This window comes from Symphalangus syndactylus, chromosome 1, assembly GCF_028878055.3.
Source record: "Symphalangus syndactylus isolate Jambi chromosome 1, NHGRI_mSymSyn1-v2.1_pri, whole genome shotgun sequence".
Taxonomy (NCBI): domain Eukaryota; kingdom Metazoa; phylum Chordata; class Mammalia; order Primates; family Hylobatidae; genus Symphalangus; species Symphalangus syndactylus.
Window position 1 is genome coordinate 98,830,229 of NC_072423.2, and position 283,266 is coordinate 99,113,494.

The window sequence follows — 283,266 nt, forward strand, 5'->3', positions numbered from 1 at the left end:
GCTGGGAGCCCTGCCTGGCTTCTCTTTGAGAATCAGTTCTTGGAAATCTGCTGTGGCAACGCTTCCCGGCACAACCATGGGTTCCTTTTGTGTCCCGGCTGGAGCCATCTCGGGGGTGGTGTTGGCTGCTGGCTTGAGACGGCGGCGGGGGCCCCACTCTCCCAGGAGCTCCGTGGCTCCCTTGTGCAGCTCCGCCTCTCGGAGCGGCTCCTAAACCCCAGGCTCAGGCCTTCTCGGCTCCATCCATGTGCACAGGTGCCGCCTTCCCTGGCACAAGCCAACCATTACTCACAGCTAAAAACTTCAATCCAAATTAAAAAGAAAAAAAAATCCCCACCTCCACTGCCCAAGAGACAGGCCCCATTTCTCCTTTATTCTGAATCACAGCCAGCGGGTTCTCAGAATCCTGGGCTAGAGGAACAATGTGGTGTACCCCATCCATCCTGGCCACGTTGTGAGCAGTCATTTCGCCATCCCAGGGCCAGGAGAAGGTGTGGCGGGAGAGGCTTCCGGGCCCTGAGGCATCAGTGGGATCCTAGGCCGTTGGGTTGAGGGGAGATGAGGAGGGCAGGCTAGGGGCCAGGGGACTCATGCAGCATGCAAGGGCAGGCTCTTAAGGCTCCATTCATGGGACACATTTCCTTGATATGTGGGGACTTTTTCTTTTCTTTTCTTTTCTTTTTTTTGAGACGTAGTTTCACTCTGTTGCCCAGGCTGGAGTACAATGGCACAATCTCCGCTCACTGCAATCTCTGTCTCCTGCATTCAAGCTATTCACCAACCTCAGCCTCCCAAGTAGCTGGGATTACAGGTGCCCACCAGCACACCCAGCTAATTTTTGTATTTTTGGTAGAGATGGGGTTTCACCATATTAGCCAGGCTGGTCTCAAACTCCTCACCTCAGGTGATCTGCCTGCCTCAGCCTCCCAAAATGCTAGAATTACAGGTGTGAGCCCCTGCGCCTGGCCGATATGTGGGGACTTTTCACATTTGAAGGGACCCAACCAACCTAAACCTGCTGACCTACTGCATCATAAAGCACAGATCCATGAAGATCTGTAAGGCGCACATAAAGCACTGATGTGTGAAGATCTGTAAGACCACAGCTTCCTTCCCAAACACAGTGCGAACACAAGGCCGCGGAAAGACAACAGCCAGGATCAAGAACCCGATACCAGCTACATGTGAAAGCAAACCGTGGCTAACAACCTACAACTCCAGCTGGGCGCGGTAGCTCATGCCTGTAACCCCAGCACTTTGGGAGGCTGAGACAGGTGCATTGCTTGAGCCCAGGAGTTTGAGACCAGCCTGGGCAACAGTGTGAAACCCTGTCTCCACTAAAAATACAAAAATTAGCTGGGTGCAGTGGCATGTGCCTCTGGTCCCAGCTACTTGGGAGGCTGAGATAGGAGGATTGCTTGAGCCCAGGAAGTCGCAGTGAGCCATCATTGAGCCACTGCACACTAGCCTGGGTGATAGAGCAAGACTCTGTCTCAAAACAACAACAAAAATGACACATATGGCGTAAGGGAATGACTCCATATTCTTTAAGGCATGACAGTGAAAAATGTCATGTGAAAATAGGGATTTACCCTGACAGATAACACTGCAATTGCTCGGTCTCTCAGGAAATACAGCATCGTCTGAGGAGAATCTGATTCATGAGATCTGTATCATTGGAAAACGATTCAAGGAACCAAGTAAAGGCCGGGCACGGTGGCTCACGCCTGTAATCCCAGCACTCTGGGAGGCTGAGGTGGGTGGATCACCTGAGGTCAGGAGTTCAAGACCAGCCTGGCCAACATGGTGAAATTCTGTCTCTACTAAAAATACAAAAATTAGCCGGGTGTGGTTGTGGGTGCCTGTAATCCCAGCTACTCAAGAGGCTGAGGCAGGAGAATCGCTTGAACCTGGGAGGTGGAGGTTGCAGTGAGCTGAGATTGCGCCACTGCACTCCAGCCTGGGTGACAGAGCAAGGCTCCATCTCAAAAAACAAAAAGGAGCAAGTAATCTCCCATCATGGCCCTTCAAATTATCCTCTCCATGAGGTGGAGGAAGAAAAAGCCCATCCTAGGCCGGGCGCGGTGGCTCACGCTTGTAATCCCAGCACTTTGGGGGGCCGAGGTGGGCGGATCACGAGGTCAGGAGATCGAGACCACGGTGAAACCCTGTCTCTACTAAAAATACAAAAAAATTAGCTGGGCGTGGTGGCGGGTGCCTGTAGTCCCAGCTACTCCGAGAGGCTGAGGCAGGAGAATGGCGTGAACCCTGGAGGCGGAGCTTGCAGTGAGCCGAGATTGCGCCACTGCACTCCAGCCTGGGCGACACAGCGAGACTCCGCCTCAAAAAAAAAAAAAAAAAAGAAAAAGCCCATCCATGTTGCAGAAGGTGGAACTGCTGTCAACAGGGAAGGCCAGATCAGCAGGCTTATCAGAAGGCTGAATTAAAGTGTCTGCCATGATTATTATTATTATTATTTTTGAGACAAAGTCTTGCTCTTGTCCCCCAGGCTGGAGTGCGATGGTGCAATCTCAGCTCACTGCAACCTCTGCCTCCGGATTCACGTGATTCTCCTGCCTCACCCTCCCGAGTAGCTGGGATTATAGGCTTCTGCCGCCACGCCTGGCTAATTTTTGTATTTTTAGTAGAGACAGGTTTGCCATGATTATTTTTGTAAACCGGTCAGTTAATAAACAGTGACTGCTCTCAAACTGAAAAAGTGTGTGTGGGGGGATCATTTAGCCCAAGAAACTACTCCCAACTGGGGTGTTCTCAGTTTCATTTTTATTATTATTATTTTTTTTGAGATGGAATCTTGTTCTGTCGCCCAGGCTGGAGTGCAGTGGCGCAATCTCAGCTCACTGCAAGCTCTGCCTCCTGGGTTCACGCCATTCTTCTGCCTCAGCCTCCCAAGCAGCTGGGACTACAGGTGCCCACCACCACACTCGGCTAATTTTTTGTATTTTTAGTAGAGACAGGGTTTCACCGTGTTAGCCAGGACGGTCTTGATCTCCTAATCTTGTGATCCGCCCGCCTCGGCCTCCCAAAGTGCTGAGATTACAGGCGTGAGCCACTGAGCCCGGCCTCAGTTTCATTTTTAAAATGAGGGTCTCGATAGGGTAAAATGTATTCTGGCATCTCTGAGTCTCATCCGTGGTGGTTCTGGCTTAGCCTTGTCAGCCGTCTCGCCTGGAAAATGGAAATGTGGTATCCAGGCGCTGATGCTGAAGGTGGGGGAGGAGTCCCATGAGTCTCACCAGAGATGGCCAAAGATGCCATCGAGGCGGACTGTTACGGCCTGAACTGTGCCCCCACTTTCTCCAATTCCGATGTTGACGCTCTAACCCCCAGTACCCCGGAAATCGACTATATTTAGAAATGGGGTCTTTACAGAGGTGATTAAATTCAAATGAGGCTGCTAGAGTGGGTCCTAGTCCCATATCCCATATGACTGGTGTCCTTATCAGAAGAGGAGATTAAGACCCAGACAGGCACAGCGGGACAATCATGTGAGGACACAGGGAAAAGTCGGCCATCCAGGGAGAGAGAAACAGACCTTTCCATGCCATGATCTCAGACTTCAGCCTCCAGAATGTGTGAGGAAAATCGTCTGTTGAAGCCACCCCTTCTGTAGTTAGTCCCCTGTGAGTTTGTCTGCCTCTCTGATTTCTTTTGGGAGCAGCTCATCGTGTTTCCCATGTGATGGGAGGAGCTGGACGGCCCTCCCTTCTTAGGAAGACTGAGCAGAGCTCACAGCCGCAGGGCAAGCTCAACTCTGTGCCTCCATTTAGCAGATGCAATTAACACGCACCCCTTTAAAGAGCTGTCACTACCTGCAGCACACACCACTTTTCAAACCAGATACACATTTTTTGCTTCTTCATCTGTTTAGCCATAGAGACTATGCATTATGATGTCTTGATTTATTGACGTACTCTTAGCGCCTGGCCCGGTGCCTGGCATAAAGTGGCTCCGCACCAGAATGTCTGTTGGATGAACGAATGAACACAATTACAACATCTAACAGTTGTCACATCCTCTCTATATATACTAAAAAAAAGTAATTTTAATAAGTGTCATTGGCCAGGGGTGGTGGCTCACGCCTATAATCGCAGCACTTAGGGAGGCCGAGGTAGGAAAATCCCTTGAACCCAGGAGTTCAAAACCAGCCTGGGCAACATAGGGAGTTCCCATCTCTACAAAAAATAAAAAAAATAAAAAGCCCAGCCCAGTGGCACATGCCGTTAGTCCTAGCTACTCGGGAGGTTGAGGCGGGAGGATCCCTTGAGTCCGGGAGGTCAAGGCTGCAGTGAGTTGTGATCATGCCATTGCACTCCTGCCTGGACAACAGAGTGAGCCATCTCAAAAAAAAAAAAAAAAAATGTAAGAAAACATTTAAAAAAGAAAAAAGAGGCCAAGAGCTATGGCTCATGCCTGTAATCCTAGCACTTTGGGAGGCCGAGGTGGGTGGATCACCTGAGGTTAGGAGTTACAGACCAGCCTGGTCAACATGGCGAAAACCCATCTCTACTAAAAATACAAAAATTAGCTGGGTGTGGTGGCGTGCGCCTGTAGACTAATTCCAGCTACTTGGGAGTCTCTAATCCCAGCTACTTGGGAGGCTGAGGCAGGAGAATCACTTGAACCCAGGTGTGTGGGGGTTGGGGGTATGGAGGTTGCAGTGAGCCGAGATCACGCCACTTCACTCCAGCCTGGGTGAAAGGGCAAAACTCCATCTCAAAAAAAAAAAAAGGAATTTTAAGAAGTGTCTCATCTGTCAAGTTAGCTGGTATTAAAGAAAAAAAAGAAAAAGCGTCACTGGTTGGGCACAATGGCTCACACCTGTAATCTCAGCACTTTGGGAGGCTAAGGTGGGAGGATCGCTTGAGTTCCAGACCAGTCTGGGCAACATAGTGAGGCCCCCACCACCACCACCACTCTCCCTGTTCCTTGTCCCCACTCCCAATCTCTGTCTGTGAAAAAAAGAAAGAAAGAAAGAAAGGAAGGAAGGAAGGAAGGAAGGAAGGAAGGAAGGAAGGATGGAAGAAAGAAAGAAAGAAAGAAAGAAAGAAAGAAAGAAAGAAAGAAAGAAAGAAAGAAAGAAAGAAACTGGTAGGAAGAAAGGAAAGAACTTTTGTGGTTGTACTGCTATTGCCTACAGCATCAAACACTCAACTAACTGAAGGTGCCCACAGAGACACAGGTGTTTACTATTCACTTAACAAGCCTGCTAGGGGGCGTCTCCCAGTGGGCACAAGCCTTCCAGTAGTCTTTCCTTAGCACATCAGCAGACACGGTTTCCAAATTCCCAACAGATAATAATCTTCAAGACTCGAGAATGTCATTCAAAAACAAGGACGCAGCCTGAATTCTAAATGCCAGGTTGTACTAAGGGAACACCTTGATCTTTGAGTCTTGACTGCGTTGTTGGGTTTTTTGTTGTAGTTTTTTTGTTTGTTTGTTTTTGAGACAGAGTTTTGCTCTGTTGCCAGGCTGGAGTGCAGTGGTGCAATCTCGGCTCACTGCAACCTCCACCTCCCAGGTTCAAGTGATTCTCCTGCCTCAGCCTCCCGAGTAGCTGGGACCAGGAGCACTCCACCACGCCTGGCTAAGTTTTGTGTTTTTAGTAGAGATGGGGTTTCACTGTGTTGGCCAGGATGGTCTCAATCTCTTGATCTAGTAATCCGCCTGCCCCAGCCTCCCAAAGTGCTGGGATTACAGGCGTGAGCCACCGCACCCAGCCCCTTGACTGTGTTTTGTTCAGGGCATTCTTCGTACTAGTTGGTTGTGGATATAAAACAATTAGTGGGCCAGGCATGGTGGCTCATGCCTGTAATCCCAGCACTTTGGGAGGCCGAGGCGGGCAGATCACAAGGTCAGAAGATTGAGACCATCCTGGCCAATATGGTGAAACCCCATCTCTACTAAAGATACAAAAATTAGCCGGGTGTGGTGGCGTGCGCCTGTAGTCCCAGCTACTCTGGAGACTGAGGCAGGAGAATCACTTGAACCCAGGAGGTGGAGGTTGCAGTGAGTCGAGATTGTGCCACTGCACTCCAGGCTGGGTGACAGAGCAAGACTCTGTCTCAAAAAACAAAAAAACAAAAACAAAAAATTAGCGAAACAGCTTACATTCATATTTTATTTATTTATTTATTTATTTATTTATTTATTTATTTATGTTTTGAGATGAAGTCACTCTGTTGCCCAAGCTGGAGTGCAGTGGCATGATCTTGGCTCACTGCAACCTCTGCTTCCTGGGTTCAAGCAATTCTCCCGTCTCAGACTCTCGAGTAGCTGGGATTACAGGCATGCGCCACCACACCTGGGTAATTTTTGTATTTTTAGTAGAAACAGGTTTTGTCATGTTGGCCAGGCTGGTCTCAAACTCCTGACCTCAGGTGATCCACTGGCCTCGGCCTCCCAAAGTGGTGGGATACAGGCGTGAGCAACCATGCCCGGCCCAATTTTCGATTCCATACTTCTGGCCCCATGTTGTTTTGTCTCAGAATCCATTTCTTTAAAAAATAAATCTGTTGCAGACGTGGAAAAAAAAAAAGGATATGGGCATGAGATATCAGAATTCCCCAAACCCTAAGTTGTTTTGTATTTAATAAAAACATTGTGTTTACTTGCTTATAAATAATGGGTGACCATAATAAGCAGGTTCAGAGGTTTTCTGTGAAAAAAATTTAAAAAATATGAAGTGCGTGGTTTCTTATTATAAACCAATATATTTTGACAATATTGCTTTTTTTTGCTTTTTTTTTTTTTTTTTTTTGTGAGACAGTCTCCAGGCTGGAATGTAGTGGCATGTTCTCTGTTCACTGCAACCTCTGACTCCTGGGTTCTGGGTTCAAGTGATTCTCCTGCCTCAGCCTCTGGAGTAGCTGGGACTACAGTCATGCACCACCACTCCCAGCTAATTTTTGTATTTTTAGTAAAGTCAGGGTTTCACTATGTTGGCCAGGCTGGTCTTCAACTGCTGGCCTCAAGAGATCTGCCCACCTCGGCCACCCAAAGTGCTGGGATTACAGGCATGAGCCACTGCGCCCAGCCAGTATTACGTATTTTAATAACATAAAAAATCTCCATCTGATACAGATATTTGATAACAAAAAAACATTAAAAGAAAAGAATATTAGTAAACAATAAATGTCAAATTAATTTTTAAAATCTTAGAATAATTCCACAAATATCCAACATTTAAAAGCTTAATTGTCCTATCTCATAATCTTGATCTTTGTTTCATCATAAATATTCCAGTTGCAGAAAAATTTCTGTGACTGTGCCCAAAAGCATCCTCAAGTTGGGCAATAGGAAGAGTATACAGTTGTTTGTTTGAGACAAGGTCTTGCTTTGTCACCCAAGCTGCAGGGCAGTGGTGCAATCACAGGTCACTGCAACCTCAGGCTCCTAGGCTCAAGTGATCCTCCCACCTCAGCCTCTAGAGTGGCTGGGACTATAGGCACATGCCACCACGCTCAGCTCTTTTTTTTTTTTTTTTTTTTTTTTTTTGAGATGAAGTCTTGTTCTGTCACCCAGGCTGGAGTGCAGTGGTGCGATCTCGGCTTGCTGCAACCTCCACCTCCTGGATTCAAGCAATTTTCCTGCCTCAGGCTCCCTAATAGCTGGAATCACAGACACCTGTCACCACGCCCGGCTGATTTTTGTATTTTTAGTAGAGATGGAGTTTTGCCATATATTAGCCGGGCGGGTCTTGAACTCCTGACCTCAGGTGATCTGCCCACCTTGGCCTCCCAAAGTGCTGGGATTACAGGTGTGAGCCACCACACCTGGCCTCATTTTTTATTTTTTTAATCTATTTATTTATTTATTTATTTTGAGATGGAGTCTCGCTCTGTCGCCCAGGCTGGAGTGCAGTGGTGCGATCTCAGCTCACTGCAAGCTCCGCCTCCTTGGTGCATGCCATTCTCCTGCCTCAACCTCCTGAGTAGCTGGAATTATAGGCGTGCACCACCACGCCCAGCTAATTTTTGTATTTATAGTAGAGAAGGAGTTTGGCCATGTTGGCCAGGCTGGTCTTGAACTCCTGACATCAAGTAATCCACTCACTTTGGCCTCCCTTAGTGCTGGGATTACAAGCGTGAGCCACCACACCTGGCCTTCATTTTTAAATTTTTTTGTAAAACAGGGTCTCACTATGTTGCCCTCACTGGTAGAGATTTTTTGTTTGTTTATTGTTTTTTAATTTTGTGGTAAAATACACATAACACAAAATTTACCATCTTAACCATTTTGGAGTGCACAGTTCAGTGGCATTAAGTACCTTCTCAGTGTTTCACTGCGTGCAACCATCACCACCATCCATCTCCACAATTTTTTTTTTCTTTTTGAGACGGAGCTTCACTCTGTCGCCTAGGCTGGAGTGCAATGGTGAGATCTCGGGTCACTGCAACCTCTGCCTCCTGGGTTCAAGCGATTCTCCTGCCTCAGACTCCCGAGTAGCTGGGATTACAGGCATGCGCCACCACGCCTGGCTAATTTTGTATTTTTGGTAGAGACAGGGTTTCTTCATGTTGATCAGGCTGGTCTCGAACTCCTAACCTCAGGTGATCCTCCCGCCCCGGCCTCCCAAAGTGCTGGGATTACAGGCGTGAGCCACCTCGCCCAGCCATCTCCAGAATTTTTCATCTTGCAAAACTGGAACTCTGTGCCCATTAAATAGTATCTCCCCATTTCCCATCCCCCAGCCCCTGGCACCCACCATTCTACTGTCTGTCTTTATGGGTTTGACTACTCTAGGGACCTCAGATAAGTGGAATCACATGGTATTTACCCTTTGTGTTTGACTTAGTTCACTGAGCATAATGCCTTTGAGACTCGTCCATAAGATTACTTTTTATTTATTTTTTTAATTTTATTTTTCCTGAGACAGGATCTCACTCTGTCACCCAGCCTGGAGTGCAGTGGCACGATCACCACTCACTGCAGGCACAACCTCCTGGGCTCAGGTGATCCTCCCACCTCGGCCTCCTGAGTAGCTGGGACTACAAGCGTGCACCCACCACACCCAGCTATGTTTTTGTATTTTTAGTAGAGATGGGGTTTCACCGTGTTGCTCAGGCTGGTCTCAAACTCCTGGGCTCAAGCCATCTGCCCGCCTTGGCCTCCCAAAGTGCTGGAATTACAAGCGTGAGCCACTGTACCCAGCCCAGATTACTTTTTTAATGGTGAAACTATTTCATCTGCTTCACAAAAAAATTATAGCCCACAGTGAATACTCAGACTCTGGAAAATGCCAGCAAATACATTGGGTAGGATTCAAATAACACGAACATTGAGATCTGTTAGCAAGGTTAACAGTGCTAGTATTTAGAATCACATGTTGAAGTTGCTGGTTTGAGGACTTAGCTGCTTATTTCTTAGAATACCACTCATAGGATTTGCATAAAATACACTATGTGTGTAAACTCAACAACATTTATTTTCAAGAATAACACTGTTTGGCAGAGGCAGGGGCCAGGGCAGGCATACACAACAGGGCACAGCCACAGGCAAGACGGACGTGTTCTCTCCCACATACTTCTGTCCCAGTTCCAGGAATGTTGACCTTAACCTTCAGCTCCATGTGTCAGCGTTTCCTACTCTAGCTTTTTTTTTTTTTTTGGAGATGGGGTCTCACTCTATCGCCCAGACCAGAGTGCAGTGGCGTGATTACTTCTTCTGTGTTTTTGTTTTTTTTTTTTTTTTTGAGACAGAATCTTGCTCTGTTGCCCAGGCTGGAGCGCAGTGGTGTGATTTCAATCTCTGCCTTCTGGGTTCAAGTGATTCTCCTGCCTCAGCCTCCCAAGTAGCTGGGATTACAGGCATGTGCCATCATGCCAGGCTAATTTTTGTATTTTTAGTAGAGACGGGGTTTCACCATGTTGACCAGGCTGATCTCGAACTCCTGACCTCAGGTGATCCACCTGTCACAGCCTCCCAAAGTACTGGGATAATAAGCATGAGCCACTGCACCCAGCCTGTCCTAACTTTTTTTTTTTTTTTTTTTTTTGAGACAGAGTCTCGCACTGTCGCCCGGGCTGGAGTGCAATGGCACTATCTCGGCTCATTGCAACCTCCGCCTCCTGGGTTCAAGTGATTCTCCTGCCTCAGCCTCCTGAGTTCAAGTGATTCTCCTGCCTCAGCCTCCTGAGTAGCTGGGATTATAGGTGCCTGCCACCACACCTGGTTAATTTTTTGTATTTTTAGTAGAAACGGGGTTTCACCATGTTGGCCAGGCTGGTCTCGAACTCCTGACCGCCTTATCTGCCCACCTCGGCCTCCCAAAGTGCTGGGATTACAGGTGTGAGCCACTATGCCCAGCCCTGCCCTAGCTTTTGAATTGACATCAGTGCCTTCCTTAGAGCTGGTAACCTCTCTCTATGTTGATTAAGTTTGTTTCTCCAGTGGGAATCCTACTCTTCCCTTTTTTTTCCATCTATCAATTGATTTTTTTTTTTTTTTTTTTTTTTTTTTTGAGACAGAGTCTCGCTGTCGCCCAGGCTGGAGTGCAGTGGCGCAGTCTCCGCTCACTGCAGGCTCCGCCCCCTGGGGTTCACGCCATTCTCCTGCCTCAGCCTCCCGAGTAGCTGGGACTACAGGCGCCTGCCACCTCGCCCGGCTAATTTTTTGTATTTTTAGTAGAGACGGGGTTTCACCGTGTTAGCCAGGATGGTCTCGATCTCCTGACCTTGTGATCCACCCGCCTCGGCCTCCCAAAGTGCTGGGATTACAGGCATGGGCCACCGCGCCCGGCCTTTTTTTTGTTTTTTTTTTTTGAGAGGAAGTTTTGCTCTTGTTGCCTGGCTACAATGCAATGGCGTGATCTCGGCTCACTGCAACCTCTGCCTCCCAGGTTCAAGGGATTCTCCTGCCTCAGCCTCCTCAGTAGCAGGGACTACTGGTGACTGCCACCACGCCTGGCTAATTTTTTGTATTTTTAGTAGAGGCGGGGTTTCACCATGTTGGCCAGGCTGGTCTCAAACTCCTGACCTCAGGTGATCCGCTCACCTTGGCCTCCCAAAGTGCTGGGATTACAGGCATAAGCCACTGTACTCAGCCTTATTGACTGATTTTTCTTGTTATTCAGGATTGGGAAAGGGACCGATTTCCTGCGAGATGGTGGGAAGGAATTTCCTGGAAGCACAGTGGGCAGAATCTTTCCTTATGGTCTCACAGCAGCTGCCACAGCCCCCAGTCCCAGTCCTAAAGGACAGAGGCCATGTGGCTTTCTTCTGCTCTCTTTCTTCAGAGAGGGAAGTCCCAGGAGTCTCTGCACACTTTCCCTTATGTGTCACAGATGAGAACAGGACTCTAGCTTGTCAGGGGCAAAGGGGAAGAAGATGCTAGCAGAGTTGGTCCAAGCCTGATTCATGCTGTGGGGACGGGCATGCCCCAAATACAAAAGACTTCCACCAGTGATAATACTGTTCATATGGCACTTCCCAACTCAACCCTCGCGGCAATCCTATGAGGTGGTGCTACCATCTTTGCTTTACAAATGAGGACAGTGTGGCCCAGAGAGGCCATGCAGCTTACTTAGGAGTATACAGCTACGGCAAAGAAGCAGAGCCAAATCTGACCCGAGCTACCTGGCTCCGGGGTCGGCATCCACACCCACCGTGCAGAAGTGTCTTCAAAGGGGGCACAGCGATCAGGCAGGGGACCAGGTAGGGGGACTGCCGCAGTCAACTCTCATTTCCAGCCGTAAAAGTCTCACAACGAATATCGCAGGGTGGTCTATGGGTGTTATTATCCCCATTTGACAGATGAGGAGATTGAGGCTTAGTAGAGGTTAGTGCCTTGCCCCAGGGCAAGGTAAAGAGCTGGGAGTGCAGCTGAGACCTCTGAGTTGGACTACCTCTGTCTGGGCTCTTCTCCCTGTAACAGTGGGACATTTTTATTAGGTGGCTCTGATTGATGAACACAATGAGATTGTCAAGAGAAGCAAGTTCCAAAATGCTTGACTTCCCTTTGAAATGTAATTATAGACATACATTATATTATGAATGAGACAAAAGTCTTCGTGTCCACGCAGAAGGCCGTGAGATGCCCAAAGGATTGGGAACCTCCCTGTACCTGGTGTTGGGATAGGGGCAATGGAGACGATTTCAGACAAGATGGATCAGGGAGACAGATTCAGAGACCAGGGCTCAGTACCTTGGTGTCCCATCCCTGGTGGAAGGGTTTGACTCCTGCTTTGGGGGCCTGGAGATAACTTTTGACGTAGCAGCAAGAACATTGGCTTTGGAGCCAGAGAGTTTTGGGCTCAAGTCACTGTTTCTACCAAATCATAAACTGTGGGATATGGGGTATGTTATCTAATCCTTCTGGGTCTCAGTATTTTCAACTGTAAAAGGATGTAGGATATACTTGTGAGGATTTGTGGAGTTAGATGGGTTAAAGACTTTTTGTAAAATGATCTGGAAATTGTAAAATGCTCTGTAACTTTCTTATTACCACTTCATCCAGAGGTGTCCGTGCTCTTCGGACTGACCTGAACAAACCAAGCTCCCAACATAGTCATTGATGGACCAAATTTTTTTTTTTCTTTAGAGATGAAGTCTCACTCTGTCACCCAGGCTGGAGTGCAGTAGCACAATCTCGGTTCACTGCAACCTCCGCCTCCCGGGTTCAAGCGATTCTTGTGCCTCTCAGCCTCCCGAGTACTGGGATCACAGGCGCGTGTTACCACGCTTGGTTAATTTTTGCATTTTTTTTTGTAGAGACGGTGTTTCGCCGTGTTGGCCAGTCTGGTCTCAAACTCCTGACCTCAAGTGATCCACCCGCCTCAGCCTCCCAAAGTGCTAGGATTACAGGCGTGAGCCACCGCGCCTGGCCAATGGACCAATTTTTAATTAATCAGTTTACCATGAGGCATCGAACTGCCATAGAAACCAGAACACTCAGGCCAATGATCTCCCCAGCTATGGCCACTAGGGGCTCAGTTTCCTCATCTGCAAAATGGAAAGAATACAGGCATAGCCATGGGGAGAACTAATTTTTTTTTTTTTTTTTTTGAGATGGAGTCTCACTGTCGCCCAGGCTGGAGTGCAGTGGCACCATCTTGGCTCATTGCAACCTCTGCCTCACAGCCCTGGAGAACTATTTTAAGAACGAAATGGTGGCCAGGCGTGGTCGCTCACACTTGTAATCCCAGCACTTTGGGAGGCCGAGGTGGGCGGATCACCTGAGGTCAGGAGTTTGAGACCAGCCTGACCAATATGGTGAAACCTTGTCTCTACTAAAGATACAAAAATTAGCCAGGCATGGTGGTGCATGCCTGTAATCTCAACTACTCAGGAGGCTAAGGCAGGAGAAGCGCTTGAACCCGGGAGGCGGAGGTTGCGGTGAGCTGAGATCGCACCACTGCATTCCAGCCTGGGCAACAGAGTGAGACTTCATCTTGGAAAAAAAAAAAAAAAGAATGAAATGAGATGAGTAAGTAAAATGGTAGCTCTTGGCCCTGGGAATTGAATTATATTGGCTGCACTGCAGACCAACTGGTAAAATGTTTTCTCTTCAGTTGTTCCTTAAAGAGGCCACTCCTTGATCACAACAATATGGGGACAGGACGGGGAATCGAGAGCCCTGGGTTCACTCAAGGCTGCACCTCCAGCCCTGCCCCAAACTATCTGAGTGTCTACAGGGAAATCTGTTTTCCATCTCTGGGTTTCAGCTTCCTCCTCTTAAAGGAAGGACCACATCCTCCACCATCCACCGCCCTAGGGCTCCTCCAGCTCAGACCTCCCCCTGAACTGTGTTGTCACAGCACCCATTCATTAGGTGGCTTTACATGTTCTGGGTAGATTTGGGCACATCCTGATCTCTGTGATTGAGGTCAGACCACATGCTCATCCCCGCAGGAACCTCCTTCTTGGGCCGCTTACATCTCTGGAGTGGAGAGGTGTCCTGGGTGATGCTCATGGTTGACAACTAACTACATCATCCAGGCACCTTCTAGAGAGCAGAGGCTGGCTGACCTCCACCGCAGCCACATTTGCAAACATGAAACCCCAGGCGTAGTGATAAATTCTCTGCTCCCTCCTCACTCCTTCTATCATGTTTTCTTTAGCAAGCCTTTAACAGAAGAACTGGAGTGAAAACATTTTCCATCTTCACTGTTTTCCTGACAAGAGCTTTGGGTGACAGCATGTCACCCAAGCTCTGAGAAATGTTTTCCAGATAAATACTTCTGGGAAGTAGTTTAGTTAGGTGGTGTGAGTAAATCCATCTGAAAGGCATGTTAGCTTCCTGAAAGCAATTCTCCATGGTTCTCGCTTGTCCAGATTGAATTTTAATGAACACTTATTGGAAGTTTTCCTATTGATTATAATAATGACGCATATTCATGATAAAGTATCTGGAAAATAAGGACTAGCAAAATGAAAGAAATGCAGCTTCCAACCACAATCCCACTTAAAGACCACCGCAAATATTCTGATAGGTCTTCTCAAACTCCTGACCTCAGGTGATCTGCCCACCTCGGCCTCCCAAATAACCACCGCGAACATTCTGATGGGTCTTCTTCCAGGAATATATACATATATATATGAGGGAAGTGGGGAAAGATAAAAAACTAATTGACTACAGTAACAATATTTTCATATGTAGACATATATGTTTTTCTTTTATAATTTGAAACTTAAAATTTAATTTTGCATTTCAAAAATAGTTCATTTCATATAAAACTCATTTTATTAAAAATGTATCACCTTAACATTCTAGAGTTATTCATCTACAAGATAAATTTTACATAATACATTCTTAATCTAAACACAGACTGTTTTCTTTTTCAAATTGGGGTTCACACTCTGTATATTTGTTTGAATTTGCTTTTTTAAAAAAGTTTTTGTTTAACCATGTATACAAATTAAGGCATACTATACATATTAATGTACAGTTATTTGACATATATAGTAATGTAACTACCACCACAATCATGATATATTTAATTATCTAAAATATGACTGTGGGCCAGGTGCGGTGGCTCACGCCTGTAATCCTAGCACTTTGGGAGGCTGAGGTGGATGGGTCACCTGAGGTCAGGAGTTCGAAACCAGCCTGTCCAACATGGTGAAACCCAGTCTCTACAAAAAATACAAAAATTAGCCAGATGTGCCTGTAGTCCCAGCTACCCAGGAGGCTGAGGCAGGAGAATCTCTGGAACCCCAGGAGGCGGAGGCTGCAGTGAGCCGAGATCACACCACTGCACTCCAGCCTGGGCGACAGTGCAAGATTCAGTCTCAGAAAAAATGACTGTGAATGTCACCAAGTTTTCTGTGATTTGGAAGTGCAATAATTTAACCAATCTTGTTTTCTTGGCCATTTAGGTTGTTTACGATTTCCCCCTTACTGATTTTGCGATCTGGGGGAATGAAATAATAAATGAATTAAAATGAATGAGGGCCATGAGTGGTGGCTCATGCCTGTAATTCCAGCACTTTGGGAGGGCGAGGTGGGAGGACTGATTGAGCTCAGGAGTTTGAGACCATCCTGGGCAACATGATGAAACCTCTTTTCTACCAAAAATACAAAAAAGTTAGCGAGGCATGGTGGTCTGTGCTGGTAGTCCCAGCTACTTGTCAGGGAGCTGAGGTGAGATGATTGATTGGGCCTGGGAGGTAGAAGCTGCAGTAAACTGTGTTCGAACCGCTATATCCCAGCCTAGGTGACTAAATGAGACCCTGTCTCAAAAAAAAAAAAAAAAAAAGAGAAAAAGAACAAAGGAAGGGTGAGGGGAGGGAGGGAGAGAGAGAGGGGGAGGGAGGGAGAGAGAGAGAGGGAGGAAGGAAGGAAGGAAGGAAGGAAGGAAGGAAGGAAAAAGAAAGAAAAGAAAGAAATATAATGAAATTCAGAATTCTCATTTTCCTGGAGCTATACCAACTGGGTGTCTCCCTTCTCCGCTGGAAAAATCCCACATCATTCAAGACCCAGCTCAGATATTGCCTCCTCTATGAAGCCCCCATGATGCCAGCTGGAGAGCGGGTTCCTCCCTTCCCTGTGATTCCACAGCACCAAGTCACACACTGTTTATGGGACAGACATTGCAATAGTCTGTTTTTCTTCTCTCCTCCAGGCTGTGAACTCATACTAGAAGTGATGTCTTAGCTCTGCGTTCCCAAAACCTAAGCCACGCTTGGCTCATACATGCTGCACAAATGTTCATGAAATGAATGAACATTCTACCCTGCTGAACTAAATTTTGATCTTGAGCCGATTTCTTAGAAAACAGACACTTTATGAGCATGGTGCAAACATAAGTTGGCTGCATTAAGCAGGTACCGCTAAGGAGAGCTGGAAATTTGCTGGTTTCAGACAGTGGTTCAGGGGAACTTGGGAGTTGTGCAGAATTGCTGGCATGTGGAGAGGTACAGGGTACTTGCAGAACACCTATCTAAGCAATCAACTTTACAATTTTATTATTATTATTTTTTTTTTGAGACGGAGTCTCGCTCTGTGGCCCAGGCTGGAGTGCAGTGGCGCAATCTCGGCTCACTGCAAGCTCCGCCTCCCGGGTTCAAGCAATTCTCCTGCCTCAGCCTCTCCGAGTAGCTGGGACTACAGGCGCCCGCCACCACGCCCGGCTAATTTTTTTGTATTTTTAGTAGAGACGGGGTTTCACCGTGGTCTCAATCTCCTGACCTCGTGATCCGCCCACCTCAGCCTCCCAAAGTGCTGGGACTACAAGCGTGAGCCACCAGGCCCGGCCTACAATTTTATTATTTTTGAGACAGAGTCTCTCTTTGGCACCCAGGGTGGAATGCAGTGGCACAATCACAGCTCACTGCAGCCTCGACCTCTCAGGCTCAAGTGATCCTCCCATCTCAACCCTCCAAGTAGCTGGGACTACAGGTGTGGCCCACCTTGCTGGACTAATTTTTAATTTTTTGTATAGATCCGGGTCTCGATATATTGCCCAGGCTCATGCAATCCTCCCACGTTGGCCTCCCAGCGTGCTGGGATTACAGATGTGAGCCACTGCACCTGGCCAATTTTTTTTTTTTTTCCTGAGACAGGGCCTTGCTCTGTCTCCCAGCCTGGAGTGCAGTGGCATGATGTCCTCATTGCAACCTGCACCTCCCAGGTTCAAGCTATTCTTCCGCCTCAGCCTCCTGAGTAGCTGGGATTACAGATGCCCGCCACCACACTCAGCTAATTTTTGTATTTTTAGTAGGGATGGGGTTTCACCATGTTGGCCAGGCTGGTTTTGAACTCCTGACCTCAAGTGATCTGCCCACCTGGGTCTCCCAAAGTGCTGGGATTAGAGGCTTGAGCCACCGCACCTGGCCTCACCTGGCCATTTTTACACTTTTAAAATACCAAGAAACTAGGGGCAAAAAGTACATATTCATATTTATGTGTAGTCAGTCAATAAATATTTATTGAATGAACGAATAAATTAATGGAAGGTGTACTAGATCCTGGTATGCGAGAAAGTCAGTCGGAGGTAGTGCTTGTTCTTGGTGCCTCACAATGGAGAATCAAGGAATTCACCTTGCACGGCCTCATTTCTCCCTCTCCTAGGCCCTGTGCAGCCTCTTCTCAGACTTACTAGTTCTGAGGGGCTCCTGGCTGCCTCACACCAACAGCAGTGGCCAGTGGACACTGGCGATGGTGTCCTGACATTTTGGTTTGTGAAGAGTTTATGCTCCGAGTCAAATCCTGGGAGGAGTGGGGAGGGCATCCGCTTTAATTAATTAGAGGTGTCTCTATTCATCTCCGTATCTGCAACATCTAGCACAAGACTTGGCCCATAGTAGGTGTTTAAAAATGCTTGCTGAGGCTGGGCGCAGTGGCTCACGCCTGTAATCCCAACACTTTGGGAGGCTGAGGCGGGCAGACCACCTGAGGTCAGGAGTTCGAGACCAGCCTGACCAACATGGAGAAATCCCGTCTCTACTAAAAATACAAAATTATTTGGACTTGGTGGCGTGCGCCTGTAATCCCAGCTACACGGGAGGCTGAGGCAGGAGAATCACTTGAACCCGGAAGGCAGAGGTTGCAGTGAGCCGAGATGGCGCCATTGCACTCCAGCCTGTGTGACAAGAGTGAAACAACATCTGAAAAAAAAAAAAAACTTGCGGAAAGGATGAAATGACCAAGACTCGCGCAGTGCCGCCCGTCAGGCTCTCAACGAGTCGCTCTTCACATCTGATTCATGTCTTAAAGCAGCCTCGCAGGTAGGTCTGCATCATTTTCCCATCCTACATCGGAGGCGCTGAAGCCCAGGCGGGTTTCCCGAGTCGCCCGGGCCCACGCTGCAGAGTGAAAGCCACAGCGGCAAAGCCTGCACGCTGGACGCTGCGCCGGGGCGTCCCCAAGTGCGGCAGGCAGCGCTCCATAAGTGGGTCCTGGCGGGAACCGCGTCCATCTGAACCCAGATCAGGCCCAGGGAGACCCTGGGGGCGACGCGGCGGGCGGGGTCTGGGTCCTCGGCGGTGACTGAAGCCTCGGCTCGCTCTTCCGCAAGGTGCGAATCCAGCGCCTCCAGCTCGGGAGGGACCTGACGTGCCGGACGCGCCCGGCTCAGAACCCGAGGCGCGGCAGACACTCGGCAAAGGCCTCCGGCGTCCCTGCGGCCGTGGGAGGAGACTGGGGACGCCCGGAGCAAGACGCTGACCCGGCGAGCACCTGAGCGCCCACCTGTGTCTCATCCCGGAGGGCCCCCCCGACCCGGGCGGGGCCTGGGGGCGTGGCTTCCGTCTAGCTCAGCCAATCAGTACCCCGGAGCCGCCGCCCGCCCCCGCCTGAGGAGACACCGCTTGCGTACTCGGGCTGCGGTGCTCCTCGGACCCCGCCCCCGGGGCGGTGCTGACGCTCGCGCCGGCGCGCTCGACGTCGGGCACGTCGACGCCGGCGCCGCGCAGCCGGGCCCGCTCCTCCTCCGCTCCGCCAGTGTCCGGCCGCGGGCCGGCCTTAGTGACTGGGGCGGCGGGCCCTGGGGCCGCGGCGTGGGGCGGGCAGGCGGACGCCGGCCGCGGGCTGCTTTCGTCGGCTCCCAAGCTCGCCCGGAGCGAGCAGCCGCCCGCGAGCCGCCGCGGAGCCTCCTCGCCCGCTCCCGCCGGCGAGCAAGGTAAGGGAGCGGGACATTGAGGCAGGCTCGCGGCCCAGGCGTCACCGGCGGGTCCCGGTCTCCGCGGCGGCCACGCAGCCGATTAGATGTCTCCGCGGGGAAGGGTGCGCTCCGGGACGGGTGGAGGCGAGGCTGCGGCGCCGGGTCGTGCTGGGAGAGCTCCGGCGGGACCCCCGCGCCCCGAGGGACGGCTCCGGGGACTGCGCGCTGCCCCTCCCCGAGCCCCGCGCCCCGTGACCCGGGCGCTGGGGCGAGGGGCGGGGACCTGCGGCCGCTGAAAGCCCTGGCCCGAGCGGGCTCCGTTGTCAACGGTCCTCACCCCCTGGGGTTCGGGGCTCCCGCTGCACCTGATACAGGAGGGGAAGGAGTGCGGCTCGAGCAGGCTGGAGGTCACCATCCCCATCAGGTGTGCCGTCTGGGGCATCCCCCCTCAGGGGTCCACCGCGCCCCGAATACTGCCCGAAAGGCTCAGAAGGGACTTCCCCTTTCCCTCGCGGTGTCTTTATATCCCAGACACTTAATAGCCTCTCATAATCTCACCTTTCACTTTTCCCTCTTTCCTAGCCGCCCCCGGCTGTATCGACCTGCTATATTTCCATTGTGGATTTTTTTTTTTTTGGTTGTAAACTTACGTAAGTTAGGTTGACCAACCATTGCAGCCATTGGAAAACACTTCTACCGGTGTTTAACAAATCCAGTTCCTTTTAGTGCTCACCAAATCCAGCCCAAGAATTCAGGGAACCGTCAGTTCTTCCCGGGAGCTGACTGCACACATTCCTGCAAGATGCCTGATGGATTTTGTACTTGTCAGTTTTGCTGGTTGTATGCTCCTTCTGTGCTTTTCCTGAAAAATGATTGGATGACATGTGTTTTGACTTTCTCCCCACCCCCCACCCCCCACCCCCCCACCCCCCCACCCCCCCACCCCACTGGGAAGTAAAAAAAATAGGTAACAGAAGCACACTTGTTTTCAGCAAAAACAAGTACAGCTTTGCAAACAGACTACCCCAGGGTTTGCCCTTTTTTCTGAGGGTAGTCCTCTGGGATCTTGACCCCTTCCCTGGATTTTTGTCTGTGTTAATGTCTTCATGTGGTGTATTTCTGCACTTAATATTTGCCCTGTATATGTTTTCCCAGCTTATTTACACACAAAGCATAACAGATCTGAGGATAATGAGGCTGCCCATCTTTTTAGCTACATATACCTGTAAAGTTGCATATTTGTGGGAACTTGTGTTCTGCACTTAATGACTGTAGCCTGGGTCTTTCATTTCAAGATGATGTGCGAGGTGATGCCGACCATCAGCGAAGCAGAAGGCCCCCCTGGAGGAGGTGGAAGCCATGGTTCCGGCTCCCCTTCACAGCCAGATGCAGATTCACATTTTGAACAGTTGATGGTCTCCATGCTAGAAGAAAGGGACCGCCTTCTTGACACACTGAGAGAGACTCAAGAAACGCTGGCCTTAACCCAGGGGAAGTTACACGAGGTTGGTCATGAAAGAGATTCCTTGCAGAGACAGCTCAACACGGCACTTCCACAGGTATGAGTGCTTGTAACCGGAAACTCTATAGATTTTTTTCCACTAAATGTTTTTTTATTGGTGTCATCTTTTGTTAATGTTTCAGGTGAGTATTTTCCGTAACCATTTGTGAAATGATAGTTTCTGGTGTTTGTAAGTCAAATACAAAGTTCCTAGGGATTAAAGTTCTTAGGGAGAACAAATTGTTGTACTCTAAAGTCATGTGAAAATACCTCATTATTTTCATTCCTATCTTTGGGAACTGCCTAGGTTCAGGAAGTTCTCCAGAGTTTTTGAAAAAGGGCTCTGAAGCAAGCAATCTGTGTGGTGCCTCCGTTCTGTTGTCTTAAGCCTTTTCTGGCTAAACTTGTACTTCTCATGGATTGTCTCATGTATTTCTAATTTCCTAATGTAATTTAATAGACAAATAGGATTGATTTCACGGAAAAAATGTATTATTTTGATAGTCCACCTTTATCAGAACATCTAGGTTTTGTAAGTCACATTTGTTTTAGGGGATAGAAGACTCGAGATTGATTCCTTAGGAACTTTTTCCTTGGCAGACGAGAATTTTAAAGCTTAGGCCAGATGTGATTGGCTCATGCCTGTAATCCCAGCACTTTGGGAGGCTGAGGCAGGCGGATCACCTGAGGTCAGGAGTTTGAGACCAGCCTGGCCAACATGGCAAAACCCTGTCTCTATCAAAAATACAAAAATTCGCGGAGCGTGGTAGCGCGCATCTGTAGTCCCAGCTACTCAGAGGCTGAGGCATGAGAATCACTTGAACCCGGGAGGCGGGGGTTGCAGTGAGCCAAGATTGCACCACTGCTCTCCAGCCTGTCTCAAAAAAAAAAAAAAAAAGGATTTTTAAAGCTTAGAACAACTGAAATTGTTACTCTGAGTATATTACATTTGGACCAGTGTTTGAAAGACTTTGCTCATGGAGTTGAATGAGGATTTACTTAATGGTAGGTAAAGGGAGAAAGTGTAAAAACTAGAAGAGTGTAAGGTGAGTGGCACGGGGCATAGTGGGAGAGAAGTGGGTTATTTAGGTGTTTCAGAGCTGTCTAGGCGCCATGTTACTCGTCATTAAGTGCCTTTGGGGTGCATTCATGTAGACCCGCATAAGCGTACATTTATACTCGCATGATGGGTCTGCAGTGATAAATTAGTAAATGAATAATTACTACCCTTAATGTATTTCTTGGCTGTAGTCAGTTCTCCTGAAAGATTGATAAGCCAAACGTGGGTTTCCTTTTTAGCAACAATAATTTGACGTTAGCACTATATGTTCCTTTTTTGTTGGATTAGAGAATCATTAAGATTTTTCTCATTTCAATCTTATAAATTACCAAGTTTATTTAGGTTGAGTTTTATTACTACAATTTTAAAAGAAGTAGCCAATTTGTGTTTTACCAGGATTTTATTGTATTTGTAATTTAAGGTACATGTATTGAAGTGTATATCAAATACTAATGTACTTAATAAGGTAGGTTTTGGAAAGAATGGGCACACAAGACATGCCAGGGAAGTGACAGGAGTTTTGTAGAGTTAGTCTCAGGCTATGGAGGTGTCACACACACTGGTGACATGGTTGCTCAGTGACTTGTTTCTGGCACTGCTCAGTGTAGCAGCCTGGAAATGCCTGATTCAGTGGATAATGTGATGATGCCGACGGTTCACGCCACCACCTGAGCACCTGATTCCAGCCTTTCAAAAATGGAAACTATTAAATAAACTTGTTTTGGACCCTTCCCTTTCCTGGAATCTGGTTCATCTTTGGTGGCTGGTAGTGTGACCAGATAATGAGTCCAGGAAGTGCGTTTGTGCTCCTGGCACATTGTGGAGGCAAGTCAGAGTGTACTTAAAAATAGACATAACCATAGCATACAGCAGAAAAATTCACAAATCATAAGTATACATCTCAGTGGACTTTTCACAAAGTTAACACACTTGCATAACCACCACCCAGATCAAGAAATGGAACATTACCAGACTTCCTAGAAGTCCCCTTCTAACTATTCCCAGTAATTGTCCCCCAGAGCTAACCAAGATCTTGACCTTTCACCATTGATTACTTTTGCCTGTTCTTGACTTTGTTTAAGTGAAGTAAAATAATCTGTATGTTTTGCTTCTTCATTCTGTCATCAGCATCACGTTTGTGAGATGCAGCTATATTCTCATGCAGCCTGCTCATTCTCACCTGCTCTCTGGTCATCCAGTGCACGAACAGACAGAATTTATTCTTTCTACTGCTCACAGACATTTGGGGTTGTTTCCAGTTTTTACACATGCTCCCCTAATATTCTTGTTTGTTATTTGGTGCAGATGTGTATAAACTTCTTTTTTTTTTTTTTTTTTTTTTTTGAGATAGGGTCTCACTCTGTTGCCCAGGCTGGAGTGTAGTGGCATGATCTCCGCTCACTGTAGCCTCCACCTCCCAGGTTGAAGTGATTCTCCTGCCTCAGTGCCCCAAGTAATGGGAATACAGGCATGCATCACCACCCTCTGCTAATTTTTTATTTTTTGTAGAGGTGGGTTTTTACCGTGTTGCCCAGGCCGGAGGATATGTATACACTTCTGTTGGGTTTCTACAAAGGAGTGGAATGCAAATGATGGTGTGTGCATTTGTTCAGCCTCAGTAGATAGTGCCAGAAGTGGTGGTTGTGACAGTTTGTACTACCCCAGCAATGTATGAGAAGTCAATTGTTCCTATCCTCTTCAGCACTTGGTATTGTTGGGTCTTTTAATTTTAGCTGTTCTGGTGGCTATTAGCTGGTAGGTGGCACAGTATGGTCTGAATTTGCTGCTCCCTAATGGCCAGGAACATGCAGAGGTAAAGCATCTCTACCTGTGTTCACTGGCCACCTGGGTGTCTTTTGTGAAACGGTTATCTTTTGCCCATCTGTTGATTGGGTTGTCTATTTTGTTTCTTACTGATTTGAAGGAGTTTTCTGTATATTCTGAGTACATATGTGCATGACAGATTGTTTTTAGACTCTTGTGTTTGCCTTTTCACTCTCTCAGTGGTATCTTTTGATACAGAGAAGTTTTAAATTTTTAATGTAGCCCAGTTGATCAATCTTTTCAGTAATGTTTAATGCTCTTTGTGTCCTGTTTAAGAAATTTGCTAGGTCAAGTTCATCAAGATATTCTACATTGTCTTCTAAAAACTGTATTTTTTAATCTTCCATCCGAAATTGACTTTGTTTATGGTATGCGATGGGGCCAAGAGTCTCTCTTTTTTTTAATGGATATCTAGTTGACCTTGCATAATTTCTTAAAAGAGCATTCTTTCCCCAGTATACTACATGCAGTGTCATCTCAGTCCAGTGACTGTAAGTGTGTGGGTCTGTTTCTGGACTCTCTTCTGCTCCTTTGATCTTTTTGTCATCTTTGCACAAATAGCACAATGTCTAAATTCTCGTAGATATAGTCTGTCTTGAGATCTGGTAATTTAAGAAAAGGGTTCTCACTCGGTTGCCCAGACTAGTCTCGAACTCCTGCTCTCAAGTGATCCTCTCACCTTGGTCTCCCAAAGTGCTGGGATTACCATTGTGAGCCACCACACCTGGCCCTGTAGATATTCTTTATCAAAATGTAAAAATTCTCCTCTTCTTAGTTTGCCAAGAGTCTTTTAAAAACCATGAGTAGGTATTAAATTTCTTTTTTTTTTTTTTTGAGACGGAGTCTTTCTCTGTCCCCCAGGCTAGAGTGCAGTGGCGCGATCTCGGCTCACTGCAAGTTCCGCCTCCCGGGTTCACGCCATTCTCCTGCCTCAGCCTCCCGAGTAGCTGGGACTACAGGCGCCCGCCAACACGCCCGGCTAATTTTTTTGTATTTTTAGTAGAGACGGGGTTTCACCGTGTTAGCCAGGATGGTCTCGATCTCCTGACCTCGTGATCCGCCCGCCTCGGCCTCCGAAAGTGCTGGGATTACAGGCTTGAGCCACCGCGCCCGGCCTATTAAATTTCTTAACATGGACTTTCTGCATCTTTTGAGACAGTCATGTGATTTTTCTGTTACGTGGGAATTTAACTGTTTTTATTTGTTTATTTTTGAGATGGGGTCTTGCTCCATTACCTAGCCTGCAGTGCAGTGGCGCCATCATAGACTGCTGTAGCCTTGAACTCCTGGGCTAAAGTGATCTTCCCACCTCAGCCTCTCAAGTAGTTGGAATTATAGATTATAGATGCACGCCACTGCGCCTTGCTTTTTTTTTTTTTTTTTTAATTGCATATTGTTTGTAGCCTGGGGAAACAACCTCAGGAGCTCTTGAGAAAGAGCACCTCCCTTTTAAAAAAATTCACAATTGTAGAATAATTCCAACCTGATCTTGATGTATTCTCCTTTTACTGGATTATATTTGGTAAAATTTTGTTTAGGATTATTGCATTTATATTCACGAGAAAGATTGACTTGTAATTTCACTTTCCTTCAGTGCCCTTGTTGGGATTTGGTATCAAGGTTATGCTGGTTTCTTAAAACGAGGTGGAATGTATTCCTTTTCTACTCCCTAGAAGAGTTCCTACGAAATTTGTGTTTTCTTCCTTAAATGTTTGAAAGAATTCTTTGGCAAAACCAGCTTGTGTAGGGTTTTTAGAATTAATTTTATAGGTAGATGTAGGATTTTGAATATTTCTTCATGTGTCTATTTAGATAAAGCATTTTTCCCCACTAGAGATTTGTTCAGGCTACCCAGACTTTCCAATTTGTAAATTTAAAGTGGTTTATAATCCTTATCATCTGCAAGATCTGTAGTGATGTCCCCTTTTATTAATTCTTGATATCAATAATTCATATATTGTCTCTTAATCAGTCTTGTTGGGAGTTTGTCAATTTTGTAAGTTCTTTTAAGGGACCAACTTTTGGCTTTACATTTTTTTCTACTTACATTTGTTTTCTATTGCATTAATTTCTACTTTTTTTTTTTACTTTGTTTTTTTGTTTGAGATATATATATATATATATATATATTTTTTTTTTTTTTTTTTTTTTTTTTTTTTTTTAGGCAGAGTCTCATGTCTCATTGTGTCTCCCAGGGTGGAGTGCAGTGGCATGATCTCAGCTCACTGCAACCTCTGCCTCCCGGTTTCAAGCAATTCTCCTGCCTCAGCCCCCCAGTAGCTGGGATTACAGGCACGTGCCACCATGCCTAGCTAATTTTTGTATTTTTAATAGAGATGGGGTTTTGCCATGTTGGCTAGGTTGGTCTCGAACTCCTGGCCGCAAGTGATCCACCTGCCTCGGCCTCCCAGAGTGCTGGGATTAGAGATGTGAGCCATTGCACCTGGCCTTTTCTAGTTTCTTGAATAGATACTTGTTTTAACTTTTTTCTTTCTAATATGTGTATTTAAGTCTATACATTCCTCTCTAAACACACTTTTAGATGCATGTCACAAGTTTTGATATGTCAAATTTTCATTGTCTTTTATGTAAAAATATGTTGTAATTTTCACTGTGGTATCGTTTGTTATTCATACAACTTTTAGAAGTGTGTTTCTCAACTTCCCTGTGTTTGTGGGGCATTTTCTAGATACCCTTTTATTGATTTCTAGCTTAATTCTATTAAGATCCTAAATATATTCTGCATTATTTAAATCCTTCGAAATGTGTTGAACTTTCCTAATAGCCCAGCGTATACTCAGTTTTGTTAAATGTTTCCCAGGCACTTGAAAGTAATATATATTGATAGGAATGTAGTGTTCTCTGTATATCAATTATATCAATTGTTTTAGTCATGTAATTCAGATTCTAGTAGCCACATGAACAGATATAGTATACATTTTAAATTTAAGCCTGATTTATTACTTTTACTGCTTCCCAGACACTACTGTTTCCTTAGATACTTGAACTGGATTTAACTCCCTCCTACCGTGTTTGTGTCATTGTTTTATATAGTTCAGTTTAATTTATATTTATTTTTAAAAATAGAGACAGCGTCTTGCTGTATTGCCCCAGCTGATCTTCAACTCCTGGCCTCAGGTGATCCTCCCCCATTAGCCTCCCGAAACAATGGGATCCAGGCGTGAGCCACTACACACTTTTAGCTGCATCTTACAAGTTTATGTACTTTAATTTTAGATATACTTTTTGCAGTATCATAATTATTTTGTACAGTTAATGTTTATTTAGATTTATCCTCGTAGTTACCATTTTTGTTGCTCTTCATTCTTTATTGTTGTTTCATGTTTCTGCCGGGGATTATATTTCTTGTTTGTTTTTTTTCTTTTTTTCTTTTTTGAGACAGAGTCTTGCTCTGTTGCCCAGGCTGGAGTGCAGTGGCACGATCTCGGCTCACTGCAACCTCCATCTCCCGTGTTTGAGCGATTTTCTTGCCTCAGCCTTCTGAGTAGATGGGACTACAGGCATATGCCACCACATCCGGATAATTGTTGTATTTTTAGTAGAGACTGGGTTTCACCATGTTGCCCAGGCTGGTCTCAAGCTCCTGACCTCAAGTGATCTGCCTGCTTCAGCCTCCAAAGTACTGGGATTACAGATGTGAGCCACTGCGCCCAGCCTATATTTCTTTTCCCTGAAGAACTTTCTGTGGTATTTCTTTGAGTTCATATCTGTGGATAATGAATTGTCATTTTTGTTTGCCTGAAAATTTTCTATTTTGCCTTTAGTTTTTTTTTTGTTTGTTTTGTTTTGTTTTTTAAGATGGAGTCTTGCTCCGTCGCCAGTCTGGAGTGCAGTGATGTGATCTCGGCTCACTGCAACCTCTGCCTCCCGGGTTCAAGCAATTCTCCTGCCTCAGCCTCCTGAGTAGCTGGGACTACAAGCACGTGCCACCACGCCCAGCTAATTTTTGTATTTTTAGTAGAGAAGGGGTTTCACCATGTTGGCCAGGATGGTCTCAATCTCTTGACCTCATGATCTGCCCTTGTCAGCCTCCCAAAGTGCTGGGATTACAGGCATTAGCCACCATGACTGGCCTTTATTTATTTATTTATTTATTTATTTTTTTTCCATAAAGATGATGTTTCACAATGTTGCCCAGGCTGGGGTCAAACTCATTGGCTCAAGCAGCTGCCTGCCTCAGCCTCCCAAACTGCTGGGATTACAGGTGTGAGCCACCGTGCCCAACTTGCTTTCACTTTTGAAGAATGATTTTGCTGGGTATAGAATTCTGCGTTCGTGGTCATTTCCTTGCACCATTTTGTAGCAGCAAATTCATTGTTTTTTAGCTTGCTTCCTTTTTCTTGACAAGTCAGCTTTTGGTGTTACTGTTGTCCCATTTGAAGTAATACTTCTTTTTATTTTCCCCTCTGGTTGCTTTTTATTTTTATTTTTTGGAGAGGATATGACTTTTACTGAGTTTATCCACCAGAGTGGAAATAATGTTTGTGCATAACCGAATGTTTCTTACTATAACTCTCCATCACAATTAAAATCCAAACAGTTTTTGGAAAACAGTCAACTCAATCAAAACCCACTACTTCAGAATCAATAGCTTCTTTGAAGCCACAGTAACAAATATGGTTAAGACTTGAATGTAGAAATTTGTTGGTTGGAAAGCTTATTAAACTTCCAACTTGCTCAAGTAGAATTACAGAAAGGCAGAATTGTGTTTTTCACAGAGATATAGTTCACTGGAATCAGCAACACTGGACAACTGGTAGAGTGTTTAGGGTCCTGAGTTAATAAGGAATCCAGGCAGCCTTGAGGCAGTCTGCTGTTGTCCTTTCTTCCCAATTAGAGATTTGTGGATGTGTGGAATGACACCTTTACCAGCAATTGTAGACTTGATGACAGAACCCAATTCTTTATCTCCACGAATGGCAAGTTGCAAGTAATGAGGGATAATATGCTTTACTGTGAAGTCTTTTGATGCATTTCTTGCCAGTTCAGTTACCTCTGCGGTGAGGTACTCCAGGATGGCTGTGCTATTCACAGCGGCAGTCGCGCCCACACGTCCAGGACTGATTGTCCTAGATTTCAGGTGTCAGTGAATATGGCCCACCAGGAACTGCAAATTGGCTCTCTGTGAGTGGGAAGCTGGCTTTGTTGGCCTTCTGGAGTCCTTCCCAGCCTTACTGCCAGCCATTTTCAATTCTGCTGAAGCTCAAACAGGCAAGGCAGAGAAAGTACTAATCAGACACACAGCAAGATCTCACCAGCTACTCATTCCTTACACCAGGATTTGAAGCTGCCTCTGGTGGCTTGTAACATTTTCTTTGCTTTAGACATTAGCAAAACTTGATGTTTGTTGTATTGGTGGCCTGGTTCCTAATCAATTTTGGAAGTTTTGGCTCTTCTCTCTATAAATATTCCTATTTTCCACTCATCTTCACTCTGAGGGCCTCCATTTTTGTGTACATTCGGCGTTTTTTTTTTTTTTTTTTTTTTGAGATGGAGTTTCACTATTGTTGCCCAAGTTGGAGTGCAATGGTGCGATATACATTAGGCTTTTATCATGTCCTATGTATCTCTTGTGCTCCTTTCCGTATTTTCTAGACCTTGTCTGTGTATGTGTCTAGGTGTGTGTGTGTGTGTGTGTGTGTTTGTGTGTATATTTAGTTTTTAGAGACTGGGTCTCTCTGTTGCCCAGGGTGGTCTTGAACTCTTGGGCTCAAGCAGTCTTCCTGCCTTGGCCTCCTAAACTGTTGGGATTACAGGCGTGAGCCACCGTGTCCGGCCTGTGTGTGTGTGTGTGTGGGGGGGGGGTGTGTGTGTGTGTATTTTTGGGACAGGGTCTTGCTCTGTTGCCCAGGCTGTAGTGTAATGGTGCAGTCTCAGCTCACTGCAGCATCTGCCTTCTGGGCTCAAGCAATCCTCCCACCTCAGCTCCTGAGTAGCAGGGACTACAGGTGCGCACCACCACACCTGGCTAATTTCTGTATTTTCAGTGGAGATGGGGTTTTGCCATGTTGCACAGACTGGTCTCAAACTCCTGGGCTTAAGTGATCCACTTGTCTCAGTCTCCGAAAGTGTTGAGATTACAGGCATGAGCTAGCATGTGTGTATATATGTGTGTATGTATATATACATATATATAGATATAAATATTTAAGAGACAGGTGGCTGGGTGCAGTGGCTCACGCCTGTAATCCCAGCACTTTGGGAGGCCAAGGTGGGTGAATCACCTGAAGTCAAGAGTTCGAGACCAACCTGGCCAACATGGTGAAACCCTGTCTCTACTAGAAACACAAAAAATAGCCAGGCATGGTGGCACATGCCTATAATCCCAGCTACTTGGGAGGCTGAGGCAGGAGACTCGCTTGAACCTGGGAGACGGAGGTTGCAGTGAGCCAAGGTCACGCCATTGCCCTCCAGCCTGGGTGGCAAGAGTGAAACTCCATCTTGGGGGAAAAAAAAAGACAGGCACCCTGTTGTTGCCGAGGCTGCAGTGCAGTGGCGCACGTGATCACTGTTGACTGCAGCGTCAAACTCCAGGGCTCAAGCATCCTTCTGCCACAGCCTTCTGAGTAGCTGGGACTATAGGTATGTGCCACTGTGCCCAGCTAATTTTTAAATTTTTTGTAGAGGCAGGGTCTTGCTATTTTGCCCAAGCTGTTCTTAAACTCCTGACCTCAAGTGAGCCTCCCACCTCGACATGTCAAAGCACTGGGATTACAGGTGTGAGCTATTGTGCCCAAAATCTAAAGTCCAGATTTTTTTTACTGACCCATCTTCCACCTCACTCATCCTCTCTTCATTTGTGTCCAATCTGCTGTTTAGCCCATAGATTGAGTTCTTAATTTCTGTTATAATTTTCAATTCTAGAGTCTGCTTAATTCATTTTACTATGCTGGTTCTCTACTGAATTTTTTTCCTTTTGTCAAGTATATTTTTGAATAATTGACATTTGCATCTGATAACTCTATTATATGGGTCACCTCCGGATCCATTTCTGTTTTTCTTTTTTCTCTTGGTTCATTTGTTGATATGCCCGTGTTTGTTTTTTTAATTGAGTCAGACATTGTGTATGAAAAACTGTAGAAAGCGCTGGGTGATGCTGTCTTCCTTCAGAAAGTTTCCCTCTGTCATCTGGCACATGCCCAGAGGAGGGACAGATTGTCTCAGCTCAGTCAGGGCCTGAGTGACCGGAGGCCAGGATTCAGTCAGTAAGCCTCAGTTGAAGCTGCCTTCCCCCAACCTCCTGCTCCTGGTGTAACCATCCGGGGATTCCATCTGAAACCCTGGAGTGTTTCCCAGGGCCCCTCTTTCTTGGCGTGTCCTGGAGCCCAAGTTTTGTCTCCTTAACGCCATGAGACTACTGAAAGCCCAGCTTCTCGGCCAGGTTTGCAGAGTGTTGGGCTCATTTCCTGTGTCTCCCTTTTTCCTGGGATCTTGGCCCCTTAAGTCCTGGCTGACTGTCAGGCCTGTACTTCTTTTTGTCTTCCCAGACCCTTGGGGCTTTCTAGAGCTCTGTAGCCTCTACTTTCTGCTGAGTTTTCTTCCCAGTTTATCAGTGTACTGCCCCCAAATCCTTCCAAATTGTCAAATGCACTGACAGAAAGAGTGGGGGCTCCGAATAGTGGACTCACCTCAGTGGGCCTCTCTTTGGTTTGGAATGTTGGTCCCTTCAGTTGTGGCTGCCTTGGCATCTCTTTGATGCCTGCGGGCTTTCAAGTCATACTCACCTTTTCTAGTTTTTGGTGGGTTGCCGGGCTACAGGCCACCCCGCGTATCACTGAAACTGGAGCCGAAGCGGGCATGCTCTCTCTGTCTGCAGCATATGCGGAGGCTGGAGATACTGGTTATCATTACTTGATAGGGAGCATACAGAACCCACTCACCTTGCTTAGTCTACCTTGTCCAGTTTCTTTTTTTTTTCCAGTCTGCTTCTCATGACATTGTCCAGTTTCTAACCAGAATCCCCCATTTTCCCCTGCGCAGTCACTTAACCACTTAAAGACAGTAGAGCAAGTGGCCCGCGCAGCGGGAGACACAGCCCTTGGCCTCCAGTTCCCGTCTTGGCCACTGTGTGGGCTGTTCCACCCTGCTCTAGTCTCTACTCTTCCCCTTGCCCTGTGTCAGACTGAGGGAGGGTTTGTGATGACATATCTGGCAGTGGCAAAGAAGGAGGCTAGGGAGATAGGAGAGGTTGTGTGCGTGGTGTTTAGTTTTATTTTGGAAATGGGGTCTTGCTATGTTGCCCAGGCTGATCTTGAACTCCAAGGCTCAAGCAATCCTTCTGCCTTGGCTTCCTGAGTAGCTACCACTACAGGCATGAACCACTGTGCCCAGCTACCTAATGTTTATTCTATGACTTGATCCCTTGTGTGTTTTCTTTTTGAGTGCTGCTTTTTTTTTTTTTTTTTTTGAGATGGAGTCTTGCTCTGTCACCCAGGCTGGAGTGCAGTGGCATGATCTCGGCTCACTGCAAGCTCTGCCTCCTGGGTTCACGCCATTCTCCTGCCTCAGCCTCCCCAGTAGCTGGGACTACAGGCGCCCGCCACTACACCCAGCTAATTTTTGTTTTGTATTTTTAGTAGAGACAGGGTTTCGCCATGTTAGCCAGGATGGTCGCGATCTCCTGACCTTGTGATCCGTCGCCTGCCTTGGCCTCCCAAAGTACTGGGATTACAGGCGTGAGCCACTGTGCCTGGCTTTTTTGTTTGTTTTTTTTTTTTTTTTTTAGAAGGAATTTTGCTCGTCACCCAGGCTGGAGTGCAGTGGCGCGATCTCAGCTCACTGCAACCTCCACGTCCCAGGTTCAAGCGATTCTCTTGCCTCAGCCTCCTGAGTAGCTGGGACCATAGGCGTGCATCACTGTGCCCGGCTGATTTTTGTATTTTTAGTAGAGACGGGGTTTCACCACGTTGGTCATGCTAGTCTCGAACTTCTGACTTCAGGTGATCTGCCCGCCTCAGCCTCCCACAGTGCTGGGATTACAGGCATGAGCCATCATGCCCGACCGACCGACCGAGTGCTTTTTTTTTTTTTTTTTTTTTTAAACAAATATTGCTTTTGGGCTTCTCTCTAATTTCATTTTAAAGTTTCAGTTGCATTTTCAAATGGAGATTTTATTTTAAACTGGAGTGCAGTGATTTTTACAGTCTTTTTGAAAGCAACAAATGAGATTTTTAGAAGACCTCTTGCTTGAAGAACTCTTTTGTGTGAAACCTGGAAGAGAGACTATTCACCTTTCATTGCAGGTGAGGTCCCAAATTTTGCCAGTCTCTCTGCCAGTCTGCCAATCCCTGAGGCAGGGGGTACAAAACTCAGAAGACTCTGAGGACTGAGGAATGAGGTCTTCAAATCAGATCCAAACTTAGTGAAAAAGAAGTCTACCTGTGTCAGGGGTGTTTCCTGTCAAAGTGATGGGTGAGCTTCAGCTGGTTGCAGTGGAAGGTGTGCTGGATGGATTGAGGAGGCAAGAGGGTGCAAGACAGCTCATTTAGGAGGCAGTTCCTGCAATGTGGGCATGAAGTGTTACAGCCCAAACTAGGATGCTAGAATGTGAGGGCAGAGGGCGGTAGAAAAGAACAACCTGGCGGAACTGTGCGGGACTAGAGGATGAGAGCCGAGTGGCAGATGCCAGGGTCAAGCTTGTGGGGAGACAGGGGACGGGGGCGGGGGAGAGTAAAGAGGAGACGCTGGTGTTTGGCGATGTTGAGAGGTATTTGTGGTTGTCACAGCTAGGGCAGGGATGCTCCTAAACATTCTGCAGTGGAGCTCCCTCAACAAAGAATTATCTGGCCCCAAATGTTGGAAGTGTCTAGGTTTAGGTATAAAGAATCAGAAGCTTTTCTCAAGTATTGTTATTAGGTTGATGCAAAAGTACTTGCGGATTTTGCTTTACTTTTAATGGCAAAAACCGCAATTATTTTTGCTTCAACCTAATATGATGCAAAGTTGGCTACAACTGTAATTTGTTGAGAGCTGCAAACAAGGTACTTGCTAAGCTTAACTTAGTGAACAAAATTAGGAAGAATTGGAATAAAGTAAAACTAGCTAAATGACTCTTCCCTGAGGATAAATACTAATGACTACCCCTTCAGATGGTGCCCCCTCATCTGCTTTACTGACTGCTTTCTTAATAGTAGTTGGCAAAACACCTCTTAAAATACCGTGCTTGTTTTCATCGTCTTTGGTTTATGAAATAGTTGAATATATCCTTTCAGAATAATGTTTGGCCATTTACATCTCTCTTTTGCACACACCGAATTTGCCATCTTGTCTTTCTGTTTCTACACCTTTAATTGTCAGCAAGGAGACAGAGTCCTTCCTCCTATTTTGTTGAGCCCTGTGTGAATATTACCGTTCTAGGCTCCTGCAGTCAGTGGTAGAGACAGACAGGGTCTCTGCCTGCAGAAGACTTTCACAATATACCCATGCTCAAAGCAGGTGCAGGTTGCGAGACACATCCAGATGGTTCAAAAGAAATCCATGATCTCTATTGAGTGGGGTGGGCTGCCAGGCACACTGTGGTCTAGAAAGGTGAGGCTTTCGAGGGGATTGGCTTAGAGCTGAGGGATGAAGGTTAAGAGGAACCAGGTATGAGAGCTTTCTTGGCAGTGGGGCTACTTGAGCAAAGGCCAGAGCAAGGGAGAGCTTAGCATTTAGCTGAGTCAAAGCTGGGGTCTGTGGCCATGGTTACTTGGCCTGGAGGGAAGGGAAGAGTGAACACAGTAAGGTTGGCTAGGTAGGTTGGGATGGGATCAGACAGAGGTGAAGACTTGCTTGTTTTTGTTTTGTTTAAGTACCTTAGGGCTTCAGTACTTTGTGTGCATCGTGGCCTCAGGGGAGGGAATGACGTGATTTAGCTGCGTTGTTATTTATTTATTTTTATTTATTTATGTATTTCTTTATTTAAGATGGAGTCTCACACTGTTGCCCAAGCTGTAGTGCAGTGGTACGATCTCAGCTCACTGCAACCTCCGCCTCACAGGTTCAAGCGATTCTCCTGCCTCAGCCTCCCGAGTAGCTGGGATTACAGGCGCCTGCCACCATGCCCACCTAATCTTTAGTAGAGACGGGAGTTTCACCATGTTGCCCAGGCTGGTCTTGAACTCCTGACCTCAGGTGATCCTCCCTCCTCGGCCTCCCAAGTTTTTAAAAGATCATGCTATGTGTATAATGAGCTGGGGATGGAGGGAAGAATGGACCCAGGGTGGAAACCACTGGTTAGAGTAGAGCCACTTCGAGTGCATGGGTTTGGGCTGTAAAGTTAGTGCTGTGAGCAAAAATTAAAAACTCTTGCCGGGTGTGGTGGCTCACGCCTGTAATGGGAGGCCGAGAGGGGCAGATCACAAGACCAGCCTGGCCAACGTGGTGAAACCCTGTCTGTACTAAAAATAGAAAAATTAGCTGGGCGTGGTGGTGCACACCTGTAATCCCAGCTACTCGGGAGTCTGAGGCAGGAGAATCGCTTGAACCTGGGAGGCGGAGGTTGCAGTGAGCTGTGATCGCATCACGGCACTCCAGCCCGGGGGACAGAGCAAGACTCCGTCTCAAAAAAAAAAAAAAAAACCCCTCAACATCACCCATCCCATAAAGCACAGAACAGTGTGTACTTTTTAATTATCATATACATAAATGCATACTGTTTTAATGCAGTATACATAATGTTTATGTATATAGTGTATACATTAATGTATTCAGGTATTTTGAGTGCCTGTGTGTGCCATGCACTGTTCTAGGTGCTGAATATTCCATAGGTAAAAAGGGTTATTTAGCCCACATTTTTTTTCGTTGTATGAAGAGAAATGGAAAAAACCAAACTTAGGTAGTTCGGTTTGAGCAAGTTAAATACATGGATGATGTAATGTGCGAGCACTTTCCACTTTTCGTTTATGTTTGTGTAGGCAGAACTTAGGGAGGTGGTTTTCCTTGGGAGTTTCAGCTGCCCACTGTACTCCTGCACTCTTGACAACTGTGCCTCACAGATGTCTTACCTGACTGCCATGCTGTGTACTTTCATTTGGGTAGGCTTTGGGCTCCTTAAATTCAATATTGGCTCAAACCATCTTTCCCCCACATCCGTACCCCTTCCTGTGAACGGTAGTTTTCTACGTAGTCAGATGGCTATGTCTCTTCTGTTCTTTTGAGACGGAGTCTCGCCCTGTTGCCCAGGCTGGAGTACAATGGCACAATCTCAGCTCACTGCAATCGCTGCCTCCCGGGTTCAAGTGATTCTCCTCCCTCAGCATCCCAAGTAGCTGGGACTATAGGCACATGCCACCACGCCCTGCTAATATTTGTAGAGACAGGGCACCATGTTGGCCAGGCTGGTCTTGAACTCCTGACCTCTGATGATCTGCCCGCCTCGGCCTCCCAAAGTGCTGGGATTACAGGTGTGAGCCACTGCGCCCGGCCCTATCTCATTTCTGCGCTAACCTTATCCTTCTAGTCTCCAGGACCTGTGGGATGGACCTTTCCATCTCTTGGAGGTTACCCCCGAGGCCCACTGACTCTCAGACCTGAACCCTTTGTCTTCACTGGGTTGACTCCCATGGCCCCTGTTCTGGAGCTTCTCTCCAGTATCTTATCCCTTGTTGCAGCAAGATCTTTCTTTTCTTTTCTTTTCTTTTCTTTTCTTTTCTTTTCTTTTCTTTTCTCTCTCTCTCTTTCTTTCTTTCTTTCTTTCTTTCTTTCTTTCTTTCTTTCTTTCTTTCTTTCTTTCTCTTTCTCTTTCTCTTTCTCTTTCTCTTTCTCTTTCTCTCTCTCTCTCTCTTTCTCTCTTTCCTTTCTTTCCTTTCTTTCTTTCTAGACAGGGTCTCACTTTGTCACCCAGGTGGAGTGCAGTGGTGTGATCGGGCTCAAGCAATGCTCCTACCTCAGCCTTGTAAGAAGCTGGGACTACAGGTGTGTGCCACTATGGTTGGCTAATGTTTTTTTTGTGTGTGTATACACACATATATATATACACACATATATATATACACACATATACATATACTATATATACACATATACACACACACATATATACGTAATTGTTATTATTTTGTAGAGAAGGGGGTCTTGCTATGTTGCCTAGGCTGGTCTCGAACTCATGAACTCAAGTGATTCGCCCACCTCAGCCTCCCAGAGTGCTGGGATTACAGGCGTGAGCCACCACACCGGGACAGGATCTTTCTAAAACGCATATATAGCTGCCTTTCCTTTGCTCAGAACACTTCAGCTCTCTATTCCCCCTCGGGCTGAAGACTCCTGTGTCATCACATCCTGGCCCAGCCCCTCCCTGCTCTCCCAGTTGTGGATAGTTCCTCACTTGTAGACTCCTTTTTTTTGGTACAACTTTGTAAATAAGCCGTTGTCTGAGATTAGGCCTTTCTTTTTTTTTTTTTTGAGACAGAGTCTCGCTCTGTCGCCCAGGCTGGAGTGCAGTGGCGCGATCTCGGCTCACTGCAAGCTCCGCCTCCCGGGTTCGCGCCATTCTCCTGCCTCAGCCTCTCCGAGTAGCTGGGACTACAGGCGTCCGCCACCACGCCCGGCTAATTTTTTTTTTTTTGTATTTTTAGTAGAGACGGGGTTTCACCGTGGTCTCGATCTCCTGACCTCGTGATCTGCCCACCTCAGCCTCCCAAAGTGCTGGGATTACAAGCGTGAGCCACCGCGCCCGGCCGAGATTAGGCCTTTCTTATCTTCTACTTGCCAACTTCATTATAGCTACAACCGAGTACAACCCAGTAATTTGGTGCAGCTCTTTCAGCGATCCGGTTTTGCCCTATGTATACTGATCCTCAAAAATGCCTATATTCTGATGCAGTGGTTTGACTTCAGCTAAGTTTTTTTTTTTTTTTTTTTTAGTAGATACAGGAGTCTTTATGTTACCCAGGCTGGTCTCCAACTCCTGGTCTCAAGCAATCCTCCTGCCTCAGCCTCCCAAAGTGTTGAGATTACAGGCGTCAGCCACTACACCCGGCCTTTTTTTTTTTGTTTTTTTAAAAAATTTGTTTTTAGAGATGGGGTCTCACTCTGTTTCCTAGGCTGGAGCACAGTGACACAATCACAGCTCATTGTATCCTCAGCCTCCCTAGCTCAGGCAGTCCTCCCACTTCAGCCTGTTGAGCAGCTGGGACCACGTGCATGTACCGCCACACCTGGCTAATTTTTTGTTTTATTTTTGTAAAGATGAGGTCTCCCTGTGTGCTCCGGGCTGGTCTTGAACTCCTGGGCTGAAGTGATCCTCCTACTTGGCCTCCCAAAGTGCTGGGATTACATAATGATGTTGGCCCTAACAACTTGTATGGTTAGATTTTTAAATTCAGGCGTTTATAAGAGTTAAAGTCTAAGTGTGTGTAGGTCCCACTGCACTGGGGCTCAACATCTCTCACTTGCTCTCCAGCCATGCCTCATCTCACCTCTGCTTTTTCTTTTCTTTTTCTTTTTTTTTTTTTCGAGACGGAATCTTGCTGTGTCGCCCAGACTGGAGTGCAGTGGCACAATCTGGCTCACTGCAACCTCTGCCTCCCAGGTTCAAGCAGTTCTCTGCCTCAGCCTCCCAAGTAGCTAGGATTACAGGCGCCGCCACCATGCCCGGCTAATTTTCACATTTTTACTAGAGACAGGGTTTCACCATCTTGGCCAGTCTGGTCTTGAACACCTGACCTTGTGATCTGCCCGCCTTGCGCTCCCAAAGTGCTGGGATTACAGGCATGAGCCACCGCGCCTGGCCTCCCCTCTGCTTTTTGTATCCCTTCGAGGCTCACAATTCCCAGAGGTCTCCTTCTTGGTGATAGAAAGTGGGGCCACTGCCTGAGGTGTGATTGCAGACCTCTCCTTTGACTCTCTCTGTGCAATTACTTGTTCCCGGGAGACCTTCAACCTCATGGTTTTAGTGTCCATGGTGTTCTCTGCTCAAATCACTTCTTCCCTGGAAGTTGCAAAGGTGATTTTTCCAGCTCTCCGTCCGTGTACAGTGATGAACAGATATTCCTGTGTGAAGAAGAGTGTTCTCCTTTGTTCACTTTCTAGCTCTCTCAGTCACTGAGGACACTGCATATTAGAGTCAGCATCGTCATTACTCCTTGGATGCTCATATTGTCCCTTTCAGATTGGCTCCTGTGTCTTTTTGCCAAGACCCTATTAGTTCTTGAGTGCTTCATTGCTTTCTGGCACGGAAATTTGTCCCAGGCCTACTTTGTACTTTTCCTGCCTCAGATCTGAAATCATTCCTCTCAGGAGCCCTGATTCCCTTTAGTGGGAAGTGGCATTTAGAAATCAGCATTTGGGGCTGGGCGTGGCCATTGTCACGGAGGTAGCATCTGGTTTTTTTTTTTTTTTTTTTTTGAGACGGAGTCTTGCTCTGTCGCCCAGGCTGGGGTGCAGTGGTGCCATCTCAGCTCACTGCAAGCTCTGCCTCCCGGGTTCAAGCGATTCTCCTGCCTCACTCTCCCGTAGCTGGGATGACAGGCCCACACCACCACGCTGGGCTAATTTTTTTTTGTATTTTTAGTGTTGATGGGGTTTCACCATGTTGGCCAGACTAGTCTCGAACTCCTGAGCTCAGAACTCCACCTGTCTTGGCCTCCCAAAGTGCTGGGATTGCAGGCGTGAGCCCCCATGCCTGGCTGAAGGTAGCATCTTTTATGTCCTTTCATTGGACAGAGCTAGAAAAAAAGGTTCATTAAAAAAACCTCCAATTTCATACTGATTCTTTAAAATAGAAGTTTTTTCCCCTTATTTTATATTTACACAGCTTAAACTGATGATTTTGATTTCTAATAATATTAACATTGTTTTCCTTATCTATGATATTCATAAAATGGGTTCAGCATTTTATTACATTGTTCTTAACAATCAACCCTTCGAGTGAAGTTTAGGATTCCTTAGCAATTCTTTTGGCTTTAGAAATAAATACATCTTAAGAATATATAGTTAGAATAATGGGTTTAAAACAATTTGTTGTAACATAACCAAAGTAATTACCAATTTGATAAACAGGTTCATTTGTTCCTATTTATTCTTAATTTCAGAGTTTGCATTTTATAAGCTTTTTAACTAGCTGGGACTACAGGCATGCGCCACCACGCCCAGCTTTTTAAGTGTTGGGATTACAGGCGTGACTCACTGTGCCCAGCCAAGTTTATTCTTTTTCAAACCAGGTGTGGTGGCACACGCCTGTAGTCCAAGCTACTTGAGAGGCTGAGGTGGGAGGATAGCTTGAGACCAGGAGTTCGAGGCCAGCCTGGTTAACATAGCAAGACCCTGTCTCTCAAAAACACATTTTAAAAAAAGTTTATTATTTTTTTAGCCAGGTGCAGTGGCTCACGCTTGTAATCCCACACTTTGGGAGGCCGAGGCAGGTGGATCACTTGAGCCCAGGTGTTCAAGAGCAGCCTGGGCAACATGGCGAAACCCCGTCTCTACAAAAAATAAAAAAAATTAGCCAGGCTTGGTGGTGCACATCTGTGGTCCCAGCTACTCAGGAGGCTGAGGCACAAGAATCGCTTGAGCCTGGGAGATGGAGGTTGCAGTGATCCAAGATCATACCACTGCACTCCAGCCTGGGTGATAGAGCGAAACCTTGTGTAAAAAAAAAAAAAGTTTATTATTTTTCAAATACACAAAACATTTACATGGTTCAAAAGACCAGAACTGTGTAAAAACGTCAACTCAGAAGTCTTACACCTAGCCCTGTCGCGCCCACCTCCGATAGGTGGAGTGAGGATGTGTCTGGTTTATATGGAATAGTCCCGGTTTTTGCCTGTTATCCTGGAGCAGTTAGTGGTAGTGTTTTCTTTCACTCTCAGAAATGGAGCATAGCTAAGGCTTTGTTGGCGCCTGCTAATGCTAATTTAGAGATGTGGACAAAATGTTTCCACTTTGTGGATTTTTTTCCCCTGTAGCTAAAAGTAAGGGCTTGGCTGAATCCTGTAGACTTGGATTGAGGTTCTCTTGGCAGGGGAGGTCCAGCCATGGAGTGTTCATACTCTTTTCACAGAGTCTCATTCTTATTCGGAGGAGGAAATTTCATTTTACTCTGAAAATTTGGGAGCTTGAAGCATATTGTACATTTCCAAGTTTTTCTGCTTTGCGAGGGGCTAATTATTCCTCCTGCCTATGTAGTTTTAAACCTTTGCCAGTACTAACATAAAAATTGATTTCAAGTAGTGACTTGCTGAAGTTGTTGAATCATATAGAAAAGTTAAAGTTCTACTTGAGATGAATCAGTATTTCTGAGCGATTGAGCTCTTGAAATCTTTTTTTTTTTTTTTTTTTTTTTTTTTTTTTTGGAGACAGTTTCACTCTTGTTGCCCAGGCTGGAATGTAGTGGCGTGATCTTGGCTTACTGCAACCTCTGCCTACTAGGTTCAAGTGGTTCTCCTGCTTCAGCCTCCCGAGTAGCTGGGATTACAGGCATACACCACCATGCCTGGCTAATTTTGTATTTTTAGTAGAGACGGGGTTTCTCCTTGTTGGTCAGCCTTGTCTGGAACTCCCGACCTCAGGTGATCCACCTGCCCCGGCCTCCCAAAGTGCTGGGATTACAGGCGTGAGCCACCACGCCCGGCCGATCTCTTGAAATCTTAAGGTGCTGTGAAGAAGCTAGTGCAGTCTCTTCTACCTTAGAAATAATTTATGGGGGAAAACATGAATGACAGCCGAGGTCATGGTATCCTACGTACCCTTAAAGAGAGATGTGGCGGGATGAGATGATTTCGAATAGTCTGAGTATTAATTTGAATAGTCTGACGTGGTATTTCTTTTCATACAAATTAAAATCTAAAGAACTTCACTTGTGATTAAGTGTGAGATCTCATTGATGCAGAAAGGCTTAAAGAAATTCCAAGTAAAATTTTACTTAGCAGCCCTGTGGCTCAGCTCGTTTTCCTCCACCATAGACGCTGAGTCATTCACATTGGAGGGCGATCTCAGCAGACAGGCATTGCGCTCTTTGTGTTACCTGAAGGCACTTTACAAACAGGAATTCAGTGCATTGCCCTTCCTCTGTTTCTTTTTGTGATTGATGGAGACCTGCTGACTTAAATGAATAGTTTACTTATTTATTTATTTATTTATTTTTGAGACAGGGTCTCACTCTGTCATCCAGTCTGGAGTGCAGTGGCATGGTCACAGCTCACCACAGCCTCCACCTCTCTGGGCTCAGGCGATCCTCCCACCTCAGCCTCCCCGGTAGCTGGAACCACAGGCATGTGTTACCACGCCTGGCTAATTTTTTTTTTTTTTTTTTTTTTGAGACAGTCTCGCTCTGTCGCCCAGGCTGGAGTGTAGTGGTGCAATCTTGGCTCATGGCAACCTCTGCCTCCCAGGTTCAAGCGATTCTCCTGCCTCAGCCTCCCAAGTAGCTGGGACTACAGGTGTGTGCCACCACACCTGGCTAATTTTTTGTATTTTTAGTAGAGACGGGGTTTCACCGTGTTAGCCAGGATGGTCTGGATCTCCTGACCTTGTGATCCACCCACCTCTGCCTCCCAAAGTGCTAGGATTACAGGCGTGAGCCACCGTTCCTGGCCAGTCGCCTGGCTAATTTTTGTATTTTTTTGTAGAGACAGAGTTTTCCCATGTTTCCCAGGCTGGTCTTGAACTCCTGGGCTCAAGTGACCCCCCTGCCTAGGCCTCCCAAAGTGCTGGGATCACACATGTGAGCCATCACACCTGGCCAGTGAATAGTTTAGAAGCAGGCCATGTGTGTCCTTTCTGCCTGCCTCTGTAGGTAGATTCCACTCCGCCTCCCCTGCGTGGATTCCCACATTGGGGCACGGGCTGGGTGGGTGGCAAGGAGAGCTGTAGGTTTGTGTGGAGTATGGGCTTGGAGCCAGCTGGACTTGCATGTCCCCTTTCCCTCGTTACCTTTGTCACGTTCCCTCATCACTGAGCCTTCTGTTTGCTCACGGTAAATTAGAGATAATAATCATTTGGGTATTTTTTAGCAAATTCATATTGTCTACTGTGTGTAAGGTACTGTCCAGGGGCTGGGTGTGTGGATGTTTGGGAGACAGAATGAGATCATAGTGAATGTTTATTGCCTCTAAGCCTCTATAGGAATGAGCCCCCACTGAAGCCTCGTGACAATGCTATAAAGCAGGACACTGTTATGACCCCATTTTCTAGATGAAGAAATTGGAAACTCGCTCAGGATCCCATAGATATTACATGGTAGAGCCTGTATTTGAACCCAAGCAGTCTGACTCTAGAGCTTCAACTGCATGAAAAAGACTGGGCACAACAGTATCCCTCAGACCCCTCTGTCCCCTTATAGTATTACTGGAGTGCACACGCTTATGGTTCTTTAACGGAGGGACTTGTCTCTTAGTTAGATCCCTTTCCACCCCTTCACACCTGCTCCACCTTTGAGCAGCCGGGGCAGCTGCTTGGGCTTCCCCTGCTTGGGATGGGAGCCTAGTCTGAGCAAGGTGCCTGCCCATGTGGCCTGCTGCCTGGTGCTATTCTGTCCCCAGTGTTGAGCATAGCCCCTGGCACACGGTAGACACACACACAGTGATGCGTCCTAGAATGATGAAATAATTTCCTAAACAGGATCTTTTAACAGTTACCTACCTGTTCTTCAGTGGCTCATCTAATTTTGTTCCTAGCTCTTCCACGTGGTTAATCCAAGGCATTCAGAGTTTCAATTTTTTTCCCCTTCTTCATTGCTTTTTCCAGAAACTTTTTCACAGTGCAGAACAAGGGGATTTAAGTGTGCTATGTGTTGGCTTCATAGCAAGTGTATGACACTATTGTTTGGTTTCCCATCAATCAACTCTTGGCCCATCATAACATTAAAATTTGCTAACCTGCAATTTCGTTGGTATTTTGATGATAACTTGAAACAAATCACTGGAACAGTAGAGAAGCAAATAAAACCAGAGGCTTTGGAACATAACAGAGTCGCGGTGGCAAGGCCACTCCCCCTACCCCACTACCTTTGGCACGTGGGAGCTGCCAATGAGTGGTGTGAGAGCAGGTGGCTCAGGAGCCAGCGGCGTCTTCTGGTCTGCCATCACTTAATCTGCCGGAGCCTTGTGTTACTTCTCTGTAGAATAAACTGGGTGGACTGGGCCCTGTAGTTTAAAGCTTTCTGGAAGAAGCCAGTCTCCAAAGGGTCTTTTTCCACAGGTAAAACCATGCGGAGTGGCTCAGGGCAAAGTCAGCTGCCCTGGGGAGCCATTTGCTGAGACCCTCAGCCTCTGCTTTACCCTGCCCTCAAAGGGGTCCTAGGAAGACAGTTGGAAAGCCCTAGGACTAGTGATTTGATCCCTTTCAGTTCTCTGATTCTTTAAATATTCTGTAGTTCCTGCACAGTTCTCTCTCTCTCTTTTTTTTTTTTTTTTTGACAGGGTCTTCCTGTGTCACCCAGGCTGGAGTGCAGTGAGATCAAGGCTACCTGCAGCCTCGACTTCCTGGGCTCGAGCAATCCTCCCGTCTCAGCCTCTCGAGTAGCTGGGACCATCGGTGTGCAGTGCACCACCATGCCCAGCTGAGTTTTGTATTTTTTGTAGACACAGGGTTTCACCATGTTTCCCAGGCTGGTCTCAAACTCCTGGCCTCAAGCGATCCTTCTACCTCGGCCTCCCAAAGTGCTGGGATTACAGGTGCGAGCCACTGCACCTGGCCTGCACAGTTCTTTTTTTGCAAATTGTAGAGAAAGGTAAACTTTGATTCCAGTATTCACCTGCAGAAGACCTGAGTGAGTGTTTGGAGACGGTGAGGTGATGGAAGTTGGCAAGGGTCAAGGGAGAGGAACACTGGGAAGGAAATCAGTGTTCCTGCTGAAGGGATATGCCCACATCCTTTAGACATGGGACAGAAAGCAGGATTTTCGTGTCTTTGAATGGGGGATGTAAATCCTACCTTGAGTGTAACGAGGCTTTATGACAAAGGCAAAAAATCAAAAGGGAAATGGTGAGAATTTTCTTCATCCCATTTGTTTCTGTGCTTATGGAGAGAATTGCTTGTTAATGTGGTGTGATTTTGAGGTTGTGTGTAAGAGCATGGCCTTGGGGTCTGGGCTGTCCCCTTAGCTCTCCTCTGCTCACTGTGAGACGTGCCTCACAGACTTGTGGTGAAGATAGTTAATTCATGAAGCTCTCGGAAGAGAAGCTGGTATTTAATAAGCATTCAATAAATGTTAGTCATTCTTCTGATAGTCATTATTGAATGGGCTAAAGAAGTTTGGTTTTGGTGAAGAATGCTTTTCCCTGTAATTCCCAAAGTTAATTGTGATCAATAGAAAACAAAACCAGAGAGGCCAGGCATGGTGGCTTAGGCCTGTAATCCCAGCACTTTGGGAGGCTGAGGTGGGAGGATCACTTGAGGCCAGGAGTTCGAGACCAGCCTGAGCAACATAGCAGGACCCTACTTTTACAAAAAATCAAAAAGTTATTTGGGCGTGGCGGTGCGTGCTTATAGTCCCAGCTACTCAGGAGGCTGAGGTGAGAGGATCGCCTGAACCTAGCAGGTTAAGGCTGCAGTGAGCTATGATCACACCACTGTACTCCAGCCTGGGTGACAGCAAGACTTTTCTCTAAAATGAAAAAAAAAGAGAAAAATGAAAAAGAAGGTGTAATCAATATGGAAACATATGGTGTCCGCAGTAACAGTCTCTCCTTGCACTGTGTGTCCGCAGTGGGTGTATTGTCTGAAGGGTGCATTCATGCGTGAGAAGAATGGATGAAATTCAAAATATGAGTAATGGGTAAAATAAGCCTGCTAAGTCAAAGGGCTTGTTACGCACTACCTGTGTGATCTGCACAGAAAAATTATTGTAAGGATTCTGACTGGGTCACAGTGTCTCTGGGAAGGTGGAGAACCAGGCTTAGAGGACACTGGTTAGCCAGGCCCTGCTAGCTGGTCCCCGTTTCCCCCTAATGTCTGTGCTCTGAGGTTGTCACCAGCAGATGCAGGAGAGGCTGGGAGAGCAAGTTTCTGGTGCTTTCAGCCCCTCGTCTGGGCCACTTGCTTTTCCTCAAGAGTGGACCACTTCCCATCCATAGGAAGAGGCTCAAATGCTAGGTGGCCAGCATGCCTGACAAATGGCAACAGCATGACTAAAACCCTTGACAGCTGTGCCTCGAGATCTGAAGAGAGCAGTTTTGCATTTGCTTACATGGTGGTGGTAATGCTTCTTCCCTCTGGAATTATCAGGAAAAAATGCCATGTGATTCTCTCCTCTGTGCTCTTTCCTCTAGAAAGAAAAAAGAACACATATTGAATGAAAATCCAAATCAGGTGTTTGGATTTCCTTCTTTCCGTCAACTTTTCTGTTATATCACTGCCCATGTTACTTTTATTCCTGTTCCTGATTATTCCATTTCAAGGAGAAAGGTTCATAAACAAGAAATATTGCCTTTTTGGTTGTGTGTAGTGGGGTGCTGAGCTGAGTGATAGAAGGCCTATGCAGGAAGCAGTAGTGGGTGGGTAGAATAAAAGTTTTACATCAGAAAGAATCTACATTCCAAGGTTGTTTTCTTGTGCAAACCATAGAAATACTTGTTCCTAAAACAGTTTCATGATGAATTAAGAGATTGCTTAAAAGCACATTCCTGTAGATAGGGTCTGGGTGCTTTTCACAAACCCATGAATGCCTGGCACTTTCTTTTTTGTGTTCCCCAAACTATTTTTACTATATATGGTTGTTATTAAAAGGCCCAGGTGCTGCCAGGAAGTGACATTTTCTAGAGTGTACCTGAAAGTATTCATTCCAGAACCTGTTTATTAAAAGACTTCCAGGCTGATCTGTCACATGGTGCTGGCCTGAGAACATCAACTGCTGCTCAGAGGGCTTCCCTGGGCTCGGGGAAGAGCTTCCCTACCTCCCCACCTTAAGAGTGCTGGTTCTCCTGTGCTGTGACTCACTATGGGGATTGCTGTTACATTCGTCTTTACGATTCTCTTATTAGAAGTTTACAGTGGGCCGGGCGCAGTGGCTCACGCCTGTAATCCCAGCACTTTGGGAGGCCGAGGCGGGTGGATCACGAGGTCAGCAGATCAAGACCATCCTGGCTAACACGGTGAAACCCCGTCTCCACTAAAAATACAAAAAATTCTCCGGGCTGGTGGTGGGCGCCTGTAGTCCCAGCTACTCCGGAGGCTGAGACAGGAGAATGGCGTGAGCCCGGGTGGCAGAGCTTGCAGTGAGCGGAGATTGCAGCGACAGAGCGAGACTCCGTCTCAAAAAAAAAAAAAAAGAAGTTTACAGTGATACTGCATAAAGAGAGATACGGACACTTACCATACTAAGTTACAGTCACCTTTTAAACTGTTAGTAATTTAGAGGGCAAGTGTCTAGATACAGTTATTCTGTCTTCATTAAACAATTTTACCATGCCTTTTTATTTAAAGGAACACGTTCTGGGCTGGGCACAGTGGCTCACACCTGTAATCCCTGCACTTTGGGAGGCTGAGGCAGGCGGATCGCTTGAGCTCAGGAGTTTGAGACCAGCCTGGGCAACATGGCAAAACCCTGTCTCTACTAAAAACACAAAAATTAGCCAAGCATGGTGGCGCACACCTGTAGTTCCAGCTATTTGGGAGGCTGAGACAAGAGGATCACTTGAGCCTGGTAGGTTGAGGCTGCAGTGAGCCAAGATTGCACCACTGCATTCCAGCCTGGGCAACAGAGTGAGTCTCCGTCTCAAAAAAAAGAAAGAAACAGGCCTTTTGTTAGCTGCAGCTTTAGAATAAAATGGTTTTCTTTTTCTTACAGGGGTCAGACACCATAGGATAAAATGTTAACACCGTGTGTCTGCTGACATCTCTCTGTTTACTGCTCAACACTGGCAGGCATTAGGGATTTCTTTTCATGTTAGGTAAACCCCTGTGAAAAGAATCAAGGGAAAGGTAGCACTTGCTATCCACAAAGATACTGTTCTCGGAATGTTACTTTCGTCTGAACAAACCCTCTCCTCCGCCCCTCCAGCAACATTTATCATGGGGACTTCTTCCCTTCTGGATGCTCCGGGGACCTCAGCCCTGTGTTCTGTGATTGTTTCAGACGTGTCCATTGGGTGTCCTGCTGTCTCTCCTGCCAGAACTGTGCTCCCCTTCCCTTCCAAGTCAGCATTGCCCTCTGCCTCTCATCCAAGCTTCGCTCTCGGCCCCTCTGCTCCCCTGCTGCCACTCGGAGGCTCTGTCTGGGGTTTCTTTCCTGATCCCCCCGATACACACTCGCCTTTGATGTTCTCGTCTCAGAGCCGGGACCTTGGTACCTGTGGTCCAGGCTGCGCTTCTGCACTCTTCCTTTGCAGTCCGCCCAGCACACTTGCCACAGCCACCAGCCTAACCTCAGCCATCGCTTTGGGAGGGTTTGTTCAGTGCCTGCCTAGGCGCAGGAACAGAATCTCGACTCGCTCGGCCCGGCTACTGACTCTGTGTTTTGGCTCCTTCCACCCGCCCCACAGATCTCCCTCTATCAGTGCCAGCCATGCCCTCTGCCCCTTCCACCCGCCCCACAGATCTCCCTCCATCAGTGCCAGCCATGCCCTCTGCCCCTTCCACCCGCCCCACAGATCTTCCTCCATCAGTGCCAGCCATGCCCTCTGCCCCTTCCACCCGCCCCACAGATCTCCCTCCATCAGTGCCAGCCATGCCCTCTGCCCCTTCCACCCGCCCCACAGATCTTCCTCCATCAGTGCCAGCCATGCCCTCTGCCCCTTCCACCCACCCCACAGATCTTCCTCCATCAGTGCCAGCCATGCCCTCTGCCCCTTCCACCCGCCCCACAGATCTCCCTCCATCAGTGCCAGCCATGCCCTCTGCCCCTTCCACCCGTCCCACAGATCTCCCTCTATCAGTGCCAGCCATGTCCTCTGCCCCTTCCACCCACCCCACAGATCTCCCTCTATCAGTGCCAGCCATGCCTTCTGCCCTTTCCCATAGGCCTGGGCTCCCTGGACTCCCTTCTCCTGAGATGCCCCGCAGACTCCTCTTCATTACCATGTGCCCCTCAAGGCCAAAGTCAAGCCTGCACGGTCTCTTCTCATAGGTGCTGTTTCTCCACCAGTTCCCACTGGGATTCAGGGGCTTGGGGCTGATTTTACTGTTTATTCCTTTTATGTTTACTCAAGCTTTTATTTTTTTAATTTTTATTTATTTATTTTGAGACGGAGTCTTTCTCTGTCATGCAGGCTGGAGTGCAGTGGCCCGATCTGGGCTCACTGCAGCCTCCGTCTCCTGGGTTCAAGCAATTCTCCTGCCTCAGCCTCTCAGTAGCTAGGACTACAAGCATGTGCCACCGTGCCCACCTAATTTTTTTTTTTTTTTTTTTTGAGATGGAGTCTCGCTCTGTTGCCCAGGCTGGAGTGCAGTGGCACGATCTCAGCTCACTGCCAGCTCCCCCTCCCAGTTTCATGCCATTCTCCTGCCTCAGCCTCCTGAGTAGCTGGAACTACAGGTGCCCGCCACCACGCCCAGCTAATTTTATGTATTTTTAGTAGAGATGGGGTTTCACCATGTTGGCCAGGATGGTCTCGATCTCCTGACCTCGTGATCCGCCCACCTCGGCCTCCTAAAGTGCTGGAATTACAGGCATGAGCCACCACGCCTGGCCTATGTTTTGTATTTTTACTAGAGATACAAACATGTATTTGTATTTTACATGTTGGCCACGCTGGTCTCAAACTCCTGACCTCGGGTGATCTACCTGCCTCAAGCTCCCAAAGTGCCGGATACAGGCATGAGCCACCGTGCCCGGCCTACTCCAGCTTTTAAAATGCTACCGGCTTTAAGAAAAACACAGATGAAATATTAGGATCAAGATAAGCCATGAGGGGGCAAAAGACACCACCAAAAGATACCCCGGGAGGTGAGGCCAGCATGATTCTCTCCATTTAGGGTCGTGGGTTGACTGTGTAAACAGGCCCTTCTTTTTTACTAACTGCTGCAATGGCAGTCTGTTGTTTTCTGCCCAGTCACTCCTTGTTCCCTCTCGCCTACATACCTGTTACAAGTTTTGGGTCCTCTGCTTACCAATTTTCTGATCTTGGCCAAGATAGTTCACCTCTAAGACTGTTTTGCCATCTATAAAATCTGTAAAATAGAGACACTACTTATTGCTGAGTAAGCAGACTTGATGAGAACTAACATAAAGTATCTACCATGCTAGCCTGCACAAAGTAGACATTCATTTGATGTGAGGCATCTCTCTGCAAACCACTCAACACAGCTCCCCAACACAGGGAAGATGGAGAGAACTCAGCTTCTCTGTGCGCTTGGTTTTGGTCCTCACCATGGTATCTTCCCCTGAAGATAACATCTGCATTGGGCTGTGAGTCCCAAGCCACTTACTAGCTGAGTGACCTTTGTACCTCTCTAATCTGCCTGGGTCTGTATTCTCATTTGTAAAATGAGGTAATTATGAGAGCCTTACTGGGTTGCTGAGAGTAAAATGTGATAAAATATATGAAAGTATTTTGAAAATCATAAGGCATCAGACAAATATAGTTATTGCAGTTTACATCTTTTGAGTACCTAGCATATAGCACCTTAGAAATATTTTTTTGTTCAGGAAATTGCTTGAATTAATAGGGGTACTTGTTCTGAAGCTTGTATGTCTATTTAGTAAGCTTAATAGAACCACAGAGAGGAAATTCCTAATAAAGGACCTTCGTTTACAGTTGTGTATCTGGACCTTTGGCTCATTTTGAGATGCCTTCTTGTTAAAGTAGAGGGTGAAACCATTCACAGAGCTCTCATGAGACTGCTTTGCCAGACGCAGTACGCAGCACGTGAATGTTTCACGGGACCACCGTGCAGTAATGTGAGCTGTCCGTATTACTCAGTTAATTCCATATGCAGTGACCGTGTGAACATTGCTGTTTTGCTCAGTTCCTTGTTGTGGCTTGGGGTTTTAACAGTGATGGGCACAGCCTTTCAGCTGGGAAGCATGGAGTCTGAGTAGGCTCATAAAAGTGCAGTGAAGCGGTGGCTGTGCAGTGGCACAGTAGACAGAATCCAGTGTAGCACAGGAAAGGAGCTGGCCAGGTTGCCCTCAGGGGCCAGAAGAGCCTTCCCAGAGGAGGCGGAATGGTTGAACTGAGGGTTGTGAGGTCTCATTCAGCATCGAGGGGATCGTGGGGGTGGGCAGTAGTGGGAAGAGAGGCTCAATTGGAGGAGGGAGCAGCTAGCAGCTGTGTAGGGTGGGGCAGCCACATTGGTCCTTAGAGGGGATGCTTCCCCAGGGAGCAGTGGGAGAAGGGTGGCTGACCAGGAAACAGGAAAGGCATAGAGGGCTGTGAGCTCATAGGAAGGTGGCTATCCAGGGCTGGAGTGCATTCTCTAAGAGCCCTGTGGGAGGATGGAGATGGACAGTGGAGTCTGGACAGGCAGAGGGAGGGCACTGCGGCAACAGAGCTGTGAGCTGGAGACAGGGCACTTGAGACGCTTCCTTGGTTGACAATAAACCCTTTCTTTTTATCATTTCTACCAGTCAGTTATGTCGTTTTCTGGTAGGCAATGTCGTGCTTGTTAAGAAAACTGCATGAGAGAGAATCAAAAGCTTTAACAAGTCCATTTATATTTATACATTCAGCCTTAGCTGTATGGTCTCGAACACTGGAGTGTTGTGTTTTCTTGACTCATCAGCAGAATATCAGGAATGTAAATGTAAATGTAGCCATAGATACTCTCAGCACCTTTTTTTTTTTTTTTTAAGAGATGTGATCCCACTATGTTGCCCAGGCTGATCTTGAACTCCTGGGCTCAAGCAGTCCTCCTGCCTCGGTGTCCCAAGTAGCTGGGACTACAGATGTGCCACCACACCACAGGAAGAAATCCCTAATAAAGCGTCTTTCAGTTACAGCTTTATACGTAGACCTTTGATTCCTTCTGAGACACCTGTTTATTAAATTATCAAACTTCCCATCTTTGACCTGATATCTCTAAGACCATGTCACAGACTGAAAGGAAAGTGGCAGCCCAGTTTTCCTTGGTCTTGCATATGCTGAGGCTTGAGTTTTCAGTTGTAGTCTCCCATGTCTGTTAAAACACTGGCCAGCGTTCTCAGTTGGCGTTCCTTACATTCTTTCAGCATTGCACTGTGGTTCTAGACCCCGGTCTGACGCAGTGTCGGGCAGCCCTACCGCTTGTTCGAGTGCTGCTCTTCGGTAGCACTTGGTCTAGCAGAACATACCGAGTCCTGTCTGCAGAACCTTGACAAGGCTTGGAAAGCGGTCTCGGAATGCTTACACACATCTGGGACATTTCCAGTTTAATAAATGTCACAGAAAAAATTTGGCAGATTGTTTAATTACATGTAAAAGCTGCTTGTGGCTTTCCTTGCTAATACGAGCCTGAAAAATGCTAACTACAATTGTAATGAAATCAGGGAAAGCTTGCGCATACCCTAAGGTTTTTCTGGAGAATTGCTTACCTGTGAACTCTAAAGCCATTCCTGAGTGGTGCCAAGTGTGATATTGTAGCATAAGAAGAGATGTACATTTGGTCTGTGCCCTGGCCCCTGGCACAGAGCTTCTCAAACCCCTGGACTCTCTGGAGTACTGAGAGTGTCCTTATGTGCTGATCAGGTGACTGGTGACTGGCTACCCCTAGGTAGCCTCAAGGTAAGGACTGGTCACTGGAGGCTGGGCATGGTGGCTCATGCCTATAATCCCAGCACTTTGGGAGGCCGAAGCAGGCGGATCACTTGAGGTCAGGAGTTCAAGAGCAGCCTGGCCAACATGGTGAAACCTCGTCTCTACTAAAAATACAAAAATTAGCCAGGCGTGGTGGTGTGCGCCTGTAATCCCAGCTACTCCGGAGGCTGAGGCAGGAGAATCGCTTGAACCTGGGAGGTGGAGGTTGAGGTGAGCTGAGATCGTGCCACTGCACTCCAGCCTGGGAGACAGAGCAAGACTTTGTCTCAAAAAAAGAAAAGAAAAAAGGACTGGTCACTGGAAAGACCTAGGCAGGATAAGAGGGTTAGGACTTTGAGCTCCATGCCCTAGCTTCTGGTTGAAGGTTGGGTTATCCAGTGGCCAATGATGTTAATCAGTCATGCCTATGTAACGAAGCCTAAAACCCTAAAAGGATAGGATTCTGGGGACTCTGGGTTCCTGAACATGTAGCAGTTTCTGGAGGGTAGTGCCCTCAGAGGGCATGGAAGCTCTGCACCCCTTCCCACATACTTTGCCCTGTGCATCTCTCCATCTGCTGTTCACCTGAGTCCTTTGTGATAGCCTTAAAAAAAATAATTAGAGATGGGATCTCACTATGTTGCCCAGGCTGGTCTCAAATTCCTGGCCTTAAGCAGCCCTCCTGCCTTAGCCTCCCAAAGTCCTGGGATTACAGATGTGAGCCAACATGCTCAGCCTGTGATATCCTTTATAATAAATGGGTAAATGTAAGTAAAGTGCTTCTCTAAGTTCTGTGAGCTGCTGCAGCAAATTTAATCGAACCTGAGAAGGGTATCATGGGAACCCTGATTCATAGCTGGTTGGTCAGAAGCACAGGTCACAACCTGGGACTTGTGCTTGGCACCTGCAAAGGACTGGGGGAGCGGTCTTGTGGGACTGAGCCTTACCCTGTGGGATTGACACACTCTCCAGGTGGACAGTGCAGAATTGCATGGAATTAGAGGCACACAGCAGCAGAATTGCATGGAATTAAAGGCACACAGCTGCAGAATTGCATGGAATTAGAGGGCACACAGCTGCAGAATTGCATGGAATTAGAGGCACACAGCGGCAGAATTGCTTTACACCCCCGACATCCGGTGTCAGCAGTTGTGGTGTGTGTGGAAGTAGGGAAAACACTTTGATTTTTCCTATCCTCATTAGCCAGGGTGGTCAGCACCCTCTCATTTTACTAGAGAAGTGGGGATGTTAATCAAGTGCTCTGCCCTTCTCAAGTTCAAGGTGCCTGAGACACTGGCACCCCTCCTGTCACCTGCATATATTTGCTTCATGTTTTGATTTTCCCATCACTGCCAGCATCACCAGGCATGACCACCGTGTTCCAGAGCATGGTGGCAGTTTGTGAGTGACAGAGTGACAGCCAGTGGCCTAGTGTCCCACAGGCAGAGCAGACTGTTTCTCTAAGGCAAGGATGCGGCAGTGCCACCAAATGGTGGTGTCAAATGATGCCCAAATGGCTCACCAAAAGCTGAGTGACAGTTGCCACAGCAAAAAAAGGGGAGAAAACATAGGTTCAGAATTTCTTGGAAATGTTTGAAATGCATGTGATAGAACTCTAGGGGAAATTGGCTTGTTAGATACAGTAACTTAGCACGCAACTAGAGTAAACAGTTTGACCTACCAACCCATGGACTCATCTGTTTATTTTACTTTTTTTTTTTGAGACAAGGTCTCACTCTGGCCAAGCTAGAGTGCAGTGGCATCATCATGGCTCCTGCAGCCTCGACCTCCTGGGCTCAAGCGATCCTCTCACCCCAGCCTCCTAAGTAACTGGGACTGCAGAGGCACACCACCACGCCTGGCTGTTTTTTGTAATTTTTGTAGAGATGGGTTTTCACCCTGCTGCCTAGGCTGGTCTCGAACTCCTGAGGTCAAGCAGTCTGCCTGCCTCATCTCCCAAAGTGTTGGGATTACAGACGTGAGCCCCTGAGGCTGGCCCCCATCTGTTTGTTTTCATAAAAATGTAAGACTGAATTTGACTCACTGTTGACTAATTTACATTCTAAAGTGGCCAGAAAACTTTTGTTGGTAGTTTCCTTCATAGGAAAATTGGGAGGTTCTCGCTAAAAATTGGCTTATATTTGGGCATATGTTAGGATACATGTAACGTTTAAATAAAAGCAATACTTTGAATATCAAGCTAACTAGTGATAAGTTTATGATTATTTATACTATTAGGTAATAGGGTATTTTAATCTACCCCTTACTGCCATGGGGAGGTTTAAAAAAGCAAAATTCAAAACGGAGCAATTGTGCTGACATTTGAACAAAATAAATGGATTATTTTTCAAGTAATATTTTGTTTTTAGAAATAGTAAGCCAGCCGTCATTTTGCATGGTGGTACTGTGGGGCTAGAAAAATGGCCTTTCAGGCCAAACTGGTGCAAAGTGACCTTTTTCTTTTGGAGTAAAACATGCACGCACACACGCGTGCTTACCTGCGAAGCAATCTTAATCGTCAATGGAGAAATGGATTGCTTGTGATCTTTAATTTTTTTTTTTTGTTAAGGCACAAAAATCTCTCTTACTGTAAATTGTAAATGTATAGGGGAGTGACAAGCAGTAAAACATTGATTAAATACACTGTAGTTTATAACATTAAAAACATTGATAGTTAAAGTACGTAACCCGTTGACACAGCAGGTTCATTTCTAAGTGGATAGCTTAGAGCAATCTGGCGTCTCCTTTTAATAGTATTTTAAATTATAATTTTTATCATAAAATGACATTAAAAAAACCCTACCTAAACACATAATTTTAGGAAAATCAATACATTGCTTCAATTGTAATGTAAAATACATAAGGGGAAATTAGTTTACAGTAAAATGTTTTGTAGTGTAAATGCTTGGGCATGACGACGCCCGACGTGTGTACTTTCTGATAACGAATGTTTGGCTTTAAGAGAAGATTGTCAGAAGCTATTACAAAGAAGAATATAGCAACACAAAAGAAGAGGTGACTCTGCTGGATAAAAACGTGTTAGGATAGGTAAAAGCAGACCAGTCATTTATACGTAATAAGAGAAAAGGTAAATAATGAAGTTAGAGATAACATGCCATTCATATTATAGATTGTCACCTGGAGAAAATGAGGAAGTATTATAATCTCACAAAAAAAACCCTAAGCCTTCTTTGTTTCCAGTGAAACGTCAGAATCATTCCCTGGGTCATGACAGACTCAGAGGAGCAACAGGGTATCACAGAAAACATATTGCTTCTCACCTCTCCCAGCAGATGGCCAGGCACACACCCAGTTGAGTACATGAAGAGATTTTGGAGATTCCTGTATGATAGGCAATGGGAAATGGAGAATGGATCTGAAAAAAGGGAAAATTAACCTCAAGGTTTAATAACACACCAGGATGGTAAGGCCACAAGGAAACAAGCATTTTATTATGTTGCTGGCCTGCTGGGGATAATTTCGCAGTATCTTTTAAATTACAAATTCCCTTTGACCCAGAAATTTCTAAGGTTTTATCTTACTGGTATACTTTTCACAGGTACAGAATGATGTATTTACAAGGTTATTCATTGCCATATTATTTGTAATAGCAAAAGATTGGAAGGAGGAACGTAAACCTCATCAGTAGTTGAATAGTTAAATTATGATTCATATTCTTTGTATGCCAGGAAGCTGTAAAAAGGGAGGAGGATGTTATGAACTGATATGGAAATATCCTTAACTGAAGAAAAGCAAGGGCGAAGGAATACATTTGCTCATATACGCATTAAAAAAAAACTCTAGATAAACAGGAAAGGCACAACTTTAGTTATGTGCTGTGTGGAAGAGTGAACAGGGCTGAAAGGGAGATTTCTCTATATACACCTTTATTACTGATTCAAAAAAAATTAAGTAGTTTTTCTAAAGGTGTGTGTAAAAAAAGAAAGAAAAAGGTCTGTTAGGCTGGGTGTGATCGCCCCTGTAATCCTAGCACTTTGGGAAGCCATGGCAGGAGGATCCCTTGAGCCAGGAGTTCAAGACCAGCCTGGGCAACATAGACAGACCTTATCTCTACAAAAAAAATTTTAAAAATTAGCTGGGCATGATGGTGTGCACCTGTGGTCCCAGCTACTTAGGAGGCTGAAGTGGGAGGATTGGTTGAGTATGGGTGTTCAGGGCTGCAGTGAGCCATGGTTACAGCACTGCACTCCAGCCTGGGAAACAGAGCAAGACTTTGTCTCCGAAAGCGAAGAAAAAAGCTCTGTCCTAAGCCCCTTTCCTTTGCTGCTGCTACCACTGTTTTTAAACCTTGTTAGGGCCAAAATGTATTTAGAAATATGGGTTATACACTGACCTTAGTGATGGCTTATTTATTTATTTATTTGTTTTGAGATGGAGTTTCGCTCTTGTTGCCTAGGCTGGAGTGCAATGGTGCGATCTGGGCTCACCACAACCTCCACCTCCTGGGATCAAGCGATTCTCCTGTGTCAGCCTCCTGAGTAGCTGGGATTACAGGCATGTGTCGCCACGGCCGGCTAATTTTGTATTTTTAGTAGAGACGAGGTTTCTCCGTGTTGGTCAGGTTGGTCTCGAACTCCCCACCTCAGGTGATCCACCTACCTCACCCTCCCAAAGTGCTGGGATTACAGGTGTGAGCCACCATGCCTGGCCAGTGATGGCTTTAGACTGTCAAGTTCAAACAGGCATTTTCTGATTTCATGCTTCGAAGACAGTTTATGATTCATTGATTTTTTTGGCACATGCATAGGTCTATTAAATATTTGAAATTGAAAAATATTTTATATTCCTGTAAGCATGCTCAGTGCCAAAAGTCACATACTTGCTCTGTTGGGAACTTTGAAAAATACTATAAATATAAACTGGCTGTCATATGTTTGTATTTTGTTATTTTCTAGTGTTTTAAATTTATCCGAAACTCTTAAGCGAATATTCTTTTTAAAAAATTGATCGCAGAGGCGGAGTGCAGTGGCTCACCCCTGTAATCCCAGCATTTTGGGAGGCCAAGGTGGGAGGTTCGCTTGAGGCCAGGAATTCAAGACCAGTCTGGGCAACATAACATCTCTTAAACAAAACAAAACAAAACCCAACTTGAGCACGGTGGTGCATGTCTGTAGTCCTAGCTACTTGGGAGGCTGAACCTAGGAGCTGGAGGTTGCAGTGAGCTGTGATTGTGCCACTTCACTTCAGCCTGGGTGACAGGGAGAGACTCTCTCGAAGAGATAAACAAATATAAGAATAAAAAGGTGATTGTAGAAGGCTTTCATTTCAGTTGGAATCAAGGGTTTCTGCCCTTTATTTATTTTTATTGGTTTAGTTCTGCCCCTCCCCGCAGGCTAAGTTTAAACATGTTAATTAGAATGTTTTTTCTTTGGGTTTTTTTACTAATATATACTTGAATTCTGAAGTATATGAAATATACATTCTCAGTAATATTATTTCAGGTTGTTTTGAAACATACATGCTAACTTTTTTTTTTTTTTTGAAACAGAGTCTCACTCTGTCACCCAGGCTGGAGTGCAATGGCGCAATCTCGGCCGACTGCAACCTCCGCCTCTCGGGTTCAAGCGATTCTCCTGCCTCAGCCTCCCGAGTAGCTGGGATTACAGGCATGTGCCACCACGCCTGGCTAATTTGTATTTTTAGTAGAGACGGGGGTTTCTCCATGTCAGTCAGGCCGGTCTCGAACTCGTGACCTCAGGTGATCTGCACGCCTTGGCCTCCCAAAGTGCTAGGTTTACAGGCATGAGCCACCATGCCTGGCTGCTAATATTTTTAATTGTCTTGCTTGCTTATTCTATGGAATTATATGTGTTTAAGTATTGAAACGCTAATAACAACCAAAAATAGTTTGGTTTGCTCTTAGCAGAATGATAAAAGTACAGGAAGCAAAACTTAGAAACTCCCATGAAAAAATCTCAGTTTTGCCTAAAAAAAAAAAAAAGTTTTCCAAAAAATAAAAAGGAATAAAAAGGAGTGGAGCTACCATATGCTACAACATGTCTGACCCTTGAAAATACTATGCCAAGTGAAAGAAGCCAGGAACAAAAGGCCACATAGTATATGATTCCATTCCTGTGAAATGTCCAGAACAGGCAGATCCACAGAGACAGAAAGCAGATTGGTGGGTGCCTAGGGCGGAGAGGGGAGGGAGGGTCGGTGATGATTGCTGACAGGTATGAGGTTTTTTTTGGGGGTGACGAAAATGTGCTGAATTAGATGGTGGTAATGGTAACACAGCATTGTGAATATACTAAAAACCACTGAATTGTACACTTAAAATGGTTAGGATGGAGAATTTTATGTGACCTTTATCTTGACAAAAATTTTAAAACATAAAAGCAGTATGGTCATAAATTTTTTGAATGTATATTCACATCCGTATTTCAGTTACTATGAAGTAATGCAACTCCCTTCAGAGTCAAAACAGAAAACAAGTTAAATCATTAAGGATAATATAGTTTCAGAGCTGACGGACCAGATGGATTATAAATTGTGTTTATTATAAAGTGGCTGGCAATGCCACTTTAGCTGGTGAAGAGACCACATCTTGAATTAAGGTTTCTCAGGTTTGGCCTTCAGTGATACTGATTTGACATTAGAAACACACAAATGTACCCTCCTTAGTTGCTAAGCCAGAAGTTAAGAGAGAGGCACAGTGTATTTTTATTTCATCCGTGTACTTTTTTTTTTTTTTTTTTTGAGACGGAGTCTTGCTCTGTCACCAGGCTGGAGTGCAGTGGGGCGATCTCGGCTCACTGCAACCCCTGTCTCCCGGGTTCAAGCGATTCTCTTGCCTCAGCCTCCCGAGTAGCTGGGACTACAGATATGTGCCACCACACCCAGTTAATTTTTGTATTTTTAGTAGAGATGGGGTTTCACCATGTTGGCCAGAATGATGTCCATCTCTTGACCTCGTGATCTGCCTGCCTCAGCCTCCCAAGGTTCTGGGATTACAGGCGTGAGCCACCACACCCGGCCCCATGTACTTTTTTAAAAGCACTAAGGGCTTTTTTCCTCTTTTTCTCTTCCAAATGAAAACCCCACTCTGTTTTTGTTAAGTTCAAGCTGCAGTTGGTAGTGGTGAGCTCCTTGTCATTTAACGGAGACTGAACGAGTTCTGGAAGACAGGACCAGGTCTGAGGGCCAAGTGCCGTTAGCCGTCCATCCACAGGCCAAGGACCCAGTATCGGGAGAGCAGGGAGGCCGAGGACACACTGGTTCTTAGGAGTGCTCAAGGTTGTTCACCCTTGGGAGCAGTTTGTGAGCAGTGAAGGCAGGAAGGCAGGCCGTGAGCACCCGGGAAGCAAAGGCAGAGAATGCAGACATTCTTGGAGGATTTTTGTTAGCAAAGATAAAGGCTTCGGGAGGCTGAGGTGGGTGGATCACCTGAGGTCGGGAGTTCGAGACCAGCCTGAGCAACATGGAAAAACCCCGTCTCTACTAAAAATACAAAATTAGCCAGGTGTGGTGGTGCATGCCTGTAATCCCAGGTACTCTGGAGGCTGAGGCAGGAGAATTGCTGAACCTGGAAGGCAGAGATTGTGGTGAGCCGAGATTGAGCCATTGCACCCCAGCCTGGACAGCAAGAGTGAAACTCCATCTCAAAAAAAAAAAAAAAAAAAAAAAGATAAAGACAGGTGCAGGGCAGGCTAGAAATCCAGAAAGTTGTCCATAGACTTACAGTGATGAGGGCGTGTGTGATCATTTTCCACTTCATGCGTCGGAATGCACACAACTGCTTTCTTCAAACTGTTAACAGTACTGCTAAGAACTGAATTAACAGTTGAGGTATTAAGTAACTTCATTTTAGCCATGTGGCAAAAATCAGCCAATCCATCACTGGCCAAGGATTTGCATTTGAGGAGCAGACAGAGAGGAGGTGTTAATGTGGAAGGGGCTGTGGGACACCTGTCGAGCTGCTCTCCTGGGTTAGAGGGCTGGTGGCGATACTGCCTTTCAGTTGAAGGCACTTTTGATGGTTTTCTCATTTGATTGTTACGGTTGTGGACCATGGGTAGAATGTAGCTATCTTTGCACACATTTTGTAGATACATAAACCAAGAGGAATAATAACTTAAGTGACATGTTTGAGGTTGGAAGGGTCAGTTCGTTTCAAACATGGAAGGACAGTGAGTCAGCTTTTTTTTTTTTTTTTTTTTTTTTGAGGCAGGGTTCACTTGTCACCCAGGCTGGAATAGAGTGGTGTAGACTCTGCTTGCTGCAGCTTCAACCTCCTGGACTCAAGCGGTCCTCACACCTCAGCCTCCCGAGCAGCAGGGACTACAGGCATGCACCACCACGCCTGGCTATTTTCTGTATTTCTTTTTTAGAGATGGGGTTTCACCATGTTGCCCAGGCTGCTCGAACTCCTGGGCTCAAGTGATCCTGCCTGCCTCAGCTTCTCAAAGTGCAGGGGATTACAAGCATGAGCCACCACGCCTGGCCGTGAATTAGCATTTTGTTTTTTGTTTTGTTTTGTTTTGTTTTGTTTTGAAACAGGGTCTTGCACTGTTGCCCAGGCTGGAGTGCAGTAGTGTGATCAGGGCTCACTGCAGCCTCGACTTCCTGGGCTCAAGTGAGCCTCCCACGTCAGCCCCCAAAGTAGCTGGAACTACAGGTGTGCACCATCACACCTGGATCATTTTTGTATTTTTGGTAGGGACTGGGTTTCACCATGTTGCTTGGGTTGGTCTCAAACTCCTGGCTTCAAATGATCCTCCCACCTAAGCCTCCCAAAGTGCTGGGATTACAGGCATGAGCCACTATGCCTGGCTAACGAATTAGCATTTAAAAAATATATACTTCCTGGTTCCCCCTACAGGAGTGTTGATTCAGCAGGGTGAGGCCCAGGAGTCTGCATTTGAATCAGCTCCACAGGTGGTTTACTGTGCAGCCAGTCTGTACTGCCCATCATGCCCGTGCCGCCTCAACATCGTGGAGTCTGTGTGTTTTGCTAACTCGAGAGCCCAGGTGTGCAGTGCATTGCTTTTCCTGATAGGCAGCATTCTGGTTTTGTGAATGGGTGTGCGTTTGGTCCCATTGCCATCATCTGGGCTGCGGACGTTGACTGGGTTCCTCCTGGGTGCCCAGCACTTCGTCACAGGTCTGGGCTTCTGCTTTTCAGAGTAGAGTGGGGAAGACAGCTGGACATGCAGCTGGGAAGTGAGGAATGCCGGGGCTGGGGGCGGGTGTGACCACTTAGCAGGGGGACCTGTCCATGTCCACGTGGGAAGCAGAGGAGGCCTCTGCAGGAAATGGCCTCAAGCTGTGAACATCAGGTAAGTGGGAGCTGGTCAGGGAAAGGTGGCAGATTCAGAGATCAGAGGGAACAACCGTGGTGTGGAGGGCCAGCAGAGGAACAGATGGCATGTTGAGGGAGCTGTAGATCGCTGTGTGACTCATGTGCTGTGAGGCATGAGGTGAGGAGGGAGAAGCAGGAGTCAGAATGGGCAGAGCTGACTTCTAGAGCTGCCACTCTGACCTCTTTTCTGTGTGCTCATGGTGTCACCTGATAGAGTATCAAGGACTGGATGAGACAATCCATGTTAAGTGCTTAGAACAATGTCTGGCAGATAGTGCAACAGAAGTGTGTGTTATGACTTCTCATTTGGGTTAGAAGTTATTAGGGGGGTTTTGGGCTTGACCTTAAGGGCAATGAGAAGTTACTGAAGGATTTTAAGCAGGAAAGTCACAGAGTCTGATTTGTTTCGGCAAACATAGAGAATGGATCTGAGCGGAGAAAGATTGAAGGCAGGGATGAGTTAGGCAGCTTTTTTAGTAGACCGAGGAGACACACACAGTGGGCTGGATAAAGGAAGCTGGGGCGAGAAGGTAGAGGAGTGGGCAGTTCTAGAAGATATGTGTGTGAGGGCGAATTAGGGGTCCTCAGTAAGTGGTTATTGTGGAGGAGGAGGCAATGTGATGTCTTGGTGTCTGACTTGGACAACTGGATGCTGATGTCCACTGAGCGAGGGCTTATGAGGAGTTGGGAGCTTGGGCAGGAAGAAGATGATGAGCTCAATGTGGAGAGAGGTTTTTGAACCTCCAAGATATCTTGCCTGTAATCCCAGCACTTTGGGAGGTGGAGGCAGGAGGATCACTTGAGCCCAGTAGTTTGAGGCCAGCCTGGACAACATGACAAACCCCCATCTCTCCAGAAAATTAGCTGGGCATGGTGGCGCGTGCCTGTGGTCCCAGATACTTGGGAGACTGAGGCAGGAGAATCACCTGAGCCTAGGAAGTCAAGATTTCAGTGAGCCGTGATTGCCCCACTGCACTCCAGCCTGGGTGAGAGATTGAGGTCGTGTCTCAAATAGAAATTTTAAAAAGGGCAGTTGGGCATTTGCCTAAGGTAGGTGATTGAAGCCATGGACACCTGCTGGATCAGGCAGGCACACTGCATAGGGTGAGCAGCAGACCGGAAACGTGGAACCCCAGGAGCACCAGCATTCTGTGAATAGACAGAGAGGAAACAGGGTGAGGTGAAGAGATGGGGGTGAACAGTCAGAGGCTACCCAGTAGGTGAGGACTGGAGCTGGCCTTTGGATTTAGCAGAGGAGAGTTGGTGAGTGCCATGGAAGCAGCAGGCGCTGGAGACAATTGCAGTGGTGAGTAAGGGGGCAGGAAACAGAACTGAAGACCGAAGGACGACGCAGGCTGGGGAAATGTTTCTGAACAAGTTGTGTGTCCATGTGGACACCGCGTATTCTGGTGATGTCCTTGGGTTTAGCATTGTTTAGAAAGACAAAAAGAGAAAGGAGGACTATCTTCTTTGTTTTTAATACTAAGCAATACAGGCCTAAAAATTAAAACAAAAAAATAAATTATCTTACTTCCAACTCTCATTCCCAACTATAGTGGGTAACCAGCATCAGCAACTTGGTGTGTATCTTTCTATATTTTATCTTATATATACTTGAAAAATACATTAAAGCGTGTGTTTGCTTTTAACCAAATAGGATCATGTGGAAATGCGATGCGGTTCTGTACTGTTTTTTTTAACTCAATATTTATTTGGTCACTAAATACTAGGTATGGGCATACATTTTTTCAGCATGTATTCCCTAAAGAGAAACTGACAGGGAAAATAAGATATTGTATTATCCCGTTCTCACACTACTATGAAGAAATACCAAGACTGGGTAATTCGTAAAGGAAAGGTTTAATTGACTCACAGTTCCGCATGGCTGGGGAGGCCTCAGGAAAGTTACAGTCACGGGGGAAGGCAAAGGAGAAGCAGGCACCTTTTTCACTGGGCGGCGGGATGGAGTGCATGCACGCAGGGGAAATGCCAGACGCTTATCAAATCATCAGATCTCGTGAGACTCATTCACTATCACGAGAGCAGCATGGGGGAACCGCCCTCATGATCCAGTTACCTCCACCTGGTCCTGCCCTCGACACATGGGAATTAGGGGATTAGAATTCGAGATTTTGGGTGGGTTCACAGCCATATCAGAGATATTGGAACTTTAAAAATGTTTATGTAATCTGTTATAGGCAAATAGTGTCCAGTGATTGAAAAGCCAGTGCTACTTCAGTCACTGTGGCTTTGAATATGTTTAGAATTCAGTGAGATGATGAGACCAAATTTTTATAAAATTTATAAAAATGTGAAGTTTGTGGTCTTCTTTTCTAGTGTCCTCCTGTCCCCCTTTTATCATTAGGAGTGGTCCACCCTTCCATGTATCTGTGGACTGACGGGCAGATAGATACAGATGTTTATTAGCATACTTTTAATCGTGGCACCAGGGTTTCAAAACATGATTTGCTCATTCGTTTTAATATATAAACTTCCAATTTTCTTTATTTCAAATTTGACATGCTTTTAAACCTCGACCAAGGCAAGTAGCTTCTACTGCCTAAAGATCACAATGTGAACTCTGCATGCCGGTTTCTCAGGTCCTTGTGTCCATTTATTAGACCTCTTTTTGACTGAGAAGGCACAGACTTTGCCTCCTGTGAAGTTCTTTTTTTCTGTTTTTTTTTTTTTTTTTTTTTTTTTTTTTTGTGGTGAAATACATGTAAGGTAAAAATACCATCTTAACCATTTTTAAGCACCCAGTTCACGGCATTAAGTATATTCACATTGTTATGCAACCATTACCACCACACATTTCCAGAACTTCCTCATCTTCCCAAACCGAAACTCCATCCCCATTAAACACCAACTCCCTATCTTACCCTCCCCACCCAGCGTTGTCCAGACACCTACCATTCTATTTTCTGTCTCTATGAGTTTGCTCTAGAGACGTCATATAAGTGGAATCCTACAGTGTTCTGTCTTTTCGTGACTGGCTTATTTCACTCAGCCCAACATCCTCAAGGTTCACCCATATTGTATTATGTGTCAGAATTTCCTTCCTTTTTTTTAAAATTTTTTTTTCTTTGAGACAGAGTTTTGCTCTCATTGCCCAGGCTGGAGTGCAGTGGTGCAGTCTCAGCTCACTGCAGCCTCTGCCTCCCAGGTTCAAGTGATTCTCATGCCTCAGCCTCCCAAATAGCTGGGATTACAGGCATGCACCACCATGCCTGGCTAATTTTTGTATTTTTAGTAGAGACGAGGTTTTGCCATTTTGGACAGGCTGGTCTTGAACTCCTTGCCTCAAGTAATCTGCCTACCTTGGCCTCCCAATGTGTTGGGATTACAGGCATGAGCCACTGTGTGCCACCGTGCCCTGCCAATTTCCCTTCCTTTTTATGGCTGAATAATATTCCACTCAGTGAAGTTTTATTCATTTTCAGCAAAAGGTTAGTGAAATATTGATAAGTAGTTAAAAAGCAAAACAGAGCTATTGAAGGAGATTATAGAGAATAAGAGATGTGGAATTGTAACATTTTATGGCCAAGTAAAGAAAAAGGGAAGAGGAAAGGGTAAGGGGTGGGGCCCAGGCACCCACGTGAGGGTGGGGACCATGAAGCTCTGCTGCCCCTTTCCCACTGGCGATGGGGCTACTTCAAGCCATCGGAATGACAGGAAGAGAAAAGATGGATCACTTTTGGCAATAAATGTCGCATCTGATCTTAACTTGAAATTGACCTGATTGTGGCTTTTGAGTAATAATGTCTGGTCTGTATACTATGAACCTGTTAGCCAGATCTAAACCTTTCGTTCAGAAATGGTAAACATCAGCATTATCAGGCATTATGTGAAACCAAGTTCTTTAACTGATTTTAGTGTTACTTTCTGTCTTCTCAATCCTAGATAATGTCAAATAGAAATACGTATTTGCATTCTTCAGATTTATATTTTAAATGAAAATATTCCAGTAATTATTGCATCTATTCTGTTTCAGAAAATACTTGACACTTTAATTATTAAATAGAATGTCACTTTAAACTAGTGGTGTATTTGACTTACAGTATTTTTAAACTTAACATTTTTTTTTCCTAAATAGGAAAAAATGTACACTGACAGATTCCTGTGATGTAATAAGGTAGATCATTTATTGCACATATTTGGGGTTCCTGCCTTTTTTTTTCTGCAATAATAATGTAAACAGTACATACAGGAACATGCTTTTGGGATCTTAAACTTGGAATTTTCCATCTAATGTTTACCTAAACTCCTAAGTTTAAATTTGCTTTGATATATTTTCAGTTGTTGGATTCTTCTGAGCAGAGAGAAAGGTTTTTTTCTTTGAGTGGAGTAATCATGAACGTCTATAAATTTGTTTTCTACTGTAGCCACAGCAGTATACCATAGAATAGTTTTGGTAGTTGAATATATTGGGAATACTTACATTTAACCAAAATAATAGGAATTCCCTGTATTCTCTTTGGTTTTAGAGGCAAATCTGAAATCTGGAAGTTGAAATGAGGATAGTTTGGGGCTCTTAGGAAAACCTTAGGGAAACTGTATGAAACAGAAAAAGGCTTGCTGCTGGTGCTAGAAGAGTGACAGCTTGCTGAGGGGTTTGTGCGTGAGTGAATGTGGGGCCAGGTGGGAGCCTTCCTGTTTCTGGAAGGATGGTCTGTGCAGTAGTAACTCAGGCTGTGTGGTTCTTGCATCATCTGAGTTGTGAAGTGCTCTTCCTCTACTTCCAGGTCCTCCTTGTTATGGGGACTTAGGCTTTGACTAGGGCTTTCATTTAAAGGTGACGAAATTTGTTCATAATAGACTTTTCAAAATAAAACACCAATATTCCACCTTCCTGGGACTGACAGTCCTAGGACCCTGCCACCTTGTCAGGATCCTGCATCTCCCCTTCTGGTCCATTATTACCCTCCCAGCCCTGCCAGCCTTTCAGCTCCCTTGCCTCTTCCACTTCATTGCGCTTACCTGGCAGAAACCACCCCATTCAGTCAGTTCTCCATGCCCATTCACCTCCACTGACCCGTAGAGGCCCTAAGTGCTGCCAGCATCTCTGTTAGTGCATCCCGCCCTCTTTCTTCTACGCAGCATGCTGCCTACCCATCCTCTCTTCTAGATGCCACTTCATACCTTCTCCCCTCCTGTCCTCCCCAAATGTAAATGCAGAATGATGACATTGTGTTTGTTTTTTCTCTGTGAAATTGGAAGAAATCAGAAAAGAAGTTCCACCAACTTCCACCACACCTCTGGATCTGCACCCCATGTGGTCTGCCCTCTTTCCTTTTACTGCGGGTGATCTGTGTGCCCCAGAAAAGGTCAGCCTCTCCTCTTAGTCACTTGACTTACCTGCTTTCAGCTGGACTCTTATCAGTTCCCACCTTCCCCCTGGATTCTTGCCCTCACTTTGCAAATGTCTGTCTCATCCTGCAAAGGTCTTTCTTGACCTCATATCTTCTCCAGCCACTGCACTGTTTTTCTTCCCCTTTACTGCAGAGTTCCTTGGAAGAATTTTCTGTACTCCCTGCTTTACTTCCACTCTTCCCATTCTCTTTGAACTCAGTCCAGTGAGGGTTTTGACCCGCCACTGCAGCATGCTGCAGCTGTCACAGTCACCATCGATCTCGTTTCCAGCAAGTCCGACCAGCGAGCATCCGTCGGCTCATTTGATCCACCAGCATCAGTGAATACAGTTGATCATCCTCCTGGAAATAAGGATCTTCAAAGATCTTGAAGGGTTTCCTGGTTTTCCTCCTCCTCCCTGATTGTTCGTAGCCTCTTTTGCTGATGCCTCTCAATGAGACTGTTGGGGGCTTGATCCCCATCTCCTCTCACCCTCCACCTAGGGCCTCACTGACTTGCATGGAACAAAATGATTATCCCCATTTGCAGTCTGCAACACACCCAAGAACTCCAGACTGTGAATTGCACTCGACTGTCTAATAACCATTTCAAATTAGCACGTCCAAACCCAAACTTTTACACCTTCCCTTCAAAATATACTCTTCCCGTAGTCACTCTCTTCTCAGGAACCAATGACTCCATCCTTCACTTGCTCCCGCCAGAATCCTTGGAGGCATCCTCGGGCCTTTGTTTCTCTGCGATCTTTGACCTGTCAGGAGCTCCTGCTGGCTCTGCGGTGAACAGGTCCAGAGTCCCTGCTTCTCACCACCTGCGGTGAGCCCACCCTGGTCTACTGCATAATTGCAGTCATTTCTTACCCATCTCTGCACTTCTGGCCTCACCTTCTGACAGGCTGTTCTGAACACAGCATCCAGGGGAATCCTTTGAAAACGTGAAGGGCACAGCTCATGAGAATTCTTACTTAGGCTCCTTCTTTTCTCTAATATTGATCTTAGTTCAGACCCTCATTAATCCCTGGGATTATTGCAGTGAACTCACCGCTGATTTCCCAGTCTTAATCTCCTCCAGCCCAGGGGTAGCAATGCTTCCAGTGACCTTTCATTGCTCCAACAAACCCATTTTGAGCACATCCCTTATGCTAATGACTGACTGAGACTCTACCAGTTTTGCCCCATTTTCTGTTCAGGGTCCTCAAAGCCTGTAGATAAGGCAATTTCTATAGCCTTCAACATTAAATCCAGGTTTCAGGCTGTGTGCTGTTCTCAGAAGGGCTGCCCACTTCTGACCTCACCTGCTTCCTCCATACACGCTGCCCATGCCCCAGCCCTGCTGAAGCCTTCGCTTATCAGATACCTTCTGCTTTTGTGAAAGAGGCTCTCACTGGCTATACAGCATGTTCAGAATTCAGCTCAATTCAAGTGCTGTGTCCTTCAGCAAACCTTCTGAGAAGCACTCCCACTTCCCATCATGGATGGCTTCAACTCAGCTCCCGCAATATCCTGGGCATCTCTCACCCAGAGCACGTACTGCTCTGAGGTTCCTGCCAGCTTGTCTGTCTGTTCTTTAAAGCATCCTAGAAGTGGACAGGCCTCGTTTCTGTGTTGCTGCAGCGGCCAGCATAGATGAGATATACACTAATTCTTGAAATAACTGTAACGTCCGATCGAGGTGGAGGCACTCACTTATGCTTTGATGCATCTCCCCTCCAAACACAGCAGTGAAAAGGTACAATTTAAGTAGAGAAACAAACCAAAAAGCATAGCCAGCCCCCCAAGCAAGAGAAATACCCTTCAGTACACAAACAGACTAGAAACCTAGCATGGTAAGCCTGAATTGACTGGATTTCACTGGCCACTGAGCTGTAAGCTCCAAGCAGGCAGGCAGTGTCAGTAGGAAACTGGATTCTTAGAGGGGTAAGGGTAACAGGGACTAAAGTGTTCAGTGGAATTAGAACTAGATGTAACTACTTTTTTTTTTCTTTTTCTTTTTTTTTGAGACAGGGTCTCGTCACCCGGGCTGGAGTGCGGTGGTGCGATCACAGCTCACTGCAGCCTCAACCTGCTGGGCTCAAGCAGTCCTCCTGCCTCAGCTTCCTGAGTAGCTGGGTCTGTGCTACTGGGTCTACGCATGGTGTGTGCCACCATGCCTGGCTAATTTTTTATGTTTTGTAGAGACGGGGTCTCATTATGTTGCCCAAGCTGGTCTTGAACTCCTGGACTCAAGCAGTCCTCCAACCTTGGCCTCCCAAAGTGCTGGGATTACAGGCAAGAGCCACCATGCCTGGCCTTAGATAGTTTTTGAAGCTGGAGTTAGATAAGTTTTCCCCATCTAAGGCAATTCTCTACTATACAGATTGGGGCTCTACTGGCAGTTGTGGTCCTAGGGAGGTAGAACACAAGGCCTGGGATGAGCCATGCTATTCCATGGTTCTCTACCAGGGTCTGCACTGTTGGTGACATAACCATGCAACAGAATCCTGCATCACCATGGAAAACCTAGTTCTGGACGGAGGCCTTGGAAGGCTCGGAGGGCAACAACCACGGAACACTAGTGCTATGGGCTGAATACTTTTGTGTCCCCTGCTTTGCCAAAGTCATATGCTCAAATCCCACTTCCTGGTTTCACTGTATTAGAAGGTAGAGCCCTTGGGAGGGGATTAGGTCATGAGGGTGGACTCCTTGTGAATGGAATAATGTGCTTAGAAGAGACCCCATAGAGATCCCTGGCCCCTTCTATCATGTGAGGACATAGAAGCTGGCAGTTGGGCCCTCACTAGATACCGAATCTGCTGATGCCTTGCTTCTGAACTTCCAGCCTCGAGAACTGTGAAAAATGAATTTCTATTGTTTATAAGCCACTCAGGTAATGGGAGTTTGTTATAGCAGCCTGAATGGACTGAGCCACTAGACAGGGAGGAGAGCACCAGCAGCAGAAAACCTTCTGTCACGATGAGCCCGAAACCCGACATCAAACCTTCTGTCACGATGAGCCCGAGACCCCAATTCCTCTATGCTCGGAGACCTCTAAAACACATCCTCACAGAGTTGATGCCTTACAGAGCTGTGCATTTACTGCATGGGAAATTTAAGGACAGTCTGGCAAAAACTGTCAAAATAAGTATGTTTAAGATGCTTAAAAAGATAAATTAGCGGCCGGGCGCGGTGGCTCACGCTTGTAATCCCAGCACTTTGGGAGGCCGAGGCGGGCGGATCACGAGGTCAGGAGATCGAGACCACGGTGAAAACCCGTCTCTACTAAAAATACAAAAAATTAGCCGGGCGTGGTGGCGGGTGCCTGTAGTCCCAGCTACTCGGAGAGGCTGAGGCAGGAGAATGGCGTGAACCCAGGAGGCGGAGCTTGCAGTGAGCCGAGATCGTGCCACTGCATCCAGCCTGGGCGACAGAGCGAGACTCCGTCTCAAAAAAAAAGATAAATTAGCATCCATGAAAACAAACAAGAAATTTTCCAAAAGGAAACAAGAGCAAGAAGATATGACCCAAAAAAGAAAAAGAAAAAAGAAAAAGGAAGAAGAACTTGAAATCTAGTAAATGAAAAGGGTATTAGCCAGGATGATAGACTCTGGACTGGACATAGTCAAAGACAAAATTAGTGGATTGGCAGTTACTTCACAAAATTGACCCAGATGACAGGGACAGGGTGGAGGGGCACAATGATAAAATTCAAGGTCCTGAATTCAGGCAAGCCTGGAGCCGACTCTGTACTTTGACTTGACAGTTATGTGCCATATTATGGCTATTTATTAATTATTATTTTTTGAGATGGAGTTTTGCTCTTGTTGCCCAGGCTGGAGTGCAATGGTGCAATCTCGGCCCACTGGAACCTCCGTCTCCCAGGTTCAAGCAATTATCCTGTCTCAGTGTCCTGTAGCTGGGATTACAGGCGTGCACCACCACGTCCAGCTAATTTTGTATTTTTAGTAGAGACGGGATTTCTCCATGTTGGTCATGCTGGACTCGAACTCCCGACCTCAGGTGATCCGCCTGCCTCGGCCTCCCAAAGTGTTGGGATTACAGATGTGAGCCACTGTGCCCGGCCTAATAATGGCTTTTTAACTGAAGCTAGTTTGAGTCTGTTTGCTTTTTGCCTGCAAGAGAAATAATCTTTCCTCATATACGAACCCCTTCATCAGATGACAGTGTTTCGTTAAAGTTAGGCATTAGATGATCTGACAGTCAGCTAGAGTTAATTATCAGAAAAGATGTAAATCAGGGTATTTGATATGATTAATATTGGCACATAAAAAAGAAATCTCTGAAACTTAGGAAGGAAAACAAACTTGATGGGAGGACGTGGACAGAAAACTGGTCTACTCAGTGGCCTGTCCCCACCCTCCTCCCGCACACCGCCCAGCCCAGGAGCCCGCTTCTGAATACTGCGTTCGATCTCTGAAGAGGTTTCAGCACTTACAGATCCTTACCAGGTTTTAAGCCACATTTGGGTGATCTTCATTAGTATTGTTGGCATTTCTTTGTGTTTGCAAGTATGCACTGAAATACTGAATTGAAGAGCTATTCATGTTCTTTAGCTAATTTTATGGTCTCAGGAGCAGCCTTTTCTCCAAAACTCACTGTATAATATGTTTATAATATCTATATATATTTAATTGCAATAAAATATACTAACGTAAAACTTGCCAGCTTAAGCAGTTCAGTGAATGCTAGATCGATGTAGTGAAATGTGCTTGTGTCCACTCCCCACCCCCGCCGTGTTCAGCCTCTGCTGTTACTCCAAAGCCAGGCGCAGCTTTGGGTGTGTCCACAGTCACCCTGCAGCTGTCTTCCACTCTCTCTGACCACACTCAGTTATGAGCCCCACATATGTTTCTGTTGTCTTCAGCAGTGCCCTGGGATAATTAGAAACCAATTCAGTGAAATTGTGGCTAATTCTAAGAAGCAGTTTCTGAAGTCATTTTAGGAGATTTCTTCCCACTCTGGAGGGCTCCTGCAGCAAGAATTCTCCAGCTCCCCCTGCAGACTAGCCAGCCGCAGTCCAGGCTGTGTCTCCATTAAACCCACACCTCCAGTTGCCTTCACTAGGACCTCCACTGCTCCTAGGTTTGAAGAGAGTGCCTTCAGGTTTAAATGTCACCAAACTTGTTTCTCCCTGAATGACGCCCCTGGTTTTATGGCGGCAGCCAGGGCCCTATCAGCTTGTCACTCCAGCCCTGGCAGCCACTGTCTTACAGAGCCAAGGCACAGCTGATCAGGACCCCCGGTATTCTCAGCCTGCCACACTCAAAGTTGAGCCTCCATTCCAGAGTGGAGGCTGGACAGAGGTAGGAAGGCCCCCGTTGCCCATGGCTCCACTAGCCAGGTTGCAGCGTCAGCACCACGTAGCTGGGGCGGGATGGAGCTGGGGGAGAGGGCACTACATTATCAGCTGCAGCAGTCTGGAACAGAGTCGCTGCCTCACTGACATGGAAAGGCGAGGCAGGGAGCAGTCTTGGTTCAAATACAACAGACTCTGGCCTGTCTGACTGAATTTTCAGCTGTTTGCTGTGAACCCTTAGAACGATCTCCAGAGTCTTCGAATAGTTGTTTTCTTACAATGTTCACCTGTTTTCCTTGGGAGCATGCAGGTCAGTGGAGCTTCTTGTGCTGTCATGCTAGAAGTTGATTACCCACAGTAGGGATTCCTGCAGAAGAAATATTACTTTAGAAGAGAGACTGGGCACGGTGGCTCAAGCCTGTGGTCTCAGCTACTTGGGAGGCTGAGGCGGGAGGGTCACTTGAGCTCAGGAAGTCGAAGCTGCAGTGAGCCATGGTCACACCATTGCACTCTAGCCTAGGTGACACAATGAGACCCTGTCTCAGAAAGAAAAAGGAAGAAAAGGAGGCTAGGACAGGGGTAGTGGCCTTCTAGGCCTTCTTTCCTCTCTCTCCAGCAACTCTAGATCACATGTCTGTGAGTCATTTAAAAATGTCTTCATTCAGTTCATGTCAGGATCCTGTTCAGGAAAATGTTTTGGACTTCTCTGGCTGCTGAGAAGGTGGACTTGGATTCCCCTTCTTTCCCTGCTGTCCTTGTCCCAGGGCCCAGGGTTAGAGGGAAGTCAGATGGTCTGTCAGTGTTGTGATTTATTAGGGAATCTGTGTGGTCTTAGGCCAGTCCATTGATGCCCTCTTTCTCTGGAGGATCACAAAGATCCCTTCCCCATAACTTGTAATGAGGTTGCCTTTGCGTGAAGACTGTGGAGCCTTGATGAAAGGCTTTCTTTAGAGGGTCTTTCTTACTTATTTAATTTTGTTTTGTGATTTTCTAGGAGTTTGCAGCACTTACTAAAGAACTCAATGTATGCAGGGAACAGCTCCTTGAAAGGGAAGAAGAAATTGCTGAACTGAAAGCAGAAAGGAATAACACCAGGGTGAGTGTGACCTTTCTGTTCACCGCCTGTCCCTGGAGCCACTATCAGGAGGAGGGGCGCTGTCTCAGAACGAAAGGACGACCCACTCTGTCCGGCCTGAAATACTTTTCATACCTTTTCCCACTGAGCAGACTGTGATTAGTCAGCATAATCACACATTCATGGCTTGAAATTTGTGATGAGAATTTATGATATTTTAATACAATTGAGAGGAATTTGTCTTTCTGTGGAATTGAAGGGACTTCATTTTAGTATGAGACTGTAAAGGAGTTATTTGCCCCAGATTCAATCATGAAATTAAAAATGCTTTTTAACGAGTCTTTATTTTGGTCTTTTATTTCAGCTGCTGTTAGAGCATTTGGAATGCCTTGTCTCCAGGCATGAGCGGTCTCTTAGGATGACCGTGGTGAAGAGACAAGCGCAGTCTCCAGCAGGCGTGTCCAGCGAAGTGGAAGTGCTGAAAGCACTGAAGTCCTTATTTGAGCACCATAAAGCTCTGGATGAAAAGGTGCCGTCAGCCACATAAGTCTTGGTTTGTGCACATGCCGTGTGTTAGGCCAGCTTCACAAGTGTTGGTGTAACTTTTACTTTTTGAAGCTTCTTGAATTCTTGGAAATAACTTCTCTAAGAAGACAGGGTTTTGTAGGTTTAAAAAGTACTAATTGGCATAAATGTCTTAAAATTACTGATATATATTAATTTGCTCTTACGAATTGGGTAGTATTAGGTTGTTGCAAAAGTAATTGTGGGCTTTGCTGTTACTTACTGTGGCAAAACCTGCAATTACTTTTGCAACAACCTCATATTTCGGGGGAAGATTTCTTTTTCTCAAACTTGATTTAGAGCCATTAACAAGTTTTCTTGACAGTAAGATCAATGACAGACATTAATGGTATTGTATTATGTTATATTACACTAATATATACATTAAGTGTATATATTACACTTAACTATATAGTAAGAATAAAATAAACAGTATACACACACACACACAAACTCAACCCCTTTTATTTTCAGGTGAGAGAGCGATTACGAGTAGCACTTGAAAGATGTAGTTTGTTAGAAGAGGAATTAGGTGCCACACACAAAGAGGTAAGCTTGAGCTTCATCATGAGTTGAATTGGGGGGGGTTTATTTTTATCCTTTAATTATTAAAAGAAGCATAAGGCCAGACACGGTGGCTCACGCCTGTCATCCCAGCACTTTGGGAGCCTGAGGCGGGCAGATCACCTGAGGTCAGGAGTTCCGAGACCAGTCTGACCAACGTGGTGAAACCCCATTTCTACTAAAAATACAAAAATTAGCTGGGAGTGGTGGCATGTTCCTTTAGTCCCAGCTGCTCGGGAGGCTGAGACATGAGAATTGCTTGAGCCCAGGAGGTGGAGGTTGCAGTGAGCTGAGATTGCACCATTGCACTCCAGCCTGGGTGACAGAGTGAGACTCTGTCTCAAAAAAAAAAAAAAAAAAAAAAGAGAAGTATAAGGACTGTAGTTGTACATATCACATGTTACTTATCTTCCCGATTGAGGACCAGCCTATCTGAGTCATTTTAAGGACTAGAAAACGATGGTTACCTAAGGATTCATCTGGCCAGTGGATAATAAATTCCATCTTTAATGATCTGGTTATTTTCGGATTAGGTAGCATTGCCATATGCTTTCTCTTTTATACTATGTTAAGCAGTTTTTAGTTGTGTTTTTCCAAAAGGAGTTTTGCTATCTTTACTTATTTCTCTTATGTAAGGTATTTTACACTCATATTCAATTTTTTGGTTTCAGCTAATGATTCTTAAAGAACAGAATAATCAGAAAAAAACACTAACAGATGGAGTGCTGGACATAAACCATGAACAAGAAAATACACCAAGCACGAATGGAAAGGCAAGTCTGTAGGCTTTCTCTTTATTCTCTTTGATTTCATTTGTTCACAGTATGTGTCGGGTTATGTGGAAAACAGTTGCTAAAGTACCGGCTTAGAGCTGAAGTGGTCATGAAAGTTGTGTAATCCAACAGATTGCATAAGTCAGTTTTGATTTTAGCTATTTCCTGGAAGTATTTTTATTTTATAGCTCACCAAATAAGGGTATTTAAGGATTTTTTTTCCCCCTATCAGAGATCTTCTGATGGTTCTTTAAGCCACGAGGAAGACCTTGCTAAAGTAATTGAGCTCCAAGAAATCATAAGTAAGCAGTCAAGGGAACAGAGCCAAATGAAAGAACGCCTGGCTTCCCTCTCCAGTCATGTGACAGAACTGGAAGAGGATCTGGACACCGCTAGAAAAGATCTCATCAAATCCGAAGAAATGAACACAAAATTGCAACGAGATGTCCGTGAAGTGAGCAATAACAAAAATTACAGTCTTGTCATGAAGTTGAATGTTTGGGATGTTTTAGTTAAATGATTTTTTTTCTCCTTTTGTCCCTTACTCTCCCAATTACTTTCAACCTTTGGATTATTGTATAAGTTATATTGAAAAAGAGAGAGTGCTGTGAAACTGCCATAAGTTACCTCCCCATTTTTGTTGTGAAATCTCCTGTCCCTGAGCTCTTCAAAGTAGAGAACTAGTCCCACTGACTGACATGACCATGGAGTGGGCGCCACACTGGCCCCTCCTACTTGTGCTGCTTTAATATTCTTTAATGTCCTTGTTTGTAGATTCTTCATCTGTGCAATTTCTAGGCTGTCTTAATTTGTTCTTATGTTCAGACTGCCTTCTGTTGCACACATACTTAGCAAGCAGACATTGATACTGGCTGTGCTAGTTCACGTAGGGCAATGTGAGTATAGTCTCTTAACTGTGGGAGGGGGTGTTGCTGGCGGTCTTCTCATTTTCTGACCTGCTCCTTCAAGGAATTCCTGGCATTGAATATTAATGGTCAGACAAACAATCAAGAGTGGAATTTGCTTCTACATGGGTCATCAGGATCATATAGCAAAAATACATGGCAGTATACTCATTGCTGACAAATATTTCTACCATTATAACTGAGAAACTATTTGATCATGAATGCCGGGCGTGGTGGCTCACGCCTGTAATCCCAGCACTTTGGGAGGCTGAGGTGGGTGGATCACGAGGTCAGGAGATCGAGACCATCCTGGATAACACGCCGAAACCCCATCTCTACTAAAAAATACAAAAAAATTAGCCAGGCATGGTGGCAGGCGCCTGTAGTCCCAGCTACTCAGGAGGCTGAGGCAGGAGAATGGCGTGAACCCGAGAGGCGGAGCTTGCAGTGAGCCGAGATCGGGACACTGTACTCCAGCCTGGGCGACAGAGCGAGACTCCGTCTCAAAAAAAAAAAAAAAGAGAGAGAGAAACTATTTGATCATGAAACAGTGAGGGTGAGTGCTTTCTCAGGTGCCCTTCCTGTCACTTTCTGACCTGCGCTTTGTCCCTTGTCAGGCACCTCAACCATTGAATGTCTGCTTTTCAGTTTGGTTGTTTGACGTTGAGTAATTTCATGTAGAAATTCACCACAGGAAGAACATTTGCATGTAGTATGTCACCTACTAGGTTCTATTCTTTGGCTACAGCAGGAGATTATGTGGCAGAGATTAATATGCAGAGAATTTTGAAATTCTTTTGAGACCTATCACTTTTATTTTTTAATTTTTAATTTTAACTTTTAAGTTTGGGGTACGTGTGTAGGTCTGTTACGTAAGTAAACTTGTGTGCTGGGGGTTTGTTTTACAAATTATTTCATCACACATGTACCAAGCCTAGTTATTTTTCCTGATCCTCTTCTTCCTCCCACCCTCCACCCTCCACCCTTTGATAGGCCCCAGTGTGTGTTGTTCCCCTCTGTGTGTCCCTGTGTTCTCATCAGTTAGCTCCCACTTATAAGTGAGAACATGAGGTATTTTGTTTTTCTGTTCCTGTGTTTGCTAACGATAATGGCCGCCAGCTCTATCCATGTCTCTGCAAAGAACATGATCTCATTCTGTTTTATGGCTGCATAGTATTCCATGGTGTATATGTACCACATTTTCTTTATGGAGTCTGTCATTGATGGGCATGTAGGTTGATTCCTTGTCTTTGCTATTGTGAATAGTGCTGCAGTGAACATACGTGTGCGTGTGTCTTTATAATAGAACGATTTATATTCCTTTGGGTATATACCCCGTAATGGGATTGCTGGGTTGGTATTTCCATCTTTAGGTCTTTGAGGAATCTCCATGCTGTCTTCCACGATGGTTGAACTAATTTATACTCCCACCAACAGCAGGAAAACATTCTTTTCTCTCCACAACCTCACCAGCATCTGTTATTGATTGACTTTTCCACAATAGCCATTCTGACTGGTGTGAGATGGTGTCTCATTGTGGTTTTGATTTGCATTTCTCTAATCAGTGATGTTGAGCTTTTTTCCCCTATCACTTGTAATATTTAGACTTTGCTAACTTTAGTCATTTTATAAATAGGGCACAATTTGAAAATAGTGAATTCTGGAGGTGAAGGACAGGTATTTCACAAGCAAAAAGTTCTGGTCCTAGCCTTAAGTGTTTGATACTGTATAGTAATCATCTTGTAGACTTCAGGTAGTTGCATCCAATTGAATTAAACTAGTACTTCTGTTTCCATTTGTCGGTATGCCTGAGTCTTGTAATTGTATGAGAGTTCATCCAACCCTTATCCTAGAAAGTGGGACTTGTATCTCACTACTGTGTCCACTGAGAGAGGCCACACCCTGTCCTGTGTGAGACCATTTGTAGCGTGAGGCAGACATAGACTGCGTCTTCTTTGAGGACACTTTCACCTCCTTGAAAAATATTTAGATATTTGAGTGTATATATTTTTATAATATTATGTAGAAATGGGAAAGCTTGGTCAACTGAGTGGCCAGACACAGTATTAAGAGAGACAAGTCTTTGTTAATCGTGTAGGTGACTATTTATGATATTGGAAGTAGTTACATTTTCATTCACATTTGAGAAAACTGACATCTTCATCGATTTAATTGTGGGGACACTATTTTTTTATTTTTATTATTATTATTTTTTTTTGAGACAGGATCTCTCTCTGTTACCCAGGCTGGAGTGCAGTGGCGCCATCATAGCTCACTGCAGCCTTGAACTGCTGGACTCGAGCAATCCTCCTGCCTCAGCCTCCCAAGTACCTGGGACTACAGGGGCGTGCCACCATGTGTGGCTAAGTTTTGTTTCTTTAAAATGTTTTTGGCCAGGAACACTGGCTTACGCCTGTAATCCTAACACTTTGGGAGGCCAAAGGAAGGCCAAGGAGGATCTCTTGAGCACAGAAATTCAAGACCAGCCTGGGTGATATAGTAAGACCCCTATATCTACAAAAAATTAAAAATTAGTTGGATATAGTGGTATACGCTTGTAGTCCCAGCTACTGGGAAGATTGAGTGGAAGGATCCCTTGAGCCTGGGAAGTCAAGGCTACGGTGAGCCTTGATTGCACCACAGCATTCCATCCTAGGTGATAGAGGGAGACTCTGTCTCAAAAAACAAAATAAAATATTTCTGTAGAGACAAGGTCTTGAACTCCTTACCTGAAGCCATCCTCCCACCTTAGCCTCCCAAAGTGCTGTGATTATAGGAGTGAGCTGCTGTATCTGGCCTGAGGATGCTAATTTTTAATTTGATTGGAAATTTGGGATTTAGTTCAGTTTTTTTTCTCTCTTAAGTATCTTAATGTGTAATCGTTAATTACCTACTTTTTTGTCCCCTCTGAAATACCTAATTTAGGCCATGGCCCAAAAGGAAGACATGGAAGAGAGAATCACTACTCTTGAAAAACGCTACCTCGCTGCACAGCGTGAAGCCACATCTGTGCATGACCTCAATGATAAACTTGAAAATGAAATTGCAAATAAAGATTCTATGCATCGACAGGTAATGGATTTTATCGACCTTTGTCTGGCTTCAGTTAATTATTAATGAAGTTAAAGACCCTTTTTCTCTCATTTTCATGTTGGAAATCAAGTCCAAACATCAAGTTTTTATGACCTTAGAATATTATGTTCAAGACATGTGGGAGTTCCTTCAGTTTAGAGGTTTTGATTACGTGGGATTTGATTTAACCATTTTGTCCTCAGTTTTTTCTTTTGTTGTAATTGAAAGTTAATCTTATTGCTTGTTAGCATTTTTACCAAAGGAGCAGAGAGTGGCAAAGAACTTCAAGGCAGTAGGCTATTTGTAACTAAGTGGGAGCACTATGATAAATGAATAGTACGACAAATGAAGTCTTGGTCGGATGCAGTGGCTCATGCCTGTCATTCTAACACTTTGGGAGGCTGAGGCGGGAAGATCGCTTGAGCCCAGGAATGTGAGAACAGCCTGGGCAACATAGCAAGACCCTGTCTCTACAGAAAATTAATAAATAATTAGCTGGGCATGGTGGCATGTGCCTTTAGCACTAGCTACTCAGGAGGCTAAGGAGGGAGGATGACTTGAGCCCTGGAGTTCAAGGCTTCAATGTGCTATGATTGTGCCACTGGACTCCAGCCTGGGCCACAGAATGAGACCCCGTCTCTAAAATTAAAAATGCAGCCGGGCGTGATGGCTCACGCCTGTAATCCCAGCACTTTGGGAGGCCAAGGCAGGTGGATCATGAGGTCAGGCGTTTGAGACCAGCCTGACCAACATGGTGAAACCCCGTCTCTACTAAAAATACAAAAATTAGCTGGGCGTGGTGGCGTGCTTCTGTAATCCCAGCTGCTACTCAGGAGGCTGAGGCAGGAGAATCGCTTGAACCCAAGGGGCGGAGGTTGCAGTGAGCCGAGATTGCGCCACTGCACTCCAGCCTGGGCGACACAGCTAGCCTCTGTCTCCAAAAAAAAAAAAAAAAGGCAATGAAGTCTGTAGTAAGAAACTGTGTCTCCCATGGTTTCGTAAACCATACTTACTCTTGTAATTACAAGCATCACTGTATTCCAGCCTGGGTGACAGAGCAAGACTCTGTCTTTAAACAAAACAAAACAAAAAAGCTTCTTAGAAGTTATTTAGGAAAAGCAAACACTTTGGCAAGAGGTGTTTTGCACATTGAAACCAAGACCAGGAAAGTGGGCATGTACTCCTGGCAGCAAGAAAACCTTACCCAGGCCAGGCACAGTGGCACACACCCGTAGTCCCAACTTTGGGAGGCTGAGGCGGGTAGATCACTTGAGGTTAGGAGTTCAAGACCAGCCTGGCCAACATGCCGAAGCCCTGTCTCTACTAAAAATACAAAAATTAGCCAGACCTGGTGGCACATGCCTGTAATTGCAGCTACTCAGGAGGCTGAGGCAGGAGAATTGCTTGAATTCGAGAGGTGGAGGTTGCAGTTAGCCAAGATTGTGCCACTGCACTCCAGCCTGGGTGACAAAGCAAGACTCTACTCTGTCTCAAAAAAAAAAAACCTGACCCAGAAGCAACTCCCATCACTGTAGCTCTTCCATCATGACTCTCTTAGTCTGTATCTGCATTTCAGTTTGTTTCAATCTGTTAAAAACTGATACAGCTAGAAGATTTGTTGCATTTTGATGCTTTGCTCTCATTTTATAGACTGAAGATAAAAACCGCCAGTTACAGGAGCGCTTGGAATTGGCAGAGCAAAAGCTGCAACAGACACTGAGGAAGGCAGAGACGCTTCCCGAGGTGGAGGCGGAGCTGGCCCAGAGGGTGGCAGCGCTTTCCAAGGTAGTGTCATGAGCTTCGTTCTGGTTCGGCTGCCAGGCCTGTGACTGTGCCTTGCCTGTGTACCTTGTTTGTCACTGTTCTTATTACATCAGCACCTAAATCCATGGAAGAGCACGGATTTGGTTTGAGTGCTCTTTCATCTGAGATTGGAACAGTTTGTAAATGCCGGACATGATCTTTTTATCCCAAAGTCTCCCTTGGTTTTGAGAGCTGTATACTATTTGTCCATGGCACGTGTGATCTGAGAGTTACTGCTTTTTAGAATTGTTTTGGTCACCAGCTTAAGCATAGGATAGAAGCCTCTGTAAAAGAAGGGTAGTTTTTCTCAGAAATAGGAAGATGCCATTCTTTAAAAAACACCATCAAGATAAATTCTCAATAAACACATTTTTAAGTAATTTTATTATTTTGAAATTACTTAAAAATGTGTTTTTAAGTAATATTTATTCATTTGTCCAACAACTGTTGACTAGGCATGTGCAAGACACAGTCCCTCCAAGTTCTCACCATTCATGGGGGAAGCAGCTAAAGAGGCAAATGCTGTCATAGATCCTGGGATCGGCGAGAGCCCAGGGAGCGCATCACCGGGCAAACACCCAGCCTCTGGGGTGTGGGGAGCCCAGCACTGCAGTGCCAGGCAGGCGAGCAGCAGGAGCCGAGGCCCCTGTCCGTCGTCTTGAGTCTTCTGGCTCAAGCTTTTCAAGCTGCTGGGGAGGGCATCCTTCTGGACCATTCAGATGGTTTTAGGGCTCATAGACCTGTTCCTTCTAGCAAGTTTGTTGCTAACAGCTGTAAGAGAACCTTTCCTCCCACTCCATGATCTGTTTTTAAAGTCTCGATTTCTTTTCTCCCCTGTTATCTTTCCTGTCCCTTGTCGGCTTTGTAGTCTGACCTTTTGTCTTCTGGGAGCTCTGCTGCTAAGGAAGCTAAACTGTTGGAACTTACTTCCAAGCTTAGGAAGGTAGAATGGGTGCACTGCTCCTTGCTTGTGCTTGCTGCTGCTTTCTGCTTTCCATGCTTACTAACCAGAAGCAGTCTAAGGATGGAAGAATCATGACTCCATTGAGATTGGGCATAGGGGTTGGGGGGAAAACACGCAGTCAGTCGCCAGCAGCAGCCATGCTTCAGAATCACCAACACAAGAGGGCCAGCCACCTCACGGCCCAGCACGTGAAGCCCCGTAGGCTGTGTTGATGGATGAGTACGTGCTTTCCATTTAGTATGGTGGAGCAGCCCACACACAGCATGTTGCGCCTGTTGCCACTGCAGTGGTATGCAGCATGTCGTTAATGAAGTGTAAGGATGACGTCAGCTTACACTGTTTCTGCTGACAGGCTGAAGAGAGACACGGCAACATTGAAGAAAGGTTACGGCAGATGGAAGCACAGTTGGAGGAGAAGAATCAAGAACTGCAGCGGGTGAGCATGCAGCCCTGAGGGTGGGGGCGCTGAGTGGGTGCTGCAAGGGCATTGCTCGGCTGTGGGGAGCTCGGGGCCTCCCACCCCTGACTGAGATATTGGTCCTCCAGCTCAGTTCTGGTCGTGTGCTTTTGTTTTGCGCCCTCATCTGTGAGTCGCCTGTTAATGTGTACATCCCACACAGTAGTAGTTTTCAGTCAGTGTTGGGAGCCGCGGAAGAAATTTGAGATCATAGGCAGTACTTCAGGTGTCCAAAAATGCTTCTTGCTTGTCTAGCGGCCTATGAGGGGAACTGTTCCAGGTAGCTCTGGTACCAGCGTGCCCCCCGCCGCCCGCCCCACAAATGTAGAGGCAGGTCCATTGTCCTGGATGACTAGTCCACTTGCCTAGGATATGGCACTGAATTCCCACATGCAGGTCAGAGGCCTGACCTCTGTCCCAGGTTAAAATACTCCAAACATAATGGCATGTTGGAATGAATGTTTCTAAGCAAGAGCAACACCGTAATTGAGCTACAGTAAAAAGCATTAGGAAGGTGTGTGGCAGTGGAGACTTCTGTCTGTTGAATCCTAAGATTGTTTTCCTGAAAGAGCTGGGTGGATGTCAATATGGAACATCCAGGAAAAAGTTATAGCAAGAGCAGTCCCAGGGCCAGCTGGTACCAGGCCTGGGGTTTGGGGCGGATTTCTCTTTAACAAGTAGGTGGAGAAAGGAAGCATGCAGCATCTGTTTGTAGAACTCTTGCACTGTCACATCAGCCCGCTTTATAACATTAATTTAAGGCTACTAGATTTTGTTTTCACCAGAAATCTGTATTCTTGGCCATGCCCTGCAGAGAGTCAAAGGAGCTTCTGGGAAACAATGATTCTGACTCCCAGTGAGAGGCTGCATTTTAGGCAGTCCCCACCTCCCCTTCCAAAATGCACACTCATGCTCACAGACACAACAGTGAACTTTAAGCTGTGTTCTTTAAAAATTATTTAAATGCTGACAGAAAATAAGCACAAAGAAGGATATTGTTTCTTTCCTAAGAGGAAGTATGCGATACTCTGTATGCCACATGATGTGCTGGACCCTTTCAGGTAATGATAGTTGCTACATGTTAGACTTTATGAGAAAAGGAGAGGTCACTACCCATGTTTTCCCAGTGCAGAAATTGGGCGCACGGGGGGCGAATGCACTGCTGATGGCGCGGTCTCGTGGCTCTCTCCTCCTGCCTGGGCAGCATGACTCGGGTGCACATCGTAACTCCGTGCCACTGCCCCCTGCCTGGGAGGAGCCCCCTGAGCACTACAAGGACACTTGGGTGATGAGGGCATGGAGGTGCCACCTGGACAGGTGCCACCTACTGACACTGCCTATCCCCTTCTGCCTGTCATTTGAGAAACAAAGGTTTTAAACCATGAACTTGATTATGGTTTTATAAAATAATAGACATGTCAGTTTTGTTACCACATATTAAAATTACTTAAGGTAATTATTTACAATTTTTGAATGTAAATTTCCATTATGAGAAATTTAAGCAATGTAAAGATATAAAGGAAAAATATGAAAGTCTCTCTAGCGCTATTTTTTTTTCCAAAACAAACTTTTTAACTTTTTTGCTTTGTAAATTAAATTCACCCTTCCTCCCCAAATCCAGACCCAAGTTTTAGTTACATAAGGGGAAATTCCTCTACCAGCGTGGAGACAGGCTCATCCTCTAAATATCTGCTATAAATCTGCTCCTTAAGTCCCTCTGACAGTTAACAACTAGTGACATTCCTGAGGAGTCCTGTTGCAGGAGCAGTGGGACCTTCTAGTTAATGACCTCTCCAAGACTTGTCCCATGTTCCCAGTGTCCATGAGTCGGTTCTGGTCACCATGCAAAAGTCCACTCAAGATGCAGTGCGGGGAGCAGCTGGGGGAGGGGACGGCACGCATATCACCCTGTTGGTCCTTGTGCTTTTAAAATAATGATCGAGGATTTACGTGAGGTTTATAAGACTTTGTTTCTCCTGCTTTAGGCAAGGCAAAGAGAAAAAATGAACGAAGAACATAATAAACGTTTATCAGACACTGTTGACAAGCTGCTTTCAGAATCTAATGAGAGGCTTCAACTTCATCTTAAAGAGAGAATGGCTGCTTTGGAAGATAAGGTAGGTTAGATAACACGGACATCGCTGGAGCTTTCCCACCCTCTGCCAAAAGACTGCTTATCTAGGCCAGGCGTGGTGGCTCACGCTTGTAATCCCAGCACTTTGGGAGGCCGAGGTGGGCGGATCACGAGGTCAAGAGATCGAGACCACGGTGAAACCCTGTCTCTACTAAAAATACAAAAAATTAGCCGGGCGCGGTGGCGGGCGTCTGTAGTCCCAGCTACTCGGAGAGGCTGAGGCAGGAGAATGGCGTGAACCCGGGAGGCGGAGCTTGCAGTGAGCCGAGATTGCGCCACTGCACTCCAGCCTGGGCGACAGAGCGAGACTCCGTCTCAGAACAAAAAAAAAAAAAAAAAAAGACTGCTTATCTGCCCCTGAGCAGGCATGTGTAACAGTGGTTAGCAGCTGTTACCAAAAATGGGAATTATTCTTTAAAGTGGAAAAGGTACACACAGTTATCCAGTCACTGAATTAACTTATTGTTTGCTAAGTCCATGCCCCATTTGCATGTATGGGAAATTGTTTATCATTCTTATTCCCTAGGATGAGAGTAGGTAAGTGGTTTTTATAAAGGGCCAGATAGTAAATATTTTAGGCTTTTAGTAGTTATGAGTAATTAAATAATTTTATGCCAATCAAGTAATTAGCACAAAAGCAGCCATAAATAACATGTAAATGAATGGGTGTGGCTGTGTTCCAATAAAATTCATTTGCAGAAACAAGCAGTGGGCTGGTTTTGGCCGTCAGGTTCTAGTTTGCCAGCCCCTGCACTAGGATCATTTTTTGGGCCCAACCCTCACCTCTTTATTGTTCATGCATTAGAAGTTAATTTCTGGCCGGGCACAGTGGCTCACATCTGTAATCCGAGCACTTTGGGAGGCTGAGGCAGGCAGATCACTTCAGCCAGGAGTTCGAGACCAGCCTGGCCAACATGGCCAAACTCTGTCTCTACTAAAAATATAAAAATTAGCCAGGCCTGGGGGCACCCGCCTGTAGTCCCAGCTACTTGAGAAGCTAAGGTATGAAAATCACTTGAACCCAGGAGGTGGAGGTTGTAGTGAGCCAAGATCGCGCCACTGTACTTCATTCAGCCTGTGTGACAGAGCAAGATCCTGTCTCCAAAAAAAAGAAAAGAAAAAAGTTAATTTCTGTCTCATTAATAAATAGGACACTTAGGTTGTATCGTGTACTAGAAAGAGTTCAGTCAGCTGAAACCAAATAAATATTCCAACCTCTACCTTCGTTCTTTTTCATTTGATTTGGAAAAAGTTTAAGCTTGGACTCTGAGCACTGTCATCATGCAAACATGTTAGCTGTCACCAGAGCAAAGGGATATCCTAGAATCTGCGTCAGGGAAGCTCTAATGGGCAGAAGCTGGATTCCCGTTTGATAAAGCCTGTCCTGACTGTGCAGTGTTCCTAGCTATGGGACTCAGAAACTGCCTTGAGATTGGCTGTTAGGATTGGGGTCTGCTCATCTGAGAGACTAATGATTCCTGCTCATTGCATGACACATTTATTTACACGGTGCTGACCATGGAGGGCATTTCCAGAGACCATACAGAGTCGTTATCCCACTCACCTCCTTGATCAGTGGGTCAGCCTTAATGGAGCAGTGTTTTTATCTTTGATTTTAATTATACATTTGAAACTTAAATTTAGGTTTCCCAAGTGACCAAGAAATTGTAAAGCCTAAAAGTTAGTATAAGCCAGTTTAACTGATTAAAATGAACTTGCACCATGAACTTGACATACCTACCTTTAGAAAGTTCAGTTGGTGAGAAGTAGATGTTATATTAGTAAGAGATATAAGAGAAGATGTCGCTGCCTCATGGTCTAACTCTGGGACTATAGCAGTGCTTGCTGGTGTGCTCTTTTGCTCCCTTCCCTTTCTGTGGTCCTTTTTTTTTTTTTTTTTTTAAACGAATACAGCCATGCTATGCATTTAAATGGGACATTTTAAAGAAACACTAAAGGACTATCTGTCTTTTTCAGAATTCTCTATTAAGAGAAGTTGAAAATGCAAAAAAGCAATTAGAAGAAACACAGCATGATAAGGTACTGAAATCTTCTCTAAATCCATGAAGAGCTGAGTTGAACTGAGGTGATGATGATGATAGTTACTGCAGTTGTCTGACAGTGGAGAGCAGCTTGGTTTGTGGCTCTCATAGTCCACTGCCATAAGTTTCTAGCACTCTCAGGCTTGTATGTTGAATGCCTTTGTATTTCGGGTGTATTTTGAGTCTGGCTATGCACATTGTTCAGAATTTGGAGTCCTTTCTGGGTTTATTTGAAGCTAAAATATTAGCATCAATGACAGTGCTGTCCAACAGAAATATAATATGAGCTGCATATGTAATGTTTAATTTTCTAATAGTCACATTTTAAAAAGTAAGAAATAGGTAAAATCTATTTTATTTAATTCAATATATGTAAAATGTTATTATTTCATAATGTATTAATAGAAAGAGAACTGAGCTACTTTACATTCTTTTTCCACTGTGTATTTCATAGTCACAGCACATCTCCATTTAGACTAACCCATTACAAGGGCTCAGTAGCCACAGTGTTGGACAGCACAGCTCTAGAAATGAGATCAAGTATACCCATGACACAGGGATGGATGCATACTCGATGTAAGACAATTAAACACAATACAGAGATGCACAGGACGTGAATATTGTTCCCCTTCTCCCCTACAAGAGTCTGCTTCTCTACAAAACTAGTAATTGTTGATCGTTTGGTGTTTATCCTCTTAAAAGCTTTTCTATGACTAAGACACAGCTTTTCATTCATTAGGGCTTACAAAGTTAATATAATAGTCTAAGTGTTTATGTTTACTGCAGTACTCTTGGAGAAAATTTTCCCAGCATTAAAATGTTTGGTATTTGTAGCTGCTGATTTAACCTGTTAGGGTTATGCTCAGCATCTGAGCACATTTGAAGTAAGTGGTTTTAAAATCTAAAAGAGATAGCAGTAATGTAAGTCTTTTGCTTTTCTGTAGGATCAGCTTGTCCTAAACATTGAAGCATTGAGGGCCGAACTAGACCAGATGAGACTAAGAGGTGCTTCACTTCATCATGGGTATGGTATTAACCAGTGAGCAGCCATATTGTCAGCACCTGTGGCAGGCCAGTTCTTGGCTATGTGGGCAGCCTAACTGGATGTGGCTAATGGTGTGACCTCAAGGAACCTGTAGCTTAGTAGGAAGCGAGAGAGAAGAATAAAGTAACTCAAAGGTTAGAGCTTGGTACTGAGGAGACACATCATTGGCAAAACTCCAAAACAGGAGGAGTTTTGATCAGTTAATATTTGGATATCTTAATTTAGGTGCCCAGCAGAGTGTGACACTGATGATGTAAGAGCAGAATGACAGGTCCCAAGATCTCACACCACAGATGCTGGCACGGGTGGGACAATTGCAGAGCAGTTGAAGGCCAGCAGTGGCGTGTGGCTGTGTTTCTCGTCAGCCCTGGGAAAGTGGAGCAGAAATGCAGAGCCGGACACCTGGACCCAGAGGAGGGGTCTCAGGGGACCCGGGGTCTCTCTCATCCTAGACAGCTGGGCTACTTGTGGCTCATCACCGTGGTCATCTGCACAGCTTTTTCTGGAGAGCTTTCTACCTGGTAGGGCTGAGAGACTAAAACTGTTGGCCTGGAGTAGGCAACATGTAGCTCTTGGGGCAGGTGAGAGCAGTGCCCTCCCTGGAGACCCTTTCCTGTGTGGAATAACTTTTCCAAATTGATAGATTCTGCCTTAACTAAAAGAGAGTTTATTTCCTTTTCTTCTAATAATGATCATTCTTATTTTTCATGTTTCAGCCGACCCCACTTGGGCAGTGTCCCAGATTTCAGGTTCCCCATGGCAGATGGCCACACAGACTCCTACAGCACCAGTGCAGTGCTGCGGCGCCCGCAGAAAGGCCGTCTGGCAGCCCTGCGAGATGAGCCTTCCAAGGCAAGGTCTTTGTGTGAAATACCTCTGCTTATGTGAAAGTTACCTACTTATCCTGTGGCTTTCAGACTACTTTGGGATAAAAATGTTGATAGGTCATTGCTTTCTTGCCCTCCTCTCATTTTCTATTTTCTGGCTAAGAGTTTAGCTTTTAGAACATTTTTTAAAATAGGGTTTTTTGTTTGTTTGTTTGTTTTTAAGAGGTAGGGTCTGTGTTGCCCAAGCTGGTCTTGAACTCCTGGCCTCACGCAGTCCTCTTGCCTCGGCCTCACAAAGTGCTGGGACTACAGGTGTGAGCCACCGTGCCTGGCCTCTGTAGTTTTTTTTTTTTTTTTCCTTTAATAGGAATTCTTATAAAAACACAGTCACTTTTAAATACAATGATAATCATGGATTTGAAGTAGTGATTAAAAATAAATGAGTAGGCCAAGTGCGGGTAGCTCATGCCTATAATCCCAGAACTTCAGGATGCCATGGCGGGTGGATCACCTGAGGTCAGGAGTTTGAGATCAGCCTGGCCAACATGGTGAAACCCCATCTCTACTAAAAATACAAAAAATTAGCCGGGCATGGTGGCAGGTGCCTGTAATCCCAGCTACTCGGGAGCCCGAGGCAGAAGAATCGTTTGAACCTGGGAGGCATTGCAGTGAGCCGAGAAACCACCATTGCACTCCAGCCTGGGCTACAAGAGCGAAACTCCGTTTCAAAAAATAAAATAAAATAAATAGCCAGGTGCAGTGCCTCACACTTGTAATCTCAGTGCTTTGGGAGGATCACTTGAAGCCAGGAGCTTGAGACCAGCTTTGGCAACACAGGGAGACCCCTGTCTCTACTAAAAAAAAAAAAAAAAAAATTAGCTGGCTGTGGTAGTGTGTGCCTGTAGTCCCTGCTACTCAGGAGGCTGAGGCAGAAGGATCCTTTGAGCCCAGGAGATTGAGACCAGCCTGGGCATCATAGTAAGACCTTGTCTCTACAAACAAAGAAATTAGCTGGGCATGGTGGTATGTGCCTGTAGTCCCAGCTACTCTTGGGGCTGGGGTAGAAGGATCCTTTGAGCCCCGGGGAGGTCAACGCTATGGTGACTATGGTTGCACCACTGTGCTCCAGCTTGGTGAACAGAGTAAGACCCTGTTTCTAAAAAATAAAAGAAGTAATTGAATACATATATTCGTCATTTAGTGAAAAGAATTCACCTTTGAACGTTTACCTTCTTACTTTGGTCTGTTCAGCAGCATTTGTTTCAATACATGCAAGTATAATTTTAGCCCCCATAGTCACTCAACAGCTAGTTTGGGCCAGGCCCCATTACAGACCTGTAGAGTCCTAGGGCTGCAGCAGTGTGTAATAAAACAGGAAGAATGCCTGCGTCCCAGAGGACACAAACAGTCGACAGATGGAATCTGGTAATGTGTGTTTGTTGACTATTGGTGTGTAACAAATTACTACGGAGCTCAGTGGCTTAAAACAGTGAACATTTCGTAGTTCACAGCTCCTGTGAGCGCAGGAGCAGCAGAGCAGGACAGTCCTGGCTCAATCTGGCAAGGCTGGAGCCACAGAAAGACCCAACTGGGGCAGGAAGCCTCGGGGCCATCACCCACCACTTGGAACTGGCCACCGGGGCTGCTCTAGGGTCTTTGCATTGTGATGCAAGCAGCCCGTACTCTAGGACAGGAGAAAGTCCCACAGCCTTTCCAGTCCTGGTCTTGGAAGCCGCAGCCTTCACTTCCGCTCTATTCTATTCATTTGAGTGAGGCGCTAAGTCTTGCCCACACTCAGGGTTTGGGGTGAGAATCACCCTCCACCTCTTAAAGGGACGAGTGTTAAAAGTGTTTGTGGACATATTTTTAAACCATCCCTGTATGTCAGATGGTAATAAGCATGGAAGTGGGACTCAGGGCAGCCCTGAGTTGTGGAGTGAGCAGGGGAATAAGAATTTTAAGTAGGGAGGCCAGGGAGACAGTGTAGTGAGGGTGACGTCTGAGCAGGGGCGTGAAGAAGGAAGGAGAAGGAGCACGTGGAGCGTGTTCAGTGTATTGTTATGGAGTGCCAACAAGATTTGCTGAGGGATTGGATCCAGGGTGAGAAGCAAAGACAGGAGTCAGAGATGACTCCAAGCATTTGGGCTTGAACAGCCAGAAGGATGGAGTCTGTTTCTTGAGATGAGGAAGACACTGGCTCGGAGGAGACTAGGAATTGAGCCAGAGCCATGTTCAGGTTGACGGGACTATCAGCTGTCCAGGGGAGGTGGCAGGTTGGCTGTTGAATATTAGTCTGGAACCCAAGAGAGACATCTAGAACTAGAGATGAAAATTGAGGTGTCGGCCGGGCGCGGTGGCTCACGCCTGTAATCCCAGCACTTTGGGAGGCCGAGGCGAGCGGATCACGAAGTCAGGAGATCGAGACCATCCTGGCTAACACGGTGAAACCCTGTCTCTACTAAAAATACAAAAAATTAGCCGGGCGTGGTGGCGGGCGCCTGTAGTCCCAGCTACTCGGGAGGCTGAGGCAGGAGAATGGCGTGAACCCGGTGGGGCGGAGCCTGCAGTGAGCCGAGATCGCGCCACTGCAGTCCAACCTGGGCGACAGCAAGACTCCGTCTCAAAAAAAGAAAGAAAATTGAGGTGTCTTGCGCATATGGATGGTATTAAGAAACATGAGACAAGACGATGCCACCTCATGGGTGCCTGTGGATGGAGATAAGGTCTAAGAATGGAGCTCTGGGGTGCTCCAAGACCAGCGGTGGGGAGACTGGGAAGGAATGAGACAGAGGCATGACCAGCGAGGGATAGGGTCCTGGGACCAACTGGGCAGAGTGCTCAGGGAAGAGAGGAGAGTAGCGGAGCCCACTCTGCTGATGGGCCAGGTCAGATGGGAGACGGGACCAAGGGACAGCTGGTGGCCTTAGTAACGGGGAGCATGTTGGAACTGCCATAGAGTAGTCCCGCTGGCGGGGAAGTAAGCGCTCGAAGCTGTCCTGCAGCAAGGTCTGGAGAAGTGGGGAGAGGAAGACAGAATGGAGGCAGCTCACCGGGATCTTTTACTCTGGTCGGGACCAGAACAGTGGAGGGGTGGGTGAAAGGAGACCCGGGAAGGGACTGGTTAAGGGCCTTGGTTTCTGCCGTGGTGTTTTAAGGTGAGATGGGGGAGAAGATGTCTTTATGCTAATGGGACGAGCTAGTGAAACTTGCTTATCCAGAGAGGAAGCCGTGATGGCCAGAGATCCGGGTGTGAGCCAGGGCTTGAGGCTGCTGCCCAGCAGGTGGGGCTGACCTCAGAGAGGAGGAAGGCCGAGTGCAGGCCTTGGTTTTGTCTCCATGAAATGGGAAGGTCACCAGCTGGGAGTGAGAATTGGAGAGGAAGTGTTGGGGGCTTGAAGCGTGAGGCAGCATGAAAGAATCACACCTGGAGGATTGCGTAGGTCCTGGCACACACACTTTTCCCTCTGCATTCTGATGACATACATGATGCCTCAGGCAGATACGGCCACTCAGCACTGAGCTGCCCATGCTGCATACACTGCCATTCTTAAGGTTGCCCTTGATTCTCTCAGTTGCTGCTGCCCTCCTTTCCTCGTTCGAGCTTGGTAGTGCCAGCCTTAGGCAGGGCGGGATGTGGACATGCAGGTTGGTTAGAGGGTACTCGAAAACACTTATGAAGTTTACAGCAGCTGAGTGAACTCAGTTGATATGGATTTAAATCTTTTTTTCGTAACTTTCCAGTAGCATGTATAATTGCAGTACAGATGTATTTTTTTATTGATCCATATTAAGTATACATATTTTGGGGATATATGTGACAATTTGATACATTCATATAATTAAATTAGGGTAATTGGGATATCCATCACGTTACGTATTTCTCTTTTCTTTACACTAGGAACATTCAAGTTATTCCCTTGCAACTATTTTGAAATGTATCACCTATTTTTGTTTTTTGTTTTTTGTTTTTTTGAGGCAGAGTCTTTCTCTGTCACCCAGGCTGGAGTGCAGTGGTGTGACCTGGACTCATTGCAACTTCCACCTCCCAGGTTCAAACAATCCTCCTTCTTAGCCTCCTGAATAGCTGGGATTACAGGCATGAGCCACTACACCTGGCTAATTTTTGTATTTTTAGTAGAGATGGGGTTTCGCCATGCTGGCCAGGTTGGTCTCGAACTCCTGACCTCAGGTGATCACCCACCTCAGCCTCCCAAAATGCTGGGTTTACAGGTATGTGCCACCACGCTGGTGTGTATCACCTAGTAATGTTAACTTTAGTCACCCTGCTGATCTGTCCAACACCAGGTCTTATTTCTTCTAAGGGTATATTTGCAGCCATTGATCAGCCTTTCTTCATCCTCCCCCTGCCCACCCTTCCCGGCTGATTTTCGGTTTTTGTTTCTGACTCTGCCGTCTCCCAGTTGTGTACTTTGCCATGGAAATGCCACATGTCCATGTTAGGGCATTAATATCACAAGGGTCCAAGGAATGGATTGTTGCCCTCCCCGATTTCTTAAATACTGCCTGCTTCATGTCAGTACCTTATAAGCATGGCCCATCTTTCTAAAATCTTTTAGGCTTTCATTAAAGAATTCCTAAATTTCTGATAGATTTATGTTTCTACAACTAATGCTGTTACTTTATCTACTGAGATTTGGTTTTCTTGTTTATAGGTACAAACTCTTAATGAGCAGGATTGGGAACGTGCCCAGCAAGCTAGTGTCTTGGCAAATGTAGCACAAGCATTCGAGAGTGATGCTGACGTGTCTGATGGTGAAGATGACAGGGACACTCTCCTCAGCTCAGTTGACCTGCTGTCACCCAGCGGGCAGGCTGACGCGCACACACTAGCCATGATGCTTCAGGAGCAGCTGGACGCCATCAACAAAGAGATCAGGTGTGTGCAGCTGTGCATAACACTCACCACACACATGTGTGTCTCTGAGGAATCTCATCCTGCCTGGAAAAGTCTGGATGAAAGACTATTAACATTTTCTAAGTATTCCATAATAACAGAACTTACTTAACTTCTGTTTTAAGAATTTTAAGGTCTGAAATTGCCCTTGAATATAAAATTTAAGTAACCAGGGCACTCTCCCCACAGTCATGGCACTGGTACCTTTCTGTAGGACACTGTGGGACCTGAGAGGTCCTTCCCCTAAGAACCTTGCCACATAGCTGGAGGGTGCTGAAGGGGCTCTGGGCCCACCCAGCTCCCACTGCCGTCCTGAAATCTGCACCTGGAAGGCCACATGAGCTGAACACATGTGGAGGAGGCCGATCGGCCTACCTTCCTGATCCGGAGTGCAGAGGAAAGGTGTGCACGGTGGTGGGCTGGGAAGAGAAGACAAGACTGAAGCCTGCCTTGGATGAACAGCAGTGGCTGCCTCCACAGGCCAGTGCCACTCACCAGAGAGACCAGCGCTCAGAATACGTGCATGCCGGAGCGGGCGCATATGGTGGGAAGGGAAAGGAAGGGTTGCTTATCAACCCCCTTCTGGTCTGAGTATCCCTTCTTGACCTTGAACCCTGAAAGGAGCGTGTTGCTATCACCTGCCACATGTGCAGCCTCCTGCACAGAAGAGGCTGTGTGTAGTGACGTTTAAAAGTGTAGAACGTTTACCTTCTTACTTTGGTCTGTTCAGCAGCATTTGTTTCAATACATGCAAGTATAATTTTAGCCCCCATAGTCACTCAACAGCTAGTTTGGGCCAGGCCCCATTACAGACCTGTAGAGTCCTAGGGCTGCAGCAGTGTGTAATAAAACAGGACGAATGCCTGCGTCCCAGAGGACACAAACAGTCGACAGATGGAATCTGGTAATGTGTGTTTGTTGACTATTGGTGTGTAACAAATTACTACGGAGCTCAGTGGCTTAAAACAGTGAACATTTCGTAGTTCACAGCTCCTGTGAGCGCAGGAGCAGCAGAGCAGGACAGTCCTGGCTCAATCTGGCAAGGCTGGAGCCACAGAAAGACCCAACTGGGGCAGGAGGCGTCGGGGCCATCACCCACCACTTGGAACTGGCCACCGGGGCTGCTCTAGGGTCTTTGCATTGTGATGCAAGCAGCCCGTACTCTAGGACAGGAGAAAGTCCCACAGCCTTTCCAGTCCTGGTCTTGGAAGCCGCAGCCTTCACTTCCGCTCTATTCTATTCATTTGAGTGAGGCGCTAAGTCTTGCCCACACTCAGGGTTTGGGGTGAGAATCACCCTCCACCTCTTAAAGGGACGAGTGTTAAAAGTGTTTGTGGACATATTTTTAAACCATCCCTGTATGTCAGATGGTAATAAGCATGGAAGTGGGACTCAGGGCAGCCCTGAGTTGTGGAGTGAGCAGGGGAATAAGAATTTTAAGTAGGGAGGCCAGGGAGACAGTGTAGTGAGGGTGACGTCTGAGCAGGGGCGTGAAGAAGGAAGGAGAAGGAGCACGTGGAGCGTGTTCAGTGTATTGTTATGGAGTGCCAACAAGATTTGCTGAGGGATTGGATCCAGGGTGAGAAGCAAAGACAGGAGTCAGAGATGACTCCAAGCATTTGGGCTTGAACAGCCAGAAGGATGGAGTCTGTTTCTTGAGATGAGGAAGACACTGGCTCGGAGGAGACTAGGAATTGAGCCAGGGCTGTGTTCAGACCAGCCTTGGCAACATAGGAAGACCTCATCTCTACAAAAAAATTTTTAAAAATGAGCCAGGCGTGGTAGTGCATACCTGTCGCACCAGCTACTTGGGAGGCTGAGGTGGGAGGATCCCTTGAGCCCAGGAGTTCGAGGCTGCAGTGAGCTATGATCATGCTGCTGCACTCCAGCCAGGATGACAGAGTGAGACCTGTCTCAAAAAATACAAAAATTAGGCCAGGCACTGTGATGAGTGTGCGTACATAAGAGCCTCCCATGTTCAGGTCCCATCACACAGTGGCCTGGCACAGAACACTGGAGCTCTTCAGGAGTGCATGGCTCTACTCCAGTGTGCCTTTCCCTGTGTGAAGTTAACATGGACAGTGAGTGCTCAGAGTGCAGGTTTGAATCTTTCTTGTCTCATCAGTATTTTAAAGGGTTTTTCTTTAGCAACTTTAGCAGTTATAATGCAGAACTTACAAAACGGGCCAACTGTAGAATGGAATCCAAGAATTGCTTTTATATTGACGAAGAGACCGGTAAACCCTGCCCACGCTGGCTTGGCCTAGGGACACAGCAGTGTGAGCAGGGGGTGCCTGGGATCTACCCTCGGGCCCTGGCCTGATGTGCCGCTTGGCCAGCCTGAATCCAAGTGAGGAGCAGGCGTGTGCATGGAGTCGTGCGGCAGGTTTGGGTGGGGTGCTGCCAGGACTTGGTTGTGAAGTTTACACGGGTGGAGGTGCCAGTCCTGGTCAGAGAGAACAGGAGGTAAAGAAGAGAAGGTTAAGAGAAACATCAACAAGAGCTGTGTTACTCCAGCTTTTTTTTTTTGATTAAAAAGAAAAAAATAGGGCTGTACGTTCTAAAGTAAGAAGTTGGTGTGCTGCCTGTGTTTTTGACTTTATAACTCCCATTTCATGTGCCACCTTGAAAACTGGTGAAGAGGCCCCTGCAGCATCTGTTGCCAGGCATGGGGGCTTTTTGAAAGAGGAGGTGCAAAATAATTAGTGTGATGAAGCGTTCAGAAAGATCGTCTTTCCTCATCATTATGGGAGCTGGGAAAGGATTATATACCTTTTGTTTTTATTTCTTATGACTTATTGCTAGATAAAAGTGTTTCCTCTTTATGCAGAAAGTTGACCTGATGTAAGTGTTCTGTCCACTGACTTGTGTATTTTCTTCTATTAATAATGATCAAAAAGCACTTTTCTTAGAAATGTAAGTAGAACTTTAATTGGAAGGGTTATTGCAGGTTTCTATATTTTAATACTAGAATAATTATTATTGGCACAGTCAAATATTAAAACTGCTGTCTAGTGATCCATGACACTCTAGGAGAGAGGAGCGTTAATCTCAAATTACAAATTAATGTAGTGTGGTTGGCATGAATCCAGAAATTTAGATGAGGATGGTAGAGAATCCCATCAGATAACACTGGTTCAAATTTAAACTGAAAAAAAGAACCAACTCAGTATTTTTGTTTAGTCTAAACAGTTAAGTGTTGGGAAACTCCTAATTGCTTTGTGGATCTGTTCTTTATATTAGAGTTCCTGATTTCCAGTTGAAATCTGTAGATTTCTTCAGCTTTGCTCTAAGAATAGGGGAGATAAGGGTCATAAAATTTTAAAATATTACTTAGTAAGGAAATTATTAATTGCAACCATAGGAAAAATTGCCATCCAGCCTTCTGCAGAATTTTTGTGTAAATAAGTAAAATCAAATGTGAATGATATCCAGAACCAACAAGACTCAATGGAAGGTTTACTTTTTGTTGTTGTAAGATGTAGTATATTAAAAAAGATTGAGGCTAGTGTGGTGGCTCATGCCAGTAATCCCACCACTTTGGGAGGAGGCTGAGGTTAGAGAATGTCTTGAAGCCAGGAGTTTGAGACCAGCCTTGGCAACATAGGAAGACCTCGTCTCTACAAAAAATTTTTAAAAAATGAGCCAGGCGTGGTAGTGCATACCTGTCGCCCCAGCTACTTGGGAGGCTGAGGCAGGAGGATCCCTTGAGTCCAGGAGTTCGAGGCTGCAGTGAGCTATGATCATGCTACTGCACTCCAGCCAGGATGACAGAGTGAGACCCTGTCTGAAAAAATTAAAAATTTGGCCAGGTGCTGTGGCTCACGCCTGTAATCCCAGCACTTTGGGAGGCCGAGGCGGGCAGATCACGAGGTCAGAAGTTCGAGACCAGCCTGGCCAACATGGTGAAACCCCGTGTCTACTAAAAATACAAAAAATTAGCCGGGCATGGTGGCACGCGCCTGTAATCTCAGCTACTCCGGAGGCTGAGGCAGGAGAATTATTTGAACCCAGGAGTTAGAGGTTGCAGTGTGCTGAGATCACACCACTGCACTCTAGCCTGGGCAACAGAGCGAGACTCCATCTCAAAAGAAAAATAAATAAATAAAAAAGAGAGTAGAACATTTTTGCTGAAGTGTTCATTGTTTGAGCAACTTATTATTGGAGTTTACTCATAGTAATACAGAGTATAAGCGTGGTTTTTCTCATGCAAACACATTAATCTGTTTGCCGAAACAGGAGGACTGACTGCTTTTGTTTTATTTTAGGTTGATTCAGGAAGAAAAAGAAAATACAGAGCAGCGGGCAGAGGAGATTGAAAGTCGAGTTGGCAGCGGAAGTCTAGACAATCTTGGTCGTTTTAGATCAATGAGCTCCATTCCCCCCTACCCTGCTTCCTCGCTTGCTAGCTCCTCCCCTCCGGGCAGTGGGCGCTCCACCCCACGAAGGATCCCTCACAGCCCAGCCCGGGAAGTGGACAGACTGGGCGTCATGACCCTTGTACGTATCCGCCCTTTCCCTGCTGTGGCTGCTCTCAGCATACCTGTATGAAATCTTGGACACTACAGATCTACCCACAAGAAAATCAAGTACATTCATTATTCTAAGAGGTTCAAGATTATAAAAACTAGTTACTATTTAATCATTCAATTATGACAAACTAATTTTAATATTTGGGACCGGGCGTGGTGGCTCACGCCTGTGATTCCTCACACTTTGGGAGACTGAGGTGGGCAGATCACTTGAGCCCAGGAGGTCAAAACCAGCTGGGCAACATGACAAAACCCTGTCTTTACAAAAAGTAGCTGGGCGTGGTGGTGTGTGCCTGTAGTCCCAGCTTCTCTGGAGGCTGAGGTGGGCAGATCACCTGAGCCCAGGAGGTTGAGGCTACAGTGAGCCATGATTGCATCACTGCCCTCCAGCCTGGGCAGCAGAGTGAGACCCTGTCTCAAAACAAATCCCCAAAAATATTAAAAAAAAAAAAGTTTAATATTTGGATGACCAGGCTAGCATGCCACCATTTGTTTGTGTGACATTAGGCATGACAGCTTTGCAAAGTACAGCAGCCAGAAAGGGAAATATTTTCTGTTTTCTAGGAAAAACCACTTAGCAAAAGTAAATAAAGGCAGACATCAGAGCATATGGGAAAATGTACAAAGGGAGTCAGTGCATTTCTTTCCTTTTGGAGTGCCGAACCAGCTTCCAGGGCATCTACTACCAAAAAAAAGAAAAACGTGAAATGGGTTCTGCATGTGAAGCCGTGAACAAGCCAGCTGCTTCGTGGCTCCCTAAGGAAGCAGATGGGCTTCTTCCCTTCGCAGCTTAGGGTCACCTCTCACCTGGAAATGCGATGACCTTCTGGTGTTTGGTGTTTGCAAAGTGTGCAGATCTGAGGAATGTTTAAAACTTTCCTGTGGGCCTGGCACGGTGTCTCATGCCTGTAATCCCAGCACTTTGGGAGGCTAAGGTGGGAGGATTGCTTGAGCTAGGAGTAAAGAGACCAGCCTGGGCAACATAGTGAGAACCCCATCTTTATCTAAAAAAAAAAAAAACAAACTATCTTGTATATTTAGGACTTGTCAATGAAATACTTCATATTTACACCATTTGCTTTTTAACTGTGCTTCTATCATATTTTTTCCCATTACCATCTATTTTCGTTTTTAGTTGTATTGTTAGCCAGCATGCAATTAAATCGACGGTGAATCATTTTAGTGGCATATGAGGTGGTAACTAATCTGTTTTGCAGTGTTTTGAAATACTGTTTTTATAATTTACATCATCTAATTAGGTAATATTTTAAACTCTTTGACTGTTTTATTTGTGGGTTTGTGCTTATTTCTGTCCAGAGAATTTGTAAAAAACAGTTGTGTATGTATATATATTTTTTCTGGTTTTGTAATTCCGTATGCTGGCTGACAGTCTCTATGCTTACGTCATTGGTTTTGATTTCCTGTCATCCTTTTGTTTTATTATTTTAGCCATCTCCAGATTCATTTTTAATCCAGACCTCAGGTCCCCATCAGTCTGTAGTTTACTTATCCACCTCCCCTCCCAGTTCCACCCCATGCTATAGCGATTCTTCACAGCATGCTCAGGTAACCACGCAACTGTGTGTGTTCGATCATGTGTGAGTCTGTGCTGTGATGACTTTGTTAATGGGTTGTTTTTTTCTCAGTTAAAAGTATCTTTTTCTCAATGGTAATTTAAATTAGTGTATTACTATATAGTAAGTATGGATACAGGCAAGACATAGGTGTTTAAGAGTGTTTTTACTCAAATTATGTAGGATTTGTGTAATTCATAAGTGTTTCCTACATAAATAATCTAAGCGTAGAATTAATGGAAGCTGTTGACACAAATAGTATGCTTTCTGGTTCTGATGATTGTATTCAAGACTGTAAATCTCATCAGCTTGTTGAATCTCATCAACTATTTCTAATAGGTTGTTTTTAAATTAAAATATCTTATGTGAATCATAGGATGGATGTAAAGATTCTACCTAATATTATGCTAGCTTTTGTTCTTACATATTTTCACAGGATACCTTGCTTTAAGCAATAAATTTATTTTTGAAAAGTGGTAAATCAAATTCTAGGTAAGGATTTTACATTAATGTCCAACAGGTGATTAACTAAAAGTAGGTTTGTTCAGTTTTATAATTGGTATTGCAGTAACTTCCTCATCAGTTGGAATATTTTTAATTATAACATGGATTTTATTAAAGAAAACTAAGTTATAGAGAGGTTTGGCTTAGAACAGATGATTGTTAGGGCCTTTTATTATATAGAATGCCATATTTTAATAAAACACATGAAATAGAATTTTATGTAAGTAATAATTTATAGTGTTTCTCTAATAAACCTTTAATAACTTATATTTAAATTTTTTGGTGAAAAAATGTTTCCATATCCAGTTACATTTTCTCTAAATCCTGTCTCCTGTCATTTCTATTTTAATATATTTGCTTATACTGATCCTTGAATTTTTAACTTCAAAGTGTATAGTAAATCTGGTTTCTCTTCATTTCTTTGCATGCATCTATCAGCCTAGTGATTTAAGGAAACATCGTAGAAAGGTAAATTGTTTAGTAATTTAACATATCTTTGTATCTCCATAATGTATTGAAGAGTACCTATCATATTTTACGTAAATGTAGCATTATGTAGTTGTATGATAATGAATGGTTGGTGTTTTAATGGAAGTGTTTAAAGTGACCTAGCACCTTACTGATGATTGTTCTATTGGAAATTGGTCATTAGCGGTTTTCACAGAACACTGGGGCAAATGTAACAGCTTGCCATTCTCTCACCTTTTCAGCCTTCTGATCATTACATGCTTATTCATAGTAGACATAGTAATTTTAAAAATAAGAAATTACTAGTGCAAAGCTATAGATTGTAGATTCGGGGGAACCCATTTTCGTAATAATCACAGCTAGCATTGGGCTCTTGCTGTATGCCAGGCACTGTGCTGAGTGCTTTCCCAGTCTGGTACAGGCTGAGTGTCCCTGATCTGAGATGCTTAGGGCCAGAGGTATTTCAGATTTCAGATTTGTTTAAATTTTGAACTATTTGCATTACACTTACTAGTTGAGCCTCTCAAATCTGAAAATCCAAAAGCTGAAATGCTCCATTGACCATTTCCTTCAAGCATCATGTCAGCACTCAAATTATAGATTTTGGAGCATTTTGAATTTCAGATTTTTGGGTTTGGGATGCTCAACCCGTATTTAATCCCCATACACATCCCTGTGAGGTTACTGTTGTTATCCCCATTTTACAGATGTGGAAACTAAAGCTTAGAGAGGCCCCACAGTGCACAGTGCAGATTTGAGTTCAGATTTGTCTGATTTCAAAACCTGACAGTTGACCACTTCACCATCTAGCCTTACTTGTCTCAGATACTCTGACCTCCCTGGCAGCACTCCTACAGAAGGAGGCCCAAGGCCACTTCTCTTTAGAGATAACTGTGGATTGGGCCTTCCTGTTCTCGAAGGAAGTAGAGTACATTAGGAGCAGATCTGCTCAGTGGCTGTTCTTTATGTTGACCCAAAATCTCTCCCTCATCACTTTCACGCTCTGGTCTGTATTCTGTGCCCCTGTCTGAAACCCGCCTGATGGTGCGGTGACCGGACAGCTCTTCGGATACCTAAAGGCAGCTATCCTCTGACAAAAGCGTGGGACCTGGTCAGCAGCTGTCTGTGAGCTGCTCTGTTGGGTGATTTAGTGAAACTGCTTGGGTTCAGATCCTAGTTCAATCGCTGATGAGTTTGTGACCTGGGGTCTGTTTGTACCTTGGTTTGCTCTCCTGAGAAGTGAAGATAATGATAGAACAGTGCCACTTAAAGTGGCATTGGACCTGTGGCTGTCTGTGGTGAGATAAGGAGCTTACACCAGCAGCAGCAAGACACAGAGCACGGCCTTCAGTTCAGCTGACTTCTATTGGATCGTTTTTTCTTTATTTTTTGATAGCAAGATTTTCTGAGTGAAGGAAGTAGCATGTTGATTGACACTTAGACATGATAACCTGGCCCTGTTGGTCACTGGTAACTTCAGCGTGCTACTTGGTGTCTTTGAGGAGCCTGGTCCTTGGGTGGTTGTGAGGTTAAACCAGGGGTGCGTGCAGAGTGCCACGCCTGGTGCCAGACCTGGTCCACAGGAGACTGTCGCCTTCCTCCTTTGTGCCAGTGGTGTTGGTGTAGACCAAGAGGACTTCCCTGCTTTCTAGTAGGCCTGAGCTGGGATGGAGGCAGAAGTCTGGCACGTGACAGCACTACAGCATATGGAGGAGTGCGGAGGGCGGCGTGTGGAGGGGTGTGGAGGGTGGCGTGTGGAGGGGTGCGGAGGGTGGCGCGTGGCGGGGTGCAGAGGGCAGCGCTGGCCGGGCTCATGGGGCTTTCCCTGGACCCTGTTAACAGCTTATAGCCGGCTGCGTGTCAGCTTTCTCTGTACCCTGTTTTTGGTTTTGTTTTTTTAAAACAGATGATTGTTTTAAACTGAATTTTGAAACTTAAGCTTCATATTGATAATTTCTAGCTTTGAAAGCCTTTCATTGTTTTGTGATTGTAACTGGTAATTAGGAAAGGATGCAGGATTCATTTGCATTTTAACTGTTAGTTGAGATTATGTCCTAAATGAGCGCAGCTCCATTTTGCATTGAATGCACTTGGTCCTCCCTGAGCCACAGTGGGGCTACAGTAGGATTGATACACTTTACACAATCCCATTTAAGAAGCAGAAATTCAAACTGAGCCCAGTGGTACGTGCTTGTAGTCCCACCTACTTTGGAGGCCGAGGCAGAAGAATCAGTTGAGCACAGGAGTTTGAGGCTGCAGCGCACCATGATCACACCTGCAAATAGCCACCGCAGTCCAGCCTGGGAATCGCAGCAAGAACCTGGCTCTTAAAATTTTTTTTTAATAAAATAAAGTTCACTGTTCAAGTCTTGCTGTTTATAGTAATGCTTACTGAACATGTTTTATGAAATCCAGTCCCACTCAAAACCAGAAAACACAAATGTATAATAAGCAGGATCTGCCTAGACCCTGCAGGGGTGAGTCTGTTCACTGTTGTTACCACCATCCTGCTCCCTCAGCACATGGGCATATTCATGTTCCACTGCAAAAACAAAAAAACCCAGGGAGTCTGACAAAGATCATCTTGTAATGATAAGCCTAGAAGTATTTTCTTTTAAGCCATATTGAACAAAAATGTTTAAACTGCGTAGAAGTGCTTCAATTTATAGTGTCCGTCCAAACATTATTGGGAAATATGAGCCATACACGTGTATGGGGGTCATGGGCTGTTCCTTGTTTATTTTTACCCCGTTTAGACAAAAAAGTATTTGACAATTTTGCCCAAGAGGTTTCTGCCCTCTCTAGTGTTTCTTTTGAAGGACATCAGGAGATAAACATATTTGTTGCTGGCTCTTCATTAGTGCAAGTTAATGCTGTCTGACGTTTGTAACGATGTGGTTTATCGGCATTGCTCAGATCTCTGCTGCCCCTTCAGAGACTGTCCTCATGATGTGCCTAGGATTCCGGGGAGGGCAGAACCTTGGGCTGCATGGAGGAGGCTGAGGATGAGAGGCATCCCTGTGTCCTGCTGGGCCCCAGCGCATGCTCGTGGGGAGGCAGACCAGGAGTCTGACGGCTCTGTGGTGCTGTGCTGTGTGGCCCTTCAGAATGGTGCCAGACTGAAACAAGACTTTCTGTGCTGGCAGAAAGCACAGTGAATCGATTTTCAAAGAAGTTTATGGCTGTAATTTAAGGCCCGAGTTTTTCACTGTCTGCTGTTAACTAACTCTGTGCTTCCCTCACCCCTCAGTTGCCACCTTCCAGAGAAGAGGTACGAGATGACAAGACAACCATAAAGTGTGAAACCTCCCCACCTTCCTCCCCGAGAGCCCTTCGGTTAGACCGGCTGCACAAAGGGGCGCTGCACACCGTCAGCCACGAGGACATCAGGGACATAAGGAAGTAAGGAGCCTGCAGCAGCCCCATGCAGAGCGCACTTGTCTTTTCGTTTCCAGTGTTGAGAAATCGACGAATCTTTTCTTGAGTAAAACAGTGATTTTCTAGAATTACACCTTAATTCAGTTGAGTGTATTTACATGTTACACTTAGTATGCCTACCACTGCTCTGGGCTATAGTGAAATCCAGCAGAAGATGCATATCTGTTTGGGCAAGCTTAGTTTGGAAAGAAAGGAGTTAAATGATATCAGCAAGTTTTGGAAAAACTTCATGTCTTCAGAGTCTACAAATTGACTACTTTCTATTCTTGATGGAGAGTTTGGCAAGCAGATGACAGGCTTGGGATTGGAACCACTCTCTAGGACAACCCGTGCCTTTCTTGCACCTTTTGTAAGCTGTGGAGAGTACCAAGTTGTAATTACCAATTTACTGAGTGTCCCCTCTCAGGAAACCAATTAGCTATTTTGTTACTAGTCTACTATCTATGCTATCTTTTTTTTTCTTTTTGATATAGAGTCTCGCTCTGGTGCCCAGGCTGGAATGCAGTGGCATGATCTTGGCTTACCACAACCTTCACCTCCCAAGTAGCTGGGACTACAGGTGCACGCCACCATGCCCGGCTAATTTTTGTATTTTTAGTAAAGATGGGGTTTCACCATGCTGGCCAGGCTGGTCTCGAACTCCTGAGCTCAGGATCCGCCTGCCTCGGCCTCCCAAAATGCTGGGATTACAGGCGTGAGCCACCGCGCCCGGCCCCTCTTTTTTTAAACTCCATTGGATTTCGGTTCTGTGCCAGGCAATATGCAGGGGAGACATGTATATTAATTTTTGCAGTAACTCCTCAGGCAGTTAACATTGCCACGATTCTCAGCTGAGCAGAGTAATGCTCAGGGCGGTTGTGGGAGCTGCTGGAGGGGAAGCAGGCAGACCATTGGGCTTTAGCACCTGATGGCGCGGAGTCAGGGCCTCCCCTGGAGGGGAGGGGAGCTCCATGTCAGAGAGAGTCTCAGCTGCCTAGAATGAGTCTCCGTGCCGACCTCGCCAGGAGCCTGCCTTTATCATGCATGATGCGCTTGGTGAGGAAGATGTGTGTGAAAGAGACTGGAAGTGCTTGTAGGGAAGTTTGCGACTGTTAATACGTGAAGTATCCTACAAGGGCACGTGGTAAAGATCCGTTTTCTTTCCTCGAAGCTCCACAGGCTCCCAGGATGGTCCCGTGAGCAACCCCAGCAGTAGCAACAGTAGCCAGGACTCGCTCCACAAAGCCCCAAAGAAGAAAGGCATTAAGTCCTCCATTGGCCGCTTGTTTGGCAAGAAAGAAAAGGGCCGACCTGGACAAACTGGCAAAGAAGCATTAGGACAAGGTTGGTTGGTTTTCCGCACCCTTCTCAGCACCCAGGGGTCGGGGAGGAAGGCACTGCCTTCAGTGCCAGCAGTTGCCACGCGGTGCTCCGGGAGCCGTGTGCTCTCCAGGGAGCAGCAGCTGTGAAGGCTTGGGAGCTAGACAGCAGCAGTTTATATGAAGGCATGGGAGCTAGAGAGCAGCGGTTTATGCCCACTTGCCACTCAGGTACAACACATTTTCTGTCTTGAGCATTTCTGTCTTGCGCATTTGGTTATCTAGTCAGAAACTTAACCTTAAGAAATGATTTCACTCTGAACCTGCAAATATTCATCCGCCTATTTATGAAAACATAGAACTTTGTCATGCTGATTTTTACTTCTGAGCTGTTCTGCTTCCTCACAGCTGGTGTTTCCGAGACGGATAACTCATCTCATGATGCCTTGGGACTTAGCAAATTGGGGGGACAGGCTGAAAAAAATCGTAAACTTCAAAAAAAGTAAGCTTTGTATTATTTCTTCATCTCATCGAATGGTTTTCAGTTGTGCCTAAGCTCTAACTAGTGTTTTTTAATTTTAATAGCTAGCTATGTATATATGCATTATATTCTGAAAACTTTACCTACAGCCTTAATTAAGTGGTACTTTCTGGAAGATTTAGTGTTTGTGAAATTTCGAAGAAACTCACACTGGTATCCCTATCATCTTGGAAAGTTGTTCAACCAGGAGATAGGGTGGGTGAGAGTTGGACTCAGCTGCCTGAGCACTGGAGTTGGCCCTGGCGCCTGCAGAGTTCACTTTGTGACATTGAGGAAGTGACCTAGCATCTCTGTGCTTCAGTTTTCTCCTCTGTAAAGTGGGGATCCTAGTAGTACATACCTTGTATGGCTTTTATGAGAATTAAATGGGATAATATGCATAAAGTTCTTTAAATAGTACCAGCAAGTAATAAACAAGTTGTAACTGTGGCCAGTACAGCGACTGTTGCTTGCCAACGTTCAGGATTTGCTCTTCATACTAGTGATCTGTCTGAAACATTCGTCATGTTGCATTTTTTTCTCTTCTGTAGATTTTGTAGTTTTATCTCAAATAGACTCCCGATTTTATAGCCTGTTTATTAAGTTTTAATTCTAAACTAAGTCCGCTTCTGACAATAAGCTGTAATATTTGGGATGGCTTTCAACAAAGGAGCACAGGCAGTGTGATGCCCCGGGGTGAGGGTGTGGAGGAATCGGGTTTCTGTCCCTGGGCCTTCTGGGATGCGGGATGAGTTGTGTGTTGGCTGACTGTAGATGAACTAGATAGGCTGAGACAATGCCCAAGTGAGCTAACAAATGAAGAACAAAACTAAACCCACTTCTGCAATAAAATAGGCAGTTTGTATAGTCTATGGGGTAAGGGCTGAGCTTGAGAAATGTGGAAGATGGTAACGCCAGGCTTACAGGGTGAAACTTGATGGGCTGTGTGATGACTCTGACTGTGGGAAAAATCATCTGGCCACTTTTAAGTGCCCTGAGAAACCAACGCTCATCTGGAAATTGGGGCCCAAAGACGCACCAGAGCCTATGGGGACCCTCTCCCCTAGAGGCCCCTTTGCCTTTAGCCCCTAGAGTTGCCAGCTGATTTTTTCTGTTGTGAAATCTATCTCATTTTAGTTTTCTTTTCAAAGCCTTTATAAATGCTTTATTGATTATATTTTAGGTAAAATGCTCTTATGTTAACAGTACCATAGGAATACTCAGTTTTTTGGTTCCCTGTACATGGAAATTTATAGAAACCACGTAACAGCAAAATCTGATTTGAACATTGCTATGCTTGAACTGTGTAAGAAATTTTTTTTTTGAGACGGAGTCTCGCTCTGTCACCCACGCTGGAGTGCAGTGGCGCAATCTTGGCTCACTGCAAGCTCTGCCTCCTGGGTTCACGCCATTCTCCTGCCTCAGCCTCCCGAGTAGCTGGGACTTATAGGCACCTGCCACCACACCCGGCTAATTTTTTGTATTTTTAGTAGACACAGGGTTTCACCATGTTAGCCAGGATGGTCTCGATCTCTTGACCTCGTGATCCGCCCGCCTCGGCCTCCCAAAGTGCTGGGATTACAGGCATGAGCCACCGTGCCCAGCCAAGAATGTTTTAAAATAACTTGGGTAATTGCCATTTGGCCCTGTGAAACTTAATGTTAGAACTAAACTCTCTGCCTCCTGGAAACATGCTAGGAAAATTTCATTCCTTAGATTTTGCTTATGTTACTGTTTTTATTATAGTAAGTATGAGGAAGTGAAATAAAACTTCTCTGTTGTTTATGTTGTGCTTGGGATCCATGTGGAAGTTCTGAAATGTACCAGCTCCTTAGTGGGGAAAATTTCCAAGTACAAAGATTATTTGTCTGATTATAGAGGGCAGTTTCATTTTTTTCACTTAAACTGAGATAAAATTGATTTTAGAAAAAGTGCTTTGATTGATTGATTGATTGATTGATTGAGACGAAGTCCCTCACTCCATCGTCCGGGCTGGAGTGCAATGGTGCGATCCTGGCTCACTGCAACTTCCGTCTCCTGGATTCAAGCGATTCTCCTGCCTCAGCCTCTCAGCAGCTGGAATTACAAGCGTGTGCCACCATGCCCAGCTAATTTTTTTGAATTTTTAGTAGAGATGGGGTTTCACCATGTTGGCCAGGCTGGTTTTGAATTCCTGACCTCAAGTGATCTGTCCACCTTGGCCTCCCAAAGTGTTGGGATTACAGGTGTGAGCCACCACGCCTGGCCTAAAGTGTCTACATATAAATGTGAAAAAAAGCGCATTTTCCAGAAAAAGTATTGTGTGAATACAGTTTAATATTTATGCCATTCTTAAGAATGAACGTATATTTCTCAGAATTATTTTCTTCTTATTAACCCCTGATTTAACTCAAAGGTGTGCTTTTAACTGCAAAATTTACACAGCCAGATGCTTTCACTTACAGAGAACTTAAGGAATCTGGCGAGTTTGGTGGCAAGCTGATTTCAAGTTTTGTAAGACACAGCATGCTGGGCGCTTTTGGTGCCTGGGATACGTAGTAATGAACCCTCAAGTCGGGGCTGGCTGTCCTAGAGCCATTCGTCAGCTTTGATAGTGCATAGTGCTTCCACAGCACTTTCAGAATTCCCCAGGGTTATTGAAACACCGTCTCTTGAAGTAACCTTGCTTTTAAAGTGTTCCCTTTTTATGTTCTCCTTTTTGTCTTCGTAGTGCTTTCTCAGGGTAAGCAGACTCAGGAGATTTGCTGGGCTGAATGTGGGCAGTCACCAGCCACAGGCTGTATGCTGAGCTTCTTGAGAGGATCTTTTTATTTTTTTATTTTTGCCCTTGCAAAATAAAAGAAGGTCCTTGCACCGTTGGCCAGGCAGAAGTGCAGTGGCGCGTTCACCACTCACTGCAGCCTTGACCTTTATTTTTAGTAGAGATAGAGGTCTCACTATGTTGACCAGGCTGGTCTTGAACTCCTGGCCTCAAGTGATCTTCCCGCCTCTGCCTCTCAGTGTTGGGATTACAGGCGTAAACCACCACACCTGGCCCAAGGATCTTTTTAGTTTTGCATGAGAAATGCTGACTCCATCCATTTCTCATTAGGGCGACCCTACATCTTTCCTCAGGACTCTGCCAGTGTGCCATGGCCATGGAGCGTGGGAGGGGCTATGCCTGGGTCACAGAACTGTACTTGTGGTGGTGGTGTTTTTTTATGGGTTTCGGAGAGGGTCCTGCTCTGTCACCCAGGTGGCAACTGTACTTGTGAAAGCAAGTCTTGTTCACTCTATGCAGGGTGCCAGAGGATTGAAAAGCTTCAGTCTTATGAAAGCAAGGCAATATATTTAGTTTGGGTAGTTGAGAGAAAGCACTTCCTCCCATCCCTTACATACTGTTTGATCAGCAAAAACTCACACAAGCTTCTCATTATGAAAGACAGCTTTACCATTATGCTATGTCTTAATTATAAAATGTACAACATTATTCACAAATTATATGACCTTTCTGCCTTATAGCATTCTCTGTAGCAAGTGAAAGAGCCAAGTCTGAGATCAAGCAATAAAGGAGGAATGTAGTTGTTCATGTAAATGAACAGCCCAGAGGGCCAGGGTGGAGTGGCCTCAGCCATCTCCAAGTTCTGGACTCTGCATCCCCTCAACACAGGGGCCTTCTTCCCATGACTGGAACAGTCCCCCCAGAGAAAACAGGGGCTCTGATGTTCCCACCTGGAGTGCCAGCCCAGGGGTGTGGTCCCATGTTTGGTCTTACAGATCATGGACTGATCTGATAGGGGAGGGGAGCCAGGACACACACCGAGGCCTGGGCCCGCCACCCAGATGGGGTCTCCTCTGCCTTCTCCCTAACTTCCTGTGACTCTTACACACATCCGTCTACCTCCACTGTCTTAACACTGTTTCCACTGTTGCCTCTGGACCCAGAAGCGTCTCCATTCTGGAAAAGACTTTTTATAAAAGCTAGTGATCATTGCCAGGAAGAGGGTACTGGTGAAGTCTAGGACAGTGTACACCAGTCTCCAAGTAATAGAGGTAAAGAATTATTTTTTGACGATTATTTTTATTTACAGTGAGTATCTATTACATGTTAAAAAACAAAGTCTCTGGCAGAGTGCCAAGGCTGAGCATAAGTTGGGAACCCTCCAGACTTGGCAGCAGTCAGATCCTCCCTGCTCCTTGGCCAGGCCATGGACACTCAAGGCCTTAGCAGTTAACCAGATTGTTAGCGTTCAGAGCTTTTTCTGGGATTGATGTGGCAGGAATTACCTGTACTACTTCCTAGACCCACCAGTGTGTGAAGGAAGCTCTACTGGCTGTCTTTGAAGGGCATTTGTCCCAAGGGAACAGAAGGCAGGGTTTCAGCCACCACCTGGTGATTGGCGCCATGCGGCGCGTCCTTCCTCCCAGCCCCTTCATTTCGCGTCTTGCGATACCACTTCATACTCCTAAGAAAAGTCTGCTGCTATTAAAATGTATTGAAGAGCCAATATCAAATTTTTAGAAATAAGAGATTCTATGGTGTATGTCTTATGAAATTATTATAGAAAAAATGGACTAAAAGCAGCCTAGGGATGTTTGAATGACTTGGGGATATCTGTACTTGCAAACCAAATGTATGTGTCCTCTCCATTACAATGACACCTTCTCTCTGAGGCTTTTTATTTTTTTTAAACAATTAGCCTCTTTGAAAGCCTTGTAGGTAAACACTTGAGAAATAAGATGAGATTCACCAAGCTTATAGTGTTATTTCTCAGATACCTATGTTAGACAACATTATGTTAACTTGTTTGATTCTGTAAGGAGATGAGGATTCTGTAGAGAGTCAGAGGAAGTCATTCAGTATTTTCTCACTCAGGCATTCTTTGTAGTATGCACAGAACTCGTGTGAAATGGATGGTGTTGATACTGTTAAAGCTGTAGAAGATTAAAGGAAAATGATGAGAATTTATAGTCGTCTCTCAGAGTCTGTGGGGGATTGGTTCCAGGACCCCTCCTGAATACCAAAATCCATGGAAGCTTAAGTCTCCTGTATAAAATGCCATGGTATTTCCATGTAACGTAGGCATAATCTCCCGTAGACTTTAAATCATCTCTAGGTTCTTTACAATACCCAATGGAATATAAATGCTATGTAAACAGCTGTTGTACTGTATTTTTTTTTGTTGTTTTTTCCCACTGAATATTTTTGATCTGCAGTTAGTTGAATGTGTGGATGTGGAAGCCGCAGATACAGAGGGCAGACTGTATACTGCTAGACTTTTGCAAATGCTCAGAACGCTTTGTTAACTTATTTTATATATGTGTATAATAGTGGTTCCTTGATTTTGTTTTTGCTGGTTTTAATTTTTTTTTTTTTAGAGATAGGGTCTCACTCTGTTGCCTAGGCTGGAGTGCAGTGGCACAGTCATGGCTTACTGTAGCCCTGACCTCCTGGGCTCAGGCAATCGTTCCACCTCAGCCTCCCAAGTAGCTGAGACTACAGGCATGCGTCACCATGCCTGGCTAATTTTTTTTTTTTTTTAATTTTTGTAGAGATGCATCTCATTATATTGCCCAGGCTGCTCTTGAACTACTGGCCTCAAGCAGTCTTCCTGCCTCAGCCTCCCGAGTAGCTGGGACTACAGGGATGTGCCACTACACCTCGCTAATTTTTAAAATTTTTTGTAGAGTTGGAGTCTTGCTGTGTTGTCTAGGCTGGTCTTGAACTCCTGGGCTCAAGTGGTCCTCCTGCCTCAGCCTCCCAAAGAGCTGGGATTACAGGTGTGAGCTACTGTGCCTGGCTGATTCTTTAATTTTCAATATCTTCTCCTTTATAGGCATGAATTGCTGGAGGAAGCCCGGAGACAAGGTTTACCTTTTGCCCAATGGGATGGTCCAACGGTTGTGGTCTGGCTAGAGGTACATCCTTCATTTAACATGCAGTTGCATGAGTTACAGTATGTGAACTTCTGTTCTACCTTGTAGACTGTACCTCACTGTGCTGCCTTCCGCTTTCCGCCTCCAGCTCTGGGTTGGGATGCCAGCCTGGTATGTGGCTGCCTGCCGAGCAAACGTGAAAAGCGGGGCCATCATGTCGGCCCTGTCCGACACAGAGATCCAGCGTGAGATCGGCATCAGCAACCCCCTGCACAGGCTGAAGCTGAGGCTGGCCATCCAGGAGATCATGTCGCTGACCAGCCCGTCCGCCCCGCCCACATCTAGAACGGTACGTTCAGAGACAACCCCTGCATTCTTTGGAAACAGGGAATGCCTCTCTGAAGGTATCCCTGCCCTGCTGACATTGCTTCTCCAGTTCCTTAACAGCATATCGAGTATAGTTCTAATTCAAAATTTTAGTATCACACACATTAGAACTTTTAATTTTGGGGAATTGGATGGTCAAAAGAAACTTTATTAAATGCTTTTATGAAAGATTGGCTAGAATGGCATCATACTATAAAAATATGAGCTTTTTTAAACATAGAAAAGCGATTACAAATTTAAATATGAAAATATGAAATATGAAACTACCAAAAAAAATTGGTAGAGATGGGGGTCTCGCTGTGTTGCCCAGGCTGGTCTTGCACTCCTGGGCTCAAGCAGTCCTCCCACCTCAGCCTTCCAGTGTACTGGGATTACAGGCGTGAGCCACCACGCCCAGCTGAGTTTATCAAAATTGAATCAGTCTAAGGGCCTCTTGAAAGAAAAGCTTAATATTTTAAGGACACATTTTATAATTAAATGTTTTGAATTTCATTTTTCAGTTTTCATGATTCAAACTGAGTAATTAACATTTGTGCTATATATAAAGGTATTTGCTAAGCCAGTTATAGTGTATTTTAAAATGTTACTGGAATATAATATACATATAGAGAAATGCACATATGAGTGAACAGTTAAATGAATTTGTAAGTCAGCATCCCCTGTGTGGTCCACACCTACGTTGAGAAATGGGATCTGACCAGGGCTCTGAAGGCCTGCTGCTCCTTCTGAGGCACTGCCCCTTCCCTAGGGCTGAGCACCTGGCTCCTGATGCCATAGACTGCTCTGTTTGTTTCGTTCTTCATGTGTATAAACAAGATCATGTAGTATTCACTCTCTTGTGTCTGGCTTCTTTCACTTAATGTTATGTCTGTGAATTCCTCCGTATCATTCCATGTGTAAGTAGCATCTTAAGGAGTAAAATTTTTGTGTCTAGTTCAGAGGACTGGCTCTTCCAGGCTTCTTAGAAGCACCCATTTGTTTATTTATTTATTTAAGTTTTTTATTTTTTAGAGGCAAGGTGTTACTCTGTCACCGAGGCTGGAGTGCAGTGGCTCAATCATAGCTCACTGCAGCCTCAACCTCTTGGGCTCAAGCGATCTTCCCACCTCAGCCTCCCAAGTAATTGGGACTACAGGTGTGCACCACCACACCCAGCTAATTTCTAAAAACTTTTTAGAGACAGGGTCTTGCTATGTTGACCAGGCTGGTCTGGAACTCCTGGCCTCCAGTAGTCCTCCTGCCTCAGTGTCCCTGAGTGCTGAAATTACAGGTGTGAGCCACCATGCCCAGCCAGAAGCATCCATTGAAATATAGCTGACATACTAGTAAGAGATACTTGTTATCCCACTGTCAAAACTGATCCCTAAGGAATTTTTGTATTTTTTGTAGAGATGGGTCTCACTGTGTTGCCTAGGCTGGTCTGGAACTCCTGGGCTCAAGTGATCCTCCTGCCTCAGACTCCCAAGTAGCTGTGACTACAGGCATGCACAGCCATGCCTGGAAAAGGTCCCTAAATTAGAATTCTAATCCTCCCTTCCCCATCATTCCAGTTTGTAGACATTTTTTAAAATAAAAACTAAAGGGGAAAATAAAGATGAGATCACTGGTTGCCTTGTAACCAGTGTTTTACTGTATTTGATTTATTTGGCCTGTAGTTGTTTTCCATTTGGGGAGCTGAAGACCCTGGGAGCTCAGGATTTCAAGCAGTTCACAAATCTGCAAATGTTCATCCAACATGAGCTGTACTTATACAGTTTCTCTCCATGTGGGATGTCCCTGAAAGTCCTTGAGAAGGGTTATCCTACGTGACAAAGAACTATGTTAATAAAAACAAGCATGGTTATTGGGAGATAAGGGCAGGCCAACTCCAGATTTATAAAGTTCAGACTTTCTACACTGGCTGGATTCCCAGTCTCTGCTTTTAGTCTCCTCAGGAGAAAACAAATTCTTGTTGTGATGAAGGGCCTCACACATTTCTCCAAGGAGCACGTCAGCGCTGGATTCAGGGCTCCCAGTTACCTTACAAAAGACGTTTTGCGGGGTTTTATTTGTTTTATTTATTTTTTTCTTCTTAATGAACAAATTACGGTGATGAACAATAAGCTTTGTCCTCCCCTGTTGCTCCAAGAGCTCCTTTCCCACAGCCTGCCTCGGGAGCAGTGTCTGAGCTCTTCCCTGGTTGTTTCACATGACAGTGGCCTTGCTGAAAATGAAGGTGCTGTGTGGTTTCTCCAATGTTTATCCACTGTCTTCAGTAATGATGGAGATACCTTACATAAGGCAGACTCTTCATACCATGTCAAAGTGCAAGGAAAAAATCTCCCTCAAGTAGATACACAGGCCACTGTCTGTCTCGTGTCTGGTTCTGATGGCTGCACAGAGGCATCGACACTGCCTAGCACATCCGTGACCCCCTCTGCCCTGCGGCCTGCCTTCAGCCTTTCACGCCGTCGCGGAGCATCTGCGGCAGAAAGCCCTCCAATAGCCAAGCAAGAGTTTCATGCTGGATGAACCCGGGAGGCGGAGCTTGCAGTGAGCCGAGATCGTGCCACTGCACTCCAGCCTGGGCGACAGAGCAAGACTCCGTCTCAAAAAAAAAAAAAAAAAAGAGTTTCATGCTGGATTCTTTGTTGTTAATCTGCTTTAAATATATTGAATCAATAGTTACTTGAGAATTACTCAAAGTTTCCAGAGGTATACAACGTGTTTTCTTCTCTTGATATTTCACATACCTCGGGTAAGCATGGCATCTAAAGCTCTGGGCATCGTGTGCTCTTCTCCTGGTGGTGGTGACCACCCAGTGTTAACAGGGAATGGTTATTCTGTACGGGCATCTGAACTGAAAGAAGAGCGAACTTTGCCTCCTCGGCCCCTTCTCTGTGCCTGTGGCTTATGCGTCTGCCCCTCTCCTCTTTGTCACTGCTTCCCTTGCCCTGGATGTGGTTGGTGCACTGGGGTCACCTTAGACCACAGGAAATGTCTGGTTAACACACGAAGAGATGGAAACGCTCGCAGCCACGCAACAAACGGTTAGTCACGCCCCACAGCCTGCACTCCTCCCGGCGCGTTTTCCACTTAAGACCGTCTGGGTTCTTTGCCTTTTTGTTGAAAACAAACATGTTATTTTCCATTCAGTTGTTCCAGATAAGTATTTCCTTTAGTTATTAGTTGAATGTGTAAGTAGAATTTGTATTTTATTTTAGATTTTTTCCAGGAACTTCAAGTTGGTAGACTCTGTCTTTAGAATAGCTTTAATCTAGCTCTCCTTTTGGAGAGATCTCAGTTGAGCCTCCGTGTGACTGTGTGGCCCTTTCTCCTTCCATGGATGTGCTTGGCATGGAGAGAGTCTGCTCCTTGCATGAGAAGTTGAAATTGTTGGTTTTGCATGAGTTTTGCATGATGCTTTGATAGTCTGAACTTTTTCCCTCAGTGAAGCTGCATCTTCCCTGCAGAGTTGCGTTGCCTGCATTACCGAGCTCACCAATACTAACAGTTATGTTCTTTTGCATTCCTAACCACGTAACCCCAGGAAGATGAGGAGGGAAGCTGGGCTCAGGTTGGAGTCTTTCTCTAATATATTCTTCACTACATGTACAGCAGCAAAAAGCAATTGGAGTGTGAAAACTTGTGTAATCTACTCTTTTTGATGTTTATAGCATCTTAGTTTATTCGGAGTACAGGATCGTTAATGATTTGAAAGCACTGGTCAAGCAAAGCATAGGATCAAAGAGTACGTCTCATGGACAATTTTGAATATTTCTCATATGATGCCATGGCAGTTATTTTTAATTAATGTAGATTGCTTTGTTTAACATATGATCTTGTATACAAAGTCTTGTGGCTTAGGCAGCTTCTGAGATTATGTATGTAATTTCCTGGTAGGGTAACGTTATTACAAGATACACTGATAGGGAAATTGTGTTCTAATAAATTTCCAAACACAAAAATTGGCACAGTGACTTTTCCTCTGTGTCTTTGTGTTGATTTTTTACTAAATACTATCCTAATACTATGTCCACTTAAAGATTTTCTTACTAATGGAATCCTAAGGAATTTAGCCTCTTCTCGAGTACTGTATATTTGAATTTTCAGCTTCTCAATTCTTTAACTCACCAAAAGCTCTATCCCAACTGTTTTGCATTCTGTATGTTCAGACAGCTTGCTGAAATGTCGTGCGATGCCACCAGCCTTCTGTGGTCAGGGTGTATGTCTCAGTGGCACATTGCAGCCATGAGGCATGGACAAGCAGTTCTAGAGGCTTTCCTGAATGGACTGTAACTGAGGGCTTCAGAATAATCATTATATATCTGAAAAGAATCAAAAGGATTTTAAATTCTAATTTTCCTGATTATGAGGTGATGGTTGAAGCAGGTGTTTCCTTCTCTTGGTACTCCTAAAATCTAGCCCATTAGACTGTCCCCCCACCTTTTTTTATTTTTATTTTTTAACAAAATAGAATAGCTATAATGTGATTCTGTGGGCTTTTTTCTCTCTTGATTTAAGCATTCTGTGCCTCTCCTCCAGATAAATAACCTCATTGTTTAACTTGTTAGATATCCCTTTATAGGACCAATCATGACCATAAATGAATTATACAGGGTACATTTCATAATTACTTAAATTTCAGTATATTTTCAACCAGGTAGCAGAACTTGGTTAGTAATTCAGTATGAGATTGCCCGAGTCAGGGACATGAACTGTAAAGTAAGCTTAACCTTGCTCTTTGCAGTGGAGATATAAACAAGACTGAGCTGTGGTGATGGCTCCAGAACTAGCCGACATGCAGCCTAGTGGAAGCTCCCATCACTTTCCCTCCTTCCTCCTTCTTGCTTCCAGATGGGACTGCCACCTGCTGCCAAGGGCAGTGCACTGTGGCCAGCTCTTAAACCAGGGAGAACTATGAGCTGCCCCTAGACACTCAGAGGAGGAAAACATCAAGGCGTGGTCAAAACCATTTATACGTCATTTAACAAATAGTAAGAGTGCTGGCTGTGTGGAGCGTCTGTGAGCAGGACGCCCGTGGTCCCCCGATCATGGAGCTCCCATTTTATGGAGTTCATAAAACTGGGTTGTACTTGTGACTGTTTCAGTGATGGGAATAAACACTGTGCAGTGGGTGTCTCTTCTAGTTCAGATGTTCTCTGGACTGAGATCACCTGGTATATTTTTTTCCAGAAGGCTGCTAAGGCAGCCCAGGACAAGAGGTGGGTCTCCCTGGGATGGAGCCTGATCTTTCTGCGAGTTTATGTTATAGGCCACTTCAGGAGTCTCAGCAGAGCATATAATGAGGAAACAGAAATAAGTAGAGTTCTGCTTCCATGCAGTTTTCTATTTAGACAATTCCTTTGTTTAATTTCCCCATTTAAGAATACATAATCAGCAAGCAAGAAAATAATACCAGATATCCATGCTACACGTATCAGGCCTAGGCCAGGTGCAGTGGCTCATGCCTGTAATCCCAGCACTTTGGGAGGCCGAGGCAGGTGGATCACTTTCAGCCCAGGAGGGCAAGACCAGCCTGGGCAACATGGGGAAACCCTGTCTCTACAAAAAATATAAAAATTAGCCAGGTATTTGTGGCTTGAGACTGTAGTCCCAGCTGTTTGGGAGGCTTAGGCTGGAAAATCGCTTGAGCCCTGAAAGCGGAGGTTACAGTGAGCCGATAACATGCCACTGCACTCCAGCCTGGGTGACAGAGCGAGACCCTGTCTCAAATAAATAAATATCAGGCCTGTAAGGGTAAGGTTTAGAAGAGTGAATCAAGCATGGTGATACTGTTAGATATCTTGATGATTACCCAAAAATGTTTGGCATATTTCTCACTTTCTCTTTAGAGAAAGCAGTGAAGCATTTTTTTCTAGTAGAATTTAAACATTCTTTGTTAGAATTTGAGTTATTGTTTCTAGCTTGGACCAAATAACAAATGATACTGGAAGCCATAGTTTCAAGACCAACATGGTGTTAGTTGAGAATCACTACAAAGATCCCATAATGTAACTATGACCTGTGACTTAGTCTTCCTCAGCTGGAGACTTCAGGTACCACGGGTACCTTCCTTTGATACGTGTGTGTATATAATGTGTTAAGTTCTTTTTCATTGTACACATTTTGCATGCATTCTGTTAGATTTATCCCTGAGGATTTTACCGGTTTTGATGCCACTGTAAATGGTACTTTTTAAATTTCAATTTTCAGTTCATTGCTAGTATTTAGAAATATAGTTCATTTTTATAAATTGGCCTTGTATCCTGCAACTTTGCTTAAACCCACTTATTCGGGTAGCTATTTTGTAGATTCCTTTTCTACATTGATAATTTTGTCATCTTCAAATAAAGACAATTTTATTTCTTTTGCAATTTATGTGCTTTTTATTTCTCTTTCTTGACCTCTTACAGTGGCTGGGATTTCCAGTACAGTGTAGAGTGAAAGTGGTGAGAGTAGACATCCTTAGTTTGTTCCTTATCTTAGGAGAAACACATTCAGTCTTTTTTTTTTTTTTTCAAAGAGACAGGGTCTCACCATGTTGCCCAGGCTGTTGTCAAACTCCTGACCTCAAGTGACCCGCCCACCTCTGCCTCCCAAAGTGCTGGGATTATAGGCATGAGCCGCTATGCCCAGCTGAGCAGTCTTTCACATTAAGTATGATGTTCACTGTAGGGTTTTTGTAGATGCCTTTTATCCAGTTGAGGCACTTTTCTTACATTTCCAGAATGCTTGGAGTTCCATAAATGATGACAAATCTTGTCAAATGCTTTTTCTGCATCTTTTGAGATGATATGGTTTTTTTCAATCTCTTCATATGGTGAGTTTCATTGATTTTTCTTTTCAAATGTTGAATCAACTTATGTTTCTAGAATAATAAGCCATACTTGTCATGATATCTATTGTTTTAATATGTTGTTGACTTGGCAATATTTTGTTACATATTTTTGGATCTGCCTGAGGGCTATTGATCTATAGTTTTGTTACATCTTTGGTTTTGCTCTTAGGATGATGCTGACCTCATAGAATGAGATAAGGTGTTTCAAACTTTTTTGAAACACTTCTTGTAGAATCGTGGTTATTTATTTATTTATGTTGATAAATGTTTGGTAGAATTCACCAGTGAAGCTATCTTGGGTAGAGATTTTCTTTTTTGTATGTTAGAAGATTTATGATTACAACTTCAGGTTCTAATAGAGATACGTATTACCTGTTTCTGAGAAGCTTTGGTAGTTTATCTTTTAAGAAATTTGTCCATTTCATCTAAGTTGCTTAAAATTGTTCACAGTATTCCCTTATTTTTTTCAATGTCTATTGAATCTGTATTGATGTCCCCTCTTTGTTGTCATTTTGTTTTGTTTTGTTTTTTTTAAGACAAGGTCTTGCTGTGTTACCCAGGCTGGTCTCAGACACCTGGACTCAAGCCATCCTTCTGCTTCAGCCTCCTGAGTAGCTGAAGTTACCGACATGTGCCACCATGCCTGGCTGCCAGCTTTTACTCTTTTTTTTTTTTTTTTTTTTGAGATGGGGTCTCGCTCTGTTGCCCAGGCTGGAGTGCAGTGGCTCAGTCTCGGCTCACTGCAACCTCCGCCTCCCGGTTCAAGCAATTTTCATGCCTCAGCCTCCCAAGTAGCTGGGATTACAGGCGTGTGCCACCATGCCTGGCTAATTTTTGTATTTTTAGTAGAGAAGAGGTTTCGCCATTTTGGCCAGGCTGGTCCCCTCTTTCATTCTTGATAGTGGTGATTTATGTCTTCTGTTTCGTCTTATCCAGTCCGGCTAGAGTTTGTTAATTTGATTGATATTTATGAAGTACTAGATCTTCATTTCACTGGTATATTTGCTGTTATTTTTCTGTTTTCTGTTTCATTGATTTCTGCTTTTTTACCTTGTTCCTTCTGCTTGCCATGGATTTCATTTGTTCTTCTAGTTTTAAGTTTTAATTTTTTTTAAATTTTGAAACACAGTCTCGCTCTATCTCCCAGGCTGGAGTGCAATGGCATGATCTCGGCTCACTGCAACCTCTACCTCCTGGGTTCAAGCCATTCTCCTGCCTCAGCCTCCCGAGTAGCTGGGACTGCAGGCATGTGCCACCATGCCCAGCTAATTTTTGTATTTTTAGTAGAGATGGGATTTCACTATGTTGGCGAGGCTGGTGTCCAACTCCTGACCAAAGGTGATCCGCCTGCCTCGGCCTCCCAGAGTGCTAGGATTACAGGTGTGAGCCACCACACCAGGCTAGTTTAAGTTTTTAAAAGCAGACTCTTGGATCACTGATTTTCGAGGTCTTTCTGCATTGATAATCCTTTGACATGATTTTTGCTCTCAAGGTATTGTTTTAATTGTTTCCCAAAATTTTTGAATTTTTAAAAAAATTTTCTTTAAATTGAAAATATTTTCTGGTGGGGCGCAGTGGCTCACGCCAGTAATCCTAGCAGTTTGGGAGGCCGAGATGGGTGGTGGATCACTTGAGGTCAGGAGTTTGAGACCAGTCTGCCCAACATGGTGAAACCCCGTCTCTACTAAAAATACAAAAATTAGTTGGGTGTGGTGGCTTGTGCTTGTAATCCCAGATACTCGGGAGGCTGAGGCCAGAGAATGACTTGAACCCTGGAGGCGAGGTTGCCGTGATCCGAGATCGCGCCACTGCACTCCAGCCTGGGCGACAGAGGGAGCAATTTCCCCTTGTAATTTCTTGATGTGAATTATTTAGAAGTATGCTAATTTTTAAATATTTAATAGGGGGTTCTAGATAGCTTTTTATTATTGATTTCTAATTTCTGTTGAAATCAAGAGAATGTACCTTGATTTCAGTGTCTTTAAGTATGTTGAGATTTGTCTGTCTTCGAGAATACACTATACAGACATTAAAAGAATATATATTCTGTTGTTGGGTGGCATGTTCTATATTCTGTTGTTGGGTAGAGTGTTCTATATTCTGTTGTTGGGTGGTGTGTTCTGTATTCTGTTGTTGGGTGGATTGTTCTATATTCTGTTGTTGGGTGGATTGTTCTATATTCTGTTGTTGGGTGGCATGTTCTATCTTCTGTTGTTGGGTGGCGTGTTCTATATTCTGTTGGGTGGATTGTTCTATATTCTTTTGTTGGGTGGATTGTTGTATATTCTGTTCTTGGGTGGCGTGTTCTATCTTCTGTTGTTGGATAGCATGTTCTATATTCTGTTTTTGGGTGGCGTGTTCTATCTTCTGTTGTTGTGCGGCATGTTCTGTATTCTGTTGGGTGGATTGTTCTATATTCTGTTGTTGGGTGGATTGTTGTGTATTTTGTTGTTGGGTGGCGTGTTCTGTCTTCTGTTGTTGGGTGGAGTGTTCTATCTTCTGTTGTTGGGTGGAGTGTTCTATCTTCTGTTGTTGGGTGGAATGTTGTATATTCTGTTGTTGGGTGGATTGTTCTATATTCTGTTGGGTGGCGTGTTTTATATTCTGTTGTTGGGTGTTGTGTTGTATATTCTGTTGTTGGGTGGCATGTTCTGTATTCTGTTGTTGGAGTGTTCTATATTCTGTTGTTGGAGTGTTGTATAATCTGTTATTGGGTGGAGTGTTGTATATTCTGTTGTTGGGTGGAGTGTTGTATATTCTGTTGTTGGGTGGCGTGTTCTTTTTTTTTTTTTTTTTTTTTTTTTTTTTTGAGACGGAGTCTCGCTCTTTCACCCAGGCTGGAGTGCAGTGGCGCGATCTCGGCTCACTGCCGGCTCCGCCCCCTGGGGTTCACGCCATTCTCCTGCCTCAGCCTCCCGCGTAGCTGGGACTACAGGCGCCTGCCACCTCGCCCGGCTAATTTTTTTGTACTTTTAGTAGAGACGGGGTTTCACCGTGTTAGCCAGGATGGTCTCGATCTCCTGACCTTGTGATCCGCCCACCTCGGCCTCCCAAAGTGCTGGGATTACAGGCGTGAGCCACCGCGCCCGGCCTTGGGTGGCGTGTTCTATAATCTTGCTGGGTAGAGTGTTCTGTATTCTGTTGTTGGGTGGCGTGTTCTGTATTCTGTTGTTGGTGTTGGTGGAGTGTTCTATATCCTGTTGTTGGTGGAGTGTTGTATATTCTGTTGTTGGGTGGAGTGTTGTATATTCTGTTGCTGGGTAGCGTGTTCTATAATCTCTTGCTGGGTAGAGTGTTCTATATTCAGTTGTTGGGTGGTGTGTTCTGTATTCTGTTGTTGGTGGAGTGTTCTATATTCGGTTGTTGGTGGAGTGTTCTGTATTCTGTTGTTGGGTGGTGTGTTCTATCTTCTGTTGTTGAGTGGAGTGTTCTATCTTCTGTTGTTGGGTGAAGTGTTCTACTGTTGTTGGGTGGCATGTTCTTTCTTCTGTTGTTGGGTGGCGCGTTCTATATTCTGTTGTTAGGTGGCCTGTTCTGTATTCTGTTGTTGGGTGGCATGTTCTGTATTCTATTGGGTGGCGTGTTCTGTATTCTGTTGTTGGGTGGCGTGTTCTATATTCTGTTGTTGGGTGGGCTGCTCTGTATTCTGTTGTTGGTGGCGTGTTCTATCTTCTCTTGTTGGGTGGTGTGTTCTATATTCTGTTGTTGCGTGGAGTGTTCTATCTTGTGTTTTTGGGTGGCGTGTTCTATCTTCTCTTGTTGGGTGGTGTGTTCTATATTCTGTTGTTGCGTGGAGTGTTCTATCTTGTGTTTTTGGGTGGCGTGTTCTATCTTCTTTTGTTGGGTGGAGTGTTATGTATTCTTTTGTTGGGTAGATTGTTCTGTATTCTCTTGTTGGGTGACATGTTATATTTTCTGTTGTTGGGTGGCGTGTTCTGTATTCCGTTGTTGGGTTGCATGTTCTATATTCCATTGTTGGGTGGCGTGTTCTATATTCTGTTGTTGATGGCATGTTCTATATTCTGTTGTTTGTGAAGTGTTCTATATTCTGTTGTTTGTGGCATGTTTTATATTCTGTTGGGTGGTGTGTCCTGTATTCTGTTGTTGGGTGGAGTGTTCTGTATTCTCTTGTTGGGTGGCGTGTTCTATTTGCTGCTGTTGGGTGGTGTGTTCTGTATTCCGTTGTTGGGTGGCGTGTCCTATATTCTGTTGTTGGGTGGCGTGTTCTATATTCCGTTGTTGGGTGGCGTGTTCTATATTCTCTTGTTGGGTGGCGTGTTCTATTTTCCGTTGTTGGGTGGTGTGTTCTATATTCCGTTGTTGGGTGGTGTGTTCTATATTCTGTTGTTGGTGGCATGTTCTATATTCTGTTGTTGGGTAGTGTTCTATATTCTGTTGTTGGGTGGAGTGTTCTATATTCTGTTGTTGAGTGGCGTGTTCTGTGTTCTCTTGTTGGGTGGCGTGTTCTGTATTCCGTTGTTGGGTCGAGTGTTCTATATTCTGTTGTTGGGTGGTGTGTACTATCAAACGTCGGGTCAAGTTGGTTAAAGGTTGTTAGTTTAGGTTTTCTATATTCTTAATTTTTTTCTTTTTTTGCTTCTTTCATCAGTTGCTATGAGAAAGAAGTGTTGAATTTTTTCAACTATAATTGTGAATTTGCCTGTTTCCCCATTTAGTCCTGTTGGTTGTTGCTTTATCTCTTCTCTAAAACTATATTTTAACTGACTTTTACTGATTTTGAAATGGATTTTTTCTTTAGGAAAAGAAAGTGTTAAAATGTAAACCAACCAGAGATAATTTTAGTGAGCAGTGTTGAATTGAGCCTTCAAACTTGTTCATGAGTCGTGATCAATCTTTGTCACATTATTATATTAAAAACTATTTCAGAGAGGAAATTTGTAGCCAGTTACAGTTTTTTTTGTAGTTTGATTTAAAAGTTAAATTTATCACAACGAATCATGTATTTTTAATGTTACGATTCCTGTTGTATAAAAATTTTACTAACAAATTTAAAAGGTGAGAAGAAGAGATCAAATTATTTTGCAGTTATAAAATTATCATTAGTTTAGCCTTTGAGAATATAGGTAATAGATTAAAATTTCAATTTAAAAATGATATAAACTACTTTTGAGACTTCCTCCATAACTGACCTTTTCCATTTATGAAAAGCAGACACTCGCCTATGGGGACATGAACCACGAGTGGATTGGCAACGAGTGGCTCCCCAGCCTGGGCCTCCCCCAGTACCGCAGCTACTTCATGGAGTGCCTTGTAGACGCCAGGATGCTGGACCACTTGACCAAGAAAGACCTTCGAGGGCAGCTGAAAATGGTCGACAGTTTTCACAGGTAACTTAATGGAGATAGTTCTTACTAATTGGCTAAGATTTTTCACTGTTACCATCTCTAAATCATCTCTCTTTTCTTCCAAATAGAAACAGTTTCCAGTGTGGAATTATGTGCCTGAGAAGGTTAAATTATGACCGGAAAGAACTGGAAAGAAAAAGAGAAGAAAGTCAGAGTGAAATAAAAGGTTAGTACATGACATTTAATTGATTCATTTCACTCTTACTTGCTGGTGTGTTTGCAGCCTCAGTGACTTCCTATTTTTCAAAAATCAAGAAAGGCTAAATGTAAGTGGAGAAAACTAACTAGTCTAGTGTCATTGCAGAGGAGGGCTGGATGTAGTTTAGTGCTTTTGAGATCCTCTTCCACAGCCAGAGAACTATTCCCTGTGTTCTCACACATCAGTTGGAGGTTAAATGTCTCTGGCTAGTCATTTCCTATGAGTTGAGAGTTTTCCTTTGGTCATGCCCTATGTACTCCTTCACTCCGAATTGCTGTTCCACACTATTAGATAACAACAGAGCAAAGCTCACTTGATGATTCAAGTGTGAGAAATACAACTGGGGGCTTATCCAAGGGGTTCAGAACAGGAGAGCGCTGTGCAGTTCTGCTCCCAGAGGGGAAGGAAAGGCAGCGTCCGCATTTCAGCTGGTCCTTGAAGAAGGAGGAGGAGCTGCTTGGGGTAAGGAAAAGGCATTTCAGTTGGAAAACACAGGCCAGGGAGGCATTAGAGGACATGGGACATTAATCCAGAAGATGTGGAGTTGGTTCTCTTCTCTGTTGGGGAGTCTGTCATTCGGTACTCAAATTTATTTGTTTGTTTGTTTATTTATTTATTTATTTTGAGACAAGGTCTTGCTCTGCTGCCCAGGCTAGGCTGGAGTGCAGTGGTGTGATCACAGCTCACTATAGCCTTGAACTCCTGGGCTCAAGTGCTCTTCCTGCCTTAGCCTTCCTAGTAGCTGCTGGGACTACAGGTGTGCTCCACCATGCCTGGAATTTTTTTATTTTATTTTATTTTTTTGTAGAGACAGGGTCTCGCTATGTTGCCTAGGCTGATCTCGAACTTTTGGGCTCAGGCGATCCTCCCACCTTGGCCTTCCAAAGTGTTGGGATTACAGGTGTGAGCCACCACACCCAGTCAGAATTTGCTTTTAAAGTTAGACAGTAAACATTAAGCTCAGAGTAATGACTCCCAGAATTCCTGGAATGCAAGGAAGGCACCAGTAACAATAATGATAAGAAGAGGCCAGCCTTACTAACAGTGAGTAGGTGCCAGGTGGTGGTGTAAGCACTCAGGTTGCTTTCTTTCATCTTTACCTTAGCCCTGTCAGTCTAAGTGCTGTGTTCATCACCACTTTATACTAAGAAAGAAACTAAGGATAAAAATATGGTTGGGAGATGGCCCAGTTGAAGGGAAGTTTACTTGTGATTGAGTTAATGTGAATCAGGAGAAAAGTCGTTAAGTCGACATTTATACAGTGTGTGTATATGTATGGACTTTCATCCAGAAAAGGGCATTGGAAATGAAATATGTCCATCTGTTTTGTTTTCTGTATCTATTTTACATCTTTTTCCAATAGACAAAAACTGTCTTTGGAAGTGATTGGTGATCATCTGCATATATTTTTAGAGTGGCTATTTTTAGATCTAATAGAGCAAATTGAATAATTTGTTAATTTGCATAAGATATTGTGGCCAGGCATGGTAGCTCATGCCTGTAATCTCAACACTTTGGGAGGCCAAGGCAGGAGTATTATCTGAGCCCATGAGTTCAAGACCAGCCTGGGCAACATAGTGAGACCCTGTCAGTACAAAAAAATTAGCTGAGCTTCGTGACACACGCCTGTAGTTCCAGCTCCTCAGGAGGCTGAGGTGGGAAAAATCACTTGAGCCCAGGAGGTTGAGGCTGCAGTGAGCTATGATGGTACCAGGCTGTATCCAGCCTGGGTGACAGAGCAGGACATTGTCAAGAAAGAGAGAGAGAGGAAAAAAAAAGATTTTCTGCAAAGTCTCTAATATGCTGGATGATATTTTTAAGTTTCTCTCATTTTAAAATGAGACAAAGACTTCGAGATTAGAAATGAGAGGTTTCTGTTGAATTGAGCAAAGTGTTCATATTATTATGAAGCCAAGTCCATCCGTGATGAAGTATTTCGGAAGACTCTTCAGTCTGTGTGCGAAGCATGTTTATACATGTTAGGTATTCAAGTTCTTGCAGTCCTCTGGCTTCTGATCCCTGGATCCTCATCATCTTCTTTTCTCTAGAAATAATAACTTCATTCCTCTTGTGCTCACTGGAAGGATGAGTTCTAATGGGATAGTCTCCCTGAGAGTGGAGCAGGGCCAAGACACCATTGTCTCAGTGCAGCAAATGGTTGTCTATTTAACAGTGTCTCCCAGCACTTTTCTCAGGAGCCAAAGGATTAGGAATCATGGTAGGAATCTTTCTCCTGCATTACAGGGTACATGTGATAAAGATGGCTTTCTGAAGCCACTTTTATAATTGTCTTTATTCTTTTACAGATGTGCTTGTTTGGAGCAATGATCGAGTGATTCGCTGGATCCTGTCAATTGGCCTTAAAGAATATGCAAACAATCTTATAGAGAGTGGTGTTCATGGAGCACTTCTGGCCTTAGACGAAACCTTCGACTTCAGTGCACTGGCACTGCTGTTACAGATCCCGACGCAGAACACACAGGTGACGCCAAACCTGGCTGTGTCTGCACTCACTGTTCAGTTGGCACCCTGATCATAGACAGCTAGTTATTCAAATAGAAAGAAAACTTTAAAAAAAACAAAAAACAAAAACCTGCGACAACTAGTTTTTTTTTGTTTGTTTGTTTGTTTTTGGTTTATTGTCTTTCCCTTTTCTGTTGGAAGCATGAGAGTCCTGCAATAAACCAGATAAGGAGGATCTTTCATTCCAGCCCATGTGCCTGATCAGAAGACTGACATATATTTAGTTCTTACATGGAAAGAGAAGTGTTCTTAGGTGTGCCACATGAAGATTTTATTAATTTTGTTTTTATGGGTAATTGCCTTATGCAATTCTTTTTGACTCATGGGCTCATTTGAAAAACAGGGAACTTTTATTCCTCTACAGAACATTGAATATGCCAGGCGAGGTGGCTAATGCCCATAATCCCAACACTTTGGGAGGCCGAGGTAGGCATATTGCTTGAGTCCAGGAGTTTGAGACCAGCCTGGCCATCATGGTGAAGCTCTGTCTCTACAAAAAAATACAAAAAATTAGCCGGGTGTGGTGACACATGCCTGTAGTCCCAGCTACCTGGGAGGCCAAGGCAGGGAGATCACTTGACCCAGGAAGTGGAGGTTGTGATGAGCTCCAATTGCGCCACTGCACTCCAGCCTGAGTGACAGAGTGAGACCCCCATCTCAAAGAAAAAGGAAAAAAAAAAAAAAAAAGAACATTGAATATCTTTTGCCAATACCCCGACCAACCCACACAGGACACCCTTGTTAATATGACTCCAAGGATCATGGATCCCTTTCTGCAGAAGCCCATCCATAGACTCCACATTAGATGCCCTGATTTAAAATATTATTATGGTTCAATGTAGTCATAGCAGTGAGGGAGCTGTTTTTTTGTTTGTTTTGAGATGGAGTTTTGCCCTTGTTGCCCAGGCTGGAGTGCAATGGTAAGCTCTTGGCTCACTGCACCTTCTGTCTCCCAGGTTCAAGTGATTTTCCTGCCTCAGCCTCCCAAGTAGCTGAGATTACCGGCACACACCACCGTGCCTGCCTTATTTTTGTATTTTTAGTAGAGATGGGATTTCACCATGTTGGCCAAGCTGGTCTCAAACTCCTGATCTCAAGTGATCTGCCCATCTCGGCCTCCCAAAGTACTGGGATTATAGGCGTGAGCCACCACACCCAGGTGCTAATTTTTGTATTTTTAGTAGAGACGGGGTTTTACCATGTTGCCCAGGCTGGTCTTGAACTCCTGACCTCAGGTGGTCTGCCTGCCTCGGCGTCCCAAAGTGTTGGAATTACAGGCGTGAGCCACCAGACCCAGCCAGCAGTGAGGGAGTTTAAGTCTTGGTTTAAAAAACAATTATGGGGCCGGGCGCGGTGGCTCACGCTTGTAATCCCAGCACTTTGGGAGGCCGAGGCGGGCGGATCACGAGGTCAGGAGATTGAGACCACAGTGAAACCCCGTCTCTACTAAAAATACAAAAAATTAGCCGGGCGTGGTGGCGGGCGCCTGTAGTCCCAGCTACTCGGAGAGGCTGAGGCAGGAGAATGGCGTGAACCCGGGAGGTGGAGCTTGCAGTGAGCCGAGACTGCGCCACTGCACTCCAGCCTGGGCGACAGAGCGAGACTCCGTCTCAAAAAAAAAAAAAAAAAAAAAAAAAAAATTATGATGCTAACACCCTTCAAATTAGATTTGATGAAAGTCTTATTTGTTATTCTTTGGTTATTTCAGGCTCGTGCTGTCTTGGAAAGAGAATTTAACAACCTTTTGGTCATGGGGACTGATAGAAGGTTTGATGAAGTAAGTTTTTGGCCTAATGTTCTTTAAATGTCCGAAATGTGTGTAAATGTTTAAATGTGTGCGAAATGTAAGCTGTTATTATACTTGGGACATCACGTAGCTAGGCAGTCTCTCTGGATATTAGAAGTTAGGCTTTGCTCTTATAAATTTATTAACAAATGAGCCTTTAAAAACTAATACCTAGGCCAGGCGTGGTGGCTCACGCCTGTAATCCCTGCACTTTGGGAGGCTGAGGCGGGTGGATCACGAGGTCAGGAGATCAAGACCACCCTGGCTAACACGGTGAAACCCCATCTCTACTAAAAATACAAAAAATTAGCTGGGCGTGGTGGTGGGCACCTGTAGTCTCAGCTACTCGGGAGGCTGAGGCAGGAGAATGGCATGTACCCGGGAGGCGGAGCTTGCAGTGAGCCAAGATCGCACCACTGCACTCCAGCCTGGGCGAAAGAGCAAGACTCCGTCTAAAAGAAAAAAAAAAAAAAAAAAAACTAATACCTGGGCCAGGCGCGGTGGTGGCTCATGCGTGTAATCCCAGCACTTTGGGAGGCCGAGGCAGGGGGATCACCAGAGGTCAGGAGTTTAAGACCAGCCTGGCAAACATGGTGAATCCCCATCTCTACTAAAAAACACAAAAATTAGCTGGGCGTTGTGGTAGGTGCCTATAATAGCAGCTACTTGGGAGGCTGAGGCTGGAGAATCGCTTAAACCTGGGAGGTGGAGGTTGCAGTGAGCTGAGATCGCACCACTGCACTCCAGCCTGGGCGACAGAGAGAAACTCCATCTCAAAAAGAAACCCCCTCCCTGCAAAAAAAGCCCACAAAAGTAATACCTTCAAGAAGGTAGTTTTGTTTTTATTTTTGCTATTTAATTTTTGACATCCCTCAAAAATGATTTTCACATCATAAAACATTGGTTGCAGCTTAGGAACAGGGTCTTTAAGTTGGGTTTTGGGGACCACTAGGTATCCTACCCCAGTCCAGAGTATACCCCCCATACTCCTGTGCATGGGCGGGGGTGGCGTGTCTTAGAAGTATATTAAAAACACAAAATTTTAATTTCCCCTTAAAACCGTGACTTATTTGTTCCACACGATTAGGAGTCTCTTAATTGGACCTTAAGAAAAGTTGAGTTTGACAGAGAGAATAGAAGACCACCTCTAAAGATGAATGAAGCACTTGTTGCTATATCCGGCATAAGATAGAATTGTTTCTAGCTTAAAAATTGTTTGTAGAGCTGCGTGTGGTAGGGGCACACCTGTAGTTCCAGCTGCTTAGGAGGCTGCGGTGGGAGGATGGCTTGAGCCCAGGAGTTTGAGGTTACAGTGAGCTATAATCACACCATTACATTCCAGCCTGGGCAACAGATCTAGACTCTGTCTGTAAAAAAATAAATAAAAATGAAAAATAAACTATTTTTAAGGTAAATAAAAATGTATTATGTAGCAAGAAAGTGATGCCTGCAAGGTAAGAAGTAGAACACGATGCTGGGGAGAAGGAGCACATCCTCATGGCCCAGCACCATCCTCATTTCGCCAGCTGAGGCCCAGCCGGACCATCACCATGCCCCGTTTCACGCTGAAGTTCCAGTTTGGGCAGTCTATTCTGTGGCCATCAAGAAGGGATTAAATACATGTGAACAAGAATCCATTCTTGAATTCAGCAGTCATTTTAAAGGATTTAACTTTACATCTCTGACCTTTATTTTTTAAATGAATCTTGTTTTTTGTTCTTTAATTTACCAGGATGATGATAAAAGCTTTAGGAGAGCACCTTCATGGAGAAAAAAGTTTAGACCAAAGGACATTCGTGGCTTAGCTGCTGGGTCAGCAGAGACTCTCCCTGCAAACTTCCGGGTGACGTCTTCTATGTCTTCCCCCTCTATGCAGCCAAAGAAGATGCAGATGGACGGTATGTGATGGGTCGCGCTAACCGTCACTTGTTGGGAGCATGAGCAGCTTTCTGTCTGGAATATTAATAATGATCTAAAACGGCCTGTTTAATATGTTACAAGGCACTTGAGTATGGTTGCATGTCCAAATATGTTTTTAAATTAACTCTAACATTTGTTTATAAAAGTTTAACCATAATAATAGAATTTTTAAAACATTCTTGTCTGGTTGAATCTTAGCATATTTTTCCAACTAATAAAGCTCAATATTTGTCTGTGTTCTCAGAGAGAGACTGAGGCATACTTGTAAATATGTGTCTGTGACAGGCCGTGCTAGAAAGCTCTTTCAGGAAATAGTAGTGTAGTAGTAGCTTCCAAACCACATAATTTACTGCTCTCCACACCAGAGAAAATAACTGAGTACATTTTTAAGAACACACAGTTTCCAGCTTGTGTGAGCTCTGCCTGTCCTTTCTGCCGCCCCTGCTGCTGCTGTTCCGTGCAGTCACATGTCTACCCATTAGAGGGCAGGGAAGGGAGGAAGGTGAACCTCCAAGTCCCCAGTGGAGCGAGGCGGCCATTGACTATGCCAGCCAGAGAGAGAGCATCACCACCATGATTTCAAGTGCAGTTTGGGATTTTCCCTTTGACAACCACTTTGATTTGAGGTTAACAGTTGACCATGGCTTCCTGACAGGTCTCTGACCTTGTACTCATCTAATGAAAGACAGTGCACAGGTTGAAGAGCCAGGCTGCCTAGGTTTGACTCCAGCTCTGCCGCTAGGAGGTGCATGACCCTGAGCAAGTCATTTAACTACACTGTGCCTCAGTTTCCCCATCTGTAAAATGGTCGTCATAGTAGTGTCTTCCTTATAGAGTAGTTGTGATGATTAAATGCCTTGTTCATAAAGCTGGTGAAGTTCTGAGCCCGTGTCAGTGGGGGCTATTTGGCAGCCCCTGTGCTACACACAGGTGCCACTCATGCTCAGTTCTGAGGCCAGTGAGCAGACTGGAGGAAAGGAAGTGGCATTAAAAACTGTGCTAATCCTTGAGGCCAGGAGTTCAAGACCAGTCTGGCCAACATGGCAAAACCCCGTCTCTACAGAAAAAATACAAAATTAGCCAGGTGTGGTGGCACATGCTTGTAATCCCAGCTACCTGGGAGGCTGAGGCACGAGAATCATTTGGACCTGGGAGGCAGAGGGTGCAGTGAGCCAACAGCCTTGACGACAGACTGAGACTCTGTCTCAAAAAAAAAAAAAAAAAAAAAAAAAAAATTTTTAGGTGCTAATTAGGGGCCAGTCATGGTGGCTTATGCCAGTAATCCTAGCGCTTTGGGAGGCTGAGAGGCAGGAGGATCACTTGAGCTCAAGTTTGAGACTAGCCTGGGCAACACCGTGAGACCCCATCTCTACAAAAAAATAATAATAATAATAATTGAAAACTGTGCTAATGGGGTTTTTGCAAATTTTTGTCATCAGCCCCTCCCATATGTAGGTTCATAAATTTTGTTCTCTATCACCTGTATAAAAATCAAAAGAAAAGTACATTTATATAAAACCTTAGTTAAGCTGGATGTTTTGGGTGAGAATAGCTTACTTTGTGGCATTTTTAGTAAAAAGCTGTATTACTTATTTATTGTTTGCCAGAGTTCGCTGATACACTCGAGGGGGAAAACTCAGTATATCTTTTAACTAGGAACTTTTTACAAATTAGCGTTTTTCTTCCAAGAGTCATGCCGATAATTCTTAGAAAGCGTAACTGTGACTTGGCCTTCAGCTCAAGCTCTGTCACCTGAAGAGTCCACATGAGTGCTTTCTTGTTTTCCTTGTGGCTTCAATTTCAGTTTTCCTTCTGATAAATCGCATTTCCCTTGTAAATGTTAACAGGAATATTAAGAATGAGAGTTTGGATGGATGAAAAGTAAACCTAGGCCAGGCGCGGTGGCTAACGCCTGTAATCCCAGCACTTTGGGAGGCCGAGGTGGGTGGATCACCTGAGGTCAGGAGTTCAAGACCAGCCTGGCTAACATGGTGAAACCCTGTCTCTAGTAAAAATTCAAGAAAATCGGCCGGGCGCGTTGGCTCATGCCTGTAATCCCAGCACTTTGGGAGTCCAAGGCAGGAGGATCACGAGGTCAGGAGATCAAGACCATCCTGGCTAACACAGTGAAACTCCATCTCTGCTAAAAATACGAAAAGAAAAAAAAATTAGCCAGGCATGGTGGCGGGCACCTGTAGTACCAGCTACTTGGGAGGCTGGGGCAGGAGAATGGCATGAACCCAGGAGGCGGAGCTTGCGGTGAGCCGAGATCAAGCCACTGCACTCCAGCCTGGGTGACAGAGCAAGACTCTGTCTCAAAAAAAAAAAAAATGTGCTACTCATGGTGACACATGCCAATAATCCCAGCTACTTGGGAGGCTGAGGCAGGAGAATGGCTTGAACCTGGGAGGCGGAGGTTGCAGTGAGCCGAAATCATGCCACTGCACTCCAGCCTGGGTGACAAGAGCAAAACTCTGTCTCAAAAAGAAAAAAAAGTAAACCTAAAAGGTATAGGGAATTTATTATAAAAAAGACTTTTTACTCTTACATAAATAACTCAGGCACAAGCCTGCTAAAGGGATTATTATTATTGAGACAGGGTCTCACTCTGTTGCCCAGGTTGGAGTGCAGTGGCTCAGTCTCGGCTTACTGCAACCTCAGCCTCCCAAGTAGCTGGGACCACAGGTGCGCACCACCACGCCTGGCTAATTTTTTGAATTTTTTATAGAGATGGGGTCTCACCATGTTGCCCAGGCTGGTCTTAAACTCTTGGGCTCAAGCAATCCTCCTGCCTTGACCTCCCAAATTGCTGGAATTACAGACGCGAGCCACCGTGCCCAGCAAAATTGATTTTTTTAATTAAGGGAATGTGGGGTAAACTCCAGCAGGTCTCCCCGGCTCTTAGAGTCAGAGGGTTTGTGAAGATCCTCTGTCCTCACCAACAGTCCCAACTGTCTTAACGTCTTTGCTGGAACCATGCAGGATGTTGATAAGTGTTCCTGGTATACCTGTGGGAAAACAAAAAACATAACTGGGAGCAGCCAGTACCTGCTTCCGATTTGTAAAAACTTAAAATCCTGGTTGTTAATGGAAATCAGGCTTACTTATGGCCACACAGTGTGTTTCTTGAACAAGTACCAAAATCTGTGGTCTCTATGATTAAAGTTTCTGGTAGGAACTGAGACTGGGCTTCAGTTTTTAGATCAGCCTTCACCCCACTCCCTGGCCAGTGCCCCACCCCTGCAGCCAGATCTCTGCACCTGCTCTGCTCCTCCCCAGGAGGAAAGGGCACCACCGGCTTTCCAGACACCCAGCTAGTGCTGGGCAGCAAGGTTCTCTCCCTCCTCTTAGGCTGGCCTTGTACCTGACATCGTTGGCCTCTGCGCTCAGTGGGGCTGGGCAGCATCAGCAGTGCCACTTGGTGTTTCCTTCATGCCAGTGTTAGAGATGGAGCACTTAGGGCAAGGAGAAAGCCCCATTGGTCTGTGAATGCAGAGTTTAGTAAGAGACAAAGGGATCACTCTAAGTAGGGGTCATTTATGCAGATGTACTTTGAAACTTACTGTACCATTTGGTGCTTGGTATTTCGGAGCAGTGCTCCAGAGTCTCCCGGGGCTCCTTGGGAGCTGGGGAGAGCCACCACTGGGTGACACTTGGATCTCTCTCTGGCTCCATCCCGCCCACTCAGGCAGCTCCCCTCAGGTCCCTCCGTAGGCGCTGCTATAGGTGTGAAGATGTGTGTCTACTTGTGCCCTCATGTGATGTTCTAAGACTAACTGCACGCTGTGTTTGCACGCTTCCTCTCGCGGCTGCTGAAACAGGCAATGTATCAGGAACACAGAGGTTGGATTCTGCTACAGTCAGGACTTACTCCTGCTAAAGTCTCCTTTGGTGAGTAGAGAGCATCATAACCCCTAGAGATGGCTCAGAGGCACAGCAGGAGTCATCGGAGCTGCAGTGCCAGACTAGGGGTATGGACCATGAAAGCCAGTGCAGTTTTGGGGAATTTAAAATATATAGACACAAGCTCTCCGTAGCCATTAAGACAATTTTGTTGTTACAATTGATCATAAAGAGGTTAGTGTGTCCTCTTAAGGAAAAAAAAAAACGTATTTTCACCTTTTCCTTAAACCTGAAAATGCTGACTCATTTTAATTGTCTGTGGATGTCATGGGGGTGGAGTGGGGAGGACAGCAGAGCATGGCAGAGAGTGTCAGGGGAGTCTCTCCTCCTGATGTCGTTATGCACATTGCTGTGATTCCTAAGCTTGCTTTGTTTTAAATACACATTCTTGAATGAAACAAGCCCAAAGTTTTGTGGTTAATTACATATTATATTAAGTGTGACGCTAATAGCCTTTCAGTTTGGAGAGACTGGTTCTTAAAACTGCGGACTCTGGCTGGTGAGTGGCCCGCCCTCTCCTTGCTGTTCTAAGCAATTTTAAGGTCTCCGTTGGAATATTTGACTGGTTTGTTCATCTTTTATTTGTAATTGGTAACTTGTAGACGTAAGCCAAAATGAAGTCAGCCAAGGAACTGTCTCATTGATGTGCATAGCCCTTGATGTTCTAGCCAGTGATTCTCAGAGCAGCTATGGCACAGAAAGTGAGGGGTCCTGGAGGGGAGGTGGTCAGTGTCGGGGGGACGTTTGGCCCCCAGCGTCAGAAGTTCCCGTTCGTCAGTATGGCCCGGCCTGTACTGAGTGGTTTTTTGTTTGTGTTTATTTTCCAGTTTACCCACACTACTTCTACAGATGATTACGCAGCATTTGAATCCAACAAAGACTACATTTTAGAATCCAATGGAATCTTTAATCTTGTTAATACTTGTTATATGGACCCTAAGATATTTTATTACAGAGTTTTTAATTAGTGAAAAATTCATGAATACCATAGAGAAAATATTTTAGAATTTAATGTTTCTTATATTTATGTAAACTTATGACTTCATTTATATAGTTACTTACTTTTTCATGTATATCCAGGCTATAAATATCCTTTCAAATCATGTTCTTATACCTAATTTTAGTCTTTCAAATGAATGTACTGTAATGCTTGTATGTATAAATCCTATGAACAAATAGAGGGCTTTTGTAAATTATGCATTTATTGTAATTATCATTAATTTTTTAATGATAAACCATGACAAAGGATTTTACTACGTTTATAAAATTATGACAGAAGCAATGTGCATTATCCTTTACAGACACAGCCTAGCTCTAGAGCAATCATTCTGAAATAAGCATACCTAATTTCAAGCAATTATTGTATTTTAATGACTGACCTTAACTATACTTTTTCTAGCAAGAAATGCTTTATTCTGCAGCATGAACAGATTTAAAATAGCTGGTGTTAAATATCAGCTCCTAATAAAATGTGGACTGAAAAGACTATCACAACACTATGAGAAGCCGCTAGCACTGGTTAACGCTTTCCTAGCCTAGTCTCTGGATTTGGGGAGCTTGTCTTCAGTGGCTGAGACTGTGAGCTGGGAGCAGTTCTCAGCTGGAGAGACTCGGGATGGGGTAACCTGGGGACCAGCCTAGCCCCTGCACTCTCTTCCCTGCCTCGGCTCCTTGGGAGCTGGTGGAGAGACACCCATGTGGCTCCCCTTAGGGCCAGCACCAAGCAGCACGCTCTCATCCTGCAGTCGGCGCACAGCAGATGAAGGCAGGAGACCCGGAAAGCAGTGCAGTGCAGCTCTCATAAAGGCCTTATTTTTCTTATGTAAATCATCTTTTTACATTTGTTTGTAAACATGTTTAAAGAACGAAGCTAGTGGGACATTTTTAGACTTTGATGCGCTAGCCATTTTGGATTGTGTAAGTTGCAAATGTGGCTTTTACTTTTTAAATGGCATATTAAAAAGCCAGCGAAGTGTGTCAGACCATGGCGTGGTATTTATTGTGCAGCAGATACAGAGATAGGGGCAGCCTGTCTTTTCACAGTTGGTTTCTGCTTTTAATTTACTTGTACAATTCATTGTTACTGTTCTGTTTTTCTATTAATCTTTTGTGAACTTCCTGATTATGTAACAAAGTATGTACAGTCTACTTTTGAACTATTTTTATCACAGTATTATTTATTGCTTTCTTTCAATAAAGTACTGAAGCATTTTCCACTGCCAATGAAGAATACTGAGAATAAGCTCTAACTGTTTTGGAAGGCAGTGTCACCATATGGAAATTATATTACAGAAGTCAGTTGACAGAATAAAGCAGCCAGGAGATGAAGTGCAGGTTCAGGGCATCATCCTGCCCGCTGCCCTGGAGGTCCCGAGCCTGCATCACTGCAGGAGACAGGTGCCTGGTGTTAAATGCAAATGTGGGGGCTCACATACACAGTCCGTGGGTAGGGCCCAAAGGCAGAGCCTAGGCTGTGGACCGCGCCATACACGCGTGTCCCTTAACGCCGTTTCCCAGCTCCGCTTCCTTCCTCAGTGCTGGCTTCACACTCCCACCTGCTGTCCCTTGCCTGCTCACGAAGGTGGCTCCCAGACCCACACTGATGGCCTCTGGAAATCAGGAAGTCCGGTTCCCTAATAGCTCACATCTGGTCCTGAGTTGTGAAGCAGCCCAATGTGGCACAGGGGAGGCGACAAGCTGACAGGCTGGGGGAGTCAAGCAGGGCCCACCCATGGAAGTGGGTGAGCTCAGGCTGAAGGGCTGGAAGCTGATGCCCAAGAGGAAAGCCAGACACCAGCAAGTGGCCCTTCCCCTCCTCCCACCTCTGTTGTCATCGAGCCTGGGATTTGCACAGCCCATGGCCACCACCACCCCACCTGGAGCAGGTGTCAGCGGCTGTCACGTGCTGTCACGTGGGTCAATGTGTCCTGGGACGTTTCTCCTGGGCAGCCATCAGGGCTGTTCTGTGCTTTCCTGTTAGAACCTGTGTTTGCTACACTTAATGTAGGGAAAGCCTTGTTTTCTGTACTTCCTAGTTCTTGAGGTTAACTTAAGTGTGAGCTTTAAAACGTAATGCCTCCCTGCGTTTTTCAATCTAATAGTCCTTTTTGGCTGAACATAGCCAAAAGGCATGTGTCGCATATCTTAAAACTTCCAGGAAAAAGAGACTGGGCCGGGTGTGATGACTCAACGTCTGTAATCCAGCACTTTGAGGGGCCGAGGCGGGCGGATCATGAGGTCAACAGATCGAGACCATCCTGGCCAACATGGTGAAACCCAGTCTCTACTAAAAATACAAAAATTAGCTGGGCGTGGTGGCACGCGCCTGTAGTCCCAGCTACTCGGGAGGCTAAGGCAGGAGAAACGCTTGGACCCAGGAGGTAGAGGTTGCAGTGAGCCAAGATTGCACCACTGCACTCCAGCCTGGCAACACAGCAAGACTCTGTCTCAAAAAAAAAAAAAATAAAAGTTGGGGGGACTGGGGGCAGTGGCTCGTGCCTGTAATCCCAGCACTTTGGGAGGCCAAGCTGGGAAGATCACTTGAGGCCAGGAGTTCAAGACCAGCCTGGGCAATGTAGTGAGACCCTCTCCTCTACCAAAAAGAAAAAAAAAGAAGATGAAGACATTTTAAAATAATCAAAACGACACTTGGCATGCAAATAGGTTTGACGTCTAGGACCATTAATCTTCAAACTTGAGTGTGTGAAGCATCACCTGGCAAAAGATGCGGTTGTGGGGGTCCCCTCTCCATTCAGAGCAATTCAGCACTCATTCACTGAGTATCTACTCTGTACCAGGCTTTTTTCGGTGCTGGAGAGACTGTGGTAAGAGCATTATTTCACCCTTCTAGGAAAAAGAAACATTTCTAAGCCTGTACATCCAGGAGACAGCCCAAGAGTACGAGTTGCACCACGACTAGCGTGGAGGGAGGGAGAAGTCCTGTGGGGAGGCCTGCATCGCACACATCAAATGCTGAGAACCGTTTCATGTTCATGCTACATATTTACTGTCTCCTATGAATAAAACTCCAGACGGAGTTTCAGAGAACACTAGTGCAAATGGACCTGTGTTAGGTAATATGCCACCTTTCTTCATGTGACCCGCCATGCACCAGCTCTTGTGAGGTTTTTTTTTTTTTTTTGAGATAGATAGAGTTTTACTCTTGTTGCCCAGGCTGGAGTGCAATGATGCAATCTTGGCTCACTGCAACCTCTGCCTCTTGGGTTCAAGTGATTCTTCTGCCTCAGCCTCCCGAGTCACTAGGATTACAGGTGCACGCCACCACACCCAGCTAATTTTTTGTTATTTTTAGTAGAGACGGGGTTTCACCATGTTGGCCAGGCTGGTCTCGAACTCCTGACCTCAGGTGATCCACCCACCTTGGCCTCCCAAAGTGCTGGGATTACAGGCGTGAGCCACTGTGCCCAGTCGTGAATTTTTTTTTTTTTTTTTTTTTGAGACGTCTCACTCTGTCACCCAGGCTGGAGTGCAGTGGCGCGATCTCGGCTCACTGCAAGCTCGCCTCCCGGGTTCACGCCATTCTCTTGCCTCAGCCTCCTGAGTAGCTGGGACTACATGCGCCCGCCACCACGCCTGGCTAATTTTTTGTATTTTTTAGTAGAGATGGGGTTTTCACCATGTTAGCCAGGATGGTCTCGATCTCCCGACCTTGTGATCCGCCTGCCTCAGCCTCCCAAAGTGCTGGGATTACAGGCGTGAGCCACCGCGCCCGGCCACCCGTCGTGAATATTTTAAATAGGTCTTGCCAATCGACCTCAAAAGAAGACAACGGAGTACAATTTTTCACTCCTGATGAAGGGCGGTCGACAAGCACAACTCTCTGCCTTATACTACATGGTTCTCATCTTCAAATAGACCAAAATGTGCTCATTAAACAAAAGCAACGTAACTTAGAAATGGGGGTATTACAGAAACTGTAAGTCTTGAGGGAGTTGAATCACCAATTCTCTAACACCCTATTTTCATTTTTAAGTTTTTTGTTATAATCAAAGTCATACATGCACATCATTTAAAGTAAAAACAAGCCGGGCGCAGTGGCTTACGCCTATCATCCCAGCACTTTGGGAGGCTGAGGCAGGTGGACTGCCTGAGGTCAGGAGGTCCAGACCAGCCTGGCCAATGTAGTGAAACCTCATCTCTACTAAAAATACAAAAAATTAGCTGGGCGTGGTGGTGGGCGCCTGTAATCCCAGCTACTAGGGAGGCTGAGGCAGGAGAATCGCTTGAACCCAAGAGGCAGAGGTTGCAGTGAGCTGAAATCGCGCCATTGCACTCCAGTCTGGGCAACAAGAGCAGAACTCCGTCTCAAAAATAAATAAATTAAAATAAAGAATAAAACCAGCAGCCCTTGCCCTTGCCCTTCCTCTCTTTCTCCCCGCTCCCTAGACCATGGGGAATGGATTTGGCTATTCCTTCTATTTGCTTTCTTACTCTCAAATGATATGCGCTCAGCGTGGCGTCCTGCTTCCTCCATTTTGGGCCCTGTCTTGTGGCTGATGAGAATTTGAGCACCTGGCACCTCCCTTCCCCTCTCCCAGTCTCCCAGCTGAGGTTAAGTCAAGTTGTTGGGATCAAATCCATGTTCTCTGTTTTCATTATTATGACTATGTTATTTATTGGTGAGTCAAGTGGGATACTTTGACTGTAACACAGGGGGGCACATGATAAGACTATATTCCCCAGTATTCACAGATAAAACAACATGATGTCTGGGGTTTGCTTTAAAATAATCTTAGGGGGCCGGGCGCGGTGGCTCACGCCTGTAATCCCAGCACTTCGGGAGGCCGAGGCGGGTGGATCACGAGGTCAGGGGTTCGAGACCAGCCTGACCAACATGGTGAAACCCCGTCTCTACTAAAAATACAAAAATTAGCTGGGCATGGTGGCGGACGCCCGTAATCCCAGCTACTCAGGAGGCTGAGGCAGGAGAATTGCTTGAACCCAGGAGGCGGAGGTTGCAGTGAGCCGAGATTGCACCAATGCACTCCAGCCTAGGTGACAGAGCAAGACTCAGTCTCAAAAAAAAAATATCATCATCATCATCATCATCTTAGGGGAGGGAGGGATCTGCTTATGGATTGAACAACACTGACCATGTGGATTGGTGATTGTTGAAGGTGGATGGTGCATTCATGATGGTTATATTAATCCACCTTCACATTTGTGTGAGATTTTCCATAATAAAATTTTTGCTGAGTGCATTGGCTCACACCTGTAATCCCAACACTTTGAGGCCAAGGCTGTAGGATTTCTTGAGGCCAAGAGCTCAAGACCAGCCTGGGCAATAGGCTCTGCCTCTGCAGTAAATTTAAAGATTAGCAGGGTGTGGTGGCACACGCCTGTGGTTCCAGCTATTCTGGAGGGTGAGGTGGGAGGACCACTTGAGCTTGGGAGGTCGAGGCTGTAGTGAGTTGCGATTATGCCACTGTACTCCAGCCTGGGCAACACAGCAAGACTCTGTCTCAAAAAAATAATCCAAAAAACAATTTTTAATACTTGTCTCAGGCAGACCCTCCATGTGATAAACTGTCTTCGTCTTTGGATGTCTGAGAATACTGCTGCTTACCCCTTCACTTCATTACGGTAATTTTGCCCAGTTTCAAATTCTGACTGCAGCCCACAGCTGAAATATTTTATATCACAACCCAGCACGCACACACTACATTTCATCAATTCTGCTGTGAACATTTTTTCATATTTTGGTATCTTAAATTAGGATGTGTCTTATAAGCAGTGATACTGAAGGAAATCAAGAGATTTTACCCTAGGCTGGGCGCAGTGGCTCATGCCTGTAATCCCCGCACTTTGGGAGGCTGAGGTGGGTGGATTGCTTGAGCTCATCAGTTCGAGACCAGCCTTGGCAACATGGCAAAACCCTGTCTCTACAAACAATACAAAAATTAGCTGGGTGTGGTGGTGTGTGCCTGTAGCCCCAGCTACTCAGGAGGCTGAGGTGGAAAGATCGTTTGAGCCCGGGAGGTGGAGGTTGCAGTGAGCTGTGATCACGCTGCTGCACTCCAGCCTGGGCAACAGAGCTGGACTTTGTCTTGACAACAACAGAAACATTTACTCCAAACTGTATTTTTGACATTATTTTGAAATGGCTGTTATAGGGCCAACAGATGAAGTGGCCCTGCAAAGCTGTCTATTGTCAGGGCAATTTGCATCTGTAGAGAATCTCCATTACTGCACCCAGGCCGTACGTAACACCTCGAAAAGTCTGAAAAGAGCCATTTATCATCTCTGACGACTTCTACTTGTGAGGTTTCATCTACGTAACAACACCCCGTTTGCTAGCCAAACCTCTTCCTCCTGTCTTCCCAAAACCTTATTTGCCAGGATCCAAGCCCTCATTCATTCTGTGGCCTCAAGACCTGACAGTGGTGTCCAAGGAGAGAATACAGTCATGGGTTCTTAGTCTCTTTCTGGTTGGCCCAGTAAAGCCCCTTCCTTATCCCTCTTTTCTACTTATCACTAGAGACAGAAACTCAAAACCATGGCGTTGGGCTGCTAAAAGCCTAGAACAGAACAACAAAATAAGGCAGGTTGGGCAAGCCTGGATAAGCTCCTGTACCTCACTGCGGGGCTGGCTCTCTATTCTGAGGGTTCCTTTGTATACACTGTAAATACATGTGTGTGCCTTTTCTCCGATTAGCCAATCTGCCTCATGCCAGTGATTTTTCAGCAAACCTTTAGGGGGCCAAGGGCCTTGGCTCCCACAACATCTTAGACTGGATGAAACACATACAGTATGTGACAAAACATTTAAGATAGGCTGCAAATTCTCTGCTACTCCTCACAGTGAAAGGTAAGAGTCTAACTCCCCTCCCTTAAACCTGGGCTGGCCTTAGTGACTTGCTTGACCAAAAGAATGCAGCAGACATAACTATGAGACCTGGAGCTAGGTCACAAGACAATTTCCAGCTTCCATCTGGGTTTTGTGGAATTCTTGTTCTGAAAGAAACAAGCCACCAACTGGCCGGCCGCGGTGGCTCACGCCTGTAATCTCAGCACTTTGGGAGGCTGAGGCGGGCAGATCACGAGGTCAAGAGATCGAGACCATCCTGACTAACACAGTGAAACCCCGTCACTACTAAAAATACAAAAAATTTAGCTGGGCATGGTGGCGGGCGCCAGCTGTCCCAGTTACTCGGGAGGCTGAGGCAGGAGAATGGTGTGAACCCGGGAGGCGGAGGTCGCAGTGGGCCGAGATGGCGCCACTGCACTCCAGCCTGGGTGACTGGCAAGTAAGAAGTCCTATTACTCCGAGACCACCCCGCTGTAAGGAGGCCCAAGCTAGCCACATGGAAAGACTGGAGAGAGCTGCCTGGTGTCTGTCCCCAGCCGCTCCCGCCATCCTATTCGAAGTGCCAGCCATACACGTGACGAAGCCAACTTGGACGTGCCAGTTCCCACAGCTGTGCTGGAGGAGAAGCCATTCTGATGTACCCAACATTCAGAGGCAAGGCCCAGACGTAGAACCCCGGTCTTCATCGCAGCCATGGCTGACCAGATGAGCCACTCCAGTGGAGACCGTTGGAGTGAAGATGAGCTGCCCCCACATGCCCCGTCTGACTCACAAAATTATGAGCATGATGAAAGGTTTCATCAGTAAACGCCACCACCTTTTAAGATTTATTATGTTTGGGGTGGTTTATTGTTACAGGAAAGGGGTCCAGATCCAGGCCCCAAGAGTGGGTTCTTGGATCTCACACAAGAAAGAATTCAGGACAAGTCCATAGAGTAAGGTGAAAGCAAGTTTATTAGGAGAGCAAAGGAACAAAAGAATAGAGCAAACCTTTAGAATAGAGCAGCCCCAAGGGCTGCTGGTTGCCCATTTTTATAGTTATTTCTTGATGATATGCTAAACAAGGGGTGGATTATTCATGCCTCCCCTTTCTAGACCATATGGGGTAACTTCCTGACGTTGCCACGGCATTTGTAAACTGTCATGGCGCTGATGGGAGTGTAGCAGTGAGGACGATCAGAAGTCACTCTCATCACCATCTTGGTTTTGGTGGGTTTTGGCTGGCTGCTGCTGCTTTTTTTTTTTTTTTTTGAGAGGGAGTTTCACTCTGTCACCCAGCCAGGCTGGAGTACAGTGGTGCGATCTCCGCTCACTGCAACCTCCGCCTGCTGGGTTCAAGCAATTCGCTGCCTCAGCCTCCCGAGTAGCTGGGATTACAGGTGTGTGCCACCACGCCCAGCTAATTTTTTTGTATTTTTAGTAGAGACGGGGTTTCACCGTGTTGGCCAGGCTGATCTTGAACTCCTGACCTCACGATCCACCCACGTCAGCCTCCCAAAGTGCTAGGATTACAGGCATGAGCCACCACGCCTGGCCGTGGCCGGCTTCTTTACCGCAAGCTGTTTTATCAGCAAGGTGTTTACGACCTGTATTTTTTGCTGACCTCCTACATCATTCTGTGACTTAGAATGCCTTAATCGTCTGGGAATGCAGCCCAGTAGCTTTCAGCCTCATTTTACCCAGCTCCTATTCAAGATGGACTTGCTCTGGTTCACACGCCTCTGACAATTACACAGCCATTGATACGGTATGTAAACCAAAAGTGACTCTAAGCACCCCCAACCAACTGAATAGACCCTTCCGCCTTGGCCAAGAGGATGCCAAAGAAACCTGAAAAACTGGCCGGGCACAGTGGCTCACACCTGTAATCCCAGCACTATGGGAGGCCGAGGCAGGTGGATCACGAGGTCAGGAGATCAAGACCAGCCTGGCTAACACAGTGAAACCCTGTCTCCACTAAAAATACAAAAAATTACCCGGGCGTGGTGGCCCATGCCTGTAGTCCCAGCTATTCGGGAGGCTGACTCAGGAAAATCGCTTGAACCCAGGAAGCGGAGGTTGCAGTGAGCCGAGACTGCGCCATTGCACTCCAGCCTGGGTGACAGAATGAGACTCCATCTCAAAAAAAAAAAAAACAAAAAAAAAAGCTGAAAAACTAGTTCAGACCATGATGGGAAGTAGGGGGTCAGAGATGCCTAATTATGTCCTCTTCCCTTTGGAGTTCAGCACAGCTGATCAGCATTAACATTACAACAAAGATCTTAAGAGTGACAAAACAGGCTCTTTGTAGCAACACGCTACCAAATTCCAACCTGATTCTAGGATAGCATCACATGCCAGCAAACCCTGAAAGAAATCCAAGTATTTTACCCCAAATAGATTTCTTTGACATACTGTGAAATGGCTCTGCAAAGCTTTTTCTTTTAGGGGAAATCTACATTCTGTACAACCTACACTCTGTCGCCCAGGCTGGAGTGCAATCCCCAACCTTTTTGGCACCAGGGACTGGTTTTGTGGAAGATAATTTTTCCATGGACAGTGTGGGGGTGGTTTCGAGATGAAACTGTTCCACCTCAGATCATCAGGCATTAGATTCTCAGAAGAAGTACGCAACCTGGGTTCCTTGCATGTGCAATTCACAGCAGGGTTTGCACTCCTATGAGCATCTAATGGCACCACAGATCTGGCAGGAGGCAGAGCTCAGGTGGTAATGCTCCCTCACTGGCCACTCGCCTTCTGCTGTGGGGCCTGGTTCCTGACAGGCCACAGACCGGTACTGGTACTGTGGCTCAGGGGTAGGGGACCTCTGTTGTAGAGAATCCTCTTTCCCTTTCCAGGTCTTTTTCTGATCCTGAAGAGATGAGCTGAGAGCACCTTTGCAAGGTCTGAATAGGAAACATTTGCCATCTATTGCCTCTAATGGTGGTCAACTATGAGACTTCATCTACATAAGAACCTTGGTCTCCACAACCCCTTATCTTAACCCAGACACTCCTTTCTACCAATTTCAGGTCTTTAGATAATAACACATTCAACAAACTGCCAACTAGAAAATCTGAGTCCATGGCCGGGTGCGGTGGCTCACGCCTGTAATCCCAGCACTTTGGGAGGCCGAGGCAGGTGGATCACGAGGTCAGGAGTTCGAGACCAACCTGACCAACATGGTGAAACCCCATCTCTACTAAAAATACAAAAATTAGCCAGGCATAGTGGCACAGGCCTGTAATCCCATCTACTCAGGAGGCTGAGGCAGAGAATTGCTTGAACCCGGGAGGTGGAGGTTGCAGTGAGCCGAGATCACACCACTGCACTCCAGCGTGGGTGACAGAGTGAGATTCTGTCTCAAAAAAAAAAAAAAGAAAATAAAAGGAAAGGAAATCTGAGTCCAACTATGCCCTGTAAGCCCCTGCTTTGTCACGTCTTTCCAGATGGAACCAATGCATACCTCACATGTATTGATTGATGTCTTATGTCTCCTTAAAACATATAAACCAAAGCTGTAACCCAACCACCTTGGGCCCATGTTCTCAGGACCTCCTGAGGCTGCCTCATGGGTCAAGACCCTTGCATTTAGCTCAGAATAAATCTCTTTGAATACTTTACAGAGTTTGGCATTTTTTTGTCAATATATATATGAAATATACTCTTATGTTTTATACTGTCTAAGATGTTCTACGCTGGCCCCCACTCCCATCCCACGACCATAAGATCATCCCACGATTTTCTTATCTGCTGCTGCGTAAAGACCCACCCCAAAATGTAACGGTAAAAAACAACCAAGATGTATTGCTTCTTTTGATTCAGTGGGTTGCCAATCTCAGTGACTTTTTTCCTTTTTTTAGATGGAGTTTCACTATTGTTACCCAGGCTGGAGTGCAATGGTGATCTCAGCTCACTGCAACCTCCACCTCCCGGGTTCAAATAATTCTCCTGCCTCAGCCTCCCAAGTAGCTGGGATTACAGGTGCCCATCACCACGCCCAGCTAATTTTTGTATTTTTAGTAGAGACGGGGTTTCACCATGTTGCCCAGGCTGGTCTTGAACTCCTAACCTCAGGTGATCCTCCCATCTCATCCTCCCAAAGTGCTGGGATTACAGGCGTGAGCTACAGCACCCAGCCCCACTCCCCTTTTTTTAAAGTCAGAGTCACTCTGTCACCCAACCTGGAGTGCACTGGCATGATTATAGCTCACTGTACCCTTGAACTCCTAACACCTGGGCCCAAGGGATCCTCCCGCCTCAGCCTTCTGAGTAGTAGGGACTACAGGCATGAGCCACATGGCCTGGTTCTAAACATACATATTTTAAAATCATACTCATGTTCTACAATTATACAATTCAACTTTAATAATTCATGTTTCCATTGTTCACAGTATTGGCTTTCTTATTTTATATTTTGAGACAGGGTCTCCCTCTATCCTTCACGCTGGAGTGCAGTGGCGAAATCATGGTTCACTGCAGCCTTGACCTCCCGGGCTCAGCTGATCCTCTTGCCTCAGTCTTCCAAGTAGCTGTGACTACAGGCACAGGCCACCACACCTGGCTAATTTTTTTAGTTTTGTAGACACAGGGTCTTCACTACATTGTCCAGGCTGGTCTTGAACTCCTAAGCTCAAGCAATCCGCCTGCCTCAGCCTCCCAAGGTGCTGGATTATAGGCACGAGTCACTGTGCCTGGCCTTTGGCTTTCTTATTTAGTATTCATTTTTAAAATCCCTTTGGAACTTACATTCTAGGTTCATTTTAAGTTGGAAATGTTTCATTTTCTCTCTTCCTCACCGTTCCCTCTGCTGCCCTTCTCCTCGTTCTGCAGTTGCCTCAACCTCTCTGTATTAGGGTGGGCTAAACATCTGGAACAAATGGACTCCAAACGCAGTATCTTAAACACAACAGGATTTTCTTTCGCTTTCTTGTAACAGGCCAGGGTGTATGTCCAGGTCAGGCAGAGGAGGAGAAAGGGATAGTAAGGAAGATCTGTTCCATGCAGTCTTGGAGGGATGCAGGCTGCTGGGCTCTGCCATCCTCAACACAGGGCTTCCAAGGTTGCACCTGTCACCTGTGGTAGGCTGAATAATCGCCTCCAAGTATGTCTGCATCCTAATCGTCAGAACGTGTGAATGTTGCCTTACATGGCAAAAAGAAGTTAGCAGATGTGATGAGGTTAAGGATCTTGAGATGGGAGGATATTCTGGGTGGGACCGAAATGGGATCCCAAGCGTTCTTGTAATAGGGAGGCAAAGAGACATATCCGTATAGAGAGAAAACAGGTGTGAAGATGAATGCGTGGGTCTGAGGGATGCAAGAAGCTAGAAAGGTCACAGATGGTTCCTCCCCTAGAGCCTCCAAAAGGAACGAGCCCCACTGACACCTTGACTTTAGCCCATGAAACTGATTTCAGACTCTGGCTTCCAGAGCTGAAGAGCATGTATTTGCATTGTGCTGAGGCACTGAGTCTGTCATAATGTGTTGCAGCAGCCTAGGAAGCTGGTCCATGGTAGGAGGCAGCCCCGGGGAGAAATGATGGTCCAGGCTCAGAAGCCATGCATGTCACTTCCTCTCACGTTCCATGGGCGAGAACCTGGCCACGTGGCAGCTCCCAACTCCAAGGGAAGCTGGGAAAGGTATAGAGCTGGACACCCACATGTCCACTTAGTAGTGAGGAGGGTGGGGGCGCTGGGTGGACAGCTACGTCTCCGTCACATGTGTTGTGTTGAGTCCTACAGCCGTGGTGGTGCAAATGCCCCAGGTCCCATCTGCACCCTAAGTCAGGGACTGGTTTGCTCAGGTCCTGGACATAAGGCTGTCTGGACATCCCTCTTTGGCTGCATGGCTTTTTAAAATTTTTCTTTATTTTTATTTTTTTGAGACAGGTTCACACCATGTTGCTCCAGCTGGTCTTGCACTCCTGGGCTCAAGTGATTCCTCCCACCTCGGCCTCCCCAAGTAGCTGGGACCACTGGCGTGCCCCTGGCTGCGTGCTTCTTTTACAAGCGTGGGTGACCCGGGCCCAGCAGCTTAGCAGTTGCAGGCCCACTCAGCACTTTGCATTTCTCTTCATTTCTGGCTCACAGAGATTTTTTTTTTTTTTTTGATAAGAGTCCTGCTCTGTCTCCCAGGCTGGAGTGCGATGGCACAATCTCCGCACAACCTTCACCTCCCGGGTTTGAGAGCTTATCCTGCCTCCGCCTCCCAAGTAGCCGGGATTACAGGCGCCTGCCACCATGCCTGGCTAATTTTTGTATTTTTATTAGAGATGGGGTTTCACCAGGTTGGCCAGGATGGTCTCAGACTCCTGACCTCAAGTGATCCACCTGCCTTGGCCTCCCAAAGTGCCAGGATTACAGGCATGAGCCACGGCGCCCGGCCTCGACCTATTTTTGAGCACAGCTATACTTCTTGCTTTGCAAATTTTACACTGTATATGTAATTCTTATGGCCAGCCTCAGTCTCTGCCACACATTCTCCTGTGGAGCGCAATGGGCATGTGGAAGAATGTGCTGCCCCTTTCTCCCCGGGAGCCACTCTGAAGCAGCCCGCTCTTCATCGGCAGCAGACTGGTCTTTTTAAGCCACGAACACTGCCCTCCCGCTGAAAAGTCTGCAGTGAGCTCTGGCTTTCCTTCTCTGTAAAATTAGCCTGGCTAATTTTTGTACTTTAATTTTAGAGATGGGGTTTCACCATGTTGGCCAGGCTAGTCTTGAACTCCTGACCTCAGGTGATCCACCTGCCTTGGCCTCCCAAAGTGCTGTGATTACAGGCATGAGCCACCGCACCTGGCCACTACATTTTCTTTGTTTTCTTGAATAAAATGCACTTTCTTCAAACTAAAAGTTCATTTTTCCAATTTTAATAGAAATAAGAACATTTCTGTGGGCACTAGGGGGTAAGGGATGTAGCAATGATATCCACCTCATTGGCAGAAAGTAGATTCATGGTTGCTCAGGCTCGGGGGCAGGGGACGAAGGGGGATTGGCAGCTGATGAGTAGGGTTTCTTTCTGGGGAAGGGTAAATGTTCTAAAATTAGGCTGTGGTGATGGTTGTACAACCCTGTGAATATGCTACAAAAAGACCCCAAAACACTGACTGGGTGTACTGAATTGTATGTGAATTATACGTCAATAAAAATGGTCTTACAAAAATGATTTCCAGCTTGTAAAGCTGTTTTGAAGAAAAAAATGGAATATCCTGCCTGAAAAATCTCATCGCGGTAGCTCCTCGAATATGAGGCCCCTGTTTCTGGGTATGCCTGCCCCATTTATGCCCTATTTGGCCTCCAATACCCGCATTTGTTACACTCAGTCAAGATGCCTCCTTTTGGAGCCCTCTCCAGGGCCCTTTCAATCATCTGCCTTTCAAATCTGGATTGCCTGTGAGGAAGGCTGAACTGTGATCTTTTTCACCTTCGTGGTCCCCTTCCTCCATGAAAAAAGTAAAAATTATGTTTTATAATTATGTTACTGTAAGAAAAATATATTGCTATATATATATATATATATATATATATATATATTTTTTTTTTTTTTTTTTTTTTTTTTGAGATGGAGTCTCACTCTCTTACCCAGGCTGCAGTGTAGGGGCGCGATCTTGGCTCACTGCAAACTCCGCCTCCTAGGTTCAAGTGATTCTTCCGCCTCAGCCTCCCAAGTAGCTGGGATTACAGGCACCTGCCAACATACCCGGCTAATTTTTGTACTTTAATTTTAGAGACGGGGTTTCACCATGTTGGCCAGGCTGGTCTTGAACTCCTGACCTCAGGTGATCTGCCTGCCTTGGCCTCCCAAAGTGCTGAGATTACAGGCATGAGCCGCCGCACCCAGCTGCTATATTTTCTTTAAATGTCTTCTTGAATAAAATGCATTTTCTTCAAACTAAAAGTTCATTTTTCCAATTTTAATAGAAATAAGAACATTTCTGTGGGCGCCCAAAGATATGTCCACAGCCTAATCCTCAGCACCTATGACTATGACCTCTTATGGCAAAAGGTGTGACGCAGTGAGGGCCTTGAGAGGAGGGGTTTGTGCCGGATCAATATAGTCACAGGGCTCCCTCTGAGATGGACACCACTGACTATGCCTGCTTTTTTGACCAGATGATTTCATACCTCTGTAGAGGCAGAAATTAACCTTTAACAGACAGGCAGCAATGTGGCCTGGCAATGTGGTGGCTCACACATGTAATCCCAGTGCAGGAGGGTCACTTGATCACAGGAGTTCAAGACCAGCATTAGCAACATAGCAGGACCCAGTATCTACAAAAATATTAAAAAATCAGAGGCCAGGCATGGTGGCTTACGCCTGTAATCCCAGCACTTTGGGAAGCCGAGGCGGGAGGATCACCTGAGGTCGGGAGTTCGAGACCAGCCTGACCAACATGGAGAAACCCTGTCTCTACTAAAAATACAAAATTAGCCGGGCAAAGTGACGCATGCCTGTAATCCCAGCTACTCGGGAGGCTGAGGCAGGAGAATTGCTTGAACCCGAGAGGCAGAGGTTGCAGTGAGCTGAGATGGCGCCATTGCACTCCAGCCTGGGCAACAAGAGGGAAACTCCATCTCAAAAAAAAAAAAAAAAAAAAAAAAAAAAAAAAATTAGCCCAGTGTGGTGGCATGTGCTTGTAGTTCCAGCTACAGCTACTTGGGAGGCTGAGGTGGGAGGATCACTTGAGCCCAGGAGATCGAGGCTGCAGTGAACCTTGATTGCACCACTGCACTCCAGCCCCCGTCTCTAAAGATTAAACAAACAAACAAAAACAGTCAGCAATGTAAAAAAAAAAAAAATTTTTTTTTCAGATATGGGGTCTATATTGCCCAGGCTGGTCTTGAACTCCTGGGCTCAAGCAATCCTCTGGCCTTGCCTCTCAAAGTGCTGGGATTACAAGCCTGGCCAACAATCCTTGTCCACAGAAAATGCAAATTAGCTGTGTCCAGTTAAATGCAATTGACCATTACACTAGAGATAGATCAGTTTTTGCAAATTCATTTCAGCATTCTTTTGACTTCTTTGGTTTTTTTTTTTTTTTTTGACACAGGGTCTCTGTTGCCCGTGCTGGAGCGGTCCTTTTGCCTCAGCCTCCAGAGCAGCTGGGACCACAAGTATAGGCCACCATGCCTGGCTAATTTTTTTCTTAAGAATTTTTTTTTTTTTGGTAGAGACAGGGTCTTGCCATGCTGCCCAGGCTGGTCTCAAACTCCTGACCTCTAGCAATCCTCCTGCCTTGGCCTCCCAAAGTGTTGGGATTACAGGTGTGAGCCACTGCATCTGGCCAAATTCTTTAAACAATTTGTAACAACTTATGATGTATTCATTATTGAGTTAAATAAAATATTTGACGTGTTCATTTTATATGTGTATGAAGGTCATGATTTTACCTTTAAAAAAAAGATCAACATCTGACATTTCCTTCTGCCACCCACACTCCCAATTCATCCTCACATCTGACAGTTTAGCTTTCTAAATGCCTCTTGGCATCTATCCACTTCTCTCCATCTTACCTGCCACCAGCGGTCTGCCCGAATTGGCTACATTAGGCTCTACCTGGCCCTTCTCCCATCCATTCTCCACACAGCAGCCACAGTGATCTCATTACAATTCAAACTTCATGATGTCTTATCTATTTTTTTAGCGATGGCAGGCGGGGGGTGGGATGGGGGGGGGTCTCACTATGCTGACCAGGCTGGTCTCGAACTCCTGGCCTCAGGCGATCCACCCATGTCAGCCTCCCATAGTGTTATGATTACAGGCGTGGGCCACTGCGCCTGGCCCAAACTTCATGATGTCTCTTATCTGCTTAACTTCCTCCAAGGACTTCCCATGTCTCCCAGAATAAAGACCGAGGTCCTCGCTGTGCTCTTTCGGCCTCTGCATGACCTGGCCCCTCTCACACCACAGCCCCGCTGCACCACCAGCCCTCTGCCATGCTGAGCTGTTCCCCTGCTGCAAGACCATTCCTACCTTGGGGCCTCTGAACCTGCTGTTGGCCTGCCTGGAAAATTCTTCCCTCCTTACCTTGTTTACTCCTATGAGGCCTTCACATCTTGGCTAACATGTGAATCGCCCAAAGAAACCTCTGGTCTCCCAGGGGTTCAGGTCCTACCGTCTCCCCAGTACCATGTTATGAAACTCTCACTTCTTCTTGGCATTTATCTCATTTCCCAGGTGAGTACCCACGTGGTTTAACGCTTGACTCACCTTCTAGGCTGCTAGGTCCCTGTGGCCGGGGCTCGCGTCCCTGGCACGCATGTGGCCCTTTCTGGGGTGGGGGTGCATGGTGAGCGGACGAGGACGGCTGAGTGTGCGGGCGGAGGGAGGATGGAGAGATGAAGAGGCTCCCCGCTCCCGAGCTCAGGGCACGTGCGTCTCCTCGGCTGGCTTCCTTCCCCCGGCCCCGGGCAGCGCCGCGAATCCTGAGACCCCGCCGCGGGCTGTGTGCTGCTCAGCGCCCCTCCTCTGCGCGCGCAGCTACTTTCGGGCGAGCCCTGCAGACTCACCACAGGCCGGGCTAGCGCTTAGCCAGCTGCGGGGGCACCCCAGGAGGTCTTGCAGGCCCGGGCGCGGGAGGGGGCGGGGCCGCGCGGGGACCCGGATGAGACCCCGCCCCCGCCCGCGGAACCGGAAGTAGAGCCTGGCGCCTGGGAGCGGCGGGAGCGGCGGGCGCGGCGGGATCCAGGGTCGACCCAGGCCGGACCGACCCCAGGCGGCGGTGAGCGAGCGCGGCGTCCGCCCGGGGTGCAGGCCCAGCTCTGCTTCTTCCCTCCTGTGGCATCGCCTGGCCGCGAAAGGGGAAGGAAGCGGCGGCCGCAGCGGTCTCACCGCTCTTCCTCTCGCGGTTTCGGGGGCCGGGGCGGAGTGGCGAGGCTTTCCCGGCCTGGGGCGGGGCAGGGCGAGGGCCGGGGGTCCGCGAGGGCCACGAGGACAGGTCTGGGCCCCAGGGGGCAAGGGGGCACGGAGGACTTGGGGCTGGGGTCCGCGGAGAAAGGTTAGAGAGGGGCCAAATTGGGGTCTCAGCTCTGAGGGGAGGGTCCCTGGGCCTGGGGGGGCTCCAGGGCAGGAGAGAGGCCAGGCTGGGAGGGATCGTGGGTCCGAGGGAATAGGAGAGGGGGATGGGCTCCGAGGGGGAGGGTATTGGGGCCCGAGGGAGAGGGGCTGGGCCTGTGGGGTTCGGGGGTCCGAGCGGAGGGGGCCGGGGTTCGAGGGGCCATGGAAGGTGGGTGTGGGGGGATCTCAAGGAAAGGGCGAGGGGTCTGAGAGGGAGGGGTCCGGGCACAGAGGGAAAGGGATGAGGTCCGAGGGGAGGGGATTGGGGTCTGACGGGAAGGGATCCAGGCGCAGAGCTACAGGGATGGGGTCCGAGGGAAGGGAATTGGGGTTCGAGGGGAAGGGATCGGGGCGCGGAGAAAAGGTATAGGGTCCGAGGGGAGGGGATTGGGGCTCCAGGGGAAGGGATCCAGGCGCAGGGAAAAGGGATGGGGTCCGCGGGGTCAAGGCGGCTGGGGTGCGCGACTTTGAGGGGCTCGCTGTGGGACGTGGGGGAGCAGCTGGGGATCCGCCCGGCCTGCACCTGAGCGGAGGTTTTGCAATCAGGTCAGTGGAGGCAGCGAGGCGCGGCTGCAGCTAGTCGTGAGGCTCTAAATTTGGAACCGTCCCTCCTTCGGGGTGTGTTTAAAATCACCAGAACGGTGCTTTGGGGCTTTCTGTTAACGTTTCCATCACCTGGATAGTCTAAGGGATGCCTGATCCCTGAAGCTAGAAGGCCTCTGGTGAGAAGGGACAGGGCTTACTCCCACTGGAATCTGTGGACGTGTCGGGCCCCTTGGGGAGGAATTCATTTTCTGCTGAAGGAAGCTCCAGAGGCATCGGATGAGCGCTCCCTGGAATCCCATGCGCTCCATTTGGGCTCAGTGTTGACTTGGCTGCGCAGGCTCTGTCGGGGGAACTTCACCCACTAGGTCCTTCAGGCATGATCCAGCCCTCAAGCCCGGCGGGGCCCAAGGCTGCGGCGCAGGAGGGGCTGGCCGCCTGCCCCTGTCTCCATTCTGGTGTTTGACCGTGTGGGTGAGTCACCGGCTCCAGAGCACTGAGTCAGTCCTATTTCTCCTCTGGTTAGAGAAGTATTCGCCAGACACTCAAGGAACAAGGAAGAGTCTTTCAAGTGGGAGTCAATAAAAAGTTGGGGAGGCAGGGTTGTTTTGATATTAGGTCCCCTAGAACTAGAAGCTAACCTTCTGCTAAATCTTACTGAAAAGAAATTTCTTTTGACCTGGGGCGGGGTGCGGTGGCTCCCATCTGTAATCCCTGCACTTTGGGAGGCCAAGGTGAGAGGATCGTTTGAGGCCAGGAGTTCCAGACTAGCCTGGGCAACATAGGGAGACCTTGTGTCTACAAAAAAGAAAAAAAGAAAATCGCTGGGCATGTTGGCGTGCACCTGTTGTCCCAGCTACTTGGGACGGTGAGGCAGAGGATCTGAAGCCCAGGAATTGGAGGCTGCGGTGAGCTCGATCACACCACTGTCCTCCAGCCTGGGTGACAGAGCGAGACCCTGTCCCCAGGCTGGAGTGCAGAGGCTCTTCACAGGTGCCATCTAGCACACTGCAACCTTGAACTGCTGGCCTTAAGCCATCCTCCCACCTCAGCCTCCCAAGTAGCTGGGACTGCAGGCCCAGCTAAAGCTGACTTTTAATTGTAGCATTTTGATGGACTTGTTTTTAAAACACTTTTAAAATGACAGTACACATAATCGGCAATTCAGATCTTCAGTCTGTGCCACGCAGTAGGTGCTCAGAAAAGGTGTCCTGAGAGTGTGAATTGCTGTGAGCGCTGGTTGCTGCCTTGTGTTGCAGTATTCCCATGGCCTGGGCCAGCCAAGAGCAGGGGACTGTGCTCCAGGAGCAGGCTTGGCTTTCACTGTGGCCCAAGCCCACCCCATCTGCTCACGTACTGCTTTGAGTAAACGGAGTAAATGTTGGAGGCTGGGTTTCCCATCAGTAAGTGTGGTGCAGGGAGTGTGCCTGTGATGGTGATTTTGGCTATGCAAATGTCTGTTTCCTTTCTCCTCCTGCTCTGCCATAGATGCTGAGGCTAATGGAAAGCTGATGCTGGACGGCTGGTTCTGTCCTGTCATTTAAAACATTCTTCGGCCAGGCTCGGTGGGTCACACCTGTAATCTCAGCACTTTGGGAGGCCAAGGGCAGGTGGATTGCTTGGGCCCAGGAGTTTCGAGATCAGCCTAGGCAACATGGAGAAACCCCATCTCTATTAAAAATAGAAAAATTGGCCGGGTGCGGTGGCTCACACCTGTAATCCCAGCACTTTGGGAGGCTGAGGTGGGCAGATCACGAGGTCAGGAGATTGAGACCATCCTGGCTAACACAGTGAAACCCCGTCTCTACTTAAAAAAAAAAAATACAAAAAATTAGCTGGGCGTGGTGGCATGTGCCTGTAGTCCCAGCTACTCAGGAGGCTGAGGCGGGAGAATTGCTTGAACCTGGGAAGTGGAGGTTGCAGTGAGCCGAGATCACGCTATTGCACTCCAGCCTGGGCAAAAGAGTGAGACTCCGTCTCAAAAAAAAAAAAAAAAAAAAAAAAAAGAATAATTAGCTGAGTGTAGTGGCAGGTGCCTGTAGTCCCAGCTACTCAGGAGGCTGAGGCAGGAGAATTGCTTGAACCCAGGAGGCAGAGGTTGCAGTGAGCTGAGATCATGCTGTTGCACTCCAACCTGGGCAACAGAGCGAGACTTCGTCTCAAACAAAAAAGAAAAAGAAAAATTAGCTGGGTGTGGTGGTGCATTCCTGTAGTCCTAGCTACTCGGGAGGCTGAGGTGGGAGGATCACCTGAGCCTGGGACACAGAGGTTGCAGTGAGCTGAGATTGTGCCTCTGCACTCTAGCCTGGGCCACAGTGCAAGACCCTGTCTCAAAAAAAAAAAAAAAAAAAAAGGCTGCTGGGGGGCAGTTAGGCACAGTGGTTCATGCCTGTAATCCCAGCACTTTGAGAGGCTGAGGCTGGCAAATCACTTGAGGCCAGGAGTTGGAGATCAGCCTGGACCAACATAATGAAACCCCATCTCTACTAGAAATATAAAAAATTAGCTGAGTGTGATGGCGCATGCCTATAATCCCAGCTACTCGGGAAGCTGAGGCAGGAAAATCACTTGAACCTGGGAGATGGAGGTTGCAGTGAGCTGAGATCGCGCCATTGCATTCCAGCCTGGGCAACAGAGCAAGACTGTGTCTGAAAAAGAAAAAAAAATTCTTGTATAGAGGAATTTTTCACTCTGTCTAGACAGCAAGATTACTTCACCTTTGTGCAATCTTGATTTGTACACTGACGTTTGCAAGGAAGGTTTAATATTGAGGTTGAACAGAGTCATTATCTTCTTTTGACCCATATTGTGACAGCTTTATTGAGATATAATTCACATACCATACAATGCGCCTGTTTAATGTGTACTATCCACTGGTTTTTAGTATCTTCATGCAGTTGTACAACTATCACCACAATCAATTTCAGAATAATTTTATCACCTCAAAAAGAAGCCCTTGTACCTTTTAGCCATGACCTCCTGATCCTCACCACCACCATCTGCCCAGCCCTGGGCAACCAGCAATGTATCTTTTGTCTCTGTAGATTTGCCAACTCCAGACATTTCCTAGAAATTGAATCATATAATATGTGGTCTTTTGTGCGCGGTTTTCCTTTGCATAATGGATTTGAGGTCCCTCCATGCTGTAGCAGGTGTCACTGCTGGATCCTCTTTGTGGCAGAATAAAATGCCTTTGTGTTAGGTAGACCGCATGCTATGTATCTATCAGTTGATGGACATTTGGAGTGTTTCTGTTTTTTGGCTGCTATGAATAGTGCTGTTCTGAACACTCATGCACAAGTTTTTGTGTGCTTATACTTTTTCTCTTGGGCATAGACCTAGGAGTGGAGTTGCTGAGTCATACAGTACCTGAGTTTAACCTTCTGAGGAACTGCCAGACATTTTCCATTTAACATCCCTGTCAGCAGTCTATGAGGCTTCCAGTTTCTCCACACTGTTGCTGAGACTTGTCATTGGCTGTTTTATTTTAGTCATCCTAGTGGGTATGAGGTGGGTTCTCATTGTGGTTTTGATTTGCATTTCCCTGATGGTTAATGACATTGAACAAACTCTTCCTGAGCTTGCTGGCCATTTGTATATCTCCTCTGAAGAAATGTCTCTTCAGGTCCTTCAACCATTTTTAAATGGGATTATTCGTCCTTTTTATTGAATTATAAGAGTTCCTTTTTTTTTTTTTTTGAGATGGAGTCTTACTCTTTGCCAGGCTGCAGTATAGTGACACCATCTTGGCTCACTACATCCTCTGTCTCCCGGGTTCAAGCAATTCTCCTGCCTCAGCCTCCCGAGTAGCTGCGACTACAGGCACGAGTCACCATGCCCAGTTAGTTTTTGTATTTTTAGTAGAGACGGGGTTTCACCATATTGGCCAGGATGGTCTCGATCTTTTGACCTCCTAATCCGCCAGCCTTGGCCTCCCAAAGTGCTGGGATTACAGGCGTGAGCCACCGCACCCAGCCAAGAGTTCTTTATAATATTCTGGATATATGGTTCAAAATAGTTTTCTCTTGGGATCATCTTATCGCCTTCTTGATGAAGCACAGTTTTTAATTTTGTACAATTTATGTTTTTCCTTTTGTGTTTTGGTGTCATGGCTAAGAAACTATTGCCAAATTCAAAGTCACAAAAATTTACACCCTTTCAGGATTTTAGTTCATTTTTGAGTTAATTTTTCTGTATGGTTTTGAGGTAGGGGTCTAGAGGCTTTATCTTTGGATCCACAAAACAAGCTTATTTTCTATTAGTTATTTTTGTGATTTTTTTTTTTAATTTCAGATATTGAGAGTATAAAATTGTGGGTCTGAGCTTATCCTTAGCTGCTCATGAGTAGATTTTTATTTTTTACTTTATGATTGATTTATATATGAGACAGAGTCTCTCTCTGTCTCCCAGGCTGGAGTGCAGTGGTATGATCATGGCTCACTGCACCCTTGAGCTCCTGGGCTCAAGCAGTTCCCCCACCTCAGCCTCCTGAGTAGCTGGGACTACAGGTATACAAGACCATGTCTGGCTAATTTTTTAGGCAGAGTTGTATAGATGCTTGCTGATTACACTAATAACTGCAGTAACCAGAATGTAGCAAGCAGTCTGTAGAAGTTAGGATTGCCGAAGGGAACTGGGGAGAGAGATGGGGCAAATAGTTGGGTCAGGAACCAGATGGAAATTAATTAATTACCAAGAGGGCCAGCCAGGCACCATCACCTAGTTCCTAATGCGTGAGAAACCAGTCTGCCTGTGACCAGCTTGTTCCTAGGGACAAGGGGATTTCATTCATCGATGTGTGATGTCTAGCAGTGTGGTGTCCAGTTGAGGCTGATGTGTGGTCCTACGGAAGGGGTCGTGTGCTTGGCCACCCTCTAGGGAGCTGGAGTCTTGCTCCCTGCGTGGTAACCATATATGTTCATTAGGAATGCAACCTCCTCCTCCTCGGCTCTCCAGCTGCCACTCTCATGTCTTGATAGCTGGTCACAGTACTGGTTTTTTCTCCTGGCCATATCGTGATCCTCTCAAGGAGTGTTTTTCTTATATTATTGTTTTAAAAAGCTCACAGTAACAATTTTATTTTATAATGTCATTAATTAGAATGAATAAAAAGTGAAAATCTCTAAGAATTATAGCAAACGGGAAATGCATACTAGCAATTAAGGCAATAATTTCTGTTTGCATTCATAAGAAACATCATGTAGGCCAGGCGCGATGCCTCACGCCTGTAATCCCAGCACTTTGGGAGGCCAAGGCAGGCGGATCACCTGAGGTTGGGAGTTTGAGACCAGCCTGACCAACATGGAGAAAACCCGTCTGTACTAAAAATACAAAATCAGCTGGGCGTGGTGGCACCTGCCTGTAATCCCAGCCACTTGGGAGGCTGAGGCAGGAGAATCGCTTGAACCCGGGAGGTGGAGTTTGCAGTGAGCTGCGATTGTGCCATTGCACTCCAGCCTGTGCAACAAGAGTGAAACTCCATCTCAAAAAAAAAAAAACGAAAAAAGAAAACAAAAAAACAAAAAATCGTCACGTAGTTAGAAGTCTTTTGAAACTTATTTCTTTAGTTTCTCTCTGTTGAACTTTTTCATTAGTAAAATGCAAGTCTTCCCATCCTCCTCTCAGATTTCATTACAAAACCTTGTTGTGTTTGGGAAGATTTCTGAAGTTTTCTAAAAAGATCTCCACACAGAAGGGTTTGCCCAGGGAGCTGCTCAACAGACATCCTTCTGAGCTTTTTACTCGTAATCTTTTTACAGACGGAATCATTCCCCAATGCCTGGAAATTCCTCATTAGGTTACTGTGTTTTCAACAGAGTTTTGTGAACAGCCTTTTATCTCCAAGCGGAAAGAAAGGTACTTGTGCATTGTGAACATCCTAACATTCTTTTCCTGTGGATGGTAAGGGCAAAAATCCCTTTAACAGGAAACGGGGGAGGTTGCTGTTTCTGTGTATTTACTGGGAGAGAGATGATAATATTCTGGAAGGAAATTTCATTGTTTAAAAAATAAAGTCAGGTTTCTGTTGCATATGACTTAGAGGAGACAATTGCAGAAAACTCTGGAATTGAGGAAGGGAACCCATTCCTGTCCTCCCTGAGGGGGAAATCTGGCCCCTTCCCCACCCCATGAAAGTGGGTAGGGCCCCCAGGTGCAGGACTGTGAAGCTCGCAGGTGCCCACCCCTCCCACTGGTGAAGCTGTGTCCAGGAAGATGAGCAGAGACTGTGCTCTGCTAATCTCTCCCCGATGAGCCTGAAAAAGTACCAGGCAAAGACACCTGCCACCTTTCTCCTTTGCCTTGGGGATGAAGGTGGCCTCGCCAGCCCTGCAGGGACTCCCGTCTTTCTTGCAGCCCTCCTCAGTGGTGGGAACCATAGGCAGCTGAAGTCCCGCAGGCGGGCAGCCCCCTCGCCAGGGCAGCATGGTGCCATGGGGCAGCCGGAGACCGAGCATCCCATTTCTCTCTCCTGCAGCCATTGCTTCATTTATAAATGGGCGCATTGGGACAAGACGGACTGGTTGTGCCTTTCCGTTTTGAGATTCTAGTTCATCTGTTCTCTAAAGTCCTGGCAAAAGCAGATCACTCGAAATTCTTGCCATGCTTTGGGAATTGACACGAGGTTCCAGGGGCACTGTTGGTCCTGCTACACCCCTTGGCAGAGGGTTCTTCCCTGAGAGACAAAGTCGCACCTAGAAATTTGAGAGCACGCTGCCCTGATTGGTCCCTCACTGTCACATTGGATTTGGACTTGAGACCCAGCCAGGCTGGAGGGGGAGGAGCCAGATGGGACAGTCTGAAGCTGCAAAGGGGTTTTGTCCCGTCCTGATTCAGGGCACTAGAGTCCCAACATGGTGCCTGAGAAAAAGTGAATTGGGTGTCCTCAGTTCAGACCCCTGGGCACAGCTTCTGGTTGTTTGATTTAAAATAATATCTCAGTTGCTCTGTGGCCTATGTGAAATTGTATTACTATTTCTGTGGCAAAGGAATCACTTCTTTTTATACATAGTTTAAAAAGAAAACCTTAAAAGTTTAGATTTTACCACTGCAGTTACAAGAATTGTCTTATTAGGGTTTACAGGTGTGCCATTGTTCTGTATAACAGAGAAAACCTTCTAGTCTTCAGGGGCCAAGGGAGAAGGTGGCTGCCCACTTGCAGAGCTGCCTGATAGAGGAAAAGGTGGCATTTTATATTCTTGTTTTCTCCCAAGTAGAGAGTAAAGCAACTCTCCAATAAATTACTTGAAACATTTATTAAATTGTAAGTCTGAATTAGGAAAATTATTGTTATGGTTTCAGTAAGCACTTGAAATCAAAATGGGTGCACTTTTTAAAAAATTGTGATAAAATACACATACCATGAGATTTGCCATTAGTAACATTTAGTATATTTAGAATACATAACCCAAAATGGTGCTTTTATTTTTGGTTGGAAGCTGTCATCACGTGATTGAGCAGAACAGGAATATGTTCTTAATGAATAAAGTAAGTGCACACCCGACTTTTTTATTTTCCAGAAAATTTTCTCACTCGAAGCCAAAGAGTATTTCCAGTATATTTCTGACGCCAGGTGACGGCAGTGTCAGAACCCTGAGGTGAAGTTTCTTTCACTCCTGTGGTTGTCATTCAGGCTTAGGGATCACGAAGGATTGGCTGGTCCTGCAGCCTCGTCCTCCTGGGTTGCCTAGAATCTTGGTAGTTATGGCCAAAGGGCTCATCTGCTGGCCTCTGTGGATGGCGCCCTGAGGCCTCCGTACCCCTCCCCGGCCACTCTTTCAGATGTGGAAAGCTTCAGCAGGCCACGCTGTGTCCATCGCCCAGGATGACGCGGGGGCCGATGACTGGGAGACCGACCCTGATTTTGTGGTAGGAGCCGCCAGCCTTTGCTTTCCTTTTTCATGAAGTGGAAGTGGCTCTCGTGGGTTTTTCTTTGATGGGATGGTGGTTTGTCTGTGTCGCAACCCAGGCTGTGAGATTTACTGGTCGCTTTTCTTTTCAGAATGACGTGAGTGAGAAGGAGCAAAGATGGGGTGCCAAGACGGTGCAGGGCTCCGGACACCAGGAGCATATCAAGTAAGAGGCGTCGCCACCACCCTCCCGGGGGCCCCTCTGCGGGTGGAGCCCCAGGTGCAACAGGGCTCATGGTCATCTGTGGAGAGACAGCCCGTGTGGAAACTGCATTTATCTTCTTGACCTGATACCCATGCAGTAAATGAATATAAGACACACACATATATGTGTATTTATGTAATGTATGTGTTTATATGTGTATATTTAGATACTTATGTGCTCAGTAATTTTTAAATTCCCATTGCAAACAATTTCCATATTTATAATTTTAGAGTGTCCGCTTCTCAGTATTGTGTCTTCTATCAGGGAACATTTTTCCCTAAGCTCTACCTTACAAGCGAGAGGTTTCTAAAGTATGAGATGTCTGAATAACCGAGAACTTAAATGCCCTGTCCCTTTTTTTTATTATCTGGAAATGATTATGTGTTAATAGTGAGGTACTGTGAGCTTTGTGTTCTTATCAAAAGCCCAGAGTAGGGAACTGAGTGAACCCTGTCATTGTTTCTCACTTGGCACTATCTAAAATGCCAGCTCTTGGAGCAGTTTTTTTTTCATCAGGAAGTGTAGATAAAAGGAACTTTTAAAATATGCTCAGACTTTTATTTTAGGCCACGCTGGGTTCAGAGTGCATCCTCCTTTCCCTGGCTGTGAAGGCAGCACCACTGACCCGGTGACCGCCTCAGTATCCTGGGAAGACTGTCCCACTTGGCCACGGTCCCTTCAGCTGAGAAAGATTCAGTCCATCATCCAGAAGAGAAGGCACAGTCTGCACAGTGGCTTTTTATTTTGTTTTTAAAGATTTATTTATTTATTTATTTTGAGACAGGGTCTCACTCTGTCACCCAGGCTGGAGTGCAGTGGTGCAATCATAGCTCACTGCAGCCTTGACTTCCTGGGTTCAAGCAATCCTCTCACCTCAGCTTCCTGAGTAGCTGGAACCATGGGCCCACATCACCATGGCCAGCTAAGTGCTATTATTTCTTGTAAAGATGAGGTCTTGCTTTTGTTGCTTAGGCTGGTCTTGAACTCCTGGGCTCAGGTGATTCTCCTGCCTCAGCCTCCCGAAGTGCTGGGATCACGGGTGTGCACCGCCACATCTGGCCCACAGCGGCTTTTACACACAAGTTTTAGTCCCTCCCTGGCTTGCTCAGCACCTCCCTTCCACAGAAGCAGCTTCGGAACTCCAATGGCTGTGCAGCTGCCCAGGACAAGAGACTGGAATGGGGCTGACTTGGGAGTCCACTGTAGCCTTGGGTATTTGCTATGGCATTAAGCAGACTCCTGAATTCGTTGAGTCATTGTAGCTCTTCTCATCTCTTCTGTTCCCTGTGGCTTCAAAACATGTCTTGGAGGGTGGCTTGGAGAAAAAGCAGCTCTCCAGTACAAAAGCCTCGGGCTGGTTAGGATTCAGAGAGGAACACATGGGGAATAAGCCCATTCTTCATGCTCTGGGGCCTTCCCAGGTTTGAGGAGTGGGGTCTTTCTTTCTCCTGCTCATAAGGGTATTGGGCGGTTTCCAAGCCTGGTTTGTATTTCATCCTCAATTCTAGGATTGTTGTCCAGATGTCGAAGGTGGCGGCCTGGTGTCTCCTGGGCAGAAAGTCCGAATGCCAAAGTGGCCTTCATACCACTCTGGGGTCTCTTAATGACAGCTGTGTCCGGCCTGCCGGATTTGAGCACACCTTGTCATCTGTTTCATTATCTGCTATATTAAAATTTTTTAATGGCGTTTAGATGTTAAATTCTGAAATGCTTTCCTCTCATCTTTGAATGTATAAAAAAGCTGGAGTACTTCAAGTACAGACGAACCATCTAAATGTTCAGCACCACTGGACTTCTGCCAGTGGCTGAGAAAGGGACCATAGCATCATGTTTCCTCCCTCTGCCTCTGGATGACTACAGACCAGCTTTCCTATTTTCTGCGTGTGAAATAAAGGTCAGGTTTCAGTAGAGCCATCTTTAGCGGGGATTTGGGATGATCCCACTGTCTGCCTTCAGATTCGTGTTCTGTCTCCCACAGAGCATGCGTCTGACACGGCCGACTGCCGAAGTGGGTGTACTAGCCGGCAAAATAGTCAGGAAGGCACAGTGCAGGGACAGAATCGGTGAATATCAGATAAGCAGATTTACAAAGATAATGTCACCTGTTCTTATTTATCATACCAGGAGGCAAAGCTGCACATCTATTTTATTGATTTGTTCCTATTTTCATCTCTTCCTTCAAGCATACACAAACTAAGGGAGAATGTCTTTCAAGAGCATCAGACCCTTAAGGAGAAGGAGCTTGAAACAGGACCAAAAGCCTCCCATGGCTATGGAGGGAAATTTGGTGTGGAACAGGACCGAATGGATAAGGTAAGTGGCCCACGGCTGCCTGTGCCAGGCTCCTGGTGTGCTTGGACCACTAGACTGGGTGGCAGAGTCGTCCCTCAGACTTTCCTTAGATCAGCAGTTTTGAGTCCATCTGCTGAGGTTGAGATTTGCCCAGAGTAGACCCCAGTAGGTTGGACTTGCTCATGAAGTACTCTAGCTTTCTTCAAAGCTCTTTAGGAACCCTCACAGGTGCTGGAGCACGGGTGTTACGTGGGGAGGCCCAGAGAGGGAGATTGCCCCTCAGAGGCAGCCTTGTGATAGGACAGAGGTCCAGAAGCATCCTGGCTCCAGGTGTCATCACTGTCAATGCCTGTGGTTCCAGCTCATAGCCTAGGTCATGGCAGTCCAAAGACCAAAGTCAAATCTGTAGGCCCCCATGGTTCACAGCACACACAGAATCCAGCCAAAGGCCTGGCTAACATCCTTCATGCGTTCAGTGACCATCAGAGCAGTCTCCCTCGTGTAAATTCGGCACCCACCAGAGGCTGGGGACAGTGCTCACTTTATTCGAGAGGTCTGGGCAAGCCTCCCAGCAGCCGTCATTGATGGGATGCAGACTGCCGTGCAGACGTTGATTGAGGACGTTGGCCAAATGCATCCAGCTGCACCCGTGCTTTAGGTCCTCTCTGCCTTAAGAGAGGGAGCCACGTTAGCTCAGAAGGGCTACCTTTTCCTTCCTGGAGAGAAGATGGAAGAGATCGCGGTGCGTTTGCATGTTTCTTCAGTAAAACAGACATCCTGGAGGTGAACTTTTGAGTCTGAGCAACATAAGCTTGTTCTGACCTGACAGATACTTGCCTTTACTCTGTGGAAAGAAGTGTGTCAGCCAGTGTCGGATTCCAGCTGGTAATTCCATACCCCTCTCCCACCTCATGCACCAGCCGGATGAACATTTGAGCTGGGCATGGGATGATGTTGCCGTGTCACAGTGAGCTGCATCTTGCTCTGTCCCCCTCAGAGTAGATGATGCGGTGGGCCAGCAGGGCACCCCAAACCACGACCATAAATAGCCTGGGGGAGGAGTGGGGTGAGGGGCCATCTGCAGGAAAGAGACATGGATGTTGCTGTGTCACTACCACAGAGATGCCCTGACACCAAGAAGAGCAATGTGTGCAGAATCATCATCTTTGGAGTCTAAAAAAGTCTAGTAGCTTTTAGGAATGTAAACAGGCAGATGGACCCCTGTGTTCAGTGCAGTGAGTGAAGCATGTGCACACGGACAGACGGAATCCATGTGTTCAGTGCAGTGAGCGAAGCATGTGCACACGGACAGACGGACCCCTGTGTTCAGTGCAGTGAGTGAAGCAAGCAGGTAGAAGCCCTTCCCACCGCAGTCTGAGGCAAGCCCTGTGCTTAGGGGGCTTGTGGGGAGTTAGCGCAGAGAGACATTTATTCTAAAAATGGGGCTCCCTGCTCTGGGTTGGGAAAATTACATATTGGGGAAAAGAAAGGCAATGTGTCAGGAGAGCCTGGTAGGGAAGTTGCTGTGGCTTCTCTGCTGCTGCTCGGGCTGCATCTTTTTTCAGTGCGAATCTCGCTCACCCTGGAACCTGCAGCTCAGGCCTTCCCAAGTGCCAGGAGCTCCCAGGAAGAGCCCTCACTTCCCTCTCTCCTGTGCGGTCTCTATGACAGCCTCTGCTTCCCTCATCAGCTGTCCTTGCCTCATCCTGCTGTCCTTTCCAGGGAGACTCCCCTCGGCTGGGCTTTTCAAAGGTCGGGACTTGTCATCCTCACCTTGTGCCTGGCCCAGCGCCACGTGCCCCACCCCGTTAGGCCAATGCTGTCATGGAACCAAGGAGGCTTGTGGAGCCTTGCTCTTACCTCTCAGCCAGCAAGTTGGAAAACTGTCCTAGCAGGGCGTGTCCAGCAAGGGGTGCTGCTGCTGCTCAGTCCCAGCCAGCATCGGGGCCAGGTTAGCGCTCAGCTCAGGTCAGCACCATGGGACAGATACGTTGTCAAAAATAACTCAGGGCCAGGTACGAGACTCGCACCTGTAATCCCAGCATTTTGGGAGGCCAAGGCAGGAGGATCTGATGAGCCCAGGAGTTTGAGACCAGCCTGGGCAACATAGCGAGACCCAGTCTCTACAAAAACATAATTAACTGAGCATGGTGTTACACACCTGTAGTCCCAGCAGCTTGGGAGGCTAAGCTGGGAGGATGACTTGAACCTGGGAGGTGGAGATGGCAGTGTCCTGTGATCGCACCATTACAGTCCAGCCTGGGCGACAGAGAGAGACCCTGTCTCAGAAAATAAATAGATTAAACTCAGATTCCAAACCGAAGGGGTGGTGGCTCATGCCTGTAATCCCAGCACTTTGGGAGGCCGAGACGGGCGGATCACAAGGTCAGGAGATCGAGACCATCCTGGCTAACACCGTGAAACCCCATCTCTACTAAAAATACAAAAAATTAGCCGGGCGTGGTGGCAAGTGCCTGTAGTCCCAGCTACTCGAGAGGCTGAGGCAGGAGAATGGCATGAACCCGGGAGGCAGAGCTTGCAGTGAGCCAAGATCTCCCTACTGCACTCCAGCCTGGGCAATAGAGCAAGACTCCATCTCACAGGAAAAAAAAAAAAAAAAAAGTTATTTGTAACTTGCCCACTCCAGAAACTAAAAAAAAATTAAAAATTGAAATCTCTGCGTTAAGACTTGAGGAATATGTGCTAGAGACTTCCAGAACAAAAAGAACACATTGAGGACAAGCAGATGCGAGAGGAGCCCAGATGGGCTGTCAGGATTCTGTTTACACTGGGGCCTAAGCATGCTGCACCTTTCCCTTGCGGCCAGCAGTGGCTGCATCCATCACGCGGGGCAGGCTTCCTTCTTGCTCCCTCGTCTCCTTGCATTCCGTAGCCCTGAGTCTACACATTCAGTCTGCAAGATACAATCTCCCCAGCATGACTGTTTAATAACAGATGCTATTTTGTCAGTGTAAAATCAAAGGCAATTTTGGAGATGAATCCCTTTCAATCAAAAAGCTGGAAACTTTGCCTAGTTGTCATTCTGAGCGTGTCTTTAGATCAGTTTTCCTGTAACTTCCTTCTGATGAAAACTCATGCTGGAGAATCCCTTTGGCTCGTCTGCCTCTGCCACTCCTTCATCTCTGTTTTCTGGATGAGACCCTGGAGGACACGGATGGGCAGTCTGCCACAGAGGGTTTGGAGGTGACGGCTCATGTGGATGGAGAGTCAGCTGCCAACCTCAGAACAAATGTGGGAAGAAGAGGGCGCAGCACAGGCCCGAGACTTAGGGCAAAACCTGCTTTTTCAATAGGGGAAATAGTGGATGCTCTCTGAGTTGTCCGCTGTGTCAGCACCGGTGTGGGATGCTGCTTGGGTTAGCGTGAGCGGCTCCACATACTAGAGGGAGTGAGAAGAGGGGTCCCAATGTGCCATGGGCTTTCTCCATGCCCTCTGCTGGACCATGTGCCCGCACTGTCCGTGAAGGAGCCATTGACCCAGCTCTGCTGTGAGGAGGGAGCCCCAGAACCTTGGGGCCTCGGTGTCAGGGCTGGAGCAGGGCCAGCGCTTTGAGGTAGGAGATCTTTTCCGCTTTGTGGACCAGAGGGTCTCTCATCGGAACTGCCAAACGGAGTTGCTGAATCACAGAGGCATCTCTGGACAGCACACCTGTGAATGGCTGTGGCTATGTCCCAGAGGCATTATTTACAGAAGAGCTGGGTGCCGGGTCTGGAAAGCCCAGGGGAACCTTGGGCTTTACCTGCTGGCTTTGGCGAACAGAAGGTCCCCAAACCTGTGTGCGCTGATGGGGCAACATTAATGATGCTGAAATGAGCTGGCGTGGGGTCTGGCACCTGGCTCCTGCCTGAACGGGATGCTGCTCAGCGGAAATCGAATATGAGCCTGTGTTTTGCAGACTATTTTTGTTTATAGTCTATTAGAACAAAATAGTTTGCTCGCAGACTATTTTTTGTGCTGATTCTTTGGTCATGTGATTCACAGAGGTCCCACTTTAGTAGATGCCAGCATCCTCCACACCAGTGGGTCTCACAGATCCTGCCACAGGCTGCCGACTCTGTGTCCCTTCTTCATGCCCAGTCATGTCAGAAATCCCCACTGGTGGCCGTGACCTGTGTCCAGGTTTCGTGTGCAGCTTCCAGGTGCCCAAGGGCTGGGGTGGGCCATGAAAGCCTGCACCAAGGGCCGGGCGCGGTGGCTCACGCCTGTAATCCCAGCACTTTGAGAGGCTGAGGCGGGCGGATCACGAGGTCAGCAGATCGAGACCATCCTGGCTAACACGGTGAAACCCCGTCTCTACTAAAAATACAAAAAATTAGCCGGGTGTGGTGGTGGGTGCCTGTAGTCCCAGCTACTCAGGAGGCTGAGGCAGGAGAATGGCGTGAACCCGGGAGGCGGAGCTTGCAGTGAGCCTAGATGCGCCACTGCACTCTAGCCTGGGCGACAGAGCGAGACTCCGTCTCAAAAAAAAAAAAAAGCCTGCACCAAGGACCTGGGCCACCCAGGAGTTGTGTCGCCCTCCTTGGCTCCCCAGATGGGTGTGTTAATGTAAGGTTTCCCTGCACTGACCAGGAGGTGGCCTCCCTCAGCCCTGCTCTGGGAGGAAGTGAAGTGCCGCAGTGTCGTCGGTGTCTAATGCTTTGTGTTTGAACCCTGTTCCAGTCAGCTGTCGGCCACGAATATCAGTCGAAACTTTCCAAGCACTGCTCGCAGGTGGACTCGGTCCGTGGCTTTGGAGGCAAGTTTGGTGTCCAGATGGACAGAGTTGATCAGGTGAGTGATGTGGCACTGGGGCTGGGGCCGGTTGGGGCAAGGGGGGCGTTCCCCGTAGATCTCAGCCCTTTTGGGCCACTTGTAGCAGGCAGGTGCCCTCCAGCTCTGGGGGACTGCAGAGAGGGGCATCTGCCTCCCAGGATGCTCTGAGAGCCTGGGCCCACGGGAGAGGAAGCAGGATGTGGTGGGCTTGCTGTAGCAGTCCCTGCGGTCACTCTTCACTATGTGCCCCAGGACTGGACGGCCCTGTATCTGTCCAAATGTGCCAGCAGGGAGTATTTCCACGCGTGTTTCTCACATGTGTGTTACTGTGACAGAGTGACATCAGAGCCTGTACCGGGGGGCAGGATGCGCTTGTTGTGTCCAGGACTCAGGCTTTGCATCCGGGTGTTGTTGCAGTCATCCTAGGCCCGAGCCTCTTTGATTCTCTTCGGCTCAGGGCTGTTGGCTCTTTTGTTTAATAGAGGAGCGATCGGGAGCCTGGAGGGAGCAGGGAGCTGATGCCGGTGGCAGATTGTGGCTTTGTGACATATTAGCCACAGTTCCAAATTTATGTGTCTGTGAAATGAGGGGGATGATCATACCTATCTCACGGGTGTGTGCTCAGATCCCCATCGCAGTGCCTGGCTGGTGAGAGTGCACCCCTGGTGGCCATTGCTATTCTCGTTATTAATATTAATGTTCTCAGCATGACTTATTTGAGAAGCGAGTTTTTGTGAAGCCCGTGGAATGAATCAGCTGAGCATGCCCTGCTGCCGCGTGCTGGGGAGGGTGCAGGTCGCCATGGATACAGCTTGGCCCGCGCCGCCAACTGGGCCTTGCAGAACGTTTGCTGGCCTGTCCATTTAGGATGCCAGAGCTCTTGCGTCACTGCCACCCACACCTGGCTTAGGAACCCAGAGGTCACAGCATCATGTGTTTCATATTTTTTAAAATTTCATGTCATGAATTCAGAGAGATTGTCTCAGGGACATTGGAAAGTATTTCTCCCCACTTTTTCATGTGTTTTTGGTCGTCACAGTCTGCCGTAGGCTTTGAATACCAGGGGAAGACTGAGAAGCACGCCTCCCAGAAAGGTAAGACGCAAAAGGCGCAGAAAGAGCTGCCCTGCAGGGGCCCTGATGGGGAGAGTCACAGCCACATGAAGCCATTTCCCGAGCGGTGGCTGTTGCCACAAGGAGGACTCTGCCCTCCTCTTCATGTTTCCGGATCATCTGGCTGCCACATGATGGATGCATTCCCCGTTACACAGCCCCCTCGGAGCCCTGACATCTGCTGTCATTGTGGGGCTTCTCCCACTTGTAGCAGAAGCCGCCTTCCCTTCATCTGGGCAGCGCTCCTCCTGGAAAAGAGAGCTCGCAGATTGATCGGCAGAAAGCTACCTTCCCCCTCTAAGGCTAGAAACCAGAGTTGTTAAATTCTTGTTTTCATTATACACTTACGGTCTTAGCTGCTGGTGATTAATCTTGATTACATCATGCAGTCTCTTTTTTGAAAGACCAAAGCATATCGCCACCTTAAAGTCCTCAGTTTATTTTTTGCAAGCTTATTTAGTTCTTCCTCTTTTGTGTCATTGCATCATCCGGGGAATAAGCTCTCAGTCCTTACGCAGTCTCGTTGCAGTCTAGGTGGAGGTAGCTGTGGTGTGGGCAGGCGGAGGATCAGGGTCTTGTCTCCTGTGTTCAGCTGCATGGCTTTCTTCATATGAGGCTTTCTCTTTCCATTTTTTTCATTTTGTTTTGTTTCTTTGTTTGTTTGTTTTGAGACAGAGTGTCACTCTGTTGCCCAGGCTGGAGTGCAGTGGCGCGATCTCGGCTCACTGCAACCTGCGCCTCCTGGGTTCAAACGATTCTCCTGCCTCAGCCTCCCAAGTAGCTGGGATTACAGGTGTGTGCCACTACCCCTGGCTAATTTTTCTACTTTTTAGTAAAGATGGGGTTTTGCCACGTTGGCCAGGCTGTTCTCAAACTCCTGGCCTCAAGTGATCCGCCCACCTCAGCCTCCAAAGTGCTGGTTCTTTGTATGAAGCTTTCCAGCTTTTACCTGAGCAGTTGATTTTCAAAGTGGGCATGCAGTGTCATTTCTGACCATACAAAGGAACTGCCCTGTAACAGCTGACAGGGCCCGGAACCCCAGCATGCACCTGTTGCGAGCAGTGGGTGGCTTGTACATTTTAAAATGTGCGCTTGATCTGTTTGTGAGTTGTAACCCCTACACACTTTTGCTTAGTTTAACAAAAGGAACAGTTTAGTTTGTCCTCAGGCCCACGTGCTAATTGCTGCCCTGTCTCTTCAGACTACTCCAGTGGTTTTGGTGGCAAGTACGGCGTGCAGGCTGACCGAGTAGACAAGAGCGCGGTGGGCTTCGACTACCAGGGCAAGACGGAGAAGCACGAGTCACAGAGAGGTGGGGCAGACCCCATGGTCTGTAATCACGTGTTTGCTGCAGAAACACCCACGAGGGCATTTTCTCTCCATACACATGAATGTTGTAGATTTTTAAACTTAAGATGTTTGGTGTTCTTTTCATACCAGTGTATGTGGGCTTTTCCTAATTCGAATGGCTGCACAGTTCCCCATCGTGTGAGGATTCCATAGTCCATGTAACCATTCCTTTTTTGAATGTGGAATTTAGGTTATTTATTTATTTTTGGTAGAGACGAGGTCTTGCCATGTTGCCCGGACTGGTCTTGAACTCCTTGGTCTCAAGCAATCCTCCCCCACCTTGGTTTCCTTAAGTGCTGGGATTACAGGTGTGACCTGTAAATTTTTTTTTTTTTTCTTTTAGACGGAGTCTCGCTCTGTTGCCCAGGCTGGAGTGTAGTGGCGTGATCTCTGCTCACTGCAACCTCCACCTCCCTGGTTCAAGCAGTTCTCGTGCCTCAGCCTCCCGGGTAGCCAGGATTACAGGCACACGCCACCACGCCCAGCTAATTTTTGTATTTTTAGTAGAAACAGAGCTCTGCCATGTTGCCCAGGCTGGTCTTGAATTCCTGACCTCAGGTGATCAGCCTGCCTTGGCCTCCCAAAGTGCTGGGATTACAGGTGTGAGCCACTGTGCCCGGCTACAAATTGACTGCAGGGAACATTCTTGTACCTGTGTTTTGTTCACGAGTGATTATTTAAAGGAATCAACTCCTAGACATGGAACTGCTGGGTCAAAGGCAGTTTGTAAAATTTCCAGATATGTAAAATTTCCATAGATGTGTAAAATTTCCATAGATACTGCCAAGTTGTCTTTGGAGGCTGTGCTGAGTTCTTCCTTCCCCACAGCATAGCCTGTACACCATCACTCAGAGCATTTCCCAGGGCTGCAGAGGCTGTGGCCTGCCCATTTCCTTGCGCCTGTTGTTTGGCCTGTACATTTAAATTTTTGAAAATATTTGCCAACATTTGAAAACTGAGAGCTTGACTATTTAAAAACTCAGGAAAAAAAAAAGTACCCTAAACCAAGAAACTCCACTGGAAGATCCGACCACGCTGGCTTGGCATTTCCCTGAGGAAAGTGCCGGTGGCCTGAGGGGCAGCTTGGTTTGTAGTTTGTCGCGGCCTGGCCTGGTCTTCCTGCTGGTCAGGCCCTGCCTACTGCACAGAGCTGCTTGCCTCTGCTCTCTGCCTCTTTCCTGGGAACAACTGTCCATTCCTCCTCTTCCTGACACCGCAGTTGTGAGCAGCGCATGCTCCGTGAAGCCGCATGAGTGTGTGACTCCAAGGAGCCTGGGAGCATGGGCCGAGCACCTGGGCAGATGCAGGGCTCCTTGGATGCCTCAGGCCTTCTCTCCCAGGCCTTGATCCTCTGCTTTGTGCTTTTAATGGGTCCATGAGAGAGTCATGTTTTGGTATCACAGTGACATGCTAAATGGCTTCATCCTGAGTAGAAGTGGAGTTTCTGGAGGATGCTGTGTCTGTCCTGTTTCCTGGCATCCCCCTGCGTGCTTCAGTTTGTGAAGACTGGCCTTTGAAAGCCTTGCCCTTCTGCTGCCTCCTGAGCTTAGAGCCTTATCATAAACTCTTATCTCCTGCTAGCTTCTGGATGCAATGGATGATGTTACAGGAATTCATCTGCTGTACTTTATTTCTTTTTCTTTTTTTTGAGACGGAGTCTCTGTCTGTCACCAGGCTAGAGTGCAGTGGTGCGATCTCGGCTCAGTGCAACCTCCACCTTCCGGGTTCAAGCAATTCTCCTGCTTCAGCCTTCTGAGTAGCTGGGATTACAGGCGCGCGCCACCACGCCCGGCTAATTTTTGTATTTTTAGTAGAGGCGGGATTTCACCATGTTGCCCAGGATGGTCTCGATCTCTTGACCTCATGATCCACCCACCTTGGCCTCACAAAGTGCTGGGATTATAGGTGTGAGCCACTGTGTCCAGCCTCTGCTGTACTTTAAAAAAAATTTTTTTTCTTTTTTTTTGAGACGGAGTTTCACTCTTGTTGCTCAGTCTGGAGTGCAGTGGTGCAATCTCTGCTCACTGCAACCTCCACTCCTGGGTTCCAGTGATTCTTCTGCCTCAGCCTCCTGAGTAGCTGGGATTACAGGTGTGGGCCACCATGCCCAGCTAATTTTGTATTTTTAGTAGAGATGGGGTTTCATAATGTTGGTCAGGCTGGTCTTAAACCCCTGACCTCAGATGATCTGCCCACCTCAACCTCCCAAAGTGCTGTGATTACAGGCTTGAGCCCCCTCCCCCAGCCCGTTTTTTTAATTTTTAAAAGATTAGTTAATGATTTAACTTAGAGATGGGGTATTGCTATGTTGCTCAGGCTGGACTCAGCCTCCTGGGCTCAAGTGATCCTCCCTTCTCAGCCTCCTGAGTAGCTGGGCTGCAGGCACACACCCCACCTCTGGTTACCACTCTTTATGTTTCTGTTATTACACATAAATAGCACCTTTAAATACTGTCTGTATTACTCAATAGTCCTACAGTGGACCTGAAAGATTTTTGCGTTTTTTTAATCAAATGATAAAATACTTGCATGTTCACTGATTTCATGATGCTCCTTTTAAAGTAGTCATTTTTTGTTTGTTTTTAGATTACTCCAAAGGTTTTGGCGGCAAATACGGTATCGACAAGGACAAAGTGGATAAGAGTGCCGTCGGCTTTGAGTATCAAGGCAAAACGGAGAAGCACGAGTCCCAGAAAGGTGTCTTCCATTTTATCTTACCCTCCAGCCAGCAGCTAGTAATGTGACAGGTGGTAGCCACACCGGAAAAGGAAAAGCAAAGCATTATTGATAGCCCTTAACGTAGATGTCTCTTTTTCATTAAATACCCAACTTGAAAACGGCACATCCAGAAACACAGCTGCTAAATAAGAACTCGCAGCTTGAGTGTTTTGGCGCTCCAGCTCCAGCGGCGTTGCTTACTGTGGTGGCCACACCCCGCACGTCTGTGTTGCCTATGTGAGCCTGTGCTGCCTCGTGGTGCGGGTGGAAGCCGCATGCGTGGGAGCTTCCGTGGGGTCCTGTCTGGCTTAGTCACGATGCTGAGGTCATAGACTAGGTTATTTCCTGCCACTCTCCAAGGAGGGCCTCTTCATGGATGTTATCTAAAGTATTACCAAAGATCCGGAAGGGAAGGGTAGATTGAGTGAATCCTATGTGTTTAACTGTATTGAAAACATACTTTCTACCTGTGACCCGCACTACCTGTTAATGATGGGTTCTGGCCTTTCATTGTGCATGTAGACTATGTGAAAGGGTTTGGAGGAAAATTTGGTGTGCAGACAGACAGACAAGACAAATGTGCCCTTGGCTGGGATCACCAGGAGAAATTGCAGCTGCATGAATCCCAAAAAGGTACATTCGCTCTGCCTGTACGCGAGGTGGTTTTGGAAGTTTGTTTTTGTTCCTTGCGGGGTCAGTTGGTATGTGTTGTGTCTGCGTGTGCCTGCTGCACGTTGTTTTGTCTTCACTGTTTGTTGTCCTGCGTGCCCCCCCAATCCCCCAGTTCCAAAAACCCTCCAGCTAGTGTAGTCACGACCCCTCCCAGCTGACACGGGAGTGGTGCCCCAGAGAGCTGGGTTTACTGGGAAGTGGGTTGCATGGGCCAAGCCTGCAGCAGGGGGCTGGGTTTACCCGGGAGTGGGAACATGGGTCAGGCCTGCAGCAGGGGGCTGGGTTTACCTGGGAGTGGGGACATGGGCCAGGCCTGCAGCACTCCTGGGATGCCGCTTGTTTTCTGCCTTCATTAGGTGCAGGAGCAGCAGTGCTCCTCGTCCAGGCTTCTTGTCTATAAACTGGGCCACGGTTTTTGGCAGGAGGTACTTTTGAACCGAAAGTGTTTTCTTGTTGGAACGGGTGCCCCTTCCCTGGGAAAAGGAGCCTGAGGGGGCTGAAACCCTTTCAGTGTGACCCAGCCCTGAGAGAAGCAGGAGCGGGGCTAATGGGGCTGCAGCGCCCTCCGCATCTGCAGGGTCTCTCCTCCCGTGTACACAGATACACGCACTCGTCTGCAGTGTGGGTAGGACCCTAGGAATGAACTGCACAGCCGGGAGTGCCTTTACTGAATTATTTGAAGTACAGTTCTTAGGCTGTTTCCAGATCTTTGCTGAGTGTTCAGATTTTAAGTTCATTCTTTAACGTTGACCTTTGGAGGCACCCTCTGGCGCTGAGCCTGGGAGTAGGGTCTCAAAGGCCCTAAGCTCAGGAGAGCTCTTGCTTTCTGGAAACTGTGTTTGAGTTTTGCGCATGCTCATGCAATTCTAACCCAACTGTGTTTCCTCTCTTGGTTGTTTTCCCCACTGTTGCTTGTGGATTTTCAGATTATAAGACTGGTTTTGGAGGCAAATTCGGTGTTCAGTCGGAGAGGCAGGACTCCGCTGCTGTGGGGTTTGATTACAAGGAGAAGCTGGCCAAGCACGAGTCCCAGAAAGGCACAGTTGCCACCAGCCTCCTACCCCTCCCCCCCACCCTCCTGTGCAGCCACTTCTAGCACAGACTTCAGGGCTCACCGTCAGCACCTGCAACACAGTCCTCCTGCATCACCAGTTGTCAGCTGTCAGGCTGTTTGGCACTTTAAACCCATTTCTATTAGAGCGACACTGATTTTGAGTGGTTCCCTTCTCTTCCCCCCTTCACTTTCTTCCCTGTGAACTTGTAATCTGTGTATGGCAGGATGCGCCAGTTAGTGTGTGGGTGCCATCCTTCTAACCCGGTGACCCATCCAGTCTCTGGACTGGGGCATCTCCGGTCTCCAGCAGCATTCTGCCCGAGGCTGTTGTGCTGTTAATGGTGACTGCTGTGAGCCATTGAGTCAGGCCTTCCAGATGAGGAGAGAAGTGTTTGGTTCAACCAAACCACTGGCCATTTGACCAGGGGCTTCGTAGCAGCAAGGGCCAGGAGACAGGCGTGTTCTGTGTGGTTTCCGTGTTTCATTTGTGGTGGTGTTTTTGGCCGGGGTTGGGAAGTTTTTTGTTTGTTCTGTTTGATGACACCATATGTGTGTAACATCTCCACACAGAGCCACACAGTATGTACGTGAAGCCAGCTCTGCATCCTTCCTTAGAGCAGTTATGTTATTACCTTCAAAATTTGGACTTGGTTATTAGAACCTGAACACATAATTGGAAAAACAGTAATTCCCTAACCTTGCAGGGCAGACTCTAGGCTTTCCACCTGCAGCGTTAGAAACACACAGCAGTGTTCAGGCGTGGGCAGGTAGACACACCTGGGGTGGTCCCGCAGACTGCATGGAGATGGCAGTGGCTCTCCGTGGCATCACTGCTGCATGACGGTGTGACTTTCATGTGGATCTGTGTTGCTGCAACAGAAGTATTTGGCTGGTAGAATTTCCACATGGATTTTTTTTTTCTCTTAAAAAGCAAGAGAACAAACTGCGATTGAGCCTCTTTTTAGCGCTCAGTAGAGCAGGCGCACAGGAAGCAGATGAGAATAAGCCCGTGCTGGTGCGGAAGACTGTGCTATTGAAGTGGCGCGTTGCAAAGGCCTGTCCGTGCCCTCTTTCCTCGCTTAGCTCCTGCCTGCTGCCCGCCACCCCTCCTGCCCCTCAGGGAATGCTGAAGCCTGCCCCTGGCCTGTGCTCTGCTTCTCACTGCCTGGGTCTCACGACCATGGGTGGAAGCAAAACTTGCCCTGCAAGTGAAGCCTCGCTTGGCCATTCTCGTTTCTTCCCGCTGTGGTGCACCTTCTTGGGCTGTTTCTGGATCTGTCTGCATGTACCCACGGCCACCCCCACGCTCGCCTCCACCTCAGAGTAAGTGTTGTGTTTTGCCACGTTTCAGACTACTCCAAAGGATTCGGCGGGAAGTATGGGGTGCAGAAGGATCGGATGGATAAGGTAAATATTCCAGCCCCGGAGCTTAGTGTGTTCTGCCTGCAGGGGCTCTTGGTGGGCGTGGCTCACAGTGCTGGCCGACATCTACGCGCTGGGGTGGGGCACAAGTGATTTCCGTCCTGGTGGTGGTGGTGGCAATGGCTGACTTGGACAGTCTCGTGCTCCTCATGGCCGTGCTGTGGGATAGACGCTGGCACCGGCCCACCTCCTAGTTGGGGGCCCCAGGCCAGGCAGGCTCAGCACCTGGCTGCGGCACAGCAGTGGATAGCTGGGCTGCCACAGGAACCCAGATGTTTAACATGAGAGGTGAGAGCCTCGAGGGCTCATGTCCATTTGAACTTAAATTCTTAACAGTAAATCAGATTGGAACCTGAGTGTGTTAGACTGCATGTGGGGCTACCCCGCTAGCAGCCAGCGCTACCTGTGTGGTGATGAGCCATGTCTCCCGTCTTCAGCCTCACAGAGATGCGGGCTCCACACTGCCTGCTCCTGTGCGTGGCCTGTGGTCAGGGGTGGCAGGGTCAGTCCTTGTCTCGCAGCTGACCACACACAGCACCATCCAGGGACTCCTGATGTGGGCTCTGGAGGCATGGGCAGGCAGAGCAGGTGTTCGGGCTGGGCTCCCCAGGGAGCAGTAGCCTGGGCTCATTTCTGAGGGCAGGCGGGAGTTCACCAGGAGAGAAGGCTTAGGAGACCATGGAGGGGCGAGGTGTGGGCCTGGGTGGGACAGGAGTCACAGCAGCTTCTTGAGCCTAGCTGCAGAGGGAGGGCGGGGAGCGGGGATAGAGCCGGCCCTGGAGAGTCCCATACACCACAGAGTGTTCTGCACATTGTTAGGTGACATGCGTGGCCCCAGAAAGGTTAGCAGGCAAGGGACACTGCGAGGGGGTCTACTTTGAGAAGCCCCTGGCCTCAGCGTGGAGTCTGGGTTGTAGGGGATGGCCTGGGCAGGGGGGTGTGGTCCTGAGAAGAGCTGGAGGGGCTCAGGTGGTGGAGAAGCAGGGCATGGTGTTTGGCGCCAAGGGACACGGGAGGGAGCAGTCGGGTGGATGTGGGGTAGACGTGGGGCCAAATGTGGAGCCGAAGAACTGGGAGGAGCAGATGTGGGTGTCAGCGAGAGAGAGCTGGGGTAGGGCCAGGGCCGGGCCCAGGCGGCATGCAGAGTGGGGAGGGGAGTAGGCACGCGGTCAGAGGACACGGGGCAGGGGGACCCAGCGAGGTAGCAGGGGCCTTGCAAGGCGCTGGGATGGATGGAGGGAAGGAGCTCCCCTGTGGGTGAGTCAGAGGTTGTGGCTTTGAGGCCAGAACCTGAGGGACTGCCTGTGCTGTGGGTGTCTGTGGTCAGCATTGCTGGTGTTGGCGGTGACCGCTGAGCTTGTGGGCATGTGGGGAGGCAGTGTGGGGGTGCAGCCTTGGGTGTCATTGTCTTTCATTCAGGAGGGAGTGGAGCTTCTCTCTCGGTTTGCTGTGTGATGGAGGAGTCCAAGGCTTAGAGAGGGTGACGTAACTGCCCGGGTCCCCGTACATTGTGGGGATGGGGCTACAACCCAGGCTGGGAGGTGAGGTTGTCCCCTGAGGGTGAGGTGATGTCTGCAGAGGGCCCAGTGGGTGACAGGACCCAGTAAAAGGCTGATGGCCTTGCCTTTGAACAGGTGCAAGCGGCTCAAGGGACATGGAGTAGACGCTGGAGCTGACTGACAGGAGGAGGGAGTGGGGTCCGAGGAAGGACAGGCGGGCCAGGAAGGGGGCAAGCAGGAGGTGCTGGGCAGAAAGGGGCCATGATGTGGGGGCTCTGGTGGCTTCTGAGCCTCAGGTGTTCTCATCAGAGGTAGTGAAACCCACAGTGAAACTGGGGACGGCCACTGGTCTCCACGAGCCCTGACAGTCTCCACCTGAGTCAGCACATAAGAGTCATCGCCGTCACTTGGTCAGACCATAGTTGAGTCCCCTGCAATGCAGAAAGGTGTGATTGCACCACTGGGTAGTGTGGAGGACGGGCCACCGGAGGCTCGCATGTGTCCCCAGCATCGTCTGCTTCCTGTAAATGCTCACACCTCTGGGTGGCGAGGGAGAGTGGGGAGGGCTTGAGGCTGATCCCAGAATTGGTTTATGATAGAGCAGATGGAGATACATGCATTTCTTATGCTAATGCTGACTCACGATTGCCTGCAAATGTGGTTGGTAATAGTTTTCATGCCTCAGTTAGTTTGCAAAACCGAGAGGTCATGAAGAGTGCTCTGGGTTGTGTGACTGGGCCTTTGGGAAGATCTGGGGAAGGCATTTGCATCTGGTAGGAGCCACCACAGGGCATGGAGAAAAGAGAAAAGTGCTTTCCTGACGTCCACTTCCTGTCTCCGCAGAATGCGTCAACCTTTGAGGATGTCACGCAGGTGTCCTCTGCCTACCAGAAGACAGTACCTGTCGAAGCTGGTGAGTCCCGGCTGATACCAGGAGCACCGTGTGGTTTCCCAGGAAAACACTGAGGGGAAGGACAGTTGTGAAACAGAGCCAGGAGCAGACGCACCACTAGTTGAAAGCATGGTTGTTGCTGCGTATTTTTGGGAAAGAAAATGATCATTTTGATGAAGTTCCTGTTTCTCCTGCAGAGGTTTAGAGTCACCTTTCAGACGCAGCATGGTGCAGCTGTTTCAGTGCGGCCCGTTTCGAGGGGCCCTTCCCAGAGCAAAGAGGGGTTAAGTGCACATTCACAAGGGCCCCCACACTGGCAGTGACCAGCTTCTGGGAGCAGCTGGGGCCTGCCCAGCTCCCTAAACCGCTCGGTCGCAGCTGTGACAGGAGGAAGACGTCATGACGTCGATGTGCAGGCGACAGCAGACATTCTCTCTGCTGCTCGTTCTTGGGCCCTTGACCAGGGAGCTCGAAACCTGTCCTTTTCTGTGCTGGACACACGATGGAGTCAGAAGTGGGCCCTGCCCCGGAGAGTCAGTTAGTTGGGGGAAATATTATACATGAAAGCAAGTGCTAAATTTAACACAGGATGCAGAGAGCCACCACTGACTTCCTACGGGGGCCATGGATCCACAGTTCTCAGAGTTTGAGGGCCCAGGACGCTTTGACACTTTGACTACTAGTGAGAACCCCCAAGATGTTGATGTATTTGATGACACTGACTATATTAGAAATTAGAGGAATGTGGCCTGGCACGGTGGCTCACACCTGTAATCCCAGTACTTTGGGAGGCTGAGGCGGGCAGATCACAAGTTCAGGAGATCAAGACCATCCTGGCTAACACGATGAAACCCCGTCTCTACTAAAAATACAAAAACAAAATTAGCCGGGCGTGGTGGCAGGCACCTGTAATCCCAGCAACTCGGGAGGCTGAGGTGGGAGAATGGCATGAACCTGGGAGGCGGAGCTTGCAGTGAGCTGAGTTTGTGCCACTGCACTCCAGCCTGGACGACAGAGCGAGACTCCGTCTCAAAAAAAAAAAAAAAAAGAGAGGAATGTCTTATTTATTTATTTATTTTGAGACCAGGTCTTGCTATGTCATCCAGGCAGGACTGCTGCCTCAGTCTCCTGGGCTCGAGCAGTCCTCTTGCCTCAGCCTCTGGAGTAGCTGGAACTATAAGCGCATGCCGCCATGCCCAGTTAAATTTATTTATTTATTTTTTTTTTGAGACGGAGTCTCGCTTTGTCGCCCAAGCTGTAGCGCAGTGGCATGAACTCAGCTCACTGCAAGCTCTGCCTCCCATCCCAGGTTCACGCCATTCTCCTGCCTCAGCCTCCCGAGTAGCTGGGACTACAGGTGCCTGCCACCATGCCCGGCTAATTTTTTTGTTGTTGTTATTTTTTAGTAGAGACAGGGTTTCACCGTGTTAGCCAGGATGGTCTCGATCTCCTGACCTCATGATCCACCCACCTCGGCCTCCCAAAATGCTGGGATTACAGGCATGAGCCACCGCACCCAGCCAAATTTTTTTATTTTTAGTAGAGATGAGGTCTCACTGTGTTGCCCAGGCTGGTCTTGAATTCCTGAGCTCAAGTGATCCACCTGCCTCGGCCTCTCAAAGTGCTGGGATTACAGGCATGAGTGACCACACCCATTGGAAAGTTATTAATTGGTTCACTTAAAAAGAATAAACCTAGGCCAGGCGCGGTGGCTCACACCTGTAGTCCCAGCACTCTGGGAGGCTGAGGTGGGTGGATCACCTGAGGTCAGGAGTTTGAGACCAGCCTGACCAACATGGTGAAACCCTGTCTCTACTAAAGATACAAAAAGTAGCTGGGCATGGTGGCCCATGCCTGTAATCCCAGCTACTCAGAAGACTAAGGTACGAGAATTGCTTGAACCTGGAGGCAGAGGTCGCAGTGAGCCTTGATTGCGCCACTGCACTCCAGCCTGGGCGACAAGAGCTAAACTCCATCTCAAAAAATAAAAATAATACAACTGGCCATGCACAGTGGTTCATTCCTATAATCCCAGCACTCAGTGAGAAGACCAGCATTGTTTTGTTTTGTAAATCTGTTTAATAGGAGACGGCTGCACTCTCACATCTGCCTCTGCAGTCTGTTGATGTTACGTTGTTTAGGAAGAACGTGTGGAATCACCTAGGTAGGCGACTGGGAAAGGGAGGAGTGTTTGTAACCTTGAGGGCAGTGTGGGTGTCCTTCTGCGATACCACCCAAGCGTGCCAGGCAGTGGTGGTCCTGCAGGCCGGCTCCTCTGGCCCTGTGAGGGACTCGCTACCCAGTGTGCTTGGGCAGTACCGTGTGTTGGTCGTTTGGAAAATGCTAGGTCTCTGAGTTATGCTCGTCTTCCAGTTGCCGACACGTCTCATTATTACACAGTACCAAAAAAATCACATTTGCTATCATCGTCAATTTCATCTGCAGAGGCTAAGTAGAAATCGTCATGTTCACGTGGCAGCCTCACATTTTTCAAAATTCTGTCTTTTACTTGAAAGCTGGAATTTTCCCGTTGGCAACAAATACTACAGTAATTTTTCTTGACACAATAGGCTTAGTTCATTCACTTGGGAGAAAATTGCTGCCAGATACCCAGCTTTGCATAACCATAGTTGGTCTGTCAGTTGTTATTTCAGGGAAAAATGCTATTCCATGAAAAAACAGTCAACTTGCAGCTCTCATGGTTCCATTCATGTTCCTTGAGACAGAGACAGCCACCGCCACAGTCCCGGACACAGCAGGGAAGGCTCATGTGTCTTCCCACTTTTTTTTTTTTTTTTTTTTGAGACAGAGTCTCGCTCTGTCGCGAGGCTGGAGTGCAGTGGCGCGATCTCGGCTCACTGCAACCCCTGCCTCCCAGGTTCAAGCGTTTCTCCTGCCTCAGCCTCCCGAGTAGCTGGGATTATAGGCGCCTGCCACCATGCCCAGCTAATTTTTGTATTTTTAGTAGAGACAGGGTTTCACCATGTTGGCCAGGATGGTCTCCATCTCTTGACCTTGTGATCCACCCACCTTAGCCTCCCAAAGTGCTGGGATTACAGGCGTGAGCCACTGCGCCCGGCCATGTTCCCCACTTTTGACTTAAATTTTTATCATTATTTTTTCTTAATAGACATGGGGTCTCACTGTCTTTACCTGGCTAGTTTCAAACTCCTGATCTCAGACAGTCTTCCCGTCTCAACCTTCCAAAGTGCTGGGATTACAGGCATGAGCCACTGCCCTCTTTTCCATTTTTGTCACACAGAATATAAAAAAATGTATACTCTGGTTGAGATTTACTATACTCAGTATACGTCAATTACAGTATACATCAGTACCTTAACTTCTTTATCAAGGACAGATGTCTTTAAGGGAAATTGGCTGTTTTTATTTAAAAAGGTGAGTGTGGTGGTGAAGATGCCGTCTTGTTTAGAGATCTTCCTGCTACCAAGCTTAGGGGGATCGCCAGTCCCACCAGGTATGCAGTGCCCTGAGGCAGGCGCCCAGTGTTGGCTCCGGACCAGTGGGCTGAGCTGGCAGCTGCAAGAACCTTTCCCTCCTCGGGGGTTAGGGGGATGACCAGTTCCTGGGGAGGTCGCCCTGTGTGGGTAGGGCTGTTGTCCAGTAGTGGTGTTGTTGCTGTGCTCAAGCCACACGTCCTCCCTCCTTCCTCTATAGTGACCAGCAAAACAAGTAACATCAGGGCTAACTTTGAAAACCTCGCTAAGGAGAAAGAGCAGGAGGACAGGCGGAAGGCGGAGGCGGAGAGAGCCCAGCGGATGGCTAAGGAGCGGCAGGAGCAGGAAGAGGCCAGGAGGAAGCTGGAGGTGAGCAGGGAAGAGCGGGCCGCAGCGCACCCTCCCTGGGACCTGTGCCGAGGGGATTGGGAGCTCTGGGGCCTGGGCGGGGCTTATTCTCTCCTGGCCAGGTTTTCCTTGGAAGGCATGTTTAACTCTCCTTTAAGGCTCTCCTTGTCACTTGCAGCCACACATAGGCTGAGTCTCTGGCCACAATGCTCCAGGCAGCCAGCTAGCGCCATCCTGGTCTTGCCGGTCCAGCCCCAGGACCCGCCAACCCGTCCTGCCCTCTGTCCCTGAGCTGACAGCAGAGTCCTGTCAGCTTCCTCCTCCACGGAGCTCCTGTCCAGATGTCAGCCTGAGTCTCTTCTCACCCCTCTCCCTCTAGAAGCCCCTCCTTTCCCAGGTGGAAGTTTGGGGTTTAGAGGGGACTCTGTGCAGAGGCAGCCTGCTCTCGGGGCCTGCTTCTGCGTAGCCAGCCCGGCCCCACTCACCCAAGCCCCTGGGCTGTGGAGAAGCGCTCGCAGAGAAAGATGCCAAAAGCGCACCCCTGGCAGGGGTGGAGCACGAGCCTGTGTCTGGGTGCTTTGGGTCTAGCCTGGGTGGCTTGCCACCGACAAGGAATTTCCTTGTACTCAGCTGGATCTGGGGGGTTGTGAATAGAGCCTGAGGCCTACAAATGTCTGTATGTGTGAAGTTACCAGGTGTGGCTCTGCAGCGGGGGCAGGCTCAGCCTGTCTGGAAGCCTGGGCTTCTCCTGCCCACCCGAGGCCCTGCCCCTGCCCCTGCAGGGCCACACAGGATGTGGTACTTTGGGTGTTTAACCTGTGGATGGCACCAGGTGATGTGGGAATTTACAACTGTCCTGTTGGGGTCAAGCAAGGCCATAGATGCTCGGAACTGTGCTAGGGCCTCAAGACCAGGGGTGGTTTTCTCTTCAACAAGACAAGACAGCACTACACTGTTCCCGTTAGAGTGAGGCCGCCTGCAGAGGGAGAGGGGGGAAGGGGTTTGGAGTGGACACCTGGGGTTCAGATCCTGCCTGGGCAGCTCCCTGGCCAGTGTGCCTGTGACTGCCACCTCACCCTCAGACTCAGCGTCTGGCACTGGAGCCCGCAGGCTGTCAGTGAGTTTCCCGTTGCTGCTGTAGTCACCACCACACACAGCACACAGCTAGTGTCTTACAGCTCTGGAGGTCAGAAGTCCTCAAAGATGTCAGCGGGGCTGTGTTCCTCCTGGTGGCCCCTCGGCCCTGTCTTCCCATCTCTAGCCTCTGCTTTCGTTGTCACCGCCCCTCCTCTGTCCCTCACACTCCTGCCTCCCTCCTCTCAGGACCTTGTGATTACATTGGGTCCACCCAGACAGTCCAGAGTTCTCCCCATCACAGAACCCTTAGTTTCATCACACACACAGTCCCTCCCCATGGGGTCTGGGGACTGCGATGTCAGCAGCTTTGAGGGGCTATTATGCTATCCCAGTTCATCCTTTGGCCCCTAAAGCTTCATGTCCATCCCATGTGCAAACATACTCAGCCCATGTTAAGGTCTCCAAAGTCTCAACCCATTGCAGCATCAACTCAGACTCCCAAATCTGTGCCTAAACCATCTAATTGTGTGTGGGCGAAAATGAGCTGTGGCCCAGTCCCGGCACTGTTGCGTCACTGGCTGTGTGATCTCAGCCTCAGAGCACACCTGCCTCTCGAATCCTGCCTGGGTGCTGGTGGGATCTGAGGCTTGGTGCTCCAGCTCACCTGCCTCTCGGATCCTGCCTGGGTGCTGGTGGGATCTGAGGCTTGGTGCTCCAGCTCACCTGCCTCTCGGATCCTGCCTGGGTGCTGGTGGGATCTGAGGCTTGGTGCTCCAGCTCAGCCTTGGTGTGGGTGTTTTCCGCTCCTTCCCCCAGAGGGTGCCTAGAGCTTGCACGCCATCTTCTGAAATGGCAGGCGTGACAGCGCAGAGTGTCATGGCAGCATTCTGATTGCTGTTCGTTTTCAATCACAGGAGCAAGCCAGAGCCAAAACGCAAACGCCCCCTGTGTCGCCCGCACCTCAGCCAACCGAGGAGAGGCTGCCCTCTAGCCCCGTCTATGAGGTTGGTGTCTTTGGTGTTTGAATGAGCATGACTTACTGCCAGGGCCCAGGTCCTCTTTGTGGAGCGGAGGAAGCCCTTGCAGGCAGGCAGTGCGGCGTGGGTGCAGAGGGCACCGCTGCGTTCCACGCCCGGAGAGGGGTGGGCCAGGAGCACCTCGGGGGTGGGTGACATGCCTCGGTGCTGTCGGGGGATAGCTGTGCAGGCCCACGTGCCATCCTCTCACCCGTCTGCAGCCTGTTATAGTCTGGCCACTGTCACTGCAGTCCCTGCTGGGGTCACCTGCTGTCAGATAATCAGATGGGGGTGTCTTCACCCCACTTGCTCTCTGCTGTGCGGGACGCCGCCACACTCCCTAATGGCAATGCCGCCCTCCCTCATCACTGAGACCCCGCCTCCTGTGCAGTCTGCCTTCTGTGCCTGCCCCGTTCAGCTCTCCAGCCTTGCAGCTCCTCATGAGTGTGGCTGCAGACGTGCTGTCCGGCCCCTCTCTGTGCTGCTGACCCCCTCTCATGGGTCCCCCAGTGTTCCGTCCCCATCCCTGAGTTACAGAGCAACCTGCCGATGCCGCGCCCGTCGCTGACTGTGGGTCTCCTGCTCCCCACCAGCACCTCTGCACTAACCACACCCTCCACCTGTAACCACCTCTCCTGGCCCCAGCCCTTGCCACTTCTCCTTCCTGTGGCCATCATCCTGGTCTATGCATTCCTCTCCTCACCCAGGAGCCAGTGCGTTACAGGGGGGCACACTCCAGACCATGGTAGTTCAGGAGTCCAGAGAGAGCCCTGGAGACAGGCAGGGTCTGGGGCCTGAGCCTCGCTGGCTGTGGCCTCGTCACCACCCAACTGTCCCTCCTTGGCTATGCTGCTGCCGCTGCTGCCTGCTGCCTTTACCCTGCCGGGCCCTGGGGGGATGTGGTAAGTGAGGCCTTGCTTGCAGCTCATCAGGAACCGGCCTCCCCCTCTAGTCCCTCCCCTTGGCAGCCAGCGCAGTCTGCCTCAAGGAAGCTCCGACCCTGCCCCTCCCATGCAGTTCAGCCCTTGTGTGGTTCCCGGTGCCTGTGCTGAGGGTGGAGTCGCTCTCCCTGCCCGGTTACTCTCCCTGGCTAGCAGCTGTCCACCACCGGCTCTTCCCAGATCTTCCCAGATCTCCTGGGTGCGCAGTTCTGAGCTGTCGGCATTGCTTTCTCTCAGTCACTGCCGGTGACATCAGGTGGACCCTGGTCAGAAACATTGATGAAAGCCACTGTGGGTGATAAGCAGTTGAGAGTTTTCGCTGGGGCTCCAAATCGGCAGTGGTTATAGATGAAGAGGTGGAGGTGCTCCACTGCGCACCTTGCAGTGGTTGTAGACGAAGAGGTGGAGGTGCTCCACTGCGCACCTTGCAGTGGTTATAGACGAAGAGGTGGAGGTGCTCCACTGCGCACCTTGCAGTGATTGTAGACGAAGAGGTGGAGGTGCTCCACTGCGCACCTTGCAGTGGTTGTAGACGAAGAGGTGGAGGTGTTCCACTGCGCACCTTGCAGTGGCTGTAGATGAAGAGGTGGAGGTGTTCCACTGCGCACCTTGCAGTGGCTGTAGATGAAGAGGTGGAGGTGTTCCACTGCGCACCTTGCAGTGGCTGTAGATGAAGAGGTGGAGGTGTTCCACTGCGCACCTTGCAGTGGTTATAGATGAAGAGGTGGAGGTGTTCCACTGCGCACCTTGCAGTGGTTATGGATGAAGAGGTGGAGGTGCTCCACTGCGCACCTTGCAGTGGCTGTAGACGAAGAGGTGGAGGTGTTCCACTGCGCACCTTGCAGTGGTTGTAGACGAAGAGGTGGAGGTGCTCCACTGCGCACCTTGCAGTGGTTATGGACGAAGAGGTGGAGGTGTTCCACTGCGCACCTTGCAGTGGCTGTAGACGAAGAGGTGGAGGTGTTCCACTGCGCACCTTGCAGTGGCTGTAGACGAAGAGGTGGAGGTGTTCCACTGCGCACCTTGCAGTGGTTGTAGACGAAGAGGTGGAGGTGCTCCACTGCGCACCTTGCAGTGGTTGTAGACGAAGAGGTGGAGGTGTTCCACTGCGCACCTTGCAGTGGTTGTAGACGAAGAGGTGGAGGTGTTCCACTGCGCACCTTGCAGTGGTTGTAGACGAAGAGGTGGAGGTGCTCCACTGCGCACCTTGCAGTGGTTGTAGATGAAGAGGTGGAGGTGCTCCACTGCGCACCTTGCAGTGGTTGTAGATGAAGAGGTGGAGGTGCTCCACTGCGCACCTTGCAGTGGCTGTAGATGAAGAGGTGGAGGTGCTCCACTGCGCACCTTGCAGTGGCTGTAGATGAAGAGGTGGAGGTGTTCCACTGCGCACCTTGCAGTGGCTGTAGATGAAGAGGTGGAGGTGTTCCACTGCGCACCTTGCAGTGGTTGTAGATGAAGAGGTGGAGGTGTTCCACTGCGCACCTTGCAGTGGTTATGGATGAAGAGGGGGAGGTGCTCCACTGCGCACCTTGCAGTGGTTGTAGATGAAGAGGTGGAGGTGCTCCACTGCGCACCTTGCAGTGGTTGTAGATGAAGAGGTGGAGGTGTTCCACTGCACACCTTGCAGTGGCTGTAGATGAAGAGGTGGAGGTGTTCCACTGCGCACCTTGCAGTGGTTATAGATGAAGAGGTGGAGGTGTTCCACTGCGCACCTTGCAGTGGTTATGGATGAAGAGGTGGAGGTGCTCCACTGCGCACCTTGCAGTGGCTGTAGATGAAGAGGTGGAGGTGCTCCACTGCGCACCTTGCAGTGGCTGTAGATGAAGAGGTGGAGGTGTTCCACTGCACACCTTGCAGTGGCTGTAGATGAAGAGGTGGAGGTGCTCCACTGCGCACCTTGCAGTGGTTGTAGATGAAGAGGTGGAGGTGCTCCACTGCGCACCTTTGTAGCTGAATGGGATTCTTTGGCGATGCCCTGTCTGCAGGCTTGGCTGCTCTGGAGCCATGTGGTGAAGCTGCTGTCAGGCAGGGCCAGGGTCGAGCAGCACAGGGCAGGAGGGTGGCCGCTTGGCCCAAGGGTGCCTTGTGTGGCCTTGGAGATCAAGGCTTAAAAAAAGAAATCAGCCAAATTAACCCAACAAAGACAGCCTCTACCCCCAGGCAACAGTGTGGGCAGGGGCGTGTCTCCTAACCTGCCATGTGGGCGTGGTTATTGCAGGACTGCATTGTCGGTGGTGAGGACCGGGTCATCATCAGGAAGGAAATGGCACGTGGGCACTCGCCACCATGGTGAACACGCCGGCAGGCCTGGCCTTCCTATACCGCGTCTGTTTTCTCAGTCCTGGCTGGGACTGAGAATTAGATGGCCCGTGGGTTTCTGCTGGCTGTGGCAGTATAGCTACTGCTCTCTAGAAGCCAGCATGGGCCCCGTGCCATGTGCGTGTGACCCTTCCCCAGGATACGGCTTCCTTCAAGGCAGAGCTGAGCTACAGAGGCCCTGTGAGCGGGACGGAGCCGGAGCCTGTGTACAGCGTGGAGGCCGCTGACTACCGAGAGGCCGGCAGCCAGCAGGGCCTGGCCTATGCCACAGAGGCTGTCTACGAAAGCGCAGAGGCCCCGGGCCACTATCCCACAGGTACTGGGGCCCCACGCTGCAGCGCCCTGCCCAGGGCGGGGAGCTCCCGGGACATCCTGCTCGACCTGTGGCGTCGTTGCAGGGAGTGTGGGTTTCCCACTGACCCGCCTTTGCTTGCTTGCTACAGGATCCTCTTGTCCCTGGAGGGAAGTGCTCTAGACACATTTGGGGCATCAGCTCCTGTGCTGGGTCCCAGGAAGATCCTCGTTGTACTGGGGATTGGTGGGCAGGGGCAGAGGAAGGGAGGGCTTCAGATGCCCTCCTGTGTCCTTGGGACAGAATCTTAGGAAGTGTCGTCTAAAACTTGAGAAGGCTGGGAACCTGTGTGGGACTTTGTATTGCTCAGCTCTGTCATGGCTTTCTTTTAGAGGACAGCACCTACGATGAGTACGAGAACGATCTGGGGATCACAGCCGTCGCCCTGTACGACTACCAGGCTGGTGAGCGGCCTGCAAAAGCGCTCGGAGGGGAGACCCGGGCAGCTGCGCCTGCCTCTGCTTGTTTCCTGAGAATTCACTTCTCCAGCATTGTTAGTTTTAGAAATAATTTATGTTGAGATAATTTCAGAGATATAGAAGAGTTGCAGGTATAGTGCCAAGAACTCCCATGTTCCCTACCCGGATTCCATCTCTGCACACACACTCACACACCCCCTGTTATCTTTAGTATTCTCTGAACCCTTGGAGAGCTGCAGGGGTGCTGCCACCCCCAAAGACTCCAGCGTGTTTCCCAAGATCAAAGATGCTGTCCCACAGGGACACCCCACCCTCCAGGTGAGGGGGCCACACAGATGCCTTGATGTTCGAGACCCCAATCCTGCCTGTCCTGCCCCGGCCGCCAGCTCTCGTGTGGCCTGCGCATTCCCCTGAGTTCCCTCTGCAGCCTTGGCAGTTTAAGAGCAGCCTCAGCTCCTGGGCTGGCCTCAGCCGCCCACCCCGTGTTCCCTCAGGGCCAGGCTGAGCTGTGCTCTGGTGGTGGTGAGGTCGTGGAGACCACGCGGTGGGGCTCTCTGCTGGGCCGCATGGCGTCCACTTGTCCCTCTGTCTCAGTCACCACCTGGTCTACAAAGTCACCACCACCCCTCTGCAGTTGACAAGCATCTTACGGGTGGCGTGGGATTCCCCTCAGAACCCCCGGCCGCTGCCTCTTGAGTGCTTTCTGTTTGCAACTTTCCGTCAGCGCGGAAGCTGGCGTTCTACCATAAGTGAGTGCTGGCCATCCCCGTTCAGTCCCTTTTGCACACGTGCATTTGTGTGCGTGTATCTGTGGCGTCTCGGCACCTGTGCGTGGATTCTCATCACCGTGGCCTTCGCCCTCCATTCCTATTTTAGCCGTCACCTCAGGCTTCTCTCTAGGTATCCCCTGGCTGTCCCTCCACTGCGGCCTCCACAGCCCCATGACCTTGGGCACAGCCCATCTCCCCACCCCCTCCACAGACACGTCTGCCAGGGAGAGAGGGGGAGGGAGAGAGGGGAAGGGAGGGAGGGCGGGGCTGGAGTTATGTGGTGGAAACCTGCTCCTGAGGAAGGGGTCTGGGTGGGGTTGGTGCTTTGTGTGAAGGGTTCTGTGCGTCTTTGTAGTCTCTCGGCTCATGTTCACAAATCCTGGCCCTGGTGGCATGGGAGAGGCAGCAGGAGCCTCCACAGTGGCCGGCATCTCTGCAAGGGGGCATCTCTGAGCAGGCTGCCTGGGAGCTCACTCTGGGTTGCACTGTTTTTTTCTGGCAGACCAGGAAATGCTTGCACTTCGGCATCTTTCTCTGTGTTCTCTTCCCCAGCGGGCGATGATGAGATCTCATTTGACCCCGACGACATCATCACCAACATCGAGATGATTGATGATGGCTGGTGGCGTGGAGTGTGCAAGGGCCGGTATGGGCTCTTCCCAGCCAACTATGTGGAGTTGCGGCAGTAGGGCCCCCGCCCCCCGGGAGCTGCGCCCCGGATCCTCACACTACAGATCAGGCCTTCTTTGGTTCTTGGGTTTTGGGTTTCTTTTTTTTTTTTTTTTTTGAAGGTGGGGAGGGGAATATACACATTGCTTTTATATTTAATACTTTTGCTGATGCTTTTGAAAATGTTTATGCCACAGAATTTGCTAATATATTGTAATCACATTCCTTAGGAGGACTTTGGTAATTGGTTTTATGCATTGATGGTTTTTTTTTCTTTTTTTTTTTTGCCAAATTGACTGTCACACGCAGCAGCTTCAGGGAGCTCACATTCTCTTGTGTGTGTGTTGCCCATGTGCCCATCAAGTGCAGTCGGGACCTCCCAGGACAAGCACGAGGCCTCAGGTCGGCTCTGTGGCGGGTAGGCAGGAAGGACTGTCCCAGACGAGGGGCTTCCTCTAGAGTCTCACTGTTTGGGAGAAGAGGGGTGGGCCTGATAGAAGTTAACCCGGAGCTAAGTCACCCAGAGCACAGGAGCTGCCATGTCAGATGGGAAATCTGCCTGTGTCATACCGTGACAGCCCGCAGGATCAGGTGACTTCTAGCAGAGACCCTGGTTTTTTTCCTGTGCCCACTCCGGCTTATCCTTGTCTCTACCCATCTCCTGATGCCCAGTTTGCTGGGAGGGCTGCTGGGAGCCTCTCCTGCCCCCGCCGGGCAGTGTCACCGAGTCCTTGAAATCCTCCCCTGCCCCGCGGGTCTCTGGATTGGGACGCACAGTGCAGTTGAGTGCGTTGGGCTTGGCTTTTCACAAAGGCTGATGTCTTGACTGTCTCCCATAAGGGTCCCTGGGACACCAAGCAGCCTGGGGCGGTGTGTGTGCCATGTCACAGCATGGCCTCTTGGCCTTGGGAAGGAAGGCAGTGCCTGTTCTGCTGTGAGCTGCCAGGAACCCTCCTCCCATCAGTGGGGGTGTAGTACTTTTGCCAAAATACCATGTTCAATTACAGTAGTTTGATCAGTTGAAGGCTAGAAGTGTGAAGTGCAGATAAGTGTGTGTTCCTCCCCAAGGTCCCCCCACAGCTCCGGGACACGGCTGTCCTGGCATTTGTGGCCACTCACTTTGTAGGAAACTCATCTCCTTCCTGAGGAGCCGGGAGGCTGGACCAGTCCCTTCGTGCAGTCAGGTGGGCGCTGTGTCTTTCCAGAAGCTCACGTGGAAATGTCTCGGGACTTGGGTCCCGGAGCACCCGTGAAGCGCGTGTTTTTGCTCTTGGGGTGCATTTCTCATCATCCTTGCTTTACCACAATGAGCAGTGAGGTCGGGTTTTATATGCAACCTATTGTATCTGAATTCCTGTAGCACACCTCATAGGTATGATTTTTTTAAATTAAAGAATTCAGAATAAACTTTTTTTGATCCACTTGCGTGATTTGCTTTGGTCTGTGGTCACTCTGTTCTGCAGTGGAAGCTGCGTCGATACTCTTGGCGTCCTGCGCCCCGGACCTGGGCTGGCGGAGGCTCTCCCGCTGAACTGTGCGTCTCGCACGTTCTGTTCTGGCTTTAGACAGAAGTGCACGTTCCCTTTTCAGTGTTCCTTCAAAGGTGCTGCTTATGAACTGAAATGTGTTTACTCTCGCAGATCATTCAGTTTTTTGCACAAAGGTTCCAAGCAAAATAAAACACTCTTGTGCTGAAAAGTCATTTCTGAATTACCGTTCTCAAATCCTGAGGGAGATTTTGCTCCCAGTCTCGTCTTGCTCAGGGGCACCAGAAGTTAAAGGCTAAGGGGAACAGTGGCACTGAGGGAGCAGGTGTGCCCTTGGGAGCCGGGGGTGCTGGGGAGCTGGGTTCTGGCTCACACTTCCTGCCCATCAGGTGCTCCCAGGGAGCTTTCGGCTGTGCGACATGTCTGCTACCCCTTCCAGCCTGGGTGGTGACGGAGCACTGCCTCCTCTCTTGGGCTGTCCCACACCTGCCTCTGGCTTAGTAAACAGCACCTGTGCCAGCTCTGCCCACAGGAGCCTAACGTGAGAGTGCCCCTGCCCTCCTCCCATGACCGGGCTGCTGTGGGTTCTGCATCACAGGGTCGGAGCCCTAACGGCGAGCCCAGTCCCACACAGGGCCTGTCTGCCGGGTGAGATTGCAGCTACCTGCAGGGAGCTGGGTCCTGAAGAAATGAGGCACGAAGGCTTGTGAACCAGGGGAAAGTCCCAGCAGGGCTAGGGAGGCGGAGTCAGGGGGCTGGACGACAGGGTGTGACAAAGGGAGGGGCTGTGTAGAAAGGGCCCCCGCTGGCCGACTGTCTGTCCAGTCTGGCTCTGCCGTGCCACCTGCGGATGAGCATGGCAGGGGCTCAACAGGAGCGGGACACATCTTGAGCGGGTCTGTGTTTCTGTTCTATTGGTGGCCAAACGTGGCGTGGCAGCTTGTGCACCTGGAGCCAACCACCTGAATCTTAGCTGCTTTCCTTTTAGATGTGGTTGGGGTTTTTTGTTCATGTTTTTTGAGAAAAGGTCTTGCTCTGTCACCCAGGCTGGAGTGCAGTGGCGCGATCTCCACTCCTGCAACCTGTGCACCCAGGGCTCAAGCAATTCTCCCACCTCAGCCTCCCAAGTAGCTGGGACTACAGGTGCACGCCACTACACCTAGCTACTTTTTGTATTTTTATTAGGGATGTGGTTTCACCATGTTGCCCAGGCTGGTCTAGAACTTCTGACCTCAAGTGATCTACCTGCCTCGGCCCCCCAAAGTGCTGGGATTACAGGAATGAGCCACCGCGCCCAGCCTAGATGTGGTTGTTTTAATGTCAGCTCACCGTACCTTCTGTCTCAAAGTTGGATTCACTCCCCAGGTCCCCTCTGGCCTGAAGAACAGCGTAGGGGCATGCTTGCCCGGGAGCAGCTTGCTTCAGCCTGCTGGAGGAGGGAGGAAAGGACACAGACGTGCTTTTCTCTCTTCATGCCCAGACATGGAAAATGATTTTGTGGCACATGGGGAGCCATCGGCACATAGGCACCTCCAAGAACCACTGAAGCCACTGCTGGCCACTCTGGGCACTCAGATGTGGGCACAGCGTGGAGAGTGCTTTGTCCAGGTGAAAATGCTCACTTTGCTCCTGGAAGATACGCTGGCGAATGCTTCTTCAACCCAAGATGTTCAGAGAGTGGCTGACACACACTCCGCACATACTGCATGCTGGGCCTTGGAGGGGAAATGTTGAATAAGAGAGATAGCTCAGCACTGGGGAAGCTGACACAATAACAGTGATTCCACCACTGTGTTTATTTGTATTTTTTTAATCAATTTATTCTTTTTGAGACAGAGTCTTGCTCTGTCGCCCAGGCTGGAGTGCAATGGCACAATCTCGGCTCACTGCAACCTCCACCTCCCAGGTTCAAGCAGTTCTGCCTCAGCCTCCCGAGTAGCTGGGACTACATTTGTGCACCACTTTGCCCAGCTAATTTTTGTATTTTTAGTAAAGAGACAGTTTCGCCATGTTGGCCAGGCTGGTCTCAAACTCCTGACCTCAGGTGATCAGCCCGCCTCAGCCTTACAAAGTGCTGGGATTACAGGCGTGAAGCCACCGTGCCCGGCCCCCACCACTGTGTTTAATTCTAACCAAGGAGAAGAGGAAGTTCTGAAAGGAGAACAAAGAGATCTGAGAACCCGGCTCGGGACTGGCCAGGGGCCTCCTCTCAGAGGAAAGCTCTCCCTGTTGCGTCCCTCCACGCCGGGGCCTGCATGGAGTGGGCACGGTTTTTGATACCTGCCTTGCTGACCTTCAGCTCCGATTTCTTCATCTGAAAGTGAGGATAAAAGAATTAACCCCTCTTTCTAGTCAGATGCCTACTAGATTCATTTACCTGCTTGAATTTGAGATGTATTGCCAGGATACACCTCCACAGTCTGATGGAACACACTGAAGATATCTTAACAACAAAAGGTAACAATACATTTTAATAATTTTTACTTATTTTGCCTGAAACATTAGGATTCTCCCCTTTTGTCATCTCAGTCCCATGTTTTTTGGTTTTGGGGTTTTATTGAGACGGAGTCTCGCTCTGTTGCCCAGGCTGGAGTGCAGTGGCACAATCTGAGGTCACTGAAGCTTCCGCCTCCCAAGTTCAAGCAATTCTCCTGCCTCAGCCTCCCGAGTAGCTGGGATCACAGGCGCCTGCCACCATGCCCGGCTAATTTTTATATTTTTAGTTAAGACGGGGTTTCACCATGTTGGCCAGGCTGGTCTCAAACTCCTGGCCTCAAGTGATCTACCTGCCTCAGCCTTCCAAAGTGCTGGGATTACAGGCGTGAGCCACCGTGCCTGGCTCCTCATTCCTGTGTTTTGAATTCTGTTGTTTCTTTTCTCCCATTTTCCCTCTGGTTATTTCTTCTGACCTGTCTGACCTCCCATGGGAAGACGAGCTCTGCTTGTGATGGTGATTGTGAAAATGCACACCGACAGCAACATAGTCAAAGAATTCTATGTTGTGTAATAAGGTGCTTTTTTTTTTCTACCTACTGTCATTGTTATAATAGTGCTTCTTCGATTAAAAACCATTTGAGACAGCTCTGTTGTCATTTGTGAGCTGTCAGATTTCTCACTAACATACGCCATCTCTCGATTTAATGTTTGTCAATATGTTCTGTGAATTACACCTCCTGCTATTACCTAGGAATAGAGCCGTCCCTCGGTACATGCAGGGGATTGGGCCCAGGACCTCCCTCCTGTACCCAAATCTGCACATACTCAAATCCCCCAGTGCCCTGCAGAACCCACGTCTTTGAAAAGTTGGCCTTGTGTGTGCAGGTTTTGCATTCTGTGAATACTATATTTTTTGTTCTTTTCAAGACAGGGTCTCTGTCACTCAGGCTGGAGTGCAGTGGAGTGGCACCATCATAGCTCACAGCAGCTTCCACCTCCCTCACTCAAGCAGTTTCCTACCTCAGCCTTCTGAGTAGCTGGGACCATAGGTGCACACCCACCATGCCTGGCTAATTTTTTTTTTTTTTTTTGTAGGTCTTTGTTGAAACAGCATCTCACTATGTTACCCAGGCTGGTCTTGAACTCCTGGCCTCAAGCCATCCTCCTGTCTCAGCCTCCGAAAGTGCTGGGATTACAAGCGTAAGCCACTATGCCCAGCCTGAATACTGTATTTTTTATGTGTTTGGTTGAAAAAAATATGTGTATAAGTGGACACTCACAGTTCACACCCTTGTTCAAAGGTCAGTTGTGTTCTCCTGAGTAGGGTGTGTGAATGAGATGCACGTGAGTCCCTGTAGGCCCGATCTCCCTCTGGTGGGCAGAATCCTGGCCTCCCAAAGATGTCTAGATCCTAATCCCTGGAACCTGTGACGATGTTACCCCGCATGGCCAAGGAGAATTAGGTAGAGATGGAATTAAGGTTTCTAATCAGCTGGCCTTCAAATAGGGAGATTATCTTTTCAGCACACGGCACTGGGAAAGTGATATTCACATGCAAAAGAGTGATGTTGGTCCCTTACCTTTCACCAGACAGAAAAATTAACTGAAAATAGATTAAAGACCTAAACACGAGACCTAAACCTATAAAACTCTTAGAAGTAAACGGGGAAAGCTTCATGACATTGAAGCTTTCATGACATTCATGATTTGGCAATGATTTCTTAGATACGGAACCAAAAGCACAAACAAGAAAAGGAAAAATAGCTAAGTTGGGCCGAGCGTGGTGACTCACGCCTGTAATCCCAGCACTTTGGGAAGCCGAGGCGAGTGGATCACTTGAGGTCAGGAGTTTAAGACCAGCCTGGCCAACATGGCGAAACCTGTCTCTACTAAAAATACAAAAATTAGACAGGCGTGGTGGCACGTGCCTGTAATCTCAGCTACTTGGGAGGCTGAGGCACAAGAATCGCTTGAACCTGGGAGGCGGAGGTTACAGTGAGCCGAGATCACGCCACTGCACTCCAGCCTGGGTGACAGAGCAGGACTCCATCTCAAAAAAGAAAAAAAAAAAAAAATAGGTAAGTTGATTGTCATTTGAAAAACGGCATTGAAGGACCTAACAATGAAAAGGGAACCTAGAGAATGGGAAGAAATATTTGCAAGTCATACGTCTGATAAGGGGATAATGTCCAGAATATGCAAGGAACTACGGCTAAACAACAAACCCAAAGCATTTAAAAATGGACAAAGGATTTGAATAGATGTCTCAAAGAAGATACACAGATGGAAAATGAGCAGGAGAAAGGATTCCCAGCATCACCCATCATTAGGGAAACGCAAATCAAAACCACATGGAGGCCGGGCGCAGCAGCTCACGCCTGTAATCCCAGCACTTTAGGAGGCCGAGGCGGGCGGATCACAAGTTCAGGAGATCGAGACCATCCTGGTGAACATGGTGAAACCACGTGTCTACTAAAAATACAAAAAAATTAGCTGAGCGTGGTGGCGGGTACCTGTGGTCCCAGCTACTTGGGAGGCTGAGGCAGGAGAATGGCGTGAACCCTGGAGGCGGACCTTGCAGTGAGCCGAGATGGTGCCGCTGCACTCCAGCCTGGGCAACAGAGCGAGACTCCATCTCAAAACAAACAAACAAAAAAAAAACCACATGGAGGCTGGGCACGACAGCTCACACCTGTAATCACAGCTATTTGGGAGGCTGAGGCAGAAGGATCAGTGGAGCCCGGAAGTTTGAAACCAGCCTGGGCAACATAGGGAGACCTTGTTTCTACAAAAAATTAAAAATTAGCTGAGTGTGGTGGGACCCACCTGAAGTCCCAGCTACTCAGGAGGCTGAAGCAGGAGGATTGCTTGAGCCCAGGAGGTCAAGGCTGCCATGAGCTATGATTGCATCACCCCACTCCACCCTGGGGGACAGAGCCAAGACATTGCAGTAACATCTCACACCCATGAGGGTGACTACCATCAAGAAAACGGTCACAAGAGTTGGTGAGGATGTGGGGAAATTGAGCCCCTCATGCACCGTTGGTGAGAAGGTAAAATGTGGCAGATGCTGTGAACAGTATAGCAAATCCTTAAAAAAAAAAAAAAGTACCATATGATCCAGCAATACTTCTTCTGGGTATATACCCCATATAGTTGAAAACAAGGTCTCGAAGAAATATTTCTACACCCATATTCATAGGAGCAGCATTATTCTCTGGCCAAAAGGTGGGAGCAACTGCTAAGTGAAAGAAGCCAGTCACAAAAAGACGAACGAATGCGGTATGACCCCCTTGTGAGGTCCCTAGAGCAGCAAAATTCACAGACACAGAGAATGGTGACTGCCAGGGCCTGGGGGGTGGGGGGGTAGTGGAGCTAATGTTTAATAGGCACAGAGTTTCCATTTGGGAATATGCCTTAGTCTCTTTGTGTTGCTATAAAGGAATACCTGAGAATACCTGAGGCTGGGCAATTTCTTTTTTCTTTTCTTTTCTTTTTTTTTTTTTTTTGAGACGCAGTTTCGCTCTTGTTGCCCAGGCTGGAGTGCCATGGTGCAACCTCAGCTCACCGCAACCTCCGTCTCCTGGGTTCAAGCGATTCTCCTGCCTCAGCCTCCCGAGTAGCTGGGATTACAGGCACCTGCTGCCACTCCCAGCTAATTTTTTTGTATTTTTAGTAGAGACGGGGTTTCACTATGTTGGCCAGGCTGGTCTGGAACTCCTGACCTCAGGTGATCCACCCGTCTTGGCCTCCCAAAGTGCTGGGATTACAGGCGTGAGTCACCGTGCCCGGCCGAGGCTGAGTAATTTCTAAAGGAAAGAGATTTGGCTCAGGGTTCTGCAGACTGTACAGGGAGCATGATGCCCGTGTCCGCTCCTAGGGGGGCCTCAGCTGCTTCCACTCGTGGGGGAGGGGAAGGGGAGCCCACGTGCTCAGATCACGTGGGGGAGAGGAAGCAAGTGGGGCAGGTGCAGGCTCTTGAACAACCAGCTCAGAAAAACCAACTCCCTCCCGCCCCTGGGGAGGTTATTAATCTATTCATGAGGGATTCGCCCCCATGACCCAAGCACTTCCTTAGGCCTCACCTTCAATATATGGGATCAATTCCAACGTGAGGTTTGGAGGAGTCAGACAAATCCTCGCGAACTCTAGCGGAAGCTGCGGGCGTTGTGGAGCTGGACGGCGGCGATGGCAGCGCAACAGTGTGACTGTGCTGCAAGTCAACGAACTGTTCATGGAAAAATGGTTAAAATGGTGATTTTTATGCTTTGTATATTTTACCACATTTTTTTTTTTTTTTTTAAGGCAGATGCCTTTCAATCATCTGAGTGAGCCCAGTGCAATCTGAAGGGTCCCTACAGGTGGAAGAGGCAGGGGCCAGGATCCAAGGACCTGCAGCCTCTGGAAGCCGGGCAAGGAAGTGGATACCCCGGGAGCCTCCAGCAGGAAGGAAGCCCCGCGGACGCTCTAACTTCAGCCCCGCAGAACTGGTCAGATTTCTAGCCTGCAGCTCTGTAAGGGGAGACGTTTGTGTTGTTTGAGGCCACCGAGTCTGGTCGTCTGTGCCGGCAGCTGCAGGAGCCCAGGCCACCATCCCCACGAGGTCCATATGCTGTGACGTCTGCCTGGGCATTCTGCACAGGGTCTTTATTTTCTCTTCCCCTCCCTTGCAAGGTCAGTCCCGGGAGCCCAGAAGGTGCTTAATGAATGATCTGCAGCTGATTGAGCGAAGGAATGAGTGAGCCGAGCCAGTCAGCAGCATTAGCGTGATACGTGTTGCTTTTCAGTTAAAGCTCTGTGCCTCTCGGTTGAGCAACTCTGAGAGCCGGGGTCCCCACCCTTCTGTCCCGCTCGTGGTGGGTCTTGTACCCGACAGCTTGCCAGGGCAGAGAGCCATGAATAGGGTTTGGTTTCAGGAAAGATGGCCAGGAGATTCAGCCCAGGAGTCAGCCTGGGTTCAAATCCTGGCCCCATGCTTCCTGCCTTGTCACCCTGGGCATGTGATTCAGTTCTTGGTTCTTGTACATTTGGGTGGAAACTAACAACTGCCTGCCATGGGGAGAACCAGCTTGCCCGCCTTCTGTACCAGCTGGCACTGCTCATTAGCAGGTTAAAAAAAGCTTTGCCAATAGGCTGTGCATGGTGGCTCACACTTGTAACCCCAGCACTTTGGGAGGCCGAGGCGGGGGAGATCACGAGGTCAGGAGATCAAGACATCCTGGCTAACACTGTGAAACCCCGTCTCTACTAAAAATACAAAAACAAAAAATTAGCCTGGTGTGGTGGTGGGCGCCTGTAGTCCCAGCTACGCGGGAGGCTGAGACGGGAGAATGGCGTGAACCCGGAAGGCGGAGCTTGTAGTGAATTGAGATTGCACCACTGCACTCCAGCCTGGGCAACAGAGTGAGACTCCATCTCATAAATTAAAAAAAAAAAAAAAAAAAAGCCTTGCCAATAGGTTGAGGTGGTCTCATATTGTGGATTTAATGCACCTCTCACTGTGAGAGGGTAACAGCTTTACGTTTGTTTAGGAAAGATTTGTTTTTCTCTATGTGCTGTGTATTTATAATATTTGCCTACCTTTCTCCCCTATTTTTCCATTTGTCTTTTACTTTGTTTACGGTAGGATTTTTTTCCTGCAGAATTTTAGAATTTTGGTGTGGTTTAATTAATCCACAGTGCGGGGCTCAGAATTCATCTTCCCATAGAAACAGCAGTCTCAGTAATGGCTTGGTTTCCAGACCAGCTCACAGAAATGGATTTCATTCATTGTCTAATGCAAACACTATACACTGTGCGGTGCGGACTTCAGTCTGACCCTGAGTGAAATGGGAGCCACTCCAGGGTTCACAGCCAAGCAGCGAGATGAATTTGTGTTCAGAAGATCTTTAGGGGGGGCACAGGAGGAGGAAGGAACCCCAGTTAAGAGGTCAGTTCAGTAACCCAGGCAAGAGGTGTGGAGGCGTAGACAGGGGTGGCATCAGCGGAGTGGGAGACACGGGCCTGGGCATTTGGCTGTGCTTTAACGATAGACCCAGCTGGAATTGCTAGCAGATTAGACGCAGCAAGAGGAAAAGAAAGAAGTCAGGATGATTCCAAGGTTTTTGGTGCCTGCAGCAGGAAGTATGGAGTTGCCTTTTATTGAAACAGGAAGGACTGAGGGAGGTTCCTTGACTGCCCGTTAGACATCCAAGCACCTGCTGGAATTCCATGTGGGGTTAAGGGATGAGACCCAACTGGGAACGTAAGTGTTAGAATTGTAAGCACGAGTTAGAGCCATGGATTGGATTAAACCCCTAGATGTGGGTATTTGCAGACTGGGAAGATGGCCAGGGGTGAAACCTGGGACACCCCAGGATTTACAGGTCAGGGAGAAGAGAAGAGACCCCCAGAGAAGACCCAGAAACAACAGGCAGTGATAGGATGATGGGGTCCTGAGAGCCGGTGGCCAGGGCATCCCAAAGTGGAAGTGCAGCCGAGGTGTCAGAGGCTGTGGTAGACACAGGGGAGATGAAGATAGATCTGACCCCTGCTCCAGCATGGGAGTCCCAGGGACCTTGAGCAGGAGGCTGGTGCAGCAGAGGGAGGAGAAAGCTGGTGGGAGCAGGCCCCAGGGAAAACGGGAGGCACACTAGCCCTAAAGGAATGCAAAAATATTTCTCAAAGCCATCATTCCAGCCCCAGCAATTACAACCAAAGAAAGTAATTCAGAAGCTGCATTTCTCTTGAGTGTTGCACCTTCAGAGCCTGGGATGGGGGAGCAGGAGGGTGTGGCACAGTCTGAGGGAGGCTTCTGAGCAGTTGTCAGACCTTTTTACTTATTTTACTGTTACTTTTCTGAATGAACATATTTAATATAAAAATATGAGTTCAAGCCGGGTGTGGTGGCTCACGCCTGTAATCCCAGCACTTTGGGAGGCCGAGGTGGGCGGATAACCTGAGGTTGGGAGTTCGAGACCAGCCTGATCAACATGGAGAAACCCCGTCTCTACTAAAAATACAAAACTAGCCGGGCGTGGTGATGGGCCCCTGTAATCCCAACTACTGAGGAGGCTGAGGCTGGAGAATTGCTTGAACCCGGGAGGCAGAGGTTGTGGTGAGCCTAGATTGCACCATTGCACTCTAGCCTGGGCAACAAGAGCAAAACTCCATCTCAAAAAAGAAAAGAAAAGAAAAAAATATATTTATGAGTCCAAAAGTAATCCAGACAGTACAGATCAGCGTCATGTGAAAAAAATAAAGCCTTCTTCCTCTTTTTTCTCCCTTCCTAGAGGCCACTTTGTCAATAATTTATGGGTAATTTTACAAATTTTCTCTGCATATAGGAGCGTGTATGTATAGTACAGAAATCCCTTTTTATGTACAAAGGGATCATACTGTACTTCACCTTCTACAACCTGCTTTATCAATGTGATATATTTTGCCCTTCTTTCTCTTTTTTTTTTTTTTTTTTTTGAGATGGAGTTTTGCTCTTGTTGCCCAGGCTGGAGAGCAATGGCGTCATCTCGGCTCACTGCAACCTCTGCCTCCTGGGTTCAAGCAATTCTCCTGCCTCAGCCTCCCAAGTAGCTGGGATTACAGGCGCCTGCCACCACACCTGGCTAATTTTTTGTATTTTTAGTAGAGACAGAGTTTCGTGTTGGCCAGACTGGCCTCGAACTCCTGACCTCAGGAGATCCACCCGCCTCGGCCTCCCAGAGTGCTGGGATTACAGGCGTGAGCCACCACGCCCAGCTTGTCCATCTTTCTCTATCTCATTCTTTTTGTACCTTCTGCAGAGAATCTCATTTGTGTGTGAAAGTCAGGTCAGCCCCATCAAGGGACATTTACTGGCTTTCCACATCTTTCTGTTACCACAGCGCTGTCCTGTCCTGAGACTCAGTGCACACTTGTGCGCCTGAGTCTGGAGGGTGAATATTCAGCAGTGGGATTGCCCAGTGTGACACTAATAACCAATATGCCTTCCCTGCTCTCCTTTTTGTTACAGTCCCAAGTTTCTTCAGCATTGCAATGTGGTTGAAAGACTACAATTGTCTGTCACTTGTCATCTGATTTAGCTCTGTGACTGTTCTGGAAGCAAAGCTCAATTGTGGAGGATTTCCGGGGCTGGTCATTAGAAGGACAGACAGCTGGAGTATCCTTTAATCTCACCACTCTTCCCATTTCTCCTTTCTATTCTCTGGAATGTGGGTGTGATGGCTGATGGCTGGAGCTCTACCAGCCATTTTTGACCATGAGGCATCCTGAAAGATTTTAGATTCATGTTTGCATCATGGAGCTGCCACACTGGTCTTGCCTGCTTTAGGACTTTTTTTTTACTTTGAGATATGGTCTTGTTCTGTCACCAAAGCTGGAATGCAGTGGCGAGGGCTCAAGCCATACTCCCACTTCAGCTTCTCAAGTAGATGGGACCACAGGTGTGTGCCACCATGCCCGGCTAATTTTTTTTTCATTATTATTTGCAAAGATGGGGCTTGCGATGTTGCTCAGGCTGGTCTTGAACTGGGCTCAAGCGATTCTCCCACTTCGGCCTCCCAAAGTGCTGGGATTACAGACATGAGCCACCACACCCAACTTGCTTTAGGATCTTTTTAAAAAAAGAGACGGAGAAGTAAGCTTCTATTTTATCTAAACCATTGTTATTTCTAGTCTCTACTATGAGTCCAAATCCGAATCCGAACTGATCCACTGAGTCAATGAGTACAAAATTTCCCTCTAGCATGTTTGGCACTCATTTACATGCAAGAGCATGTTTCTTCTTATTTTTGCAGAATTCAGATATAAAAATTTTAGGCTGAGCATGGTGGTTCACACCTGTAATCCCAGTACTTTGAGAGGCCAAGGTGGGAGGATCACTTGAGCCCAGCGATTCAAGACCACCCTGGGCAATGTAGTATGACCCCATCTGTATGAATAATAATAATAGTAATAAATTAAGCTGGGCATAGTGGTGTGTGCCTGTGGTCCCAGCTACTTGGTGGGCTAAGGTGGGAGAATCACTTGGGCCCAGGTGGTCAAGGCTGCAGTCAGCTGTGATCATGCCACTGCACTCCAACCTGGGTGACAGAGCAAGACCCCATCTCAAAAAGAAAAACCTCTTTGCCAATCTAAGAAGTCAAAATGCATATTATTTTTGTTGCTTTATCTTTAATTCTGCTTCCAACGAATGGGCCCCTCCTTCCCTCCTCCTCTCTTCTTATTTTCTGTTTGCTTCCTTTCTTACAAATACACAAGTGATTTATTACATGCTCATGGTGAAAATTCAAACAAGGACTTTCAGTTCTGGAAGTATTTTTAACTAGACATTATGAAAACTCTTTTGCCATACAACACCAAAAATGGTAGATAAATTGTAATAGGTATCTTTTAAATGTAAAGTTGAGCTTGCAAAAAGATCAAGAAAATCTTCAGGAGGACAAAGAAAAGAGGAAGCAAGAACACAGAATGGAAGGCCAGCCCTGAAGTCTTAATCACCGCGAGACCATCCAGGCATGTTTCTGGATGTCAGACAGTAACAATATACTAGAACTTTGAGCCTTGGAGTTTAACAGATGTGTGGGGGCAGGAGTGCACATTTGGAAAGAGTACCTGAATAAGGCTTGGTCCTGAAAGGGATATGACCTCAGGGAAAGGGTGGGAGAGTGAAAAATCTGTCCATGGTCGAAGAGTGATATTGACATAATTTGTCTAGTCATCTGATCTGGGTGGGGAAAAAGAAGTTGTGTGATATTTGAGCAAGATTTTGCCTAAAGGAGATTAATGACTGGTGAAAGGAAATACAGAGGGCTTGCTGGACCAGGATCCCCTAGGGGGCTGGAGCAACCGGAGAAGGGGAAGAGAGATTGAGTGACATTTCCCACACTAGCCACTAGGTGGGGCCATTAACTCAGGACAGCATGGTTGCCCTCTCATTGTACAAACTGGATTTCCCACTCCCACCTCCTTGCTTAAGAATTGGTGATGGAAGGATAAAAGAGACAATCTCAGTAAATCCAGAGATAGAAATCAGACTCGTAGTTGTCAGGGGCTGGGGGAAGAAGGGAGTGGGGAATGACTGCTAATGGGTACAAGGTTTCCTTTTGAGGGTGATAGAAATGTTCTGGAACTAAATAGAGGACGTGGTTGCACACACTGTAAATGTACTAAATGCTGCTGAATTGTACACTTAAAATGGTTAATTTTTTAAAAAGCAAATAAAGAATGATCCAGTCTTGAAGTTTGTGATGTAGTGAAAAATAATTTTGATATTACATGAAAGGTACAGAGGCCAGGGTCACTCAGAGGAAGGAGGGTGGATTCAGGGGAAGATTCTGGGAGAAGGTCAGGAGTGAGCTGAGTCTGAAAGAACAAGTTCAAGTAAACCAAGAGAAACAGGGAAGTCTGAGTAGCAAGAGAGGCAAGGCTGAGACATGTGTGTGTGATCCAGGGCTTTGAAGCAGCTGAAGCATCCGGTGCATGTGGAGAATAGAGACACAGGCAGGGGCAGATCAGAAAGGTTTGTAGGTCATCTCAAGACAATTAGATTTCATTTTAAATGAATGAGGAGTTACTGAATTTTAAGCAAAGAAGTGACCCGATCTGTATTTTGGAAGGATCATTCTGTCACTGATGTGGACAAAGATTTAGAAGACATAAAAACTGGTGACAGCCCTATTCAGGGGCTTCTGCAGGATCTGAGGGGATATTTATACTAGGAATGTGGGGGCCATGCTGCTGTTTGAGATTATGCATTTATACAATAAATCCTCACTTAATGTCCTTGATAGCTTCTTGGAAACTGACTTTAAGCAAAATGACTTACTGTATGCCATAAGAACTTAACTCTTGTTCATATGAGTTAGTCTATGATAAATTAGTTTTGTTATACAGACCATTATTTCACTTAAAGTCAGTTTCCAGGAACCTATTGACTGTGTTATGCTAAAACTGACTGTAATTTCAGTCTATACTTGTTCATTGCTGGTATTTGGGAAAGCAAATGGCTTTTGTACATTAACTTTGTATCCTGCAACCTTGGTATAATTGCTTATTAATTCCAGGAATAGATTATACATTTATAGTGGCATTAGTTTGTATGGCCGTGTGATTTTTCTGGTGTAACCAAGACTCAGGTCTTGGCAAGGTGAGGGAGCGGGGGTGAAGAGCACGCGTGACTTTTTTAGCCTTCCAGAAGTAAGTGGGGATCTGCATATTCAGGGGAATAACCAAGGCCGGTGCTGCAATACAACCCTAAAAATGGATGTCTGTGTCATCTAAACAAGCAGCAGCTAAGCTGGGTCTCTCAGAGGCCTTGTAGTTATGTGGGCCAGCTGTGATAGCATTCTGTTTCTCGTTGAATTCACTGTTCCTTTTCTGTGAACATCCTGGGAGCCTGAGATTGACCCACACCAGAGAAGTTTTAACTTCCTGCATCAGATAGAAAATGAGTGATAAAAGTTGCAATCCAACTGGCTGAGGCAAAGAAGGGAATTTGTTGGCTTGTGTATTGGAAGGCCAGAGGTACATCTACCTTCAGGTAGGGTTGGATCCAAGATCTCTGCTGTGTTCTTGGGCCTTGGTCTCTCTATTTCCTGGGTCTGTTTTGCCCTGTGTCACTTCATTTTAAGGCAGAGTCTCCTCACGAAGGGACGGGCAATGCCTAGTGGTGCATAGCGCAGGACCCCATCCGCGAGAGCCCTTCTCCAACCCAGTTGTTGCAGTGCAGATCTCCGGATTTGGACTTATTGATTTGACTTTGGTCATGCACCCGTTCCTGAACCAATCCCTATAGCCAGGGATGGAAGATATTGGCCAGGCCAGGTCACATGGGCCACCCCTAGAACTGGGGGCCGAGTGCAGGGGAGGGGCTCCCACAGAGGAAAGCCAAGGTGGTCTTAGTGGACCGGGGCCCTCTCCCCTTGCACTGGGCAGTCCTGTTTGGTTATAATTTCATTATCCTCGGGAGTTGCTTCACATGTGGCCATCTGTAACTATCCAAGCATTCACATGCTCTGTGACAACGGAAAGGTTAGAACTTCACTGTGACTAGGACTCGCATGCACTTCCGTCCCACACTCTCACCAACTGAAAGATAGTTTTTTAGAAATAGTGGCCGGGCATGGTGCTCATGTCTCTTCTCCCAGCACCTTGGGAGGCTGACATGGGAGGATTGTTTGAGGCCTGTAGTTCAAGACCAGTCTGGGCAACATAGCAAGACCTCGTCTCTACAGAAAATAAAAAAAAATAGCTGGGTGTGGTGGTGTACACCTGTAGTCCCAGCTATTGGAGAGGCTTAGAGGAGAGGATCACTTAAGAGACCTTGTATCTTTAAAAAAAAAAGAACAAAAAACTGACAGATTCTTTTTTTTTTTTTTTTTTGAGACAGGGTCTCATTCTGACACCCAGGCTGGTGTGCAGTGGTGCAAACTTGGCTCACTGCAACCTCTGTCTTTTGGGTTCAAGTGATTCTCCTGCCTCAGCCTCTTTTTTTTTGAGACGGAGTCTTGCTCTGTTGCCCAGGCTGGGGTGCTCGGCTCACTGCAAGCTCCGCCTCTTGGGTTCATGCCATTCTCCTGCCTCAGCCTCCCAAGTAGCTGGGACTACAGGTGCCCACCACCATACCCGGCTAATTTTTTTGTATTTTTTTAGTAGAGACGGAGTTTCACCATGTTAACCAGGAGGGTCTCGATCTCCTGACCTCGTGATCTGCCCACCTCGGCCTCCCACAGTGCTGGGATTACAGGCATGAGCCACGGCGTCCGGACGCCTCAGCTTCTTGAGTAGCTGGGATTTTGGGTGCCCGTCACCACAATGGCTAATTTTTGTATTTTTAGTAGAGATGGGGTTTTACCATGTTGGCCAGGCTGGTCTCGAACTCCTGACTGCAAGTGATCCATCTGCCTCGGCCTCCCAAAGTGCTGGGATTACAGACGTGAGCCACTGCACCAGGCTGTGGGGTTTTTTTTTTTTTTTTGCTTTCAGTAAATGAAATTTGAGGACCCCCTTTTTTTTCTATAGTATATACAAAGTGAGTGGGTAGTAACCCTTGAAATACAAATGATTAAATTCTAAAAATTTAATTTTTTTTTTTTTTTAACCTTTATAACCTTTATTTTTTTTACATTTTTTTTTTAATTTTTTTTGCATACAAAAACAATAAACATTTTCTAAAAATACATACAAACAAAAAGATGCGTATCAAACATATTAGGAAGGTTGCACATGGGAAGTCGGGGAATAGAAATGGGGGTGGGAGTTAAAATAAATGAGAGAGGGACTTTATATGGATCAGTGATAATAACTCAATCCTCTATTTGACAAAGAAGAGGGAGAAGGAAGAGGAAGAAAAAGAAAGTGGGATAAAGGATCAGAAAGGGAGGAAAATAGAAAAAATTAGAGTATGACTCCAGGGTAGACCTGTTTTGTTGTCATTGAGTTGGTTGGTTGGTTTGTCTGTTGTATTCTTCATGTTTCGCCAAGTTGGCCAGACTGGTCTCGAACTCCTAGTCCGAAGTGATCAACCCGCCTCGCCCCCTAGAGTGCCGGGACCACAGGCGTGAGCCACCACGTCCAGCCCCCACATTGCTTCTGGCCTCCGTGGTAGACCTCCCAGACGGAGCGGCCAGGCAGAGGAGCTCCTCACTTCTACCCAGACACGGGGCGGCCGGGCAGAGGGGCTCCTCACTTCCCAGACGGGGCGGCCAGGCAGAGACGCTCCTCACTTCTTCCCAGACGATAGGTGGCCGGGCAGAGGCGCTCCTCACTTCCCAGACGATGGGTGGCCGGGCAGAGGCGCTCCTCATCTCCCAGACGATGGGTGTCCGGGCAGAGGCACTCCTCACTTCCCAGATGGGGCAGCCGGGCAGAGGCGCTCCTCACTTTCCAGACGATGGGTGGCCGGGCAGAGGCGCTCCTCACCTCCCAGACGATGGGTGGCCTGGCAGAGGCGCTCCTCACCTCCCAGACGATGGGTGGCCGGGCAGAGGCGCTCCTCACCTCCCAGACGGGGCGGCCGGGCAGAGGCGCTCCTCACTTCTTCCCGGACGGGGCGGCCGGGCAGAGGCGCTCCTCACTTCTTCCCGGACGGGGCGGCCGGGCAGAGGCGCTCCTCACTTCCCAGACGGTGGGTGGCCGGGCAGAGGCGCTCCTCACTTCCCAGACGATGGGTGGCAGTGCAGAGGCGCTCCTCACTTCTTCCCGGATGGGGCGCCCGGGCAGAGGCGCTCCTCATTTCTTCCCGGCCGGGGCGGCCGGGCAGAGGCGCTCCTCACTTCTTCCCGGACGGGGCGGCCGGGCAGAGGCGCTCCTCACTTCTTCCCGGACGGGGCGGCCGGGCAGAGGCGCTCCTCACTTCTTCCCGGACGGGGCGGCCGGGCAGAGGCGCTCCTCACTTCTTCCCGGACGGGGCGGCCGGGCAGAGGCGCTGCTCACTTCCCAGACGGGGCGGCCGGGCAGAGGCGCTCCTCACTTCTTCCCGGACGGGGCGGCCGGGCAGAGGCGCTCCTCACTTCTTCCCGGACGGGGCGGCCGGGCAGAGGCGCTCCTCACTTCTTCCCGGACGGGGCGGCCGGGCAGAGGCGCTCCTCACTTCTTCCCGGACGGGGCGGCCGGGCAGAGGCGCTGCTCACTTCCCAGACGGGGCGGCCGGGTAGGGGCGCTCCTCACTTCCCAGGCGGGGCGGCCGGGCAGAGGCGCTCCTCACTTCCCAGACGGGGCGGCCGGGCAGAGGCGCTCCTCACTTCCCAGACGGTGGGTGGCCGGGCAGAGGCGCTCCTCACTTCCCAGACGATGGGTGACCGGGCAGAGGCGCTCCTCACTTCTTCCCGGACGGGGCGGCCGGGCAGAGGCGCTCCTCACTTCTTCCCGGACGGGGCGGCCGGGCAGAGGCGCTCCTCACTTCTTCCCGGACGGGGCGCCCGGGCAGAGGCGCTCCTCACTTCTTCCCGGACGGGGCGGCCGGGCAGAGGCGCTCCTCACTTCTTCCCGGACGGGGGCGGCCGGGCAGAGGCGCTCCTCACTTCTTCCCGGACGGGGGCGGCCGGGCAGAGGCGCTCCTCACTTCTTCCCGGACGGGGCGGCCGGGCAGAGGCGCTCCTCACTTCTTCCCGGACGGGGCGGCCGGGCGGAGGCGCTCCTCACTTCCCAGACGATGGGTGGCCGGGCAGAGGTGCTCCTCACTTCCCAGACGGTGGGTGGCCGGGCAGAGGCGCTCCTCACTTCCCAGACGGTGGGTGGCCGGGCAGAGGCGCTCCTCACTTCCCAGACGGTGGGTGGCCGGGCAGAGGGGCTCCTCACTTCCCAGACGGTGGGTGGCCGGGCAGAGGGGCTCCTCACTTCCCAGACGGTGGGTGGCCGGGCAGAGGCGCTCCTCACTTCCCAGACGGTGGGTGGCCGGGCAGAGGGGCTCCTCACTTCCCAGACGGTGGGTGGCCGGGCAGAGGCGCTCCTCACTTCCCAGACGGTGGGTGGCCGGGCAGAGGCGCTCCTCACTTCCCAGACGGTGGGTGGCCGGGCAGAGGCGCTCCTCACTTCCCAGACGGTGGGTGGCCGGGCAGAGGCGCTCCTCTCTTCCCAGACGGTGGGTGGCCGGGCAGAGGCGCTCCTCACTTCCCAGATGGGGCGGCCAAGCAGAGACGCTCCTCACTTCTTCCCAGACGATAGGTGGCCGGGCAGAGGCGCTCCTCACTTCCCAGACGATGGGTGGTCGGGCAGAGGCGCTCCCCACTTCCCAGACGATGGGTGGCTGGGCAGAGGCGCTCCTCACTTCCCAGACAATGGGCGGCCGGGCAGAGGCGCTCCTCACCTCCCAGACGATGGGTGTCCGGGCAGAGGCACTCCTCACTTCCCAGATGGGGCAGCCGGGCAGAGGCGCTCCTCACTTTCCAGACGATGGGTGGTCGGACAGAGGCGCTCCTCACCTCCCAGACGATGGGTGGCCAGGCAGAGGCGCTCCTCACCTCCCAGACGATGGGTGGCCGGGCAGAGGCGCTCCTCACCTCCCAGACGGGGCGGCCGGGCAGAGGCGCTCCTCACTTCTTCCCGGACGGGGCGGCCGGGCAGAGGCGCTCCTCACTTCTTCCCGACGGGGCGGCCGGGCAGAGGCGCTCCTCACTTCTTCCCGGACGGGGCGGCTGGGCAGAGGCGCTCCTCACCTCCCAGACGATGGGAGGCCGGGCAGAGGCGCTCCTCACTTCCCAGACGATGGGTGGCCGGGCAGAGGCGCTCCTCACTTCCCAGACGGGGCGGCCGGGCAGAGGAGCTCCTCACTTCCCAGACAGGGTGGCCGGGCAGAGGCGCTCCTCACTTCCCGGACGATGGGTGGCCGGGCAGAGGCGCTCCTCACTTCCCAGACGATGGGTGGCCGGGCAGCGGCGCTCCTCACTTCCCAGACGGGGCGGCCAGGCAGAGGTGCTCCTCACTTCCCAGACGGTGGGTGGCCGGGCAGAGGCGCTCCTCACTTCCCAGACGGTGGGTGGCCGGGCAGAGGCACTCCTCACTTCCCAGACGGTGGGTGGCCGGGCAGAGGCGCTCCTCACTTCCTAGACGATGGGTGGCCGGGCAGAGGCGCTCCTCACTTCCCAGACGGGGCGGCCGGGCAGAGGAGCTCCTCACTTCCCAGACAGGGTGGCCGGGCAGAGGCGCTCCTCACTTCCCGGACGATGGGTGGCCGGGCAGAGGCGCTCCTCACTTCCCAGACGATGGGTGGCCGGGCAGCGGCGCTCCTCACTTCCCAGACGGGGCGGCCGGGCAGAGGTGCTCCTCACTTCCCAGACGGTGGGTGGCCGGGCAGAGGCGCTCCTCACTTCCCAGACGGTGGGTGGCCGGGCAGAGGCGCTCCTCACTTCCCAGACGGTGGGTGGCCGGGCAGAGGCGCTCCTCACTTCCCAGACGGTGGGTGGCCGGGCAGAGGCGCTCCTCACTTCCCAGACGGTGGGTGGCCGGGCAGAGGCGCTCCTAACTTCCCAGACGGTGGGTGGCCGGGCAGAGGCGCTCCTCACTTCCCAGACGGGGCGGCCGGGCAGAGGCGCTCCTCACTTCCCAGACGGGGCGGCCGGGCAGAGGCGCTCCTCACTTCCCAGACGGGGCGGCCGGGCAGAGGCGCTCCTCACTTCCCAGACGGGGCGGCCGGGCAGAGGCGCTCCTCACTTCTTCCCGGACGGGGCGGCCGGGCAGAGGCGCTCCTCACTTCTTCCCGGACGGGGCGGCCGGGCAGAGGCGCTCCTCACTTCTTCCCGGACGGGGTGGCCTGGCAGAGGCACTGCTCACTTCCCAGACGGGGCGGCCGGGCAGAGGCGCTCCTCACTTCCCAGACGGGGCGGCCGGGCAGAGGCGCTCCTTACTTCCCAGACGGGTCGGCCGCGCAGAGGCGCTCCTCACTTCTTCCCGGACGGGGTGGCCTGGCAGAGGCACTGCTCACTTCCCAGACGGGGCGGCCGGGCAGAGGCGCTCCTCACTTCCCAGACGGGGCGGCCGGGCAGAGGCGCTCCTCACTTCCCAGACGGGGCGGCCGGGCAGAGGCGCTCCTCACTTCCCAGACGGTGGGTGGCCGGGCAGAGGCGTTCCTCACTTCTTCCTGGATGGGGCGGCCGGGCAGAGGCTCTCCTCACTTCTTCCCGGATGGGGCGCCCGGGCAGAGGCGCTCCTCATTTCTTCCCGGACGGGGCGGCCGGGCAGAGGCGCTCCTCACTTCCCAGACGGGGCGGCCGGGCAGAGGCGCTCCTCACTTCTTCCCAGATGGGGCGGCCGGGCAGAGGCGCTCCTTACTTCCCAGACGGGGCGGCCGGGCAGAGGCGCTCCTCACTTCCCAGACGGTGGGTGGCCGGGCAGAGGCGCTCCTCACTTCTTCCCGGATGGGGCGGCCGGGCAGAGGCGCTCCTCACTTCTTCCCGGATGGGGCGCCCGGGCAGAGGCGCTCCTCGTTTCTTCCTGGACGGGGCGGCCGGGCAGAGGCGCTCCTCACTTCTTCCCGGGTGGGGCGGCCGGGCAGAGGCGCTCCTCACTTCCTCCCGGACGGGGCGGCCGGGCAGAGGTGCTCCTCACCTCCCAGACGATGGGAGGCCGTAATTTTTTTTTATTTTTTTTATTTTAGACGGAGTCTCACTCTGTCGCCCAGGCTGGAGTGCAGTGGCGCGATCTCGGCTCACTACAAGCTCCGCTTCCCAGGTTCAGGCCATTCTCCTGCCTCAGCCTCCCGAGTAGCTGGGACTACAGGCGCCTGCAACCACGCCCGGTTAATTTTTTGTATTTTTAGTAGAGACGGGTTTCACCGTGTTAGCCAGGACGGTCTTGATCTCCTGACCTCGTGATCTGCCCACCTTGGCCTCCCAAAGTGCTGGGATTACAGGCGTGAGCCACTGCGCCTGGCCTAAAAATTTAATTTTATTGATGATACTCATCTTTAAGGACTTTGCTCCTGAGAAGTACAACACTGACGTCCCATGGGAACTCCCTGTGGGTTCCAGGGCTGAGGACTGCCTAGCAAGCTCCTGACTCCCAGCACTTGGTGACCCCCACCTCCTGCCTGCTCCGTGTCACTGCACTAGTCCAGCTCATCCAGAGAGTGACATTGCCGAGGCAGGGCTGTGTGCAGGAAACCCATGTGGAGCCCACAAGGGTGGAGGGTCTGCCCACTGTGCTCTTCTAGGGGCTGAGATTTTAGTATCATTTTTATTTACTTATTCATTCATATTTACTTTTTTTTTTCTCATTCAACACCTTCAGTATGTGTCATTTTTAGGTGTTTTTTGTTTTTGTTTTTTTGTTACGGGTCTTGCTCTGTCACCCAGGCTAAAGTGCAGTGGCACAATCACAGCTCACTGCAGCCTCGACCTCCTAGGCTGAAGTGATCCTCCCACTTCAACTGCCCAAGCAGCTGGGACTACAGGTGTGAGCCACCAGACCTGGCTAATTAAAAAAAGAAAAATTTGGGGGCCAGGTGCAGTGGCTCACGCCTGTAATCTCAGCATGTTGGGAGGCCAAGGTGGGAAGATCACCTGAGATCAGGAGTTTGAGACCAGCCTGGCCAACATGGTGAAACCCCATCTCTACTAAAAATACAAAAATTAGCTGAGTGTAGTGGTGCACACCTGTAATTCCAGCTACTCAGGAGGCTGAGGCAGGAGAATTGCTTGAACCTGGGAGGTGGAGGTTGCAGTGTGCTGAGATCATGCCGCTGCAGTCCAGCCTGGGTGACAGAGTGAGACTCTGTCTCAAAATAATAATAATTTAAAAACATAGAATAAAACTAAAATTTTGTAGAGATGGGGGTCTCCCTATGTTGCCCAGGCTGGTCTCAAACTCCTGGACTCAAGTGATCCTCCCTTCTTGGTCTCCCAAAGTGCTGAGATTACTGGTGTGAGCCCCCTCACCTGGACCTTTTTTTTTTTTTGGTAGCAAGTCTTCTAGAAAGTTTTTTGGTAGATTCCTTGGGATTTTCTACATAGACAATCATGTCATCTGCAAACAGGTGGTTTCAGTTCTTCCTTTTCAATGTGTATCTTTCTGATCTTTTATTTCTTTTCTTGCCTTATTCCAGTGGCTAGAACCCTAGCACTGTGTCGATTAAGAGTGGTGAGAGTGAACACATTTGTTCTCATTCTTAGGAAGAAAGCATACAATCTTTCACCCTTACATATGTGTTACCTGTGGGGTTTTTTTGTAGATGCTTTTCTTTTTTTTCTTTTTGAGACAGGGTCTCACTCTGTCACCCAGGCTGGAGTGCAATGGCATAATCTCAGCTCAGTGCAACCTCCACCTCCTGAGCTCAAGTGATTCTCCTGCCTTAGCCTCCTAAGTAGCTAGGACCACAGGTATGTGCAACCATGCCTGGCTAATTTTTGTATTTTTTGTAGAAATGGGGTTTTGCTGTGTTGCCTTGGCTGGTCTCGAACTCCTGGGCTCAAGCGATCTGCCCACCTCGGCCTCCCAAAGTGCTAGGATCACAGTTGTGAACCACCACCCTAGCCTGCCTTATTGTTTTAGATCATTAGCTCCTCAAGAAGCCAGCGCCCTGTCATGAGGACACTCAAGCAGCCGTATGGAGAGGTCAGTGTGGCGAGGAACTGAGGCCCCCTGCCAGTATCCTGGTGAGCAAGCCGCTTTGGAAACAAATCCTCCATCCCCAGCAATCTCCTCCATCCCCTCCACGTCCTCTCTCATGAGAAAGTCAGCCAGGCTCACTCTCATGAATCATGACTTTCTGTTTTTCATCTCAGCTGAAATCTCATAAGACCCTAAGCCGAAACCATCCAGGTAAGCTTCTCCCCAATTCCTGACCCTCAGAAACAGGAGAAAATAATACACATTTACGGCTGTTTTAGGCTACTACCTTTTGGCATAGTTTAGAAAGCACTGTAGGGGAGCCAGAGGTCACCTCCTGCCCCTCTTTAGCTGTTAGTGGGCTCTTCAGCCAGCTCTAGAAACTAAATCAACACCAGGCAGATGAGCAGGAGAAAAGCACACATGCTGTATGAGTTCTGAATGCTCGTGGGGATCTTCACAAAGGAGGGAAGTCTGCAGACATAGCCCAAGTGAGATGCTTTTACTTTATTTTTGTCCTGTTTTTCTTTTTTTTCTTTTCTTTTCTCTTTTTATTGAGATGGAGTCTTATCTGTCCCCCAGGCTGGAGTGCAGTGGTACGACTTGGCTCCCTGCAACCTCTGCCTCCCAGGTTCAAGTGATTCTCTTGCCTCAGCCCCCTGAGTAGCTGGGATTACAGGTGTGTGCCACCACGCCCAGCTAACTTGTTTGTTTGTTTTTATAGTGGAGACGGGGATTCGCCATGTTGGCCAGGCTGGTCTCAAACCCCTGACCTCAGGTGTACCACCTGCCTTGGCCTCTGAAAGTGCTGGGATTACAGGCCTGTGCCACCGTGCCCAGCCTCCTTTTCCTTTCTTTCTTTTTTTTTTTTTCAGACCCACCTGAGAATACAAAGATGCTTTTATGTTTTTTAGGCAAAGAGTGATAAATTTGAGAAGAAACGACTGAACAAAGATAATCTAGCTGGGGCAGTCAATTTTCTTGGGGAGTCACTTGGAGACGTACAGGGGCGTGTAAAGTAGGTGGAAGATGAGGGCTACTGTATTATCTATGTTTATTCAGGCCCACTGCAGCTCCCGATGTCCGGTCTCTGGTGATAAGGGCTGCTTTCTTGCCCTGGCACAGAGAGGGGACCCCTCCCAGAGGCATCCTTATGCTCCCTGCATGCAGGAAGTGACAGGTCACCTCACCCTTTCTGAAACTACTGGTGATGGTTCCCAGGCATCATTTCTCTGGTTTTCAGTTCCTCTAGTTTTCAACATGAAGTAATTATAAACCAGAAAGTGTCTGAGACAGGTCTCAATTTATTTAGAAGTTGATTTTGCCAAGGTTAAGGATGTGTGCCCGGGAGACAGGCCTGTGCCTTCCTCCAAAGGTGGTTTTGAGGGCTTCAGTATTTAAAGGGAAAAGCAGGCAGGAGGGGAAGGGGGGAGGGCATGGCCAAGTTACGGAATTCCCATGATGCAAGAGAAAAGGGGCAGTAGGGGAATCGTCAGTTACATATTCGTTACACAAAACCCAGTGAACACAGAGTGGAGACGTTTTGCCTTTTATCCGTCACTCTCTGGGAACAGAACGAAAGGAAGCTTCTTGCACGACTCAGCTCTCAGTTTAGTTTTTTCCTTTGGGCAGAGTGGATTGGGGTCCCAAGTTTTTCTTTTCCTTTCACATGATCGATATACCAATCTGGCATACTGGGGGATGGTGTGTCCTTCACTCCTTCAGCAGCAATGGTAACTGTCAGAGATGTTTGCATTTCTTATTTGGATCCAGCAAAAAATGGGCATGGGTTTGTGCGTGGAAAATGTTGCCATTGCTGATGTGCATGCCCTGATACCATCTGGGGGAGTGGGGGAGGCACCAATTAAACATGTCCTTCAGCTCACAGTTCATCTTCTAAGGATTTATCTTCACTACAGGAGCATGTTCATAAAGGAGACAACTTAACTGCCCATCCACGGGGGCTGGTTCCATACACCGCAGAACATCTGTGCAAAGGAACTGGACAGCCTACAAAGAACAATGATGCCTGGGAACCATCGCCAGGCTACGCTGTTGACTAACAAAGGCACGGGCCCCGCAGGGAACAATTCAGTAATTTCCGCAGGGTTGGAGATGACTGAGCAGTTCCACTCCTGCACGAGCACCCAAGAGTTGCCCTGATAGCCGTGCACTTGGGCGTTCACCACAGCATTTGACTTTTAAATAAATTTTTAATTTTGGAATAATTTCAGATTTACAGAGAAGTTGCAAATCCAATACAGAGAATTCTTGTATACTACCCTGCTCAGTTTTCTCCTACAATTAACATCTTAATCATACATTTATGAAAACCAAGAAATTAACATTGGTGAATGTTATTAATTAAACGACAGATTTTATTTGGGTTTCATCAATTTTTCCACGAGTGTCCTTTTTCTGTTTCAGGATCTAATCTAGGATCCCACATTACATTTAGAAAAGCATTGGTTTTGGTTTACTTTTTCTTAAAAAATAGATTTATTGAGATAATTTGCATACCATATAATTTACCTATTTACATTGTACAGTCCAATGGTTTTTAGCGTATTGACAGAATTATGGAAATATCATCACTATTTAATCCCAGAAAATTTTCATCACCCCAGAGGAAGGGCCCTACCCATTAGCAGTCCTTCCCATCCTCCTCCCGCCACTCACACTCCTGGCAACCACTTGTCTACTTTCTGTCTCTATAGATTTGCTTGTTCTGGACATTTCGTGTAAATGGAATCATATAATATGTGGTTGTGACTGGATTCTTTCATTTAGCATAACATAGAAAAATCAATGTTTTAAAATTTTTATTATTATTATTATTATTATTATTTTTTTTTAGAGTCTCCCTCTTTTGCCATGCTGGAGTACAGTGGCACAATTTCGGCTCACTGCAATCTCCGCCTCCCAGGTTCAAGCGATCCTCTTGCCTCGGCCTCCTAAGTAGCTAGGACTACAGGCGTGTGCCACTATGCCCGGCTAATTTTTGTATTTTTAGTAGAGACAGAGTTTTGTTATGTTGGCCAGGCTGGGCTCAAACTCCTGACCTCAAGTGATCCTCCCGCCTTGGCCTCCCAAAGTGCTGGGATTACAGGCATGAGCCACTGCACTACCCAAGACTAATTTTTTTTTTTTTTTTTTTTTGAGACGGAGTCTCGCTCTGTCACCCAGGCTGGAGTGCAGTGGCGCGATCTCAGCTCACTGCAAGCTCCACCTCCCGGGTTTACGCCATTCTCCTGCCTCAGCCTCTCCGAGTAGCTGGGACTACAGGCGCCCGCCACCACGCCCGGCTAATTTTTTTGTATTTTTAGTAGAGAGGGGTTTCACCGTGGTCTCAATCTCCTGACCTCGTGATCTGCCCGCCTCGGCCTCCCAAAGTGCTGGGATTACAAGCGTGAGCCACCGCGCCCGGCCTAAGACTAATTTTTTTTTATAGCAGTTTTAAGTTCACAGTGAAACTGAGTAGAAGGTACATAGATATCCCATATATTCCTGGCCCCGCACACAGCAGCCTCTCCAATGTCAACGTTCCCCACCAGAGTGGTCCATTTCTTACAAGCAATGAATCTTCGTGGAAACGTCGCCATCACCCACCTGCCCGTGGTTTACGTTAGGGTGCGCTGTTGGTGGTGTGCATTCTATGGGTTTGGATAAATGAATAATGACACGTATCATACAGGATAGTTTCACTGCCCTAAAAATCCTCTGTGCTCTACCCAGCCATCCCTCCCCTCAAAATAGCATTGTTTTCAATAGTGAAAAATTGGAAATAATTTGAAGATCCATTGACAGATGAATAGCTAAATAATTTTGATATATTCACAGAATAAAATACTATTCAGCTGCGAATATAAATGATTTAGACTACATCTGTCATCTTGGATGGATCTCAAAATACTAGTGAACAAAATAAGCCAGCTGCAGAGGGATTCGTGATTGCCAATAACTATAATATCAATGATAATTGTGGCCAACACTTAATTGAGTGATGACTGTGTGCTGGGCATGGTTCTCTTCATAAGGATTGCTAATTTATTATGCATGAGCTAGAGGCCATTTATATAAGGTTTTAAAATGAGCACAATAATACTACATATTGTTTATAGAAGCATACATATGCAATAAACGAATAAAAACAGGCACAGAAATGATGAACACCAAGTTCAGGGCAGTGGTTACTTCTAGGGTGGGAGGAAAGAGGGTGGAATCTGGACGGTAGGAAGGATTTGTATTGCACCTGTAATGTTTGATGTCTGAAGCTGGGTGGTGGGCATGGCTGTTTGTTATTCTCCATCCTTTTGGTATGCCTGATACATTTCATAATAATTTTGAAAAGGACAAGACTACTGCAGAGAAATGCATAGAGTGAGCTCTGTTTGGGTTTTTAAAATGATTCCTACATCTATGCTTGCGGATGTAAGCACCAGCCCTGGAAAACATTGCAAGGGATTCTTAGCATTCCCAAGCTTTGGGGAAGGGCCCAGGGGGCTGGGGAGCTGATTAGGAGGGGATACATGCTTTTTCCTGCTGCCTTTTGAATTTTGTACCACACGTATTATTACTTATTAAACTAGCCGGGCGTGGTGGCACATACCTATAGTCTCAGTTACTTGGAAGGCTGAGGCAGGAGGATCACTTGAGCCCAGGTGGTTGAGGCCAGCCTGGGCAACATAGTGAGACCCTGTCTCTTTAGAAAAATCAAAACAGGCCGGGTGTGGTGGCTCACACCTGTAATCCCAGCACTTTGGGAAGCTGAGGTGGGTAGATCACCTAAGGTCAGGAGCTTGAGACCAGCCTGACCAACAAGGTGAAACCCCATCTCTACTAAAAATACAAAAATTAGGCAGGGGTGGTGGCAGGCACCTGTAGTCCCAGCTACTCGGGAGGCCGAGACAGGAGAATTGCTTGAACCTGGGAGGCGGAGGTTGCGGTGAGCTGAGATCGTGCCACTGCACTCCAGTCTGGACAATGGAGCGAGACTTCATCTCAAAACAAAACAAACACACAAGATAATTCAACCTCTAATCACATATTTCCTTTTGCTTTACTAGGTAATTTCCTACCCAGGACCTCATTTGCTCCCACAAAGGCCCTGGAGTTCCAGCTACTGTTAGGCCCTTTCAGATGAGAAGGCGGAGGCGCAGACAGGTTCCTTGCTTCCTTGGTCAGTGGTTGGTGTAGTCTTGGAACCCAGGTGGCTGGTTCCCAGCTGAGGTTCTTCCTGCCCTGGACAGTGGAGCTCAGTGGGAGGGGTACCCTGGGCCAATCCTCAGCATCGGAGGCCACAGTGTGCTCTCTTTGGTGTTCTATGTGGCCAGATGAGCTGTTGCAGAGGTGTCCACAGGCAGAGCTTGGGCAGTGCTGTGGTGCGGCCCCCTTCCTCATGAGGTGGCCACTGCCTCTGGGACTGTGGGGCAGTGCTCAGTGCTGCATGGCCATATGAGAAACCATAGTGACTTCAGTGGTCCCCCTGTGTCCCCTGATGTCCCACAGCTGGAGGTTTGGGGGAGGTTTATACTGCAGGAATGAAGGTTTTTATGTGCTCAGACTTAAACAGGCATGGGATCACCTGGAGGGCTTGCTAACACACAGCTCACTGGACTGTGCCCAGAGTTTCTGATTGCGTGCACGCGTGCGTGTGTGTGTGTGTGTGTGTGTGTGTGTGTTGGGGATCAGGGGAACTTGCATTTGTAACCAGCTCCCAAGTGATCTGATCTGCTGCAGCTAGTACAGGGACCACACCCTGAGAACCACTGCCTTAGAGCCTCCTCTTCTGTAAACTAGGGGCTGATGGAGCCACAGGGGACTGCCAGACAGCCGGTATACAAGCTGTCCTGCCACTAAAGTCACCCATGCACCCTGCACTCTGAGGGCCTGTGGCTGTAGCACTGGTGTCTGTCACCCACCCCTTGCCCCAGTCAACTGAGCATGCGGTTATATGGAGCAGTTTCTCCACCTTCCCATCAGACTCCCCTGGGAGCCTGTTGAAAACAGATTCCCAGGCTTCCTTCCTACTGAATCCGAGTTCCCAGAGGAGGCCTGGGCATCCCCCTGTTCACAAATGCCCCCTGCTGTGCTCAGGGAAGTGGAATGCAGGGATGCAGACCTAGCCTCGCCAGCAGTGCCTGGAGCGTGTGGGAGATGCAGAGTCTGTGACTCTCAAATCCATCCCCAGTGCCTGTGCTGCACACAGGAGTGAGATGGATGGAGCTCGGCCCCTCCCCAGCTCAAACATAACTCCCCCAGAGAGGTGCGGCAGACAGAAACGGGAGCTCCCATGCACTCCAGGCGGCATGTCAAATGGTGCCACCATTGCAGAAAACTGCTTGGCAGATCGTGAACAAGTTCAACATTGAAATACCACAGGACCCAGCAGTTCTACTTTTCAGTATACGCCCCCCCACAACAAATTGAAAATAGGTGTTCAAACAAAAACTCGTGCACAAATGTTCACAGCAGCCCTATCCATGATAGCCAAAAGGTGGAAAAAACCCAAATATTCATCAATTGACAAGTGAATAAACAAAATATGATCTACTCATTCAGTGAAAAAATATTCAGCCATAATAAAGAGCAAAGTTCTGATACCTGCCACAACTTGGATGAATCTTGAAACATTGCAGTAAATAAAATAAGCCAGTTACACAAGGAGAAATATTTCCTGATTCCATTTATACGAAATGCTCAGAACAGGCAAATCTATAGTGATGTTAAGTAGATTTGTGGTTGCCTGCAGCTGGGGATGGGGCGGTGGCGGGAACAAGGAGGGCCTGCTCACTGAGCATGGGATTTCTGTTTAGGGCGATGGAACTAGGTAGTGGTGATGGCTGCACAACATTGAATTTATCTAATGCCAATGAACTGTACATTTTAACATGCTCAGTAAGGACACTCCACCTGAATACATTCTTGCTAGCATGTGCCACGTGCCCACCCATGCTCCATTCCCCTTCTGCCTTGTTAAGATTTTGTCCTCCACCCCACCCACCCCATTTTGTTCCTGGCAGCACAGTGCCAAGCTAACCACTCGCTCTGCTATTCGGCCTTGCTTCTAATTTGCTGTGGACACCATTGTGGCTGATGTGTTGGTAGACGTTTCTGGGAAAGCATTGACTTTTCTGTTAAAAGAGACAGACTTGCCTGTCATAGTCTTGTCCTTTCTTCCTACCTTGGAAGAGAATGTGGTGTGTGGAGTGGCAGCAGCCTTTGGGTGCTGTGAGGTGGTAAGTTTGAGGGAATCTGAGACTTGACACTGTTGAGCTGTCAGACCAAAGCTGGGAACCACCCACCTCTTCTCCAGCACATACTTACTAAGAACATCCTATTCTAGGTGCTGGGGCAGTGAACAAGACCAACAAATCCAGGCCCTTCTGGAGCTTACATTTTTGTGTGATATGAAAAGAATAAACCACTATTTGTTTAAATTGCTTTTAATTGGAGTTTCTGTTATTTGCAGCCAAACATGATATCAACAGACACAACTGTTTACTTCCATTGTTTGATCTATTTCCAGGGGTCAGAGTGAAAACGTTCACATCTATGTTAAGGTGCTCTGGCCACATAGCTAACAAGCTCCAGAACTTGGATGAGGACAAGAGTTCTTTGAGGCTGGAGCCCAGACTCTGTTTCAATACATGTCCTTTTAATATCTGTCCCACCGCTCTGCACAGACCCTGCCCAGGGTCTGTCTTGTGGGTTGAAGTGTATGCAGCAGCACCATAGTGATGTGAACACCACACCTTCAGAGGACTGGATGTAAGACGATACTGTCAAGCGAAAAGTGGTCGTTATCCCGAATGCCAACTAAAAGGGCATTGTCAAGGAAATCACACCATACCACTCAATGGGATCTCACACCACCATTTCAATGAAGGGCTGGGGACTGACGGCCATGCAAGCAAGGTTTGGGGGCTAAAGGGAAGCCAAGGGAGCAAGAGTGGAGGTGTAGGTGCGTCATGATTCAACACAGGGAGAAGGTGGGTGTTAGGACTGGAGGTGACTTGGGTGCCTGGATGCGAACTCAGCATGGTGGCAGGGCTGTGGCAATTCTCCATTTTCCAGTGTGTGCCTAATGTGGTTACATGGCATTGAAATTCAAAGCCATAACTCTTAAAAAAACAAACCTCAAACATGTGCACCCCCAAACTGAAGGAGGGACTTCTCACTGCTCCCTTAGGAGGATGCAGGCACCTAACGGAACATCAATATCCTGGCTCCCTCCCAGGGCATCGGCCTCGTCTGTGGCCCCGCCTCCTGGTCCCAGGGATTGGCTGATAGATGCCCCACCTACTCCAGCTCAGCCAATCATGGATCCCCCTTCTTTGCCAGTGATTGGTCAATGTGAGGCATGTGACCAGTGGGCCCAGAGTCCTCTGCGCGCCTTGTTCAAAGGCGGGAGTAGAGTGTGAGCCAGTCCCAGAAGGTGGGTTGACGGCCGTGGGCGGCCGCATCCTTCCCGAGACCTGGCTGAGGTGGCGCGGTGGTTGTTGGGGGAAAGGTGGGCCTGGCTTTGGCCGCTCCCAGAGCGGGGGCCCCCAGTGACCAATCTGCGCCCTGTCCTGTGGCCCTCGCCCTCACCCAGATCCCTGACCTGGGAGCCGGGGCCTGCGGGCTGCGAGGAGGGCGAAAGCCGCGCCGCTGGGGCGTGAGGACGGCTTCGCACGCGGGAGCAGGCCCGGCGCCACCTGAGCTCGGCTGCCTGCGCGGAGGCGCCCTTCGCGTATTGAGAGGAGAATGAGGGTGAGTAGGGGCTCAAGTGGAGCGTGCCCCGGGGCTGTGGGTGTGGACGCGCTGGCAGGTGAGGCTGTTTGGGTTCTGCAAACCCTCCCTATGGCGGCTTTTGGGTCCTGGAGCGAGAGGCCGGGCGCACGACGCCAGAATCACTGAGGTGCTGGCTCACCGCGGTGAAGGCTCCAAGGAACGGGCGTGGACGGGGCCGGCGCGGCTGGAGCAGCAGTTCCCCTGCAGCCCTGCCGTCGTTCCTCGGGTTGGGCCTTTGAGGGGCCTTGGGGCGTCCGGGGGCGGAGGCCTTGAGCCATTAGTGTTGGCTGAAGTCTTTTAATAACAGGGGAGAGGTGGGCGGAGTCATGGGGTTTGAGAGGCTGTCGTTTCTATAGGCTGAGGTTAAGCCTAGTCCAGGTGAGGGCTCGAGGCGCCCGGCTAGAGTCGGGCCAAGGCTGGAATCTTTGTCCTCATTCAGGGACGCCTTTGCGGTCTTTGAAGCTACTCTCAGGTGAGCCGAGGGCAGACACTGTGTCTCCTTCCGGAAGCTGGGGATTGGGATACGCGACCCCAAAAACCTGATTTTGGGAGAATGGCTGCACTCCCAGCCCCTCCACTGTGGGCCTCGGTGCACAAGTCCCGCACCCTCCCGGCATCCCCTTGGTACCCCAAGGAGCTGTGGGACTTTCCACTCACTGAAACGGGGCCAGTTTATACAGGCGTCTTTCCCTTGTGGAGCCCAGCCCCGTGTGCCAGAAAACGGACTCGTGGGGTTTGGGGGTTTCAGCCCAAGCATCCGCCCAGGACACAGTCTGATTCTGCTGCGGCCTCTGAGAAGACTAGGGAAGTGTTCCTTTCCACACCCTGGGACAGGACGGGCGAAGTCCGTGGGTCTGGTGGCCTGGGGGAGCAGGGCAGGTGCAGGACTCCCAGGCACTTTCCAGGCAGGGGACTAGGAGGGCCCGTGGAGGAGCAGGCAGTGCTCGGGAGGAGTCTCCGAGCCTTTGGGGAAGCCCATCTTCCTTACCAGGTGTCTGAGGACCAGATGGAAGCTGCAGGAGTGGGAGTGGCTGCAGCATGGGCACAGCTGCAGTGGGCTGAAGCTGTGAGGGGGCCTCTAGGAGGGGCTGTCCCTGCAGACATTGCCTGGGCCAGGGCTACAGCAGTGCATGAAACAGGCCGTGCCTCCCCCACGGGGACTGTCTTCCAGAGGCATGTGTGGGCGGGGTGGGGCGGTGGGCACTAATCAGTGAGCAAGTAAGTAAAGCAGTAAGCCAGTGAAGGTGGCAGCAAGTGCCGTGGGGATGTGGGAGGGGGTGATGGCAGTGAGTCCCATTCTAAATCAGGTGGTCTGGGAAGCCATGTAGGTACGGGGACCCCACAGGGAGGTGGCGCTGAGGTGGCACTGTGGCTGGAGCCAGGTGAGCAGGGAGGAAGCCCAAAGAGGAGGGCGGATGGGGCCAGATGGCTCTAGACCTGGTGGGCAGAGTGGCAGAGCTGAGGTCAGTGTGGCTATCTCTGTGTCACTGCTGTGAATGCACAGGTGGCTTGTGTTTCCTGCTATTTCTAGACCTCTCTTTTTGTGGTTTCCTTCCTTCCCACCGCACTCTCCACTTAGCCCTCCTGGGGCCTGCCGGAGAAAGCTGGTCCCATGCCTATCAGCGAGGGAGGCTGGTCTTTCCCAGCAAGCATGCTGGGTGTTAAAGGTCTCGGGCTGTGTGGTTTTCCCTGGAGCCTTGGTGTCTCTATTGGGGCCTTTGCAGTCGCCTTGTATAAACTCCCACTTGTGAAGATGGAGCCTTTCTTAGCTCTCCCTGGTGGCTCCAAGGCCAGGAGGGCAGCTGGCCATGCCCTTGGCGTTAAGTGGAGCTTCACAGCTGCATGGGGCTGGCAAGCCGTTTCCAGGCTCACTCGGTAGCCACGAGATCCCCTATCTCATCCTTTATTAGCTGGGCCTTTCTTCTCTGCCAATGGGGGTGACAGTGGAGGGAGAGGAAGGGGCTGTCCCAGTTCTGACTGGCAGAGGGAGGCCGTGGGCTGTGGGAGGAAACACGTCGTCATTGTGGGGGGCTAGGAGCTCTGTCATATGGTGGTTGTAAGCAACAGAAGTGGGCTCTGGCTGACGGAGGCCACAGAGGTGTGTGTTGGGAGGGCTCTGGGCAGTTCACAGCCACAAGAGGAAGGCTTCAAGGAGGACCTGGGAAGGACTGGCCTCGGGCAACTCTGCCCGCATGGTGAAGGCTCACAGTCTGGGGGTAACTTGTGTAGCTGCCTGGAGGCCATGGGCAGTGGCAACTGGTTCTTTAAGCCTCAGTGTTCTCGTGAGAAAAGGAGATAGTCATCTCGGTGATACTTAACCTCATAGGATTCTTGTGGGAATTAAAGCAGATCCATGTGTCACATGCCCTCTAAGTCAAGGGGACTTTACAAACGTTGGGTCCTTTCTCTGAAAAACAGGGGTTTCTAGGTCTTGGTTCTCCTGATCTCAGTGGAGTGAATTAAGGTAACCAGATTGCCACTGAATTCAGTCTTTGTTTTCCACAACCCTGAGGTCATTCAGCCGGTAGGGACTCCCCCCTTGCCCCGCCTCCTGAATTCTTAGCCCTGCACATGTGACGTCAGATGGGGCAGGGAGAGGAAGCACCCTGTGGGTGGAGCAGATTCTGAGCTAGCGATGGTTCCGAAGGCCCCGAGCTGGGTTCTGTCACCTGTAGATAGACTTGGGAAGCTGCACAGCAACCTCTGCTTCTCCACTTGCTGTGGACCTTGGCAGGACTTAGTTTCCTTATCTGGGAAATAGGGCTTTAGTTGTTACCTCACAGGGCTGTTAGCCACGTGGTGGGTGCAGTGATCTGAACGGTGCCCGTCCCAGATAGCCCTAGGTAGACTGAGTGCTGTTTCCAGGCTGTACCGCCTCTTGGGTATACACACAGAATCACCTCTGCAGGGCTTCAAGGGCTACGTGTTTTTCCCACTCCCTGGGTTCTGGGGTTTGGAGAACACGCTTAGTTCTGTTTTTGCAGTCATCTTAGGCAGAGATGACTACAGGTGGGTGATGGCAGGATGGCTTGCCTTCCAGGAGCACCGCATCAGAGGGGCCGGCCCCCAGATGCAGGTGGCTGGTGAGGGGTCTCCACGCTCTGTCCTGTGAACTGGGCCATTTCTGTGGTACCTACCTCTCGAGGGCCTAGGGCCTGGCTGCCAGGTCTTACCCAGTGGCTGTGGGCAGTGCCAGGGCCCCTCCTCTGGCTCTCAGACACATGCTTCATACTTGGAGCGGAGGTAGCAGCACACGTGGAGCAGGGTGACCAAGAAGCTTTGGCCACCTCTCCCTGAGCACCCTGCAGGTTCTTGGATTATTGGCTGCATTGTTGCCTGAAACTACACAATCTGAATTCCAGTGTACTCTTCTGGCTGGTAAATAGCCACACCGATAATAGTCTGTGAGCTGAGCAGGCACAGTGGGGAGTTCTGGATCTGAGTAGCTCCTCACTCCTTTGAGAGATGTGTGTGGCAGGACAGCCTGTGGCAGTGCTCTGCCTCCAGAACCTCTGCGGCCTATTTGCGGGGGGGGCCCCGAGAAGATGGGGCTGCTGCCGCTCCCATCTGTCCGGAATCCCACAAACGCTCACTATTGCTGTGGCTATTCTGGTCCCACAGGCAGATGGCAGCCCTAATATGCTCACTACAGCCCAGGCTCATCCTCTAGAAAGGCAGAGGCTGCTCAGGGAAGCTTCGCACTTAAAACAAATGGAGCACGACAGCATTGAGACGAGAATTACGCTGATGTACTTCTCACATCGTTTTTTTTGTCGAAAGAAAAACACACGTTGCCACTTTCACTTGTGAAAAATGGAAACAGTTTTCCTGGGATGAGTGGCCTCAATCACTAAAAATGAATTTGTGTATATTTATAACAAAACGTGAAATGATTGATATTGATGGCTTCGTTAAGCATTACCAATGAGTACCACCGGGGGGCGGCACAGTACAAGGGGAGGAGGTCAGAGAGCCTAGGGCTCCTGTGGTTAAACTGTCTTTTCTCCTTTCCATGAAAATCCTTGAACACATTTTGTATTTTAATTAAATGAAAATACTGAAAATGATACAGTAGAGAGCACTTTTAATGGAAAATTAATTGATAACACAATCTTATTTCAATTTACTTTTTATTTTTAACTTAAACGACTGTGTATTTTTCACAGTCTTATGATGAGAAAGGCTCCAGAATCACGTGTAGGTGTCCTCAACATTTCATAGCTCGAACCGTCCTTTCTTTACGTTGTGCATTGATATGGGCTTCTCAGTTCAGAAAACAAGGCACTATAACTATTTTATCAGCTACATTAATACATTGAAGATATATTTATCCTTTCATGAAAGATACAGCATTTGAATACAATATGGTTTTATGCAGATCAGGTTCAAAACACCCAAGGCACACACTTTATTTTTTTTTCCTTTTTTTTTCTTTTCTGTGTTTATTTGAAGGCTCATATTAAAGTTTCAAAATTGCCATGAACAAAGAGTTCCAGAATGGAATCAATGGACAGGGATTGTTGTAATTTTGAACATAAAACGGTAAAGACTGTGGAATGTAGAACAAGTTACAGGAACGATAAACAAAATCACCAATACAGCATGGATTAGAAATCAAAGTGATCAGATCTGCGGAAGTCTGAGAAACAAGTTTGGAAATTCTCTGATTCCCCACCAAGCATGGGCAGTCCTGTCTGCATGCAGCTGCTGTGGTCACCCAGCCACTGTGGAATGTTCACCTACTTGCATGGGTACATGGATGTCTACAAATACAGAAACACATTCCAGTTCACCAGTTATTAAAATGCCTCCAATTTCAAGTAAAAGAAAAAATCTTCCAATAATTTTCCTAGTAAGATAAACGAATATATTCATCTAGGAAAAGTGGTCTGGAAGAAACCATTGGAAGCAAAGTCTAGGGGGGTGCCAAGGTTTGGGAGAAACTATTGGATGGTGAAGCGGGAGAGCTTGAGGGTGAACTACAAAAGATATGAGGACTGGAATTTTTCCTGAACATGGAAGCATAGTGGCTGCTGCTCAACTGGGGAATGTGCCAAAGTAGAAGAAACTTTAGGAACTAAAGACAACAAGTTTTCAGTGGTGAGGCCAAAGAAGAAGTTCAACGTTTAGGTTTAAAATATGCTTCCCTAAAGCAGAGGGATGGCCCATGTCTTCCTGGCTTAGTTCTTTGCCAATAGACACAAATTCTCTCTCGCTCCAAGCCTTAGAATGTGGTTTGCTTGTCAACCAGAGAGGCGGCCCAGTTCTGCCACTCCCTTGACCTTATGGCTAGAAGACACCCTGCTGGGGTGTGGGGAGACTGGACCCTGAAGGAAGGGTCCGGATCTGGCTGGCCCTCCGCGGCACCACTGCTTCCACCCAGAACAAAAGGAAAAGCTGAGCCTCAGCTCCACGCCTATAGCAGTGGTCACAGAAGCAGATTTTGACGTTTTGCATAAGTCTGAAATAACATACACTTATCTATTGATAAATTGAGAATAAGGAAATGGAACCAAGGCAAATTAGCTCAGTGACAGGAGCCTGTTTACTCGGTGAGAGAGATTTTTCTGGTCAGTTTGAGAGAGGCAGAGCTGGCCACAAGGCTTGAGATAATCTACATTAGATAGCAAGTCGGGCAGCTTTTTGTTTAATTCAGACAGTGTTCACTGTTTGTTTGCAATCAGAACCACAACCTTAGTGCAATAGTATATTTATTTTTTTTACAGTAATTTTGGTTGCCATACAAGAGATTTAAGGATTGGGAGAAAGTGCAAATTACAGGAGCTTTTTTTTTTTTTTTATAAAGTCTAAAAAGAATAAAAGCACAAAAGTAACAGCAACATAGATAATGCGAACACGTATTGTTACACAAACTATAGTGTGAAACACATTAGTATTTAAAAAACAAAAAAAAATTGTTAATGGGAAAATCAATATTGTGGCCCACACACAAAAAGTCATTGCCAGGTCAACTGGATAATGCTTGCTTGTTCAATAACTGAGAAAAAAATTTACCATTTTATTAACTAAAGTATCACAAATAATTCACTTTGTGATATGTAAAGTTCAGCAAATCAACAGTCACATTGAGTAATTTTTATATTATGTGAATTAACTTAAAATGTGCGCAGACACCCTGGAAAAGGTATCTTGGCAGGTATACATAATTTACATTTTGAGAGATTTGGGTTTTGTATACACAATATTACAGAAACTAGGCATGTAAATGCAGTTTATTTAAATTACAGTATGTAACAAAAGTTGATCTTAAAACCTGGAATAATATCAACATGATCTTTAGATGAGCAGTTTAACATTTGTTCCACCATTAAAGAGGGGCATGGAATAGGGCCTGGTCCTAACATGTCCCAAAGGGGGAGAACAGTGGGTGGTGATTTGAATGAGGAACTATTGCTTTCAGTACCAAAATAAGCAAATAGAGATAGAGACCGATTCATCTTGGCAACATGTGTTTATTTGTTGGTCAGTGCAGGTTCTGATAGGTCTATTACTTCTCTATAATAAGACAATGTAAAAATAAACTACGTTATCAGCTCTTTAGTCTTGCAGCCAGCTTGCTTGTGGTTAGTGGCATGTGGCTTGGAGTATCTTTAAGAAAGGGAATAACATCTGGTCCTCACCAACTGGCTGCCAAAGTTCAACAAACCGAAGTCACCGAGTTGCGACTGGTTATCGTCTGCCAGCGGTTTCCTTGACTCTCCTTTGAGCTAGTGTTTTGCCTGGCACTGAGCACAGAGGTAATACCAACTGCAGGCCCAGGGAAAGCGCCATGCCAAAGGAATGGACTCACGGAATTTTGCGGTATCATCAAATGGAAGACAAATTAATGGCCAAACCACCATTTTTACATTTTCTAAAATATGGGGCAGCCTCAGCAGGCCACCTATAGTATCCTGTCTTGAAATTTATCTAGAGTAATATTCATCTCATGACGGAAAAACTGAAAGCACATGGAAGTAAAGCGCCTTAATATTCAATTGATTTCAAGTTGGATCAGATCATTTCAAATACAAAGATTGACCTGCAAAAGGTTTTGGAACAGAAGGTCCAAAAACTTGGTTTCCAAATCAGGGGTGTGTGACTGGAAAAGCGCGTGTGTGTGGTGTGTGTTTTGTTTTTGTTTTTGGAGAAACTGCTGCATTATGAATTGTAACCACTTTGAAGAAATTGTCCTTCAATGACGAAGTTCTAGCAAAGATAGAAAATATAACACAGCTCTGCTGGTTCAGATGCATCCAAATAAGGTTGATTTAAAAAGGTCATACTTTTATAATTATTCCACAGAAATAGTATTATTAAATCACAAAAGTTTTTTTTTTCTTTAACTTTCTAGCACTGAAGTGGCACAGAGGCTGCCTAGTAGACCAGCCACTTTTTTTTCTTAAAATATTGTGCTTATAAACTATCTGTACAACTATTTAAACTTGCAGTAAAGAAAGAGATTTTAAATTGCTAAATTTTATGTGTTCATTCTAGAGCTGTTCCAGACCTAATCAAGAAAAAAAGGAAAAAAAAAAACAAAACCATGTTTTATAATTAGAGATGGGCTGAGCTAGTTCTGAAATCATAATAAAACCAAAAACCTGACATTCGAGTATCCTCCAAATGGGGGAGAATGTGCTGGAAGCCTGACTGTGTGTTTTGCGGCCCATGTGCATCTGGTGACCTCTTTTGGAAATTCGAGGTATTGTTATGGGGTGGAGGGACTCTGGGGAAAGAAAGGGGCGGGGCTCAAGAAAGCCTTGCCAGAGAGGCTGACCTGGCAGCCCAGGAGACCTCCCTGCTTTCCTCTCCTCACGCCTCTGCTTTCACTCTGATCCTGCCGCCCACCTTCTGTTCTCAACCCTGGGTTCTGTCTATACTCCATGCCCACTGGGTCCTCAAAGAAGCTGTTGTACTGTTAAGACAAGCTGGTGGGATTCCTAGACACCCAGAGCGATAGGGGAAAAGCCTCTAAGTACCACTTCCCTGGCCTCCGAGAGCAAAAGGACTGTCTCAGCAGAGATGCTCACCCTTGGCTGGGCACAGAACTGAGGATGCTGTGCCCGCCCAGCTCCCAGAGGAGACGCTGTCTCACTGGCAGCCGCATGTGCCCGCCATGAGCCATGCGTCTTCTTGTCCTTCATGTCAAAGTGGATGCTCACCTGCTCTGATCTTTGCAGAGCTCAAGACATCTTCAATTAAAAAGAATTCTGAGAGGCAGAGAAGCCCTTATTCTCCATCCTGGATGGGTGCTCCTGGCAGACAACTGCTCATCCTGGAGACCTGGAGCTTGGGCAGCTGCACGCTGGCTGGCTCCCTTGGCCAGGTCTCCCCTCCATTGTGGAATCGTGACTTTGTGCTTTGACTAACTCCATGTGACATCTGCTTGGCCACCTTGGAATTATGCTAACAGATTTGCAGAAATAAAGAAAGCTAAGCAAAGCTGGGCACGATCCCATCCAAACTCCCAGCACTGCCAGGAACCTCATGGCCAAGGAGCCATGGATGCAAACCACAGGAGGAGATGGGGAAAAGAATCTGTAGGAAAAAGTTTCTCTGCCTTTCAGGCCCATGATGGGGCACTGGACAAATGCATCTGGGAGCATCTCACTGCAAGCCAAGTGCAGGAGAAAGAGGGGCAGGTGAGCATCAGGTGTCCTCCGAGAGGCCACAGGACTGAGGAGAGGCCTCGTGCCGGGGCCTGGGGTGGTGAGAGCTGCCCGGAAAGCAGAGGACGGAGGTCTCAGGAGGTATCTAGAGTGCACTGGTGTCTGCCTACAAGAGCTAGGATCCCGTGCAAAATTGACGGGGAGCCTCTCGGACCCGGCAAAGTGAGGCCACCTGCATGCTGGGCGGCAGGCTGGGAATCTTTTTCCATGTTAGAAAAACTCTCTCCCCTTGTCCCATGTTTGATAGAAACTGCCCAAGACACCCACATGGTGAGCCAGGGGTCTGAAGACCCAGCCATGTTGTGGACACAACTCAGTATTTCTTTGGGTACCAGGAGACAAACCCATGGAGTGGGGTTGATGCTCACAGACTTCGCTTGGCATTCAGATGTTTCAGCACGAGCCCATCTCTACTTATAACAAGAGCAGTCTGCGAGGTGGAGAGCAGCCGTCCTTATCTGTCCAGCAGCTGTTTCAAAGCCCTTTCTATGTTCATTCTGTGCCCGACTCGAGTCACCCCAAGATCGATGAGGTCCTCCTTCTGCAGGTTTGGTAAGTGACTGCCATCGATCTCATTGTCCATGAAGGCCTCTTTATGTTCACCCAAGTTTAGACTTTCCAGCCAATCGGCCACATCTGGTTTAGTCCACAGGTGGACAGGTTTAGTTGTAAAAGGCTTATTTGAGATTGGCTGTTGCAGTATCGAGGGGGATGGCGACCTACTGCGTCCCGCTGGGTTCAAGCCAAATAGATCCCCAGAAGGGGGCTGGCTTGGAAGGCTAAAGACATCTGAGAGAGTGGGAGAAGGAGAGGCGGTGGCAGCAGACAGGGGGGCGGGCAGGGTCTCTTTGTTCATCTCTGTTGGCGAGACCACAGGGCTTGGGGCACGTCTTGTTCCTGAGGTCCTGCTTTCATAGTCGGGGGGCCGGCTCTGCAGGGTGATGGGCTGGGAGGTGCCGGGGCGAACAGTGAAGGTGACCGTCGTGCTCCGTGTACCTGAGATGGTGCTCATGATCTCCGGGCTTCTGAAACAGCAACAACAGAGAAAACCATCACAAGGCAGGTCACCGAGTCAGGGCAGCTGGCTGCAGATCACCAAGGAAGGCGAGGGAGACGTCCAAACCATGCCAGAGTGTCTAGTGGCAGATGCACTGGCAGTGAACAAATGATTTGCCATGCCAGGGTGGGGGAGGGGGAGAAAGGAGCCAGAGCAAAGTTGGAGACACCAGAGCACACCACGTCAGCCCACTCACCTGAACTGGGACAGAGGAGCTGGGGGACCTGCCTGTGCTGGGGGGCAGGGCCAGGGAGACCTTCAGGAGGGTGGCCACTGAGACACTTGGAAGGGGTCCCTTGAAGAGGGCACGGAGACAGGGACAGAGTGGGGTCCTGTCACCTGGGTGGAACGTGCCAGGTAACATCTCCAACGCCTCAGCTTCAGCAGGTGGGAGGGAGCACACCTGGAGGAGAGGCCCCTCTGAGCCGCCTGGCAGCCTTTGGCTTTTTGGGTAAATGGACAAGAACAGGGCAGGATCCTTCCCGGTGGCCCCTTTCAGTAACTGGAACCCCTGTAGCTACGTAGGGCACTCAGGGTTTGAGATCACCCGGAAACCCAGACAGCAGGGCGTGGCTTGTGTGGCCAGTGTGGGCTGCACTCACCTTCCTGAGGCAGCACTGTCCAGCACCCACCCAGTGGACAGTTTTGTTGCAGAAGGAGCTGGGGTACCCTGTGTTATTTTTAGCCCCTTTCATGTGAGAGGCTCACTAGTAGGACACACAGGCCTTACTGAAAAGCAGAACACGCGAGGAGCCCTGTCTCCCCCAGAGTGGCCATGGGCGTCCCTGAGCGTCCACTGTGCCTTGCCGCTCTAGCTGGGCAGGCAAAGCCCTCAGAGCTCAAGTCAGGGAGGACGACCCTTCTAGCTCCAACCTTTACTGGCCCCAGGGAGGTGGCCAGATGACTCCCACAGGCAGGAGGTCCCATCTCAGTGCCAGAGAAGTCCAAGTCCTCACACTTACCCACGTGGGGGTGGCCTTTCACACACCACTCCCTCACGGGCTCTGGCCAAGGCCTGCGGCAGGCACTGTCCCCACCAAGAGAACACCTACCACTCGGCCCTAGTGCGTGTTTTGCTGTCCCCACACTGAAAGCCCATTCATCCTATTATCCCTAGGAAAGCCACAGCCACTGGGGAGGGGAAGGGAGGTGTGGGTCTCTTGCCTTTTGGGCCCATTCACGTGGATGCGAACGGCCCACCCACCGCTTCTGGAAAGATCCATCCTACCACGGCTGTCTCTTCAAGACTGGACTTGAGAGATGTCTGCTGGAGCCCTGGCTCTGCCAAATGCCAGCTTGGGTGCACTTTTCTCCTGTCTCCATGTCTTCCCACATGAAGTGGGCTCCTCTCCCTCCTACGTGGTGGGTTACCCTGGGTGGAGGGGCTCTGGAGAGCGTGAGGAGTGCACTGGTGTGACATCGTGACCGTGAATGGTGGTGGGCTGCAGTGTCTCAGTGAAAGGGTCATGGGCAAGAGGGGGAGAGCTACGAACAGTAGAGATGCTGCCGTGTGGGGAGACTCCCTGGAGGGCAAGACTGAAGCCCCTGCCTGTCTGCTGGGGGCCAGTTCATCGGCTTGCATTGGGGCTGTCTTTGGAGCTCAATGGCTGACCAGTTAGAGCAGCACTTCCCAAAGAGGAGCCCACAGACCCTTCATAGAAACCACCTGGGACACTGGTGGGCAGTGAGGACTCCTGAGCTTGTCTCAAACCTGTGGAAGCAGGAGTGCTGTGCATGGGGACCAGGTGTCTGCAATTAACAAACTCCCTGGACACTGAGAGACCCCGAACCTTACAGGCCATTTGGTTAGGCCTTGGTTTTCATTCCAGGCTATGCACAAAGCTAATGGCCCAGAACCCTCCAGGAGCTAAAAGCAAAGGGAGTGAGCCGGAGATGGGCCCCACTGCTGGTCTAGTCTGTCTCTCTCCATTTTTTTCTTTTCTCTTTCTTTACCATGGATGTATATTTGGGTGAAACCACCCATCAGTTACCTAGGTTCCCCTAAGCTGTGGGACAGTTCCCTACTTGATGTTAGTCACTGTTGCTTAAATTGTGGACTAGTCCATAGTGGGAAAGGAGGGGCAAATCTGAAAGGGGCCTGTACTGTGGACTGAGGCTTCAATCCTGCTGTGAGAAGTGTTTGCAGGGGCTGGTGGGTGCACTGCTGGGCCAGGGACCCCATCCACCCATAGGGTGTTCACGTGCTATTTTCCGGAGGGCTGGGTGTCCCTGAGTGGGAGATGTTACAAACCAGGCATCCCCATCTAGAATCTGCCCCCACCTTCAATGGTGGCTTGCTGGTCATTGGTTATACTGGTCACAGCAACAGGCACAAGGCAGGTGAGACTCTGAGGATTCCTCCACTGTTTCTGGGCCCAGTTACTCACAATCAAGAAATCAGAGGCTGTGCACGGTGGCTCACGCCTGTAATCCCAGCACTTTGGGAGGCCTAGGTGGGTGAATCATTTGAGGTCAGGGGTTCGAGACCAGCCTGGCCAATATGGTGAAACCCTCTCTCTACTAAAAATTAAAAAAAAAAAGATTAGCTGAGTGTGGTGGTGGGCGCCTGTAATCTCAGCTACTGGGAGGCCGAGGCAGGAGAATTGCTTGAACCCAGGAGGCGGAGGTTGCAGTGAGCTGAGATCGTGCCACTGCACTCCAGCCTGGGTGACTGAGCTAGACTTCTCAAAAACAACAACAACAACAAAACCCCCCAAAAAACCCGAAATCAAATCAGAGCCCAGTGGGGCTTCACAGCAGGGGAGAGGGGCCAGCACCCTCTAGTATCTCAGTTTATACTCTCAAGAGAGAGGTGGCCTATGGATATAGGATACACAAAAAAACCTGCAACCCCCCTTCTCTGGTACTCAGAGGGTCGAAAGACCAGCTCCAGTTCCAACTTAAGTTAAAACTGGGGGTGCTGTGGCCTGTTCTTCTGGTTTATTCCAGAGTCACAAGAGCACAGGTTTTGGGGAAGGCTTATTTGTCCACGTTGATAAAACAATTAAGCCAAGATGATTGAAATCAAATAATGAGTAAGTTGAAAGCCACTGCATTCAGAGGTGATATGGGGTGTTAATTAGGGCCAAGGACCTTGGGGCACAGGAAATGTTTCCTATAAAATGGGAAAACATCTTACAAGAAGACATATGCCCACAGAGGACTAGAGGAGGAGGGGTAGCTGGGGTAAAGTTCTGGTCTCCATGTGCTTTTGCTAAAGCTGACTACATGGTGACTGTGCCTGCAGCCCTGACTCTGGGCAGCTCCACCGCGGCAGCATGACTGGTGCCTGGCCTTGGTGCTCACCAGGCCTGTGAAGCAGAGGCAAGTGAGCCCCAGAGTGACAGCACCTGCTTCACGCCTGGGCAGTATTCACCACAGGTATCTCTGGCCCAGAGGGTTGCCCCAGTGCCGCCCTCACTGGGAAAATACCCAGTTGTTCCCAGGTAGTTGGGATTGATTTTGGTTTTTGTAAGGAAAGTCTCTGCAGGCAGCTGTGTGTGTGGTTAGGAAGCGAAGAGGAGGCTCTGCAAACACCTCGATGGGCAGCGGGAGCGCGAGAGTGGCACACACAGGGTCACATAGCAGCACGGCAGGTGGCACTTACTTCCGTTCAGCACGACCCTCTTCTGTTAACACCGGTCATGGGAGCAAATGAAAATAACAAATGGAATGACTTGAGACAACACTGCAAAAATTAATGAACAAGAAAGGAAGAAACAGAAAAAAGCTGCTTTCGACAGATGAAATGAAGGCAGTGGGGCAGACCCTGGCTGAGAGCCCATCCGTGGTGGTCCCTCCGGCCTGCCACAGCCTGCCCAGAGCTGAAACATCAATATGGCATCACTTTCATAGGGAGTGTGGGAAACTCACAAGCTTGCCTTCTCCTTCTTTGGCTTGAGATAATGTAACCACTTGTAAAGAAGAAAAATAACCGGAAAAAAGAAAGAAAATAGTAGCATTGGAGTGAAGTTTGCCTCTGCCTGAAGCCCACTGAGAAGCAGCTTATTGCCAATTTCCTACCTCAGGTGCCTGAACCATCTTTCCTGTGGCTTAGGGAGGATAAACGAACATTCCTGGTGGGGGAGGGCACCCCAACAGGACAAGTGCTTTGCTTCAAGTCTACATAATGAGATGACAGCCCAGCCGTTAATCACACGGGCATCATGTACTTGGGGCCTGCCAATGTCCTGCCCAACGTCGCTATAGAAAATAACCGCCTGCAAGTGTGAGACGCAGGGTGAAGGCCACCCTGGGCTGCCCGCCCTGCCCTCCTCAGCAGCTTGACTCTCTTGGTTAATCACATTGATGATATTCACTGGATCTTCCCAGTTGCACAGATGGTTACGTTGCTAAGCAACCGCTGGGTTCCCAGTCGGAACACACAGGAATCTGCTGCCCTAATTTAGAACACAGACACATATACACAGTCACACCCCACTCCCCAGCAGGTCACCACTGTCTACCCTGCCTTTTAAATCAAATTCATGTAGAAATGTGAGAATTAAAAAAAATCAAGGTAATTGAGACACTCAGAGAGGTGCTGTTATTTCATCAGTCAGTACAAGTTAATTGGGGTGCGGTAAGTAAAGAAGCAAGTGGCTTTTTTACTGTTTACAAATTCAATTTGGCTTTTTCTTTTTTGAGACAGCGTCATGCAGCAATCATAGCTCACTGCAGCCTCGACCTCCTCAAGTGATCCTCCTGCATCAGCCTCTGGCATAGCTATAGTAATTTGCTCTTAACTGTAGCTGAACATGGGCCAGGGGCTGGTCAGTGACGCTGATTAGGCATGCTGGTTCTATCCCTCCCATGAGCCACCTGTCAAGGGCCTGCTGGGCCTGGCCAGCACTGGGGCTGGGCTTGGAGCCTGTCAACATATGTTCTCTCCAGCACACTGCACACCTCTGCATTTTAGTGATGAGCCCCCATCTTGCATGAAAATAGCATTTATTTCCAAACTGCTTTCTTATTTATTCCGTCTTTACAGCCTCCTGATAAGCAGGGCATTGAAAAGATAGAAATGGAGGCAGCAAGTCCTTACCTAGCTTCCCTGAGGCCTGGATGTGGAGACTGGAGCCCACACTGCCCACCTGTGCCATGCTTTATGTTGTGTGTCTTAGCAGCTGCCAGGCCTCCACCTCACCCCTAGCTCTGAGTGCCATGAGGGGGTCCTGGTCTAGTTTTAGTCCTCGAGGTCTGGCCCAGAACAGGGGTGCAATAAATAATTGTTGACTGAAGTGTTGATGGATAATATATCCTTTTCCCAGATGAGAAAGTTAAGTGACTTGACCGAGTTACAGAGCCAGACCTGGGAGCGGGGCAGGCAGCCTGAGGCTCTGTGGCAGTTCCACCAGGAATCCAGGTCTTCAGGCCAGGAGGTTCGCAGCTAAGATCAAGAAGGTGCTCAGCTCTTGGGAAGAGAGATTAACCCTGTGATATGCTTTTGCCAAAGGGCCTTATGTCCAAAATGGGGAGGAAGACTCTGACTTGAGATTCGCCTGTTGATGGGCAAGGACGAGGCACTCCCATTCATCCTTGCCGAACTCCCACAAGTACCAGCCCCTATGGACACACATCCTGACTAGTGCTCCCAGCCATCCACAGTCGCATTCACTGACGTCACATTCACTTTTCCATCAGGGCCTGGAAACCCTCAAACCACCCTAGTGGTGCTGAGGTGCGGAAAACACCGTGAGGCAGCTTCTAGTACCAAGTCAGTTTTGAGGCAGTCTGTGCTCTGGGACCAGCTGGGCAGAGATAACTTTTTAACAACCCAAAGTTATTTGAAAATCAAGAGGCTGTCAGGATAATACTGCAGAGAGCCCAGTAGGGACTGGAGGCCTTGGGAAGGGGAGGCAGGTACCGTGAGGTAACAGGCGCAGGGGTCTCAGGAGTTTCACAGGACAAATCTCCCTGAAGCCCATCCATCCCATGGGGAAGCAAAGGCCAATCTCGAGGTCCCTTCTGGACCCCACCCACTGCAAAGGGCTGGCGACCTAGAGGGGACTCTGGGGAACTCTTATAGGCCATGCCCCCTAACAGAAGCCATGGGGGACCCCCACGAGCACACACTCACTGCTCTGTTGCCCCCACATACAGAGTGAATGTGAAGCTGACCTCTGCCATGGAAGTGATGGTAAAGAACATCAGATTTATCTGGCTTTACAATCGGCGCCTGGTGTGTGTCAATTATCTCTCAAAGCTGGAGGGCAAATGACACCTGGGGCTCCTGGGTCATAGCAAGTTTGTTTTGGGTCAAAGCATGTAAGTCAGGCAAGCTGCTGTGTTTTCCTGGGTTCCTTAGGCACTTATCCCTTGAATCTGTTTGTCTCCAGAGTGCAGGCCCTACACTCCCACAGCAGCCTCCCTTTGCCACCAGTGGATTCACCTGATGACACAGCTGCCTGGGCCATCTTCAGGAAACAAAGTCTGGTCATGCCAAGCCTTTGCTGAAGCTCTCTGAAGGCAGCCATATCTGGAACTCCATTCAGCTCATGCCCATGACCTGCAAGCCCCTTGTGACCTGGCCCTGCCTAGCCCTCCTCATCTGGCCATGGTTTCATGAGCACGGAAGGCACTTTCTGGCCACAGGGCCTTGTACTCTGTCTCGTGCCTGGGATGCTCCACTCCTGGTTTTCTGCAAGGTTGTCTCCTTTTTAAATTTCTGGTCATTCAAATGTCATTTCTTTGTAGAGTGTCAGTCCCTTTCTGCACATGCTCACTGTAACCTGCTAGGGCATCATAGCCCTTTCTGCATGTAGTCAGGGTTAAACTGCTGGTGTCCCATGGCTCTCTTCTGCACATGGTTATTTTTACCTGCTGGTGCATCACAGCCCCTTTCTGCACTGGTCACTAACCTATTAGCATGTCGTGGCTCCTTTGTGGCATTTGTCACAGTTTGGGTTTGTCTTATTATTTGTTGTCCATTTCTCCCCTCGAGAATTTGAGCTCCCCAAAGGGAGGGGCATCTGGAATGTTTTCTTGTTCAGTGATAAATCCTGGGCACAGCATGGCGCCTGGCACATAAAGGCAATCCCTAACTTTGTTGCGTGAATGATTAGTGACGGAATTGCTGCCCCATTCTGAGAGTCCAGGCATCCTTGTTGGTGTATTCCTCGTTACTCTCTAGCCTCAGCCTGGCACTAGGCTTATAGAAAGTAGCTCAGTGAACTCCTGACTGGTGAATTCAGGAGACGGTGGGGCTGGGCCATGATTCCAAGTCTGAGTGTCCAGTCAGTCTCCTAGGCCTGCACCTGAGGAGCTTCCGGCTCTGAGCTTTTGCAGCCCCAGGCTCCTGCGCTGGGATCCCCAGCGTGCGGCACTGTCAGGCCTCTGGGCTGGCAGCTGTTGTCTTGGCATTCTGCTGAGGAGGGACCACTGACTCTTCACGGAGACACACTCACTTTTCCTTCCCCAAACCAGTTTCCTTCACTTTGATCCAGTTTGAGATCAAAGATGAGACTACCTCCTGGAAGAATCAGGCCAGGTGGTCCTGGAACACTTTTCTTAGAACTGACGCCTCCATTCTTGGCAGGGTGTTTTCAGATCACCCTGGGAGACGCCTCTAATGTGATGTACTTTCTTCTCTTTTAACATTATGTACTAAAGAGAACTACTTCATCATCTTCCTTTCGTCGGCGTATTTGTAATTAAGACGCCTGCAAATTCCATGTCATCCTTGATTTCAGGGAAGAGCCTTGAGCAGCAGAGACTCATTCATGGCTAAAGTTAAACATACCCAAGGAAAACAAGGATCTAGTCGTTTAATCTTCAGCTGCTTCCTTTGATCCCATCCTGGATTCTTGCAAGAAGTGAAAAGAAAGGAAGAATCCAAGGATGAGAGGAATTTTAAAAGGGTCAAGTTCAGCTGAGGTTTCTGCCCATTTCATGAATGAACATTTGAGGAACAGCTCTAAAAATTGTCCCTTTCTTGGGCAGTCAAAACTTGTTTCTATGGAAATGGGATTTTTACACCACTGCTTGTCTGTCATTTCAAAAAGCATGGCTGGTTTTCAATGTTCCCTAGAAAAACTCATTTCTTTTTCCTCAGTAGGAATTCCCTTCATTCAATTTCGTGCCTCATTTTGCCCAGGGCCATTCACAGCTCTTAATTTTTAGATGCACTTAAAAGTGGTGGTGAGTCGCCCAGGCAGTGTACTCAGGTGAGAGTTGTTAAGGTTCCCCCTGATCCTCAGATGATCAAATGCCCAGGGCCCATCAATGAAGGCCACGCCCAGGAAAGGAGACATGCCCAGAGATAGGTCTGTGGCTGAGAGGAGACAGCCCTCATGGCAAGGGGGACAGCTTTGTTGCCCTGGCAACTCTGTCCTGGACCCCCCCCAGTGGTGGTTCTGACTGCCCCACCTTGTCAGTGTGTCCCGTGGCCGTGGCGCACCTCCATGGGGGCTTTGTCCCAAGTGCTCAGCCTGGTGAGGTTATTAGATCCGAGAAGCAAGGGCGAGGGAGAGGATTGAGCCTAGTTTAGTGCCTACAGCGAATGCCCTTCATGTTTGTCCTCTGGCCTCAGGCCATCCCGTTTCTAGTCCAACTCTGAGTGTAAAGTGTAACCCTTGGCCGGGAGCAGGAAGGGGATATGGCCTCTGGGAGCTTGGCAGTGCCAGTGAACCCCTAGTGACTAAGCCTGCTGTTATCGGCCGCAGGGTGACCTCCTAGTGATTAAGCCTGCTATTAGCCTCATGCTGACCAAAGAGCTTGGCCTAAGGGCAGTCAGAGGCCTGAGAGCAGCCCTGCCTGCAGCAGTCTCAGCCTTGCAGGTGTTCGGTTTGCCAGTTGGTCATTCCTTCCAAGGCAGTCCCTGGCTCCCACAAGGTCAGGAGTCAAACCCTGAGCCAGCTCCATGGGTTGGAGGTCTAGTTCCGCGTCTTCCTGTGAAGTACCCTCGGCTCAGTAGCTTCACCACCCTGCCTTCGGGTTCCTTGTTTGCACAGCGGGAAAAATTACAGGCCCTGGCTCGGGGTGCCGTGGAATGCAGTGTCTGGCGTTTGGTGAATGCTTTGTGTCATAGGTGTGGGCTCCTGTTCTTACTGTAAGAGAGCCGGGCTATAAATAACAGGACAGCTGGGAGGCGGCCGTTCTTGGCACTCACGCGTGGGTCGGCAGTGGTATGCAGCTGCTCTCCTTCAGAGTCCAGCAGGATTCCGCCCTATGAGGTCTGCTTTGAGCCAGCCCCCACTCAGCATCCCCCTGGAGAAATGCAGGGCAGAGAAACCCTAGAGACACTGCAAGTTGGGGTCCCACTCCCCTGTGGGCATCCCAGGAGCTGGCCCAGCCTGAAGACGAGTAGAGGGGATGAGCTGTCCAGCTGCCACTCAGGGAGAGGCCTCCATGGACGAGGTCCCTGGACTCACCGAGTGGAGTGCTCAGGAGAGCAAGGCTTGGTGCAGGATGCCCTGCTGACCTGAACAGTGGATTCCTTCCTCCAGCCCTAGAGCCATTCCCTTCCAGCTCCTTCCTTACTGTAGACATTGCTTACAAGGGGAAGTGAGAGTCAGGAAACCCCAGCCTGTGTCCCAGCTCTATCTCCTGCTGGCTGTGTATGTGGACAAGCCGCTTATCCTCTGAAAAATGGGTGTGACTCATACCTGCTCCCCAGTTGTCATAAAAATTACCCACCCATGTGAAAGTGTTTTGTAAAAATGTGAAACACTAAGATAAGGCCTCTTTAATTATTGCTTCCACATAGAGTAATGACGGAAAAGCCATGGGGAAGGGTTAAACTAGTCAGTTTTTCAGATTTTTGGCCCAGTGCAGTGGCTCATGCCTGTAATCCCAGCACTTTGGGAGGCTGAGGCGAGTGGTTCGTTTGAGCCCAGGAGTTCGAGACCAGCCTGGGAAACATGGCGAGACCCCATCTGTACCAAAAAAAAAAAATAATAATAATTAGCTGGGTGTGGTGGCATGCATCTATAGTCCTAGCTACTCAGGAGACTAGGTGAGGTGTGAAGATTGCTTAAGCCCAGGAGGTCTAGGCTGCAATGAGCCGTGATCATATCACAGCACTCCAGCCTGAGCAACAAAGCAACACCCTTTCTCAAAATTCCTCGAGGCTGTTGAGTGTACTTGTAGGTGTATACGTACATAATTCTTAAAGACTTTCTCCTTGACTGGAGGCACTGTCTGAATGTCTGCAGTGTAACTGTGCTTCTCTCTACCAATGCCAGCCTATCGATACTCCTCTAGAGTAATAGATGACATCCGAGTCATTTATTTACATCCACACTGAAAAATAACTGGGAAAATTGGGGCTCTCAGTCTGCATCTTGAGCCCCAGCTGTATGTGATGTCACTGATTAATGCACTGAGTGGCTTAAGTCAAATGCCTGCCCGGCAGGGTTATGGAGAGAGGCTTCATTGGTCAAAATGATGAAACCCGAGATCAAATATCAGTAGGAGAGACTGAAGACACTGCCACCTGGAGAACAGCAAAATGGTGCACGCCACGGGGAAGGAGAACAAAGAACTATAAGCCATCACGGGAGCCAGTGGGGCTCCCAAAAGCCACATAGCGCTGAGCCCTGATAGGATTTGGATCTGTGTTCCCACCCAAATCTCATATGTGAAATTGTAATCTCCAGTGTTGGAGGAGGTGCCTGGTAGGAGGTGATCAGATCATGGTGGGGGAGTTCTCATGAATGGTTTAGCACCATCCCCCCTGGCTACTGTACATAGTGAGCTCTCATGAGATCAGGTTGTTTAAATACAGTGTGGTACCTCCCCCAACTCCCTCTTGCTCCCACTTTGGTGATCATTGAAAGTTTCTTGAGGCTTCTCCAGAAGCCAAGCAGATGCCAGCATCATGCTTCCCATATAGCCTACAGAACTCGAGCCAATTAAACCTTGTTTCTTTATAAATTACCCAGTCTCAGGTATTTCTTTATAGCAGTGCAAGAACGATCAAATGTAGGCTCCTTCCAGACAGACGCAGATAGAGCCCTCTGGTTGCATCTAGAAATGACTCCTGAATTTTTCTACCTTCAGTTCCAATGGAAATAATGTAAACCCTGCACAATACTGTGAAGGGCTGACATGGACACAGCTAGAGGCTTCTGCCCGTGGGACAGGATGGGCTGGCAGGGAAGAGTATACTGCACTTGGAGTTCACCAGTACAGCCATGACCCTGTGCCTCCCTAGCCCACAAACCTGGTAGTGATGGGAGAGGGAGAAGAACCCACACGTGTATTCAGACACCTGCACCTGCCGCCCACCCACTCGCTGCCCTCTTGGGGCAGCTAGTCTCCTGCAACCAACTCAAAGCTTGGTTTGGGCTTTGGTGAGGCTCTAAATGGCCTTCTAGGTGGTCCTGGCAGAGATCTGGAGGGCACAGAGGAGAGAGTGGAGCTTCTCTTTGGAAGCCAAGGTGAGGAGGGCTTCCAGCAACCTCATTTCATTACAAGTCTTTATGAAGGAGTGCTGTGTCCCACCAGGATGGCTGTGATCATTACTCGGCTGTCCCGGAGTCCAGGAGCATGAGAAAAAGAAGTGTTACTGCATTAACAGACGTGGCCCACACAGGCTTTACGAATTCCCCTCTTCGTGTCCGCTGGGGCTGCTACCCGAGGACCTTTCCTGGTCAGCAGGGACAGTGCACGCGGAGCGGTGTGCATCTGCACCAACCGCGGACTTACCTTGGAGCGAGGCTGGCGGACTTGGCTCCCATTGGTGAATCCAGTCCTTCCCCCGGCTTTGCTGATTTCTCTCGGTTCATTTGCTGTAGGATAGAGTTCAATTCACTAATAACGTTTGCCTTTGGGCCTGAGAGAATCGGGCTTTTGATCTCTGTGACGTCGCCCCACAACTTGGAGGTCCTTGGCTGGAGAACCTTGGCCATCCCAGGCTGGGCACTGCCCGGCGGGGGTGGGGGAGCGGGCGGGGGGATAACAAAGCTATCTACATCCTCTTCCACGAGCGCGTCTTGATAAAGTGCATTGCTTTTGTGAATGATGGGCTTCATTTTTGGCTTAGGAGGTACTGGGGGTTTGTCAACCATAAATGCTTGCCCATCTGCATAGACTGTGCAGGTGTCCACGTTCTCTCCACCTTCGGAAGACAGGGTGGAGATGCTAGACACGGTGGAGATAGTGCTGGTCGTCTCGAGGTGGTGGTCGCTGCTACTCCGGCTGTCCACCTCCTCGATCCCAGAGTCGGCGACGGCGTCAAAGCTTTCAGGGGGTGGCAGGAATGAGGCAGGCAGACAGTTTGAAAGACTGGCTGGCTTCTTGCTGTCTGCAGAGTTGGTTGGTTGGCTGGAGTTCAACGAAGGGGACTGAGGGGTGTCGCTTTTCTTCTGCTTCACTAAGTCTGAGAGAGCCGGGACAGAAGCTGCCCGGTCATCGGGGATATCAAAACTATTTGCAAATTCCAGGGGAGGAGGCAATGGCTCTGTAAAAATAAAATCCTCATCCAAGTCCACGGATGCCAGAGGGGGAGGAGGGATGCGGAATGGCAAAATCACCGCCTCTTCCATGGAGCCCACCGCCACGATGGTTCTGCCGGGCACGGTGGTGGGCTCGGGGGCAGCGGAGATCTGTAAAGCACCTTCGGTTTCGGAAACACCTTCTGGCACCTCGGATGGCGAGCTGTCTGGCTTCATCTCCACGTCTGCCTTCTCGTCCTCTTCCTGCAGGGCGTTGTCTAGCTTAGTGGCGTCCACGGTGTGCACCATCAGCAGGCCAGCCGACTTCTGCTGGGACGTGTCCATGATGTCAATCAGCATGTTCTTCTTGTCATCGCCCTTCCGGTCTCGGCCCAGGTCGGTCTCGTACTTGTTCTCCGTCTCCTGCCGCCTCAGGGGTCCCCGGGTGTTCTGCCTGGTGACCGTAGGGAAGCCGGCATCCAGGCTGGGCCGCATTTTGGTATCAATGTAAAGAGGTTTGTTGAGGTCGGCCTTGGGGGCCTCCCCTTTGGGTCCCTGCTGAGACTCCTTCATGGCTCGGTCCCTTGCAGAGAGTGCCAGGGCCAGCGGGGAGCTGGGATCAAGCAGCCGCCCTGTGAGTGGGTGGACATAATTCCCGGGGCCGGCTGTGCCGCTGCTCGCGGAGGGCACTGCTGGGCTGCTCTCGGGCCCCTGGGCTTTGGACGTGGAATTCAGCGGCCTCCCAGCCTCAACCTGAGCACTGGCCTCAGCGCCACTCACGAAATGGTTTTCGGGCTCCCTGGGCGTGGCACTCGGCATGGGGGATGACAGCTGCTCAGCGCTGTCCTCGTCGGCAAAATCCCCCTCCTCGGGGAACATGGAGGGCCGTGTCCTGGGGGCGGGTGGCCCCAGGCCCACATCCTCGTCCCCCAGGTCTGTGGAGAGGAAAGCCGGGGAGTTCCTCCTGGCTTCCAGCCGCTTCTCACGGTCGCGGACGGCTCCGGCGATGGCGGCGGCGAAGGGGCTGCTGACGGTCAGGCTTTCGTCAGGCCGCAGCTGGCTTGGTGGCTCCGGGGCCTGGGGGTCGATCTCCATGCTGCTGCCCTGGCTGCTCTTGCCGCTGCTGCTGGTGGACGGCTCCTTCACGATGATGGTTGGGATAGGGATGGAGCACGTCTTCTCGGGGCTGTCCTCCACATTGGACTGCTTCACCAGCATCCCCTTCCGCCTGGCGGGCTTGGCGGGGACGTAGACGGCTTTGCTGGCGATCTTCCCCACCTCTGAGTATGGGTTTTCGGGCATCTGGCCTCTCTTGTTGCGGAAGTTGGCCTGTGGGCCGGCATTCCGACTGTAGAGGTCTTCAGAGTCCAGGGAGTAGCGGTCCAGCTCTCTCCTGAAGTACATCCCCTTCTCCCTCATCATGGTGGCCACGGTGTCGGACCTGGTGGCGGGGGACACCTTGGCGGCAGAATTCTGATTGAACGCAGGCTTAATCGTCCCGTAGACTCTTGGAGTTGGGGACTTGGGGCAGTTGTAAGTGGTGGGGGAAGGTGGTGGTGGGGATGGGGGCACAGACTGCGGTGGAGGGGGGATGTCCTCAGAGGTGTCTGGCATGGACAGGCTTCTGGTGAACTTCAGCATTGGAGGAGCCAGAAACTGCCGCTCTTCCTCTGTTATTCCTACAAGTAGAAAATAGGTTTAGCTTTAAGTCACAATAGCAACAAAGCCTAAGTTCCTAGGAACGTGCGATACGCTACATCTCCACAAACTCACAAATTCAGATGATGAACGGGTGTTCAGGAAACACAGCACAAGCCACGATGCTGAGTGGTTAGCCATATGGCCTGTCGTGAGCCAAAGGACAAGAAAGGGAAGAACAGAAAGGCACTGGGGATGCTGTGAGTGTGTTGCTGCTGTGGGGCCTCCAGGCGCAGGCTGCAGCAGGGGAGCTGTGTGAGGCCAGGGCAGGAGGGCCACTGACGCTGAGCGGTGTGCCAGTCTGCAGGCCAAGTGGGTAGCTCGCCTTGGGGCTGCGTGTGCGTGTATGTGTGCGTGCACGTGTGCTTGTGCTGGCATTGTGCTGGGGCGGGGTTGGCTAGACCAGGAGGTATCCTTCCACCATGCCCCTTCAGGCATGGTAAGGGCTCCTGGGAGTGTTTTTAGGGCAGGGGTCTAAGGCTGTCACCTGTCCATCTGAAATGAGAGCAAAGGGTTGCAGGTATTGCTGTGTTTATGTGGCAAGGATGGTGTGCAGTCCACCGTCCAGATGGCACTTGAGCCCCACGGCTGCCCAGATGTACAGGGAGGCCTTTGCCACCCTGAGCGAAGCCATCTGCCCACGGTTGGCTGTGTGTGTGCTGGGAAGAGGTGCTTTTCTTCCAGGGTCATGTGAATCCTTTCGTTGCCTGACTTCACTGGGCCCCACTAAGGGTTCCATGTGTCCTTGAGCTCTCTGGACCTTCAGAGAGATGGATGGCTGGGGAATGCCAGCTCAGAGGAGGTGCCATGTGGGCTCTAGAGCCTGCTCCTGAGGGGAGGGAGCCCAGGTTCCTTTAAAGTCCTGGACTGAGCCAGGAGTAGGATCCTGAGCCAGGCCTCAGTGAGCCCCTTCTGGGTCCCAGCGGCAGCCCTAGAAGTGGTCCTGCCGAGACCCTCTGGAGCAGGGGCCGAGAGCCCAGCGGACCACCATGATCGCAACTAACCAGGGTCCAAGTGTGGCTGACCTGGCACAAAGTATGAGTTGACCTAATGAAAATACGTGGATGTTGAATGTGTGGGGATGCGGCTGAGGTCCTACGACAGCCAGCAGCGTGGTCTGAGGGTTCTCTGGGTGTGTTGCCTAGGTGTGACTTTACAGACTGTTCAACAGCTGAAGACACAGACACGTCAACAGGAGCACTCGGGGAGAAGGGAAGCGAGACACGCACACACGCACCGACAGACGCATGGCACAGGGATTTCATGTCGGGAGCATGCAGGGTTTTCAAAGAGGTAGCAAAATAAATTACTTGAAATGAAAAAAAGTCCTAGGACAAACTACAATAATTTATTCCAATGAAAACTTCCATTCGATAAGTGTATTCCAAATTTAACATACTCCTTGTGGGAGGACATTTTGGCATTGCAAAGATGGCTCATTCAAGGTGTTCTCCATTGACCAGTCACTCTGAGTTGGTTGTCTGGCAATTATGTTCCCAAGGAGTACTAATTTAAGAATACACCTTATAAAGTAAGCTGGGTTACATTCAGATTACAGATTCCAAACCATAAGGTTCACTAACCTGATAGAAAGATTCTGCTGTCTGACAGGAGGAAATCAGTTGTTATTAACCAGTAACCGCAAGACAAATACGCAGCTCTCCCTGAGTTTGCTGGTGCAGGGGGAGCTTTAAGCATAGCAGACACCACCTCCACGGCCACTTACTGCCTAGCGACTGCCTACAGTTATCCACCTCAGACTCACAAGCATGCTGCGCTTTTGCACAGCAGCCCAGAGGCATTTCCAGAACACACAGGACAGTGCCCCTGGGGTGGGCTGGGCAGACCAGAGTCCCAGAGTTGCCTCCACAACTCTCACAGGGCAAGGGCCTTAGCTTCTAGCAGAATTGACACAGTAAAGGCAATGCTGAATTATCTCACAAAGGGACTGTCTCAAAGGGTCAAGTGTGACCTTGTCTCAAGGTCAAGTGTACCTTTGCCTGCAGCAGAGTCAATAGGAATAATTGTGACATTAAGAAGAAAGGAAGGCAGTTTTCTGCAACACACAGTACATTATTTCATTTCGAGACCCTGACCCAACCATCCTTGGAAGTATATCTGCTGAGCTCATACTCCAGGCCTGGCGGTGGCTGGGGAATGCAGGGAACCCACTTACCCTTCCCACCCTGAGCAGGGCAGGGTGGGGCAGGGGTGTTGGCTCGCACCACCCCGTCCACCCTCCCCCTTTACCCTGCTGGAATTATCACATATAACTGGGCTTCAAGATTACAGAAGCCACCCTGGATTTTGTGTCCTTCAGGGGGGATAAGTTTCATGCCACTCAGATGTTCCAATGGCTCCCTGGTGGGCAAGGCCAGGTTCCTACCCTCTGGTGGGTGGGCTGGCAGGGCCTTGCTGGGGTGGGACGCCAAGGCAACTGTTGGAGGCCCAGGGGTCAGAATTCCCGAGGGGCCAACGGCTGTGTTTGAAAGCCCAGGGGCAACTTCTGTGGGGGAGTGCCACACTTCTTACCTATTGATTTCTGCCTTCGCATCGTACCTCGAGGGATGCCCAGAAACGGGGCTTTTGGGCTTCCAGGAACAGTGGGTGTCATCACGGCGATTCCTTGGCGTTCATACACAGACTGCAAACCAGAAAGCCTAGGGTGAGACGCAGCCCTGGCCAGCCCCCACCCACGGTCACAGGGCCCAGAGGCCACAAGGGAACTTCTATCACTGTGGCTTCCCCAAGCTGCTTCTGGAGCCACCTAAAGTCTCCAGTGGGGCTGATGAGAACCACAGCATTGAGGACCCGGAAGGGCCCTCTCTAGGTGCCTTTCCTATTTGCTGCAGCTGCTATTGGCCTTTGGCCCTGTTAGGATGGCAGCATGCCTTGTTCCATGGAGATGTGGTCTGCTGCAACACCATTTGCCAGAGCAGCTGGACAGTCACATCTCTGAAAGGGGGGCCAGGCTGGATGTCCTGTGGGAAAGGACACAGAGTGGTGGGCAGTGGGGTTTGGCCTGGGTCCATACCCCACTCCCCATGTGCCATGTGACCATCAAGTCCTTACATAGGAGCCACCATTTCCTCTTTCATAAAATGGGCTCCTGACACCAGCCCCACAGTGTGTGCAAAGGCCAACCAGGTATTGTGGTGGTGTGTGGGTGAGCATGATGTGCCAGCTAGCTTAAGCAAGCCCTGGAGCTGCTCAGGGGCACAGCTTGGAGTCTGCAGCAGCAGGCTGTCCCCAGCTTCCTCCCTCCTCAGCCTGTTCCAGGAGGATCCTAGAGCTCCCCTCCTCCACCTTGGAAGCAGAGTCCTGGTGCTGCCAACCCTTTCGCTTCCCCAGGCTGCTGCTTTGTCTGCAAAATTGAGATGGCTCAGGGCCCCAAACCCGTAGTGTTGAAGGCCAACCCAGGAAAATATCAGATACAGATGCTCGACAGAAATATTCATGTGCAAGCTTTTATTGCTCCAGCTTGGAGATGCAGTTTCCATGTGTCCATAGCCTCTGTTTGTCTCACTGTATGGCCCTGAGGCTGGGGAGGAAAGTGGGACCCTTTGGGAGGTCAAGGGCACCTTGTCTCAGACACCCCCCAACTTGGTGGGGCATGTGGGTGCCACGAAGGACTGGGAACAAAGTGGGAGGCAAGGACCAGCAGGCAGGGCCTGGGGGGAAGGCCCCTTGTGGAGTTCAGAGGTGATGGGAGGAGGTGTGAGGGCAGATATTTTAATTGTAATCACTAACAGTTGTTTAATGCACATTACAGAAAAGCCTTGTGGTAAATTTATAATATTTATAGGTGTTATTGTTCAAGAAAAGGCTAGACATAGGCAGTTTGATACTGGTTCAAAGAGAATATTAAGTTAGGTAAGCAATCAGGACAGGTAAGCAGTGCTGGAATCTGACATCAGGTTCAGATGGCTGCCTCTGCACAAAGGAGAAGTAATGCAAGGGTCCAGGAGGCCACGCCTTGTTCAGGACGTGCCCAGGGGAATCAGCAGCCTCTGCCCCAGGCCCTTTTCCAGCTGTGTGCCCTCCTGACTGCCCAGGGAAGGTGACCATGGCATGGGCAGCCTGCTCTGAGCAAAGCACCCACTGCACCCAGCAGACACTGAAGCCCTTCATGGCACTTCTGGCTCCTAGGACAAGTGTTGTCCAGGATCTCGGAGAGCGTGGGGGATTGCCACGTGGGATGTGGGACAGACGGCCTCTTCTACACCGGAGCATTTCTGTGCTCTGGGTGGACCAGGAGGCAAGATCCCCTCGTCTGAAGAGTATGTCAAGGCCCCTTACATCCATGTGCTCATGGGTCCTCAGCCAAGTATGACACCTTCGAGGCTCAGGGCACTGAGTGAGCGGAGACAGTCAGTGCAGTAAGGGAGTGGCAGGGCTTGGATGCAGCCTACTCTGTCTCACCACTGTGAGTCTGCATGGACCCGGCTCTTCGTCTTGTGGCCACTTAGATTTGGGCCCCACCTCTGGACAGCATGAACCAGACATGAGAGCGTGTGCACCTCAACTACTGAGACAGCCCACCTACTTCCTGGGTCACCATCGGTCCCCGCCCTCATGGTCCCAAGGTACGGCCACTCACGTTCATGTCTGAGCCCGCCGGGAAGCACCGGCTGCTGGGCCGCTGCTTGATGGTCGCCACCCTCGGTTCCACGGCCATGTTCTCAGCAGCGCGGGAGGGCTTGGAGGCCGGGACTATCTCCTCGGGTTTATCTGCAATAGAACCGTGAGGATTGGAGCAGCAACACCAGTGGGGGAAGCTGGGCGTAGATAGGAAAGCGCACAGGTGCAGCAGCCACTCCAGCATCCAAAACTGTGCAGGGGGCATTTGTTGCTGCTGTGAGGAGCATGCGTGTGCCTCTGCCACATGCATTCCCACTGGGGCATGGGCTCCTTCCCCAGACCTTGCCCTCGGAGGCATGCACGAGGCATGGACATAGAAGACCCTCCGTAGCTCAGCTACCTCCTCGTAAGTGCCCAGCCCACCAAGGGCTCTGAAGCTTTTTGGGACATTTCTGTTTTTTTTTTTTTTTTTTTTTTTTGAGACAGTCTCTCGCTCTGTCGCCCAGGCTGGAGTGCAGTGGTGCAATCTTGGCTCACTGCAACCTCCGCCTCCCAGGTTTAAGCAATTCTCCTGCGTCAGCCTCGCGAGTAGCTGGGATTACAGGCACCTGCCACTACGCCCAGCTAATTTTTGTATTTTTAGTAGAGACGGAGTTTCACCATGTTGGCCAGGCTAATCTTGAACTCCTGACCTCAAGTGATCCACCAACCTTGGCCTCCCAAAGTGCTGGGATTACAGGCGTTTGGGCCATTTCTTTAGTGGAATCACTATTCTTACTAATGGGATTTATTCTTGTGAGGGTTAACTGACTTTTTGAAGTGGTTTTTTTTTTTTTTAAAAGAAACTCAGACATATGGTTCCTTTGTGATTGCCAAGACATGAGGACCTGCCACCCAAGGCAGTGTGGGTGTTTCAGAGGCCAGGGTGCTCAGGGGCCCCAGGCGTTAGTAAGTGTTGCAGAGGGAAGGTCTCTGTTTATTTTCCCCAATGCAGAACCTTCCCATTTCTTTAAAAAAAAAAAAACCAAAGTTTAGTTATAAGAGATCCTTAGCAATTAACAAAAGTTTTTTAAAAAGGACATTTACAGCACATTTTTTTTTTTTTTTTTTACTTGAAAACTGAAGCACATCCCAGAGCTCTCCTGGCGCCTTAGCTTCATCACAGGGTGTTTGGGATCAGGCATAAGGATGTGTCTAGGGCTGTTTAAATGCAAGGGCCCTGTGCCACTGAGACCTGGAGAGCTGGTCTTCCAGTCCCGATGTGCATTCTGGAAAAGCTGACCCCAGCTGTACTTCTAAGATGTCACTGGGTTGGGACAAAGCCAGTGCGGTGTCTGGTGGGTGTACCCCATTCTGAGCCTTTGAGACAACACTGGCCTTACTCCCTGGGGAGAAGCAGGCCATCTAGAACATTCTGCCTTCTGGCCACCCTAAGCCCACTCTTGGGGTCTGGTGGCTCCCATGAAGTGTATGCTAGGGCCTTGCCCAGACTTTGAGCCATGAGGCTATTGTGCAAGTTAGAGCTAAGCAGAGTGCAGGGAGGAAGGCCACCATCTCCAAGTTGTTCTTCAAGCTGAGGCGGAGGTTACCTGTCATGGCAGCTTCTGACGGGGAGCTGACCCACGGGCAAAGCTCCCAGAGCCACGGCACGGATCAGGGTTGTCCATCACCCAAGGCATCAGGCTCCTGACAAAGGTAGCCTAGACCAGAGGTCCCCACAAGAGGAAGTTTGGGGAGAAGAAATGGGGGTGTGCTGGCGACACTGAGCCAGGCGCCCTGTGATGGCCCCTCAACCTTGCCGAGCAGCTGAGATGTACACAACTCTGACACCTGTGGACACTCTCACGGTAGAGTCTGCATGAGGGGCCTGGTTCCAGACCCTTGGGCCAGTCTTGCCCTCACCGGGCCAGAACCTCAGGGCAGTCTATACTTTTTTTTTTTTTCTTTAAGATGGAGTCTCACTGTCACCCAGGCTGCTTGGCTCACTGCAACCTCCACCTCCTGGGTTCAAGCAATTCTCGTGCCTCAGCTTCCTGAGTAGCTGGGATTACAGGCGAGCACCACCATGCCCAGCTAATTTTTGTGTTTTTAGGAGATGGGGTTTCACCATGTTGGCCAGGCTGGTCTCAGACTCCTGATCTCAAGTGATCTGCCCGCCTTGGCCTCCCAAAGTGCTGGGATTACAGGTGTGAGCCACCACACCCAGCCATACACTTTTAGTCTTCAAACAAGGAGCAGGGCGGGCGGGGAGAAAAGGCAGGAGAATGTGCAGCAGAGGCCATATGGCTGTCACGCCCAGCACACTTACCATGGGGCCCTTCGGGGAGGTGTTTGCTGACCCCTGGCCTGGACCACGTTTCCAGTTGTCAGCAAAATGCCAAGTGTTCACGCAAAGCAAGAAAGCCCTTGCCCCATAGTGTCCGGGCAGCCAACTCTTCCCCCACAGCACTCTCTCCCTTCATGACCAAGTCCAGCTAACCAGGCCTGCAGGCTCACTGGGCCCCAATTCTGCGTCCCTGCTCACGCATTCTCTCCTGTGATTCCTGGACCCACAAGCCCTGCTGGCTCTTTGACAAGCCTGATGCCTCCTTGGGGGCCTTGTCATTCCCCCAGTGGATGCTAAGCATCTGCTCCTCAGGGAACTGGTCAGGCACGCTAGGAAACACCCAATTCTCATCTCACTTGGCAGTGGGGACATCCTGGCTGCAACCTGTGACCCCAGTCCAGAGCCGTGCTGTCCTCACCTGCGTTCAAGGCCCTCCTCAGCCCAGCTCCTCCGGCTGCAGCAGGTGCTGCATGGCTGCCTCATCTCACATTCCCTTTGCTGGGGTCCCTGTCAATCTCCCTGGGCTCCACGGGCTGGGTCCACCTGCCGTGGTCCCAGCAATTTGCTTCCTCCAAGGAGTCTTTCCCCTCCCAGGGCTGGGCTGGGACTCCTTGGATGGCTGGGGTCAAACTGGTTTCTGTGCAGGCCTCTCTGCCCTGGCCTCGCCCATCAGCTGGGCTGCTCCCCTTTGACTCTGGACCAGGTGACGCTTGGGTGATCTCCTTTGGCCGGCTGTGATGTGCAACTCCAGCTTGGTCTATCCCTGGAAGTGGGGGTGCTGGGCAGTGGCTGTTCTTTGCCTCAACTGAGATGTGGCCGCTAGTGGCCCCCAGAGTATTTTTCTCCAATGAAACGGGGGTTGAGATGTGTCTCCAGCACCAGCGAGTTATGTCCCACAACTGTGGTGAGCCAGGGCACTGTGGGGTGGGGATACCCCAGGGCCTACTTCCTGACAGTGCTGGCCTGGGCCCCTCCTCTGACCCCAGTGGAGGGTGAGGCCTGAGCAGGGTGCAGCAGCATGTACTTCCATGAACATGACCCGGAAGGGATGCCACCAAGTTAGGGTAAGAGCAGCTGGAGCCCAACAAAACATCCCACGGGGGCATTCCAGGTGGTGAGCTCTGGGGGCAGCTGCAGAATCCAGCCCACCCGATACTGTACACAGGTGCAGACAGGGAAGGGTGCCTTCCTGGCTGCCACCTGCCTGTGCTCAGGCCTGCACCTGTGGAGATGCAGGAAGGCCCATCCAAGCCAGAAACCCCTGGGCATCCCTCCTGGCTGGACTTCCAGGCTATGGTAAGCTCAGAGGCTAAGGTGGCAGCTGGGGCCGAATAGTGGAGGTGAAGGAAAGTCATTGGCGTTGAACATTGACAGGTGTCAGACCCAGAAGATGCAGGAGGGCTGAGGCCCTGCAGGGGAAGGCCTGGGTGCAGGTGGGTGTGGGAAGGCTGTGGCCAGGCTCCGCTGTGCTGTTGGCCATGTCTGGGCACATCAAGGAAGGAGGGACTCTAGGGTGTAACAGCTTTCCTGGGATTACAATTTAAATGAGCCAAATCTTCAAGAAGCTCCCGTTTCCAACTGGGCCCTTCCAGAAGCCATGTGTCTGTTTTTTTTATGTATTAACAAACCCCACAGCTGATGAGGCTGGTTCATTTCCATCCACTGCACACTGAGGGTCTGCTGCCCGGCCTCCCTGGGGCACCGCCTCGAATTCTCACATTCCCAAAATGAACAGGCTGCAGGCTGCGATTTTAGGACCTCAGGGCCTGCGGCAGGCATTTTGCTAAATACACCTCATGTAACTGTGTGCCCAGGGTGAAGGAAAGGTGTCCTGGTCAATAATGACAGCCGTCCCTGAATCGGGTGGAAGTTCTGGGCCGATCATCCTGTTTCTCATCCTAATGAGAAGCTGGCTGTAGTAAAGGGATTGTTCCCATGTTAAAGGGAAGACATTTCAGGTCTGAGATGTGTAAGGCCATATGGGGGCAAACCACGGGACCAGGTGGGAGCTGGGGCTGGCGTTGGGGTCCCCCAAGCCTTGTGCCTGCCATGTGATGGGCTGCCCAGCCCTGGGCCCTGGTGGGTAACGGCTGCAGAATGTTTGGAAATGGTTGGGGTCACCATTGGCATGCTCTGCCTCGTCCAGGAGAACCACGAGGTGGGGGTGGGGGCACCCTACCCATCATCACAGTCGCCACATCAGAGGGTGGGGTCGGTCATGTCACTGAAGGTGCATCCCTGAAGCTGTGGCCACCTTGCCTGTGGACATCTGGTCTCTGTTTTAAACCTTTCCCTTCCTAATAACCCCAAAACAAATGTTCTTTTGAACCAGAACATGTGAGAGCAGCCAGGCGTGTTGGGGTGGTAGGGTCAGGGGCTAGCATTCCTTTTTAAGTTAGAGTTAGTGTAATTCAAATGAAAAAGGAAAACCCTGCATTGGCCCCCCACAGGGGTGTGGGTCCCTCCTGGCCCTTGTCTCTTGGGGACATGGCCAGTGGGAGCGTGCTGGCCTGACTTGCTCAGTCCCTATCTTGGAGATCTTGTTTACCAGGATATGGAGACTTTTCAGAAAAGCCACAGGACTGAGATTCCTGCTTCTCATTCTAGGCTCCTAAGGATTATGCTTAATTTATAAAAGCTCAGAACTAGGTCTTTATTCAGGGACTCTGGATGAAGGGGATTAGCAAATCCGGCCCCTGGCAGTCTTAGAATGAAGTGCTCGGTGACAGAAAACAAGCCTCAGACAGATTTGAAACTGTCAAATCCCAAAACACTCCGGTGAGGAGCTGATGAAGATGACCCAGCAGTCACCTGCATTTCAGCCCTCTGAGCAAGCGTGTGTTCTCTCCAGTAGACACGTTATGCTGACGAGGCACAGGGAAAAGGGAGGGGAGGTAGGTTTGTCGCCTGCCTTGCCTGTTACCAGAGCCCCCCAGCCCATGAGCTGACCCTGGACCATGGGCTGACTTCAGTGCAGGTTCCCCTGATAGGGGGCAGGAAGCAGCATGCCCCGTGCTAGAGAAATCTTGCCACTGCTCTGCATCCTCAGTGAGTCACAAGGGAGTCACCAAATTGAGGAGTGACACAACCCCAGCGTCCATGCTGAGGCTGGGAGGCCCAGGACCACATGGGCACCTGGTGGCCGAGTCTCCTGGAAGTGGGTTCTGCACTGAAGCGATGCTAGGTCCACTGTCCAGCGAGTTCCTTTGCCTGTGGCCACACAACAGGCCCAGAGCCTGGGAGCCAGTGCCATTGAGGGGCAGAGTGCCCAGCTGTTTCCCCATCGACTCTTCAGAACCTTCTGGGGGAAAGCAGCAGACCAGGCCTGTGGAGGGCTGCATGGGGCTGCTCCAGCTCTTCAGCTTTCCTGGGACCCGATTCATGGTCTGCTTCACATCCTCTGGCATGATCCAGGGACCCTGTCGGTTCTCAACCACTACTGTCTCCCCTTATGTGGGCTTGAAGTGGTCTGTCTACTTCTCTGGAGGTGCAGTGCCACTACATCCTATCTCTGGGTGAGAGAGTACAAATGTCACTCCATTTCCAAAAGGAAAACACACACATCTGCAGCGCCAGATGTTAGAGGACAGAAGCCCCGTGTGTTAGAAGCAGCAGCTGTTGCCAGTTGGCCAGCCTTTTGGTTTAATCTTCCAAAGAGGCAGTGCAGGGTGGGAAGGGTGTGCTTGGACCCTGGTGGACTGGTCCTGGCCCGCAGGCTCTGAGTCACACACCTTCCAAGGGCTAGAGTCTGAAGGTACAGCCATAGGTGCCTGGTAGGGTGAAGGCCACAGTCCCCTTCACGTGCCCGGGGGCAGAGGCCCCACCCCAAATCCTGCCTGACAGCCGGCTTCTTCCTGAGCCCAGCACAGGGTCTGGGGACTAGGGCAGGTGCTCAGAGAACACTTAAAGACTAAACAAGCATTTTACAGATGGAGAACTGAAAACCTGGGATCACTAAGCAGGGTAAAGCTAGTGGGGACAGAGCTGGGATTTGAGGTGCTTTGCCAGGGATGTTAAGATAAATGACCATGCACGGGGGGCTTAAAACAATGGAAACGTATCCCTGCACAGTTCTGGAGGCTGGAAGCCCAAGGTCAGGCTCCTTCAGGGGTCTGGGGGAGGATGAAATCCATGGTGTTTCTTGGCTTGTTCCTTCCTTTACAAGGACACACCACTGGATTTAGGGCCCACCCGAGTCCAGCATGACCTCATCTTGATTAGATCTGCAAGGATCCTATTTCCAAATAAGGTCCCATTCACAGAACTTTGGGGGTCACTTTTCAACCCAATACAACTGTAAAGGCCTGACTTTTGTTCCACACGGCCTTTCTGGGGTGTGACGAGTGCTTTTTCTGAGGTGAGGCCAGTCCTCCCAGAGACGGGTGGAGGCAGCACGAGGGGCCTGGAGCATTTGCCGCGCATCCACTATGTGACCCGCACTTCGCATGTGCACCATGGGATGCCCTCATGGCCCTGGAGGCAGGGGCTGTCAGCAACCCTCGGTGTCTTCAGTCCCCAGCTGGATCCCCCAGTATGACCAGGCTGGGCCATGGCTGCTGGTCCCTTTGGGGTCTTCCTGCCCACACCCTTGCCCCCGTTATATCTGGGATTGAGGCTCTGGGGCATTTAAGCTCAAATTTGTAGCCAGTTTCTCTTGCTCAGATGGGAGGTGGATCTTCTCTCTGGGGCTCCTGCCCATGCTCTGCGTGGACTCTGCCTGGCCATGCAGGCTGTGACTCGTATCTTCTGATGCCACCCTGGGGGAGGAGGGCAGTGTGGATGGGGCCAGGTCCTAGAAGGCCACAGGCGCCCACAGCGGCTCAGCCACCTGAGTCCCGAACTGTTCTCCCTGACAAGGGACTTTTGTTGTCCCACGCTGTTCTGGCAACTGGCTCCCTGGGCACCCATGGTAGGGCGTCTTCCTCAGGTAGGTGATGAATAGAGGGCCATTCCTGTGAGCTGGGGCTTGGCCTTGGATTGAAGACGCGTTCAGACAGAAACGTAATTGCACGACATAGAAAGAAGGGTATTCTGTACCCCGGGCGTCCACCACATCCTCGGCGCAGCAATGGGGCCTAGAAAGTCCGCTGGGAGTTTTCTGGGCAGCTGTAGGATGCTGGTGCAAGCCTGGGGCTGCTGCAGAGAGGACGCTGGGATGACACAGGTGAGGGCGGTGGGCAGGGACAGCCAGGGGAGGAGACAGTGGTGGTTCTGTGCCCACTTCACCCATTCTCATCTAACATGATTGGGACACAGTTAATATGTGCCTTAGGGCCAGTGCCTCTGGCCAGGTGCTAGGCTCTTCCCAACTCCAAGGGATTAATTAGAAGCTGGGAGTGCTGCTTTTAATTGTTGGGGGAGCTGTGTCCAGCAGCAGGCGAGCAATACCCCCCGATGTGCTTGCTGCTGTGAAAGGGGGGACCTGAGTCTACCCGGGGCCTGTGGTCCAGCTGCCCACAGCCACGGTGACTGCCAGTCTCCCACTCCACACCAGCCCTGGGTGGGGAGGTGTAGCCAAAGGGCTCACTGCTCCCTTTTCCCTCCAGTGCCCCATGGGGCACAGGGCAGCCTCTTGGGGAATGGGTGATTTCCGGGCCTTAAAGGGAGGCAGTTCCTGCCCACCACAAAGGGGTCCTGAGGGTCAGGAATGCAGCCATGAGGCTCTGCTCGCCTGTAACCCCCCATCCAGGCAGCCCCATGTGACTCAGGCCCCTGGGAGGCCTCACAGAGCTTGGAAGCCACCCAGCCCAGGCAGGCCCAGCTGAGACCGAACAGGGGTCCGGCCAGCTTCACGGTCATGACGATGTGAACACAGGTCAGGGAAGAAACACAGGACACGCTGGGGAACCACAGACAGGAGAAGCCAAGCAGAAAGAACAGACAGACGGATGTGCTCCAGGACGGGGCCGGCAGGAGAAGACAACACAAGGCTTTGCGGCACATTTGAGACTTCACGGCATCACAAAGGAGGTTTCTGGTTCCACGGGGGGGTGATGGGCAGGGGGCTGAGACAGACACTGGGCCTCCCTTACCCTTCTTCTTCCGGACCGAGGCTTGCAAACAGAAAGGGGAGCGCCATGAGCCACCAGGATGCAGCGCCCGCCCGCAGCCTACACTCGGGCCTTGTCAGCTCAGGGCGCCTCAGGAGCAGGCTGGGCCGGCAGTGGGGCGGCAGGCAGGGCCTGTCTGGAACGCTGCAAACGCAGGCTGCGCTATCCATGGAGTGGCTTTCCCCAAACCTTGGCTGCCCGCACAACTCTGTCCTGTCTGCCCTGCTCGTTAACCTACTGCCTGGCAGTGGAAAGGGGCTTTCCTTCCTCAGCACCCCTCATCCCACCAGCCTCAGCACCCCTCGTCCCACCAGCACCCTGCCAAAGTGGGGGAGGAGCTCTCAGAGCACATGAGCGGAGGTGGCGGGGCCAGCCTTTAGAGCGCACCTGTGGCCTTTCCTGCTTCATTCTTTTGTTTCTTGACTGAGCTGAGCTCGCAGGAGCACCCCTTGGAAAGATGAGAGCTGCTGGGCTTGTCCCTCTGGGGAGCCCCAGGACAGGCCTCTGTGGAGAGGGCCTGGAGGCTGGTCACGTCCTCTGTCGCCTGTGAGGCTGGGGCACTCGGGGCACTACTGCTTCTGGGTGGGTGGGGCAGCGCCACTGCAGGGCTGCTGTTTTGTACTGAGGCCTCATGCCCGTCCTCAGACTCTAGCCCCAGAACCTCGTGAGAGGCGGCCTGGCCGGCCTCAGTGCCCTGGGCCGAGGAAAGATGACTACTGTTTCACTGCTGTGGCAGCACTTGCTAGACCCCTCTCGGGAAAGCTGCCTGTGCCAGAGTGCAGGGAGGACGGGGCCTGTGGGTGAGAGCACCGGTGGGGGCTTGGCTCTCAACCCCCCAGGCCAGCTGGACTGGACCATGGGCCTTGGGTGGGGGCTCATTTATTTCTGTGCCCATGTAAGCTGCCTTCACCAGCTCCAATTTGTGTTCCAGTGGAGCAAGCGTTTCCACCTACACGCCATCTCTGTGTGTTTCAGAGCCACCCTCTTTCCCAAGATGTCCCTGGGCTCCATGGTGACTCCCTGGAACAGGATCCTGCATGGCCAGCATGGCCCACGTGGCTGCTAGTCGCCCTTCCCCAGTCTACAAGATGGAGTCAGAGGGCCAGAGCCTCTCTCTGTTGCTTGCGGACCTTATACAAAGGTGCCGGGAGTTCCCTAAGCCTGCTGCACAGACCAGACTGCTCTGCCAAGCCCACGCTATCTACACAGATCCCCGGAGGATGGAGCCTTCTGGTCTGAGCCACGTGGGGAGCAGCTCACACAGGCCTCCGAGGCCTGGGCTGAGGTGGATGTCGGTGGGGATGCCCTAGACAGCAGGGGGAGCTGCTTTGGGGACCCAGTGGGGCTGCTTACCTTTATCCACTAGTGAGAGGCCCAAAAATTCAAAACAAAACAATGTTAGATAAACAGAAAAGGGGAAAGGCAGGACTAGCAATAACTCCCCGAGAGGCACGGAGGGAGGTGCACACGTGGGGCTGCGGGGCATGCAGGGGCATTTCCTGACGCACGTCTGGGTACAGGGGCAGGAAGGGGGTAGCGAGCAAGCATGGGGTCATGCACAGCCTGGTGCTTTGCAAAGGGCAGCTCAGGGACCGGCATGGCGACTGTACGCGGCTGGGCTGGGTGTGCGACTTACCGAGCTCCTCCAGCTCAGAGGTCATGGACTTGGAGCGCAGGGTGAGGGCTGTGGTCGGTGCTCGCTTTGGAGGCGGGGGAGCTAGAGGGCAGAGGAGAGATGGGTGTGAGACCCCAGCCCATGTTTCCAGATATGGGAATAAGGCCAGCGGTGGCGCTGTGGCTGGCAGGTGGGTCTCAGGCTGTTTGGCTGCGGTGCTCAGGGATTGTGCAGGCGTGCTCACGATGGGAAAGGACAGGCGCTCAGGAGGATCTTGCCATAGCCCTGGACTGCAGTGCAGGCCCTCCTGGGTGGGCCTGGGCAGTGGGAGGGAGGGGACAGGACACCGAGTGGGAAGCCAGCGGAAGCCTGCAGAAGGGACGCCTGCTAGTGACTAAAAGGGCACTCCTGGTGGGACACGGATGGTTCCGGCAGCCTGTGAGCCCCAAGTCATTGTCATGGGCTCTGGCGGCAAATTCCAGCCTTGCCCCTGTGCCTGGGCTCTCAGAAGTGTGGGATTGGCTGGAGAGAGGGCCCACTGCCCCCCAGCTGTCCTGCCCGCCCCCACCCACCCCTGGTAGGGCCCCAGGCTGGAGCTGGGCAATGTGGGGCATGTACCTTTCTTCCTGGCGGTGTCGTCGGGGTCCAGATTCCTGGTCACCGTGACCACCTTAAGGACCAGGTGATTCCCTCCCTGCCGGATCATGTTCACCACCTGCCTGTGGCCGACTTTGACAACATTCTCATTGTTAACCTGTGGGAAGGCGAGGAGAATGGCGTCAGTGAGAGCCAGCGGAGAGGAAGACAGCTGGCACCCACCCAAGGCAGAGACATGTGGGCTCCTAAAAAGGGGGTGAATGCAGGGAAGCGAAGGGAGTGAGACCATCGTCTTTTTGGAAGCAAAGGTGCTTTTGGGGAAACCAGAATGAATGCTGCTGTGACTGTGGAGGTCACTTAACTGTGGCTTAGGAGGCCGGGGAAGGCCTTCCTCTGACACTGCAGCTCTCTGCTGAGTCCTCCCCAGCTGTTGCGGAGGAAGGGCTGATTCCTATTTAACCTGAGCATCCTTAGGTGCTTACTTTTGGTGCTTACTTTTACAGGCCTGGGGCAATTTTCACGGCCACCAAGAGACTGCATGTGAAGAGCCTGACAGGCGAGTTCCAGGGCTGGGCTGCAGTGCCAGGCTTTGCGTCCTCACAGGAGGAGGAAACGTGGCGCTTAATTGCTTCTCATGTATTCTGGGAACGCACATCACACTGACGTGGCCCCTTTCCTCCCACTCCCTCCCTCCCTGCTCTCCCTCCCGCTCCAGGGGCCTGGGAAGGCAGAAAAGCCTGGCCCAGCAGGGCGCTCACAGAGTGGGGGCCCTGTCCCTGTGCTGGTCTGGACAGCTAGCTGCCCCAGTGCTCCTGGGACGGTGAGTGGCAGGTTGGGGACCCCCCAAGGCTGCCATGCTATGGCCACTGCCCTGCAGTTGAGGAGCTCTTGGTCCCTTTAGGAGCCGGTTGCCTCCTGCCCCGTTTGTCCTCACCATGGCAAATGCACCTGGCACGGAAGTAGGAAAGGACACAGGGTGCCATCCCACAGGCAGAGGCGGGGCTGGGCCCTGGCCCCTCTGCTTTCTGCTCTTCTCACCTCCCTGAGCAACGCTCAGCAGCAGATGGCCTTGGCCTCCGCCTCCCAGCCCCACGCCACTCCCAGAGGAAGACCTGAGTGATGGAGACTGGAACTGGGTGGGCGTCTGGGCCGACACTGCCCACCCTGGCTACTGCAGGAATAACACTTAGTGGTTTTCAAATGTTGCTGTGAAAAGGCCCTGGCCTCACCCCTGCCCATGGAACTGAGTGCCACAGGGGGCCTCTGGCACCTTCATCCCAGCAGTTCCTGAATGGGAGCACAGCCCTAAGGCAGCTGTCTCTAGGTGGCAGCAGGGAGGGGGAAGCCCCGGAAGGTGAAGTTTACAGCTGCTTCACGCGCCACCTTCGAACAAAGAAAAGCACCCTGATCGTAAACAAACAGCCAAGACGTCATGCCCCTCACCAGCCACACTGCTGTACACATATCCTCCTCCTGCTATGGATTCTTCGAAAACTAAACATCTGGTATACCCACAAACAGAAAACTTAAAGCTTGTGTGCTGCTTGGTGGATTTTCACAAATCCAACACCCCTGTAAGAGCTGGATAGAAGCAGGTACCGCCCGGCTCCCCATACTGTTGACAGGCCCAGGATGTGCCAGTTTCGGTCACCTACGAGATAGCTGCAGAGCTCCTCCAGGCAGAGCTGCGAGGAGCCCAGGGAGGACTCAGTGGGGCCAGGGCAGTCCCCGCGCCAGCTGCTCTGCAGTCTCTGCTGTGGGACCAGCTCATTCCCATGTACTCAGACCCACCGGGTTTCAGCAGTGAGTATCCAGTGTCCTGGGTCCACTGGACAGCTGGTCACCCTGCACTGCCCTGAAGATACAGTCTTGGGAGCAGGACCATCCTATTGGGCCTTTGGAGAGAGGCCCATCTACAGCAGCAGTGGTCTTTGCAAGGTGACTCCTGGGGGCTGTTCCTTTCACTGAGGTTCTCAGAATGTAATTAGGAAAGCAGATGGATTTAGGAAGTAAAGGAGCCAGATTGAGGAAGAGCGCGCTGGGGAGTTCTCGGAGGGCAGACCTCAGCTTGCAGGACCCTCGCTGCTCTGGTACAGACAGGCAACCGAACACGAGTCACGCGTTATTGGTTCTCTCCCCTCCCATCAGCACACCCGGGTAGCGGCTGTTGCTCAGGAATTCATTCATTCATTCATTCATTCACTCATTCCAGTGTTTCTGTTCCCGGTACCACTAAAAGCCATGAGGCACAGGCGGTTCAGCTGTCTCTGCCTCCATCTGTGGGAAGTTTGCATCCTCATCAGGGAGTTTTGGCCGACACACAAAGAAGTGAACACATAACTTCAGGTGGCTGAGTACCACCTAAGAAGGCAGAGCCAAGTAAAAGGAGACAGAACAGAGGCCTAGAACCACCAGGAAAGGCAAATGTGGGCGGAGTGGTGGGGTGGGAATGGGCAAGGATCCAGTAGGGGGTCGGGGGTGCAGAAAAGGCCAAGGCCTGAGAACAGGGCCTCGGATGCCAGGGTGAGGTTATGGGCCAGGGAGTGCTGAGGCCCAATGCAGAGATGAGGCATCTGACCCGAGCAGCTATATGAGGTGCCAAACACGTGGGGAGCAGAGACATTGGGGCCTCAAACTGAGATAGATAGAGGAGGCAGGCTGCCAGGCTCAGGAGCCACGAGGCCAGTGTGTGAGGCCTTGGTGAGAAGACCTGGCAGTAGGGAGCCCCCAGCTGCCCAGCCACTAGATCCTCAGGGGTCATCCCTTGCAAGGCTGTGGGGAGAGAGGGGAGGACTTGGCTCCACCTTGAGATGGGCTGGGACCAGCTTTCCTGCTCTGGGCGGGCCCCCAGTGCCAGGCCTTGAGGGGGCTGCAACCAAGAAAGTGTGTATTACTGCCTGCTTGCTCCTGCCACCCGCTGTGGGGCATTCTCTGGATCTGATGCTTGGGGAGGCTACGGGACTGGCACAGGGATGGGCCGCCAGTCACTGGAGAAGCCAGGCTCAAGTTGGGGCCTCCTGAGGGCTCGTTGGGCTGATGGGGACTTTTAACAGCCCGGCTGCTTAGGCAGGGAGGGGCTGGGGATGTGGCCTCCGACTGCAGCCTGCTAACCATCACGGCCTTGGGCTCACTCCCTAGAATCCTCATCCTCCAGAATCTCCTGTGGTTCATTTGTGGTGGCTGGATGCTGTCCTGTGATCTTGGCCAGAGCTGGCCCTTGGCCACTTTGGGAGAAGAAGTTTGTTCCTGTGCCTTGGAAGGGTCAAGAGGCTGGAGAGCCCTTTTCCTCAGAAGTGTCAGAGACAGACATTACCCTTCTCTGGGCAGGGGAGACAGAGGACCAAAGGGCCTCTCAGGGAATGAGCCACTCATGGGGGATTCTCAGGAAGCTTGGCTGTGTGGCCAAGGACCTTGGTGGCCCCAGCACCTTCCTTGTCTGTAGCCTGGGTGCACGTTCTGGTGGCACTTCCACACAGTCATGCTGCCCCAGCCAGAGCTGCTCCTGCCCAGATGTGATGTCTCGTATCTGAGTCTGCAGAAGCTGCTGTTCCCACCTAACTCCTAATCAGCAGGGCTCCCCAATTCCTGATTCCATCCCCTGTACCCCTGGTAGACCTGCTGCCCTCAGGAGACTGCAGCAAATGGCAGGACCTGCTCAGGAGAGCTCAGAGGAAATGAGGCTCCCATGGGCCCTGGAAACATCACTTGGCCTTCTCTGAAAGCTGATGACAAAGAGGCATACAGGGCTTGCAGGGGTGGAGCTAGGTTTGGAATCAGTTGTTGGGCACCTGATGCCCCTCTGACCTCCGGAATCTGTCTTGCCCAGGTCTTCCGGGGTCATGAGCCACTTCCAAACAAAGTTGCTTTGGATGAGCTCCCCTGCAGTCCCAGCTCCACTTGGAGGGCCCTCCCTCCCCCTTCATGGAGGGACGGTATCTGGTGAGCCCTGGTCCTGGTGGACCTGCACCCCTCCAGTATCAGCGTATTACTGGGTCCAGAGCCTGTGGGGGCCCTGCTGCTTGCTGGGTGCCCGTAGGCAGGACACCTGCCTCTCTAGTGGGGTGCCTTCAGTAAACAGCATGGCTTCTTGCCCTGGCAAGCACTTGGGGGCAGGGAGGTGGTGCTGACAGGGCCTCAAACCATCCACACACATCCTAGGATGTTCCCTTTGGTCCCCATCCAGCGATTACCAAGGGTCAAATCCCACCCACACAGTGCCTCAGTCAGTTTTAACTTAGCTGTCACAATTTAAAGAGTGTAAGACCTTTGCATAAAAAGTCTAGAATTTCAGTTTTCATTGAAAAATCAGAACCCTCGCACTTGGGGAGCTGGGCCTCCCACTTGCATGCGGCATCCTCCCCTGCTGTTAGCTGGGGCTGTGAGTGCTGCTGTGCCCGCCCGCCCCAGCCTCCTGGGCCCTGATGTCACCTTCTCAGCTTTAGGGGGCATTGGATTTGTGGCTCTTGCCAGCCACCAGTGAAACAGAAAACTGCTATCACTGCCTTTGGTGCCATCTGCATTTAGAATTTTGGGAAGAGACAGATTGAACTCTGCACATTCCTGGTCTCAAAATCAGCCCAGGTGACATTCATGAAACTGATTTCTATTTCCTAGGGAAGCCGCAGGTGACTGGTGAGCCCTGTATCAATCTAAGCTTCCCAGGCCAGTCTCCTGTGTCAGGGCTCAGATCTCAAAAAACATTGACCTTGTGCCCAAAATCTTTCCCCTGCAGAGGGAGAGGGATGTCTGCGAGGGGCTTGCAACAGCCTTTCTGAGCATGAGGAGGAGGCAGAATGGGGGAATGTCATGTGGGCGCTGGGGCAGAGGCAGGCGGCCATGCTGTGTGTCACCACTCTGCATTACCCTGATCCCTAGATGCAGGTCCAGTGGACAGACATAGACATGAGGTCTGGAGGGGCCTGTGGGGGGACCCCAACTCAAACTTGGGCTTGCAAAAGCCAGGAAACTGGCTCCGAATCTCGCACTTAATATAGAAACCACATCGTTTCCATCAATGAAGAGCCAGTTCCAGCACCAAGCATGTGGTCCCAGTGACGCGCATTTGTAATTAGATTCTAAATACCATCACGGCACTAAAAATGCCGACTTCCCCAAAGCAGCTGGGGCTGGGAGGCACCCGCAGGAGTGGGGCTTGTGATTTTTCGGAGTGTTTAGAGGCTCTGCAAATGATCTCAGACCGGTAGTAACTCCTGCAACGCACATTTGCTTTGCACCCCTCCAGGGTGTGGTTTAGATTCTGCCGAGAGGGCACAGGCCGTGAGAGTGTGCCACAGGAACCTCCATCATACAGGCCCAGGACAGGAAGACCCCTTGGTGAGAACCTGGCCGCACTGACAGCCTGTGCCCACCTCTGACCTCAGGCAATGAGAGCCTGCCTACTGGGAACACCACAGGGCACCAGGACTCATGGGGGTGGATGGTGCTTATGTGCTGCTGGGCACACACCTGCCCTGTCCCCCTCAACTGAGCACAGAGAATCCATCCCAACCTTCCGCCCATACTGACCTTTCCCGACAGAATGCTCAGCACCCCTCCCCACATCCCATCCCTCCAGCTTCCCCTAAGGCCGCCATCAGGGCTAAGTACTGGGGCGGGGCAGAGTCTGCCCTCTGCCCTACCCTACCTACTGGTGCATCATCTCTGTGTTCCCAGACACTTGTTCTGGACTGAACTATGTCCTGCCCAAATTTATATGCTGGAGTCCTAACCCCCAGTATCTCAAAATATGACCTTACTTGGAAAGAGGGTCTTTGCAGATACAGTCAAGTTCAAAAGGGGCCATTAGGGTGAGCCTAACCCAGGTGACTAGTGTTCTTATGAAAAGGGGAAGTGGCTCACACTTGTAATCCCAGCACTCTGGGAGGCTGAGGTGGGCGGGTTGCTCAAGCACGAGTTTCAGATCAGCCTGGGCAACATAGTGAGACCCCATTTCTACAAAAGTTACAAGTTAGCCAGGTGTACTGGTGTGTGCTACTTGGGAGGCTGAGGCAGGAGGATCACCTGAGCTCTGCTGGTTGAGACTGCAATGAGCCATGATTGTGCTACTGCACTCCAGTCTGGGCAACAGAGTGAGACCCTGTCTCAAAGAGATTCGGGGGAGTCTGGATATGGAGAAATGCACACAGGGAGAAGGCGCCATGAAGGCTGAGATCAGGGTGATGCTTTGAGATGCTAAAGGTTGCCAGGAAACTGTCAGCTCCTATGGGACAGGCCTGGAAGATTTTCCCTCACAGCCTTAGAGGGAACCCATGCTACTGCCACCTTGATCTCAAAACTTCTGGCCTCCAGAGCTGTGGGAGAGTCCCCATCTGGTTGAAGCTGCCCACCTGCAGTGCTCGGTCACCAGGCCTGTGCCTTGCCCGGCCTTCTTGGTTACCACCCTGAGGACTGTTCTATTGCAGCCCTCAGCCACAGTGCTGCCCACTGAGGCTCACCTGCCCTTGCAGCACCAGCTGTTGCCTATGCAGTGGCACAGGTCTCCAGCACTGCCCGATGTGAGCAGACACTGATTGGGCCACAGCCTTGGCTCCTGGTCCCACGACCTCCCCCAGGGGCCCAGTGTGGGGACACTGGCTATTGGCCTCAGAGCAAAAATGGCCGCAAGTCCCGTTTATCCCATTGAGGAGGGGCTCCCAGCATGGAGCTCTGCACTCTTCCTGGCAGGAGCTCGGAGCACGGCCAGCTGGCATGTAGCTCTGAGTCTTCAGCATTGGTTTAGCCTTTGGGTCAGCTTTCCTCAGCTCCCCTGCCCCCTCTCCCTGTCTTTCAGCTCTGACTCAGCCCACCCTGCTGGCCACAACTTGAAGCTGGGGATTTGCAGTGGCTGCATGTCTATGTCCCCCCAGTCCATGTGTTGAAACCCTCACCGCCAGTGTGATGGGGTTGGGAGGTGGGGACTCTGGGAAGTGATTACATCATGAGGCGGAGCCTTCATGAATGGGATTAGTGCCCTTATAAAAGGGACCCTGGAGCAACCCTTTGCCCTTTCTGTCCTGTGAAGAGAAGATGGCTTTCTGCAAACCAGTTTGCTGGCCAGTGCCATGATCTTGGACTTCTGGTCTCCCGAGCTGGGAGAAATAAGTGCTGTTTAAGCCACCTGATCTGTGTATTCTGTCGCGGCAGCCCAAATGGACTAAGAACTCAAGTGACAAACCATAGCTGTGCCTACTTACCCAGGTGCCTGGCCACAGCTGTTCCTGTGGGATCTTAGGGACTGTTCCCATCTCCCATCCCCTGCAATTACATATATTGTACCAGGCTTGAGATGGGGAGGGAGGAGGTGTCTTGGCCAGCAGGTGACCCAGGAGTGACTGGTCTTAAAGGGAAGCTGGGAGGCAGGGACTGGAGGAGCAGACCCTGGGGCCGCCGTCCACCCAGACCTGCAGAGATGGCAAAGGCAGCTCTGGCATGCAAAGGCCACAGCCCCCAGATGCTGCCGCTGTTAGCAAACCTGGGGCCAAGGTTGGTGGCTGGGGCATCTTAAAGGTCCTGGGGGAAGGGGTGTTGTGAGTAGGAACTCAGAGGCATTGTCATTGAAAAATGACTGCCGCAGCCCTGAGAGGGAGTGGGCAGTGCAGGCTGGAGGCCACAGCCCTCCCGCGCTCATGCCTGTAACAGAGCTTCTGCCCTTCCCCACCCCACAGAGGTCCTGTTGAAACTGTCCCCTTTAGCAGGGCTAACTGGGGCATGTAATGTGGGTCCCTGAGAAGAGATTGTCTTTCCTGCCTCTGCTAGCGCCCCCACCCCCAAGTTTCTGCCACTGGACCCTGCCGTCTTTGAGGCCTCTGGATACAGATCCTGGCCCTCTCTTCTCTGCTCCTCCCTCCTCTGTCCAGGAGCTGAGGGAACCTGTCTGCAGGAAGAGGGTGTCTTCCAGGATGGGTCCATGTCACCGTCTTCTACCTTTAGAGGAAGTGTCTCTGCCTTGTGCGAGTCATAGCACAGTGAGTCCTAGGGGTTACTGGAGTCCTCCCTAGGCTGGGCACACAAAGGGTGGAGCCCATGCTCCCAGCTGCCTTCCCCTTTCCTGGTGAAGAGGAAGTGTGACTCCATTTTCCGGACAGAAGCTGCGCAGCCACATGAAGTGGCAGCACCTACTCCTTGCTGCCTCAGAGCCAGCCCCAACCCAAGAGGCTGTGCCAACCTCCCGTCGACCATGCTGGTCTTAAGTTCTCATCCTATTCTGCAAAATAAACAAGCTTTGGATGAAGTCCTTCCCCAAAAGTAAGAAACATACCAAGGACAAAGCTGTGCGTTGTGTGGCTTTGGGTTTTTGTGCACCTGCTCCCCGTGTGAAGGTGAGCACTTTAACAGTAAGGCACAAGGATGCCAACAGAGTGTGCCCCAACGCCCATCAACACTTCTATGGGAAGAGTGGGGCAAAGGCACATGGCTGGCAACTCAACTCAACATGAAATTAATTGACAAGACCAGCATGCAACAAGGCAGGACTGGATAATTCAGTTACATTTCCCTGCCCAGTTCAGCAGGGACAGAGGGAAAAAAGAGCTTTAGGATCTTTAGAATTTCCGAGCCTTTAAACAAAATCAGTTTAACCTGCAATGAGACTTTGGAACCAGCTACAGTCCTTAAAACAGATGCCAGAAATTGCTCGTGTGGTGACAGAAACTGCAGAATAGGTGAAATGCTTGCTGTTTCCTCGTATGCTCAGGTTGGCATCTTGAGCTTCCATGGTGTTTCGGTCCCCCTCAAAAAACCTGGACCTGCAATTCTGGAATGCTGCCACCAGGGGAAGGTATGGCTTGATCACTTGCCAGATTTATAGAAGGCTCAGGTAAGTACTGAAGCTCCTGGGGATAACTGCCTTGGAGTAGAGAGAAACTGTTGAGAAATCATGGATCCAGATAACTCCAAAAAAAGAGTAATCCGCCTGTCCATGCATCACCCTTACATACAGATATGGAGACATTTACAGAGTAAGTGAATCACAGCCACATCCAGGTAGATGGCAAGAACCCAACCCTATCATCAGCCACAGTCCAGGGAATTTCTGTGAAGAATGGGCATACCTGCCTTCCTTTGTAAATAATTCTCTTCTTCCACTTAAATTGTTATTTAAAATATCAAAGTTGTACATACACACACAGAGTTTACAGAAACAAAGAGTTCCACAAGGATTGTCATGACGAAACTCCACCACCCAGCCTTACTTCTCACTCTGAGCCTTCAGCTATTTAATTTTATATCTATCACTCCGTCTCTGAACACCTATTTTTGCTACTTGATATTTACATTTTCGATATTATCTGCTGACACACTGTGATGGAAAATGATGACTTGGCTCAGAGTTTGTGAAATGTGGCACTATGGTGATTTTGGACCAATTCTTTATTGTGGGTGTGCGTTGTAGGATGTTTAGCACTGTCCCTGAATTCTACCTGCCAGCTGCCAGCAATAATCTCCACCCCCAAGCGTGAAAATCAAGAATGTTTCCAGATACTGCCAAATGTCCTATGGAAGGTCAAGACGCCATCAGTTGAGAACCACTAATTTGGCTCTTTCTAAAAAATCCTCCCTCCCCACTATTTTCCCAGTACCACCATCCTCTAGATGTATTTATATCAAAATTTTAACTAGATTACCATTCAGGATTTACATCATGACTATGTAAAATCTATTCATAGCTTAAACTACATAGTATACTATGGTTACTTCATCTTTTCCTGTACATTTTGTTCTCCCTATAGCAAAATAATTTTGTTTGTTGGTCGGTTTTTCTATGTACCTAACAGTAATTCAAATCCAAATGCTTCCCTAATTATGTAAATCTCTTTTCAGAATCTTCAAATACATTATCCATTTTAAGTTTGTCTTCCTGAAGAAATATTTCCTGAAGACTTTTGATCTGCACTGAACAACCAGGATTAAGTGTTTTCTAGCAGCTGTCCCCATTACTCTAATCCTCAGGATTCCTTTGATTGATTCTTTCCTGTGTTGGATCTCCTGAATCCCCGTATTTGTTTATTAGGTTCAAAAACCTAATTTTTTGTAAAGGACATCCTCCAGTATCTTCTCCCCAAATGGAGTTAGGACATAATTTTTTTGAGACATTGACTATTTGAAAATGGCTTTATCTGTATACTTAATTGGTAGTTTGGCTGCGTATAAAATTTGAGGTTGGGGAATAAGGTAAAGTAAATTCCTAAGACTAACTCTTCTGCAGGTAATAGCTATAAAATCTAGACAGAGTACAATCCCCACCCCCAAATCAACAAATGAATTCTCTGAAGGTTCTGAAGAGTGAACAAAGACAGGCAGATTTTAGATGAGAGTTGAAAATTAGAAGCTTTGTGCAATGGATGCATTATGGTGTGAGTCAACCTGCAGTTTTTTTTTTTTTAATCCAGATCCTGCACAAACCTGCAGTTCTGATAGAAATCAGAGGATACAGCCCACAGTGGCCATAGCAGCCAAAGTGAGGGGAGAACTCCAGAAAAGAGAGAGCCAGAGAAGGGTAGTTTCGTGTTCTGTATGTAAACTTTTCGTAGGTCTTTGGTTGATGTCTGAGCTGTGTGTGTAAGGAAGACTCAAATAGGCTTGCTGATAAGGCTGAAATTTGAGCTGCTGCCACTGCAGGGCAGACAAAGGTTGCAATTTGAGTTTAACCAAACTCATTATCAGCTAAAACAAAAACATTAACAACCATCAAAGGAATGTAATATAATCCAGAGTTACCACAGTATAACATTCATGAAATTTGGGATACAACTCAAAAACTTATTTAGGAAAACCAGAGATGACCCAGATGTTGGAATTATCAGAGAAGGACTTTAAAAAACAGCTACTGTAACAATACCCAACTAGGTAAAGGAAAACAGGCTTATAATGAATAAAAGACAGGAAATCCCAAGGAAATTTTAAAAAGAATTATATGGAATTGTTAGAAATGCATCAGCTGGGCTTAATGTCAGCACGGATATGACAGAGCTAATTGTCAGTGAATTTGAAGACACACCAAGAGAACGTAATCAATCCAAGGAAGAGAGAGAGAAAAAAAAAGATTTTAAAAAGTAGAACAGAGAGTATTAAGGATCAAAAGGTCTAACATAACGTTAACGAGAGTCCCAGAAGGGGAGAAAATTAGAGTCAAAGAAGACAGAGAAAATGAGTCATAAAAAATACTTGAAAACATGGTACCCAAGGAATTCCCCAATTAGGTGAAGGACATAAATTCATAGATTCAAGAAGCCTGTGAATCCCCAAAAGGATAAGTATTTAAAAAATTATATAGGGACATTATAGTCAATTCTGCTCAAAGCCAAAGACAAGGTGAGAATCTTAAAGCAGCCAGAGAAATCATTTACATTATTCACACTCTACATAAAAATGACTGAATGATTGCAGACTTTGCATCAGAAACCATGGAGAAGAACCTCTTGTAGAAGACTGTGGAACAACATCTTTAACAGGTGAAAGTAAAAAAAATCTCAACTAGAATTCCATTTCTGGTGAAAATTCTTTTAAGAATGAAGGCAAAATAAAGACCTTTATAAAGAAATGAAAACCAAGTTATTTGTTGCCAGAAAGCCTGCACTAAAGAACGTTCTTCAAGCTGAAGGGAAGCGGGACTGGATCTACGGACGGCACAAAGGGTGCCACGAATGGTGAACACCTGGATACAAAATAAAAGATGATTCTCCCTCTTAATTTTAAAAGTAGATATCACTGTTTTAGGCAAAAATAATACTGATTTTGGGGTTTACAAGTGTGTAGATGTAACACACATGACAATTATAGAATAAAGTGAGGCAGGAGTGAAGAAGATGCATTTATATGGTTGCTGGGTTTTAATATTTTACATGAAGTGTACAATTTGAACTCTAAGTAGACTATGGAAAGCTAAGAATGTATACTGTAATCCTTGAGCCACTGCTAAAAGAATGTGAAGAGCTACAGCGTAAAGCCAATGGAAAAATTAAAATAAGGTTCTAAGAATAGTCAAATAATCCAAAATAAGGCAGAAAAAGGTAAAAAGAAAAACTGAGGATATAAACAGAAGACAAATTGTAAACCTAGATGGAACCACATGAACAATTCTATTAAATGTTAAATAGAATAAAACTCCAACTAAACATCAGGCCTTATAAAATGGTTTAAAAAGAAGAGCTAATTATGCTGTCCGTACACTTTCAATACAAAGACACTGAGAGGCTGACAGTTAATAAATGAGAAAAGATAGTTCCTGGGCAGAATGGCTGTTAATATCAGACAAAATAAATTTTTGACACAGGGTCTTGCTCTGTCGCCCAGGCTGGAGTGCAGCGGTGAGATCATGACTCACTGCAGCTTTGACTTCCCAGGCTCAGGTGATTCTCCCACCTCAGCCTCCCAAGTAGCTGAGACCACAGATGCATGTCACTATGCCTAATGATTTTGTATTCTGTGTAGAAATGTGGTATCACCATGTTGCCCAGGCTGGTCTTGAACTCCTGGGTTCAAGTGATCTGCCCACCTTGGCCTCCCAAAGTGCTGGGACTATAGGCATGAACCACTGCGCCTAGCCATTCAATTACTTTTTAAATATTTCCTTTCTTTTTTTTCTCTTTGAGGTATCCTTATTTTATATACAGTAGACCTTCTGGACTGACCTTCTTTTATTATCTTTCTTCTTCAAAGGCCATATCTTTCTCTTTTCTGAGAAATTCTTTTCAATTTTATCTTTCAATCTATCTTTCAAATTTTTAATGCCAGCCCGGAGCAGTGGCTCATGCCTATAATCCCAGCACTCTGGGAAGCTGGGGTGGGAGGATTGCTTGAAGCCAGGAGTTTGAGACCTGCTGGGCAGCATAGTGAGACCTCGTTCCTCGAAAAAAAAAAAAAAAAAAAAAACCATTTAAAAATTAGCCAAGCATGGCAGCACGTGGCTGTGGTTCCAGCTATTCAGGAGGCTGAGGTGGGAGGATCCCTTGAGGCTGAGGCTGCAGCAAGTCATGATTACGCCACTGCACTCCAGCCTGGGCAACAGAGCAAGACCTGTCTCAAAAAAATTTTTTTTTATACCTACTATAATATTTTTAATTTTCAGGAACTCTTATTTTGTTCTCCAAATGATCATTTCAGAAAGAACATTTTACTTTTATTTCAACGATGCAATATTTTCTTTGATCTCACTGAGCATATTAATAATACATTTCTTAATCTTACTCTTCTTGCATATTGGTTTCTTCAATTGTTTTCAGTGTGTTTGTTTTGGGCTGTATTTCATATTAGTTCATCAAATGTCTGATGTTCCTTGGAAGGCAGCTCATCTTTCAGAGTAGCTCCTAAAAGACTAAGTTCGATCACAGCCAGTTATTTTGTGAATACTGACAAACTGATCCTAAAGTTTATATGGAAAGGTAAGAGGCCCAAAATAGCCAATACAATATTGAAGGAGGACAAAGTCACAGGGCTGACACTCCCCAACTTCAAGAGTTACTATACAGCTACAGTAATCAAGGCAGCGGGGTACTGGTGAAAGAATAGACAAATAGACCAATGATCAGAATAGAAAGCCCAGAAATAGACCCACACAAATAGAGTCAACTGATCTTTGACAAAGGAGCAAAGGCAGTTCCATGGAGAAAGGACAGTCTTTTCAACAAGCCATGCTGGACATCTACATGCAAAAATGAATGTAGAGACAGGCCTGAAATCTCACAAAAATTAACCCCCAGTGGATCACGGACTTAAATGTAAAAAGCAAAACTATGACACTTCTAGAAGATAATATAAGAGAAGATCTAGATGACCTTGAGTTTGGTGATGATTTCTTAGATACAACACCAAAAGCATAATCTATAAAAGACAAAATTGATGTTGGACTTCCTTAAATTAAAAACTCTGCAAAATGCACTCTGAAGAGAATAAAAAGATAAACCACAGACTGGGGGAAAATCTGCAAAACACTTATCAGATAAAGGACTGGTATTTGAAATACAAAAAGAACTCTTACATCTCAACAGTAAGAAAACAACTGAATATAAAAATGGAGCTGGGCATGGTGGCTCATGCTTGTAATCCCAGCACTTTCGGAGGCCGAGTTGGGTGGATCACCTGAGGTCAGGAATTCGAGACCACCCTGGCCAACATGGTGAAACCCCGTCTCTTATAAAAGTACAAAAATCAGCCGGGCATGGTGGCACACGTCTGTAATCCCAGCTACTTGGGAGGCTGAGGCAGGAGAATCGCTTGATCCTGGGAGGTGGAGGTTGCAGTGAGTCGAGATGGTGCCACTGCACTCCAGCCTGGGCAACAGAGTGAAAAAAAGGGCAAAATATCTGAATAGACAACTTACCAATGAAGATACACAGATGGCAAATAAATGCTCCACATCATGTGGAATTAGCAAATCAAGCCAACAGTGAGACACCACTACACACCTATGGAATGGCCAGAATCTCAAACACCGACACCACCAAATGCTGGCGAGGATGTGCAGCAACCAGAACGCTTACCATTGCCGGTGGGAACGCAAAATAACACAGGCACTTTGGAAGACAGTTTAGCAGTTTCTTACAAAACAACACACTTTTACCCTATGATCCAGCAATTGTGCTCCTTGGTATTTACCCAAATGAGTTGAGAACAGGTTCATACAAAAACCTGCATGCAGATGTTTAGAGCAGCTTTATTCATAATTGCCAAATTTGGAAGCAACCCAGATGTCTTTTGGAAGGTGAGTGGACAAACACACTGGTCCATCTAGAAAACGGAATATTAGTTAGCACTAAAAAGAAATGAGCTATCAAGCCATGGGAAGGCCTGCAGGAAGCTTACAAGCATGTTGCTAAGAAGCCAGTCTGAAAAGGCTGCACACTGTGTGATTCCAACTACATGACATTCTAGAAAAGGCAAACTATGGAGAAGGTAAAAAGATTAGTGGTTGCCAAGGGCTCAGGGGGAGGGAAGGAAGGTGGAACAGAAGCACAGAGAATTTTTGAGGGCAGTGAGGCTGTTCTGTTTGATACTATAATGGTACGTGCAGGATATTATACATTTGGCAAAACCCATAGAATGTACACCAAGAGAGAGCTCTCATGTAGACTACAGACTTCAGTTAATAATAGTGTGTCAATATTGCCTCCTCAACTGTGTGGGACATTTGCTACAATTGACGAGCCAATTGAAAAATAGGGAAAACAGAGATATAAGGGGGTATGTGGCAAGTCAGTACTTTTCACTCATTTTTCCCCATAAACTCCTCAAAATATAAAGTCTACTAATTAAAAAGAAGCTCATTTCTACAAGTTTTTATTATGGAGGAAGCCCAGCGTTACATGACAGTAGAGAGATGAGTACCCTGAGCCAGTGCTGTCCCTTCAGCCAGCGTCAGCCACTGCTGCCTCCAAGAGCACCCATCCAGCCCCTGGGGCGATCGTATCCCTCTGTGTTCCCTGGAAATGGCTTGGCGTGCTTTCTATGAAAAGACAAAGACGCTTATTAAGAAGAAACACAACCGAAGTGGGAGGATTGCTTGAGCCTGGGAGATCAGCTGCAGTTAGCTGGGATCACATCACTGTACTCCAGCCTGAGCAACAGTGAGAACCTGTCTCAAACAAAACAAAAAAACCAAAACCCACAATGCCATTCTCACGCCTAAAAAGCAACTCTGCATTCCTGGTATCATGAGGCACCCTGTCATGGCTCAGGCTCCCTGAGTGTACAGCTGGTTTACTTGACTCATGAGCAAGATGCACACATCACATCTGGCTGGCACATCTCTGAAGGCTTTTTACATCTCTAGGCTTTCCCCATTCCTCTTTTATCCCTTCACAGTTCATTTGCTGAAGAAACCAAGTCAATTGCATCCCGTGGCATTGCTTCTATTAGTGGTGGTCAGAGGCGGGATCACATCCAGGCGCACTTTGCAGGTGGTTCCGGGCACGCCCATGCCAGAAGCCCCGGCACAGCTGCTTGGGTCTTTCTGCAACAAGACGGCACCGGTGGGTCAAGCACCCACAGCCTGGCCCACTCCCCGTCAGCTTGCCACTTAGTATTTTTAGCAGCCACTGGTAAATGCCATGCCCAGATCCTTCACCTCCTGGGAGCTGCAGAACGCTGACGTTCGACTTCTATTGCTCCTTCTCCACTTACTAGTTGGAATAATTTTAACTTCTTGAGGCAGGGTCTTGCTCTGTCACCCAGGCTGGAGTGCAGCGGCATGATTGCAGCTCACTGCAGCCTTGACCTCCTGGGCTCAAGCGATCCTCCCACCTCAGCCTCTCGAGCAGCTGCAACCACAGGTGTGTGCCACCACGCTGGGCTAGTTTTTGTATTTTTTGTAGAGATGGGGTCTTCCTGTGTTGGCCAGGCTGGTCTTGAACTCCTGTGCTCAAGTGATACACCTGGGCCTCCCAAAGTGCTAGGATCACAGGCATGAGCCACCGCGCCCAGCCACAATAATTTTTAAGAAGAAACTTCCCCGTTTCAACACTTGGATGACCCTGAGGCACAGTGTATATGAGAAGGCCCAGATACGGGCCGGATGCTAGCCTTTCGTCAGTTTTCATGTGAATGAGTCACTTCTTTCAAGTGACCAGTTCTTTAAAAAGTGTCATTATGGGCGGGGCATGGTGGCTCACGCCTGTGATCCCAGGACTTTGGGAGGCCGAGGCGGGTGGACCATCTGAGGTCGGGAGTTCGAGACCAGCCTGACCAACATGGAGAAACCCTGTCTCTACTAAAAATACAAAATTAGCTCGATGTGGTGGCACACGCCTGTAAACCCAGCTACTCAGGAGGCTGAGGCAGGAGAATCGCTTGAACCCGGGAGGCGGAGGTTGCCGTGAGCTGAGATCACACCACTGCACTCCAGCTTGGGCAACAAGAGTGGAACTCCATCTCAAAAAAAGGTGCCATTATGAACTCAGGGATGTTTATAAGAACATAGCTGATAAAAGTTTGAATCCACTACGATTACTATTGTTCTTATTTTATTTTATTGAAACAGGGTCTTACTCTATTACCCGTGCTGGAGTGCAGTGGCATGATCTCGGCTCATTGCAGCCCTGATCTCCTGGGCTCGAGTGATTCTCTCGGCCTCCCAAGTAGCTGGGACCCAGGACCACAGGCATGCACCACCATGCCTATTTTTTTTTTTAAAGACGGGGTCTCACCATGTTACCCAGGCTGGTCTCAAACTCCTGGGCTCAAGCAATCTGCCTGCCATCCCCAAAGTGTTGGGATGACAGGCGTAAGCCACCACGCCTGGTCTAGTCTTTGTTTTTAAACAAATCTTTTATTTTAGAAGAGTTTTAGATTTACAAAAACACTGTGAAGACAGTATCCGGAGTTCCTATACACTCCACGCCGTTTCCCCTGTTATTAGCATCTCACACAGGTATGGGACATTTGTCACAATGAATAAACCAGTATTGATATATTTCATTAACTAAAGCCCACATTTTATTCTGATTTCTCTAATTTTTACCTGATATCCCTTGTCTGTCCCAGGATCTGTCCAGAACACCACATTACGTTTAGTCGCTGCATCTCTAGGCTCTGCCTGCTGGGATGGTTTCTTAGACTTTGTTTTGTTGACCTTGACAGTTTTGGCTGCTGGTCAGGTCTTTTGTTCTACCTCTGAATTAAGATTTCTTTTCTCATTATTAGACTGAGGTATATATGGGTGTTCAGGAGGTAAAGAGCCATTCCTGTCACATAGTGTCGAGGGCACACACTGTCACCAAGACTTATCACTGTTGATGCTGGCCCTGCTCACCTGGCCAAGGGAGGGCTCACTGGGCTCCCCCGCTGTGAAATTACTCTCCCTCCTTTCCACGCTGTGCTCTCGAAAGGAAGTCACTGCATACCGCCCACACCTAAGGGGTGGGGAGTTACACACCACCTCCTTGAGGACAGAGTATCTTTGCACATGTTAGGGAAGATTTGTCTATTCCTCCCTTTATTTTTTCAGTTGTTTATTTATCAGCGTGGACCCATGGATATGCATGTTGTACTTTGAATGATAACCAAATGTGACTTTATTTTCTAGCTCAAATTGTCCCGGCCGTGGTCTTTGGGAGCTCCTTGGGACTTGCTCCAGCCTTTTGTTTTTTGACCACTTCCTTCCTTTCCGGTTCTACAGGATGCTCTGGGCTGCTACCTTTTGCCGTGCTTTTGAATCCTCCACTGTGCTGTATGAGCAGCCCTTCCTCACACTGGCTCCTGAGCCCATCACATGTGACTTTGTGTCTTCAATACCTTCCTTGCTTTTGGGTGTGGCAAAATATTCTACACTCTTCACGATTATACTGATAGCTTCAACAGAAATTTAGGATGATGCTGTTTTTACTTATTTTCTTTTATATTGGTGTCTCTTTCTCTTTGCTGAAATCTAGGTTCCTAATGACTGACATTAAGGTCATGATCTATTTGCTCTATCATTTATTAATCATGTATCCATCTATCATTACTTTCAGACTAACACCACCAATGTCATTACTAATAACAGGATTACTGAAAAGAGGTTATGATTTCTTTCCAGTTTGCAATGACATGCAAATTGCCACTTGACATAATTTGTTAATGCCATTAATTTAATTAGCAGTTATGTTCATTCTATTATTTTGTTTTGGATTTTGAGATTTTTGAAATTTTGACTGTGTTTTACAATTATGTGAAATATTTACTCAATTCCAAAATTGAACCTGCTACTCTTTTCTCTTCTACTTCCTCTTCTTGTATTCTCCCCCTTGAGGCAATGTTAAATTAAAATAAGTAATTTTGGTGGATTAACCTTCCATTAAAAAGGAGAAATGAGCAAATACATGTGTGTTTCTGTATGTGTATGTGTGTGTGCACGTGAGCGTGTGTGGGTGAGTGTGCACGTGTGTGTGCACATTCCCTCCCCACCTTCCTTGGGTAAACAGCAGCACGCTGGTCACGTTCTTCTCGCCTTGCCTTTCCCACGTAACAACACCCACTGGAGACGGTGCCACGGCAGCTCTCAGAGACGCTCCCCGCACCTGACTGCAGCCACATGTCCTCCCTGCAAGGCTGTTCCGCAGCGCACACTGCAGGCTCCTACTGGTGGGTCTGGTGCTTAGTGTTCTGCTCTCCAAACAGAGCTGAAAACAGCCACGTGCGTCCTTGTTCTATTTTCCGAGTGCACCTTTGGGCTATGTTCACATCTATGGGTTTGCTGTCTCTAATGGTTTCTTATCCGAACTACCCATCAGCCCTTAGCCCAGGCTACCTCCACCTCCTAGGCAGAGGCCACAGCCTCTTGCAGTTCTGCCACGTGATTCTGACTGTACCAGCTTTCCCCACCACAGCCCCGCTCCAACTTTCTGAGGCCTTCGAGTCCACTTGCCGTGCAGCTGCCATCGCCGCTTCTGCTCTGTCCTTGATGGTCTCTGCCTCTTTAAGGATGGCTTATCCTGCTGCGTGCATGGCTGAATGCACGGCTTGACCTCTATCTAGATTTGATTGATTGGCAGAGTCCCTCTTTTGCTGGACGTTGCCAATCAAATCTCTAAAAATTCATTTATTCTTGAAAAAGATACAAGAAAGTACCAAAGGGGTGGGCACAGCATGGCTGTCCAGGCACGGGTGCCCTCCTAGGGCAGCCACACTTCTGCAAGTGCAGGGTTCTCATTAATTCTTGGCTTGTCTCCAGCCATGGTTTATTCAAACACCGATCTTATTTCCTCCTTTGACTAGAAAGCTCTCTGGTGGTACCCCCCTCTATCATCTCTCATCCTATCCAGGGGCTCTGAGTCCCTGCTGGCTCAGGCTTTGAAAGCCCAGGCCCCTTACCCGGCTCCAGCTCCGCAGGCTGGCCGGCCACCTGCTCACACTGTCTAAGCTTTTTCAAGGCTGTCCTAGTCCCTCAGTTATTGCAGCCGTCAGAGGGGGAGAGGAAAGAAGGAAGAGAAGGGCACTGCCCCCACCTCCAACCAGGCAGCATCATTTCTGAGACTCGTGCAGAAGGGAAGCCGCCCCAAGCCAGCCAGGCATTTGGGCCCCTAAATGCCACAGCTCCTCTCTTAGCGGCCACAGTTGCCCCTGGCAACGTGCGGCAGCAGGCAGGCTGCCTTCACCGAGGCCTCCCTCCAGACCCGCAGCTCTAATCCACACCCCCTTTGAAAAATGTTTACACACAGTGCTGCGAGGTCTCCGGCAGAGGGCTTGCGGGTACAAGGAAACCCACGGACCCAACACCTGCAATGCTGGCGTGGGTGTGGAGGGGCGGCTGCTTGTCTCCTGCCCCTCCCCGAGCATCAAGGCACGTGGGTGGCACAGCAGGGTGTGCTTCTGCATCCTCCCGGGGCCAGCTGGCTGCCATGTACACATCGGGAGGCCTCTCTGTCCAGAGCACCAGGAGGACGCTGGCCTCACACCTCAATGCGACTGGTTACAAATGCAGATTCCCAGGCCTCACAGCAGCAGGTGCTCTATAAATACTATTGAGCAGTTCTCTTTGTGACTGTGGCAAAACACAGCAGGGTAGGAACGCCTGGGTTCAAGTCTCAGCTGCCCCACTATCAGGTGAGTTTGTGACCTCAGAGCAGGGCTCTGGCCCTCATCAGCTCTGTCTGCAGCAGGGGAACAGCAGCTCCAGCAGTCTCTCCATGAGAATGCCTGAGGAGGGGTGTGTGACCGGAAGGGGGGATGCAGAAGCCATGCTCTGCT

The 283,266-nt window shown here is 48.5% G+C and overlaps 4 protein-coding genes, 2 long non-coding RNA genes and 1 pseudogene across 54 annotated transcripts in view; 4 read left to right on the forward strand and 3 right to left on the reverse strand.

Moving 5' to 3' along the window:
- Positions 1–18,875: 18,875 nt before the first annotated feature.
- PPFIA1 (PTPRF interacting protein alpha 1) lies at positions 18,876–136,478 on the forward strand. Of its 16 annotated transcripts, XM_055271203.2 has the most exons (33): positions 19,332–19,487; positions 20,359–20,622; positions 73,016–73,117; positions 73,461–73,625; positions 74,135–74,209; positions 74,896–74,997; positions 75,230–75,451; positions 78,828–78,974; positions 80,625–80,759; positions 81,646–81,720; positions 82,094–82,177; positions 84,184–84,315; positions 86,310–86,372; positions 87,319–87,398; positions 88,136–88,271; positions 92,920–93,143; positions 97,430–97,661; positions 99,143–99,259; positions 100,210–100,239; positions 103,490–103,641; positions 104,828–105,000; positions 105,384–105,477; positions 111,312–111,393; positions 111,500–111,700; positions 114,705–114,767; positions 115,268–115,294; positions 123,728–123,906; positions 123,993–124,090; positions 126,430–126,605; positions 128,355–128,423; positions 130,165–130,330; positions 134,174–134,243; positions 135,083–136,478. In XM_055271203.2, exons 2-32 carry the CDS (start codon positions 20,359–20,361, stop codon positions 134,230–134,232), a joined length of 3,924 nt encoding a protein of 1,307 aa, XP_055127178.1. In that variant the 5' UTR covers positions 19,332–19,487; the 3' UTR covers positions 134,233–134,243; positions 135,083–136,478. The 16 variants fall into 16 exon arrangements, with proteins under 16 accessions (XP_055127189.1, XP_055127199.1, XP_063500714.1 ...); XM_055271214.2 differs by lacking the exons at positions 19,332–19,487; positions 99,143–99,259 and adding an exon at positions 18,876–19,081; XM_055271224.2 differs by lacking the exons at positions 19,332–19,487; positions 99,143–99,259 and adding an exon at positions 18,876–19,081 and having other exon boundaries at positions 123,731–123,906.
- LOC129491263 (histone H2A.Z-like) lies at positions 28,186–28,721 on the reverse strand. Its single transcript, XM_055295311.2, has 2 exons — positions 28,571–28,721; positions 28,186–28,462 (listed from the first exon to the last, which is right to left on the reverse strand). Exons 1-2 carry the CDS (start codon positions 28,652–28,654, stop codon positions 28,235–28,237), a joined length of 312 nt encoding a protein of 103 aa, XP_055151286.1. The 5' UTR covers positions 28,655–28,721; the 3' UTR covers positions 28,186–28,234.
- Positions 130,099–152,408, reverse strand: LOC129479001 (uncharacterized). Its single transcript, XR_010122229.1, has 4 exons — positions 152,271–152,408; positions 133,717–133,835; positions 133,095–133,360; positions 130,099–132,182 (listed from the first exon to the last, which is right to left on the reverse strand). It is a non-coding gene; the product is annotated as an uncharacterized lncRNA (long non-coding RNA).
- Positions 152,409–152,668: 260 nt separating this feature from the next.
- CTTN (cortactin) lies at positions 152,669–192,351 on the forward strand. 32 transcript variants are annotated; one of them, XM_063644870.1, is made up of 20 exons: positions 152,693–152,781; positions 153,800–154,133; positions 155,148–155,224; positions 159,419–159,515; positions 161,177–161,254; positions 161,439–161,525; positions 161,659–161,732; positions 163,955–164,084; positions 168,744–168,854; positions 169,876–169,930; positions 171,150–171,260; positions 173,885–173,995; positions 174,539–174,649; positions 177,094–177,149; positions 179,507–179,576; positions 183,231–183,379; positions 185,350–185,439; positions 188,850–189,027; positions 189,396–189,467; positions 190,805–192,351. In XM_063644870.1, the coding sequence occupies exons 6-20, from the start codon at positions 161,439–161,441 to the stop codon at positions 190,939–190,941; spliced, it is 1,542 nt and encodes a 513-aa protein (XP_063500940.1). In that variant the 5' UTR covers positions 152,693–152,781; positions 153,800–154,133; positions 155,148–155,224; positions 159,419–159,515; positions 161,177–161,254; the 3' UTR covers positions 190,942–192,351. The 32 variants fall into 32 exon arrangements, with proteins under 32 accessions (XP_055127294.1, XP_063500903.1, XP_063500869.1 ...); XM_063644803.1 differs by lacking the exons at positions 152,693–152,781; positions 155,148–155,224 and adding exons at positions 152,971–153,057; positions 175,615–175,725; XM_063644799.1 differs by lacking the exons at positions 153,800–154,133; positions 155,148–155,224 and adding an exon at positions 175,615–175,725 and having other exon boundaries at positions 152,685–152,781.
- LOC129478989 (uncharacterized) lies at positions 171,269–173,954 on the forward strand (annotated as a pseudogene).
- Positions 192,352–194,078: 1,727 nt separating the features above from the next.
- Positions 194,079–217,173, forward strand: LOC134737374 (uncharacterized). Of its 2 annotated transcripts, XR_010122233.1 has the most exons (5): positions 194,079–194,865; positions 199,150–199,518; positions 214,804–214,907; positions 215,037–215,073; positions 216,780–217,173. It is a non-coding gene; the product is annotated as an uncharacterized lncRNA (long non-coding RNA). The 2 variants fall into 2 exon arrangements; XR_010122232.1 differs by lacking the exons at positions 214,804–214,907; positions 215,037–215,073; positions 216,780–217,173 and adding an exon at positions 202,832–205,060.
- A 10,529-nt stretch (positions 217,174–227,702) lies between these two features.
- SHANK2 (SH3 and multiple ankyrin repeat domains 2) overlaps positions 227,703–283,266 on the reverse strand; it is a 682,193-nt gene continuing 626,629 nt past the window's right edge. For both annotated transcript variants that reach the window (XM_055271428.2, XM_055271436.2), the window contains 9 exons: positions 262,630–262,765; positions 262,033–262,113; positions 261,750–261,758; positions 260,379–260,399; positions 252,040–252,170; positions 249,972–250,083; positions 249,023–249,043; positions 245,014–247,420; positions 227,703–233,332 (listed from right to left, as the gene is read on the reverse strand). In XM_055271428.2, the coding sequence (XP_055127403.1) occupies positions 232,762–233,332; positions 245,014–247,420; positions 249,023–249,043; positions 249,972–250,083; positions 252,040–252,170; positions 260,379–260,399; positions 261,750–261,758; positions 262,033–262,113; positions 262,630–262,765 (3,489 nt within the window). In that variant the 3' untranslated portion in view covers positions 227,703–232,761. The remainder of the gene's footprint in view (positions 233,333–245,013; positions 247,421–249,022; positions 249,044–249,971; positions 250,084–252,039; positions 252,171–260,378; positions 260,400–261,749; positions 261,759–262,032; positions 262,114–262,629; positions 262,766–283,266) is intronic.

What these genes read in the sequence shown, in the direction of transcription:
- PPFIA1 (XM_055271203.2), top strand. Translation starts at nt 20,359, where the DNA reads ATGATGTGCGAGGTGATGCCGACCATCAGCGAAGCAGAAGGCCCCCCT. An exon ending in AGAATCAAGAACTGCAGCGG is followed by an intron (nt 82,178 to 84,183) that starts GTGAGCATGCAG and finishes CTCCTGCTTTAG; the next exon opens with GCAAGGCAAAGAGAAAAAAT. An exon ending in AAGAAACACAGCATGATAAG is followed by an intron (nt 86,373 to 87,318) that starts GTACTGAAATCT and finishes GCTTTTCTGTAG; the next exon opens with GATCAGCTTGTCCTAAACAT.
- LOC129491263 (XM_055295311.2), bottom strand. Translation starts at nt 28,654, where the DNA reads ATGGCTGGCAGTAAGGCTGGGAAGGACTCCAGAAGGCCAACAAAGCCA. An exon ending in GAGCCAATTTGCAGTTCCTG is followed by an intron (nt 28,463 to 28,570) that starts GTGGGCCATATT and finishes CTCACCGCAGAG; the next exon opens with GTAACTGAACTGGCAAGAAA.
- CTTN (XM_055271303.2), top strand. Translation starts at nt 161,439, where the DNA reads ATGTGGAAAGCTTCAGCAGGCCACGCTGTGTCCATCGCCCAGGATGAC. An exon ending in GAAGCACGAGTCCCAGAAAG is followed by an intron (nt 173,996 to 174,538) that starts GTGTCTTCCATT and finishes TTGTGCATGTAG; the next exon opens with ACTATGTGAAAGGGTTTGGA. An exon ending in GTGACAGCCCGCAGGATCAG is followed by an intron (nt 191,513 to 192,047) that starts GTGACTTCTAGC and finishes CTCACTTTGTAG; the next exon opens with GAAACTCATCTCCTTCCTGA.